This window comes from Ursus americanus, chromosome 25, assembly GCF_024610735.1.
Source record: "Ursus americanus isolate L20-20 chromosome 25, mUrsAme1.1.p, whole genome shotgun sequence".
Classification (NCBI taxonomy): domain Eukaryota; kingdom Metazoa; phylum Chordata; class Mammalia; order Carnivora; family Ursidae; genus Ursus; species Ursus americanus.
Window position 1 is genome coordinate 5,702,941 of NC_142151.1, and position 288,358 is coordinate 5,991,298.

The window sequence follows — 288,358 nt, forward strand, 5'->3', positions numbered from 1 at the left end:
CTGGGCTTTGGCTTAGTGAGGAGCAGACCTCTTTTAGGGTCCTGATTTGAACAAACTGTGTAAGGGTAGGCAGCTTGCAGGCAACTATTTATCTGGGAAAGAGTGAATCTTCTACAGAAACCTCTGCCTTCATTTTTGCTTTCCACCTGCTGGCTCAGTCTCCTCTGTTCTCTCTCATTTCCCAGGCATGTGCTTCTAGGCTTCTAAAAGAAATGGCTCTTTCTTTTTCAGACTATGAAGGGCTTACCATTCAGGTGGCAGGGGAAGACAGCCTCAGCTTCTTGGTTCTGGGCTCCGTGGGCCTGGATGTTGGAAAGAATCCAGTCTCTGGCAGCAGCTCCTTTAATACCCACTCAACCAGGCAACTGATGTATAACCTTACTTGGTGTCACACGTCTAGCCTATTCTGAATGTGTGCAGAGCTAAAGGAAAAGAAGGGGACTATTTGAGCTTCAAATTTCTTAAAGGCATACTTCTTTGTCTTCCCCAGTGTGCAGTGTGAGACTATCATTTTTAAAGTGCTGGGACCAGGTTTATCTCCCAGATACAGACCCAAACCAGGATGTCATACTCCTTTGGGTACCATGGCTGGTGCCAGAAGCTGAGATTCATACTGGGGGCCTGCAGAAGGGGTGATCCTATGTTACCCTCCTCTGACATGACCTCTCCGCCAACCTTGGAGACCCCTCTTTGTTACCCACTGTTATGGACTCTCATTGCACTTGACCAACCTATGACATTAGACACTGTTGGTCATTGTGTTTTTCTTGATAGCCTCTGCTCTTTGGTGTCCTAAGCCCTACTTTCTCCTGCCTCTCCCACATCTCTGACTTCTCTCTCAATCTCTCACATGGGTTCTTCTTCCTTTCACCTCTTAGTGATGCTATCTCCAGCTTACTGTCCCTGGATAATCTCATCCTTTTCCAAATCTTGTGACATCCAGACCCTGGCTGGCTTTCTCTTCCTCAGTGTTCTGCAGGCATTTCAGTCTCAACATGACCCAAACTGAGCTCCTTATCCTTCCTCTGAACTTGCTCATCTGTGTCTCCCCTTGTATACCTGTCTTCATGAAGGGCATTGCCATTCTCTCCTTCATTCTAGTCAGAAATTGGGAATGCTATAAGAGGCTTCTCTTATTCTCACCTCCCCTACCCAATCCCGGATAATATATAACAAAATCTTTTTAACTCTATGTTTAATTCTACTTTGTTAACATCTCCTTTACCTTATCCATACTGCCTTAGATTAGACCCTCATTATCTCTTGTCTGAGCCACTGTAACTGGCTTCCTTCTTCCAAGCTTCTGCTCTTGCTCTTTGCCAGTCCATTGGCTACACCAAAGCACGATGCCTGTGTTACAGAAGGACTCAGTGAATGTTCGTGGAATGAATGAATGAGTGAATGAGTCATGGGTAGAGATTGCCTACTCAGAGGAGCAATGAAAGGTGATTGTTCTGCAGCTGGTTGCCTTTGTGAGTTAACGTTAGGGATCACCATTCTCTATCTTATTTGGTCTTGATGGTGATGGTTGGGTATTAAATAATTTTAGGATGAGGTCTTAGGGATTTGGGAGACCTTGCTTGCTATGGGACAGGTCTTTTCTGAGGCTGTCCTTGACCCTGAGAGTATTGCAAAATAAAGAATCAGGGAGTTTGAGGTTCTCAGTTGCTCTGCATTTACTATGTAGCATTATTCTTTGGGATGGAGAAGAACAAAGATTATGATAGAGAGTGAATCTGAAGAAGGAGCTGAATCCATGAGGAAGTATCCTGGTAGTTCCTTACGTGAAACATTGTTCAACACCCCCAGCATCACCCAATTCCCTCAAAAAGTTCTAATGTGAGCTTCCATGGCCTCTTTCTTCCTCTTTCCCTTGTGACAGAATGGTTTTATCCCGGAGGTGCTGGAAGCCTTTTGCCAGCTCTCTGACTCGTAAACCAAATCTAGTTTGAGCCTATTTAACAGATAATTCCCATTTAAGTTTCCCTTGTATTTCAGCTTGCATAGGGATTTTACATTTAGGTTGAGTAGCTGGCTAGGTGACCCTAGTAAGTCCCTCAGGCTATTTGGCCTGAGTTAATAACATCTTACATGCAGCCAGGGGACAGGACTTCATGACTCGTTGAGGTCCCTTGCAGGTTTCCATCTGTTAATTTTACTTTTCCAGCTGCAGGTTTTAGTGAATATAATTGTGCTCTATACTTGTATGTGCTATCTTCTCTTTCCATGGTAATCTTCCTGTGATGTCTTCTATACTTTGTTGTGCCCTGATCTTTTTGAAGAGCTGGCTACTTGCTTCTAGGTCACTTCGCCTTCAGTGTCAGGAAAATGCATCACTTCAGTCCCTTTCAAGGGTTCTGGAGATGAGAACCAGGATATGAGAAAAGAAAGCACCAAAAGTTACCAGTCTTAGGAAAATATTTAGTAGCAACTATTTTAATTCAGTCCATCGCTTCAGCAGATCCATTCCCTACAGTATATTGTTTTGCAGTAGTTTGTTCTGTCCAATTTTAGATAATGAATAATCACAATTATATCAGGTATTGCTCTAGTGGTTTCCTCCAAGGAGCCTAGGGTGACTTAGAACATCTTGGAATTCTTTTCCAGCCCCCACATCTGAAGGATAAGGCAGAGCCAGGTGGAAAATGAGGGCAGGAGTGAGAGTGACTCTTTTTCAGATGGGGAGGCTCTGAAGAGAGGTGCTTTGTTAAGGTCAGAGAGTTAGTTTCAAGGCCAGAGCCAGGCTCTAGGTACTGATGGTCTTGTGCATCAGGTTACTGTGTTTATTTTCCAAGCTCTGCTAAATTCATCCTGTCTTTTCTGCTTACTGCAAGGTAGTCTCTTATCCCCTACAGAAAGCCAAAGAGTTCAGTTTTCTCCATGCTTGGTGCCTAGTTAGCTCAGTGTCAGAGCCCTGGCTAGGAATCGAACCTGGATCTTCTGGCTCACCTTGCCAGGAGGGCCAGTGACCAGACTGACGTTGGGGTGTGGCTTGCATTCTAGGCTGCAGGATGTGGTCTGAATCCATTAGCTCTTTCAGTGGAGATCACCAATATGAGTTGGATTAGGGGTCAACCTGCCTCAAGGTGGGGGTGTAGACCAAAGATGTCTGGAGGCCTTTTTCTAAGTGTACTGGTATCTCACATTTGTTCCTCCAGTTTGCTCTCCATCCTTCTTCACCCTGATTTGTGCCCTGTGACTAAATTATAATGGATTGTATCAATAAGCTCCCTTTCCCAGCTCCCCCAGGCCTCTGGCTGGTAGAGTTCCACCAGAGAGGAGCAGAGCAGATCAGAGAAGCGAGGGGAGTGAAGTTAGAGTAGTTATTCTTCCAGCTCCTTCCCTATGGGGTCACTGTCTACTCTTTTTCAAAACTGAAGCTTTCATGTAGACCTCTCCATATAGGCATCACCATCTTTGGGTTCCAGTAGCTTCTCTCCTCTTGCCTCCTTACAGCTAGAGGTCATCACACAGCTCCTGTGTTACCAGTCCTATGGTACTGCCACTGTAGCTTCCACTGAGCTACTTTTACAAACAGAAATGCTTGATGGCATTCATTGAGTACTTTCTACACTCTAAGCACCTTTCGAAGCTCTTTGCATGGACTATTGAATTTAATTCTTAAATGATCTTCTGAGTAGATACTAATAATGTCCCCAGTTTACAAAGGAAGGAACTGAGACAGAAGAGTTTAGTAAATTTCATAAGGTCACATAACTAGTACGTGCTGGACCCTGGTTCCAAACATGTATAGTCATATACCAGAGCCCAAATTCCCACTGGTTACCAATGTGGTCCCTGGACCAACCAAATCAGCATCATCAGGGAACTTGTTAGAAATGCAAATTCTCAACCCTACTTCAGACCTACTGAATCAGAGATTCTAGGGGTGGGTCCTGCAATCTATTCTTCGGGTGATTCTGATGCCCACTCACGTTTGAGAACCACTGCTCTGCACTGAACCTGCACATGGGGTACATGTATCTAAACACTCATCACTTTCTTTGAGAGCAATTCACTCTCTCTGTACCCTGAGATTTATGTGGTTGAACTAACATGGCCAACTTCCATTCTCTAGCCTATCCTAGGCTGCCTTAAATACCATGCATTTCCCTTGGTTTTGGCAGTTTCTATCTTCTGTATTTTGGTTATTCTGATCAGCCAGAAGCTCAGGTTCCCCTCATGGTTGGCTTCTCAGGGCTGTGTACCTTTTTGCTCTGGCTTTGTCTTTCAATGACCTTCTCCTTTTTCCAAGCCTCAGCTCTCTAGTTGTGAAAACAACAGTGATAAATAATGGGAAGACATGAACCAAACCTGCTGATAGTTTCTTTCTTTTAGCCTCATAGAGGCCAGCATTTAAAAATCAAGACATTTCTAATCAGAAGATAATGTCATGGGACACTGGCCACCTCTTAGAGAAGGTGCCCATCCTCTCCCTGCCATACTCCACTGCTTACCCGTGGTGGGTGTCATCACCTATATTCACACACTCCACTAGTTCATGTCACCACCTTGGTCCCCTTGGACATGCCTTTCTATCCTTGGGCTCCATTGTATTGAATCTAGTCCCTTCTCTTTCTATAGATGGGAATCCAAGGCCAGAGAGGGTAAAGGCTGACTCAAGGATGCACAGTGAGTTAGTGGCAAGCTGGTACCAGAAATAAGAGCTGTTGGATCTAAGCATGGCCCTAAGTGGGATGACTTCAAATGGAAAATGTTTTGGGCAGGGGCTGTCTTTGCTGGCCCCATAGCTCAGGATCTTGACCTTGGAGCAACACTGCCTCTCCTAAGTCTGTGTTAAAATTTGGGAGGCAGCTTCCTTTGGGCTTGATTCCATGTTCTTTAAATTTCTAACACAATGACCTGAAATAAGAATTATAGATTCTTTCTTCAAAAGATGGGTATCAAGGTCATGTGAAAATAGTGAAAGTGCACTTAGCATAGTACCTGGTTAACATGGTAGCTGTTGTTTTGTTTGTGGTGGTGAGTGTTGATCAGGATTGCTACATGCTCACCTGTTTTGAGTGAATTCAGAAAAGAAGACCTGGTTTGTGTGTCAAAGTTAAGCCCAAAGAGATCTGAGGCCACATATGGGCCCCTTTCACCTGGGAGGACACCTAGGGAACGGAAGGGGAAACTGGACTCAGAAATCCTGCCTACAGCCAACTCTGACAGCATGGAAGTCCTGACTTCTGTCATTTACTGACATCAGGGACCTAGGGGGAAGACACTTAAATTCCAAGCCTTAGTCTTCTCTCCAGGGACATTTGTCCACCCATCCACCCATTTATCCATTTAATTAGTTGTTCCTCCAACAAGCATTTACTGAGAATGAACTACATGCCAGCCCCATGTCATGCATTGTGATAAGCCCTGGGGATGCAACCAAGTAAGAAACAGTCCTTGCTTTTGAGGAGTCAAACAAGATACCAGCCATTACAAGGGAATTGTGGAGACTGACGGAGGGGTGCCAAGGGAGCATCGATAGAAGGATGCTGTTGGGGACGCGTGGATGGTTCAGTCGGTTAAAGCATCTTCCTTCAGCTCAGGTCATGATGCCAGGGTCCTGGGATTGAGTCCTGCATCAGGGTCCCTGCTCAGTGGGAATCCTTCTTCTCCCTCTGCCTGCTGCTCCCCCTGCTTGTGCTCTCTCTCTCTCTGTGTGTCTCTCGAAGAAATAAATGAATAAAATCTTTAAAAGAAAAAAAAAGGAAGGGTGCTGTTGGGGGAAAAAGGACAAGACTTGTAATTTAAAACAAGACTTCACCATTTGCTAAAAACTGCAATGCAGGAAAAAGAGGCAAGTTATGCCCCCTGAAGGCTGTATGCTTCAATTCCCTCTGTTCCTTAACATTTCTTAACACCATAGGCTTTCTTTTATACACAGATGAAGCCTAAGCCTTCTCCTCACTTGTCTTGCAGTTAGGCAGGAGAGGAATTTCATGACATTCACGAGGGGAAGGGACTATGGCACTCTTGGAGGGGGAAATCCCATGATTCTTTTTTTTTTAATTTTATTTATTTATGTGAGAGAGAGACAGAGAGACCATGAGTGGGGGGAGGGATAGAGAGAGAGGGAGAGGGAGAGGGAGAAGCACACTTCTCGCTGAGTGGGGAGCTCTCCAGGGGGCTCGATCCCAAGACCCTGAGATCATCACCTGAGCTAAAGTCAGAAGTTTAACTGACTGAACCACCCAGGTGCCCCAATTCCATGACTCTTAATACGAGATCTTGGGACCCTCTGATTAGTAACCTTAAAACGCTGTCCTTAAAAGGAATCTTGTAAAGCATTGACCTGTCATTCTGTGGAGATTTATCTTTCTCTGATAGGCAGATTGCATGTTCTGTGACCAATTTCTTTAGGACGGAGTTTAATGTGGTGGGGAAGGTGATCAAAGAAGACTTGCTATAGGGAATGATATCTGAGTCTCTTTGAAGGCTTATTGCAGTTGTCCAGGTGTGGGTCGGGCAGATATGTGACAGTAGACAGGGAGGAGCTAGTGATTCTAGGCAGAAGAATAGCAGGTACCAAGGCCAGGAGGCCTGGGCACAATGCATCAGGGGACACAGAGAAGGGCAGTAGGACTGGAGCAGCATTTGAGGAGGAACCTGAGGAGTAGACATGGCTCAAATCATGGCGGAGAGTAGAGAACTGTAATTCTTGGTAACAAATTTGGACTTTACCTGTAAGGACTGGTAACACCAGCTTCTGCTTAGGCCTCATGAACAGAGTGTTTGCTAACAGCTAACCCAGTTTTCCTGGGCTCTGGAGTGCTTGGCCTCCTTCGAGATAAAGCAGGGCAGAACAGGACATTCATGTGGGGGAACATCTGAGAGCCAGCACAGAGTGGGGTCAGAGTCAAACATGGACAGGTGGCAAAATGTGCCCTGGGGGCTCTCTGGGATGGAGCTGCCTGGTGTGGGGTGAGAGTGGGCCTGCAGGACTGACTTCCAACTGCTCCATCACAGCTATTCAGCCCTTTTCTTTGCATAGGTCCCCCCAGACACCTTGTCAAGGGAATCATTCATTTATTTGCTCATTCATTTATGCTTTCAATGAATATTTATTGAACACTCACTCGGTGTCAGGCACAGTCTGGTGCCTGCATTTATAGAGCTTTCATTGTATGGGGAAGACAGACATAAAACAAATATCCAAACTATTATTGGCACCAGTAAAAATGAAGCAGGTAAAGGAATAGGATGGAGGTGGGGTGTTTGCAAAAAGGGTAACCTGGAGAGGCCACTCTGCAAAAGTGAGATTCGAATAAAGACCTAAATGAAGCAAATGAGGGAACCATTCAAATATATGGACAAAGCAGCTGTGCGAAGTTCCTAGGTGGGGGCAATTTTGGGTGTATGAGCAGTAGAATGAAGTCCAAGCTGACAGAGAAGAAATAGCAGGAGGGTGTTGGAGAAGTTGCAGGTCTTTATAGGTAGAAAGGGGATGCAAAATTTGGGGATAAAAGCTTAGAACCCAGAACACTGAGGGGATGTCAGTTGGACTCTGGGCCTTCCTACTTTTCCTTCAGCACATGGCCTTCCTTTGCTTCTAGATACTACCTTTCCCAGGCTCCAGGACCCATAGGTGTTCCTCGGGCAAATGGTCTCTCCATCCTGTGCTCTTTCTCTTTCCTATCATTATTCCTTTTTCCTGCTTCAACTTTATTAGTAATGAAGGTGCCATTTTGTTCTGCTTTCTCTCAATTTTTTTCTTGTTCTTCTTTTTTATCAAGTATAGTTGACATACAACATAGTAATTCAACAAGTCTGTACATCATACTATGCTCACAAGTGTAGTTAGCATGTATCATCATACAACACTATTGACTATATTCCTTTTGCTGTTCCTTTCATCCCCCTAACTTATTCATTCCATAACTGGAAGCCTGTACGTCCCACTCTCCTTCACCCGTTTTGTCTATTCCCCCACTCCCGTCCCCTCTGGCAACTATCAGTTTGTTCTCTGTGTTTATAAGTCTGTTTCTGCCTCTGTCTGTTTGTTCACTTATTGTTTTTTTTTTATTCCACATATAAAGGAAATGACATAGTATTTCTCTTTCTCTACCTGACTTATTTTACGTAGCATAACGCCCTCTGGTCCATCCACATTGTCTCCGATGGCAAGATCTCATTCCTTTTTATGGATGAGCTATATTCCATTGTGTGTGTGTGTATATATATATACACACACACACACCATACCATATGATATTCATATTCATTAATCTGGGGATGGACACTTGGGTTTCTTCCATAGTTTGGCTATTGTGAATAATGCTGCAATAAACATAAGGGTGCATGTATCTTTTCAAATTAGTGTTTTTGTTTTCTTTGGGTAAATAACTGGTAGTGGAATTGCTGGATCATTTCATATTTCTATTTTTAATTTTGAGAAGCTTCTGCGCTGTTTTCCCCAATACTTCTTCCAATTTGCATCCCCACCAGCAGTGCATGAGGATTCCCTTTTCTCCACATCCTCATCCACACTTGTTATTTCTTATCTTTTTTATACTAACCATTCTGACAGGTGTAAGCTGGTACCTTATGTGGTTTTGATTTACATTTCCCTGATGATTAATGATGTTGAACATCTTTTCATGTGTCTATTGGCCATCTGGATGTCTTCTTTAGAAAAATGTCTATTCAGGTCCTCTGCCCGTTTTTAAATTGGATTACTTGGGTTTTTTTTGTTTTGTTTTGGTGTTAGTTGTACAAGTTCTTTATATATTTTGGATATTAACTCCTTATTATCTGTATCATTTGTAAATATATTCTCCCATGCAGTAGGTTGCCTTTCCATTTTGTTGATGGTTTTCCTTCACCATGCAAAGACTTTTTATTTTGGTATGATCTCAATAGTTTATTTTTGCTTTTGTTTCCTTTGCCTGAAAAGACATATGCAGTAAAATGTTGCTAAGGTTGATATCAAAGATACTGTTTATATTTTCTTGTAGGAGTTTTATAATTTCAGGTCTCACATTTAGGTCTTTAATCCATTTTGAGTTTATTTTTGTGTATGATGCAAGAAAGTGGTCCAGTTTCATTCTTTTGCATGTAGCTGACCAGTTTTCCCAGCACCATTTCTTGAAGGGACTGTCTTTTCCTCATTGTATATTCTTACTTCCTCTGTTGTAGATTAATTGACCATATAAGCATGGGTTTATTTCTGGGCCTTTTGTTCTATTTCATTGATCTATGTGTCTATTTTTTGTGTCATGCCATACTGTTTTGATTATTATATCTTTGTCTTTCCCATCATTATTAAAATGTACTTTCTTCCTCCTTCCAGGAATGAAGAGACGTGATGAGTGAGTTTACACTAAGATGTTAATTTAGACAAGTAAATGCTTTATGTGTCATATTAAACCCAATAGCACATAACATAAAACTTACTATCTTAACATTTTTAAATGTACAGCCCAGTAGTATTAAGTACATTCACATTGTTGTGCAAACGACACTACCATTCATCTCTGGAACTCTTTCATCTTGCAAAACTGACTCTATACCCATTACGCAATAACTCACCATGTTCCCCTCCCCCTCCAGACCCTGGCAACCGCCATTCTACTTTCCGTCTCTGTGATTTTGACTACTCTAAGTACCACCCTACTCTAAGTATGGGTGGAATGATACAGTATTTGTCTTTTTTGCGACCGACTTCTTTCATTTAGCATAAAATCCTCAAGTTCATCCAGCTATAGTAATTGTCAGCATTTCCTTTCTTTTTAAGACTGAATAATATTCCATTTTATGTATAGATCACATTTTGCTTATCCATTCATTCATTGATGGACACTTGGGTTGCTCCTACATTTTAGCTTTATGAATAATGGTTGTACAAATATCTGTTCAAGACTCCATTTTCAATTCTTTTGACTATATACCTGGAAGTGGAGTTGCTGGATCATATGGTAATTCTATTTTTAATTCTTTGAGGAAATGCCATATTCTTTTCTATAGTGGCTACATCATTTTACATTCCCACTAACGGTGCACAAGGGTTCCAATTTCTCCACATTCTTGCCAACTTTTGTTATTTTCTTTTTCTTTCCTTCTTTTTAAAAAATATTAGCCATCCTAATGAATGTGAGGTAGTATCTCATTGTACTTTCAATTTCTATTTCATTAATAATTGGTTCTATTTGGTTTTGCTTCATATATTTTGCATATCTTTTATTAGATGAATATGCATTTGAAATTATGTTCTCTTCATGAATTGATCTTAATCATTATGAAAATATCCTCTTTTTCCTGATATTGGCTCTTATATCTATTTTGTCTTATATTAATATAGCTACTTTAGCTTTCCTTTCATTAGAGTTAACACAGTATACCATTTTTATTTATTTTCTTTTTCTTTTTTAAATTTTTTATTATGTTATGTTAGTCACCATACAATACATCATTGGTTTTTGATGTAGTGTTCCATGATTCATTGCTTATATATAACACCCACTGCCCCATGCAGTATGTGCCCTCCTTAGTACCCATCACTGGCCTAACCCAGTCCCCCACCCTCCTCCCCTCTGAAACCCTCAGTTTGTTTACCAGACTATGGACTCTAGTATACCATTTTTCATCCTTTTACTTTTTTATGCTAAAAGAAGTTTCAAATAGGGTGGCATATGGCTGTGTTTCAATCTAATATGACAACCTTTGCTTTTTAATTGGGGTGTTTAGATCATTTATATTTAATGTAATTATTGATGCTATTGGGTTCAAATCTACCATCTTGCTATTTGTTTCCATATCATTTATCTGTACTTTGTTACCTTCACCCTTTTTTTCAACTTTTTTTGGGGGGTTAATACATGAGTATTTTTAATAATTTCATTTTATACCCTTTCCTGATTTACTGTCTATAACATTTTGTGCTTTTATAAAGTGGCTGCTTTAGACTTTGTAGTATATATATTTAATTTATCACAGTCTATCTTCAAGTAAAATTACAGTACCTCACATAGATTATAAAATCTTATAAGAGTATAATTCCATTTTCCCCTTCTGGCCTTTGTTTACTGCTACTATACATTTTATTTCTTTTTTTTTTTTAAAGATTTTTTATTTATTTATGTGACAGAGAGACAGCCAGGGAGAGAGGGAACACAGCAGGAGAGTGAGAGAGGAAGAAGCAGGCTCCCAGCGGAGGAGCCCGATGTGGGACTCGATCCCGCAACGCCGGGATCACGCCCTGAGCGGAAGGCAGACGCTTTAACGACTGCGCTACCCAGGCGCCCCTATACATTTTATTTCTATACATGTTATAAATACCATAAGACATTGTTTGGTTTTTTTTTTGAAGACATTTAAATAATAAGAAAAACTTTTTTTTAATATTTACCCATTTGCAGAGCACTTCATTCTTGACATAGATCCAAATTTCTATCTGATGTCATTTTCCTTCTGCCCACAGAATGTCCCTTAACATTTCTTATAGTGTGGGCCTGAGGATGATGAAATCTTTCAGCTTTTGTAAGACTTAAAAAGTTTTTATGTTGCCTTTGTTTATTTATTTATTTGAAAGAGTGAGCGAGAGAGAGAGAGAGACAGAGAGAGAGAGCATGACCCAGGGGAGGGTAAGGGAGAAGCAAACTCCCTTGCTGAGCAGAGAGCCCAACACGGGGCTTGATCCCAGGATCCTGAGACCATGACCTGAGCTTAAGGCAGATGCTTAACCAACTGAGCCACCCAGGCACCCCATATGTTGCCTTTATTTTTAAAGATATTTCATTGGGTATAAAATTATAAGTTGAGAGTTTTTCTTTTTTCTTTTCAGTACTTTAAAGACGTCGCTGTCCTGTCTTCTGGACTGTGTTGTTACTTATAAGTTGGCTGTCATTATTTTCTTTGTTCTGTATATAGAATCTCTTTTCCTCCTTCTGGCTGTTTTTAAGATTTTCTATTTATCAGTGGTTTTAACCAGTTTGAATATGATGTAACCTTTTTTAAATTTTATTTTTCAAGATTTTATTTATCTATTTGAGAGAGAGAGAGGGAGAGAGTGAGCACAAAAGAGAGCACAGCAGATGGGTAGGGAGAGGGAGAAGCAGACTCCCTGCTGAGCAGGGAGCCCAATGCAGGGCTTGATCCCAGCACCCCAGGATCATGACCTCAGCTGAAGGCAGATGCTTAACTGACTGAGACACCCAGGTGCCCCAGTTATGATGTAACTTGGTGTAATTTTTTCTGCTTTGTATTTCTTTTCCTCAGGGTTTGTTGAGTATCTTGGATCTGCAAATTTATGGTTTTTATTATTTGGAATTTTTCAGCCATTATTCCAATATTTCTTTAACTATTTTTCTGTTTCCCCTTTCTTTGGCTGCTACAATCACATGTGCACTAGGACACCTGAAGTTGTCCCACAGCTCACTGATGCTCTGTTTAACTTTATTTAATTATTCAAATATAATTAACATGCAGTGTTGTATTCGTTTCAGGTGTACCATATAATGGTTCAACAATTTCATACATTTCTCAGTGCTCATCAAGATAAGTGTACTCTTTGTCCCCCTCACCCATTTCACTAATCCTCCCATCCACCTCCCCTTTAATAACTATCAGTTTGTTCTCCATACTTAAGAGTCTGTTTTTGTTGTTGTTGTTCTTTTTCCCCTTTGTTTGTTCATTTGTTTTGTTCCTAAATTCCACATATGAGTGAAATCGTATGGTATTTGTCTTTCTCTGTCTTATTCCACTTAGCATTATATTCTCTAGGTCCATACATATTGTTGAAAATGGCAAGATTTCATTCTGTTTAACTACTTTATAGTTTTTTTTCTTTGTGTTTTATTTTAGATAGTTTTTATTGCCTTGTGTTAGGTTCACTAATACTTTCTTCTATAATGTTTAATCTGCTATTAATCTAATCCAGTATATATTTTTCATCACATATAATTTTTATGTCTAGAAGTTCAGTTTGGGTCATTTTTCTATCTTTCATGTCTCTACTTATGAGGTTTAATTTTTCATCTAGTTTCTCGTACACATGAAATAGTTCCAATAACAATTTTAATGACCTTGTCTACCAATTCTGTCATCTATCTCCTTTCTGGGTTGATTTCATGAGACTGGCTTTTCTCCTCATTATAGGTAGTATTTTTGCATTTCTTTGGTTAGTCTGATAATTTTTAACTGAATGGCAAACACTGTGTAATCCAGACCTTGGGATATTGTTGGGTCCTGGATGTTTTTTGATATATTTTATTTCTAGGCTTTGTTCTGGGATGCAGTTAAATTACTTGAACAGTTTAACCCTTTCAGGTGTTGCTCTTAAGTTTTGTTTGGTGGAATTAAAGCAGTCTTTAGTCTAGAGCTAATTTCCACCACTAAGGGAAAAATAACCTTTTTCTGCATATTCATGAATTATGAAGTTTTCCACTCTGGCTCAGGGGGGCAAGAAGTATTCCTGTCCCTCTGTGAGAACAATGAATCAGTCCCTCTGTCTTCTCAGTAGTTCTTTTCCTGGCAACAGGTAGCTTCTTCACATGCATGGTTTGATCCACCTCAGCTGAAGACTTGAGGGAAATTGTCTCCAGATCTCCAAAGCCCCCCTCCCTGCAGTCTTCTACCCTCCAGTATTTTGCCTTGCGAACTCTCACTGCCCTGCTATCTCCAGAGTCCCACCTCTATCTCTTCCACTAAGACAGATTTCCACTCCCTACACTGTAGCCTGGATACTCACACTAGGCAATAAGCTGGGCTATTGTAAGAGTCACCTTTTTTGTTTGCCATCTCAGGGATGCAGTTTTTCATTGCCTCATTTCAATGTCTTGAAATTGTTATTTCTCATGTTTTGCCTGCCTTTTTAACTGATCATGGGCATTGTCTGGGAATGTTTTTAAAAACCCAGATTCCTGGAATCTGTCATTGGCCAGTTTGAGGCCACCTTTGGAGAAGGGGCCAAATATATACCGGATGGCTGACATTGTTCTTTTTCTAACTGGAATGCCAGTATTTCCTGTACAAACTTGCATCAGAATCTCTGATTAAAGGAGTCAGTCTCTTCTGCTCAGGATCTGAGTGGAAATACATTTATTTGGAGTAAATGGGTTTGCTAGAACTAGATAGAAAGTGTCTGGAGGAGTCCATAGAAACCAAGTGAGAAGCTAGTTGGTGTGGCTGTGCTCTTGACAAACATTTTCTTTCTTATGTACGGACTCTGTAGCTCACTTTTCTTCAGCCATCAGGTTAATGGCCAGATTATGGGGCCTGAGGCTCTGTGAGGGTCAGACCAGGTATGCTATATGGGCTGAATCTGTCAGTCAGCTTCCCTGAGCCACAGTATCATTACCTGCAATTCTGGCCTTGCACTACTTGGTGTGAAGAGATTGTTGGGAAAATATCTAACAGATACGCTTGAATCTGTACTTGAAACCACTTGTAGTCTGTACAGATGAAATTATGAGTGCTTAGTAAATCCATTCTATATTTGAAAGATATTTTCTTCTCCTAGAAATCTCAGAAGATCAGGAGATAAGACACTTCTTGATAAAGACATTTGGAGTACCATTGAACCCTCCAAAGAGTGTTAAGTATTATTAAGATTCTGATAATTATTTTTCTCAGTTTTGTCTTTCTTCCTGCTATCTCTCCACCCTCTCAAGGGGAATGATAGGTCTCTGATTACATGGTGGGAAAAAGTCTCCTTCACTTCACTTTCATAACATATTTATGAAGGGCAACATTGACCCAATTGAAGTGTAAGGATACTGTAACCAACACATCTTTATTGAGCTGCAGCTTTATGCCAAGTATTAAAGGAGAAACAATAACACATAGAATCTGGTTACTAGTCTGAAGAAATTTACTTCTTGATTGTAGAAGCAACACCTACAATTGTGAGACCATTTGTCAACAAAATAACACAGAATGTAACCAGTAGTTTTAGACCAGCAGATGCCATATGAACTCAGAATAGGAGTAGAAGAGACCAGGTGTCAGGGGCTGGAAAAAATTACTGACTTTCCACGATGGCCATGTTCCTGAAGAAAGCAATCGTGTAATACTCAGAAAGCTCCAAGGAAGGGGAGGGCAGAATAGAGCCTAGAGAGTGGACAATGTGGAGAGGGAGGACCAGAGTCAGGCAGGCAGAAGAACAGAATGCTAAGGGTAGCCAAAGCCACTGTGTCTAGTGCCAGAGAAGAGCCTAGAGGACATCCAAAAATAGCGTAAAGGCATAGATTCAGATTGCCACAGAGGGAAGTCTCATACTCCTTTACCACACTTTAGAATTTCCTGCAAATATTTACATACTCAGCATCTTTTAGTCATCACAGTAGGCTCGTGAAAGAAGTGGGAAACATAATTGTTGTCATTTGACAGAAAAATTAACTGAGGGTAGGAAAGGCTAAATTGCTTTTGCATAGTGAGCTGAATAGGACAAGAACGAACTAAGACAAGAACCCACAGATGTTCCATCTGTACAACCTCTGCCTGATACCCTCTGCCTCCATGGATGACCCAGTCTGGGGTGGGGAATCATGAGCCCAGCTCAGGTCCTACAGGGATGATTTGACCCAAATATGAAACCAAAGCTTAGTCCAACTCTGGGTGAGGTGTGGGTGTGAGGACATTGGCTGTGTCTTTCTGCACATGTGCCTGTACAGGAAAGTGGAGAAGGAAGCCAAGTGCTTGGTGACCTCTTTCAAGTCAAAGGAGAGAAAAAGGCTCTTGTTGCCTTGGGGAGGGGAAGGGAGGAAGTAGGGGGGGAAGTCTGCTTTTTAAGCCCATTAAGGAGGAAGAGCCAGGAGCCAAGCATCCAATTAACCTGACATCTCTTGCAGCCAAAATATCTGAGGATATAAGAAGAGAATTTAATATGTGGAGGCTTGGGAGAAAAGTGACTAATAGCTGGAAAACAGCCCCAGTTTATTTAAAAAATAGGTCAGGCCCAACAAATCCAATAGATTCCTTCCCAGCAGTTACTGATCCAGGAGACAGAGGGAGTGCCGTGTGGGTGCAATGCCATTTCGATTTGAAGCAGGCACTGCTGTTGTACCACAAAGAGACAGCCAGGGGCTGACGGGAAGCACCCAGACACCGTGCACAGCTGCCGAGGACTGCCCTTTGAGTTGAGGCACATCATGGCCCTGGTAATGACAGCAAGTTAGGGACTGGCCCAAAGGCCTAAAGGTGGCACAGCTACACTCAATCCCAGCTCTTTCTCTGTGGGAGCAAAGGTGATTTCTGTGAACTGCTGCTGCCTCTGGTCCAGGTGTCCTTGGCCCGGCTCGGACATTGTCGGGGGTATCACAGTAGCACCAAGGCAATGCCAGGCTGGCCCTGGGGACTGCATTAGGGGTCAGAGAGTAATGGAGAAGGCAGGTAGCTGTCCTCGGCTCTGTCTGGACCAGGATTTCATAGGCATCAGTAGGGAAGCTTGATAAATGTGCAGCTTGTTGGGTCTCACCCCCACAGTCTCTGACTCCATCAGTCTGGGGTGTGGCCTAAGACCAATCCCAAGGTGGTTAAGGCAGATTTTAATAGAGAAACACTGTCCTAAATCAGAGTCCCCCAGATGGTTTCCTCAGAACATTAATTTCTAGAGATGTTTATAGAGCTCTCAGAAAAAAAAAAAAAAGGATGTCACAGCCATAAGTTGGTAGCAATAGACACCCTAACTCCCTCTTAGAGAGTCACAATTTGTTTTAACAAATTAGAGATTTAAAAGTATTGCAATTAAGAAACCTCTTTACATTTTTCAGTATGTACATATATCAAATCATTATGTTGTACCTTAAACTTACATGTTATATGTCAGTTATACTTCAAGAAAGCTGGGGGAAAAAATGAAAAGAAATCTCTTTAGCTTATTTGTCCAAACTTACTTGACCATGGAACCCCTTTTCTAGGAATATCTATTTTGTGGAATACAACGCGGAAAAATGTAACTCTAGACCAGTGGAGCTCAAACTCTGTGATACATCAGAACCCCATGGATGCTTGTTGGAACAGATTGCTAAACCCTACCACAGAGATTATGATTCAGTGGTTTCTGGTAAAGGCTAAGAATTTGCATTTCTTACAAGCTCTCAGGAGATGCTGATGCTGGTGGTCTGGGGACTAGACATTGAAAACCATTGTCTTAGACCCCTCGGTAAACCCTGGCTCAGGCAAGTGTCCTGGCAGGCCTCCTGGCAACATTCCCCAGTGCAAAGCATTCCCCAATAGAAAAGTGGGGCCTGAGAATAGTGGGTGGTAGGACCTGAGGGAAGAGGATTCATGGGAGGACAGCCTTGGAGGGAACTTGAGTCTAAAGTAATAAAGCATCTGAAGATGGGTTCTGCTAAGGTGCCAGTCATAGTCAGGGACATTGTAAAACAGGATGATCCCAGTGGGTGACAGCAGCTGACACTCTGTGACATGCATCAGTGCTTGGCCTTGCCCCAGGGGGGTCTAGAGAGAGTCTATGGCTTTAAAGGGCCAACTCTAGTGAGGGACATGAGGGTGACTGTTGACAAATAGTACAGGCCAAGGTGCCCTGGAGGCCAGGTACAGGAAGACAACACAGTCTTGTGGGACCAGCAACATCTAGATCATCTCCCTATCCCCCAGACTTGCAGGTTTCTGACTCCCAGGATGAGAAACCATGAGCTGGCGCTATGTAGTCTAGCACAGCACTTTTTTGTAGGGAGGCTGACTTCGACATTGCTTTGCTGGGACTCATCTTCAGCTTAGATGATAGGAAACATGGCTGCAGAAGAGTAGATATGAGGGTGGAACCAGGGTTGTTTTGGCCAAAGGCAGACATGAAAGCTATATATTTTTTATGTGATCTTGGACAATAGGAGAGGTCCACATGCCCAACAGAGCGCTGTTGCCTGACATTCTACCGTTAGAATTTTCTCCTTTCAGGTAAAGCTCTTGTCCCTATCTAAAGGCAGACGCATGCTGGGTGATTATCAACTACATGGACCACAAGATCACAGTCTTATGAGTAAACATCAAGATGAAGAAAGGGTGTGATGAGAGTCTGAGCGTGACCCTGGGGCAGGGGCCAGATGTGAGCATGGGCTAGGAGAAGGTGCGAGAGAGACAAAGGCATCTGGGGAAAAAGATGTGGTGAGACCTGGCGGGAGGGTCACCCCTCCTCCCACACTCGCCTTTGCCCACCTTGCCATGACACACCCTTGCAGTCCCCTTTCTGTCCCCTCCATAGGACCTCAAGCTAGGCAGGCTGCTGCTGAGGACAGACGACTCAGGTTAGAAAAAGCTCTCTTGACATTTGGAAAACAGAGCAGGATTTGGCTCCTCCAGTGGAGCCTCTTGTTCTCAGGAAAATCGTTTTTACAGCTTGGGCTGGTGCCAGTAAGAGCCATTTATAGCCCAATGGGCTTGGGTTAACTTCAGCTGCCTGGTGCAGAAAGTGATGGCTTCTCTCTGTCCCCTCCTGCCTATCTTCCCCCTTCATATCTTCTTCACCTCCACTCTCCTTCCTTAAGACCTCTTTCGCCTCTCCCCCACCACTCCTTCTCTATTTTCTTAGAGGTTCCAGTTCTGGATTTGCCTGTGTGACCCTAAACACATTCCTTTTCTAATGTGGCCTTCAGTTCCTCCTTCTATAAAGTGGAGCTTACTGTTTGGTCCCTTTTGAACTCAATTACCTTGGAGAGGTACCTACCTCTGCCTACCTTCACTGAGGCATTTTCTTCTTTTTAGTCATTGCCTGTTGACCCTTTTTCTCCACCCAGGACTGGGCTTCCTGTCTAGGCTAGCTTTGCCACCTGTTTCTGAGCACCGTGCTCCTCGCGGTAGCTCAGGTAAGCTTGGTGTGACTGAACTGAGCTAACCAGAGCATCAACGTCAAGAGCATGACTTTGGTGTCCAACAGACATCAGTTTAGGTTCTGGCTCCGTTACTTGTGACCTCTGACTGCATTTTTTGAGCATCAGTTTCTTTGTCTACAAATTTCAGTCCCTCATTGAGTTATTATGAGGATTTTATGAGATGGTGTTTTTATTTTTAAAAAATTTTTTTAATAATATTTTTTTATTTTATTATGTTAGTCATCATATAGTACATCTCTAGTTTTTGATGCAAAGTTCCATGATTCATTACTTGCATATAACACCCAGTGTTTTTAAAGTGCTTAGAACAGTGCCTAGTGTTAGGGATCAATCAATGTTAGGGATCAACCGTCATCATTATCATGACCTATTATTTACCCTTATTTTCAGATGGAAGTGAGTTAGGTTAAAAAGAAAATGGTCTCCCTGAAACCCCCACCCCTGCCCCTTCCCCACCCTTTAAGGACCAGCTCAAATACCACTTCTTCAGGAAGCCATCCTCCTTTTGGTCTCCAGTTTTGGTGTTTCCTCCAGCTTTGATGTTTCCACAACCCTTTATCTTATCTCAGCATTTAGTGGGACCTGGGCCCATTCACCCCAGCAGAATGGGGTGGACTAGGAAGATCATAGATGATTTACTGGAAGAAAAACTGCTAAAGATGCCTTGGGAAAGACCAGGCCTGGAGGCAGGTCACAGTGTCCAAAGAATCCCAATCAGCAGTTGGCACTAAGAGTAGAAGACAAAGTCATAAATCCTGACAGTGACAGGTGAGTCTCAAAAGATCAGGAAAGCAGGCAACACGCTATTCTGAAAATAGTAGTGCCCTGAGCCTGAGGCTTTTGGGAGGAGGTGGGAGAGCAAGGCAGGGCTGTCTGTATGCATTGCAGCACCAAGCATCCCACTGCATCAAGGATGGAACTTGAGAGTAATTTGAACACAGGTCTCATTCTGCAGCACTAGAGGGGTTAAAATGTCTAGTGGGAAGGAACTTGGGCACAGGGAGGAAATTGGAGCTGTGATAGCCACAGCTGTGGGGAGACTGAGGAGCTGAATTTGGGAGTCAGTCTGGCCTCCAACTCCCACTGTGATTCCCAACCGTTGTCAGCCCTCTCGGCCAAAATATACAAGATAAGTTGAAGTTTGAAGGCTGCCTTCACCCAGAGCCTCTGGTTGGCCTATGGAGGAGTCAGAGCTTCTTGACTTCCCAGATGAACCCACCATCATCCTCCAAGACACATTCCCTACATTGTTCAAGTCTTTCCAGGGCCATGGAGGGTAAGCAGATGTGCCAAAGACTGGGTTTTCAGATCCCCTCCAAAGGACCTTCCATTGTGGCCTAACCAACATTGATAGCTTCCACAGAAATATCTGGATTCCTATACTGGTTCGTATATGCCCATATAGGGACCTAGAGGGTTTGTGTACACCTCTGTTCTTCCACAGAACCTGCACAGTGCCTTGCCACCGATAATATTCAGTAGGTATTTATGGAATAAAAAGCAACATCCCAGATAGCTGAATGCATAGGGATCACGGGCCACTGCTGTTTTCCACCCCATTCCCGGCCTCCTGGTGCAGGGCACACCTATCAGCTAATGGGCAGAGTACAAGTCCCCTCTGCAAGAGGCTGAGCCAGGATGACAGCCTTTGGGATCATGGCCTGGGCCACAGTCACCTCTTTGTCCTCATGGTTTGATCTGTGGCTATTGATGTGAATGCCCCCCTCCAATGCATTCACCTGTTTGCCTTATGAATGCAATGTATGCTGCATGGTAGACATTTTGTAAGTTGGCAACTGAGGAAAAAATCTCAGGAACCCTGTGAAAAAGGGAACCTTGGACTCAGAGCTAAGGGGTGCAGGAGGCCCTTGTGATCCTGGTTAGGTATCTTGCCTGGACCAGCTGGGACTTTTTCTCTTCTTAATACCTTTAAATAGAGTCAAGGTTGGGGTCAGTTCATGCATGGAGATTTCTTCAGCTCTAGAAGTGATTGCACAGCTTCCTAGCATGACGTCCTTCTGGATAAGTGAGGATAGATAGAGATTGTCTTTGCTTTGGTGCCGTTGAGTGGCTACTAGAGTGCAGTGCTTGTATCACACATCCTCAGAGGAGGGGCAGTCACAGAACTGGAGGGATGAGGACACATCCTCCCTAAGCCTCTCCCCCAGGTCCCCTGGTGCCTCCAAGGTCCTCAGAGAAGGAAGCTTCTGCCTTCTCTCCCTGGCCCAGCTTCGTTCCCCTCTACCTCCTTCCCTGGTGGGTCTTTCCCAGTGGAGCCCCTTGGCCCCTCTCTGAGCAGATGGTTTCCATCCAGAGTGCCAGCCTTGGCTTCTTTTCAGAGGTCTGGGATCACATTTCTTTTTTTTTTGCCAATATTATTACACTTTGCTCTTTTCGAAAGTAGTACATGTTAATGGCATGCATTTTAGAAAGTATCAACAAGCATAGGAAAGGAAAGAATTAACTGTTTACCATCCAACACCTTGTCATAATCGCCGCCAATGCTGGTGACTTTCTTGAGTCTCCCCTCTTAACACAGGCATGAATAGGTTTTAATTTTAAAAATGTGATCACACTGTCTATTCTTCTCCCACTTGTTCTCCTCAACCCACAGCTTATCGTGATCATATTTCTTTTATTAAACACTCTGCCACAACATTGTAAGCGGATGTATAGCATTCTGTTGTGTGGATGTAGCACAGTTTATGTAGTCAGTTCTATTTCGTGGAACCTCTAGGTTGACTCCTATTTTTGTGTTGTCTGCCATGATTCTTCCCTCAGGACGAATTCCAAAAGAAGTAATTACTAGGTTTAAGGATTGGTGCTTTTAAAGACTTTTAATGCATTTTTATCAAGCTGCCTTCCAGAAAAATCCTCTCTAGAACTATGTAAAGGCACCTCTTTTTCTATAGCCTTTACAAATGTAGTGTTATCATAGCTGTGGGAGGAGTCAAGCTTATTTAATAATTAAAAATGATAACTTTTTGTTTTAATTTGAAGTTATCTGGTGTCTAGGGAGGCTAAATATTTTTGCCTCATCTTCATTTGCCATTTGTGTTTATTTTCATGTGAATTGACCATAAAGATCCTTTGTCCAAAACTAAATAAGGGATGCTGGTTTTCCTCTTACTGGTTTATAAGAGCTCTCTACATATTAAGGGTATTCACTTTCATCCATCTATGTTAGAAACGTACTTCTCAGTTTATAATTTGTCTTTCAATTCTATGTTTATTGACTAGGACTGCACTACTCTCTGCTAGCTAGACTCTTTTCTTATACGACTCAATGGCGTTTAAACTTCACAAATCCAAGTGGAAATTCATTATTGCCCCCCCCCCTTGCCCCACCTGCTCTTCCCGCTGACTTGTTTTTTCCTGTAAATGTCACCACTGTCTTCCTGGTCACCCGGGCTTGAATTGTTGAAGTCATCTTGGGTTCCAATGTTTCTCTTTTCCTCTATATCCCATCACTTGCCAACCCATAGTCAATCTCTGTGGAGATTCGATTTCTGCCCTTTCCCTGGCAGACAGGCCCTCTAACACAATGGTAGTTTCAATTCTCATTATTTCTTTTCTTTTCTTTTTCTTTTTTTTTTTTTTTGGTTCATTGAATTTATTTATTTTTTTTGTTTGTAATAATATTTTTTATTATATTATGTTATTCACCATTCAGTACATCCCTGTTTCTTGACGTAAAGTTCGATGATTCATTAGTTGCGTATAACACCCAGTGCACCATGCAATACATGCCCTCCTTACTACCCATCAACAGCCTATCCCATTCCCCCACCCCCCTCCCCTCTGAAGCCCTCAGTTTGTTTCTCAGAGTCCATAGTCTCTCATGCTTCATTCCCCCTTCTGATTACCCCCCTTTCTTTATCCCTTTCTTCTCCTACCAATCTTCCTAGTTCTTATGTTCCATAGTTGAGAGAAACCATATGATAATTGTCTTTCTCTGCTTGACTTATTTCACTTAGCATTATCTCCTCCAGTGCCATCCATGTTGCAGCAAATGTTGAGAAATCGTTCTTTTTGATAGCTGTATATATGGACCACATCTTCTTAATCCAGTCATCTGTTGAAGGGCATCTCGGCTCCTTCCACGATTTAGCTATTGTGGACAATGCTGCTATGAACATTGGGGTGCATATGGCCCTTCTCTTCACTACATCTGTACCTTTGGGGTAAATACCCAGTAGTGCAATGGCTGGGTCATAGGGTAGCTCAATTTTTAACTTTTTAAGGGACCTCCACACTGTTTTCCAGAGTGGCCGTACCAACTTGCATTCCCACCAACAATGTAGGAGGGATCCCCTTTCTCCACATCCTCTCCAACGTTTGTTGTTTCTTGCCTTGTCAATTTTTGCCATTCTAACTGGCATAAGGTGGTATCTCAATGTGGTTTTGATTTGAATTTCCCTGATGGCTAATGATTTTGAACATTTTTTCATGTGTCCGTTACCCATTTGTATGTCTTCATTGGAAACGTGTCTGTTCATATCTTCTGCCCATTTTATGATTTGTCTATTTGTTACTCGCGTATTGAGTTTGAGAAGTTCTTTGTAGATCTTGGATACCAGTCTTCTATCTGTACTGTCATTTGCAAATATCTTCTCCCATTCCGTGGGCTGCCTCTTAGTTTTTTTGACTGTTTCCTTGGCTGTGCAGAAGCTTTTTATCTTGATAAAGTCCCACAAGTTCATGTTATCTTTTGTTTCTCTTGCCTTTGGAGATGTGTCATGAAAAAGGTGTGTGGCCAATGTCATAGAGGTTGCTGCCTATGTTCTCCTCTAGGATTTTGATGGATTCCAGTTCTCATTATTTCTTGACCGGACTTTGAAAATGGTCTCATAAGTTCATGCCTTTCTTCTATAGCCCAGTCCCTTGACTTGTCATTTCTCCTCCTTGCCCCTCCTGCACACTGCCACCACATTAATCTTTCTAAAGTACAGCTCAACCATGGAACTCTCTGGTAGCAAACCACCAACAACTCCCCATTGTCTCGTACTTAATTACAACCTCTTAGCCTGGCCTTAATTTCCTTTCAGTGGAATCTCCCATTATCTTGGCCAAGTAGCTCCTCAAACAAGCTCACAGCTTTCCCACCTCTTTACCTTTTTGCTCTGGACATCCTCTCTTCCTGGAATTCCCTCCACCATTACCACCTACCAAAACCCATTCAGAAATCTCCCCACCTACCCAACTGCCAGCTATCCCAAGCTTTTCCAATTCTTTTCTCTCTTTGAAACTCCCAAAACAATTTGCTTGAGCTTCTCTTATAAAATAAATCCTGTTCCATCATCTAATGGAGCCCTCTAAGGTCTTACATTCCTTCCAGAAAGCAGAGTCCTTTGAGGGCACTCTTCTTTTACATCTCTGTTCTTACACAGAACCTGAAGAGTGCCTCGCCACAGCTGATATTCAGTAGGTATTTATGGAATGAAAAACAACACCCCAGGTAGCTGAATGCCTGGGGATCACAGGCCACTGCTGTTTCCCACCCAACTCCTAGCCTCCAGGGACAGGACACATCTATCAGCTACTGGACAGAGTACAAGTCCCCTCTGCAAGAGGCTGAGCCAGGATGACAGTCTTTGGGATCAGGGCCTGGGCCACAGTCACCTTTTTGTCCTCTTGGTTTGACCTGTGGTTATCCAGGCAAATGGCCCCCCAAATTCACTCATCCCTTTGCCTCATGAATGCAATGTATGGTATGTGGTAGACACTTTGTAAGTTGGCAGCTGAGAAAAGGATCTCAGGGACTTCACAGGAAAGAGGACCTTGGAATCAAGTTGAACGGCAGCTAAGGGGTGCAGGAGGCTCCTGTGACCCTGACCATGCATGCTGCCTGGACCAGCTAGGACTTTTTCTCTCTTTAATATATTTAAATAGAGTCAAGATTGGGGTCAGCTTCATGCACGGAGCCTTCTTTAGCTTTAGAGGTGACTCTGCAGCCAGCACGGGAGTATGCAATTGACACAGTCTATTTTTAGCCTCCCAGAGACCGTGACCAACATCCCAAGCTGAGGGTGGGCACACCTGCTGCATTCTAATGAGGCAGCCCCGATTGCCTCTGCCAGCCAGCCGGGATCTCGCCGACCTCAAATCTGATGTTGCTAAACTGGGAAGTCTGCTTATTTCCCAGAGGCTGTAGCCTAGATACACCAGGAAAATGGGACCATCACACTCCCCTGAGCTCACTCTCCTCCAGCCCAGGACACAGGGCAGTCTGGGGGTTGTACACACAGCACAATGGAGAGATGGAGTCACTTGGGTTTCTTGATCTAGCTCTGTCCTAGGGCCTCCCTATTTCCCTTTTTGGGAAGGAGATTAATAAATCTGAGATGATTCAGCTCACAAATGAGAAAATCGAGGCATGAAACAGAGACATGTTTATGTAATCTGAATAATAATGATAATGGTAATAATAATATTAGAGCTTACTATTGTCAGGCACTGTTCTAAGCACTTCATATATATGGACTCACCCAAACTTCCTGACTACTCTCTCAGATGGGTTTTATCATGATGTCTATTTCATGGTGGAAGAGACTGAGGCACATGATGACAAACGACTTCCAAAGGTCATTTGTCAGCCACTAAGCAGCAGAGCTGTGTTTTAAAGCCGGGCAGTGTGGCCCCAGGATTTATGCTTTACACCGTACCACCTGCCTCTCAATATCTATTTTTAATTTTACTAGAGGCAGGATGGGATCCAGGAGTCCCAGAGGACCAACTACGGGATAATCCTGCTTCTCTATATTTTAAACTTCTGCCCTGCTTTGAGGCCTTTACTGTGCTGTGTACACCTGGATTCCTATGCTCCAGGGAGGGAAGTTTCTTCTACTAGGATGACTTTGTGTCTGCAGTCAAGCCAAACATTTGGGCCCCAAAACTCCCTGAACTTCCTCTCCTTCTCCCTCCTCCCCTTAGCCTGTGAAGAAGGAGGTGCTGACCAGTGACTGGCAGCAGCAGTGGGGTGTAGAGTGGGGCTGCATAGTGGGGTTGAGAAACCAGAAAGAGCATGCTTGGTCATGCTCAGGCAGGAGGCCACCATCAGCGTGGTCATTCGCAGTTCAGAATAAACTTCTGCCAAAGTTCAGAGTAAGGTTCGCAGAAAAGAGGAGGGAATACAACAGGTGTGAGGCCCCAGAACCTGAGAGACCTACCTTTTGGGGGACAAGAGCTGCCTGCTGGAGAGAAGCCCAGGGACTTGATCTTCCTAAGGGTGCAGGTGGGATTCAGTTTTACAAATACCGATCATGTGCTAAGCCCTTTTATAAGCACGTCACAAATACCAGCTACCTGATCCTCAGGGCGACTCCAGGACGTGGGGATCATTTTATTCCCATTTGAGGGATGGGGAAACCAAGGCACTAAGAGGTTAATGATTTGCTCGAGGTCGGACGCATAGCTCATCAGTGGCAGAACTGGGGTTCCAGTTTTAGCAGACTGGCTCTGAAATCTATCCTCCGGCCACCAGGCTATATGATGCTACACGTCACTCCCTCTACTGAGTGTTCACTATTCGCCTCCGAAGGAATGTATTTTTGTCCTCATTTAGCAGATCTGGAAACTGAGGCCTAGATTGGCTCAGGTCACCTGACTAGTGATGGAATTGGGTTAATTTGAGGTCTTTTTTGGCTCCTCAGTAGCATGGCTCCTCTCCACCAATCACAGCCCTCAGTTGGCCTGTCAGAGAGCCGGTCCATCTGCCCCTTAGGAGTTGCTGCTGCGGCAGCTGGAGCCTTGGAGATCAGGAAGGGGAAGGAAGGAGGGGCGGCATCTCAGAGGGCAGTACCTCATTGCTGCTGTTGACACTGGGCCCCTTCTCTTCCCCTCAGGTGAGCAGTCCCCCCCCGCAGCCCCCTCAGCCCATCGTCCCACCCAAGTCTGTGCAATGTGTCCATCATGTGTCCACTCAACCCAGCTGCCCAGGACGGGGCAAGATGTCCAAGCTGCTGAACCCAGAGGAGATGACCTCGAGAGATTATTACTTCGACTCCTACGCCCACTTCGGGATCCATGAGGTAAACCATGCTGAGCTCGGCCCTGCTGTTCCTTCACTGCTTTCTGAGGCAGCGTAATGTGTTCAACTGTCTACTATCATTAAGGGGGTTTTCCCAGTGGCCCAAGGTCCCTGGCCCTCCCTCCCGTGAGCCTCTCTGGGAGAGGGTCAGGGCCAGGCCTGCAGCAGGTGAGTAGCTGGAAACATATGTCTGTGTGTTTCTTGGCCAGAGAGCAAGGAGGGGCTTAGGGTTTCTTTGTTTTATGGTCCAGCACCTGTGTCTTCTCGACCCTAAACCCAGGTGATCCAGGTGGACCAGATGTCTCTGTTCTAGGTCCCTGCTCTAGGAGCTCAGATGCTTTGCAACTCAAGTCCTGAGGATGAGAAGACCTTCCAGAGCCCATGATGTCTGGTCTTCAGGGAAGCCTGAACATGAACCCTTAGGTCCTAGATCAATGAGCACCTCCAGGGGAAGAAACACAGTAAGCTTCCTTGGAAACCTGGCCCAGGTCTGCCATCCTGATTGATTCTTGGGAAATTCTTGTGTCTAAATTCTTGGCTTGTACCATAGCAGGGAAGATTTATGTTCCTTGTAGAACAGAACAGAGCTTCCCTACAGCCAGAAAACCTCCACCCCCCTCACCTCCAGCATTTTCTCCAGCCACCCAGATTGGGGAATGCTTACTCATTAATTGGGTGCTTACGCAGTGTCAGGCACTGTTCTAAGCACATTATACGTATCATTTCATTTAATCCTCCTAAGAACCCTATGAAGAAAATATTTCTATCATCCCCTTACAGTATGAAGAAATACTGAAAAAAGGAACAAAGCCTTGCTTGCTTTGCAAATGCATTTTCGAAATAAGTCTCAAAGCTCCCCTTTTGATTAGATGCTTCTGTAAACCCTCCCAGTGACAAAATGGTAACACTGTTACTGCCAGAAGAGTATTTAAAAATAATAGCCAGCACTTCTTTCCTTTTTTTTTTTTTTTTTTTGAGTGCTTGTAACATGCTGGGTGTTGTTCCAGGATTTTACATGATTGGCTCATTTATTCCTCAGGTCAACCTTATGAAGTTGGTATTACTATTTTGTCCCCAATTATAATTATCTGTGTGTTTGTTTTTAGACAAACCAAATTTGTATTATTTTAATATTTATTCTTGTTGTTTCTGTTTTGATTTCATATATTCCTTTTTTATTTTTTTTATTTTTTTTTATTTAATAATGATTTTTTATTATATTATGTTAGTCACCATACAGTACATCCCCGGTTTTCGATGTAAGGCTCGATGATTCATTAGTTGTGTATAACACCCAGTGCACCATGCAATATATTCCTTTTTTAAAGAGGCACATTGTCCCGTAAGCCACCCACCCACCTACTTACAAAATAATACAAATTCATTATAATGAACTTGAGGAATACAAGATTATTTGTCCCCGGGTTATACGTGAGGATGTGAGATCTTAAGAATCCAGATCAACTTTCATTCCTTGCTTCTTTTGTGCACAAGGTCACAAGCTAGTAAGTGTCAGGGCTAGGAATGAAACCTTCATGTTTGCGGCCCAGGGGCTTCATCCCTAACTACCATGCCGTATAGACTTTAAACCAGGTCTTTCTTTATTTCTGGAAATGTTGACTTTGTTTCTGGTGGTTCCTTTGCAATTCCACGTGGAGGCAGAGAGTGAAGGAGGGGTCCTTCAGTTAATTCGAGACTCAGAGGTTTGGCTCATTCACCTCTGGGAGACTCAGGGTTTGACCCTCCAAGAATTGCTGTCCACATAAAAGCGTTAGGCTTGGGACCTGCAGGGGAGGAAGATTGGGCCTTGTGTTTGTTCTGGGGGTCCTGGCCCAGGAGGGCCTGGGCAGCTGAACCTGCTGTTCTTGGTGGCTCACATGTCATCTTAGGGCAGATAAGTGAGCTGCTGTTCCTTCCCTGATTCTGCTCCCCATGGGAGTGGGGTTGGGGTGAGGTGGTGCACTGAGCCCTGTCCTAGGCCTGTGAGAGGTTCTGGGAGGCAGAAAGGACATCCTCAAGAGCTCATCCTGTGCCTAATTAGAGGACATGTTATCCATGTGACGAATTCTAACAGTTGTGTGGCTCTGGGCACTTATTTCAATGAGGTAGATTCTTAGGAAGAGATGCTAATTCCTCAAAATGCCTCCCTTGGGGCTTGCCTGAAATTCCTCCATTAGAAACCAACCAATTATGATTTGCACCTTATGCCTATCCTTCCCCAGTCTTCAAGCTCCACTCCCCCAACGGAGCCTCCTGTGATTGACTTCTGGGACACCTCCTTCTGAATAACTAAGTTCTTGCTCGGCCATAATTTGGTTCCTACGATGTGCTCTCCTGTGCTATGATTAACTTCTATAATTCTCTCAGGACTTGGTTTCCCTGCCTCTCACCCAGGGCTTGACACACTGTATGATATGTAAAGGTTTGTTGACATGGCTGCTAATCTGATCACTCAGGTGATGCCTGGTTGGCACATGGCTGGGCATCCTGGAGGGTGTGATCTCCAGTGGGAGAAGAAACCAAGGCTCATCAAATAAATACTGTACCAGCTTCCCTCCATTTCATGTATTGATGGAAAACCCAAACTTATACATAACCATATATAAATATAGTAGAGACCGAGCTAATAAACATGGAGCAAATGATCCTCAGGTCATTTCTTTCCTTAGTAACCTGCCCTAAATAGTTTTAGCAATGCTTTGCATCTGGAAGTGCTTCTGATCACCTAACTTAAATCCCTCCTGCTGCTGTAGGCCATCCATCTCTAGATCTGGCTTCTGGGCAAAGGCATAGGTCTTCAGTGTAGGGGCAGCTACCTAGCCTTCCTTCACCCTTGAGGTTTCCCTCCACCCTATTTGATCTCCAAGATCATCTGCTATAAAAAAGGTGAGGTGGGGGGCATGTGAATGGACTCTGAACATTGTTCTTTGCAGAGACAGGGCCTGCTTGTTTCTCATTATCAAGCACCAGGGATCTCTGTTCTATGCCAGACAGCTCGTGGCGATGCCTTTGCCGTCTCAGTCTGGACAAGACCTGTTCCTCACCATCCGGGGTCGAGCTGGCCGTTTGGCAGTCTTCTCCCATCATTAACAAGATGCTCACAGGGGTGGGCAGCAGCACTGTCAGCTTGCTGATTAATAGTGATCAGTGAGTGTTTAGGAAACATGGTGCGGGAAGGATTGGGTTTGATTAGTCTGTAAATACAAACAAGAAGTGTGGAATTTGGGGGATGGCACCCCTGGGGGGCTGGAGGGCACAGTAAGAGGTGATTCTGGACACTTCTGTTCTTCCATCCCATGGCCAAGCTGTTAGAGGGCGTCTCTGAGAAGAAGGAATCTTGAATAGGAGAGGAAATGACAGATGTGTCCTTACTGAGGCTTCTGCTCAGAGGGGAGAGGGCCAGATCCATGACCTCCCAAATCCCAGCTCTGAATTCCCAGGATCTTTGACAGTCGGCCCCTGGGCTAGATTCCTCAGCTGCCAGAAGAATCCCTACCAGTGAGGCTGTGTTCCCGCCCCCCAGCCCTGGACGCTGATCCCACTCCCGGCCAGCTCTCTTCTTTTGACAATCTTGCTGCAGTTTCTTTTGAAATAGAGTCTTCAGGGCCTCATTTCCCAGCAATTAGTCAATGTACTGTCATGTGTTTAATAGGCAGGGAAGCTGGGAGGCAAAGGCATCCACAGCTGGGGGCTGGGAATTGTTTTCAACGAAGAGTGGCATGCTCTTGTCTGAAATGTCTGGAGACTTCTTTGGGCTTTTCTCTCCTAGGAATGATTAAGGTAGGGGTGAAGGAACAGGAGAGAGCCTCTCTTTTGGTGGGTTGAGCAGGGGAAGCCTTGCTAAGTCACAACTCTTCTCTAGGACTTGTACCTTTGGACCAAACTCTTGTGGTCTGGAGCTTTAGAGGAAGGAAGGGGTCAAAGAAGTGACAGAAGGCATTGAATTAAAGGCGGGCATCTGGAAAGTTCCCCTTTAGCAACAACAGAATCTGCAGAGGCACTGGGCCAATCTAATTCCATCAAGACAGGCAGTAAGGACTTCCAACTATGGCTATGGCAGACAAATCTCTGAAAACTTTGCCACTACTTTGCCTCCATTCCTCAATTATTGCTCACCTTCAACTGTTTCCTTGCATGGATGAAAATGGTGACAGTAGTCACAAAGAGCCAGAGCTAACACTTTTATAACACTTGACTTCATTTATTTAATTATGAGGACAACCCTACGAAGTAGGTACTATTATCATTCCATTTTCCAGAAGGGGAAATTGACACACAGCGGCTAAATGATGCTCTGGGTTAAAGACCTCAAAAGTATGGGAGCTGTGATTTGAAGAAATATAGGTGGATCAATTTCTAAAATTGATAACAACAACAAACCAGCAACCCTCTGTACTGATTTTCTCAAACAATAAAATGACATCTGGAACAGCTGCTGTAATTGGAATCACCACCTGATTATGTTCATGATAATCTATAGTCATTCTCCAAGATCCATCTCTGTTTTCTCACAGGCAAACAGGCCACTTGACTGGGGACGTGGATCTCCCGGAATTTGTCTCCTGGACAAATGGGTCTCCTGGAATTAGTGTCAGATCAGAGCCAGTGTCCAATAATCCTCAAAAATTGATTTATTTTCCTTTCTCCAATGTAGTCACACTGTAATGTGGTAATGGCTGCAGGTCCTGTTGGTGAAGACTGGAAGAAAGATTAACAGTATCCATTTTTGGTACTGTAACAGGGTTTTTCTTCATGGAACATGTCCTTTCCTTCATTCAAGAGTTCTGGGTCTGTTAACTGGCACAAGTCTGGGAATGAGTTGAACAGTGTGACTCTAGATTTGGTGATTCAAACCCGATCTCTGTTCACTAGACCTATAATTTTTCTGTTAAACAGATTGAGTAAGAATTCAGTATGCTTCCTAGCTATTTCTTTTCTAGACACTCAGTGATCTCTTTTCTAGAGACCTATGGCCAGCACCATAGGTCTCTGCAGGTCAGAGTTCTGAATACTGCTTTGGCTCCCAAGTCCTTTGCAGTAGTCACAGCCACCTAATATATGGTGATTAGGTGCTGTGATTTGACCTATGCCTCCCCAGAATCCCAGTTTGCTATTATTCCCATTGCAATTAGGGATTCAGTTCGATGGCAGCAGTTCCCACTGTAATTTCAGACCTATAGAGAAGAGCAACCAGAGTTCTTCAAGGATGCTGTACACCCCTTGCAAACTTATTTTTCACAGCTGTGGTAAAAGGTCTGTTCTCTGATGTTGGTGAGTAGGTCTCATATGACAAATGCACTCTAATATTCCAATCTTCTAAGCCTTTGGATACCTTTCTCTTCAGCATACCAAGGAAGTTCTAGCATTTCAACTTCATTTAGTGGGGGCTCACCTTGGGTCCATGTTTCAGCTACTCAAACAAACCAACTGTTACAGGCATTCTAAACCTCCAAACAAAAACGGTGAACCCAGAATCTCTGCTTAGTGAGCCCATATCAATAAACTTGGCCCCATCCAACTTTACATTCCTTCCATGTTGATCCCCCAGGCTTAATACACAATCCTATACATATTCCCCAGGATTCAATCTATATAAATGAGAAATACGATGTAGTTTTTTTGGTGTATATCATACCTCTTCATGAGTCACTTTCCCCCCATATTTAAGTATTTATTTGTCTTTATTTTTTTTTTTAAAGATTTTATTTATTTATTTATTTGACAGAGAGAGACAGCCAGCGAGAGAGGGAACACAAGCAGGGGGAGTGGGAGAGGAGGAAGCAGGCTCATAGCGGAAGAGCCTGACGTGGGGCTCGATCCCATAACGTCGGGATCATATCCTGAGCCGAAGGCAGACGCCTAACGACTGCGCCACCCAGGCGCCCTATTTGTCTTTATTTTTAAAAAAATATTTAATATTTAAGTAATGGTCTATATCCTGTGAGGTTATGGTCCAGCCATATTTTCACAGAGATCATTAGGCACTGCAGCATCATTTATTAGATAATCTATCCCTCTCTCAGCCAAATAAATTAATAATGTATTCTAGAATCTTGAAACAATAAAAAGAGACACGAGGGCTTGCTTTTTCACTCTGCTCTCCACCACGTGAGGATACAAAGAAAAGATGACCATCTGCAAACCATGAAGCAGGCCCTCCCCAGATAATGGATCTGCTGGCACCTTGATCTTGGACTTTCTAGCCTCCAGAACTGTGAGAAATAAATGTTTGTTTTCTAAGCCACCCCGTCTAGGGTATTTTGTTATTGCAGTCTGAACTAAGAAACAGACACATGGAAGTTTGTGGGATGTAATTAGAGCAAAACTTAGAGGGAAATTTCTAATATTTATTTATTTATTTATTTATTTATTTATTTATTTCTAGACAGTGGGAAGGGGCAGAGGGAGAAGGAGAGAGAGAATCTTAAGGAGGCTCCACGCTCAGTGTGGAGCCTGATGCAGGGCTCAATCTCATGATCCTGAGATCATGACCTGAGCTGACATCAGGAGTTGAATGCTTAACCAACTGAGTTACCCAGGTACCCCAGAAACTTAAAACTTTAAATGCTTGTATTAGACGAAAAGCAAGGTACAAAATCAATGATCAAAGCTTCTACTTTATGAAGCAGAGAAAACAAAACCCAAGTAAATTTGAAAAAGCGAATAATAAAGATGAGAGCACAAATCAATGAAGTAGACATAAAAAATATAGAAAATCAACAAAACTAAAAGTTAGTTTTTGAAAAGACTAATTAGATTGATAACCCCTAGATAGACTGATCAAGAAAAAGTCAGATGAAATACAGATTATAGTATCATAAATGAAGACAAGGACATCAGTACAGATCATATAAGCATTTGGGAGGTAACTTGAGAATATTATGACAATGTTATTCCCATAAATTTGATCTCTTAGCTGAAATGGATAAATTCCTTAGAAAAACAGTTTGTCAGAATTGATGTAAGAATGCATGGAAAACTAAAACAGCCCTCTATCTATTGGAAAATTGAATCTTCCCACAAAAAGAACTCCAGGCCCAGACAGTTTTACTGGTGAATTATATGTCAAATATTTAAAGAAGAAAAATACCAATCTCACACAAACTTTTTCAGAAAGTATATGAGAGAACACTTTCTAACTTGTGTGATGAACTCAGTCAGCATAACTTATTACCAGAGAAGTAAGAGGGAATTACAGATTAACATCTCTCATAAATATAGACAGAAACATTTGCAACAGAATACTAGTAAATAAAACCCAGCACTATTTAAAAAAGATAATACACCAAGACAAAGTGTTGGTTCAGCACTTGAAACCAATCTATGGAGTTCAACATACTATCAGAATAAAGGAGAAAAGTCACATACCATTTCAATAAATGTAGAAAAATCATGTGACAGAATTCAATGCCAATCATGATAAAAGCTCTCAGCAAATTATAAATAGAAAAGAACGTCTTCATCTGATAAAAGACATTTATAGAAAGCCCACAGCTAACACTATACTCAATGGTGACATTTATATTATTGGAACAAAGAGAGAATGCCTGTCTTCTCCTATTTTATTCAATGTTTTATTGCATGGCAGTCCTTGCCAGTCAGTGAAACAAAAGGAAAGAACAAAAAATATAAGGCATACAGATAGGAAAAAAGAAGTACAATTGTCTTAATTCACAAGTGACAAGATTTTTTATGTAGAAAAACAAAGGAATCTACAAAAAATCATACTACAATTAATATGTGATGGGAGCAAGCCTGCAAAACACAAGGTCAGTATGTAGACTGACATAAAACAATTGGAAAAATGAAAATTTAAAATACCATATACAGTACCATAAAGTAAAATAGTTGAGAAAAAATTTAATGAAAGAAATGCAAGACTTCTAAAATCAATAAAACATTGCAGAGAGAAATTAAAGAAGACCTAAATAGATGAAAGTCTGTGTCAGTGTTCTTGGATATCAATTCTCTCCAAGTTGATTTATAGGTTCAAAGCAATTCCAATCAACTCCAGGGGGCTGTTCTCTGTGAATTAATAAGCAGACTCGAAAACGTATATGGAAATACATAGCATCTAAAATAGACCTTGTAAAAGAAGAACTAGGACTCACACTATTTCAAAATTAATATAAAGCTACAGTAATCAGGTTAGTGTTGAATTGGTATAATAATGGAACAGCTGCAAATATATAGTTAATTGATCTTTGACAAGGATGGCAAAGTAATTCAATGGAGGAAATGATAGTCTATTTTACAAATGGTGCTTCCATCATCTGTTTTGTATAAAGAAATGAACTCACATCCCTAATTTACACCATATGAAAAAAATTAATTTGCTGTGAATCATAGAAAAGTAAAAGCCATAACTATAAAACTTCTGGAAGAAAACATAGATGATTACCTTTGTGACCTTGGGGTAGACAAAGATAAGGCAGGACACAAAAAAATTCTACTCATTTAAAAAAAACACCTAAAAACTTGTCTTTTATCAAAACTAAAAACTGCTTTTCAAAAGACAACATCAAGAAAATGAAAAGGCAAATCTCAGATTGGAAGAAGATATTCGCAATACATATGTCTGACAAAGGATTTGTTTCCGGAATATATAAATTCCTACAATTCAATAAGGAAAAGACAAATAGGTCAAGAAAAAAATGGACAAAAGACTCAAACAGACACATCATAGAAGATTTATATGAATAGCCAATAAGCATATGAAAAAGTTATCTACATCAATAGATATCAGGGAAATGCAATTAAAACTGCCATGAGATACAGCTCATATCTACAAGAACGAATAACATTTTAAGAAGTGATAATACTAAGTTGCTGGCATGTGAAGCAGCTTGAGAGCTCATGCATTGCTGGTGGGATCATGAACTAGAGCGTCTATTTTGGAAAACTGGCAATGTCTTACGAAATTAAACATCTACCAGCTTACCCATTTCTAGGTATTTACCCAAGGAAAATGAGAACATATCCTCAAATATACTTATACAACAAGGTTTGTACCTGCCTTATTTGTACCAATCCAAATACCCGTCGACAAGTGAATGGGTAAATGTCCATACAATAGATACTAGTCGACAACAAGAACAAGAAGAAAGGAACAAACCTTGGATATGTGCAGGAAACTAGATGAATCTCAAAAACCTAATGCTGAGCAAAGGAAGCCAGACGCAAAAGTGTACATACCGTATGATTCAATTTATATGAAGGCAGAAGGACGCTTTAGTGATAGACGTTGGATGATTGATCCCCTGGGTGGTGGTGGGGATTGATTGCCAAGGGGCTTAAAGTCCTTAATGGACTCCCTAGGGGATGGCGATGCTCTATATCTTGATTGGTTGTTCAAGTGGTGGTTACACAGGTATATATTTTTCAAAACTCTTAGGCCTAGGAAGGCACGTGATGTGATGAGCACTGGGTGTTATACACAACTGATAAATTATTGAACACTACGTATGAAACTAATGATGTGCTATATGTTGGCTAACTGAATTTAAACAAAAAAACCAAACTCTTAACACCTAACCACGCATTTAAAATTTGTGCTTTTTATTGTATGCAAGTTATACTAAACACTATACTAAAATTATACTATAATCCCAATACTATTGGTGATGAATTAGTCAGAAACATTTGGGGTGCCTGGGTGGCTCAGTCGGTTGTGTCCAACTCTTGATTTTGGCTCGGGTCATGATGTCAGGTTTGTGAGATTGAGCCTTATGTCAGATATGGATCCTGCTTAAGATTCTCTCTCTCCCTCTCCCTCTCCCACTGCCTCCACCCCCCACCCTGCTCTCTCCCTTTCTCTCTCTCTCTCAAAAAAAAGATGTGTTTGCTTATAGCTTGAATGGACAAAGATGAATGGACATACACAGATTAATCATGTTCTCCTTAGGCTGGAGACAGTTGTAAGGGGTAGCCTACTTTCTTTTTGGCCACAAATCACTTAAATAATGGTGGGCAAAGAAATGTGTTTTCCATTCTTTAAAAAAAGCAAACAAAAAAGGTATGCACACACACACTCACACACGGACCACAAAGTCTCCTCTAATAACCTGTTTGATGACAATTCTCTCATGGTGGCAGAAGATTCTGCTTCAGGTTTAACTTAAATCCTTCAAGTTGCATCGCACTGATCTTTCCTTTTGTTCTTTGGTAGATGGAGGTTTTCCCGGGGCTGGACATGGGTTTCTCCTTTTAGAGCACAAAATTATCTTTCTTGGGTAGAGTTTTAAGGCTGCAGTTGTTTATTAAGTGTGCAGGAAGCCCCTACTCCATCCACCCTACAATACTCTCCTACAGCTTGGCCTAATGACATCATTGAGGGTTTTTTTTTTTATTTTTAAGCAACTTCTACACCCAACATGGGGCTCAAACTCATGATCCCAAGATCAAGAGTCACATGCTCCAGTGACTGAGCCAGCCAGGCACCCCCATCATCGAGATTCTTGAAATATTTGGCAGGACAGTCCTGGCACATGACCTCAGTGTACTCCCAGGTGGCTTAAATACATTGACATTGCCTTTCCTTTCCTTCCACAGGAAATGCTGAAGGATGAGGTGCGGACACTCACCTACCGGAACTCCATGTACCACAATAAGCACGTGTTCAAGGACAAAGTGGTGCTGGACGTTGGGAGTGGTACCGGGATCCTTTCCATGTTTGCTGCCAAAGCGGGGGCCAAGAAAGTGTTTGGGGTGAGCATGCCACTCCCTCCCTCCTGTTGGCTTCTGTAAAGCCAGCCCCTGCCTCCTACCTTCTCCTGCCCTTCCTCCAAGTACAAATCCAGGTCCATCCCTTGCTGGGGCCACACCCTCGAGGAGAAGTAGGGAAAATCAAGCGTGACTCTCAGGAGGTGGGGCAAGCTCGCATGGCTCCCTGTCACTCAGGCATTGCTTCTGGCTTTTTGCCCTGACGAATGCTGACATTTACCGAGGATTTTTAACTTTCCAGAAATCATTCCGGTGTCGTCATTACCTTGGAGCGCTTAGTCCTACCCTCAGCTTGAGAAACAGTGCAGTGTGGTTATATGTGTGAGCTTTGGCTTGAATCTCTGCTCTGTGCGAGTATGGGCAATTCACTTCTGCACCTCGGTGTCCCCATCTATAAAATGGCCATAATACCAATATCTTGCCCATGGGGTGACTGTGAAGAATAAATGAGTTTAATACATATGTAAAGTGCTTAGAACAGGGCCTGGCATATGACCAATGCTTCGTGTCTAATATTAATATAGTTGGGATGAGGTCCTTGGGGGATAATAAAAAGACAATCTCCTTCCTTTGTTCTTTAAAGGGCAAGTTGGTAGGTTTAATTCTGCTGCTCTGGCTGCTGCAGTCCCTCCAGACAGAAATGCAGGCTGACCCTCTGAGAAGGCTCCCAGCCTGGCTCTGGCTCCCACTACACAGCTGTGCACTGCTTGATGACAGCGAGGCTGGGGGTCTGGAGCTGGGAAGAAACTGTGAAAAAGAAGAGTTCTTGAGTGGCTGGCTGATGTTTGAAAACTGCAGAGGGTCCAAAGCTGGAATATGGGAATTGGTCTTGATCAAAATTTAAGACACACTACAATTAAGCTCCCAGCGTGCGCACAAGACAGCTGTTTGCAGAGGCCCATGGGAGCCGAGCAGATTTCGGTGTGGCTTCATTCTCTGTGCATTTAGCTGTGTGGTCCTCTAGCCTGTGCTCACAACCCCAGAGTCCTCCACATCCCCTTGGCCACCCCCACTCAGCCTCGGAGGCCTGTCCCTGAGTCTGTAGCAGGGACAGCATTCCTCCTCCACGCCTGCCTTGGAAAGTGCCTGGACCTTTGATGTAGAGGGTCTTCTAGAAACTCGGGCCATCCTCAAGGCATCTCTGCCACAGACTTGACTGGAAAAGCTGTGATGTATTCAGCTGAGGAGATGGGCCAATCCAGGTGCTCCAGGTCGAGTCCTGCCCCTCTCCACCTTCCAGCTCTCCTTCACTGGGCCCTCCTCACCCAAAGGGAGGCTTTCCAGCAAGGGACAGACTCCACTTTCAATGAGGTCACAGAGCCTCTGGGTGGGACTTGATTTTTCTGGCTATCCCCCTGCCCTACCTCCCAGTACCATCTCTGAGGACTCATCTCAGCCCCTGTCTAGCTGGGGCATAGGTAGCCGAGGGCCGAGCAGTGGAAGGCTGGCTGCCCCTCACTGGCTTCCAAGTGGCCAGGGGCTCCAGCTAAGGAGCTGTCAGGAGGCACCCACTCTGAGCCTTCCAGCTGTGGTGACTATGCCAACTGTCCCAATCTGTCTGCCTCCTGGTCTTCTGCTGTCACAGCTCTTTTATAAACAGCTCCCACATTTAGCTGGGCCTCTTTCCTGATGGCTCATTTCAGTTTCTCCTGTTCTAGGCTCCCCCTTCTACCCACTGCTCTTCACCAGAGAGAGAGGGAGAGAGGGAGAGAAGAAGGGAACGAGGAAGAGTGAGAGAGAGAGGGGAGAGAAAAGGAAAAGGAAAGCAGGGGGGCAAAGACAGGAAAAGAGGAAAGGGAGCTGTAAAGCCACCCTGGTGCTGGGGCTTGGGGGCCGTCAGTGCTCTGAGTGGTTCACATGCTTTGGCTTATTTAATCCTCACAATGACCAAGTAAAACAGGGACTGTTTCCTCACTTATGAGGAAACTGAGGCACAGTTGGAGAGTGGCTGAAGCTAGATGTGAATCCAGGCTGCCTGGCTCCACATCACGCCTTCTTCACTGTGAAACTCTGCAGCCTCTTGCAGATGGACACCAACGTTGCAAGCAGGGAGAGGAATCGGAGGAGCACAGTCCCACAGAAAGTGGGATCAAAGGCCACGGGGCCTGGTAGCCCAGGAAAGGGCCCATCCTGTTGGGCTCTGAGCCTGGCTGAGGTCTGTCTTCTCAGACGGAGCCACCCTTCCTGACCCTGCAGGCACCCTTACCCATCCTCAAGGTTTTGGTGGAGGCTGTGGGCAGCCCCCTTGGGTTCTCCTATGCAAATACTCTCTGGGAGGCCCTGGGGTAGTCTGAGGGGGGTCGGGAGTGTGGAGGTGAGTGGCAGCCTCTGTGGGGGCAGCTAAGGAGGTGAGAGCAGCTCCTAGCAGCTGTCCCTTTGGCTCCAGTCCTCTGGTCCTTCCCTAACATGTGCCCCAGGCTGGGGCTGGATATTCCATTACTTCCACAAGGTCCCGCTCTCAGCTGATGGCCAGCTAATTTCTCACATATATTGACCCTTTGCTTAGGAGATTTTGGGAGCTTGGAAAGACTTGTAGATTAAAAAGAATTAATTATCTCAAAGGTGGACATCACAGAAGGGGTGAGAATTAACTTGTGTGTGACCTGTGCGGTGAGATGGATCTCAAGACTGACCCTGAGACCCTGGCGTGGCATTTCTCTATCCTGGAATGTACCCCATATAACAGGGAGAATTGGGATCAGGGAGTGGGTAGAGTCATGTCCCTGGAGACTCACAGCAGCTCTGGCTGTGGCTTGCCTTCCCATGTCCTCCCCCAGGAGGACAGCAGCTATGTAGCCTCATCCCATTCTCCTCTGGCCAGGAGGAAGCCTGCCAGCCCCTTCCGAATCTCCTAACTTGGACACCAGGCCCTCCATTGTGAAGCAGTGGCTGGAAGTCAGCCTCATGGCAAAAGCAAAGAGATTCAATGCAAGAGCCACTGGCCTTCTGATCAGGAGGGTTCACTGTAGTTTTCAATCTGCCGCAAAATAACTGTATGGCTGTGGGCAGGTCACTGTACCCCTCTAGGCTCAGCTTCTCCATAAGTTAAATTAGTGCTGGATCTTTTTTATGCCTCACTCTTTTGTTCTGTGCCCTTTCTAGATCGAATGTTCCAGTATTTCTGACTACTCGGAGAAGATCATTAAGGCCAACCACTTGGACAACAGTAAGACATACCTCCATGTGTTTTCCCATGGATGGAGGGGGTGAGGGGGCTTGTGCTTTCTTGTTTGGGTGGTATAGACTGACATAAGAGGGAAGAGTACAGAGCACTTGGCCTTGGGATGGTGGAGTCCGGCTGAGGCCCTATTTGCAGGACTGTGCCCATGGGGTTCTGAGGTTTCCCATCCCAGCCATGTCAGCCAAGAGCACGTTATTCCCAGCTCAGCTTCCATGGCTTAGCCACCATTTCCTCTGCTTGGCCCCAGCTGTAGGCATCCTATTGAGTTTTGCAAAATGGCAGCTATTCCTCCTCTTTTTCCCTCTCCACAACCCCCAGCCCTACCTTTCCCCATCAGCCAACCAGGGGCATCCTAGCAGACCCCCGGCTCTGCCTTTGGAGAAATGCAGTCCTCTACTGCCCATGGGCCCTGTTGCTGCTGATGGTGTCTTGGCAATTAGGCTGCCCTTTGGAGTGGGACCTTCTCCAAGCTGGAGTCTGATTATAAAGAAAGGTGCTCTCCTTTCCCTTCCTCCCCTCACTCCTTTCCCATGCATTGCAACATTTCCCAGGCCCTTCCTCCTGGAATATATCTTGAACACACTCACACCCACAAGTGTCCCTGATTCAAAGAACTCCTTGCATCTTTTATCAGTCAACCTGATGAGATTGAGCCCCCAAGTCCGGTGCTGAGCTGGGCCAGATCATGTAGGATTTGTAAACTAGGAAAACCAAGTTGAATTTTTTTCTAAGGATGATGGAGGCATTTTGGAGAATTTTATGCAAGGGAGAAGTAGTTCCTATGGAGTATGGATTAGAATAGGTTGTAGGAATCAAGAGTGTAAGCAGAGACACATTAAGAGGCTCTTTCAGTACTAAGGAGATGGACTGTGGCATGGCTCGTAGCAAGGGTGGTGGCAGTGGAGGTAAGAAAGGTGACCACTTTGGGCTAGAGGCAAGGGGACCTACTGATGGTATACATGTGGGAATGATAAGACAGGAGCAAGGGCTATTTTGTCGCCTTGAATGATGGACGGATGGTGGGAGACTGAAAGCAGAGCATTCCTAGGGATGATGGGAGGGAGAAAGGAGTCAAAAGTTCTCTTCAGCACATGTCAGGTTTGAGATGGACATCCAGTAGACATGTTGAGTAAGATGGGATATGTGAGTCTAGAGTTCCAGGGAGAGCCAGAGCATGACATATACAGGTGGGAGTCTTCAGCATATGGATTTTATTTGAAGCTACAGCATGACATCACTTAGGGATAAAGTAGAGCTGGAAGAAAGAAATGGGCCAAAGATAGGGCGCTGGGACATTTTTAACATCTAGAGGTCAAGCAGAGGAGAAAGAGCAAGCAAGAGGCAGAGAAGATAACCCCAGTGAGGCTAGTGGACCTTCAGGAGAGAGATGTACCATGAAGCCAAGGGAAGGAGGAAGGGACAAGTGTAAGGAATGCTAAGAGATCAACTAAGGTACGAACAGAGAAGCGACTGTTGAATCAAGCCCCATGGAAGGTATTGGTGTTCTAAACAAGAGCGGACTCAATGTGGGGGGAACTGAAGTCCAGTTAGAGTAGGTTAGGGACAGACTGCGAAGGGAAGGCTATAAGTAAGTCTTCTTGCTGGGCTGGAGAACAGAAAAGTGGAACTGTAGCTACAGGGGGATGTGGGGCCAAGACAGAGAATTGTTTTTTAAGGCTAGAGATATGGAAAAGTGTGTTTGATTCAATTGTCCAGTAGAGAGGGAGATACAGGAGAAAGATACAGGAGCGAGACCTTGAGTTCAGAGCACAGGTTCAGTGGTTGGCCTTTTCTTTGGAGTAAGGAACCAAAGGGAAAGTCGGGAGTGTGGGTCCGGATAGAGGTGGGCTGGCAGTGGAAAGCCCCTAGTTTATTGCTTCCATTTCCTTTTCAAAGAATGAGACAGTCATTGGCAGAGAAGAGGGGGATGAAAAGAGACATGAGAAGGGATGGAATGGTCTTTTAGAAGGAGGGAGAAAGGCAAAAATAGTAGTAAGACTAGTGGGGATTGTTGGGGAGTGGTCAGCGTCTGCTGGAGATGAATCAACATAGATAGACAGTAATCACGCTCGGTCTGAGAGTGAATTTCCCCTTACCATGTTCACCAGCTTGGGTGTAAAGAGGGCTGCCTGGATGAGGGCTTTAACGGGAGAGACAGAAGTTGATTGCAATAACGGGTCATAGAAGCTAAGCTCCTTAAGGCAGGAAATGAGGAAGGGAAGGGGGCAATGATGGGCGAGCAGTAGCACAAAAGGTTAGGTATTGGGTGGGCCATAAGCAGAGGTCCAGAGGCCTCTTTCCAGCCTGAGTAGGGGAAATGTTGCTCAGACACCCCTGACTTCTGGCTTTGGTGTCCAGCCTCTCTTGGTTCGCTCAGGGGAGCGAGCTGTTTTGTACACTCCTCAGAAAATACCTGACGTGGGCAGAAGGGAAAGAGAGGTGAGTGCTCTACTTGCCTACTAAAGATGGAAAAAGAAAGCTGGCCAATTCTTTCTCTGCAAGGGTGAAACAGCCTGCCGTCCACATGTTTTCATCTGACATCCCTTTCTCCAGCTCTGTGCCATAGCACAGGAGGTTTTCCCCCATTTAACAGATGTGGAAGCTGAGGTTAGGGGAGCTAGGGCAGAACCTTCGGTCTTGGCTCTTGCTCCTGTCCTCTCTCCTGAAGTGTGTTTACATTGATGTGGAAGCCCCAGCAGTGGCTGCCAATCCCAGAAATGAAAATTAAAACCTCTTCGGAGAGGAGGGTGGGTGCAAATAGATGTCTGATCAGACATCTCTCAGTCCCATCCTTGGGCCCTAAATGCCCTTCAAAGGACATTTAGACCATTCCCTGCCTCTGTAAAGGTTCACTTGTGCAGGGATGTCTGCCCTTGGAGGGAGGCTCTGCCCAGCCCCCCTTACTCTTCATCTGTTTCTTGCTGCCAGCTCTTGGGATCTAGAACTGTAGACCCGCTGGCTTGCAGAGGGCAGCTGCCTGCAGCCATTGGTAGCAGTGTGTGGGGTGGACCTGAGTGGGAGAGGGGAGAACATTAGCTGAGAAGTGCCTGACCTCAGAAAAGGGCAGTTTGGCTCTGAAGGCTTGCCAGGAAAAAGAAAGCTCACAGCTCCTCATCGTGCCCTCTGGTCACACCTCAGAGCCCCCCTTCCCCTCCTCTGCTTCAGCCGCCTGTTAATTTTCTTATTCCCCTTCCTTTCCTTTAACCCTCAGAACATTTCACTTTGTAGAAAAGATGCAAGTTCCTCTTTTTTTCCTGAATGCTTTGAGAGCAAGTTGTTGACATGATGCCCCATCAGCCCTGAAGACACGAATATGCGTGTCCCACAAGTTTCTCTTCATAGCCACACTGCGACCATCAAAATCAGGAGACTAACGTTCTTACATGATCCTTCTCAAGCGCTCAGAGCCTACTTCTGCTGGCCACTTGTCGAACTAACATCCTTCAAAGCAAATGGATTCCTTTTTAAACCACGTGCTGCATCTCTGGTGCCTTCAGGCTGGAGCAGCCAGACCTTTCTCAACTGTTGTCACCTTGACCCTTGAGGATTGCAGGCCAGAGTTCTGTAGGATGCCCCTCCATCTGGGGATGTGGGATGCTTCTGCCCTAATGGGTTTGGCTGAGATGCTGTATCCTTCTCCCTGCACGGTCCTGGGGACATGCAGTTTGGATTTGTCTTGTCACTGACAGCATTGACTTTGATCCCTGGATAAGGTAATGTCTGCCAGGCTTCTTCACGGTCAAGTTGCTCTTTCTCCTTTTGTAATTAGTGGGATTTTCTGGGGGAGGCAGTTTGAAACCATGTAAATGTTTCATTCCTTATCATTAATTCCTTATTTTATTCAATAGGTTATGTCTATTATTATCAATACTTATTTTGATACACAAATTGTTCCTAATATGGTCACGGGACCCCCTTCAAGCTGACTTCTGCATCCTTTTGACATTCCTTCTTCATTTTTTTGTGAGCTTTCTTATTTTCTGGCACAAATGTTCCAGGCTCATCTTACACTTTACATGGCTTTGTTTTAGAACCAGTCATTTCTCCAAGGAGTCTTGAGCCCATTTAGTGGACAATGGCCCTTAGACACTAGGATCTGGGGCTAAGTGTGCTCATTGATTTTAGGACGTTGATGTCCCCAGGCTGCTTCAGTGGAAAGAACCAGAGGATGTGTGTGTGTGTGTGTGTGTGTGTGTGTGTACGCATAGGCATTTACATAACATGTGTTTCTGAATCTGTCTATACATCCTGTCAAGTGTGACTTCACGTGATACCCTGGCTCTAACCAGCACCCACCAGGGTGCTCTAACTTCCTCCCTGCCTGTGTTGGAGATTCCTTTCTCTGGCAGTGTAAAACCTGGCTCCCACAATTCTTAATATGTTTACTTATTGAATCAATCCCTTCGAATGTGCACCATCTCCCACTGTCCCCACCTCCTGCCCAATGCAGATGTGTCTCTCACCCCGTGCTGGGCTCTGACACCTGCATGGGCATTCTCCTTTCCCTGCTCAGACTCCAGTCCGCTGCACCAGGCCCTGTCGCCCCCTTGGATTTCCCCCTCCCACCCCAGGCCACCCCTTCACAGGATGCCCTGCTTCCTGCACCAGGACTCTGATGTGCCGTGTGGGGCTGCCCTCATTCCGCTCAACTTTAATCCCCCCTACTGGACCATTGTGGCAGCCGCACACACACCTCTTCCTGGGGCTGCCTGGACATCTAGTTTGCTCAGTCTCACCTTATGGCTTTAGGAGGGAATCATTCCATGCTCTGTATTTTGATGGCTTTTGATTCTGTGCTAGTGAACAAAGGCCCAAGAGGGACAAACCATTGTCCCCCAGTAAATAGCCACCCCCTCCATGCCTCATACCTTCTCCTACCCCTCACATCCAGTGTACTGAGGAGGAGGGAACTCTGGGGCCAGGGGCCCTTACAAGGCAACGTTGTTCCCACTTCTTCTTTCTCAGGCATAGCAACAGGCGGGTGGAGCCGGGGAGGCCGCCCATGGCCCCCTGTGTGGCACCCGCTCACTCAGCCTTGGCATGTGTACCGAGAGAGGACAGCTTGACTGTATGAACGCTTCCATGGAAATGCTTTTGAAATGTTGCAACAGCCAATTGTGTGGGGCTCAGGAGTGTAGGTGTGGAGACATAAATAACAACACGGGACATAAAATACCTGCTACCCAGAATCAATCAAGCCCTCTCCCCCTCCACCTCCACGCTGCTCCTGGGGCGGGGTTTATCCACATGGAGACACACACCTCCACGAAGCCACCTGCAGTGGTCACGCAGCTATGTGGTTCTGCCACACACGTGGCCCACTCACGTGCTTGGAGGCTCCTCTTTGACTTAAGCACTGCTATTTTCTCTGTTTCCCTGCTGAGGAAACTAGTGCGCTGGCGAGATGCCTCAAAAGCTGGGTCTGTTTGTGAAAGTTGACACAGGTGCTCAGGGACTGATGAAATTTTTATAGTTCTAGGAACAAAAGAATTAGAAACCATTTATTTCTCAGAAAACTAAAGGGAGAAAGTGTAGCCAGCCCTCCTCTCCTCTCTCTTTTTCTACCTGAGCACGTCTAATGCAGGAGTGTCACAGACGGAGGGGCCTGAGCCTAACGTAAGCCGGCAGAGTGGCAATGGACAGCCAGCTCTGCAACGTCCCAGGAGGGACGCTTTGTCCTGTCACTTCATCTGCTGCCCAGAGAGGAGCTATGTCCCTGCACAGCCTGCGGAGTTCCTGGGGGATGTGAGAGAGTGTTCATGGAGTGCCCGGTGCTGGGCTTCCGGCATAGTAGGTGCTCAACAAGCATTAAGTGTGGCTCCTTTTGGGCACTTTGCTCTTTCTTGAGCACACACTCCAAGACTTTCACAGATGATGCTTGAATTCTCTGCTGCGGCCCGTTTCCTCCTGTGCCCTGGGGTCATGGAGTCCTGGAGGTGCCCCTGACAGAGACCCTGCCACCAGCCACCTGCAAGCCATGGCTGTGGGAAGCATTTGCTCCCTGCAGCCTTGCCCACGCTCCCTTTCTTTCCTCTGGGGCCTCTGAGCCTCCTTCTCAGGTGGCAGCCCTTCTCCCACATCCCCCGACCGCTCCCCCACCCTTTCTTTCACCCTTGGCTTTTGTTTGAGTCACCATCTCCCCTCTTACCCTTGGAGTCATGCTAAGAAATAAACCCAACCAGCTACTGGAGAGACCCAGATGCTGTGCTGCTGACACCATGGCTCCAGCTTCCATTAGCAATGGTAGAAAACGCACGTCATCTGGCGCTGAGCTGGAGTCAGCTACAATCTGTTGTCTGTCCATACCCGTATCTGTTGTCTGTTGGAGTTACTGCCAAGCTGTGGCTCCTAATCTGTGTCTTGAATCCAAACAGAGAGTCCCCCTTTTTATTCATAGTAGACCTCATGCTGGTAGATTTGGTCCTTCCTTACAACTGCTAGGACTCCCGAGAGCACGGCTTCCCAGGGTCACCATTCTGTGCTTGGTGTTCCTGCATATGTGATGGGCGCCCTGGGGTGAGCATGGGAGCGCCTGTAGGCTGGTCTGCGTTCAGCTCTCGATCAGCGCCTTTGAATACAGCCAAGTAGCCAGTGGTGAATCTCATATCCATGGAGGCAAGGCCTTGTCAGAGTCCGTTAGAAGTGCCCACATGGTGCACTGCTGGCATGGGGAGGGCGGCCGGTGAACAGCATTGACTCTGGACCAGGCTTCCTGGTTCACACTCCGCTTGCGATCTTGGATACCTTATTTTCTGTGCCTCAGTTTCCCCATCTGTGAAATGGGAACAATAGCAGAGCATACCTCATAGGGTCATTGTGACAATTCCACGTTACTAGGCAAAACCATGGTGTGCCAAAACAGGGTCCTATAGCCTCCCGGGGGCGGATTGTCAAATTTTCAGTACATTTGTGATATGGATGAAGTCACTTTAGTGGCTTGAAACTGACCACCATGAGAATATTTACACCACAGAAATCAACAAATGCTACAAACCAGGGCTACTTCCCCTGGAGCCCCAGTTGTTCAATATCTACCACCACACCGCTGTGTAAAACACGACGGTATCCCGTGGGCACTAAGCAGCCAATAAATGTTAGCTGCTGTTGTTATTATTTCATTTATTAACTTGCCTAATAACCCTGTCAAAAGAAGAACTGAGATTAATCAGATATAATTGTTTTTAATGAACCTGTACTAGTGAGTCCCGGCAATTGCTACTTCCCGTTTCTAACTGTTCGTGAAGCAGCCCATTAATAATCTTAGGGCTGGTTTTCACACACTCGTTCCTTCAGGCATTGTCGTGCCCCACTCCACACCACGTGCCAGGCGCTGGGCACCAACCACACACCCAACAGACAGGCTCTTTGCTCTGATGAAGCTCACCATCTCATGGAGAGGACTGACATGAACACAAGTGAACAAATGGTGACAGGTCTTAGAACAAAACACAATGGAGTTGTTGAGAAAAGTGGGGTGCCCACTTCTGACTGGGGGGTCGTAATGGCATGCTGGACCGGCTCACACGGCTCACACCGCCTTGCACTTTTCTTCCCAACTGTGCAAGGGGGACGTCCTGGGGTGAGTAGAAATCAGCGATGGTGGAGATACTTAGACCATAGACACCAGCAAGCACCTTTGCCCCCCTCCCGGAGCTGGTTGTTAGACACTGACCAGCACAGTACCGGAAGTGAGGAAGCTTCTGGAGGGAGGTCACTGAGGCATAGACCTGATGGACCAAAGAGGCCAACTGCTGAGTGGACAGGAGTGTGACACGCAGACGGACCACCCAGGCCAGCTCCCTGAGATGGGAGACACTTTGTGCCTGTCCCATGTAAGCACTAGGTAGTGAGCTGCAGTGACACCTGGGATGATTTTCTGAGTTTGGAGCCTCAGGGAGGTTTTGCTGCCATCTACATTCTCACTGATTCAACCACCCTGTCCCATACGACTGCCTTCCTCATCCTGGCCCCACTTGGCCAAGCCCGTACGATTCTCTGCCTCTGGCCAATGTATGAGGTATCTGCTCCGGCTCTGCCATGCCAAGGGTCCTAAGTGGTGGGTCATAACTTGGGGTGGGGGTGAGTCCTGGTAGGGTTTTGACTGCCTGATCCAGCTGTGCAGGATCTCTGGCCAGGGAAGGTCTCTAGCCAAAGCTAGCAGGACCTCAGAGCTCTAGCTAAGCAAAAAGGCCCTTGGTCCTTAAGGGAGCCAGAGCAGGCTAGGACACGAAGCCAGGCAGATGATGTACCAGGGGCAAGGCAGAAGCTCAAGCCCTATGTTCTCGGGTGAAAGGGGGGCTGAGGAGGAAAGGGGGGTACCATATTGAAGTTTCTACTACACTGAGGCTACAAAGCACCCATGGCTCGTCTCTGCCACTACAGTTATGGGGTCTGTTGGCTGTAGGGTGTATTCCAAGTCTCACCAGATATTGGGGGTAAAGTTGTTGTCCTCTTTGTCCCACCACTACTGGCTCAAGAATGGGGCTGGGTCTGACTTTGTAAGAGAGGTTTATCCATGTATTTGGACCCTTGGGGCAGAGCTGATACCGGGAGGTGGATGGGTTCCTCTTCCACCACCCTGATGGGCTCATGATGGCTCTACCTCTCCTCACCCTACTAACAGCCTTCAGGAGAAGACTGGGTCAGTCCTTGGCCTTCTCTGATTTCTTTTCCCCCATCATTCCCAAGCAGTTGCTTGGTGTCCACAACAATCCCATGAGGTAGGTAAGTCAGATATTATATCTGCTGATGGATGAAGGAAGGGAACCTCAGGGAGGCTGGTGACTTGTACCAAGTTATACAATAGGCCTTGCTTTTGGCTCTACCTTTTGATTTCTCTAAACTCCAGTTTTCTCATTAGGCAGAAGGAATACTAAAACCAACCACACAGGTTCCTGTGAGGGTTACAGAAATAATGTAAGTAAAATAACTCTGCAAAGCTGCTATTCAAATGCTAGTAATTGTTTACTATCCTAATTAGGACTGGTTTGAGGATCTTTTGTCTTTGAACCCAAATACCCTTTTTTCAAAATTGCTTATTCATCCATTCATTCATTCAGCAATGATTTCTGAATGCTTGTGAGGAGTCAAGTGCTCTGCTAGGTCCTGGAAATAGGAAGCTAAAATAGACAATTAAGAAAAGGAGTCATAGCCTGGAAGCGAGTCAGGCCCTTGGAGGGTGTATGGCAGCTGGTGTGGGTGTCGCCAAAATAGGCATGTGAACAACATGGCAAGGTAGCTGGGGGACGGCTAGTGGCCGTGCTGCAGTGGGGGTAGCATCAAAGAGGCTCTACCTGTCTCAGAATGTGCTCCCTGCCTCGCACTCATGGCCCTCATGCCCACTCCTCTGTGACGCAGGATCTACTCTGGGGAACAGAAGAGTCTAAACTGGGGAGGCCGCTAACTTTGGACCCGTGGGGTCAGTTGACACTGATGGACGTGCTGGAGGCCCAGATGACATCAGGCTGGCCTGATTTGTTCTTGTTGTTTTTTTAAGTCAAATGAATAACTGTGAGTCAGTTTGGCTAGCTTTCTGTAATAAACAGTCAAGATAAAAAGAACACAAATTCAAAAAAAGAAAAAAAATCTGGATGTCTAATTTGCAAACTTAAAATTACAGGAGAAGAATCTCCCAATTTAGAGTTTGGAGTGCATTGCTCCCTGTTGTGCACTTAGTTATGATTAATCATTCCCAAAGTTAAGAGCCAAGGTCCTGTTATTGGAACAAACTTCCCATCATCTCCATGGAATAAAAACTAGCTCCAAAGAGGGACCTCAGTGCAACCTTGAGCTGACACAGGGTCAGTGATGTGGGGTCCAGATTCGGAGTGGGGTTCTGCAGCCCATAGCTGCTGAGAACCTGAGTATCAGAGGCTAAGATCCCCCTTGAAAAAGCTTGACGTGGAGAAGGTTCCGATGCCCACACAGTTCGTGGAGCCAACCCACTGCACTGCACTGGCCAATAGTCCCCAGTTAGTTGCCATAAAGCCCACCACAAGAGGTAGCATTCTGCAGACTGGAAATTGAATCTGGGAGTTTAAGTGGTTGCTGGTGTGCCTGTAGAAAACAGGAACAATATCCCTGAGGATTCAGCCGGGCAATTATATTTGGGTCCATAGAAACAACATGGCCTCCTTTTAAAAAAAAAAAAAGTTAGCCTCAAGGAATTGGTGCAAATTAGAGTCAAACTGGACATTGCAGGCACTGCTTCTTTACTGGTGTCAGCACCTTCTACCAGTAAACCTTGCAGAATGCCTTTTATATGCTCAATATATATCTGAAGAGTCAAGGCATTTTGTCACTGCAGATCATCTTAGAGACTTTTAGGTTCAATCCCCCTCCTTTTTTTCCCCATGATAAGGAAATTGAGGCCCCAAAGGGGAGGAAATGTTTGATCAAGGTTTGTTGTCAGCTGGAACAAAAACAGAAGTTGTCTGATTCTAGGACACCAGCCGAAGGTTGTGAAAATCGAGCATGGTAGAGACACACCTGAGCACAGGGATGAAGGGGGTCTGAAATCCAGTCCACAACTGGACTGAGGGAGGCCTGCCTTCTTCCTTTCACAAAGGGCCCATCTACTCACCAAGCCAAGCAGGGGCTATATCTTCTCCGAGAAATGTTTGGATGCAGAAGGGCGATGTTAAGTGAACAGAGGCACAGACTGTTGATTTTTCTTAAATAGGGTTAATTGATTCCTTCTGCCTTTCTATGACCCACTGTGCGTATCTCTCTCTCCCTCTCCCTCTCTCTCTCATCTATCTACCTACCTATCATTTATTGTACCCATAGTGATCAGGATATAGCAACGAATGGGTAGAGTGCTACTGCAGAGAACAGGGACAGCAGTCACTCATGCTGGGGACACCCCAGGAATGTTCTGTACACACCCATCTGTCAGGCTAGACTATAAGTTCTTGTCCATCTCTACTTCTTGCAGTCCTACTGGAGTCCTGTCCATAGAATCATGCCCGGTGAACCATGTACTAGGCACACAGAGTGGAGGCTGTGGGGCACCATGGGCAAGAGAAAGCATCTTCCCGAGCCATGTGGAGGTCATGATCTAATGTAGGAGATGGAGCAGACCTAAGCCCATATACACATGCAGACATTAGGGAAGAGCCTTCAAGAAATGTGCAAAGAGAGAAGAAAGGGAGGCTGCCTTGAGGGCATCACAGTAAGTGAAAGAAGTCAGACAGAGAAAGAGAAATACTGCATGATTTCACCAAGAAGTGGAATCTGCAAAACCGAACCAAACCAAACCCAGACTCAGAGACACGGAGAACAGATTGCTTGTTGCCAGAGGTGGGGTAGGGGTGGTGGGGAACAGGTGAGGGGGATTAAGAGGTACAAACTTCCAGCTCTAAAATGAATAAGTCATGGGGATGTAATGCTCCGCATGAGGAATATAGTCAATGATTTGTATCAAGTTTGTATGGTGACGGATGGTAACTAGACTTGTCGTGATCAGTTCGCAATGTATGTATACAATGTCAAATCACTGTGTTGTGCACATGAAATGAATATAATATGATATGTCAGTTACTCTTCAACAACAACAAAGATTTGCAAAAGTAAGACAAACCAGGCTTTGCACTCAAATAATGAGGCAGGTGGGTCAGGCATGTATTTGTCAGCTCTGCTTCAGAATGAGAAATAAGGCACTCTCTTTGCATTTTCAAAAATCCCTTACTTTGTCCCCTTGTGTATCCTCTTGGTTCATCCCGGGCCCTGCTCTTGCTTGTGTTTGTGGAGGCCCCCCGCCCCCCCCCCCCCGCAGAGAAGCGGAGCTTTGACACCTACTCCTCCCACCCCTTCCGAACCTTTTGGAGACGACTAGGCCTCCCCGCTCTTACCGCTTAGGGGCAGGGCTCATGAGTCGTACAGGAAGGCCACACAAGCCTGGGCCTCAGTCTGGACTGGTTAGGACCAATGTGCATCTGCGAAGTGTCTGACTGCTTATGAAAGAGGCCTTATCTGATTAAGACTTGATTAAACACCAGGTATTGGAGAGCAAATCATCATTAGAGGCTTCTAATGGGCACTTCATCACCTGCATTATCTAATGTGAGGACATGAAACAAAACCAGTGACGTGTGTGCCCTTTGTCATCCAGGAGCCTCTAACCCAAATTCATTTTCATGAAGCTCAGATTCAGCACAGATGTGTTCTCTTTGTGTGTACAAGTGTTTTGTTTTGTTTTGTTTTTTTTCACTCCTGAATACAAGCTATTGTTCAATTTTCCCAGCAAAGCTCAGGCATGGTGTGATTTTTCAGAAGATGGTGCAGAAAGAGAATTTCAGACGTGAATATGTGTATCCTTTCAGAGGAAATGTTCAGATGGAATCAGCCAACCAATAGATCACCCTGTCAATTTCATAGCAGCATCTTAGTGTTTGCTATGATCTTTAGAGCAACTAATGCAAAAAGAGACTCCAAAATTATGTGTATGACTATGTCAAATGATCAAAAACGCAACTAAGAAGTTTCTCCTGCCATGGAGGGATAGGAAGGTCTAGGAAGTGACTCACAAGCAGAGGTCACTAAGAGCAGGAGAGTGGTTCCAGCCTTTTCCCCTTCACCTCTCCATCAGCTGGTCAGTAAGAGGGGAAATGTCAGATGATGTCTACCTTCTCCTGAGCCCTTGCTATGAGCCTGACACTTAACATTTGCTATTTCATCATTCCAGTTCAACTACCCACTAAGTAGATACTACTTTCCTTGGTTGTTTTCTGGGGAATCAGAGTTCATTTAGGTCAAGTAACCTGTGCAAAGGCATATAGTTAATAATGAGATCAGGACATAAACCCCTGACTACAGAGCCCATGATCTTGTCAAGACACCAAGTTGCCTTCCTCATGAACCCACTGGGAGTTGAGCTCTGGATGTGCACATCCTTGCCCTTTGGATCTGAACCATCATGGTGGTCTAAAATGGGATGGGGACTCTGATCTGAGTGTTAGAGTCATAGCATTTTATACCTGGTCTCTACTTCCACACCCACCATTCAACCCCTTTAAGCCTCACTTCTAAATGAGAGTGATAATAGTGTGCTTACTTCATGGAGTTGCTGGGAAGATCACACGATATGGTGCCTATCACAGGCTTGGCACAGGGCCAGGACATAGTCACAGCCCAGTACGTTTTAGGGAGAAAACATGCAAGTAGTTTGCAGTTCTCTTTGTATAACTAGCTTGGTGAAGGGTGAGGTGTGTCGAATCCTAAAAGCAGAATCAGAACATGGCTAAAACCTGTAGGTCTGGCCCTGATGTGGGGTGCTCATGGTTCCAGGCTAGGGTCCCTGCAAAGTGTGGCCGTGGGGTTCCTATTTTCCAGTCATCACCATATTTAAGGGTAAAGTGGAAGAGGTGGAGCTGCCTGTGGAGAAGGTAGACATCATCATCAGCGAGTGGATGGGCTACTGTCTGTTCTATGAGTCAATGCTCAACACGGTGATCTTTGCCAGGGACAAGTGGCTGGTAAGTGTCCTGCATGCTGTCCCCTTGTTGGTCTGCTGGCTGTCCTGCTGCTCTACCCCTGGCCGACAGTCTAGGAAGAACATGAGGACTCCAGAGAGGGCTTGGGCTAGCAGGTCACCTCCTCCAGACCACTCTCCTTAAACCAGATCTGCTTCAGGGGACAGAATGATGGTACCCAGGTCCAACATGTCTGCCACACTGTTCTGTAGGTCTAACCTTGGCTTCTTTGGTTATAATCAACACCCATTCTCTGTTGTCAAGACAAAAGGCTGTTCTGGTCAACAGGTACTTAGGACTTGTTTTGCTGCCAGAGAGCCCAGCATGCTTCTTACTCTGGTTTGTCCAGGCTAAAGGGTCATAACACCTTTTACTGTTCCTCACTGAACTTACCTTTACCCCAGTTTGTTTGTTCTTTGATCTCCACCTAGGTCCCTCAAATTATCCCCACTCCCAAATAAAAATTGAGCATTGCCATCCGAACCCTAACCCTGGCCAAGGTGACAGTCTGCTGAATGAGAAATGCTGGCAAGGGGGTGCCTGTCTGGTGACTCTATGTGCAGTTCAAAATGTGATGTCTTTGTCAGGTGAATAGATTACGAGACCCATTTCCCCACAATTCATCAACAGAAACCTGGAGGGCTTATGTTTCCAGACCGGGCAGCTTTGTACGTGGTAGCAATTGAAGACAGACAATACAAGGACTTCAAAATCCACTGTAAGTCGCCTTTTAAGTTTTTGTGGGGCTTTTTTTTTCTTTCTCACATTTGGGGTGGGAGGTACTACAGTAGCCCTGAGATGAGCATCCAGCCTCATGAATACAGCTGCTATGCCTATGGAGGAGTTTACCTGTGACTTATTCTGGATTCTTCTCTCTAAGTGTTTTCCCCTGGTCCCAAGAGTGGGAGGTCTACAGAGAAAATAAGCAATGCAGTTGATTTAAGACACATATCCTGGGGTGAGAGAATGAATGCAATGTGAATGAAAAATTAGCTGAAGCAGCAGAAGCTGATTTTTGTAGAGAACAGCAGTTCAGGGGGCTGGGAGCCTGTGGAGGTTTGGTTATCCCAAAAGTCCACCACAGGGGTCAGAAATGGCAGATCGCTAGCCAGCTCGACCATTCTGAATCCTGCCTTCATGCTACTTGAATTTAGCAAAAGGATAGTGACTCCTCTTCACATTAAGTAAAATATATATTCTTCTTTGAGGTTCTTTTGGGGTAATGGATGGCAGTGGGTGTGGGGAGAGATGGGGACTTTGCATGTGCATATATGTGCAGGTGTGTACATGTGTGTGTCGGGGATTCATATCCAAACCTATATTCATACTGCTTTATCAGCTGAAAATTTGCTCTTTTAGGGAAAAAAACCAACCAAACAAACAAAAACCCTCTCCAGTGTTTTTTCTGGTCCGCAAAGGATGCTTTGTTCTTTTTAATTTAGAGGGTAGCATTTCTCAATGACACAAGCTAGGTCTTCAAGTTTATTTCAAATGTGTTTTCGTCACTTAGAAAGAGCCATGTCTCCTCCACCAGAAGAAAACACGACAAAGGAGCAAAGAGCCCCTCACACAGGCAAGCACACGCACAATCCAACCCCCAAAGCATGACGCAGGAACTCCACACAGTGCAATGGAGTCAGCAGACTTGGGGTTCCTGCCCCTGCAGTGGTCAAACCCTCCTCGGCAAGATTACTGTGGAAGGGTTCATGACTGAACACATGATCAAAGCCTTCTGCCCTGAGAGGCTGCGACTCGATAGTTTGACTAATTGTTGCTCCATTGATTCACACAATAGCCATCTAATTATTGCTGGTGCCATTAATGACACCCCAGCTGGACAGCGCTATAGAGTGGGTACATGTGTGTGTGTGTGTGTGTGTGTGTGTGTGTGTGTGTGTTCACACTCTTCTGGAAATATAACATCAAAGCAAAAAGTTCAGAGTCAGGTTCAGGAGAAGACAGAAACGGGACAGTTATTTGAAGCCCTGTGCCCTATGCCTCCAGCCAATCTTGTGTCATTTCTAACATTTGATGAGCAACGAGAGGGAGAGTAACCTATGTTAGATGATCACGTTTGAAAATCTGCCAGCCCTGGGTTCAAATTCTACTTGGATGACTGGGAGCGAATTACCTAACCCCTTTGGCCTCACAGATAATATCACCAATCCCATACACTAGCCATGAGGGTTAAGCGAGATGATGTATTTCAAAGGATGTGACAGTTCTTGGAGGTACCTGGCACCAGACTGGACCTAGGCTCTGAACATGTCACGAAGCCCCTTTCTGTTTGTAGCTCTGGGAAGCGAGCCTGACTGCCAAGCTTGTTGGCCTCCAGTGGCTCAGAATCTAGGACAGATGTGCTCTCACGGTAGATCGCAGAAACAACTCAACAGTGAACGTTGATCAAATACGTGTATAAATAGGACATATTTTGCCCGGGAGCTGCATTATAATGCTGCTTTCGGAATTCTTGCTGTGTAACTATACCAAATAGTGTTTTGAGGAGGATCTTCAGGTACTTTCTTCATTCTTAATGGGTAAATATTTATTGAGCCCTGACCCCGGGCACAGCTCTTTAAGGGACTTCCTCATTTCCTAAAAGCCAACATACTCTTCCCTCCTCCTTTCCCTGGATTGTGTTTGGGAACCGGGGGCAGACGCACATTGTAGTGAGCCCGCTGGAGCTGGACAGGACTGCATGGACCCCGGGAGGAGCAGGAAGGCGGTTGCTGCTCCTGGAGTGCTGGTTCAGGAGCGCAGATCATGTGATTTAATCTTACGCTGCCCACTGCAATTTTCACAGGTTCTGGGAAAAGAAAAAATATATATTTAAATCAGCTTTAAAAAATTCAAATCCTCTTTTCTTGTGAAATGTTTGCTCTGGAGTCTTCTATCCAAAAAAACCCCAGACCCAAAAAATAAAAATCAAACATACATTTAAAATTTATTTTAAAAAACTGTGAAGTTTTCCATTTAAAAATTTTTAATGATCTGTTTTTGTTTTTAGTAAAGGAAGCAAGCTCATTTAGAAATCTGTTTCAAATAAACAGAGATTTTGGTTACTCCGAGTTCTAAATCAAAAGTAAAGCATAAAGGTTGCTGGTTGCTAAGGGAATGATTGTAAGCAAATTTCAGTTGGTTCAAGAACTCGCTAAAAAAGAAAAATCGTAAAGTTGGGAAGGAGAACGAGACAAGCCCAGACCCTTTCATAAAGTAAATTGTTACAAAATGGCTTCCTCCCTGCCCCTCTCCTCCCTTCTGTGACCTTCCCCTCCCCTCCCCCCCCTCCCCTCCCTCCCCTCCTCCCTTCCTCTCTCCCTTCTCTCCTTCCCTTTCTCAACCACATGCAACATGGAAACACAAGAATGAGTAAAACACAGAAGTCGCCCTCATTTTGCTCACCAACTACTAGAGAACACAGAAAAAAAGAGGCAAATGATTGGCATGTACTAGGCTCACAATACATACTTTGTTGAGAGGATGAATGAAGAAACAAATGAAGAAGTAAAAATAAGCAGTAGAGGAATGTGCAAGGCATAGTGTTTAACCCCGAGAGAGAGAAGCAATCATTTTTTAAAATTTCCACTATGGAGGAGATTTATAGAATCCTAACACTGGAAGGAAACGTGGTAGGTGTTCTATCTGATTTCTTATCCAATACACGAATCCGACCCAACACATGAATCTCCAACCTGCTGAGAGTCAGAGGTATGGGCACCAGCTTCCTGGCTCATGAGAAGATGAAAAGGAAGGCCTCCTATGGAGTCAGTGGTGCCTGCAGCCCGAGGGAGGGGGTGCAAAGGCAGGACCTCTTGGAGGACTCAGTTGCTCTCCATGTGGTTCTTTCCCATCTTCATCCCCAACATCGAGAGTTCTATTCTCTGGCTCTCTCCTATTTTATTTTTTTTAAAAAAAGATTGTATTTATTTATTTGAGAGAGAGAGAGAGAGTGTGTGAGCGAGAGAGAGAGCAGAAGCAGGGGAGGGGCAGAGGGAGAGGGAGAAGAAGACTCCCTGATGACCAAGGAGCCCAATGCGGGACTTGATCCCAGGACACTGGGATCATGAGCTGAGCCAAAGGCAGACACTCCGACTGAGCCACCCAGGTGCCCCTCTCTCCTGTTTTATACAAGGAGTTGCCTCTGTGCCTGAGAGACTAAAATGTCTGAAACTATTGTAAACACCTTCCCTTCTGCCTAGAGGAGAAACTGTAAGTAACACCTGGTGGCACTTGCTCTGTTTCCCTTTAACACGTTCAGAGTCAGTTCCCTCTGCCCTAGTGGAGAACCTGAAACTGGGGGGCCAGGATGGGGAAGGAGGATGTAGCTCTGGCTTTCTCCAGTGAAATGTAGAGTTGGCTCCCCATGTCCTTCATATTTCTTTTTCTGCAACTGCTTTTGAGATTTTCTCTTTATTTTGATATTCATCAGGTTGACTCGGATGTATCCACGTGTGTTTTCCTTTGTATTTATACCCCTTGGGGTTCAACAGCATTCTTGGATCTATGGGTTGATGATTTCATTGCTTCAGTAAAATTTCCAGCTGTTATCTCTACAAATATTTTTTCCTGCCTGATTCTCTTTCTCTTCTCCTTCAAGGACTTCAATTACACATATATTAGATACTGTTTGATATTGTCCCATGGATCTCCTGTATTTTTCCTCTCCCTGTATTTAAGTTTGGATAATTTTTATTGACCTATTTTGAAGTTATTCATTACTTTCGCTGATGTATGCATTCTTTTAATAAGCACATTGAAAGAATTCTTCACCCCTGATATTGTGATTTTCATTTCTAGCATTTCCATTGGCTCATTTTTATAGTTTCCATCTCACCAGTGAAATTCTCCATCTGTTCATGCATGTTTTTCCATTGGATTCTTTAACTTACTTATTATAGGTACTTTAAAGTCTCTTGAATAATTCCAACATCTGGGCTGTCTCCAAGTCTGGTTCTACTGACTGTATTTCCTTCTGATGATAGGTCATTTTTTTCCCCTTTTTCATTCATCTTGTAATTTTTTCTTAATGCTGGGCAATGTCATTAAAAGAACAGTAGAGACAGATGCACTATAGTTATGCCCAGAAAAGTGTATGCCTTTTCCTCTGCCAGGCTGTTAAAGTGGGGATTTGAGTCAATCTACTCTGTCCTAATGATAGGTTGAGGCTTGGCTGTTGCTTTAGTTACATTCATCGTGCCACAGTGCAGTCCTTTCTGACAGTTTGTTTTTTAATCTATAAACAAAAGTTCACAGGTCCTGCTCATGTTATTATTTAAATTTAAATAAGAAAATTAATAACAATATTTCCTGGTAGCCAATGGCCCTCACCCCATATTCACTCAGTCAATAAATAAGACAGAGTTGCAACAAAAAATTAATCTCCTTGATTAGCGTTGTCTCCCATCCCTGCTCCACTTATGCTAAAGGAGCTAGTGGGAAATAAATGGTACTAGAAAAAAGAGAAAACAAATTTAATGTCCTGGGTGAATTTTTTCCTGAATAACTGAAGGCAGGGTAGTCTAGCTGGGGAGAAAACATGAATTAACCTCTGAAAAGGTAACGAAAATACTGGACTTTGCAAAGCAGTGTAGAACATTAAATATTTGGGAATGAATTTCAATTAAAAAGCATTATCTGTGTGCTTGTATTGCACTAGATGCCGGGCTATAGGTGTTGAGGATATAGAAGAAGTAGTGCCTTGGTTGGGAATGGTTAGAAAAGATTTCACAAAAGCATGAGACATTAAGCTCACCATTTCTTGACTACAGGGACTTTTTTTTTTTGAGAGAGAGAGAGAGAGAGAGAGAGAGAGAGAGAAAGAGTGAGAAAGCAAGTGCACATGGTGGGGGAGGGGCAGAGGGGGAGGGAGACAGAGAACCTCAAGCAGACTCCCTGCTGAGTGTGGAGCCCGATGCAGGGCTGATCTCACAACCCTGAGATCATAACCTGAGCCGAAATCAAGAGTCAGTTGCTTCACTGAGTCACCCAGGTGCCCCTACCTACAAATTTTACAAAGATTTATAAAATTCCAGCTTCCAGCACCTCAAATCTGGAGGTTCTGATTCAACAGGTCTGATTTGAGCCCAGGCATTTGTATTTTTAAAAGTGTCCCAGATGATTCTGGAGCACAGAACCACTGAACCAAACTCCTCACTTTCCAAGCAAGCCCAGAGAAGAGGATTGATCTGTCCATGGTCACATAGCCCAGGTGGTGACAAAGCCAGAGCTCAAATCACATAATGATAACAACCGCTATGTATCAGCTTCTCTATGTGCCAGGCATTCCCTTACACACTCTACATATATTATCACATTTAACCTTCATGACAACCCAATAGAGTAGCTGTGGTTATCATCATCTCTATTTTAAAGAAGAGACCAACCTTTGAGAACTAAATTTTTGCTAAGATTACACAGCAAATAAATAGCATAGCCCAGAGTTGAAATCCAAAGCCCAGGCCTGTAACCATCATGCACATAGACTCTTGGGTTTTTGCCCGACACTTGCCCTGAACCTCAACTTAAGGCAGGGCTGAGAGAGGGAAGGAGAAGGAACATGGGAGCAGCAGGTGTCTTAAGGAAAGATTTTTAAATGAAGGCAGTGTGTTTAGTGTATATGTTTTATCTGGGGACTTCTAGACTCTAGAAGGGGGTCTCTTCTAAAGCACATCCCATTGTCAACCGAACAGCTTCCTTCTCCAAATGTAGGTTTCAACTGGGAATTTGGCACCAATCTCATGTGATTTCATGGATGTGACTGACATCTTATCCTCAAGCCAGAATTTCACAAGTGCTCACCCTCTGGGAGATGATTATTTTCTCTCCCACTTCTCCCGGAGGAAGGTCTTTGTGTGCCTTAGAAAGGAGTCAAAGAAGCACAGCTTTCACTGACTGTTCCTAACTTCATCCTCACACACCCCTGATCCTAAACATACAGAAACATAGTTCCTGAAGGTACCATTTATTTGATGCACATTTTAAAAGGAAATTTAATCCCGTAAGATTTTAGAGAAAAGCATCTCTCCTTTGATGCATTTCTAGATCTGTCTGCATAAACAGACAAATGAGATTCAGCAGCTCAGTAACTAAAGCCTCTGCTTAGGCCACACCCTCTGCAGTACTGGGAGAGGAAATTGCATTCCTGGTTGCTGTCACAACTGGGTCAGTGCAGCTGAAGGATCAGGGAACAAGCTGGAGTGAGCCCTAGCTTCACCATCTCCCTGATGTGTGATCTTGGCCCAGATATTGTGTGTGGGCCAGATGTCAACTTCTCCTAGCCTGTTTCCTTGACTGTCAATAGAAGTACCCCCTGGAGGTTGCTGGATAGATTAAATGAAGAGTCTGGTTTGAGCTAGGTGGTCAATCAATGGTAGCAATGATTGCTACATTTAAGGATGGTCTTGGGCCATCAGTTGTGCATTCATTTGCTCACCAAAGTTGCACCCTACATCTTTCTCCCTCTCAAAGCATCTTATGAGCAGCCACAGGGGCCAATGAGCACCACTGGGATGGTTGTACACCACCTGGGAGATATTTCTTATGGGATGGATTCTTAGTGCATCATGACATGTGAGAAAGGCAAAGACTCTCAGGGACCCACCCTCCCCCCTCATTTTGCAGTTGAGAAAAACAGAGGTTCAAAGAGGTTAGGGAATTAGCACAAGGGCCTGGCCAGTAAGTGGTGGTGCTGGGATTCAAACTAGTCTATATCATTTTAAGAGCGCATGTTTCTCCCTGCTTTGTTAAAGATTCAGTGGGTGGGGGGCGCCTGGGTGGCACAGCGGTTAAGCGTCTGCCTTCGGCTCAGGGCGTGATCCCGGCGTTATGGGATCGAGCCCCACATCAGCCTCCTCTGCTAGGAGCCTGCTTCTTCCTCTCCCACTCCCCCTGCTTGTGTTCCCTCTCTCGCTGGCTGTCTCTATCTCTGTCAAATAAATAAATAAAATCTTTAAAAGAAAAAAAAGATTCAGTGGGTGGGGACAGGAGAAGGGAGAGAGATAGGTCTTTTAAATGTGCAGGATGGCTTGAGCAAAGGCACCAAAGTTGAGATGTGAGTGCCAGATAGGAGTTTGTAGGAGACTCTGCTGGCTTGGAGAGAGGGACAGGAAAGTAGATACAGGAAGAGTCAGGCAATCTGTATTCTAATTTTGACCCTGTGGAATTCTAGCTGTGTGACCTTAGAGAAGTTTCTCAGCCTCTCTGAGCTTTAGTTTCCCTAACCATCAAGTGTGATCTGTACATTCTACAAAGCTCTCCACCCAGGTGAGCAATTCTTCTATTCTGATTGCATCCCCCTCTTGGGCATGCTGTGCTCTACCACTCAGGAGGGCTGGGAAGACTTCCAGGGGTCCTGCTGCTGGTCTTCATGTCTCACTCTGTTTTCACAGGGTGGGAGAATGTCTATGGCTTTGATATGACCTGTATCCGGGATGTTGCCATGAAGGAGCCCCTGGTGGACATCGTGGATCCAAAGCAAGTGGTGACCAATGCCTGTTTAATAAAGGTCTGAAGACTCATTCTGCTTGGGCTCAAGCATGCTGGCCACCCAGCTGTGCCACCCTGGGAAGCTGTGGGCCTGGCATAAAGGCACTACTCAGCTCCTGTGTAGCCCCAGCCTGGCGAAGCAAGGCCACCTTGGCCAGAGCCTCTGGTACCCAAAGGTGACCGCCAGTGAAAAGAAGTTGCTCACGCGAAGCAGAGCCACAGAGAGAGCCACTGGATTCCACGGTGGCACAGCTGAGGGGAGGCAGTCAGCTCACATCCCTCAGTGGTGCCAGGGGAAGGACCTGGGGGTGGGGGCATCAGCGGAGAGGCAGGAGGGTATGCTCAGGTTTGGGGAAGCTCCTCCCTTTAGAGGTGGACGGCCCTCTTAGGGAAGCAGTCCAGTACCTCGATCTGCTGTGTAGTCGGCGTTATACTCCCGCCTCCAAGCACAACTCTGACCTGGCCAGACAGAGCTGCTCAACCCCCTTCCTGAGTGGTCTTGCTTATACATGCTCTAACAGCTTTCCTGGCAAGATTTTCTTTGGTATAAATGAAGAACAGCTGGTCAGCATCCTCGGCACACCGATCCTTAGTGTATTCTTATTATTAAATATTCAAACGTATCAAATTTGATAGAGTGAAAACAAAAGCTCCCCTTGACCTCCCCTCCCTTTCAACCCCACACTTTTCCTGCGGGTAATACTGTTCACACGTTGGATTGATCTTTCCAGCCCTTTCCTAAGAATTTGCATTTATAGATGCTAATATATTATGTTGAACCATCTAAACTACTGAAATTTGTTTTTTTTTTAATCTAGAAAGACATCACTTTCATATGGTTGAAGCTAACCTTTTAATTTAAAAATCTGAGTTCATTCTGCAAGTATTCATTGGCCCACCCATCCCTGATCTTGCTAAAACATACTTGCCCGCTCGGTCCTGCTGGTCCTGTACATGTCACTTTTTTGCGGGGAGTATTGGGCTGGAGACCGGCAGCATTTTCAGTGGATAAAGGGAAGAGTCCTGGGCCACTGATGGATGAGGAGAGGTTTCTGAAGTTCTAAACTGCTACTTTGCCAGGCTCACAACTGTCCTTTGTTCCTGGGCACAGTATTCCTAAGAAGAAACACAGCTCTTGGTCCGTAGCGTGACTGTGGCATTTAGAAGGGACCTCCAAGGGCAAATAAAACTAGCTGAGCCTCATACAGATGAGTGTCCTCAGATGCTGCCTCCTTCTTGTAACATCCTGCCTAAGAGGGGTGGCTGGGAGTCTAAGTCTTGGGCTCTCTGTTGATGGGGTTCTCATTACTTCTTAACTTGCCTCGTTCCAAGTCCAGGAAGGATTCATTGCAAGCAAATGTGTCGTTTTTGTTTTTTTTTTGTACTGGCCCCTTTGTCCCTGAAGCCTCTCCCTCTCCCTGCCCCAAATAAGAAGCAGGAAAGTATACCCCCAAACTGGTGCAACTGAATTTGCCCAAATGACATGTGACAGCTGTATGTAACCATTAGGCCCCTGTGTGTCATGGCCTCAGCTTGGAGGTACAACTCCTTCAATGTGCTGGGACCCCAAGTCGCTTTCCACCTTTGACGGTGGGTGTGGCCACTGTGCTTCCATTGGTCTACTGCATGCCAATGGTCACGTGGTGGACTGGCCTGCTTCTCCCCTCACAAGGCCACTCTGGCCTCCCACCTTCTTCCTTCCATTCCCAGCAAGGCCCTTGGTTATACCTGAGTGCAGCCAGGGGCAAAGCAACTGAACTCGGAAGGGGGTGCAGAAGGGCACACACCATGCAGTCCTGTAAACTTCTCGGGGCTGAAGTCCTGCCCCCTCCCCGTGCCTGCAATCCTTCTTCCTCTCTTCTCCGAGAAGGGTAAGGGCTGTCTGTTCGTGCTTCTGCAACCAGGAGAGCCCCTCCATCAGCTTGCTCGCTGATGCGCTAAGCAACATTTTGCCAAGCCTGTTGGGAAAACACTGCCCTTCTTCACACGCTTAATTGCTACTTTCATCTCTATTAACGTTGCAGAGTGTGACACTTTATTATAATTAAGACTCTGTTTTGACCAGACTTCAGCTCCGAGACATCCATTTGTAACATTATTTAGTGGTGGGGATAATGGGGGCTCTTCTGAGTAGTTGATGCCTCCAGAGCCCTCCCCGTCATAGGGGTTGTCTGAGGTCGAGTCAGGGGAACCCCCTGTAGTGTCAGAGATGCTGCTACAGCAGGAAGACAGAAACCTTCCAGCACAGGGCTTTGGGCTCTAGGGAACCAAGGTAACGGGTTTGGCTCTGTAGGCTTTGGGTCTGACAGGAGGGTGGACCTGAGCCCTGAGGGCCTCTGTGTCTCCAAAGCCCAGTCACAGCTGGCCACTTTCGCAGATGGCCCGGCCCCCATTCCGAAAGACCAACTGCCTCCATTGTCACCATTTTATTTTATTTTATTTTATTTTATTTTATTTTATTTTATTTTGTTTTGTTTTGTTTTGTTTTGTTTTATTGAGCTCTACGCCCAATGTGGGGCTCGAATTCACAGCCCTGAGATCAAGAGTCACATGCTCTGCGGATTGAGCCAGCCAGGTGCCCCTCTGTTGTCACCATTTTAATGTATAGCTTCATCACTTCTGTCCTGAAGCCTTGTGGTCCTTCAGAGGCCCCTATTAAGATGTAAGTGTCTGTAAGGCCTAGTGAGCACTGTCAGCTAAGAGGCGAGTCGGTAGCTGACAGTGGCTGATGCATGTCTGAGAGCAGGACCCTAGGACCCTATGGAGGTGGGACTCCTGATCCAGGTGGATGGTGTGTGCATGCATGTGCACTCTGCATGTCGTGAAGAAGTGAGGGGGTGACGGAGAAAGGAGCCGGGTCCAGATGTGTCCTGGAGCCTACTTCCTGGGGCTCACTGTCTGTGGTCAGGCCAAGAGGTCCATGATCTTTAGGTAAGCCATACAGAGTCATGGAAGGTTTCGGATTCAGAGAACAGTACCGTCTGAATGGACTGAGGGATTAGTGGGTTGGTTTGGAGAAGAGGCCTGGGGCTGAGGGCAGCAACACTGTCGAGCAGGGAGGCCGGTAAGGAGAAGACTGAGGACTGTCAGGTGCTTGGTTACACAGTGAGGGTACACAGACCCATACTAGGCAGCCTCTGCCCTGAGCTCCAGTCTGATGGGGGGGAGTGGAGCAGGCTGCTGAAATGAGCCAGAAGTACGGTGGAAAGACCAGGTGAAGCTGGAAGCAGAGGGATGGAGAGAAAAAGATAACAAGGATCTTGGAAAGAGCCTGGAGCCTGGCTGTCTGGCCCTGGCTAAGAAGGAGATGGTAGTCAGTCAGTGTAAGCACCGTGAGCCTGGTGGACTGTGCTGTTGCTGTTAACAAAAATACAGTTAACTACGTGTCGTTCTGAGTGTGGAGCTGGAAAGAACCATGGGCAGCATGTGGCTGGAGGGCTAACGAATATCATGAAGGCTGACAGGTGCTGGCTTTAAAAAGGAGCCATGGCCCAAACTTATCGGGAAAACATATAATGGAGAACCCTACACTCAGTTCCCAGGACAAAAGGAAAAAGGAGCATGAGCAGGATGCGGTGGAGGGAGGGGGCTTTGCTAACCGAGTGCCGTCTGAGCCAGCAGTGGGCTCTTTGAGATAAGAGGCTGCTAGAAGTATGTCCCACACAAGGAGGGTGACAGAGTCAGAAATCATGACTTATGAGAAGTGAATGAAAAACCAGACATGGTTTATGTTGGAGAAGAAAAGGTTTAGGGAGCCCATGTGAGCTAGAATAGGCATTTGGCTTATTCCATGGGTGGAAGTTACAGAGACAGGTGTGTACTCTCCTCACTCGTTTTGAAGAGGGACCTGTCCATTGGAGATGTCAGGAAATGGAATCGCTGCCCGGCAGCTCGTGAAGGCATCATCCATGAATGTGTCCAAGCAAGCACCAGATGGCCACATCCCATGGATGCTACCAAAGGGGCTCTTGCATTGATGGCTTTCTAATCCCATCAATTCTGCATGCCTGACCCACAACTTCCCATTCCACGGATTCTTGTTCCCTATCCTTGGTTCTAGAAGCACAGCAAGACTTGCATTTGGGGTGACATCACCAAGGGACTCCCCATTTCCCTAAATCTGCAATCCCACCCTCTTCCCAACCTATAATCAGAGCTTCAGCTTCCCCCAGAGAATACGATGTCTACACACCACAGACCACAACAGGGCTCTGATCTGACTTGCCTCCTTGACCAAACCTCTTTCTCTGTCCACCCCCCTGGAAGCGGGACTTCTCTTTCAAGTCCCCGGGGGTGCTTTGCGTCTGCATTTCCTTTATTTATTCTAGAAATATGTAGAGATAAAAGCCATTTCTGTTACATCATTCTGTGTCTTCCCTGGTTTCCCTACCCTCAGACCCCTCTCCTAATTAACCCCAACATATTCCATCATCCGGGTCTCAGGAGAGCCCTTGGAACCAGTCCAGGCACACAGATATTTGTCTGGCTCTTACAAAGTCTTCAGGACAGAGGTCTTTGCTACACAACCCCAACAATGGGAAGTTTCCTTAAACCTCACTGAAAGCTGTCTGGATGCCTCTAGGGCTCTTGGAAGGTTTGCCCTGTCTCTTCGGAGCCAACAAACAGCAGGTCAGCATCCTTCACACAGAAAAGAGCAGCACATTGCAAACTGTCTTTCATTATACCTGCTCCTCACGCAACGTTGATTTTCAGCCACTTCCCAACTGAAATTGTTAGAATTATTAGTTCTTTGTGTTCGTTCCCCAACCAGAACTGAAAAATTTTTACCTCTTATTTCTCCCCCTTTTTCTTTCTTTCCTTCTCTTTATTTTTTCCTTCCTCTCTTTCTCTTCCCTTCTTTTCCTCCTTCCTTCCTTCCTTCCTTCCTTCCTTCCTTCCTTCCTTCCTTCCTTCCTTCCTTCCTTCCTTCCTCTTTCCCTCTCTCTCTCTCCCTCCCTCTCTCTCTTTCTTTCATCCAGGTTTGGTGTAGATGGTCAGCAGAACTTCCCTTGGTTCAGTCTGTGACTGTGGGTGGGCTCAGGTCTTCACTCCCAAGATAATACTTAGTGTCTCTTATTGCTGGGAACTTGAATACCAAAAAATTGGGAAATGACTAATCTGGTTCACCCAAATCACTGGGAGAGCTTGATAAAGCACAGATTGCTGTTTGGTCTGAGATGCCCTCCCCACCCCACCCACTCAGAATTTGTACCCAGGTGATGCTAATGCCCGTCATCTGGGAATGCACTTGGATAACCACTGGATGAAGGGGGCAATGCTGAGCTAGACTGCTCTGAGTCTGCTCAGTTAGGTTCAGGGAGGCTCTGTCTCATTAATTCTCCTCTCCCCTCTCATCCCCCTCCCCCAAAGGCCCCCCTCCCCAGAAGATTGACCTTCCTAATTCTGTTCTCCTCACATTCTGATTCAAATGCGTTTGCACCGTTGCCTGAGCATACCCCACCCTAGAGAGAATGAAGGAGGTCATGGGGAGGGCGGTGGGTGGGCTGGGGACCCACCTCGAGAGTAATGACACCCCTAGAGAGTCTACTGTTGGTGGTCTTCCATGGAAGGAAGCTGCTGACCAGGCCCCAGACCCCCGGTGGAGGCGCTAAGTGTCGGCATTCTCTTTCCTCTGGGCCACAGGAAGTGGACATTTATACGGTGAAGACGGAAGAGCTGTCGTTCACATCTGCCTTCTGCCTGCAGATACAGCGAAATGACTACATCCACGCCCTGGTCACCTATTTTAATATTGAATTTACCAAGTGCCACAAGAAAATGGGGTTTTCCACAGGTGAGCCTTTGTGGGCACTCACTCCAGACCTTCCCCACCCTCCATGTTAAGGCTTTGTGGAAGTGACCGGGGCTGGCCTTGTCTTGGGGGCAGGACCTGCGGCATGAGCCAGGGGCCCTTGCTCGGCATCTTGAAAGCCTTCTTCAGCACTTCTCCATGCTTTTGGCTGCCAAAGGAGAAAGTAGATGGAAGTCTGCATGGTAAGACCAGAGCTGAGAGTGTGTGCTGGGCAGGAAGAGGCAGGGGGAGGGCCCCATTTCAAAGGCACATTTGTTCATTGAACATTTACTGAGCATATTCTGTGCAAGGGGTAAGGATACAGAGTGGAGGAAGGTTTTCCTATCTTCACTGCCTCGCCTACCACAGGATTCAGTGGGTCTCTCAGCAGGCTACAGACTATGTCTCTCTGTCTCCCTCCTTTCTTTGTTGCTTCCACCTTATCCATCCTTCATTAAGTTCCCGACACTGTTCCCCCAAAGCCCACCTGTGTTCCTTCTCCCCGCTCGGCTTCAGAGGTGCCTCATTTCCTGCAGCAGATGAGCCCAAATTTCTTAGCCTGGTAAATGGGGATTCCATGACCTGGCCCTAGACCGCTTCTGTCACCTCGTTTCTCACTGCCCCTCCTTTGCTTTGGCTTCCTCCTTTGTCCCTTCACTGCACACACAACCCAGTCATACCGAGCACCTTGCAGTCCCCGAACTTAGCAAAGGCTTCTTTAGTGTCTAGGCCATTGTCTCTGCACACACCAACCCCTTGTTCATCCAGGTGTGCAATGGGGACAGGAGGGTCTTTTGTCTGAGGCTCCTGTCATCTCCTTCCTCCCATATTTGTCTGCTGGGGCTATGATAACAATGCTACAGGCTGGTGGCTTAAACTACAGAAATTTATTTCTCACAGTTCTGGAAGGTCAAGACGTTGGCAGGTGTGGTCTCTCTGAGGCTCTCTCCTTGGTTTGTAGGTGACCTCCTTCTCTCTGTGTCCTCATATGCCCTTTCCTCTCTGTGTGCGCTCCTGGTGTCTCTGTGTGTGACCTAATTCTCTTTCTAGAAGGACACCAGCCACACTGGACTAGAGCCCACCCAAAGGCCTTATTTTAAAGGCCTCTTTAAAGGCCCTATCTCCAAATACAGTCATATTCTGAGGGACAGGGGCTTAGGGCCTCAGCTCATGAATTGCGGGGGAAACAAGTCAGCCCTGAACACCTCCCCCATCCCCGCCCCTTACCTGGCCAACTCCAGCACAGGTCTCATCTCTCACCTCAGCTATTACCTGATGCCCTCCTTCACTCCTGATCAAGGTTAGGAGTCTTTTTTGAGGCTCCCTAATATGTTGTGCTTATGTCAGTCAGTCACGGCGATGTAAAAAAATGGGGGTATAAAAAGTCAAGAAAATAGTCCTGCTTCCATTGCATCCCAGCCCTGTGCCTCAGAAGCATATGATTTCTTTTGTATCCTTCCCAAACATTTCAGTGGTACACAAGCACATGCATACCTATATATACCTTTTTTGTGTTTTTGCTTTTTATTTGAAATACTTCTCATATGATTGCAAAAATAGTACAGAGAGTGCTGTGAACCCTTTACCCAGCTCCCCCATTGGTGGCATCTTACGTAACTACAGTACCACATCCAAACTACACCTTTTTTAAAACACCCCTTGGCTCATACTAAACACACTGCCCTCTGCCACCTTGTCTTTATTTAACAACATACCTTGGAGAGCTTTCCACAGACTCACAGATGTAGCTAGTGTATTATCTTTGAAACAACTACACAGGATTCCAGTGCCAGATGTACCATTGTTTACTCAATATTTTCACTCTTTTTATGCAATTCTCAGTCTCCCCGTGGGCTGGGGTCACATCTCATGAATCTCTGCCCTGCTGGTGTCTAGAGAAGTGCTTGGCTCACGGCAGGTTTGAAACAAATCTCTGTCCAATGAATATATCAAGATCCAAGTCCTGCCCTTGGGAACATGTTCGTATTGATCATGCCTGTGAAGTGGGAGCACGTCGTCAGTGGCAAGTGAGCATGCATGTGGCAGGGGTGAGTGGGTTCTACCAGAATCTGAGGGTATGATTATTCACTTCCTGAAGCCTTGGTGACGGTGATGCTCTTTTACCTGTGGACGGAGGGGTGGAGAGACTTATCTAACCCCTCCCAGAAGGGCATCAATCTTCTGGTCTCCAACATCCAGGCAAGTGCTGGTGCCCCCTGTCTTGGGGAAAACCAGAGACCCCCCAGTCGGGACCATTTTCAGCTACTACTCTCCTTAGAGGGGCAGCAGGTGAGATGGTCTTCCTCACGGTCAGGAATAGCCAGGAGGGAGAAGGGAGCTTTCACTGGGACCTTGAAGGATGGGTGAGACTCAGCCTCACAGTGGTGGGTTATGGCAGTAGTGGGAGGGCTGAGCACGAGCCTGCTTGAGGACCCTGGCTGTGACTGGAAGCTGAGGATGGAGCCATAGCAGCTGGCCCTGCCTCTACTGTCTCCAGCATGATGACCCCCTGGGGCCTGCCCTGCTATAGGTAATGAGAAAGGGTAGCAGGGGCACTCTGGAAAAAGTTCTGTGTTTATAAAGCCTAGGATCCGGCCCCTTAGCTCTCAGCCCATTGATCTCACTATTCCTTCCCTGAGTTTATTTCCATTTCTTGAGGTCAAGCAGACAGCCTGCTGGACCCCTATCCAGAGATGGTTCTGTGGTGGCAGGAACAACATTCCTGATGACCCCAGGTGAAGGCGGCTTGGTTAATCCCAAGTTCAGAATCAAAGAAGTCAGCCCTGGGCTACCTGAGGGATGATGAGGATTTGCCCTTAGCATTCAAGTCTCCAGCCCATTGGGGCAGTTTCTTCCTATCCTGTGGTCACAGCCCCACTATGGTTCCTCACAAGTCCCTATGAGAGAAATGACCAGGACTGTGTTACATAGGGTCAAAGACTGTGGGTCTCGATCAAGGTCCGAGCTCAGTCATCTGTCTTTTTGCAACTATGGTGTTATTTGCCTCCTCTTTGCACAGAACCCCAGAAACTTAGGTCTGAAAGGTCACCTACAGTCCTCTGTTTCCCCTGCCTTGGTGCCGAGGTTCTCAAAGTGAGGCCTGTGGCCGGCAGCATCAGCATCGCCTGGGAACTTATTAAAAATGCAAATTCTCAAAACTTGCCCCAGACCTTCTGATCAGAAAGTCTGGAATGGGGCCCTCCAGGTGATTTTGATACACAAATCAGCCTGAGAACCACTGCCCCTTGCACGACTGCCTGAACAAGATGATTGTGAATGCCCTTCTGGAAAGGTAATTCCATCTCCTTACTACAATATGCCCTCTTTTCTCATCAAAGCCGATGCCTTCTGGCTGACATAGGTCTCTCTTGCTGCAGCATCCCCATATAGTTAGAGATCAGGGGAAATAATTTGTTTAGCTGCTTCCTCAGGCAACTGGGGAACGTCCACAGGGGGTTTTGCTTCCAACATGTGGCAAACGTTTTTTCCAGGTAGTGTGGGTTTGGCAGTGGGCTTTTCAGACCCTCTGCACTTTGACCACCTAGTAAAGAATATTTGCTTTTTCTTTTGAGGGACCTCAGATGTACAGAATTAGATTAATCATAATTCCTGGCTCATGACATCATTGTGTCAGGCACGGTTCACTTTTTGCTTGTTTATTTATTAATATAATGAACACCTATAAACTCACCACTAAGTAACTAGAGTGTAAATAAAGTATTATTATCTAGAACACAATAGTAACTGGAAAGAAATGTATTATTGTTATTAGAATGTAAATTCATTAGTTAATTTCAAGAAATGAACTGTTACTAATTAGAATATAAATATCAACCAGAAATACATTATTAATGGATATAATGATACTATTTATAATTAAGAAGTAAATTAATTCAACATCACATAATTAATCTCTGTGAGCTTGCACATAACTAAATGGATGCTCCGCCCCATCTCATCAGCCCCCCGTATTGCCTCTAGATGAACATTACTCTGAATAATTTTGTGTTCTTTATCCCCTTGCTATTTAAAAAAAAGTTTGATCACATCTACGTGTATGTCAGAACACTATATTGTTTGCTCTAAGCTATTTTTGAACTTCATGCAGAGTGTAGCCTGCTGTGTGTGCTCCTATCCTGTCGATTATCCGCCAAGCTTTCTGTCTCAGCCCAGCCACAGCTGGCTCTGGGGGGCCCACTCAAAAGCACATCACATAGTGTGCGGCTTGAAAACAATCCCTGTTAATGGCTCTGGCATCTCCTCTGTGCAGCTCCAGGCAGAAGCTGTCGCAAATGGGCATAGGAGCCCAGGGTTCCAGGCTGTGCCAGCCAGCGGGCATAGCTGCCCCACGCCTTGGCCACATCCTCAGTGGGTGGGAGCAGGAAATGGAAAGTCAGACCCTTGGGGCAGCTGGAGTGGGTGGAGGGACAGTTGCTTGAGTAGGAGCAGGCCTAGGTTGGAGTCTTAGTTTTTCCAGGAGTCATCCACATAGGCAGCCAGACATACGGGGTGGGCCTTGAGTAAGTGACTTTCTGGGACTCGGGCTCATTATGTGTGAGATGATGTGGTTGGACCCAGATGCCTAGCAGCCCCTTCCTGCTTTGCCATCAGTTGACAATGAGTCATTGTCTTAGGTCAAAGAAACTTCTTGGTGCATAGTCTTTCATTCTCCAAAAAGCTTCTGACCCCCTGGGAGTATAATTGCAAACTGATAGCTAGTAAAAGTACTAAATTTCAGGAAAAGCTACCAGCCACTTAGCCACTGGGAAGTGAAACAGGAAGCAAGATTCCACTTCCTTTCTGAAAACACCAGGAAAAAGATTCTTGTGAGGGGCCTTTGCCATTCATTCCCACAGCCCCCTGAGGTCTGCATCCCCATCCTTGGTCATGAGGATGACCCAGCGACCTGTCTTCTCACTGAGGCTGCAGGATGTGAAGGGGAGGCAAGGCTGTACAGGTTGCCATTTCTCAAATTTAGGACCATACCTGGCACATGATAGGCATCCTGAATTGATATCTGTTGAATGAAGGAAGGCATGCTGGGGGCAGTACTGGTCACACTCATTTCAAAATATAGAACAAATCTGTCCATAATCCAGAGCCCAGAGAGGCTGGGAAGGGGAGGTTAGCGTGTGGGGTCAGGATATTAAGAGTATAAAGATATCTTCATAACAGGGAAAGCTGAAAGTCAGGTACATAAATTTGAAGGTTATAGTTGGGGCAGGGGAGGGAGGGAAAGACTTATTCCCTGATGAGAACTCTAGATGTCATCCATAGCCCTGTGTTGTGTGCTCACCCTTGCACCTAGCACCTTTCTGGATGCTTCCCCAGGACATTCTAGACCACTAGAATGAGGCAGCACATCTTTGCAGGTCAGAGCCATAGATTATGGATAAATATAATGATGAAATGGGAATTATATTATAACGGTTTATTATATTATAATGGCTTAGCAATACCCTAACATTGGCCTAATGTGTCATAGGGTGACCATATAATTTATCTTTCAATTAAGGACACTTCTGATAGTGAAAGGGAGAGCTACTCATAGTTATGCCAGAAGACAAGTAACCTGGAGCTGTCTTGGGCACAGCAGGAGATTTGGTCACCCTTAGTATACCCTTTCCCCCTTGTCATCCCATCTAATCCTCAAAGTATCTGGGGAGATAAATATCACACCCTACATTCCGCAGATATAAAAATTAGCCCCAGGATCATAGTGCAAACACATGGCAATGTGGAGGTGGGAAACTGGGCCTGTTGTTGCCTAATTAAACGTATTTTCCACTCTTGCCCATCTGGAGACATTATTAGATGCAAAAGAGCGGGTTTACATAGTGCTTTCAGCCATGCTGTGTGTCTACAACACCTGGGGGGAGATCTTTAAGTCTTGGCAAGTCTGCCCCCTTCATGTCCCCCAGAATGAATGAATTCAAGTCTCTAGGAGTAGAGTCAAGACATGTGAATTTTAATCAGCTTCTCCTGGACACCTCGATGGAGAATTAGTATTGTGAAAGCTGGTTTAGATAATTAGTCCATGGCTAATGGACCCATTACAGAAATTAAATGTTTGGGGAGGTTCTCAAACTTTTGATGTTGATGTCAAGAGGAAAAAAAACCACTTTTCTCCAACCCAAGGCTGACATATATTTTGGACAACCATCAGATACACCTAGGCTTGATGGCTGCCAACTCTGAGCCAGTGAAATCTCTGGGACCCTCCTACAACATCTGATTAGGTGACAGAAGGAAGCTGCTTGAATCTCCTTGCCTGAAGGTCTTCAGGAACAGGAGAGACACCTGTCTGAGCTGGTGTAGGAGGAAGTGGGGGTGAGAGTGCTGTCAGTCATACACTGCCATTCTCCACACACACCAGAGACTATCTTTTGACAATTTATTTAGATGTAGTTGTCAGGGAAGGTGCTGGGACAGGTGGACTTTGTCCATAGACAGCGGTATGTCTTAGAGGCCATGAAGGCTGGAGATGTTTGGGGATCTAGGATCCGAGAGGCACAGACTGCACATTCATGATCCTTCTTTGAGCCTTTCCAAGTGCTCAGGCTGCTTTTCCCCTCCATGACCTTGAGTTCGCATTGATTTCCCAAATGCACACATTGGAAGGCTACACAAGTCTTTAACCAAACCACTGACATTTGATCAAGCCAGTTCATTTTGCAAAGGGCAAAGAAAGACAGACTCTTCACCACCATTTAAACAGATCTTGGGGTTTATAAGATCTTGCAGGTGAACCGGTCTGACTCAGCACATGATAAATCCCATTACTGGTTCTTGTAGGACCACCTTGAGGCTGGATGTCAGGTAGTTCAGATGATTGCAGAACAGCCCTCATTTTTCCTGATGAATTAGAAATTTGCCTTCTAGTAATTTCCAGTGACTAGCCTTTGTTCTACCTCCAACACCATATGTAAGGCCACATATAAGTCTTTCCATATGACAGCTTTTGAAGAATTTGAAAGGCACTTATTATAGTCTCCCAAGTCTTCTCATCTTTAGCTCTGGTCCTAAGCAAAGAGAAAATCAGTATTAAGGAGTCCTAAATCCAGGTGGAGGAAGGTAAGATCCTAAACGGGCAAGAGGAACTTACTATAGTGGGTTCTTCTACTATCTACAGTTTTCAAAGCCTCCAATGTAATTAAACATCTATGGGTACCTTGAAGCATAACGAAGTGTCTACTATCTGTGTTTATTATTGCTCATACATTCAGTACTTATAGATCTAGCAAGTGTGGTGATAGGCACCAAGGATGTCACAGTAAACAAGCCTGGCATGGCACCTGTCCTTATGGAAATTGTAGTCTTATGGAGAAAGCAAATAGCTGAAAAAAAAAAGGCATTTATGCCATAGTGTGATAGGCACCGTCATAGCTTAAGCTCAGGGTGGGCCATCAAGCAAGGCTTCCCAGAGGAGGTGACCTTGACAGATGAGAAAGAGAGAGCCTGCTGAACAGGGAGGGGAGAATCTGCCAAAGACACTTGGTGCTGAGGAAGATGGCCCATAAGCAGGACCCCTCATTTGGCTGTAGATTGAGTAGTGTGTCAAGAGAGGCTGGATGGGATTTAATAGCAAATACAGGGGAGGCGCCGGCATCATTGTGGCTTTGGGTCATGCAGGACAAGTGAGCTGAGGACCAGTGGGGGGACTGTGGGATGAGAATTATCCCTCATTTCTTTTTTTAAAGATTTATTTATTTCTTTGAGGGGGTAGAGGCAGAGGGAGAAGGAGGGAGAGAATCTCAAGCAGACTCCCTGCTGAGTGCAGAGCCTGATGTGGGGCTCGATCTCATGACCCTGAGATCATGACCTGAGCTGCAATCAAGTGCTTAACCGACTGAGCCACCCAGGTGCCCCATCCTCACTTCTTTTTGGTTCAGTTAGGAGGACACCGCTGAAACCCCACAGCAGGCTTGGGCCAAGGGTACTAAGTTTGGTTTTAGGGCAGAGAAGTGGCAGGGAAAGCTTTGTGTAGGTTTGGGTGTCAGTGGAACACTGGTTTAGCTATGGAACTTGCATACATGATGTCATTGAAGGGGAGCCAGGATGGCCTACTCTACAAATCTCCCCCTTACACTGTCTGAAAGTCTTCCCCCAGTTGAACTAATTAAAAACAGTAGCATTTTGAGTTTCATTTATGTTAATGAGTTTAGTCGGTGAGAGGGTATTCATCCCACCCCTTGGAATGAACTTGTGATACCAGTGTCTTTCTCTTCTGATTCCCTGTGAAGAATCAGTAGCCCTGAGGAGATGGGAATTTGATGGAAGGAGGAGCACTGCGGCTGAGTGAGGATTTCTGGGCCTTGGAGGCAGGCTATAAGGGCTGGGCACTGACCCTGCAAGAGTGCTGGGAATTGGTTCAGTGAATCCCAGAAGAAGACCAGCAACTTCTAGGCAGGGTGTCAGCCTCAGTCCTTCTGGAGATTTCTTCTCTGACTCTTCCTTCCCACCTACCTTGTTCTTCTCCCCTCAGCCCCTGATGCCCCCTACACCCACTGGAAGCAGACTGTCTTCTACTTGGAAGATTACCTCACTGTCCGGAGGGGGGAAGAAATCTATGGGACCATATCCATGAAGCCAAATGCCAAAAATGTGGTGAGTGCTGAGGCAGACTCTGTTTGGGCCAGGGTCAGAGAGAGGAAGGGACCCAGGGTGCTGGCTCCCCGCAGCTCCCAGGAACCCGGCTCCCCGCAGCTCCCAGGAACCCCTCGCCCAGGTGCCCGAGTGCCTTACCCACAACCGGACAAGGTACTGGGGGAGGGGCAGTCGGAAGCCGGTGTGGATCTGACTAGACCTCATTGAAGACCTCCAGCTGTGGTCCCTTAAGGACAACAGATTTTTCTTTAGGGCCTGCTCTGGACTCTCAGCCTTGAGGACAGCTGCCAGTTCTTCATCTGAGGGGCTTTGAGCACGGAGGCTGTTGCCATGGGTTTCAGCTCATTTAGAACAGGCCAAGCCAGGAAATAACAGTTTCTGGTGGCCCGGAAGATGTTTAGTTCACATTTCTTCAGTGGGCCTGGTGGGTCGGGGAGCGTGTGATTCTTTTTGAGTAACTGCCGTGTGAGAGTGTGTGTGGAAAGAGTCTAGAGAACGCTTTGAGGGTTGTGCCACAGAAGACTCAACCACCCCACTCTGTTTTCTCTCAGGATTAAATCAGAGGGAACATTTCTATATTATAACAGGAAGGGTTTAGGTTCGAAATCAAAGAACTTCCTGTGAGGATAATGAGACACCAGAATAGACTCCCGAGGGCTGTTCGTGGGAACCCCTTAGCTAGAAAAACCTTAGAAACACGGTCGCCCCCATCCCCCTGCCTGCGGGAGCGGGTGGCGCTTGCCTCGCTACCACACTAATGCCGGGCCGCTCTGCCTCTCCTTTGCAGCGAGACCTCGATTTCACGGTAGATTTGGATTTTAAGGGACAGCTGTGTGAAACATCTGTATCTAATGACTACAAAATGCGTTAGCACACGTGGGACGCTGCAGAGAGCGAGCAAGAAGAGAAACTCTGCCCTCGATCTGCGGCTCCGTCACAAGGAATACCGTTTCCAGGACTATACACTCGAAAACCAGAGTTTTAAATTCTGCCTTGAAGATTGGTGAACTCACCAGGGCTCCCGTGGGCCCTGCCACTGGACAGAGAGCCTCCCGCTCCTCAGCTCTGCTCTGGGAGCCCTTCACAGAGGCTTTGTTGTCGCCGACACAGAGCAGCCTCCAGTGTGGTGGCTGGGGCGCCGAGGAGGGAAAAGTACACACGTATACCCATTGTCCTCCTTAACTGTGGCTCTCCGGAACTTCCAGTTTTGCATGCTGCAGGCATCTAGGACAGATTGCTTCACTAGAACCTGGAGACATAGTGTCTTTGATAGCATAAGCCAGATTACCCGTCTGTGCGGTGGTGTGCGTGCGTGCGTGCGTGCGCGTGCGCGCCTCCAGCAGATCCATTAGCTTCTCTGCCCACGACACCTGTATATGCATGCATATACAACCACGTGGGTGTGTTTCTGTGTTCATTCAGGGTGTGTGTGTGTGTGTGTGCGTGCGTGTGTGTGCGTGTGTGTGCGTAGAATATATATTACTCTCAGAGGAGATTCTGTTGCTTTCGAATAGGAGTTTGTTTTGTGATAAGTTCTCCCCCTTCCCCATCCCTTACAGATGTTAAGCAGCTATGACACGTTCTCTGTACTAGCTCTGGTCTCCTTTTGACTAGAATGTGGCTCTGAACCCTGAGCATAGTACCACGCATTCTGTTGGCACTCAATAAATGCACATGAGAGCGAAGCGATGGCCTGGCTGTGTTCCTGGTGCTCTGGGGTGGGAGGGCTCAGGAGGACGTCAGAGGCCACACTGGAATGGAAGGTCCAAGGAGCAACAGATGCTGCTCCCAGCTCCCAGAAGGCAGTTCCTGGTAGAAGCAGCCGTGAAACTCAGGACTGGTCCAAGGGCATGTTCTCTGCAAACTCTCAAGGTTGGGAAGAGGGCCTTAGCCGTGAGGTGGGGGGATGTGAGCTAACCAAGAACGCTCTACAGTAAGAGGCTACATGGAGCCTGGAGGGAGGCCAAGCTCAGGAACAGGAGAATCTGGGATACGCGTCCTGCTGGGAGGGCCCGGAGAAAGCAGGAGATGGTGGTCCTGGGTCCCTGCGGAGAAACTGGGGCAGGGTCTGAGTGGAAGGCCAGTGCAGGGATTGTTCTTGTCCGAGGTGCTGAGAGTTTGCGTCACCGCAGAGTCTCATCCCTGCTCCCTCACTCCTGGCCAGTGGTTGGCCTGGCCTGCCACCGTCCACACCAACAGGAGCTCACCCACCTCGAACGGGGCCTTCCCACTGAGGAACCCCAGGTTCCCACTGCAGCTCCTCCCGACAGCATGGTTGGTAAGTCTCCAGTGCCCTCAACTTCCTCAGCCCTGCCACCTCTCAGATTCTAGACTCTGGGTCCATCGTAGAGAGGGCAGAACCAGATGAGAGATTTTTGTGGCTGGGAACAATCACCTGAGGGAAAGACAGGGGCATTACCTGTGGGTAGGGACCCAGGCCTAGCTGCCTTGAAGATTCAATTGCCAAGGAGCCTGACCACCTGCCTCTTTGCCATGTGGGAAGGAAGAGGGCCAGGCTCCTGGGACATGGGGGTGTAGGCTTGCCTCTGTGGACCTTGGGCAAGTCACATCACTTTCCTTATCGCCACTGAGGAAAAGAAGCTGGACTGGGTGAATATTTTCCACACTGTGTCCTGGGGAGCCCTAGGGCTTGGGGAGGTGTCAGGATCAAGGTGGGCAGAGCTCTGGGTTTCCCTCTCCCCAGATTAAAAAAAGAAACAACCCAATACTTCCTTTGTCTGTTTTAATTTTCTTTGGGAAAAAGGATTCTACTACTAAAAATAAAATGAAATAAAGAAATGAAGAGGAACCAAGACCAAAACCAAACACCTCTGAAAATGACGTATCTAGGTGACCCCGGAGTCCCCCTGGCCCTTATACTCAGAGGTTAGTGGAATCTTGGACCCCCTCTCTCTCTTTCCTTCTCTCCTGGGGTGAGTTCTGGGCAATTTCACCGGAAGCTGTGCCCAAGCAGCATCTGGGTCTCGGCTGGGTGCCCACCGCTTGGCCCAGAACCACATTTTTACCCTCCTGCATCTTTACGTTATCTCTTGCCCCCATCAGCTCTGAAATATTCTCTCGGGGACAATCATCACTCAGAAAGGGGGACAGGCTCTGTAGGCAGATACGGGGTCTTTGCCTGAGTTTTAAAAGAGGCCTCCTGTAGGCACACGCAGCTCTGAGGATGCTCTGCTTGGCCGGCAAGGTGAATTTCAGTCCCCCACCCCTTGGTCTAGTGCAAAAACTGCACAATGGGACTCAGGGGCTCCAAGAAAAGCTATGCTGGGCCCCTTGGAGCCCACGTTTGTTTTCCTCTAACTAGTAAAAGGCTGTCCCACATTCCAATTCTGAGCCAATCATACTTTCCATTACAGACCTGTCAGCAAAACTTGCAGCCTCTGTCCAGGTGTGGTAACCGAATCTCCTCAGGATGGAAGTCAATGTACTTTGCCAGGCATGGTGAAGTGTTTTGATTTGGTTTGGGTTTGGATTATTCTTTAGCTTCTGAGACAGGTGATCTCATCTGGGTCATCTCCCCTGGGAGAGATATCCCAGGTGCTGGGAAGGAAGAAGGGCCCTTTAGAGGTAGTGGGTGGAGCTGACCAGGCCCAAGATGGGGAGGAGGCAGAGGAGACCTTGGCTTGGCTTGGCTTGGCTTGGCTTGGCTTGGCTGTGGGTGGGGTGTCCCGGGGCTGGCAGTGCCATTGAGAATGATCGGTGACTCCAGCAGCAATGGTCCCTACCCTTCCACAATGCACTTGCTGGCTTCCCCAGAGTCCTGGGAGTTAGGGGCAGAGGCACTCCGACCCATTCTGTAGCAGGGGCCCACTGCGGCCCCGGGAGGAGGAGTGGAGTTGTAGCAGAGCTGGGCTGTGACCTCAGTCCTGCCCAGTGGTCCCTCTGAACCCAGGCCTGAAGGCCTCCCCTTGTATTTGGACAAGTACAGCTAACCTCATATTGTCCACGCATTAAACAAGAAGGACAGAAAAACTTGAGGGGACAGCAGTGAATATGTTAGGAGAGGGAAGGGGGCTTGAAGAAAGACATGGGGGTGGGGGCTCCCCCAGAGGGCATTTGAGGAAACTCATTAGTGACTTTTCACTGTGGTGGCAGTTGGGGAACCCCTACTTTCTGCCTTTCCTTGGGCAGGGAGTCCAGCCAAGTACATGGAGGATTCCTTCCATGGTCAACGGGGTAAAATCATACATTGGCAGGAGCCAACCGGGAAGATACCCCCCCCCTCCGGGTGCTCCAGGCATTTGGGGCTTGCAGGTATCCCTGACATCCCTGGGGGACAAGGGAGGACTGGGCTGAGCAGGCCCAGAGGTCTTTTGGGCCTCTCCAGCCACCAGAAGAGAAGAAGGTCACCCCTGCAGCTTGCCCTGGTCCTAGGTCTCCAGCCTCTGCCATGCCACTCCCATCTCTGCTCCTGGGCTGCAGGGGTGAGGCCTGGGGAAGCACGAAGGAGCACTTCCACGGCAGCCCCTTCCTCCTGCCCACAGAATGCTCTAGTGGGATTATAATTTCCCTCTGATTCAGTGGAAAATAGGCAATATCTGCTTGGAGCATGGTCTTAATCGAAGTGCCTGATGAGGTCTTGGCATGACGATAGGGACACTGCAAAGATGACTTCACTTATAAAACCTTATCTGTCCCTGACTCTGCTTTTTTTTTTTTTTTTAAGACCATACAAAACCTACCAGGAACTCCTGTCTCTCTTCTTCCCTTCTTCCTCTTTGGGGGAACTTCTCCTTCCCATTCCAAGCCAACTTCTGCCCAGACCCACAGCCATGGGGCTTCTTTTGAGGTCTTATTTGGCCTTGTCTACCTGAGTCACTCTGAGGGCCTTTGCATGCATGGTCTCTCTTCCCCTTTAGAATGTAGGCTCCAGGGGCAGAAACCGGCCTCTTCCTGCCCATCCCATTGAACAGCATGGGGGTGCAGGTGGGAGGAGACAGAGCGACAGCTGGCCAGCTTGACTTCACGAAATGTGTCCAGGAGCCGTTCTAAGACTACTGGTTTTCTGTCCCTCTATCTGTACCCCTAGGGAGATGCTGACATTTTCCTTACTCTCGTAAAAACCACCCCATGGAGGCTGTCTCCCCTGTGCCAGGCCCTCCCTGCTCCCCTGTCTCTATAGCCTTCCTCCCTCTCGGTATCACAACTGGCACCCCACCTCAAGGCCCAGCTTGAATCCAGACCTCTGTAACACAGTGAAATTAAGCCAGACATCTCAGCCCATTCTTGTGGCTGGGACCAGTTGCCTGAAAATCTGTCCTCAGCCTAGGGGCCAGCTGTGATCATGGGGTGATCTCCTATCTTTCATCTTTGGTCTGTATTGTTCTTGAACCCACCCCACCCCTGCCACTGCACAGGGAGTCCCCCAGCCTGGGTTCTGGAGCCCTGTTTCTGAAGACAGATTTTTCTGGGTCCCTGTCTTGAATAGCACCTCCCTGTATTCCTGGCTTCTGAGTGCAACCCCACCCCTGTGGCCCTCTAGCTTGCCTTAGACCCTCGGGCTGCCACAGGCTGTGCCCAAACCCTTGGCCTGGGGTCTTGGATAAGCCTGTGTAAGGATGGGTGATCTCCTCACACCTGTCCAACCACATCTAGAGTCTCCCAAGCTGCCTGGCGCTCAACCCACTGGAAACAATGAGCTCATATTCAGCTAAGGCCCAGACACAACATGTTCAAAGATCAGAAGTTTGCCCAACAAGCATTTATTGGCTGCTTAGCGGGCTCCCCGCCCTGAGCTAGGCAATGGCAGGCAGTAGAGTCAGGAGGCACCATCCCTACCTGGTTGGCTGTGTTGTCTGGTTGTCAGTCTCTGGGCAGGCTGGGCTCACTCCTGCCCCCAGACTGAGAAATGAGGTCCCTCAGCAACCTCCATAAGCAGCCTGCTCTACCCCATCCCCCCACATCTGTAGTATGAGCCCAGCTCAGTGACACAAACCGTATCAGGGTGGGCGGTGAGGTGTTGGCCTCCTTAGCATCTCTCAGTCATTAAGCCTATGAAACAGAAGGAGAATATGCCTGAATTGCCCTGCTATCTGTGAATCCCATAGAAGGACCTGGTCTGTCATTTTTCAGAGAATGACAGCACTCAAGGAGTCCAGGACCCTTTTTGATCCTAACCATAGGCCATTTAACACAGCAGAAGTGAAAAGGCTCTTTCCCAAATACTAGGCTCCAGCTAGCACCTCAGGGTTAAGAGCAGCTGAACTGGCTGGAAGAAACTCCCCGGATGCTGGGTCACTTGACCCAGGCCCTACTGTCCCCCCTTCCAAAGGGAAGCATCAGTCTCTGGACAACTCTGCCACATGCCGTGAGGATTGGAACCAAAGCCTGAGGCAAACCCCAGTGGGACCACTTACTAACTGTGTGACTTTGGGCAAGTCACGCCCCATCCATGAGGCTCAGAAAGAGTTGACCTGGATGAAATGAGATTAATACAAAGCATGTTTGGAACCTGTAAAGCACAATCACAATTCCAGTTATAATTGCTATTTTAGTAATATTTCTGCCCTGCATGCCAGGGTGCCCATGCCCGTGGGCCTCTGAAGGTCCTGGGGGCGGCAGGCTCTGCTGTCAGAGCCAAGGTCAGCAGCCGACCCAGCCCCCGGACTGCAGGCTTCTCACTGTAGGTGGCACACATGCAGGGTTTCTGCCAAAAGCCTTGGGCAGAGCGGCCTGCTCAATGGTTCCTGTTCGTTAGCTCCTTAAAGGGCTCACAAGAGGTTTGTGGAGATCTCCCCAACCTCCAGCAGGAAGTGACTCACTGACACCAACTGCACATGTCCTTCCATTAGAATGAAAAGATTCACAATCAGCGAGATGCCATAGCTCCACCTGGGGCACTTTGGGCAGGGCCTCCCCTTCTGGCTCTCTCCGTCTGGATTTCCAGACACAAGGACTTCCCAGTGACCTTGAGACTGAGCCTAGAGTCCACGTCTAGTGCCTGGTCCACGTCCCACAGAGAGGAGAAGTAGCAATCCAAAATGTTCACTTTACTCTGGAATCTGACACATGCTGCTGTTCCCAGGACAATCTTCCTCTGGTGGTATTTGGTTTTGATTCATAATGTATTGAGCTTGTGTACTCAGAGCACCCAGTCTCTTTGAGGGTCAGGGTTGGTGGCTCAGAAGCACGTTCTGGGCCTGGCAAGAGGGGGGAGGTGGAGACCAGGCTGGGAACCTCATCTGGACTGCAGTAACCACAGAAATGCTTAGATGAGGCTCGTCTGGCTCCACTTAATAGCAAATAACCAGCCACCTCCCCAGTGGCATAAATTTTCATTAGTGTGGCCGATGCACATGCCACTGTGGCATTGTGAGTCAGAAGGCATTAGAAGAACAAAACAATAGGGATCCTTCTCTGCGTCAGGGCAAGGATTGAGCCTCCCAGGAGAACATCTGTGCAGGGAGGAAGGAGCAAAACCTTGAGATGCAGAAATACTCTGTTGCATATACCACTGCATGTCACCACGAAACATGGAAGATCTATTTGAGGGCAGGAGGGGGTACCCTCGCCACCTGTTGTCTGGAGACTGGGCATGGCGTTCGGGTCAAGCACGGGCTGCTACTTCATCTGCAGCGTGAGGGCTGTGGTTCCAGTCCCAGTTGGAACAGAAGAGCTAAGCAAGTCATCTTTCCTAACTTCCTCCCTTCCATAGAGTCCCTCCCGTGTAGCAGACACGATGCTAGGCACTGGGGACACAGGGGTGAGCAGAGCAGATCTGTCTGCCCTGCCGGAACGTACAGGAGACGGGAGGAACAGAGTCTAAACAAGAACGATAAATATGATGAAAGAGGAAAGGCAGAGGCTGAGGGAGTAAGAGACTCTCTGAGGGCCCCTGGGTGGCAAAGCTGCTTAAGCCCCTGACTCTTTTTTTTTTAATGTTTTTTTATTATATTATGTTAGTCACCATACAGTACATACCTGGTTTTTGATGTAAAGTTCGATGATTCATTAGTTGCGTATAACACCCAGTGCACCATGCAAGACATGCCCTCCTTACTACCCATCACCAGCCTATCCCATTCCCCACCCCCCTCCCCTCTGAAGCCCTCAGTTTGTTTCTCATAGTCCATAGTCTCTCATGCTTCATTCCCCCTTCTGATTACCCCCCCTTTCTTTATCCTTTCTTCCCCTACCGATCTTCCTAGTTCTTATGTTCCATAGATGAGAGAAGCCATGTGATAATTGTCTTTCTCTGCTTGACTTATTTCACTTAGCATAATCTCCTCCAGTGCTGTCCACGTTGCAGCAAATGTTGAGAAATCGTTCTTTTTGATAGCTGAGTAATATTCCATTGTATATACGGACCACATCTTCTTAATCCAGTCATCTGTTGAAGGGCATCTCAGCTCTTCCACGATTTAGCTATTGTGGACAATGCTGCTATGAACATTGGGGTGCATATGGCCCTTCTCTTCACTATGTCTGTATCTTTGGGGTAATTACCCAGCAGTGCAATGGCTGGGTCATAGGGTAGCTCAATTTTTAACTTTTTAAGGGACCTCCACACTGTTTTCCAGAGTGGCTGTACCAACTTGCATTCCCACCAACAATGTAGGAGGGATCCCCTTTCTCCACGTCCTCTCCAACGTTTGTTGTTTCTTGCCTTGTCAGTTTTTGCCATTCTAACTGGCGTAAGGTGGTATCTTAGTGTGGTTTTGATTGGAATTTCCCTGATGGCTAATGATTTTGAACATTTTTTCATGTGTCTGTTAGCCATTTGTATGTCTTCATTGGAAACGTGTCTGTTCATATCTTCTGCCCATTTTATGATTTGTTTATTTGTTTCTCACGTATTGAGTTTGAGAAGTTCTTTGTAGATGTTGGATACCAGTCTTTTATCTGTAGTATCATTTGCAAATATCTTCTCCCATTCCGTGGGCTGCCTCTTAGTTTTTTGGCTGTGCAGAAGCTTTTTATCTTGATGAAGTCCCATGAGTTCGTTTTATCTTTTGTTTCTCTTGCCTTTGGAGATGTGTCATGAAAAAGGTTGCTTTGGTCGATGTCATAGAGGTTGCTGTCTATGTTCTCCTCTATGATTTTGATGGATTCCTGTCTCACATCGAGGTGTTTCATCCATTTAGAGTTTATCTTTGTGTATGGTGTGAGAGAGTGGTCACGTTTCATTCTTTTGCATGTAGCTGTCCAATTTTCCCAGCACCATTTATTGAAGAGACTGTCTTTTTTCCTCCGGCTCTTGATGTTGGCTCTGGTCATGGGCGTGATCTCAGAGTCATGGGATCAAGCCCCATGGGGGCTCTGCGGGAGTCTGCGTACCTCTCCCTCCCTCCCTTTGCCCCTCCCCCTGTTGCACTCTTTCTCTCTCTGAAATAAAGAAATCTTTTTTTTTTTTTTTAAAGAGAGCCTCTCTGAAGATACGACTTCAAGCAGGAACTCACAAAAGCAGAGGCAGACGGGCGAAGGGAGGGAGGGAGAAATGGGGAAGCATCTACGCCAAGGCCCAGCCCAAAGATGGCCAGAGAGTGACACATTTGAAAAAGAAGAGAAGAGCAAAGGCCAGGGCCAGGGGAGAGCAGTGAAAAGATACAGCCAGGGCCCCTGCTCAAGAGCCTTGGGAGCCACTGAGAAGCCACTGAGAGTTTAATCAGGAAAGTGACAGGACAAGATTTGCACCCCACACCACACTCATGGTTTAATGAGCTCCAGTTGGCAGTCCTTTCCCCTGGAATCTGGCAATGGACTTAACCCACTGCCTACTTCAAAAAAATCACAGACGACCACAGACAAGGTCAACAGAAATCGGACAGAGCCTCTAGGAGCCAAGCATGGAGGATGGAGATTAAGGCTTCTCTGGGATGCCGCTGTGGAAAATAGCTTGAATACAAATTGCTTCATTGTAGGATTGCCTCGTTCACCAATCAGGGACCCACAAAGGGGCCATTTGTGCAACTCTGAGATTATTTGCATTATCCTTTCTGGTGTCATGTCATACTGTTCTCCTCACAAGGATGGCTTCCCCTCGGCTCAGAGAATATAATTGTCTGGGAGGCTAAAGGTGGCTGGGAGGGTTTGTAGGAGGCTGGCTCTGCGTCTCGGGATGGTTCTGCTGTCTCCGAGCCCCAGGCAGCTGTTTCCAGGGGAGCATAATGCTCGGCATCGCTTTCAACTCACAGACCGATTCTTGATGCATCTTTCCGAGGTTTCGTGGGTCATAATGGGTTTCTGGTATTATGACAATTGCTTCCTGGCCACGGTTGGTTAGCTCAGTTGGATACAGCATTGTGCTTGAAGCCAAAGATGCAGACTTCACAGATTCACCCCTCAGTTTCATGGTCATGGAGGATGCCTTGAACTCCAGACAGCTTTGGAGATAAACAGACTGGGGCGGAAGGCTGATTCCTGCAGCCAGTGGCTCTGAGACCTGCCACAAGTTACTGGGAGTCTTTGTTCCTCTGTTAAATGCGGATGAAACTCACACCTTTCTCCAGGGTTGTTGCATGTGTTGGACGAGATAATCTGAGGTGGCCTGCTGACTCAGCCCACACAGCACGCAGCACGTGGCAGCTGCTTATAAACGGTAGCTCCCTCTTCTTGGAACCGAGGGTCCCAGACGAGAACATGTAGGTAACTTCCTCTTAGGGGGAAGGAGGGAGAAACAACTCCCAGTAGAGTCTCTGCCCGCAGTAGATGGGCATGCTTGCTTTGTGGGGCCAAGAAGAAAAGGCTCACGATCCTGTTGCTTGGAAACAATTGTGAAGGTGGTTTTGCAGATGCCTGGATTGGAGACACCCTGGGAGCAGGTCCAGGGCTTGGGGAAGCTGAGGCCGTAGTGGCGGGAGGCTGCCCATGGTGTCCTATCTGAGGGCTCACAGTCACCCGAGAGCAGAGGAGCACTGGCCGCGCTGGAGTGTGGACTCAGAAGCTAGGGCCCCAGTTCTCCCTCTCCCGGCTGCATAACCTCGGGCAAGGCTGCCAGCCTCTTTCTGCCTCAGTTTCCTCAACCTGTAACCTGGCGGTACTATTTTCCTCAGAGGTGGGTTGGAAGGATGAAATGAGAACCGTGCCTAGGGCTCAGCCAACAGGTGTATGTTCACTATCATTGCTGATTACAGGCTAAGCCTCTGACTTACGCCGGCCTCTGAGTGTCTCTGGGACTCGGACACGTGGGCCTCCGTGAGCCTCACCACTTGGCTCCCTGTGTCTCTGGGCAGCTCTCTGTGCCCCACCAATGATGCTATATTAGCAGTAGCTCATTTTGTGTCTGCTTCCCCCACCCTGAGACTGCCGTCTCCTGGAAGGAAGCTTCTACAGCTCACTTAGTGTGCTTCAGTGTTGAGTAGAGTCCCATGGCCTATCAGAGACATGGGATAAATATTTGCCCAAGGGGCAGATGATGGCTTGCTGCCATTGCCAGTATATCTGTTGCTCCTGCTGTTGGGACCTCATGTGTGGCCCCCTCTAGGCCTGAGGGTTCTCGTCTATGAAATGAAGGTGCTCGCTGGGCCTGATCTCCAGGCGCCCCCCTCCCTTGCCCCCACGGACGGCCTGAAGAATCTGATTCTCTCATTCTGCAGTTCCATGGCTCTTATTTTGTCACCCTGGGCTCAGAGTTTTCCAAGAAGATCTGGTGCCTGACTTTTCAGTGGGGGAAAGGAGGAGGGCTGCTGGGCTTTTTCGCGGGGTCCCGTGTCAGGGGGAGAAATAAGGCTCGAGGGGGAAAATGAAGGTCCCTCGAGGTCTGCAGAAAGACACCACAGACGCTTTGCCGGTGAGCAGCCAAAGGAAATGGGAACAGAGGCCTGGATGCCGGTGTTCTCCGGGCACTTGACTGCACTTTATTAGTCTGTGACTCTCCTAAGATGGCATTTATCTCTTGGAAAATCATTTTAATAACCAAGAGGAAATGGAATTAGGGGTCCTGGCTGCCTGCTGGCCAGGGCTGGCTGACTCTCATCCAGGCGGGGACTTCATTTGGCTCTGCTAATATTGCCTATTGATGATCTCTGATTAGATTCCCTTTCATGTGTCACTGCCCAGAGTGTCCCCAAACAAGGAGGCCTGTGGAGATGTGGGCTTCCGAGGAAGGTGAAGGAAGGGGTGGGAGGAGTAGGGCTGCACAGTGTTCAGGATCTGGGGGGGGGAGGGTGCTGGGATTGACAAGCAGCAGATGGAATTGGAGGGCAAACAATGTGGTCACATCTAAGTGCAGTGACTCTGGCCCCCGACTTAAGAGTTCGGGGGCTGGGTAAGTCCTAGCTGTGTTGCTCACCAGCCTTGCTCTGGAGGGGGTCCTCATGCTAACTAACTCTCTAGTTCCATAGATGCAAGATGTCCGCAGAGGGTGTTGTGGAAGAAACTTGTAAACTCTAAAGTGCTGTATATTTGTGGGTTTTCTGTTACCGCTGCCCAGTCCACAAACCACATCTAGCTTTGACTATGTATGTGCATGGAGGCAATTCGGACCTGGAGAATTCAAAGTAGTGGATGAAACAAAATCTAATTTTATTTGGCTTGAGGTTTGCAGTGTATAATCCCTAAGCCCCCACCTCCTTCTGAGAAACCAACTTTCCTAAGGCCCACTGGATTTAATTGGAAAAAATCGGTGGTTGAGGTTTAATGACTTAAGGTATGGGATTGATGCAGGCAGCCTGGGCCCAAAAACACAGCGGGGGTCCTTGGCTACGTGCAGGATAGAAATCAAATGCAAGCCAGCAGGAAGTGAGAGCAGAGGTTATTGAAGATACAGAGAGATTGCAGATACAGACAGAGCATCCAGGAGACTCAGAAAAGAAGAGAGTCTTGTCCTTGTTTGGAGCCTGGGGTTTTTACTGAGGATTATGGTCTGGTATGTGTCCTCTCAGGCATCCTGGCACTGGTTTGAGCAAGGTTAACGGTCCAGGTGTCCCCTATAAGTCACTTATTCCTTGGAGTCAGGGGGTCTTGGTGTCAAGATGTCTAGCACCCGTGGGCTGGAATATGCATATGATGCCTTTGTGGGTCATTCTTGCCCACTCCTTCCTTAGACGTTATCTGTTGTGCTGGATGACTTCCAAAGAAATCATTAACTCCTTGTCCCTTACAAGGAGGCCACACATTATTTGCACTATGAGGCATGTGTAAAGTGGGGGTGGAGGTCCTAGCAAGGATAGAAGCAGGACAGGAGCAAAAGATGTCCCTCTGCAGACATCTTCCATCTATGGAACTAGAGAGTTAGTCAGCATGAGGACCCCCTCCAGAGCAAGGCTGGTGAGCAACACAGCTAGGACTTACCCAGCCCCTAAACTCTTAAGTCGGGGGCCAGAGTCCCTGCACTTAGATGTGACCACATTGTTTGCCCTCCAATTCCATCTGCTGCTTGTCAATCTCAGCACCCTCCCCCCCCCAGATCCTGAACACTGTGCAGCCCTACTCCTCCCACCCCTTCCTTCAGAGTCTTTTGATGGAGCTCTTCGGTTTCCCTATCTCAGAAGGAGGAGGTAGTGGCCAGCCTGGGAACACACCGGGCTGCGGGAAGACAGAGAGAGAAGGCCAAGGTTTAAAACGTGGCCTGGCTCATGGGCAAACATGGGTCGTGCTGAAAGTTGAGGTTGGCTGGTTATGAGGTTCTTTCTCCCTCCTCGCCACACCCTGGTCCTCTCAGCACAGGGTCCTGGGACCAGCATCAGAAATCCCCACCTGTCTTCCTGCATTGAGTCACAAATCTGACCCTGTCACTTCCTTGTTTAAAACCCTCCACCAGTTCCTTGTCACTGACAAGATGGCATTTAAACTCTTCTGGGTCCAGGCAGGATCTCAAGGTTTGGCCTCATCTGCTTACATCCCCGGATTCATTCTCCATCCCCAACCCCAGAATCCTCATCCCACACCCGCCCACAAGCCTGGCAGCCAGGCCTGCTGGATCCCCAAACTGCCTTCCCTCCCCCTCTCTCTTCCTGCCATGCTAGTCCCCACTGCTTGGACCGCTCCCTTTCTATCTTTGCCCAAGGGCGCCCCCCTATTTTCCCCATCAGACTCCATTCAATCCTTTGCTAAAGGCAGCTTCTCCCCACTCCAAAGCCAGGGACAACTTAGTCTCACTAACTTCCCACGTCCCAGGGCATCCTGCGCTCTCTCTCTCATTTCCCATCTCTCTGCTGGTCAAGTTCCACTGACTTTGGACTTCTTATATTTTTCTCCTTCTTTTTTATGGTCCAAGGGCATAGTGTATTGCTTGGCATGATGGCACATATTCAAACTTTCATGGAAAGTATTTCAAGCTATCAGTGGTGGGACAATTGGGGAAGGAGTTGGGGCTGAAACTGGAATGGGTAGAGTGTGCAGTTTCCTCAGTGTGTGTGGTATGTGTGTGGTGTATTTGTGTGTGATACAAACATGAGTGTGTGGTGTCTCAGTGTACGGCGTGTGTGGTATGCGTGTGTTGTGTGAATGTGTGTATGCAAGTATAAGTGTGTGTGGTGTGTCTGAGTGTGTCTGAGTGTGTGGTGTGTGTGGTACATGTGTGAGTGTGTGGTATCTCAGTATGTGATGTGGTGGTGTGTGTGTGTGTGTGTGTGTCTGAGTGTGTGGTGTGTGTGGTACCTGCAGGTGTGTGTATGAGTACCTGAGTGTGGTATGCATGTATGGCTTCATGTGTGCATGTGTGTGCGTGTGTGTGTGCGCATGTGTGTGTGAGTGTGTGTGTGTGTGTGTGTGTGTGTGTGCTCTAGATCCACAGACACACGATGAATTCAGCATGGCACCTGAGCCCCAACGGTCCCTCGTGAGTGTAGAGCATCAGCACGTGGCTGCCCTCGAAGGCCAGGAACTGAGAGGCTGCGTAAGCCTGCGGAGGCCTCAGCACCTTGTTAGGCCATTGGCCTCAGGACAGCCTGCTGCATGGCCATCAGCAAGTCCTTGAATTTCTCTTCAAAAATCCAGCCAGAGGGAACAGAATGGGCAAAGACACAGGCACGCAAGAGCAGATCCAAGGTCAAGAAAATGTTCACACATGAGCAAAGATTTTTCACTTTCTATTATTCCATTCCATTATTTTTATTGCTATTAATGGTAATACTAAACAATTTTTTTAAAGCTCTTTTACCTTCTACTTACATCAGAAATTCTGGTGTGTGGGGGGGTTGGCATTATTTTTTTAAAATGATAAAACAAATAGAAGTAGAAAAAATAAAAATAAATGAGCCAGGAAAGATAAAGAAAAACTGCCGAGGTGATTCCAGTGGGCATCCAAGGTTGAGGACCACCAGCTGGAACCACCGTGTCTGCCTGAGCCATGGGCAGAGCAGTCGAGCCGTTTCCAGGTGAGGCAGCTCTCCTGGTCTCCCCGCTGCAGGCCCGGGGCCGGCCGCCGCCCCACAGGCAGAGGACATGCTGTGGGGCCCACTTGTCAAGTCTCAAAGAGAAGACACTCCGGGCTTAGAGGGAATATGACTTAAATTATAACTGAAGAAAATTGGGCTAGGTCAGCCCAAGTGGGCCAAGGCCCCAGAGAGGGTCCCCAATGAATATCCAGGGACAGATCAGGTACCCCTGTTGTGACCGGAGCCTGAGGAACTCTCACAGGAGGATTACTGGGAGCTGTGGGGCTCGGGGTAGCAAATGGCCTTCCAGGAAAACTGCACACACATGCTTGGGAAGGCGGGCTGTGGACTGCTGGGGCAGTGGGCCAGGAGCCAGCATAGCCGCTCACTGACCTCTGAACCCAGCAGGTCCTCCCTCCTGCCTGGGCCACAGCCTCATCTGTGACAGGAGCGAGGCTGATGAGCCCTCCCTGGGTTCTGTCTGGGGTTGCATTTGCACACAACAGTCAGTGCAGAAGACCCCCCTGGCCATGTTGGAAGCGAGGATGCCCGCATCCGCGTTCACTGCTGGGTGGCCTTATTTGTGTCCCGCAGAGTTGAGGAGGGAACCTAGACCCCCCGGGGCTCCCAGCCCCTGCTCAGGCTGAAGACTGCAGCGCCAGCTAGAGAAGGGGAGGGGTGGGAAGGGGGGAGATGGGCCTCCTGAATGAAAACTGCCTTGGGAGGGGGCAGAAGAGAGTGGGAGGAAGGGAGGAGGGTGGGGTGGGCACAGAGGGAGGGAAACGCAGCCTCATCTGCTTGTTTGTGTTTCTTGTATTTAAGATGCTGACTTCTAGCATATTTTTAAATCCATCAGACATGAAAGGCTGATTTAAATAGACCCGCAGTGTGAAGCTGGTAATTTCACTTGCCACAATAGAGGAGCTAGCAGGACGCTGGCAAAGACGCAGCACCTCTCCCCATGCCAGCCAAGCAGCACAAGTACGGGGAGACTTTTAGGCCAGGTGCTTTCTACTCCCTGGCAGCGGGAGCAGGCTAGAAGAGGGCGTGGTGGAAAGAGAGAGAGATAAAGAAGACGGGAAAGGGAGGGAAAAGTGGGGCAGAAGTGGGGCAGGGTAGAAAGTGGAGAAGGGTGAGTGGGAATACAAACTAGAGAAATGGATGGGCTCAACATTCTCCTGGTCCAGGGACGCTTCCTGGTCAACTCATCCAGACTCCCCCACATGCCTCACACCGTACACCTTTACTTCAGTCTTGGTTCAAAACAATCCCAGACTCTCAGGGTTGGTGGAGTAGAGGTAAAGGCAATCCTAAGAGCAGAGTGTTCAACATCTGCTTGAATACCTCTAGTGTCAGGGAGCTCACTATCTGGTGAGGCAGCCTATTCCATTGCTGGGCAGTGCTCACTGGGATGAACTTCCTTAGGATAGGTCGCAATCCCCATGCTAGTGCTGGCTGGTCTTAATCTGGCCTGTGGAGTCGCTCAGAACAAGTATAATGCCCAAGTCAGCCCTTCATCATGGAACACAGTATTCGGGTCCTCTCTGACTCCAGTCCTCCTATGCTAGTTCCTAGTGTCCTTACCACAAACAATTATAGCATAAGTCTTGCTAAACCAAAGTATTTCTGAATGCTAATGAGGTATTTCCTGCTGTAGTCAACGCAATAAAATTTCAGGAATAACAAAAGACTTTTGCCATTCATTTTTTGTGTCATTCAACACACTCTTATTGAGCCCATACCCTGGGACCAACTTAGCCCCTCCTGTTGGCATAGAGGATATGGAGGTCCTGTCTCCAGGAGCTTATCTACAAGGAATGGAGCCAAATTCCTAAAGAGAACGGTGTGCAGGAGCAGAAGTGCCAGGAAAATCCAGGGTGGGGTGGGGCTGGCTGAAGCCCTTAAGGGAAGGGGACCCAGGGAATTGTGGTCATGGCATTTTTATGGAATGTTACTATATACTTGTGGGTTCCTAGGTATTTCTTCCCCTTGAGTACCCTGAAGCATCAAGGGCATTCAGTAAGCTTGTCTTCCTTTCACGCTCCCTTATCTCTGATAAAACCTGAGAGAAATGTCTTAGACCTTCAGTTGTTGGGCATCGAAGAGAGTCAATCCTATATTCATTCAAGGAACATAATTGTTTGTGAAAGTGTTTTCTGAAAAAAATGTATTATAGTAAAATATACAAAATGTAAAATTTGCAATTTTAACCATTTACAAAGGTACAATTCAGTAGGTACAGTCACAATATTGTGTGCAACCATCACTCCCCTCCAACTCCAGAGCTCTTCACAATCCCAAAGTGAAGTCTATAAACCATTTATGTAAAGGTGGTTCAATTAGGAGCGCACTATCTGAAGTCTTGACTGGGCAACAAATCTACACATCCACACCTAGCATCTATTACGTAAATAAAAAAACGAATGAGACCAGAACCCTGCCAGTGAGAACCCTGTATTCTGCGATGCTGGGCTCCTGTCCCATTTCAAGGCAGAGTGGAAAGAGACAAAGCATTCTTAGAAGTCTGTAGCTTGAAGGAATGCAAGTTTTCCCCATTCTACTAGCCCAGAGAAATGGGAGATACTCTTACCTAAGACCCCAGCTTCTCCTGGTTACCAAGAAGTGTTGCAATTTCTTTCTTCCTTTGAAGAGTTCTTGTTTGACCTTCACACTAGCAGACAGTAGGACAGAGAACACTATTTGACACATTTAGAAGCTAGGGATCAGAGCACCAAGAAGTTCCAGGTTTTGTCTAAGGCCACACAACTTGTGTGCAGGTTCTTATTCTGAGCAGATCGTTACAGGTTAGAGAAAACATCTGGGAGAGGCACAGCCTAGGTAAAGATGGTCTGTTCCATACCAAGAAGGAAGAGAACCAGGCAGAGAAGCATCTTTTATGTACAGAGGCATGGAGCCCAAGTCAAATTGAGTTGTTGAGCCGCCTGATGGTAATGGATTGCTACTAGCAACAGCTGGAGAGGCTGCGGGGTGATGAGATAGAATGCTTTGATGGGCATCACACTGTCTGAAATGCAATTGAATCACAGCAGCTGGAATGCTTCTCAGCACTGTTTTAAGAGCCAGAAGCAACAGCTCATTTTGAACCAGTGAGGCAACCGCATGGGTCTACCACATCACAGGGACACAGTCATCCAGCCTCTGGGAACTGGGACTCCAGTGGAGTGGCTCACCAAGTGGTGGGCCTTGTTCTTGAGAAATGATTCTGTTCTTAACTGCTCCTACAAGGCAAACATTGTTTGCCAGACACTGTGCCAAGCATGAAGCAGAGATGAATGCTCCTACCCTCGGGAGTTCAGTCCAGTGCATTTCACTCATTACAGCCCTGTGGGCAGTGTGTATAAATAAGCACAATACAATATCATTACAGAATGGCCTTGGGGAGCCTATGGACTAGATGTTAAATCATACCCTGACACTCTGTCCTTGACCTGGTGCTACACATGCTCAATGAATCTACTTCCATAATCATCTTACTCAAATTCATTATGAGGCTCCTTGAGCTCTCCATGTTTCAATTCCAAGTTAAAAAAAAAAATCCCATTCCTTCTGTCCATGTTCTTTGGGAATTTTTGCTTAGTAGTGCAGAGTTTTTATGGGTAGTATTTACTTTTATAGGTCAGATGGATCCAGTCATAATTCATTATGATGGCACATGCCCCACTGGCCCTAAGAGTCTTCATTTGCTGGGCAGGGAGGCTCCTGGTGCTATGTCAAGAGCCTGCAACTCCCACTTCTGAATTAGAGCCAAAGTGCTGATGAAGCTCCAGCCCTGAGAGAAGGGTCCATTCTTGGACTCGACTCAGTCCTGCCCCAGGATGATAAATGAACACAACCTCACCAAATGCTTCTCAGTTTCTATATTGGTTTCAGGTCCTCAGACAAGCACCATATGGTTTCCCAACCCCCATCATTTCCAGGAAGGTTCTTCCTAAGTAGGGCACTTCACTGAAACTGGCTCCACTAAATTGGAAAGTTGGAGTTATGATGTTTGTTGTTACTGCTACTGCTGAAAATGAACATATTTATTAATAGGGACATTAATGGAGTTAGGAAGTGGGTGAGGTTTAGCCTACATCATGTCAACCATCATCATCCCTACCCCTCACCCTGACACACACATACCCAAATAAGAAGGGAAGAAATAACTAATAAAGTAAAATCCTATAGATTTTGACTAAACTTGGTTGGGATTTGTGTAGCCAATTTCTTTTTCCCCAAATAACGAGAGGAGAGGTGACAGTGCTCCTAAGCCCAGTCAGCAAGAAGCTACTTATATCTTTGTTTCTGTATGTTTGTGTACTATGATTTCATTATTTTGAAGTAATTAGACACTTTTGATCTGTACTATTCCCCCACCTATCCCCTCTGAATGAAACTTTGTGCTATGTCTGCCTTTCTGGCAGGAAAGGGAACACTGCTTGAGGATTCCTGGCTTTCTTTCACTTCATCAAGGGGATGGACATTTCCTTGGGCAGCTCATCTCCAGCAGGATATCCAGAAGCTCAAGGTGGAGGGGACGGTTCTCAGAACTGAAAGTTTTCTGAGTTTCATATCCCTCCTTTAATCCAGAAGACAGGAAAGGTTTAGGGAGGAGGTTAGAGGTGGCACTAAGGCATGAGACAAATCCTGGAAATGTTGTGTGGAGTGTGAGGAAGGAGGCAAGACTGGCAAACAGAACTTGATTTGTGCACAGTACAGATGGCTAGCAATGTGAGGTCTTTGAAACTTGAAGCCAGCTATTTTAAATATGTTCAAAGACCTAAAGGAAACCACATCTAAATAATTAAAGGAAAGTCTGAGAACAATGTCCCACCAAATAGAATCAATGAAGATATAAAAATTATAAAAGGGACCGAACAGAAATTCTGGAGTCGAAAAGTACAATAATGGAAATAAAAATTTCACTAGAAGGTCCCAATAACATATTTGAGCAGGCAGAAGAAAGATCAGTGAACTTGAAGATAGGGCTGTTGAGATTATCCAGTCGGGATAACACAAAAAATAATGAAGAAAAATGAACAAAATCTCAGAAACCTGTGGGACACCACCAAGCATGCCAATATGCACATCACAGGAGTTCTAGAAGGAAAAGAGAGGGAGAAAGGGATATAAAGAATATTTAAAGAAATAATGACTAAAACTTCTCGAAATTTGATGAAAGCCATCAATCTACACATCCAAGAAGCTCAACAACTCCAAGTAGGATAAACTCAAAGAGATCTACAGCTAGATACATCAAAATCAAACTGTTGAAAGACAAAGACAAAGGATTTTGAGAGCAGCAAGAGAGAGGCAACTCATCATATACAAAAGAGCCTCAATAAGATAAACAGTTAATTTCTCATCTGAAACTATGGGGCCAGAAACAGGGGATGGTATATTCAAAGTAGCAAGGGGAAAATAACCCTGTCAACCAAAAGTTCAATATCTGACAAAACTATCTTTCAAAACTGAAAGATAAATCAAGATATTTTCATATAAACAAAACTGAGAGAGGTGGTCTTTAGCAGACCTTCCCTATAAGAAATACTAGTGAAGTACTAGATGGTAACTTGAATCAACATGAAGAAATAAAGAGCACTGATAAAAGTAATTACATAATTAAATATAGAAAATAGTATGAATGCATTTTTTTGTTTATGACTTCTTTTTAAATCTGATTTAAAAGAGAACTGCATAAAAGCAATAACAATAAATCTATGTTCATGGGAAGAAAATGTATAAAGATGTAATTTATGATAATAACAACATACAGGAGAGGGGAAAGGAATTATACAGGAGCAAAGTTTTGTGTAGTATTGAAATTAAGGTGGTGTTAATCCAAACTAGATTGTTATAAACCAAGATATTAATGGTTACTTCTAGGGCACCAACTGAGAAAATAAGTTAAAAAAATATAGTAAATGAAATAACAAGATAGTTAAAATAGTACACTAGAAAATAACTATTTAACACAAAAGAAGTAGTAATGGAGAAATAGAGGAACAAAAAGACATGAAATATAGAAAAGAAATAGCAAAATGGCAGACATAAATTTTACTTTACCCAATATATTAAATGTAAGCATAGCAAACTTTCCAATGAAAAGGCAGAGATTGGAAGAATATATTAAAAAACACGATCATACTATATGTTGTCTACAAGAGACTCAGTTTAGATTTAAAAGTATAAATAGGGAGAAAGTACAAGAATGGAAACGTTATAGCAAGAGCAACCAAAAGAGAGCTGGAGCGCCTCTACTAATATCAGACAAAATAGACTTTAAGACAAAAATTGTTACCAAAGGCAAGAAAGACACCTTATAATGATAAAGAAGAAGACATAACAATTACAAACATATACGAACCCGGAAATAGAGTTCCAAAATACCTGAAGCAAACCACCTTAGAGAGGGCAGTTCTGTCCTAAATACTTGACCCCCATGACCACCAGGGGTTTACTTGAGCTAGAGTTTTGCCTCTTTTAAAGTTTTTTGTTAAAGTATACGTATAGACCTTAAACCACCATTTGCTTTAATACCTTAGCTGAAATTGGTTTAAGATCCTTTGGAGCATTGACTACTAGTGACAGAGAAAAAGGGTTGAGCTATTTTTGATAGAACATACAGGTGTGGCCTGGAGTGGGCCCAAGGAGTAGAGTAGGAAAGAGGGGAGTCCAAGATTGGGTGGAAGTGTTAAGAACAGGATGGGAAGAGGTGGAAGAAAGCTAGTGTATCACAGAAGAAGAGAAAAGACCCCAAACAGACTGTCAAGTAAGGTAAATGCTAGACAAGTAGCAAAACAACTGGGGCAGGGCATCTGGGTGGCTCAGTCGGTTAAAGCATCTGACTCTCGGTTTTGGCTCTGGTCGTGATCTCAGGTTGTGAGATCGAGCCCCACATTGAACTACACGCTCAACGTGGAGTCTGCTTGAGTTTCTCTCTCCCTCTCCCTCTCCCTCTGTTCCTCCACCCCATGCATGCTTTCTCTCTCTCTCTCAAATAAATAAGTAAATCTTAAAAACAAAAAACAACTGGGGCTTTGGATTGGTGCTGAAGCCCCTGGTTTGGCAACTCAAGGCTGAGGGCAGCAGCAGATGCAAGAAGCAGCAAGAGGCGTCAGAATAGGGAAGAAACTGTGGGGCCAAGGATGGTGATGAGCACGGGTCATTCTTAGGTAAACACGCTAGCACCAGGTTTGAGCTGCTGAGTGCGTCCTGGAGAACCACAGGCAGGGAGGTAGGGTGGATTATGTGGATTATGTGGAAGCAGACCACAGATACCGTAAGATGTGGGTACTGATTGGAAAGCCAGGAAACCCACAGGAACAAAGGAGAACAGGGCCAAGAGCCAACACCCAAAATAAGCTCATATGCCAGGCAAATGGGCTCGGCAACTGGTTACTCAAATGAGGTAGCATTTGTGAGAGCACCCACTTACAGGGAGATGCTTGGTAGGTGTTAGCTGGTTCTCAATCTGAAATCAGGGCAAGGCTAGTGGTCTGGGCAGTGACTTGATGTTGATAACAATGGTAGCCCCTACCTGTTAGCAGCTATGTGCTAGGCACTGTGCTAAGTATTTCACATTCATTGCCTCATTTACTACTTAATGTGTCCGTGTGAGGTAGACATTGAAACCTCCGATCTACAGACGAACAGGAAACCTGGCCAGGTGACTTACTCAAGATCATTGCAGCAGTGTAAATGATTTGGAGCCAGAGGTTTCTCTGACAGCACTCTGCTGGGCCCTGGGACAGGCTCACAGCCACTGGGGTGACTCTGATCACCTTGATAGCTTAAAGGGAATGGGGAAAGAAAGGGAAGCTCTGACCTGGGGACACAGAACTTCTCAGAGTCTCTCTGAAGCCCCATCCTCCATACTTGTTTCAAGTGGAGTTAGAGAAAGAAGCAGCAGGGGCCTAAAGACCCTTCCTGCCCTCTCTTCTTTGCCTGGACCTTGAGGCTTTGTGGGGATTTACCCCACATGCTGTAGGGTCAGGCCCTAGGATCAGTCCACCCTGCTCTAAACCCTGAATGCACTTTTTCTTAATGGAAAAATGCAGCCCAAGCCAGGGATTGGGTATAGGAGATAAAGGCATCTGTAGGCTTGGGAAACTCCAGGTATGGCCTGCTTGCCCCATAAATTCCAACCATCATCTCTGTTTTTTTTTTGTTTTCAGAAGCAGGAGATTTGGTTTACTTTCTTTATGGTGATCTTTATCCTCTATCTGCCCCCACCCCCGCAACAACACATGTTCACACAGCAACACCCACACAGATATTGGAGGGCCACTTCTGGGTGACCCATCATCCCCTGCATCCCACAAATGAGACCACTCCCAGGGCCCTCTCTTAGAGAAAGGAGTTTCCTGTGAGTTCCCTTCAAATTTGGACTAGGGGCCAGGGCCAGCCTAAGTTGGAAAATGAAGGAATCATCATAAGCATTCTGAGCAAATAGAGTGAGAATCATCACAGAGCCCACCGTTCATTTTACTGATGAGATGGCAGCCCAGACAGGGGGCTGACTGACCCACGCTCATGGGGCACCTCCTGGTGCTCAGTGCTGGCTTTTGTCCTGCACCCTCCATGGGCTCCCTGGTGCCTCCAAGCACTCAGTGAGGGAGACAAAAGCCTGCAAATAGGAGGTAGGCACTTGCTTAGTGATCCATGGGGGCCTGACCTTTTTAGGAAGCTGAGGAGGCGGCTACAGGGAACACCCTTGGGAACTCTGACCAGTGGACAGACTCTTGCCTGGCTGGCTGTGTACAGTTGCCTTGAATCTTCTTGGAGGCCATGGACACTTTCTGCTCCTCTCCTTTTCTATGTTGTCCTGCTTGGCTACGAATACTACTCACTTTCCTGTGGGGCTGGGCCTACAGCCCTAGAGTTACGATCTTTTCATCCAAGCTTCCACCCAGGGCAAGAATGCCCTCCCCTCGCCAGTCCCCCTGACGGCCAGCCAGTGATGCTGGAGCCCTGCTGGGGCTGGGAAGTCACCACCACCGAGACGAAGGGACCACACATGGGATCATTCCCCGTAATGCATGTGCCCTGTTCTGGTGAAGTCCCAGGGGTGCTGAAGCCTGCAGCTATACTCTGCTCACTTCTCAAACACCAGCTATATGTCAACAACACAGCCACACTTTCTTTTTTTAAATACAGTCTTCTGGAAATAAAATAAAATAAAACGAAATCTGTAACTATGGACCTGGTGCTGGGCCTCACTGCCTGCATGTCAATCTACCCTATTAATCATCATGTACAATTTTTCAAAGAGCTATTTTGAGAAACATTGGGAAATGGCTTTTATGGAGCTATATATACCTTATTTATACTCCAGAAATGGTCGCTCTGTTTAGCAGCAGATGGGTTTTTCCCCTCGTTTTCTTTTCGTCTCTTAGTCAAAGTTAAGTAGGAAGTAAGCCCACTCCCTAACCCCAGGCACACATTTATCACCCACAGTCCACCTTGGAGTCAGGGTCATGAGTGGGTGGTTAAGAGGAGAAGATGTGGGTTTCTTGTAAGGCACGTTCCAGAGACCCCGACGGGACAAATACAGGAGGCATGGCGGCTGCTGAGAGTCTGGGTTCTGCAGCCTGGCAAGGAGCAGGACCCTTAAGGGTGGGGTGTGCAATAGAATGTGGACGCCCTGGCTTGTTTTTTTCAATACCATATGGGCATCTCAGGGTCCATGAAGCATATGCCTAGAGCATCCCATTGATACCCAGAGAACAGGAGCCAAAGGAAGACCCACCGCCCTGGCCCTGCCTGAAAACTGTATCTTTGGCCTACAGGAAGCAGCAAGTCGGCCCTGCGCAGTTGTCATGGCAACCACGGTGCTGCAGCTCCTAAGGGCAAGGGGAGGAGAAGGGAGGTGGAGAAGGCATGTGGTGATTTTTCTGGAAAAGCCCATCTGTTTCTTTTCCCCACAAAACCAAGCTGGGGGGAAAATGGGCACCTGGGGTCTAGAGAGAGAAGAGAAAGAAGACTCCAAAATGCTCCGAAAGCAGCTTTCCTGACTGGATGTGTTTCCCTTCCTGTTGGTGGAGGCAAGTCGCTGACAGAGACAAAGGCTTAACCAGGCTGTGGTGGAAACATCCAAGCAGGAGCCCCTATGCAGGATTCGGGGTAAGTCCTATGACCTCACGCCTGCAGGGAGCAGGCCTAGGAGGACTCTTATCAGCCACAGCAAGATTTCTTTTTGGCAGGGCGGTCAACCTGTATTGTGTCCTCCCTTGCTGTATCTTCTTGTTTCTTGAGGATCCTGGGAGAGGGGAAGGTATAGTCAGTAGTGGAGAGCTGCTAGTTCCTTGGGTTATAGGCCATCTGATGATAAGAAGGGAACTCAGCCTCACCAGAGCCTCAGAGTATTCTAAGTCTCCCCATGGGAAGTATAGGTACATTGAGTCAATATGGATCCCTCATGACACCTCTTCCAAGAAGCCTCCCCTGATTCTCCAGGTAGTGAAAGCATCCCTGACAGCATTCTGACCATTCCTCTGTTATAACTGCATCATCCCATGTCAGAACGAACTGCTTCCCCAGGTGCCTCCCTCAGGAGAGAAAGCTGCTTGAAGGCAGAGACTGTATATTTTGTCTCTCTGTCTCTGTAGCCTATCATAGTACCTGGCACACAGTAGAGACTCAAAAAATATACTTTTTGGTTATTAACTCCATAGAAGATCTGTCCCATGTTGCCACAGTTCCAGATTAAATGTAAGACGTGAGGGATTAAAAATAGTGCTAAGTTTCTTATCCCTGCTTTATACCCTCAACGTGCTTTCACCTTTAGCATCTCTTTTGATATTTACGACAACCTGAGTCGCAGGGATGGTATGATTGATGTTCCTATGTTGGGGCAAAGCTGCGAGAGGTAGACTGACTTGGCCTACGAATCAGTGTCAGAGAAAAGCCTACAACTTTCCCCATGGTATTCCGTAACTCCATAACCTCTCCAATACATAGACAACGTCGTTCTCAATAGATGGATAGGTGTGTGGATGGATGGATGGATGGATGGATGGATGGATGGATGGATGGAGAGATGGACGGATGAATGCATAGGTAGATGGGTGGATGGATGGATGGGTAGGTGGATGGATTCATAGGTAGATGGGTGGATGAATGGATGGGTAGATGGATGGATGAACAGATGGGTGGGTGGATAGATGGAATGAAATGAATGCCTATAAATAAGTGAATAAATGAATGAATGTCCAAGTATTGAGAATAGGACCCTCTATGGTTTTGGTTTTTTTTTTTTTTAATTTTGGTATAGGAAGAGGCTTATGAAAACAGTCTTTTGGTGGAACTAACCCTTTGAGCACTGTTCCCTTGGTGCCTCTAGTCCCCCCAAAGAGCCCCTCCTCTCCCTGGCTTCTCCACCCCCTCCCCTGGAGCCCGTATTATAACTGTTATTGTTTCCAGCTGGCTGCCAACTAATCCTTGCTAAGATATTAGCCAGTGTTCAGGGACCTATGATATGACCTTTCCCAGAAGCATTTGCATTTAAAAAGAAGATCCCTGGGAAAAAGGCAGCTTTTAAGACTCAGAAGAAGACTGCGGTGGGGGTAAGAGGCAGGGAGGCTTTCTTTTTTGTTCTTATTGTATTTCAGAGGGCTGTCCCTGAATCCCACACAAAGGCTTAGGCCTCCAGCCCCTTTACCCAGAAGGCTTGAGCAGACAGATGGAGTATGGTCCGCACAGAGGTGAATGCAGTGCTTCCCACCGGCCTTTGTCTGCTGGGATGTGCCTCTTTACCTGGCTAGATGGAGCAGGGACTCTTTGGTGTTGTGGCCAGAATAGGCACTGCATTCGTAGAAGATCAGTTTTTTCTCCTGGAATCATAAAACAGAGGGAACAGAAAGAGTATTGGGGGAGCTCGACGGAACCATGGGAGGTGGGAGAATACAGTCTGCACCTACCCGCATCCCTCACTTCCCCTCACAGACCCCTTTCATTCCTTCCTCCCTCCCCACTCTGTATGAGGAGGTTGATTTCCCTCTCCTCGTGCTTCCTATCTAAGGCGAGCTCTGTAACCATCTCCCAGGTGAGCTATAACAATGTAAAACACAAAACAGCATGCTGCTTCGTGCTCTACGTTTTCCCAAATTGCTCACACATATGTATATGCTCGTTTCCCTTTCACACCAGCCTGTGATGCAGACAAAGACACAAAGGCCAGGATGGGCCACTTCTTCCAACTGCCCAGCAGGGAAACTAAGGGCATGGGACAAATGGCAGGTCTGTTCATTCAGTGACTTATGTAGCTAATAGTGGGGCTTTTTCCAGGACACTGGCATTCCGTGAACCTTGGGGCAGATGTCACTAAGGCACTCCAGTAGAAAATCTCCTTCACACCAGTAAATTAATATTCCAGCTGCCTAGGCTGCCAGCGTTGGCGCCATGGGACAACTGCCCATCACCTCAGTAGGCAGACGCTGTGCTGCCTGCACGGTGGGGGCTCTTGGCCAAGGCTCATCATTATATGCATTTATCACTCCTGTTCATAGATTTCCTGCTTCCTCGGGACAGTGCTAAGGGCAAGGAGCGCTGGAGGCTGATGCCCTGTGGGGATGCAGGCAGCTGAGCCAGGACACTTCTGCTGTGGTTTGCAGATCAGGGGACTCTACAAACACTGGCTCCCAGTTCAGCTTTCCTGATTCATGACCCAGGGGCCCCGCTCCATCCTCTGCCCTCTTCACCCAGCCGCTGTCCACACTTCTGTTGGAGCCTGACTGTGGGTCAGTCTGTGGAAAAATAAAGCCTCCATGGTGGGGGAGGGAGAGCACGTAGGATCTAGAATTAGAAGACATGATTTGCCTTCCAGCTTGCTTCCTGACTCCACCACTGAGGACCTGTGTGATAAATTGAATCAATCACAACTTCTCTGAGCCTTGTTTTTGTTTGTTTGCTTTCAACTGACCAAAAAAAGACAAAAGAAAAAAAATGGAATGATACAAATACAGGTCTGCAGTTTATTAATCAAAATTCTTGGATCCAGGTGTACTTTGGCATCCAGAGACTTTGAGTTTCAGAGAAATAGCAGACATATATACCGTGTATTGTATTACCCTCCATGGGTCTAGGACAGAACCCCATAATCAACATATTAATATTTTTTCAGTGAAACATTTGAAAATTCATTCAAGCAAGGTAAACAAAGACCATAAGCAGCTTCCCATCAGTTCTGGTCAGATCTTTCTGCCAGATGAGATACAAGAAACCTTTCTATGGGCAGAGTTCTTCCAAATTTCGGTATTGTGGATAAGGGATGGCAGACAGGCACCTACCTTGTCACCCGTCTTCTTCCTTGTTTCCTTGACCCTTACCATCTGTGCCAGTTTGCCCAGGCTTGGGGGCTGCGAGTCCTCACACACTAAAAAGTATGGAATCCTGGGGCTGGAAAGCACCCCCATCTTCCCAGACATAGTTTCCTGAAAACCACTCGGAGGCAGGAGAAACAGCTGAGGAGCAAGCATTGTTTGCTGCCTGATTTCCACCAAGACTTATAGGTCCCCAGCTTGGGCAAGAGGGCTGATGCTTATTTTAATGCTACGTTTTCGAGTTCATGCCCTGAGTTTATCTCAAGTTCACAGCTTGGGGCTCAATCTTGATAGAAATGGATATGCTCTCTAACAGAGCTCTTCAAAGAAGGACAAGCTGCTTAACAGATAGTGAGTGTTTCATCCCTGGAGATGATCAAGTGGAAACACAGAAGAAGCGATTTGGTATCAGATAGGGGATTTACATAAGTAACCTCTTACTACCTAAGAATTTATCATTCTGAGTCCCAAGGAAGAGAGTTTGGGAAAACTCCCCACACTCTAGTCATCCTCGGCCAACTCTATCTTGCGACGTGTGGCTTTCTACAGAAAGTTCCCCGTGCGCAGGAACTGGACCATTCCCATGATGGATGCCAGGACACCCACCTTGCCCACTTGCTCCCTTCCCAGGGGGCTTCCAGAGAAAGCTCCCACCAAGGCTCTTGGGCACAGGCCTGACTGCCCTCAGGGTCCCACCCCGTCCAGAGAGATGGAAACGTTTGCTCTTTACCTTGGCAAGCTGCTCTCCGAGGCCTCGCGGAACTTCCCGCTCTTTCTCATTGTCAATTTTATTGCCCAGCAGAAGAACAGGAATGTAGTCTCCCACAGCTTCCTGCAGAACAGATAATCCCCCAACTGAGAGAAGCATCCATAAGGAAACCCCAGAAGGGCAGGCTTAAAATGCTGGCGGGAAAGATACAATCTGGCTTGCGAATCCCCTGCTGCCACAACAGGCCAGGCGAGAATATAGTCATCCCAAAAGCTGAGAGGGAGCATCACCTTCCTGAAGAGCCTCAGTTTACAAGGCTTCTGCAAGGTGCCTCAGGCCTGTCTCCGGGTGCCTCCCAGATTCAGCTGTGCAGTGACCCCCCACCTCCCTCCCCACTCACCCCTGCTGGATGGGACATGCAAGCTCCCAGGTGTGCTGGGGGTAACAGGATGAGGGCACAGGAGACGCTGGTGAACTATGTGTCCTTTTCCAGGACTGACAGCATCCCTGAAAGCATTCCTAAGTGACCAGACTTAGTCTAAATGAACCATAATGAAGCAAAGGAATTAATGCAACGTGGTTCGGCGCAGTTCTTGGGGCTGCTTTGATCAGAAGTGGCATCTCCAGGGGCCTCATACTGGGCACATAAGCTCCCTGAGGGTTGGGTCCAATTCTGATTCATGGTATCAGGTCCCCAGCGGCCAGTCTACGATTGTTGCATATGGAACTGGAGGTCGCCGCATGGGGCAATACAGATCCCTCCTCCAGGTGCTCTGGCTCAGACAGAAGCCTGCGTGGGGAAGAGCTCGGTGCTGCAGAAGCTCCACTCCTTGCACCACAAGTAACAGGCATATTCACGGGGTCGACCTTGTCTACTCCCCCGGTGACTGTGGCATATCAGCCAGGGGCCTGCACCCTGGAGTCTCTGCGCCCCGGGGTGTCCTCCCTTGTGAAGTGTGTGTACCTCATGGGCCTCTCAGGAGGGCAAACAAAGGGCCCACGGCACGCAGCTATTGAGTGAGTAAATATGGTAATATTCACATGTAAGCAGGTGGTTATTTTTACTTAGTGAGATATTTAATTAGGGGCCTTTAATAATAATTTGGTAACCAATAGTTATTCACTGTAGCTAAAATGTTTTACGAAATAGAGGGGGGAAATGATAGAAGCCAACAACTGCTTACAGTTTTGCCAAGAGTTTAGCCACTTGATCTCACCACTTCAAATCCATGTCCCAAGTCCGTCCAATAGGTGCACGTGCTGTAAGTCTGAATGCAGTTATATTTGAAATTGAGCCTCCGTGGCTCCTCCATCTACACGTTCATTTTTATTGCAGTTCCGTAGTGAAAACAATTCTCATTTAGTTGATGAGAATGTTAAGGCTCAGAGAATCAGAAAGAACATTGAATAACAAAGTCATCGAGTTATGAGGACCCTTTAGTATACGGGTCCACGATTCTCCAACGTTTTTCTCTAAATTCTGATTTCCAGTGAACTCTCCGCTATTTCGTGTCTTATTAACTAGAATTCTCTCAAAGTGGTATTTCCATTCATCCACGGTCAGACGGTAATTCATGTTGGTAATGATGGCTCAAAGGCACTGCGTGATTTGGAATATGTCTTCTGATCCATCAAAAATAGATCAAATTATGTGCACTGCAGTTGAGGTGCTAAGTGGATCACACCCTATTCCAAGTATTTGCAAATGAGAAACCACTTATGGCATAGAGACCATGCTGTGGCTCCCTATTACCAGCGTGCTGGGTAATGGGAATAGCCCCATTTTCTGACTGTGTTGTGCCACAGAAACTTGTGCGAAGACTTTTTCACAGAAAAGGAAAAAAAGAGGAGGAAGCAGGGAAATGGGCCAAAAGGCTTGCTGTATAGAGCACATGAGAGATATTTGTAGATTTATGTGTGAGGGATGACTAAGGCTTGTGGGATTTCTTGACATGGAAACTCTGAAAATATGAGCATCAGACTTGAAATCCCAAGGCAGAATTCGAACCCGATTCAGGTATGTTGGAATGGATGATGGCTTCAGTCTCCTCACTTGCAAAGGGGGTGGTGGTACCGAATGACCAAATAGGATCAGGTAGGGAAGAGTCACAAGCCCGACATCTGAGCCCTGTGCACCACAAACAGCAGGGCTGCCTCTCTAGGAGAAAGGAGGGGGAGCCTTCTTTTTAAAAGCAATTCCTGGATATAAAAATAAAACATCTTAGAAGGAGCAGAAAAAAGCCACCCCCCCAACACCAGCTAGAGCTACGACTTCTGTTCTTTGCATTGTTCCTCTCTTATGCAAATACTGTGGACAACTTGCTTCCCTTCCATGGGCTCTGGCTTGCCACTGATAAAGAATTGGGCATATCTCCAAAGATATGGCAAAAATAAGTGAGTACACACACAAGGCCAGAGAGTCTACTATCCATCATGGGAGTCAGTCATCATCAACCCTGGCCCAACACCAGGCTCTGACACAGAGCCATGGGGAGGATTGGGGCCAGGGTAGGTGTCTCATGGTCCCCTCTGACTTTAACCTCCAGTCTTCAGCTCTCGGCCCAAACCTCATACTTTCATGCACCCAGCTATTTGTTCAGTCTGCATGTTGCTTGGCACAAGGAGGCTCGTCGTGACCCACCAGACGAAGTGATGCTTCCTTTGAAAAGTCTACAGTGCACCTCCTTTGGCAATCAAGTCTAAGGTCCACCCCACCTCTGGTGACATTTCTATAGACGCTGGTAGAACTCCGTAGGCATGGCAGGTCAGAGGGAAGGAATCGAAGCTGCTTGGCCGGGCACACGACCTCTGGGGGGCAGGCATCCGAATCATTCCTTTTCACAGACTCTATTCTATGAGCTATGAGATGGACATACGCAGCTGGTTCCTATCCACTGACACCCGACACAGAAGCCTCGCCATACCTCCAACCACTTTAGTCGCCTTTCTTCGAACTTGAGCTTGTTGGAAGACAGACGTGTTGAAATTCAAAAGATTACCCACCTCTGACTTTAAATAACATGAGCTGTCAACTTGGAGCAGAGGACTGGCATTCAGCTCAGAACGTGCAGCTGTTGGGTTGGTTAGCTGTAGTGTGTGTGTGTGTGCGTGTGTGTGTGTGTGTGCGTGTGCGTGTGTGTTAATATCCATTTGCTGGGAGGCAAGAAAAAGCACTTAGCCAGGATAGTGCTGCTATTTCTCTGGAGCCAGAACAAAAAATTTCTCAGCACATTAAAGCGTGTAGTTATGCTAAGAAAAAAAAGACTGCAAAATTATATCTTGGGGGTTTCCATATTTATCCACCCCCTGGACTATGAGTCAAAACAAGATTTATTTGTGTAGTTCGTTTTAAACTGCCAGCACTTCAAGCTCAACTTGGAACATGGGGGAAAAAAATCAAACTGCTATTTTTTGCTCTGAGCTGTACATTGCCACCAATGGCAAAGATCACAGAATGAGAATTAGCCAGTGGTCCACGAGGGGAGAGGAAAGTGGGCCTGGCCCCTTTGAGCTAACGAAGCGTCTGCTTTGAGGTGGAAGTGGGAAGGACTGAAAAAGAAATGAACACCTATTTTTCAGAAACAGATTTCACCCATGGACCATGTGATGCTCTTGTCACATAATGCATAATGCAGCATAACGCAGTGGAGAGCCCTAGATTCCAGCTCTGGCTGGGCGTCTGGCAAGCTGTGGGTACTTTTGGACAAGTCACTTCCTCTCTCTGGATTGCAGGACTTTTCATCTATAAAACAAAAGGCTGCATTAGACTAATCTCCAAGTTTTTTTCCCAGTTCGGGGACGCTGCTGCTGTTGGCTTAATGACTCTGGTCATTTTCCACTTCCTTGACTTACAGGCCTAACAAGACAGGGCCATCGGAGTGACAAAAGATGGAAATGGGAAGTTCAACATGCCAGGACTGCAGACATTCACGACCTACAAACTGGATTTGGGGAAAATACCATCCCGTTTAGAGCTTGTACCAAATCCGATTTTCTCTGATACAGGCCCCAAAGTCTCCGAATGTCCAGTTTGTCCCACGGTCTCAACACGGGACCCTGGAGGGGAACCAGTTTCTTCTCTAGATTAGACCAGTTAAACCAGTGGTACCCAGCAGAGATGAGAAGGAGGTGGGGGGAGGCTGGGGATACCGAGGTGTCAGGAATGGCTATCTGCTTTGATGTGCTATAAGGTCCATAGGGAATGTAAAATGATGGGACAATCAGCACAGAGAATGCTGGGGCCAAGGTAGGGCTGCCTAGTGGTGGGGGGACATGAGGGTGGGTGGGGCATGGGCCAGCCGTGGGGGCTGGGGCTCTCCTACCTCATAAAGCAGCACAAGCATTAGTAAGCTCTCTTGCACCAAAGGATTTTGGTTCCATCGGGGCTGGAAGGACCCTCAAGGGTCCTCTCATCTGCCCACACTCCTGCTCCATCCTGGACCCCCCACCTCTGCTAGAGGATCAATGTCATATGCTGTAAGAATGTGGGGGCCAGGAGGAACCCTTCAGAGCCTCTGGTCCACTCTGTCATTGGGTGATTCGCCAGTTTCGTGGTCAGGAAGTGCTGAGCTGGGACGGTAAGAACTTCCTTTTCAGGAAACTCCATAGCCCCCCCCCCGCCCCCAGCATCTGTTCCCACCCCACACAACCTCTTCCAAGAGTGAGTCTTTGCCACGTATAATCTGTGGCAATTTAAACCCTTTCTTCTTACACTGCTTTTCAGGTTGCGGGAGGAAGGGGCGCTGCGAACAGCTGGCCAGCATTCACTTAATAATAAGGCTTCAGAACCTGAAGCCTGTTATTAAAGCTCCCCCTCCACCCTCCCTTCTCCAGGCGAGGGAGTTGGCAAAGTGCTTGGAGCTCTATGGAAAAATAAGGTGCTCCACAAATATAAAGTACTTATTATTTTCAGTTCCCTCTGATCAAATTAGGTGTCAGGTTTTCATCTGTCACCTGACACCTCTGATTGCTGGTTGCCAAGGCAGAATGACTTCAGCTTTTCAAGAATCTTGAGAATAACTGCATTCATGATCCCACTGTTCCACACCTTCGACACACACTCCACCACCTGACACTTGTTCACGTGGGCACACAACCGCCCCCTGCACTTGCCTCCAAACCCTGGGCCACTGGACTGGGTCCCCACACCGAGTCCCCCAGAGCGCCTCGCCCATGCCACACAGGTGGGTGACGCTCAGCGGATTCTTGTGAAAAGAGCACAGACATCTTTGAAAGTGATTCAGAGCCTTGCTTCTCAAAGTGTGGTCCCCGGCCTGGCTGCATTGGCCTCGCCTGAGAACGTGTTAGAAAATGTGGAGCCTCGGGGCCTACCTAAGACTCTGCACCTCCATTCTGTATTTTAAGCAAGGTCCCCAGGAGATTCCTATGCATCCTAAACTTTGAGAAGCACATCTCCGGCATGGAATCATGGCAGCTGAGAATCAAAATCACCTGGGGAACTGTTTTTTTGTTTTTGTTTTTTTCCTTAATTGTATTTCCAGACCCTGAATCATCCTATTTGGGAGAGAAGGCCTGGCATCTGTTTTGTTGGAAAGCACCACAGTTGATCCTGATTATCCAGGTTTGGCATCCCCATTTAGCGTTTACCTGTACCTTCTGCTGCTATTCTCAAGAAGGGACAAACTCCAAATTATACAGAAAAGCCCCACCCACACCTGGAGAATTCTGAGTTAACCGCATTTCCGCGTGGCTTCCCTGGGCCATCGATGCACTAGGCTTTCCCTGGGGACTCTTGCTGGGTACGTGCTGACAATGCTTTTCAGCCCTACCCGACTTGGACTTGGGAATACGCCAGACATCCGGTGCTTGGCCCGGTTTTCCGGAGAATGACCAAACTCGTGCTTCTGGCAGCAACGGCGGCCCTCTGCTATTTCTTCGCCTCACCACCGCCACCAAATTCAACCTGATATCTTGCCTCTCCAGCTAGGTCCCCGGGCTCTCGGTGCAAAACCGGGGCCTCCGAAGCAACAGACCCTACTGAGGGCAGAGAGCACGGTTCTGCAAGTTTGCCTCCTCTATCCATCCCATTCATCCCAGACTACTTGAACTGCCTTTGCCTGCTCCAGTCTGTCTCAAGATGTCGCTATCAGGGGACAGTGAAATGCGCATAGCTGGGAAGAGAAGGGGTGAGGCAGACATCATGGCCTCCATGTCTTCCTTGAGAATGAGATGGCTGTTTTAGATCAGTGATTTTTCAAAGGGAAACCCTCTTGTCTAACAAAATTGTGCCTGGACTTCCAATAGAGAAAACGGAATGAAGCAGAAGTGGTTCTGATTGATCTGGGGGATGAGCCCTCCCCAGTTCCTGGGAGAAGTCATTATGTTCCTAGGGTTCTAAGGAAGAAAGTTTGAGAACCACCAGATTAGATAATCCCTAACGTCTCTTCTGGTGCTTAATTTCTGTGAGGAAGAAAAATCTGTCACACTATCAAAAAAAAAAAATCATGTCATAAATTCCAAAGTTTAAACAGGAATTGCTTCCAGATTACCCATCCCATGTACCTCCATTGTGAGCTCGGTGGAGAGCCATTTGCTACATGTCAAAGTTACATTTTCTCTACTGTAAGTTTCTCAAGCACAATCATTTTTGAGAAACAGTTTGTATGAAGCAAATTTCAGAGAAACCTTTGAATCTGGTTTCCACTCTTGTTCCTTCTTTTTCCTGGAAATTAGAGAGATGTGGATTCACAGCAGAGAAAGGAGTGGCCTAGCCAATCTAAACGCTATGAGAAACAGATTTTGGTGGGAGGAATCACAGATCTTAGGGCCAAAAGGATAAAGAAATGAACAACTCCAGGATTCTGCCCGCACGACGACACAGTATCCATTCATGCCTCCCGCATCTGTTGAGGGCTAGATCTATGGGGCCCCATGCCAAGCTCCGGTACACAGTGACAAAGACACAGTGTCAGTTCTCAGGAGACCCGGAGTGGCGTGCAGCAGGGAGCCGGGCTGGCAGCCGTGTCCCTCACAGCAGTGTTACAGTGTGGTAAGTAGGTAAGGACTACGCCAGGTCTTAGGGGCTTGAGCGGAGGGTTGAACGTGAACTCCACGGACAGGAACCTTCTCTCTTATCTGTTGCTGTAATTCCCAGAGCTTACAACAGTGCCTGGCAGGGCTTTAGACAAATACATGAACAACGCCTGGATCCCGCAGGTGGAAGGAGGTGGGGCATCCTAGCTGAGGCCCTGTCAAATAAATACGTGGCTTGCCCACCCCTTGGCCTTGAGAAGGCCGCATCCGAGTGGCAGAGGAAGAAGACGCGGATGGTCAGAAAGCACAAAGCACTCACAAAGCAACTTACTGCAAGTACGAATCAAGAGAGTGGAGTTTTAGAGCCTACCCAGATTCGAAGAAGAGGGCTATTGCCTGGGGGCCCTGCCCAGGGAGACTTTGGAGTAAGCCGGGGGCCCTCACATTGTTGATCAACCTCTACTCTTGTGAAGGTTGTGACAGAGGCCCCAAGACACTGTGTGGAACTGCTCCTGGGCTGGGCATAGCGGGCCCCCCAGGAGCCGGAACAACACAGAGGGTGGAAAGGGGGAAGAACACGGGTGAGACTCAGTTTAAACACCCATTTCTCTCCATTCTGAGCCCCTCCCCCAATCCTAGCCCGCTCACTCGAGGCACTTCTGGCGATTGTAATGACACGGAGTGCTGGGCTTGGGCGAAGGGCCACGTGGACGCCAGAACTGCTGTGCTCCCAGAGAAGGCGGCTTCTGAATCAGGTTTTGGAAGAGCAGAGGGCCGGGCAGGAGATGTGCAGGGACAAGGGGGAGGCAGAACTCAGGGTCAGCGCTCCTAGCAAGGTCACCAGCTCACCTCCACGCTGCTCAGCCACTGCCGGACTGACAGGAACGACTGTCTGGCGGTGACATCATACATGACGATGACGCCATCGGCCTTCCGGAAGAACTGCTGGGTGATGCAGCGGTACCTGCCACCGAGGACCACACGTCAGGGGCCGCACGGCCTCCCCTGCAGCCCACACCTGCAGCCCTCTTGCTGGGCGGTGGAGGAGGCAGGGTTTGGCCGGGGGCGCTCCTCACCTCTCCTGCCCCGCTGTGTCCCACAGCTGTAGCGCCACGTGCGACTCGTCCACGCACACCATCTTCACCTGATAGTCGATGCCTGCAGGGTGCAATGAGCCTGTCACTTCCAGATCAGAAAACGACGCCCCCACATGTCCGGAAGCACGTGAGGCCATGGGCGACAAGCCTCCCTGTGCCAGTCCCCCCGGGGAGGGAACATGGGCAACTGGACGGGGAGGCATGGAACCTGAGTTCTGGTCCTGTCTCTGCCCCTTAGCGGCTGTGGGGTGTGGATCAAATCACTTAATCTCTCTGAACTGTAGGTTCCTCGCTGTAATGTAATCCACACCCTCTTTAGGGATTTTATAACAAAGTTCAAATGAGATCACATGTGTAGAAGGGCTACACCAAGGCAAAGATAACCGTTGTTTTTCATGAATTTACTCCCTCATTGCAAAGAGGGAGGTGGAGGAGGCAGTCCTCCTATTTCTTTCTCCCCCTACTCCCTAAAATCCTTTTCAAAGTTCCCCTAACAAAATTCAAATATCCCTGGAGGGATGGATCATACTTTCAGACTTCCATCGGCCAATACAAAGGTCTGTGGAGGAGTGGGGGAGGGGTGGCAGGTAAGGGGAGGGTCAGAAGAGAAGAGAAGGGGTAAGGGAGGGAATCAAAAGCAGCATTCACCCTTGAGATGGGTTTTGAGCTCCTAATCCTAGCCACTGGGCCAGTCAAAATCATCTCTCTGTGGCCTCGACCCTACCCAGAGCCTGGTACAGAAAGACGAGGTCTGGACCCCACAGCGGCCCGCAGAGATAAAGACCTTAAAGCAGCTGCTCTGAGAACATATTCCTCTTTCCTGCATTGTGTAAGAATATTCACAAATGCTTAACACTTTTCAAAAAGTCTTTCCCCCTCGTGGTATCTGATCCGGGAACCAGAGGGCATCACCTGGCACCTTCAAAAAGGCCCAGGGGGAAGGAGTTGGGACATCTTATCGAATTGCCCTGGAAGGCTCAGTACGGGACAGCAACAGAAGCTTGGAGAGAGAGAGAGACAAAAGACACACCAGAGAGGCAGTAAATAGGAAAGGTCACCCCAGCCACTGTCTCCAGGCAAAGCCTAGTGCACTAGGGGCCCAGGAGTGGCAGGAAGGCAGGGGGGAAGAGTCCTCCACTAATAGAAGCTCAGACCCACAGGGGTTCTAGAGGCTCTGTGCTTCACAGGGGAGGGCCGGAGAGGGGAGTGCATTCATGCATCTGGGAAAGAAAAAAAGCGATTTGTCCAGTTGGTAGAATGCTTGGTATTTCTAGGTTTCCTGCGCCATCTCTCCATCCTCACAGTGCTCCTGTGACATCCACGTGAGCGTTGTTATCTGCACACCTGCACAGGGACACACGTGCACGCACTTCCATACACACACGCACTCATGCACACACACTCACGCCCAGGACCCATGTTGGGCAGCAGCTACAGCAAGTTGCAAGCCCAGCTCGGAGGCTCATTCCTTTTGCAGCAGTGCCCTATGCACGGGGCTACCTGGCAGCCTCATTTCGCCTGGGAAGTCCAGGGCTCAGTGCTCCCCACAAAATGGATTATGACTGGCTGGGCTGACTCTAGGGGTGAGTTTTCTTCTTAGCGAAAAGTGGAAGGGCTTCCCCAGTCTGTGCTCTGGGGGACAGAGGAGCTGCCTGCTTTCTGATAACTCAGGAGAAAGCCATCCACGGTCCACACACCTTCAGGGCCTGATCTGAAAGCAGGCTGAGGCTCCACAGCCTCTGAGGACAGAGCCCTCTCCGGAACGGAAAGGCAAGCAGGCAGAGGGGGAGGTGGCGCTGCTTGGGGCGGCTGGGTCTTGGCTGCAGTCATGGTCCTGCTCTATCTCACTGGCTAAATACTTCACTGGAGGACAGGGAGCTTGTCTTGCAGGGAACAAGAGTACTGGCAAAATGGGTTCTGTGCCGTGGTGAGCTTGCTGAGAGTCCCTGCTGGGTACACGATGTACTTGTCTCTGCAACCTCAGACAGAGCCCAGGAAACTGAGAAGCCCTCAGGGGCAGCCTGGGGGCGGTGGCAGGAGACACAACAGAACGGGCAACACACAATGACGTGGGACCAGAGGGCCTGGAATAAACTGGTTTCCAGGACCACAGCCAGTTCTAACATTTCAGGAGCCGGGCAACCCAAGCTGTATGTCCCAGTCTCAGTTCTGCCTCTGACCAGCTATGCGACCTTGATGACATTACATCACTTTGGAGGGGGGCTTCACTCCTCATCTGCAAATGAGGGGTGATGGAGGGTGTGGAGGGATTGGTCAGATGTTTATAATCTTGAAGCTCAGCTGTAGCATTCAACAAACACATGGCAGTGACCCCCAACTTGCAACCTAACTTGTTCCTGAATGACAGCTGGACGTCAGGGGTCCCCGTCACTGAGAATTGTGTCTTGTCTTGTTGGGGGTTGGTGTGCATTACAGCTGGGTTGATGGACTCCAAGATGGCTGATGTTAACCCCTCTGGACAAGACAGGCTCAAGATATCATTTAGAGTAGGGGGGATGTGGGAAGGGGGAGGGTCAGCAAGTTGCCATGGAGAAAAACTCTAGGGATTTTTCAGTAGAGATGAGGAGTGGGATAGAAAGCAGACTGGTGGCCAAAAAGGGCAGAGTGCATTCCTGTCGGGAAAAACTTCTGGAAGAAACACCTTGGGCGGTGGCCTGTGATTTAAGGCAGGAGGCTGTGAACCAACGTGGGGCAGTGGAAGGAGCACAGGACTCGGAGTCCCGGTTTCCAGGGAGCTTTAGCTTCTATTACTCAGTCTTGTCATTTACAAAATGAGCTCCGACGTTCTATAGAAACCATCATTTGACATCTCCAGGACACCCACGGGGCTCAAGCACTTGTCTTTGAAGGAATCAGCTGGTCCTAAGGTGGGGTGGGCAGGGTGCCCCCAAGTCATACTGTCGTATTGTAGCGTTTACATTGTGCACAAGCCAAGAGTCCAGGACAGATCATGTCCGTATGAGGGAGCAGGAGACCTGAAGTCCCCTTTGATGGGGGAACTGCTGAGTCCCTGTTCGTGCTGTGTTGATGCTGATTGTGCTGCTGCCCTTAACAAGTGGTGGGTGGCCAGAGCCCCAGGCTTAGGGTTGGACTGCTCTGGCTCTAGAGCAGGACTCTGCGGCTCTTCTGTCTCTTTAAAGGGAGCATCTTTCTGGTGGCTGGTGTGACATCTGTTACTGACATGTGTACCAGAACAAGGCACGTTGTGTGGCAGGGAAACTAATTTCAGCTGCCGTTCCAGCATGTTCTGAGCAGTGTGATGAAGGGCATTCCTGATTTGGAATCTTTGATATTTTTCCCTTCCTAAATTGTAGGTGTTTCCATAATTGGTCTCCTGGGAAGTGCAAATTAGTCTGATTTTTCCTTTTTCAGAGGCTTCCAGCTCAGGGGCACAAGTTGGAAATGTAAACGGACCCTGATGCCCTGATTTCATCGACAGGGGAGGCACACTGTGCACGTTGCTCAGAGAGATGCCTCTGAGGGCCAAGGGCCTGGCATCCACCCCGTCTCCCACGAACGTGTGCTGGGGCCCTGACTTGTGGGGGTCTACCCCACGGAACACCCCCAGGAAGGTGAGTCCTCCTCCTGCAGCCATCGCTTCCTGCAGGACACTGGGCTCACTCCCAGCCATGCCTCTCAAGGCTAGCAAGGCCAGACTTCTCCAGGCTTGGGTCATAGGCTCTGCCCTTCTTCCTGTCAGGGGACTGACTCTTCATCTGAGGATGTTCTCAGTCTTTGGGTGGAATGTGACAGAAAGGACGCGACAGGAGAATGTCCCAGATGTGATAACAACATAGAAAAAGACCCAACAGTAAGAACGGGATGTCTGAAGCATGTGGGGAGAGACCCATCTGCAGGAGCACATTTGGAAGGAAGGGGAAGAACATGGAACCTCCCCAGGAAGGGTTCTGAACAGGGGAAGTTGTCTTATAGGGCCAGCTTGTCAGACAGCTGAAGGTCAAAAATGATCCAGGCTTGGAAGCTGTCTTGGGTGACCCGGAGGAAGATCCAGGAGGAAATCCTCCAGGAAGAAAAACTTAAAGCCCCAAGGGGAACATGTCCTCCTGAGATCACCCAGCTGATCAGTGGCAGAGCCGAGAGGAAGACCCAGGACTCCTGATGTCTCACTAAGCCTCAGCAGCGTCCCCTGCCTGTACCCACCCGTGCCCACCTCTTATGGGCAACTGTCCTCACTGCTCACTGTGCCCTGAGCGCACACAACTCGACATGCTTAGGAGATACTGTGGAATGGTATAGAAGGGGCATGTGGGGGCCAATATCAGCACTAAACCAGCTGAGGGAACGTGGACAAGCCTCTTAACCTCTCTGGGCCTCAGTTTCCTGATCTGGCTATTGGGCTAATAACAGTACTTTCTTCCCAGGGCTGTGCGAAGATAGATTGAAATGACAAATAAAAAGGCCATGGTAAATATGCAGATCACATTAATATATTTTCAAATACAGCTTCCTTATCACTGTGGCTAAATGGTACATAGTAGTCTCTCAGTGGATTTATTTTTTTGCTTGACTGATTCAAGCAAAAGGTAGAAGCTAAAAGGTCAGTATGCTCTTGGGTCTTCCTACATCTTCCAATGCAATGAGCAACTTTGGGTGAAGGGCGAAAAGGCCTCTCTCTGAATAAAATACTACTCAAATGTGGGAACACATTAAGCCATGATCGTCCATTAATAGCTGAGCCTAATGAGTTTCCACGACGAAATCCAGCTGTCACCCAGCAGGTCTGGGATGCAGAATGGGTAAGATGTGATGGTAAATGGAGTCACCCAGAGCACTGTCCTCCACCCCACCCCTCTACACAATTGTGCACATACATACACACACACACACGTGCGTGCACATGGGGAGGGGCGGGGCAGGAAGCTGCTGGTGCACGGGGGAGGCAGGGCTTGTGGTGTGGGGGTGTGCACCTCAGGAGGGGCATGAAGACTCAGGGCCCTGCTGAAAATGGAGAAAAAACAATAAAAAAAGAAATGGGCTCAGAGGGGAACACGGGGCCCAAAGTCCACCTTTGCCAGCGGCAGCTCCCCTCAGGCTGGACAAAGGAAGCGTTTAGTGGCTCCACTCTGTGCGGAATGAGCTTAGTGGCCGGCACTGCGCAGAGGGGGACCTGACCTTGCTCCATCGGCCTCACTGGGGAATAAGCCCGCACGGGCCCCCTACCAGCCAGGCCCCATGGCCACTCCCCAGGGCCCCCAGTCCCTTCCTGGGCCCCCTTCGCACTCCCTCCCCTTCCCAGAGGGGGGCTCGGGAACTCACCCACAGTGGCTGCCAAGCCAGGGGCAAACCGGTCCTCACAGAACCTCCTCAGGAAGGACGTCTTCCCCACGGCCGAGTTGCCCACTAGCACAATTTTGAAGAGCCGGTCTGGGATGGGGGGAGAGGCTTCCTCCTGTGGACGGCAGACAGTCTGGCCAGCTGCTGGCAGGGCCACTAGCCCTCGTCCTGCTACAACCCGTCCTTCAACCAGTCCCTACAGGTTCCGGCGGAAGGTGGGGACCCAGACCGGCACGAGGGAGGGCACTCTAGTCTTGGATGCAAGTAGCTTTGGGCTCCGGACATAAGCGCTCCTTCTAGTATCTTCAGGACGGAAGAGAGACTCTCATTCAACCATTTGTTGTCTGCCTACTGTGCGGCAGACCCTGGGCAGAAGAGACAGGGATGGGGAGGCAGGCCTGGTTTGTTGTGGATGGAAGGAGGCAGTCCTATAAACAAATCATTACAACACAAGCTTCCAAGTGCTCTGGGAGCGTGGAGGGCCAGTCCTGGGTCCACGGAGAAGGACACTTTGAGCCAGGGCTTAAAGAGAAGCAAGATTCTCCGTGCAGGGGAAGGACAGGTGGGATGTTTGCAGGGGGAAGGGGAGATAGAAGAAAGGCATACGTATAGCACAGGGGCAGAGACGGCCCAGGGTGGGCTAGGGGGCCTTTCTTTCTGCCCTACCATTGAAAGCCTGGACTGAATGGAGGATGCTCTTGCTTGGCTCCCTGCACAGTGCTCATCCTCCCAATCTCATCCGCTTTCATATAGGACCCCATCTGCCTGGGAAACGGTCTCCAGTCAGTAGGTTGGGAAATTGGCCATGCCAGACCACTGGGCGGAGCTCTCCAGTGTCAACCGGTCACTGCGCTCCTTGTCCTTGGCCCAGCAGCCGGCAGGGACTGGGAGCAGGTCTGCCCGTGAGTTAGTCTGGGACCCTAGAGCCCGGTGGGGAATGGACTTGCTCAAGGACAGCCGGAGCAGCAGGGTAAGGAGCCGCCTTCGGGCACACAGCCCACTCGGCTGCATGATCATTCCTTCCCATGAGCTGCTTGTTTGCTCACCCAAATCCTGCCTCCAGGCCCAGCCCAGCACTGCCTGGCCAAATGAGGAAGCTCTTTAGAATCTATTTAGAAGTGGATTTGGGGGAATTAGCTCCTCTCATTGAGCAAATACTATAATGGAGTGGCAGCAGATATTAGCAGTACTTGAATCTCAGAGAAAAGCCATTAACAGCCTTTTGGGGAGAAATCAATTCCATGCAGTACTTAGGAGGGAATTCAAGGTCAATGACAGGAGTTTAAACTAAACTTAGAAAAAAAAAAAACCCACACTCATAAACTATGCCCTCTGCCCTATTTTCTTAATACTGATAATGCATAAGGGCATCGACTCTGCTTACCCCTGCTCAGCCCCTGCCTCCAGTTGTCATCTGTTTGAGACTAAAGCCCAGTGCAGCAATCTGTCTGTCCCTAGGCATGTCTACAGGTGGGGAATGGGAAGCCCGGAGCAGAAGGAGATGGTTCTGGCTGCAGAGGCTGTGCTGGCCCTGTTTTAGGAAGAGCAGGGGGTTTTGCAGGCCAAAGGGGATCAACGCACTGGTGGTCCAGCTCTGGGCAGGCCCCACCTCACAGGAGCAGCGAACGCCTACTCATGTTCACTCATATAACCTGTGTCCCCTCGGGGGGGACAATCCACAGTGTGATAACCAGAGTGGGGGGAGGGGGCTGGAGGAAGATCTATTCCCATTCTCTGTCCTGCCACTTAAAAAAAAAATCTTAAAAAAAAAAAAGGAATACATGCTAATTTTTAAAATTAGGAAAAACAGAAAAGTAGAGAAGAAAATAGTAATTCTTTATAATCTACCTTGCCACCCAATAGTGGTCACTATTCATATTTTGGTGCCTTTCTTTTAGGCTTTTTTCTATGTAGATGGATGAATATATGTTTTATTTAAACAGATTTGAAATATTGTATATAATTTTATTCTTTCTCGTATATCATTAAATTGTAAATATTTCTGAGTCACTAAAGTTTTTTGAAAATGTGAATTTTTTTTAGATTTTATTTATTTATTAGAGAGAGAGTGCTTGTGACATGCGAGCACGAGTGGGGGGAGGAGCAGGGGGAGGAAGAAGCAGACTGATGGCTGAGCATGGAGCTGGACACGGGGCTCAATCCCAGAACCCTGGGATCAGGACCGGAGCCAAAGGCAGACACTCAACTGACTGAGCCACCCACACGCCCCTTGAAAATATGATTTTTAACAGTGCTATAATATTCTATTGAAGTTTTTCAAGTGTTTGCTAATATACATAATGATTTTTGAGTTAAATCTTTGTCTGAACTTGGTTATTAGGAAAGATTGCTAGGAGGAGAAGAGCCGGTTCAAAGGATGTGGAATTTCGAAGGTCTTGATCCCTGTTATCAAACTACTTTCCAGAAAGGCTGTACAGATTGATGCCTCGGCAGCCTTGCATGGGAGGGCCTGCCTCACAGCCCTCTTCCAAAGGGCAGGCCCTCTGGTGAAGCCGCCCCGTGATTCTCTGAGAGCACACTTCCCGACTGCGGCAGCTTCCGTCCGGGACTCACTGGTAGCACATGTGGTGGAGCCAAGCACCCACGTGAGGGCACATGGCGAGCAGGCTGGCCTCAAGTCCCTGGGGGGCTGGACCAGGCCTCGCCCCTCTGGCTTCTACTTCCCCATCTGCCGCAGGGGAGAAGACACCGCAGACGCGCCCCATCAGCTCACATGGCCCAGCACACCCAGATGCATCATTCTTCCCTTTACCCCATCTCCTGCTCACCTCTTAACACTTTTACATTTGGGAGCAGAGCTCAGGGTATTTAAAATTCCGGTGTGCCCCTGCCCGCAGGTGTAGGTCTGTGCTGAAGGGATGTGGAAGGGCACGGAGGAGGGAGGGGTTGCTGTCCACCCCTGGTGCCATCTGGCTCCCCTTTGCCCCCTGGCCCAGGGCCCTTCGGAGAAGGCATAGGTAGGCATCTTAATCCAGGCCCCAGGATGACAACCAATGCCAAGAAGTCCCGGCAGTGGCTGGACACACATGCTAACACGGCCATTTGGAGATGTCCAAGTGGCAAGGGCTCGATCCTAGAGGGCCACCCCAGTGTATAGGGAGGAGCCTCTTTTACACTGTCATGGATGTTTCTGTAGCCTTTCAGAGGATCCAGTGAGAGGTGAGGGGCTGGAGGAGTCTATTCCTGGGCCTGGGTCACAAACAAGGTGAGGACCATCATCACCATGAACCAGAGCAAGATGGTTACTATGGCGTCCTTCCCCCGCAGCTGAGCAGGGAGCCCTGTGGGGCATGCAGGAGGGAGGAGGGAGAGGAGGAGCACCCTGAAGGGAGGGATAGGCGGGGCATCCTTTGAGAATAAAAAGATGATTAGCTGATTAGGAACCTAGACAAAAATGATGACATAAACTTTACAAAGGCCATAACTGGCCTTGCTGAGAACAGTTACAAAATGTAAGAGAAAATGTACAATTTTAAAAACATGTGATATTTTATGTTAAGAGCCAAGCAAAGTGTCTGTCTAAAGTAGCCACTCAATACATGCTTTTGAATCTGAAACAGAAAAGAGAACATAGGGGCAAACAACCGAAGTCATAAAGAGAATTTACCAGGACCCCTGAGTCTCCCCAGTGACGCTCAGTTCAACAGGGCAAGCTGGTATCTGAAGGACATAAATAGGGTGATTCATAAGACCAGCCACGTCTGACTTCCTGCACTGTCTTTGGGGCTCTTGGGTTCAAATGCTAGGGACAGGCACAAGAGTGACATCTACAAACCAACACAGGATGTGTCCTTACCTTAGACAAGGCTTCTTTTCCAACAGGCTGCCCTCGGGGAGATGTAGGCATGGGTTCTAAAGGTCTGGCTTGCTGGCTTTGTCTGGTCTGCTGGGAGACCTCCTCCACTTCTGGGCATTTGCTCAATGGCTGCTCAAAGCCACTATCCAGGAGCTGGGGCAGGGGGTCTTCTTCAATGGAGATGATTCTGCGGAGTGCCCGGGGGAGCGGACCCCCAGCCCCTGGCTCCTCTTCTGGAAGGGGATATCCACTCAGGCCTATGGAGCTTCTCCTCCTCGGGAGGCCAAACACATCTTCTTCCTCCTCTGACTGGCTATTTTGGGGTAGGGAAGAAAGAAAGATGGGAGAATATCATACAATATATCAATATGGAACCTGGAGAGATGCCTGACAGCTCTGTGACAACAACTAACTGAAGAGCATCACACCTTGGGGGTGGAGAGCTCTAGGAAAGGAAAGAAAAACAGACCCTGCATTCTGCAGCTCATTCACCCAACACACTCTGTAAGTGCTTAATGAATATGAAGGAGATAAGGTGGTGTTGATGATGATGATGAAGATGGAGGTGGTGATGATACTGCTGAAGGTGGTGTGATGAAGATGACAGAGGTAGTGTGATGATGAAGGTGGTGGTGATGATGGAGGTGGTGGTGATGATGGAGGTGGTGTGATGATGATGGAGGTGGTGGTGATGATGGAGGTGGTGTGATGATGATGGAGGTGGTGGTGATGATGGAGGTGGTGGTGATGATGGAGGTGGTGGTGATGATGGAGGTAGTGTGATGATGATGGAGGTGGTGGTGATGATGGAGGTGGTGGTGATGATGGAGGTGGTGGTGATGCTGATGGAGGTGGTGATGATGCTGATAGAGGTGATGTGATGATGATGAAGGTAGTGGTGATGATGATGATGAAGATGGAGGTGGTGACGATGGAGGTGGTGGTGATGATGGAGGTGGTGGTGATGATGGAGGTGGTGGTGATGATGCTGATGGAGGTGGTGATGATGCTGATGGAGGTGGTGATGATGCTGATGGAGGTGGTGATGATGCTGATGGAGGTGATGTGATGATGATGAAGGTGGTGTGATGAAGATGATGGAGGTAGTGTGATGATGATGGTGGCGATAATGATGGAGGTGGTATCATGATGATGATGGAGGTGGTGTGATGATGACGAAGGCGGTGTGATGGTGAAGATGAAGACGATGAAGGCGGTGGTGATGATTACCACCAGGTAATTAGATAATGACACAGCCATGCACAGATGACACAAACATCCTCATGGAATGCGCAGCTTAGTGGGGGGCTGAAGCAGTAATGGTACAACTAAATATACTTCATCAAGCTGTGAGAAGTGCCAAAAAGAAGGAGTAAAGGATGTGAAGAAATGAGCATAAAAGATCTGGAAATAAAACATCTTCAATTAACAATCAGGTGGCCTTGGCTGTGGTCCCAAAAGCAGCCCTTACTGACTGTGCCACTAGGGAAAACACTTCAACTCTCCTGAGCTTCAATTTCCTCACCATAAAATGTGGCTCACGTGTCCTGCCTACCTCATTAATAAGACAACGCATAAAAACAGGTGTGTTTGCAAAGCAGCCCACTCAAAGTGAGTGAGGGGATCCTGCTGCTCTGGGAGGAGCTCCCGCCACGGGCTCAGAAGCAGCTGCCCATTTGTGGTTGGGCTTGGGGTTGCAAGGAAGCCAGGCAGGGCACCTCTAGCTGCCTTTCCTACCTTTCTCTTTCTCTTTCAATGTCCCTGCCAGTCAGTGTCAGGAGTACGTGGCCTCAGTGGCCCATGTGCATGTTTGTTTCCAGAAGCTTCCAGAAGCATCTGAGCATCAAGAACAAGGAAAAGCAGGAGGAGGTGGAGGGAACTGGGCTTTTCAGTGCAAAGGCCTCACAGACCCTTCTTGGCACAGGAGTTCAGGTCTCTGGAAACAATAACAGCTGAGAACGGTTTAAATGGAAGTCTGACAGGGAGAACCTTGAGTCCCAAACTGAAACACACACGCACACACACATGCAAGGATTAGAAAGGAGAATGGAATGCAAATTAGGTGAGGAGGTGACAGGGCCAAAGCAAAAATAAGGCAGACGAAGGTCACAGAATATGCACAACAGGGAGGCTCCCTTCATTTTGCCCCCTGGCTTATAGTATTTATTCTTCCTAAGGACCCATAATAGGAAGGGAAAGGGGAAAAAACTGCATGTATCATTGCTCTGAAGTTAAGTGCAGCTCTAAAAGATAAATTAAGATAGAGTGCTCCCAAAAATGGTGACTGAATTTGGGTCCCTTGATACAAAATAAAGAATTCTGGAGCAATCCAGGGACCTTCCCACTTTTTTATAAAATCATAGTTTTTAATAGAAGCTGACTGTCTTCTTTCCAACAATTTTTTTCTACAGTCTAACAAGCCTACAGACTGCTTATCCACTTTGGAACACAATTAGTATTCCATCCACTTTCACTCTGCTTACACACACGAGTGCACGCGTGCGTGCCCATGCAAACAAGTGTGCACATACAGACACAGCTTGTTTCTTGAAAGGCCTTGCAACCGGAAAAAAAGAAGTGGCCACTGGAAGAGTCTTAAAATGAAGCATTTCTTGGAAAAAGCTTTTGATGCAGGAAATTCTCAAGCACTATTGACATCCTCCAATATCCTCAGCTTAGCATGACTAAATTTATTTTTGGTTTTGCCACCAAAGGCTACGTACGAGCAGCAGAGACCAGGGCCTCTGCCAAAGTCTGTCCTGGAACTCAGGGCACATGATTTGTAACCTGCCTGCTTATTGTCTGTTTCCTTTCCTCCGCCCTAAGCTCTAGGAAAGCTAGCGCCTATTTTGCTCACCACTCTATACCTAGAACATAGCATAATATCTTGCACATAGTAGGCACTCAATAATGGATATTAAGGGCAGGCCTCATGTTTAACTTATTTTCGGAGACTTCATAGAACTCAAAAGAATGTCTGGTATAGATTAAGCAAACAGTGAATGTTTGTTGAATGAATATATTCAGTGCTGAGCAACCAAAAGGCCAACTATTATTGCAGAAACTTGGATCCCAAATTGTATACCTCCGTTGAGCTAGTTTTTTTAAAGATTTTATTTATTTATTTGAGAGAGAGAGAGAGAAAGTAGAGGAAAGAGCAGAGTGAGAGGGACAAGCAGACTCTGTGCTGAGTGTGGAGCCTGACACGGGGCTCAATCTCAGGACCCCAAGATCATGACCTAAACTGAAATCAAGAGTCGGATACTCAAACAATAAGCCACCACGGTGCCCCTCTGTCGAGCTATTTAGAAAAAGAGTTCAGGATGACTGGGTCCAAAGACTTGACCATTGAGCTCATCAACATCTCCAGAGTCACTTCCCTTTTTCCTATTGTGTATTTCATGCTTGCTGTCCTCAGGGTCTCCTGGATGAGCAAATTCATGCACTTTCTCCCTGCCTTTGATTCTTAGGGGTCTGGTTGCCTTTACCTGTCTGTGGCCATCTATGTGGATGGAACACACGCCAAAAAAGAAGAGAAGGCGGAGGACTGGCTTGTCTTTTTCAATGGGCGGTGAGCCACTCCTCTAGGGACTCAAACTCGATTACTATGCTAACAGCAACAAAAAAAAATGTTATCTTTGAAGTAATTAAATGCGAAGCATTGAGAGGAATCTGTCAAGCACAGGTCCCATTCCTGTTTGTAAAGGAGCTCAACTATTGGAGACGCCATCCCACATGTCAATTACCCTTCAGAGCCAAAACAGTCATGTCCCTGGAAAACCAGGCACATCCATTCTGCCCAACAGAGAGCAGAGTATCTTCCAGCCACGCTCTATCTCTCTCCCTTGACCCCTTTCCTCCTGTCTGTCTCTCCTCTGCTGATCTACAGCACCTCTTTGGTTCCTATCTGCAGACATACAGAAGATGATGTCCTGTCCCAGGGACCAGCCCTGCCCAGTCCTCCTCCCATGTGAATGTCAGAATAGGAAGGAACGTGTCCTCCAAGATTTAAGGGGACTGAGTGCAACTGACTCCAGGCTTCCCCAGCTTGGGCCACTTCTTTTTTTTTTTTATTTATTTTTTTAAAGATTTTATTTGTTTGTTTGAGAGAGAGACAGAGCACAAGCAGAGGGAGCTGCAGGCACAGGGAGAAGCAGGCTCCCTGCTGAGCAAGGAGCCTAATGCAGGATTCAGTCCCAGGACCCTGAGATCATGACCTGAGCTGAAGGCAGACGGTCAACCAACTGAGCCACCCAGGCATTCCCCGGGCCACTTCTTGAGGGCTGATGGGCTCAGAGCCGGCTCCCAATGAGTGCAAGACAAAGGAACACAGAATGAATGAAGAAATTGGGGATGACTTACCTCCTAAGAATCCCTCTGCCATCCATATATTTGCCGATCACCGAGCCAGATCTCTGTTTCCAGTTCGCCTTGGAAGCAGCTGTGTTTGCCTTGGCTGCCTTATCTTTCTGTAGAAACACAAAATGCCCTCAGATCCACGCCTGCTGATTTGTCCCAATGTTTGAGCAGAAAGGGCTCCACTTTCCCACCTCAAAGGTCAGGCTCTAAACCAAATTCTGAAGTAAGAAGCAATGTTCTAGTCTCCCTGTTAGCATTCTCTTACTCTTTCTTTAGCTATTATTTCTCATCAGGATCCCTCCATCTCCCACCCCATAATCTAACAGAATGAATCAATACACAGTTTAGAGCCCGGGGTCCGCCCTGTTGCCCTTCACAGCAAGATGACAAGCAGAAGAGGTTATGTGGAATGCATAGGGAAGTATTTATGGACAGAAACGACTGCGCATCTTTAAATCACACTCATCTGTGTGCCTCCAGCTCCTTGTTATTTCCAAAGCCCCAGAAATGAGAAAGGTACTGGCCCGGAGGACCAATCAGCCCAGTGCCCCGCGGCAAGTGGGGGCTTACAACCCTGCTCACAGAGCTCCCCAGCAGATGTCTTCCAGGACGCGAGGGGTAGTTAGATCATAGGAAGAATCTCTCATTAACCAGCCACCCCACGATCACCAGTGATTCTTAATGAGAGAAGGAGGGGCTGCACTGCTCCCAGGGCCCCTGAAGGTATGGCTATAATGGTTCCAAATTAATCTTTAATTATTATTCAGCATGAACATGATTTTATCCCTCTCTCTTCTATTCCCCACTATGGTTCTTAATTCCATTTCCTTTTCAAAGCAAAATGAGTTTGGCAGGTGAAGGGAGGTGAGGTCAAGGGATTAGGGTGACATTTGGTTGGAAGTTTTAAAATAAATTCAGTGTTACTTCTAAAACAATTATAACCATTATCATCATCAAACAAACATGTGTAGGCTGAAGCCTCGCTCTGACATACAAAGAGGTGGGCGGTACAGAAGTTTGCTGCCAGTCAGTGACAGGAAAGAAATGGGGGTAATAACAAGGTCCCCCCAGGATTTGCAGTTGTAAACCAGCTGTTTCATGCTGACCACATTCAGGCCACTGTCCAGCTCAGGGCCCAGAGCCTATGACCCTCCACTATCTAAGAGTTTTTCTTAAAAATCCCTATATTATGGAAAAAAGGATAGGAATTCCCTTTCCTCATGTGAGAGCTGGGGTCATGGTCAGGCAGGCTAATGACGTGCCCAGGGACACATGAGAAATTCACAATGTGCTAGATTCTGCTGACTACGAAGTTCGCATCAGTGAATCCTATCCTCCTTTTCTGTCCCTTCAGAGCATCCAGTGGCTCCTATCTAAAGGGGAAGATGAGTAGGAGAACATGGCATCCTGGATTTTGTTTAACGTGCCTCCAAGTGAAGACCTGTAAATCCATATAGGATTCTGTGCTATTTGGGAGAGTAAGTGTGGTGTTCAGGTACGGAGGAGCAGGGGTCCCCCACGGGGTAAAAAACGTGTACTTAAAATCACCTATGTTAAGAGTGAAATATACATTTTTAATTTGTTCTATGATGGTATAAAAAAATGCAAATTGTTCATCAAGAGATTAAAAATGTTCACGAAGAAAAAAAAACCTGTGAGCATTTTGGTTCAATGATCATGACATTTCAATTGTGCCATCTCCTGGGTAGATCTGCCATGGCCATGTCCAAGCGATCCGAGACCCTCCCGAATAATTTAGTCTCTTTATGCCAAGGGGAAAGTGCGTACTTCGTGGAAAATTGACACAATGCTCCTCGGAAGGCCACCCTGCATTTTTCCACCAAAAAAAAAAAAATCCATGCCATTGTCTGCTCACACAGAAAGGATGAGCCAGACGTCAAGGACATTCTTGGACCTGTCCCAGCACAGGCTCTGGCTGCCAGTGGGCCAGATCCTGTTGGGAAAAGGAGCAGAGGGCAATTACCTGAAAACGTATGTCCTGTTCATCTCGAAGATGCTTGTTCCTTTCCCTGCAAATGGAAAAGGGGAATTGATTCAGACATGGCGTGTGCGGTGGACAGATCCAAGAGCAGCCAGTTTGCCAGTGAGATGGGTGCTGAGAAATGCTTGACGTGGGAGGCCCAGGGAGTGTGTGGGATCTCTTTCCTTAGGGACGGTGACAGAGGGTAGTTTGTGTGCAAGTCAGCTGGAGGCCGGGGGACAGACAGAATGGCCTTGTGATACCCATGGCCCTTCAGGATCCTACCACTCGGGGGAGCCTCCCCAGGGGGTGACCGGGAGTTCCAGCTGCACCTGTGAGCTGGCTGTTGGGTGCACATGACTGCTCTCTCTCCGAACCATTCGTTTCCGGCATGCATGCAGTCATTCAACAAACGTCTCCTGAGCACCCACTCCATGCTAAGCACAGTTCTAACTATCAAGGTTACAACCAATGAATAAAACAGAGCTGCTGTCCCCAGGGAATTTTGTTTCAGTACAGGGGTCATTGCTATTGAGAAAGATAAAGCAGAGATGTGGAAAAAAGAATGCCAGACAGTGCAGTGGTATCTCAAGGGTGGTCAAGGAGGCGGCATCTGAGTGGAGACTTGCAGGAGGAGAGGGGAGCTATGCTGATATTTGAGGGAAGAGCGTCACAGGCAGAGGAGACGGCGAGGGCAAAGACTGGGGTCAGGCTCTACTGGATGTGTGTGAGGAACAGAAGGGAGGGCATCAGAATGTTCAGAGGAGAGCAATTGGGACATGAGGTCAGAGAAAGGTGGGGGGGACAAGGAGAGACCTGACCATTTGCGGTCTTGTGGGCCATTGCAGGAACTTGGGATTTTACTCCAAAAGAGATATAAGGCCATGGGGGGGTGGGGGGGAGGGGCAGCCTAGCGTCGTGATCTGACTCAAGTTTTATAAAGAGCCCTAGAGTATAGATGCTGGGCTCCCAAGCACATGTTCCTGAGTGTCCTGAAATTGTTTCCATCCATCCCTTCCTCACACTGTCACATCCCAGCCATCATCCCGATTCCACCCCCTTCCTCCCCCCAGTCTCCAACTCCACATTCCCACTATCCCTCGCCCTGGCATTATCTCTCTACCTGACTCCGTTTCCCTACTGCTCTCTGTCACTATCTGGTGATTTCGCTGTGGGGGAAAAATCTGCCGCATCTGGGCTGTCACCTGTTGCAGAATCTAGGCTTGTAAAGCATGTGATGGCACGGAAAGGCGTCAGGAATGTGATTCTGCACAAATGCTGGTCTCCATCAAGAAGACCCATACGTAGAGAGGGGCCTTGTTATTCTGCTCTGCTCAGTCGCTTGAATCTGTCCTTTTCTTCTAAGTACAACAGAAAAAAGGGGAAAAAAGCCTCAAAAACTTGTCCTCGCACATCTTGTTCTCTTCCTTCCATGAAAGCCTTCCTAAGAATCAAGACCTGCTCTCGAACAGACTAGAACTTGGCCACGTCCCATTCAGTTCGGAGCACTTTCCATTTGCTAGCATCACAGATGCCAGACACGGTAACCTCACCTTCTCTCAAATAAAACAAAATAAAAACTGGGGCACCTGGGTGGCTCAGTCGGTTAAGCATCTGACTCTTGATTTCGGCTCAGCTCGGAGTCTGCCTGAGATCCACTCTCTCTTCCTCTGCCCCCCCCCACTCGCTCTCTAAACAAACAAACAAACAAAACAAGTCAGAGTGTCCCTGATTCAAGACACTCGCTGCACTTGAAAAATCACCTCGTGCCTCATCACCATTCCCGAGAGGTGCTGGGCAGACAGAAGGTACAGCAACTTGGAAACCTCACCGGCAAAAGTGAAAATCCCATCTTTCCACTCACAGGTTTTGTTTTGGGTTTGGTTTTGGCACATCCCAGACCAATGAGCTTTGAATTTACAGTGAGTTTTAGCAAGCTGAGGAAACTCTAAGCTCCTTTGCTCTGTTTGTGCTCTATTCGTGATTTATTTGCTCATTCAACAGACATTAAGAGAATATGGCAGAATCGAGAGAATCAGCCAGATACGGATCTCAGTTCTGGCTCCCGCAGTGAATAGCTGTGTCTCTTTTGGTAAATTGCTTCATTTCTCTGCTCTCAATTTCCTCCTCCGTTAATTTCTGTATCAGCCACTGCCCTCCTTTCCTTAGTTTTGTTGAAGGTGGAAGAGTACCAAAGGGTACCAAATCTGCCATAGGGGAGAAGCTCAAGAAATTCAGTTCCCCTCCTACCGCAGCAAGTACCAGACAGGGTGCTGTGAGAGACACCACAAAGAACGAGGCAGAGCCTACCTGAAGAGGTACAGACTGGAGCAAGATGTGAGCATGTTGTGTGAATGGACCAAACGTGACATGCTGGGGATCAGAGGAACGAGGGCATTCTCTCAGCGGCTCTGACCGTGCACCATGGAGGCAGGGAGCACTCTCAGATTGGCCCTTCCAACCCAAGGCACCTGGGATGTGCTCTCGGAACACAGTGGTACTCACACACCTCAGGAAATCCAGCTGCTTCAGAAGCCCCGACTTCTCGCGCTGCAGACTCTCCGTCACGCGGTACACTTCCCTGAGGAAGAGGCAAACATGGCACTGCTGAGCTTCCATTCTGGGGATGTAAGCTACCACGGTGTGAGGGGCTGTGCTGACATTGGATGCCCGGGACCTTCCCACTGGAACCCAGCACGCAGTACCCCACACTGGGGACAGGGAGGTTTAAAGGACCATCCCTCCCCTGGAGAGCACTTGTTGTATGCAGGTGGTTTCAGCCATGATCTCACTTAATCAGTACAGATGCCCTCTTTGGATCCCCATTTCATAGACACAGACAGTCAAAGCATCAGTAACTCTCCCCATGTCACACAGACAAGCCATGCCTGAGCCAGGGTTCTAACCTAGACTAGGACCTCCTACTCCCAAACCCAAGAACAGCGCTCTGCAATAACTGTACTGCCTGCCCAGGCTCCAGGTGGTCCTGCTCTGCCCAGAATTCAGGGAATTAGAGCCAATATTCTTCTCCAGCCCCACCCTGGAGGGTCAGAGCAGGACTTGTATTTTTTCCCCTGACGCAGGTTGTGTTTGTTTCCAGGAGCTCCAGAAAAATCATTCCTCCTTCCCCATCTTCCCCTAAAAGTCTCCAATTGGTTCCTAGATCTCTGGAATTTCCACTGTTGGCCATTCATTTCTTTAACTTAGGATTTCTTCTCTCTGGCCATCAAACAGTGATTAAATGTACTGACCACAATCAGATGCTTATATCCTAATGTGAACGTATCAATCACGTCAGGGGTTTTGAGGAAGGGGAGGGAGAAGCTGAGAGGTAGCTGGGGTGTCTGGAGAGCAACTCAGATGGTGGGGGGGGCTGCGTCTGGTTTGGTCAGGTTTGTTTGCATCTCTCTAGGTAACCCAGGGCCCAGCATGAAGGCATAGTCAACAAATAGCAGTAAGAAACAAAAGAGAGGGAGGGGTAGGGAAGAAGGAAGGCAGGGGTGGAGCAAGGAAGAGAGGAAGGAAGGGGTGAGTCGGAGGGAGGTATTCAACACCCCCCAGGGAAGAAAGGAAAAAGGGAAAACGGAACTGGGTGACATTGAAAAATAAGCCTTGTTGAACTTCATAACTCTGCCTCCATGCTTCCCTCTGTCCTCTGCACCATGGTTTAGAAATGTTTAAATCACCCCTAAGCTTACTGCAAAAGGTCTGTAGTTCCAGATTTCCAAACCACAGCAAAGCTTCTAGTGTAGGGAGCATCTTCCAGCCTCACAAATGCATGCATTTCCACAGGCTGTCTGGACTCCCCAGATTGTGCCCACACCCAGCTGGGCAAGGACAGGTTTACACACACACACACACACACACACACACACACACACACACACACACACACACACACACACACCACCGCCCCTTCAATGTCATCGCTGAGCTGGAGAAAACAGCACCTGCTTGCTCGATCCATCCAGACCTGGGTCAAACTCACCATAATCAGATTCTTTAAAAGGTAACGGTGTGTTTTTTTCCCCCTTATAGAATAATTATAAAGTCAATTTACAACAATAACAGACTGAATCAACTTCTAAGCTCACCTCAGACAATCCTAATTAAGCAACAAAACTTCTCTAGCTCCTGCAGTGCTGCAAATTCCTAACATTTTATTACCAATTATATTTAATTTCAACTTGAGGGAAAACAATGTATTTTCCATTACCCAAACAGGGTCCCCAAGTCCCTGTCTAGGATTCTGCTGTGATGAGCAGAACGTGAGCGCAGCTGTCTGTCTGCCGCTGCCCAGCCCCAGCAGCGGAGACGGCGTTGTGGTTATCCGTCCCAGCCCTGGGTTCTGATTCTCAGCCAGGAGCAGACGGCTTTGCCCCAGCTAAGGACAATCACTCCTTGGAAATCTGAGGTCTGTGTTCTCACTGAGTGCTTGACTTAGGAGCCATTTCCTTAAAAAGCAAGGCAGTCCGGGTCTTTGCCCTGTAAGCCACACAAACACACCCGCACATACACACATATGTTACATATGGATGCAAATATATGTCTACCTGTTCGTCCAGGAAACATACATCTATTTAGATACACACACATATTCAGGCTTTTTGTGTGTTAACAAAAAGAAAGGCAGCCTGAAAAACCAAATGATACTCGGATATTTGACCAAATGCCCTTCAAAGTCCTTCTAACTAGACTGAGGGTTAATACTGGGTAATATGTGGACTGAGAGGGAAAGAACTTGGCATTTTTCATAGGAGTGACTGGTGAGAGGTTTATGGTTGTCTTTGTTTTCTGGAGAGGGATGAGACAGGGAGCATCTCCAAAATAAACTGTCAAGTGAAAATGCAGGCTAATGCAGAACAGGGTGCTACACTTTGTAAATGAAAATTGTGTGTGTGTGTGTGTGTGTGTGTGTGTGCTTGTATATGCATGGAACACTCTGGAAGGATCCACAAGAAACCACAGACTGGTGGTCTCTGGGCGATCGCAGGCCCGGAGTCATGGGTGGGGTGGGGGGCACGCAGGCCTCTTTTCGAGTGTGTATCCTTTTGTGCCTTTGGAATTCTGTGCCCTGTCATAAACTACCTACCCCAACCAAAACCTCATTAACAAAATAAACAGAGAGGTACCGCTTTTCAGCTGAACTTCATCTTCATATTATCTCTCCTGCTTGATTGTTCCTTGTTTATCTTATTTTAAAATCAAGTTCTCCTTCCTTGAGCATCTTCAGAGAAGAGAAAAATTAATTTTGCCCATTCAGAATTCTAGCTGATAAATGACTAAGTCTTTTTATCTCCCAATTCCATCCTCTCCCTTCCCAGCTATTCTGGCACAACATCAGGCAGCAAGACGTTGTTGGGGGGAAAGCGCATGCACTCGGGACAATTAGGCTGTTTCCTGGCACGAACTGGCTATGTAGCATTGGGGGGGTCACTGCCCCTCACTGAGCCTCAGTGTCTTCGTTCATAAAATGAAGAGGTGGATTAGAGCCCTCGGGTTCTGTCAGTATGGTCAGTGTGGATTCTGCTCTGCAGGGAACAAGCTAAGGCTTCTCGCTGCCCTTGTCTCCTGACCCCCCTAGCAGGACACGCCCTCCCGGGCTCCAGCGCTCTCTCCGACTGTAGAAGACGTCGTGGGCTTTTTGAAACCAAGTCTCGAAGGTTCTGAAATCATTTATCTCTCCCTCCTAACCCTCTGTTTCAATTCCCAGCCTCCAGAGATTGTGTCTCTGGCTTGGTTAATTAAGATAAGACTTCAGAAAGATTTTAATCCTCATGCTGTGATTTGATACCCCAGCACTGGGTGCTTATTTCCATTTGCTGTTCTAATGCTTGTGCCTTCAGATGTTTGTTGTTTTAGAACTTGATTGAATTGTAAGAGGCTGAATCCTTAATTCTGTTTGTAAAGTTAAATGCCTGTGCCATGTTGGCCTGCTCTCAATGAGGAGGAACTGATTTTGCTCGTTTACAATGAAATACACTGGCCTGCCACTGGTCATCCAAGAATCGGAGTGAAGGGTTTTGTTTTAAGTCAGTTACTCGGGAATACATTTTTTTTTTAAACTAGAGAAATCTTCCTAGGACAAAACTCCACATGCAAACACATTGGCTCCCTCTCACCCCAGGCAATCAGTCCCAAGCAGCACAGCACACACAGGACGCAGGCAGAACAATGGGATTTGGGCCGATGGACCCAAATGTCGCCAGCATCAGACAGAGGGAGGGCTCTCACTTTCGAACAAGGAAAAGTGAACATATGTAAAACTCAGCCCTACTAAGCCCTACTGCCCCCTGAAACCAGACTCTCTGTACTACCTGGCGCAGGGCCAGGCACACGGGACCTTCTGCAGAATGAATGAGGGGAACGAGTGAATAATGAGTGAGCGATGGCCAGTCCTACTCCTGAGTACTTTCTGGTAGGCTCATTATGCGCTGTGGGGGAGTCAGCCAGAAGCTTCTAGCACTGGGCATCGTGTGACGGTTACTGAAGACCCCTGACCCTCGGCTTCCTCATCCATAGAGTGGATCTCACAGAACCTGCCGCAGAAGGGCACTATCAAGTTCATAGGGAATAACGTGAAATTACTGACATTGGGGCGATACACGGAATGCAGGACCCAGTAACCAGGGCAGAGTAGTTTTCAAGTCATGTTCGACAAGTGACTAAGTGAAGGGATGTACGGTAAGCGCGTGAACAAACAGACAAGGGAGATCCCCGTCCCTGGGCACGCCAAGGAGGGCGTTTGTTCTCAGAAGCTCATGCTCCCCAGATGAGATAAATGGCTGGTCCCCCAGCAACTCCTCAGGCTCAGCACGCAGACCCAGCCCTCGGTCCTTCCTCGCACGTGCCTCTGCCTGGCAGGCCGAGCCCGCTGGCTGCACGCCCAAAGCAGCTTAGTGGAGAACCGGGCCCTGAGAGACGCGTGGCTCCCCTCACTGGGCCCACACGGAGGAGAGAGCGGGCAGACTGCAGCGAAGATTCCAGGGCACTGTCACACATTCCAATCACATTCTATGTTGACCTCAGAAGCCTTACCTGCTTCACTCTTGTTCTGGGTCTTCCCAGTCTCTCAACTACGACAGTCACCTCTCTCTCTCCCTTTCTCTCAAATAAATCTTTAAAAACAATTTTTTTTTAAATAAAATAAAAGGGGCGCCTTGGTGGCTCAGTGAGTTAAGCGACCAACTCCTGGTTTCGGCTCAGGTCGTGCTTTCAGGGTCCTGAGATGGAGCCCTGCATCAGGCTCCGGGCTGGGCAGGGAGTCTGCTTCTCCCCCTCCCTCTCTCTCTGCCCTTCTCCCCGCTCTCATGCACATGCTCTCTCTCTCAACTAAATAAATAAATATCTTAAAAAATAAAATAAACTATGACAGTCACATGTGGCCTGTCTGCTCACTCGGCCTTTTTCAATGATTGCCTTATACTTGCTGGTTGGATAACAGGTCTATCTCATCACATAATAAATTTTCCAAGAACAGGGTTGTAGATGGCCTATGAATCCTAGATTATGCTTGCCACACTTGCTTAATGGACTCAGGATCCCAGAAGAGATTTTCAGGGAGCAAGGAGCCCCTGAGCCCCATGACAAGGCGACAGGGTCTCCAAGAGAGGAGACGGCACGCTCACAGCAGAGGGTGGAGCTGGACGCCAGTGGCAGGAGCCCGTGAAGGCCACACTCACATCTCCTTCTCCTGGTGGAGTTGGCGGGCCTCCTGCTGGAGGCTTTCCAGCTGCTGCTGGGCATCGTGGAGCTCCCGGGATGTCCGCTCTAGCTCCTGGGCCAGCTCCTGGTTTGTGACTTTCAGCTTGGTATTCTCGGCCTTGGTTTCATGCTCATCGTTTTGTAGCATGGCGCACTGGCCTTCCAGCTGGAAAGGAAAGTGGGGGAACAGAAGGGAACGATAAGCAGCCGCTCTCCGGTCTGGCCTGCCTGCCGCCTCCCCTCATTTTCTCCACCTGTGCCAGCCCTCGCTGCCCCGGAGCCTCGACAGGCTTTGTCCTGCTCCTTAATTTACATGGATGCACTTTTGGAGGCAAGGGGGAATTTTCAGAGCACATCTCATCTCTCCCCTGTCTCCATAGGGCTCCTGAACAGTCCAGAGAGAGCGGCGCCATCCAAAAAGACCACTAGGAAAGGAAGGTCAACAATGCATCTGTGTCCTCCAACCCAGTGACGATAATGCTGGTCATTACCATTCCATCCGTGGTCTCTAGAGCCAACCTCAATCCCTCTTGTCCTTTCAGCCAATTGTCTCCCTCAGCCCTGATGGACATGGAAAGCAGCTAAGTGGTGTTCCCCATAAAGCCATCCTTCCCAGGTCTGAATGCTGACAGTAAGTCTATTTATCCCCTTTTCTTCTCTCAGCTAAATAAGGCCAATTCCTTTAATGTAGAAAAACTTTGTATGGTGGCCAAAAACCCTGGAAATTCTTAGGAAACAGATAAAACAGGTCAAACCAAACACATACCTTGTTTCATGTCCCTAAAGCAACTAACAAAACCCTGCATTTGTGTAAGTGCAGCTTTTCTTGGCTGGTGATTCTGCTTTGCAGAGGAGGAATCAAACCAAGGCAAATATATCATAATAAATTTAGTTTAATGATTGTGGCCAGTAAGGGGAGGAGGAAGCAGCAACAAGGAATTTTGTGTGATTCTCAAGAGGTTCCTGTGTAATCAGGCAAGCATGCAGTAATTAAATCGAGTGGCAATCATTCATGTGAGGGATAAGTCTAATTGGTAAGAACTTAATGCATAATAGTGGCGAGGAGAAAGCAGGAGAAGCTAGGGCTGCGGCAGGGGAAGGGGAAAGCAGCTGCCAGTTCCCGGAGTTGAAATGATCTTGCTTGCAGTAGGAAGAAATCAAAATCCATAGGTCGGGTAGCAGCAGGAGTGGGACAGTCTCTAGCTTCAGCATGGGGCAGCTTCAAGCATATTTTAATGTGTTGCTAAAAATAGCCCTCTCTATTCAAATGGAAGCAATGTGTCTGGGTCTGTCCAGGGCTGGATTCCTTCCAACGCCACACAAAACAAAATGGGAGGCCAAGTAGCACCCTGGCCTCTTTCCCCCATAAGCCCTTGCTTTGGCAAGGAGGCTGCGAGCGTGAAGTTTGCCCAGGTAATCAGTCTTCCCGGGGTCATTACCAGCCCTATGCCGTGAACCACCCAGACTGCCTCCTGGGGCTCAGGTGCATTGGAGGCACATCTGGTGTCTGCATCCCTCCTGGGGGGTGATGGGAACAGCCACAAAAAAGCCCGATGGACCTTTTCTGGGCACATAGGACGACAAGGGATGGACAAACTGATCTCTGAAGAACCTCTTCCTACTGGAGGTGTCCGTGGCCATCCTGGCAGGAAGATGTCACTGTCTGCAGCCTCCCCCAAAGCATCAGCGACTATGTCCTTTGTGCCTCAGCATCCCCCTTTTCTGACACACGATGCAGGGAACGAGTGAATATTTTGGCATTCTGGTGGCTCCTGGGCATTTGTGTTTCTTCTTTTTTTTTTTTTTTTAGTTTTTGATGTAGTGTTCCATGATTCATCAGTTGCATATAACACCCAGTGCACCATGCAATACGTGCCCTCCTTACTACCCATCACCAGCCTATCCCAATCCCCAACCCCCTCCCCTCTGAAGCCCTCAGTTTGTTTCCCAGAGTCCGTGAGAGACTATGGACTCCTGGGCATAATTATAGGACAATATCTTCAGATGCCTCGAGGGAGAATTCTTGGCAACTTTCCCAAATTTAACACCTGGCACTGGGGAGGCGAAGGCTTTCTCCTGGGATCACCTGTGATTTCAAATGCTATCTTTTGTACAGCTCAACGGTTCTTCTCGGATTAAAAACAGATAAACAAACCCAAATCCTCCAGTGAACAGCAGGGAAAGTGGGCAAGAGTCAGCAGAAGATGGAGTGAAGGGCCAGGGGCTCCGAGGCCGTGACAAAGACGTACCCGCTTCTGCTTCTGAATGAGCTGCTCCAGCTCCTGCTCCTTTGACAACAGTTTCTGCTCCAGCTCCTGACTGTGGGCCTGAAACCTCTCCGTGTCCTGCCAGGTGGGAAAGAAGGACACGTGAGCTCAAATGCAGCTGGGATGGGGATTTTTTTCCCTACCTTGTACCTGCTCAACAGCAGGGCCCACCCATCCATTTGGACTTCGGGGCCCTTCCCACAACATTTCAGGGCTGCGGTGCCCTTGCCTGGCCGGGCAGTGAGGCCCAGCAAGACGGAAGGACGGCAAGTGCTCCGTACGGCATGACACCAACTCCCACCAAGTTGACCACGACCGATGACTGTGCACCGCCCCCACCCTCCCCTGCCCCAGAAAGATGCAGCAACAGTCAGTGGTAGATTCCTGACAAAGAGACAGAACAGGGACCTGCGTTTGAATCCCAGGCCCCCATCTCCCCATCTGTAAATGGGGGCGGGGTGGAATACCCTTCTAATGTGGATATTCTGTTCCACGTTGGGTACTATCATTGATCCCTTAAACTGCCCTTGCTCAGGAAACACAGGGCATCTGCTTCCTTCCCTTGAGGGTCTCAGTCCTTGCCTTTTCCCACCATGATTGAGGTGTCCCAGTTCTGCTCTTCGTGAAGTCTCTGCCCCTGTGCTCAACATCCCCTCCCCTCCTGCCCTACAACTGGGCTTCCCTGCTCAGGAAGCTGGCGACGCAGTGTGTAGGGGCTTGGGGGTGGAGTAAAGAGAGAACCGTGTGGGTTGTCGGGTCTGACACTCATGGAGCCTGGTCTGCTGTAAAGGCCCTCAGCTGGGCGTCAGGAGACTGGGGTTCCAGCCTGGCCTTACCCAGCTGACTGACTTCATTTGTCTATCATTATTTCTTTGTTCACGGGATAAAAACAAAAATATGCAGGCCACCTGCAGCTCTCTGCTCTCCTGAAGGCAGAAAGGAGGTGCAAAGCATGCAGGAAGAGAGGAAACCGTTATCACGGGCATGTAACTCACTACTGGAGCCCTGGGGTGCCGCCGGCCCAGGAGGACGGTGCGGGATGCCGCACGCTACCAGGACTACGAGGTTGGGCATGACGGCACCCAGGGGAGCGGGGACACGCAACCACTCCCAGGTACAGGCCTTCAGACACCTGCGTTCAAAGGCTCAGGATTAGCTCCTGGTCTCCTCATCTGTAGACGCTAGCTGGCTCCTCAGCCCCTTCTCAGGCAGGTAAATGGAGCTCAGGGAGGGCCTGTGATGGTCCTCCTGTCCATCCCCGCATGCAATGGCAGAGGCAGATTGGACCAGGCAGCGCCTGCTCTCAAACTTTTACCAGGGACCCCGCTCACTCAGCTTGGGGCATCGCTCACAGAGTGGGCGCCCCGTGAACAGTGCCGGGGGAGAGGGGACGGCTCCAGAATTCCAGCGCGGATGCTGCCATCCCCACAGTGGGCCTGCAGCATGTCTTACTGCCCCTGCTGGCGCAGAGCCTTGAGGGAGTCTCTTATCCAGGAGCCGGAGCATGCAAGCGATTCTTTCCCTCACGGCCAAACTGCTCTGTGTAGCGGCAGGATCCAAGCCCTGGCCAGAAGGGCCAGCCCTTCCCATGCTGTCTTAAACTGTAACACCACTGTCCTCACGCTGGGACCAGGCAAAAGCCTGGGACTGTAAAGCCAAACACATCTGAATAGTTTCCATGTTTCCGCAAGAAGCATACATCTAAGCACTGGGTCTGAAAGGCATGGGGTACGAAGCAGGGGAAGGAGGGAGCAGAGGGTGGGCGAAGGGGTACAGCAGCGTCGTAACATCACCTTACATGATACGAATGTGTCCTTGAAGTTTTTCCTCCGACCTCCTCCCATTCCCAGTTCCCATGCCCACCTTTTGCTTCTTGCTTTAGCTAGGTCTTTCACCTGTAGTCATGGCCCAGCAGTAGATCATCTGGGGTCAAGGGAGTGGCTTTCCCACTGTAGGGCGGAAAAAGGCTACTGTTCTCAGAAAACTATCTGAGGGTCCACTGGGTGACAAGTGTTTGAATTCTGTCTGCCTTACCTCACCCAACTATGCTGAAGGTCAGGGGACAGGCCGAATGTTTTAAAGCTCCAAAAAAGAAAGGGGGGGGGCTGGAAATACTGACAAGCCTTCAGAGGGATCTAGTTGGAGAATATGACTGGCTTTTTCTGGAAAGCATTCCAACCCCACCTCAGTTTGAATGGCATCTATGATAATAAACAGAGCCTTGGTGTGGGTAATCCAACCAGCATAAGATTAAAAATTGGTTCAAACCAACGTACATTAAGGAGAGATGGGGTTGTGCAAATAGCCCAGGTTCGGTTCTGAGAGGCAGGGGATGATATGGTCTCTATGCTCTATCCCCGGAAGTCACATATTGAAACCAAACCCCCAAGGAAATGGCCCCAAGGAGGTGGGTGGGAGGTGAGTGGGTCATGAGGGCAGAGCCCACATAAGTGGGATTAGAGCCCTTATTAAAGTGACCCCAGGCACTTGCCTGCCCCCTCTGCCATGTGAGGAAACAGCAAGAAGGCCACAGCCAAACCCAGGAAGTGGGCTCTCACCAGAACCTGACCACCAGGCTGGCCCCCTGAGTGTGGACTCCGGCCTCCAGAACTATGAGAAATAAATGTTTGTTGTTTATAAGCCACCCGTTTATGGTATTGTTGTGATAGCAGTCTGAACGAAGGCAGGAGGCTACTGTTCGAGATCTGCGGAGAACCCACCGAGTGCATGATCCAAAAATGGATAAGAGAGAGTTTCCTGTAGCTTTGTTTTAAAAGGCCCCTGCTTAGCTTGGAAAAGCGGAGGATTTCACCAATTCTGGCCTCCCAAGACAAACAGCAGGACTTGGTAGGAAGCAAAGTGCCAGACTAGGAACAGGGGATGTATGTTTTAAATGTTCTCCCACGGTGTCCGAGAAGGGTGGGATTGGACTTGTCTTGGGTATTCAATTTTCTAGGTGTCTGAGGGAAAGGACGGGAAGCATAGACTCTAACGATAGCCCCCTAAGGGGAGTTGTGGGGCACGGAGTGGAATGGACTGCATCTGGGTGGGCCTGCCACATAGCTCTGGGGACCAGCCAGTGTCAGACCCTGTCTTCAAGCTGCTATAATGGGCAATGCATGTACTTTCATCCTTTTGTTGTTTTATTCTCTCATTCCTTTGTCCCTTGCTCATTCATTCAGTGATTCAACACATGTTTGTTGAGGACCTCCTATGCTCCAAGCATGGTTGAGGTGCTGAGGACACATTAGCAAGCGAAATAAAGATTCCCACTCTCATGGTGCTTTCATGTTAGTAGGAGGAGACAAACCCCAATCAACAAAAATAAAGAAGGAAATTAAATGGCACATTTGAGGGTGACAGATGCCTTGAAAAATCTAAATAAAGCAGAGAAACAGGGACCCCACGTTGCCATGGGTGGGGCACTGCGATCTTGAGCTGGGGGTGGGGGGTCAGAGCAGACCATCTTGCCACCGGGCCCTCAGAGTGAGCCCTGGGGTGGCCTCTTACTTTCAGGAGAAACTGCTCCTTCTCATGCTTGATTTGCTGTTCCATCTCCTCGTAGAGATGCTGGATTTCTTCATCATAAGCCGCAATTTTCCTGCAGAGGTGGCAGAAGGAGAGTCTGATGAGGTCTACACCCAAGTTCCGTTATCCCACAGCACAAGTCCTGGAGCTTGGGCACTGGGACCCCGTCAGGAGCTTGGAGTGGTGGTGGTGACTGCATAGGTCCTCTCCGCTGAAGCTGCGGGATCAGGATTAGCGGACCACGCAGGCCTAGCGAGACCTCCTCCTCCTCCTAGATGAGGAGGCCATCATTTCTAGATGACTCCCCACCCCCTCAGTGAGGCTTCCCTGGCTCCATCCTCCTCAACCTTGCTTTATTTCAGCAACGAGCCCCCTGGCCTCCGCTAGACAGACCTCCCTATTGTCCCCTGGCCCCTACACCTGTAGTCAGCATAAAGTTGTGTTGTGTGGGCTTCTTTCCTGGTTGGGTTCTTGGTTGATCTCCTTCCCACTTTGGATGCTTTCTTTCTACCTGGCTCCAACAGCACTGTCTGAACAGCACTGTCAGAGGGCTGTCCCAAAATTGTGTGCTTGTGTGATCCATATTTCTCAGAAGATGTCAAAAGATTCCATGATAATGACAACCAGTGACACCACGCCCCCTACAAAGGAAGGGAGGGGCCACACCTGTCCAGTGCTCATGCCATCTCAGGCACGGGGCCCCAGGCAGACAGCATGACAAGAGGCAGGCTGGTCCAAGGCAGGCGGTGATAATGAGATGTTATCCCCCCTGCCAGCATCTTCTCCCTACACTGAAGAGTGCCACAGGATGGGAACTAAGTACCTGGGTCCTCTGCTCCTATATAGAGACCAAGACAAATATGGCTATGGGAACAAAATTTATAGGTCATCTCTGGCATTGTTCCTCCTTCTCTCCCCAAATAGGTCCTCCTTTCAATGACCCCCTCCACCCATGTCCAAATTCAAACAGGAAGTCCGAGCATTTGAACGGAGATGGAAGTTATCTGGCCAAAGCATCCCCATCCCCAGGGGACTGCACTGTTACCACTCTTTTCTGACCTGCAGTGAAAGGTTCTCTCTGGCTCAGCGCCCCTGGTCCTCTTTCTCACCTGTTAAGGGGAATCCAGGCTCAGGAGCAGGATGATGTCTTGGCTCTCAAGGTCTATTTTGAACATACACATACTATAAAATTTGGCACTTGCCATTAGACTCAAATGTTGGCAAGCCCTCTCTGCCCTTTATTCAAGGAAGGACACTTTAATGATGAAGGAAAGGGCTCTGGTTTTCAGTTTTAAGAGGTACTGGGGAGATTTCTGAACAAAACATCAAGGATGGCAACGTGTTTATTCCTCTGAGCCCTTCATCGTTTTAACCCCCACCTCCCTAATGTCCACTCGGGACTCCAATCCAGTGCCGGGCCTTCCCTGTTGCCCAAGAATGTCCCTTCCTCACTTGCTACCTGCGCCACATGCACAGACGGCGCATGACTAAGGAGCCATTTTGACTGGCATCCTTCCAATTCTGTAGGAACCACAAAACTGAACTGGTGCGAGTCTTCATGGCCAAGATCACTCACATTGAAGCAGAAGCCTCTAAGTTCCCTCTCTTGGCTGTACCCTCAAAGCCAGAAACCCTTTGAGTGAGTACGGCAATGGCCTCAGGATGCGCTCAGCAAAAGGTGACTTCTGCAAGCTAGAGCCCTGTGTTTACCACCATCCGGGGCATAGGAGATGTCTGGTTGGCTAAGAGTAAGAAATCTCTTCTTGCTAAACGACAGATGTTTTGGATTGTTACTTTTGTTATTAGCCAGCTCATAATAAGTACAAAAAAATCTTGGAGAGAAATAAGGAGCCAATGTACCTGCTGTTGAATAGGGACACCTCAAGGGCAGAAATGAGCACTGTCTGAAGGGACTTTCAGAAAGAAAGTCTTCTCTTGGTCGCTGGAACCACCTTCCTATGCTCAAAGAAATTCAGGTGCTAGATGGCAAATGGTGTCAAGGACAACTTTAGACAGTGATTCCAACTATATAAATACTGAAGAACTAATAAAGTGAGATGAGAGAAACTTAAAAATTGATTTTCTCTGATAAAGCAATACTAATTACAGTCATCCATATAAGCTGTTTACCATTTATGCTTAATAACCATGCAGAGCATCAATTCTATATCATCATTAAATGCGTGATATTAACTTTGCTCTAAGTTTCACTTGATTAAATTAATAAACTCTGTTTTTCATGCTCGCATGTCTGTTTGCTTGTCATAAAGTAAGTAATTTTGCAGACTGCTAAAAAAAACAAACGGGGGAAGGCAGACGTAGCCTCTGAAAGGTGCCTCCTTCCTGACCTCATTAACAAAGGCTGGGTCCATTGCAAGGAAGCCCTGGGGTTCCAGGTGGGCATCAATGAGCCTGGGGCCAGACCAACCAGACTTATCCATAGAACCGAACCTCTGGAAATGCTTTTGAATAAAGCTGGTGTCCTAGGGGACTGGGCCAGGCCTGAAGGTCTTCAGAGCATGAGTCCTACAGGACTCATGACCAGCCCGAGTCAGACACATGAGCCCCAGGAATGGGAGGCATCACGGTGCTGTTCACACCATTCACGCCACTAAACCAGATCGGGGCTCTAAAGACCTGGGTTCTGAACTCGGATTCAGCTCATATCCTCAGTGTGACCTTGAGCACTCTGACCTCCTTACATCCCAGGGTAGCACCTGCCCCGAGTCTCCCCACCCCCAAGCCCCTCCCCCCCGGCACTGGCATGAAGAACAAACAAGAGAGCAGGCATGAAAAGCATTTGGAACTATAAAGCCCTAAATAAATGTAAGGGATTATTTATTATCGTAATTATTGTCATGGGCTATGGAGGGCAAGAGCCATTGTTCCCCAAGGGGAGGAAGGTCTTCGTTTCAAGGATAAAAGTGCTGCTGGGTTGGGAAAAGGTGAGAGGCAATCAGCAAGATGAAGAACGGAAAGCTTCATCAATAAAAGCTCCTGTCAGATGCATCTGTTAGAGACGCAGGCTGTGTGTGAGCGGGAGCCGCAGAGCCCAAAGCCTGTGTCTGCGGGGAGCTCTGCAGCGGCCACGAGAAGGCTAATGGTGAGAGACACTCTAAAAAGCTCTGCACGTGTGGCATGTGGCGTGTCAGCGGGCGCACCATAGTCCTCCATCAAAGGAGAGAAGCAAGCAATTATGTTTGCTTTGTACATACATCTCTGTTACCACAATTTCATATTGCCCGATGTACACATGTACTTTTTCGTCTTCCCCGTGAGGATTTCCCCACCTACTCAAACCCTCTCTGACCCTTTTGCTGAAGTCTCAGAACATCAAATGTCTTTCATCGAACGTTTCCTTTTAAAATCCTGAAAACCTGTCTTATCTGGGCTGATGCTATCTCAACGAGGTTAGGCGCTCAGACATGTTTGTCATCCACAGGGTCTAGTCTCAAAATGTGAATGCTGAAAATCTGCACAAAACCAATTTTGTACCTAACTCAGTAGCGCATGGGAGGACCATACTCGGGGAACACCAGATTCCAGAGGAATTGAAGAATTTCAGGGTTGGGAAGTCTGTCTGATCCAACCACCTATTTTCCCAGGGCCAAAACCCTTGTCACAGTGTCCCTGCCATGTATTTACCCAAACTAGGTTAGAACACCTCTAGCGATAGGAAACTCGGCTGGATCTCTAAACAGCTCTTTCATCTTTGGAATATTCTGGCTCACAGAAATATATCTTTCTATGACCTTATCTCTCCTCTGCATAAAAACCCTTTATATATTTGAAAACAGCATTAAGACTTCAAGGAGTTGCCTTGGGGGCACCTGGGTGGCGCAGTCGTTAAGTGTCTGCCTTTGGCTCAGGGCGTGATCCCGGCGTTCCAGGATCAGGTCCCACATCGGGCTTCTCCGCTGGGAGCCTGCTTCTTCCTCTCCCACTCCCCTGCTGTGTTCCCTCTCTCGCTGGCTGTCTCTCTGTCACATAAATAAATAAAATCTTAAAAAAAAAAAAAAAAAGGAGTTGCCTTGGGTTTAATGCCATGCCTCTCTACTTCCTCCTTTTTTTTTTTTTTTTTTTTTGGTACGTCCCTTCACCTTTCTCTTTACTTTTCTCTCAATGTGCCCTGATTTAGCTTCCTTGAGCCATGGAGCCCCTGACCGAATGCCCAGTGTGTGAAGTCTGATTAGCACAGCTTAGAGCTGGACTGTGCCTCTCTTGTTCTAGACACGACATATCTATTCACGCAGCCTAAAATCACATTAACTTTTCTCGGCAGCCATATCACAGTTGATGAATGCCAAACCCATTTGTCAAGTAAAACCTCTAAATCTTTTGTCTGTGTGATTGTTTTTCTTTTAAAGATGGTGCTACTGAATCATATCTCTTCTACCTTGTGCTTCTGTCATTGGCTTTTTGGATACCAGAGCAAGATCTCAGATGTAATTGTTAGATTTAGTCCATCTTTCCAGCCTGACATTATCTTAATGGATCCCAACTGGTCATCCGGGGTACTCAATGACCTTCCAAGCTTTGTTGGTATTTTAAATTTTCAATCATAATGTAAGGTAAATAATATACTATCTCAGTTTGTTAGTTTTGATGCTTTAATTCATCTGAGAGTTGTTTAGAAGAGTGTTTTTCAACGTAGTACTAGAAGTCCTTGCAACAGCAATCAGACAACAAAAAGGGACAAAAGGTATCCAAATTGGCAAAGAAGAAGTCAAACTGTCTCTCTTCGCAGATGACACGATACTCTATATGGAAAACCCAAAAGAATCCACCCCCAAACTACTAGAAGTTATAGATCAATTCAGTAATGTGGCGGGATACAAAATCAATGCTCAGAAATCAGTTGCATGTCTATACACGAACAATGAGACTCAAGAAAGAGAAATTAGGGAATCCATCCCATTTACAATAGCACCAAAAATCATACATTATCTCGGAATTAACTGAACCATAGACATAAAGGATCTATATTCTAGAAACTACAAATCACTCTGGAAAGACATTGAAGAAGACACAAAAAGATGGAAAAATATTCCATGCTCATGGATCGGAAGAATAAACATAGTTAAAATGTCTATGCTACCCAGAGCAATCTACACTTTCAATGCTATCCCGATCAAAATACCAATGACATTTTTCAAAGAACTGGAACAAACAGCCCTTAAATTTGTGTGGAACCAGAAAAGGACCCGAATTGCCAAGGAATTGTTGAAAAGGAAAAACAAAGCTGGGGGCATCACATTGCTGGATTTCAAGCTGTACTACAAAGCTGTGATCACAAAGACAGCATGGTACTGGCACAAAAACAGACACATAGACCAATGGAACAGAATAGAGAACCCAGAAATGGACCCTCGGCTCTTTGGGCAACTAATCTTTGATAAAGCAGGAAAAAACATCCGGTGGAAAAAAGACAGTCTCTTCAATAAATGGTGCCAGGAAAATTGGACAGCTACATGCAAAAGAATGAAACTTGACCGCTCTCTCACACCATACACAAAGATAAACTCCAAATGGACGAAAGACCTCGATGTGAGACAGGAATCCATCAAAATCATAGAGGAGAACATAGGCAGCAACCTCTTAGACATGGGCCACAGCAACTTTTTTCATGACAGATCTCTAAAGGCAAGAGAAACAAAAGAAAAAATGAACTTGTGGGACTTCATCAAGATAAAAAGCTTCTGCACAGCCAAGGAAACAGTCAAAAAAGCTAAGAGGCAGCCCACGGAATGGGAGAAGATATTTGCAAATGACACTACAGATAAAAGACTAGTATCCAGGATCTACAATGAACTTCTCAAACTCAATACACAAGAAACAAATAAACAAATCATAAAATGGGCAGAAGATATGAACAGACACTTTTCCAATGAAGACATACAAATGGGTAACAGACACATGAAAAAATGTTCAAAATCATTAGCCATCAGGGAAATTCAAATCAAAACCACACTAAGATACCACCTTACACCAGTTAGACTGGCAAAAATTGACAAGGCAAGAAACAACAAACGTTGGAGAGGACGTGGAGAAAGGGGATCCCTCCTAGATTGTTGGTGGGAATGCAAGTTGGTACAGCCACTCTGGAAAACAGTGTGGAGGTCCCTTAAAAAGTTAAAAATTGAGCTACCTTTTGATCCAGCCATTGCACTACTGGGTATTTACCCCAAAGATACAGACGTAATGAAGAGAAGGGCCATATGCACCCCAATGTTCATAGCAGCATTGTCCACAATAGCTAAATCGTGGAAGAGCTGAGATGCCCTTCAACAGATGACTGGATTAAGAAGTTGTGGTCCGTATATACATTGGAATATTACTCAGCCATCAAAAAGAACGATTTCTCAACATTTACTGTAACATGGACGGGACTGGAGGAGATAATGCTAAGTGAAATAAGTCAAGCAGAGAAAGACAATTATCATATGGTTTCACTAATTTATGGAACATAAGAAGTAGGAAGATCGGTAGGGGAAGAAAGGGATAAAGAAAGAGGGGGTAATCAGAAGGGGGAATGAAACATGAGAGACTATGGACTCTGAGAAACAAACTGAGGGCGTCAGAGGGGAGGGGGTGGGGGAATAGGATAAACTGGTGATGGGTATTAAGGAGAGCACATATTGCATGGTGCACTGGGTGTTATACGCAAGTAATGAATCATGGAACTTTACATCAAAAACTAGGGATGTACTGTATGGTGACGAACATAATATAATAAAAAATATTATTAAATTTAAAAAAAGAAGAGTTTTTATTTTTATTTTTTAAGATTTTCGTTATTTATTAGAGAGAGGGAGAAAGAGAGCATGAGCAGGAGGGGCAGAGGGAGAGAGAGAGAAGCAGACTCCCCACTGAGCACAAAACCGGATGCAGGCTCAATCCCAGGACCCTGAGATTATGACCTGAGCCAAAGTCAAGCACTTAACCAACTGAGCCACCCAGGTGCCCCTAAAAGAGTATTTTTAATATAAAAACTACTGATTTCTGGTTTATTATATTAGTAAAAAAATATATACTGGTAAGGTATCTACTTCTTGGAATCTATGAACCTTTCCTGTGTAATCAAAAACATTACCACTTTTTGCATAACTTCCAGGAGAAGAATGTGTATTCTACTTGCAGGGCACAGAACTCTATATTTATCTCTTAAATTAAGGTTCCTGGTTGATAGTTTTAAATATTTTACATACTTACAGTACTTTTTGCATGACTAATGTCTTGTTTTTATCAAATTTTCTTTGTTTTTCTAAAAGTTTTTGCCTTACCTATTTTGCTGCTATGTTATTTGATGCCTAAAAGTTTATTTCTATTCTACCTTCTTTATTGATGGAACTTTTTTTATTACTACAAAATATTCTTCCTTCTCTCCCTTTGTTCATGCCATTGGTAAAAATATTGAAGAAGACTAAGACAGCAATCTGTAATAGATCTCTCTGAGCTATTAGTACCATGTGGGCATAAATATTCAACCTATCTTCTATTAGCCATTCTTAAAACACTCCCCCACAACCCAAGGCAGTGTTTATTTAATTATTCCCTTGTCTGCTATCTGTGCCTAGTCATTTTGAGCTATAGGGGGAGGAGAGACAAGAATAGGGAGAGAAAGAGACATGAGCTCTCAGTGAGACAGAGAAACAAATGTAGGAAGGAGGCAGCAGAGTAGTCATGAGCACCAACGCTTATCCTCACTTTCTTGCTCTTTCAGTATAATGGCTGGATAATGCCTCTAGCATATTCTAGTATAGTCTAGGTTATAACCTGCTGACACCTATGGTTGGCTCAGAATTCCTTAGACCCAGAGTTAAAAGGCCTTGGTTCAGATCCTGATCCTGACATTTACAAGCTTTGCAGCCTTAGACAAGTCCCACGTCCTCAGTAACCCTGAGGTTTTCTGTATCTGGAAAATTAGATAGCAATACCTACTTTAGGGGTGCCTTGGGTGGCTCAGTCGTTAAGCGTCTGCCTTTGGCTCAGGGCGTGATCCCAGCAGTCTGGGATCTAGCTCCACATCAGGCTCCTCTGCAGGGAGCCTGCATCTTCCTCCCACTCCCCCTGCTTGTGTTCCCTCTCTCGCTGGCTGTGTCTCTCTCTGTCAAATAAATAAATAAAATCTTTAAAAAAAATACCTACTTTAGAGTGAAGTTGTGAGGTTTAAATAAGATAATGCATGTGGAGGTATTTAGCACAATATGTAGCTGATAGAATGCATTTAATAAATTCTAAATAAATGAGTTCTCTGATTCTCCAGGGGCTTGTGGACCCCTTTTTAAGAGTTGCTGCTTTATAATTCCTTCAGATTTCAGCCAAGGGGCAAGCAGAAGTAGGGGAATCATGCATGTGTGAGAATGGGGAAACATAAGGAACAGAAGACTTGGGGAAGGACAAAACCTGAGGTGGCTCAGAAGAGAAGACTACGTGTGGAAAGAGACAGCCGTAACATCACCATCAAGTATTGGTTAAGCCCTTTGTAAAGTAACACTCTGGGTAAAATAATTTAAACCAATGGGATGGGCTCTGTACACCAGGATTTTAGCATCTAAGAACACCAAGTCCAGTGCTAACATGGCATGGAGGAAAGGAACAGATGGAAGGAGCCACATACCAAGCAGCAGACCCCACCCCACTGTGCCTCCCTGGCTCTGGCTGATAGGAACTCTGACCACAGAGCCCTACCTTGAGGGAAACGGACAAAGCCCCCTACTCCAGTAGTGGGGAGGATGGTAGAGTTATCATGGGAAAAGTTAAGAGAGGCTGAGTCCAGAAAAGGGAGATTTTCAACAGTGAAGGGAAGAAACAACAATTATATACTGAGGATGCCATAGGGCAGTGATGGATCTGAAAGAACGAGTCCTATTGAAAGCCAGGAAGAAAGGCCCAAGTCCAGCTTAGTGGATAGAATGGCATCAAGGGTGTCTGACTGTTGCAGACACCTGCTCTCTAAAGGAGAACTGTAAGCATGTGCATGATACTGGAGATTTAGGATGGGATGTGTGGGAAGGGAGTACGGGTAGAGATACAGTGATTCTCATGTAAACACAAGGCTTAGTTCTGAGAGGCCTTTACAGATTATTTGCAGCGAACTGGAAGGTGAGATGTAGTTAGCAATAACTTACACTGCCAGGTTCCCACAGGGACTGTAAAAATTAATTAACCTTCACAAAGTGATTTGCACACAGAGAGTTAAGGTACCACACTGGAGTAAAGCATTAATGCTCAGTACCACTGGGGTTCCAGCTAATGACAAACAAGCCACAGCCTTCCTGCTAAAGAGTATTGCTTAGTCAAAATATCCTCCTCCTGTTTCCTGTTTCCTTTTTGCCTTCATTTGGAAAAAGAATCCGTTCAGATTTCAGAGGGTCTCAGAAGGTCATCTGGTCAACCTAGGTTCTAGGCAGGGGTATGCCAAAATCATTTCAGGAAGAAAAAAAAAAGTTCCTTCCTTCCCCAAATGAAGGTGCAGTCTTGACCTTGGACAAATGGCATTTTTCTACATTTTATTTTATTTTATTTTATTTTAATTTTTTTAAAGATTTTATTTATTTATTTGACAGAGAGAGAAACAGCCAGCAAAAGAGGGAACACAGGCAGGGGGAGTGGGAGAGGAAGAAGCAGGTTCCCGGTAGAGGAGCCTGATGTGGGGCTCGATCCCAGGACTCTGGGATCACGCCCTGAGCCAAAGGCAGACACTTAACGACTAAGCCACCCAGGCGCCCCTCTACATTTTAGATAAATTACAGAAGCTTGAACTCAAGGCAGAGCTTAGAAATGCCTCTGGCCTTGGAGAGTAATTATCCTGGTTTCATGTGTTTCCATGTGGGCAGGCAGTGGTCTGATCATGTCTCCTAGTTTGCACAATCTGGCTAAAAGCAGATGTGAAGAGAGGAAGAATCCACCCCCTCCCCATCAGAGACTGGGCTTAAAAAGCTCATGTATTCCCAACATCCTTGTTTTGCACATGAAGAAAATGAGGGTCACAGCAAGGAGTGACCAGTCTGTGGGCACCCAGATACCCATGGTCTGAGTACAGGGGAGAACCCAGGCCTTGACTCCCAGTCTCATGTTCCATCCACCACACCACTGTGTCTTCCCAAGCATTGTAAGTGCTCACACTGGGAACTCCATACATTTGTGTTCAGGATTGTCAACAGTCCAAATCCCATCCGGAGTCTGTCAATTGTGGAGCCGAGCAGGAACTGAAGCAAGGAATGAGGCCGAAGGGCAGCCCCACCAGGGCTAGAGAGGGCCAAGATCGCCAGAAGCACCTGATCCCTTTGTCCCGTCTCCTCCACCCTCACCCCATGTGCACTGAGCACAGAGTGAAGACCCTGGGCCTGAAAAGTCTGCTATTTGCCAGAGAAGAAAATGGAAGCATGTTCAGGCTCAGCCTGCGTGGTGGCTGGGACAAGAATGGTACAAGAGGGATTCTGACTCACTGCTGCCCCCTGCCACTATCTTCAGGCAGCTGCAGGCTCCAGACAGCAAAGAGAAGCTCTTCCTAGAAAAGTCCTGTTTGGGGTTTTCTTGTTCCCCTGAAATCAGTCTCTCTCAGTCTCTCTAATTGCCTCCCTATCTCTGTCTCTGTCTGTCTCTGCCTCACACCCACGCACATGCATGCACACGTACCCACCCCCGCCCCATGACTGGGGTAGAGCTGAATGAAAGGAAAACATAAGAGATTGTATAAAATTCTGCAAGGACTGTATAATAGCCAATTGGATTTTCAAGATGGATGGTTTCTCCCTAATTAGATTCTACCGCCTTGTATAAAACAACTTTGCAGCTTTATCCCATCCTATAAAGCAACTCATTTTTCATTAGTCGGGTTTACAAATCATGTCCATGGTGTACACAGAGCACAGATAGTCCTCACCTTTCAATTTCCTTCAGATAACACTGTGTTTCTGCCTGATGGTAACATACCAATAAAACAGGAGGCTGATTGAGCCATAGCATCATTACTTAAAGCCCTCACCAAAAACTTCTTATCCTCACCCTAAGAACAAGACTAAAATTCCAGACTGGAAGGGCACTGGCGTGTACCTCTTGCAGACGGATTTATTCTGGAAGAACAGGCTAGAGCAGCATTTCTCAAAGTGCGGCTGTGGCCTGCCTGCGTCAAACCCACAGGGATGTGCGCTAAGATGTGCATTCTTGCGCTCCCTCCCCAAGACATACTGATTTAAACTCTCTGGGGAAGAGACCTAGGAATCTACCTCTTAACCAAGATCCTCTGCTAATTCTGAAGCAAGCTAACATCAAGAACCACACAGCTAAGATCCTTCGCAGGTGGAATGCAAGGGCCACCTGCCATATATATGATGCCTCATTTGTGGCCCTATCTAGAGACAAGGCCAAGTTAATGGTAACCCTCCTCCCCCGAAGATTCTCATGTCTCTGCAGCTTCACATTACAGAATCCCAATTCTCAGGCTTGTGGCAAGGCAGCCAGGATCATAGATAGGCTGCCTGTCAGACTGTAAGACACGTTCCCTCCTGGTCTGGATAGCATCCCAGAGCCCGGGGAGATCACTCTAGACAGAAAGTGCCTGAATAGTGGCTGGGCAGGAGCTGCAATTTAAGGGCCCCCAGGCTCCCAGGAAACTGCCTGAGGCCTGGCTCAGCTGGACAAGAAAGACTGTGCCGATGAGGAACTGATTCCAACAAGGCCCTGGGGAGTGCTGCTGAGTTTGTCAAAACCAAGTGTGGTCCCCCAGTGATGTGAAGCAGGCAGCCTGGGGGTCTTCCCAGGATACTGAGCTGCAGATACTGAGCGGGCAGAGCACAGCCCACGCCTACCTTTGATCTAGAAAGCACTTTTCTTCCAAAGCTCAAAGCACTCTCCAGACACCACCTATTCATCCCTACCCCCATCCTCAGGTGTAGATCCTGGTAAAGAACCCAACCAGGCCCATGTATCCAGCAGATGCCAACTCTGGTCAAAAGCCAGCCTCCCAGGGCTCCTGGGTGGCTCAGTCAGTTAAGCATCTGACTCTTGATTTCGGCTCAGGTCATGATCTCAGGGTTGTGAGATTGAGCCCCACGTCAGGCTCCACACTGGGCGGAGAGCCTGCTTGTGATTCTCTCTCTCTCTCTCCCCCTCTGCCCCTCCCCCACCTACTCTCTCTCACTCACTCTCACAGAAGAAAAACAAATGTCAGAATCTCTCAGGATAGTTTATAAATGCAGCCTTCGAGTCCCCACCCCAGACCAAATGAATCTGCCTGCCTGGGATGGGACCTCAGCATCCGCTAGTGATTTCAGCAAAAAGGTCTGAATCTGCTGCGGCCTCCAGACAGTATCGCTCTACATCCCCTGGAGAGCTGAAGCTTGTTTTGTTTTGTTTTTTCTTCCAGGAAAAGATCATTGGAAAGATGCTTTCCATGGCAATGGAATCTATAATTCTTTTTTTTTTTTTAAGGTTTTATTTATTTGAAAGAGTGAGCGAGCATGAATGGGGGGCGGGGGGGAGAAGCAGGCTCCCCGTTGAGCAGGGAGTCCGATGTGGGGCTCCATCCCTAGACTCCAGGATCATGACCCGAGCCGAAGGCAGACGCGTAACTGACTGAGCCACCCAGGGGTCCCCAGGAATCTGTAATTCTGATGGCCAGAGGGTCTTCCTGAGCCTAAACTATCTCCATCCCCCTAAATGTAAAGTTCTCTGAGCTTCTGTGCAGTGAACACAAGGAGCACAGCTCCAGTACAGTCTAGCCTCCTCTTCCTGGGTGAGATGTGGACGATCCTCCAGGTTCTGAAGCTCAGCAGGAGAACTGGGCTTTAGCCCGAGCTTCCTGCATTTGACCTCGTCCCCACCATGTGCCATGGGGCTGTGGCCACTTCCCAGTGGACACAAAACCGAGTCAAACATCGTACCCAGGATTCTGACCCAGCTTCCACCCAGAGACTGAGTGCTCCCAGACTGGCTTCTTTCCCCTATTCTCACTATGCAGGTAAAACCAAAACAAAACCAAACAATCCAGGGCAGTGAGGGAAGGAGGGCCCCCGAGGCTGGTCTCTGGACGGGAGCTATCAGGAGCCTTCCCCAGGCACTCAGGCCCACTGCACGCTCCTCCCCCGCAGGACCTGGAGAGAACCTGAAGGAAGCTGGGGCGGACCTGGTTCACTCATGCAGCAAATCTCTAACCCTGCGGGGCAGGACCCCCAGCCCCCAGCAATCCCATTTTCTCTGGGCTCCACAGGAGAAAGAAACGAGATGTGTGGTGTGGAAAAGGAGCTGGAAACCAAAGCCCCTTCTGCCAGTGGCAATGCTGTCTGGTGTTTCATCCGTGTGGGAACTCTCGGCTTGGCTTTGTGGGTACAAGCTTGACCTTATCAGCATGATCCTAAACTCCTCAAAGATGGTGACTCTGAGTTCTATTTGCTCAACTCAGAGCTGGGCCCAGGGTAGGGCTTGTCACAGGCCAGCAAGAGTAACTGCGCTGGGTTCCCGGGGGCCTAGCCAGGCTGGACGCCCAGCAGCAATGACGAGAGCCATGTCTGGGACAGGTACTCATTCCCCAGGTGGAGGTGAAATGTCACACCCAGCACTGAAAAGCCAGGTGGTGGAGGAGCCCCGGAGATGTTCAGACAGTTCTCAGGACCTCCCCCCCGCACTCCAGCCTGAATCGGGCCATTCTTGAGAGCTTCCTTCTCCTCCCCCTCCCCGATGCCTGGACACACACAGCCCCAAACTCCCCAACTCATCTCCTAGAAGATGTCTCGAGTCACTTAACTTCACCCTGAGTTGTTTGTCAAGACTCCCTTTTAAATATCCAAATGTTCAGGGTTTCCAGTTTCTTCCTTGACTGCTGAGCTCTGAGGACCCTTACAGATCATCTGGTCCAGTCATAACCCAGAAGTGGGATGTGACCAGCCTTTTTGTTTCCTTAATAGAAGACAAGAGAATAAAAGCAACTCTAATAGACAGTGTCAGAGTCTGTCCCATGTAATAAGGGTGAGCTCCACTTCAGGAAATTTTCAGTTACGCACACATCGAAGTGTATGGGAGTTGCAAAGCCAAATGCATTTCTTCTAATGAGTCACAATCACAAAAAGGTTTGACAAACACCAAGCCCACTTTCTCACGTTGCCAGTAAGGAAACTGACTCACAGAGAAGTAAAGCTAGTCGCCTGTGGTCACACAGCTGGTCAGTGGCAGTGCCTGGGCCAGAGCTCAGGTTTCTCCTGCCTCCTATTTTAGTGCTCTGCTCACGACACCCTGCAAGGTCTCTGGTTTTGAACCCAGAGAACACCCCTGGAGTGGGACTGGCCAGGGAGCCCCAGGAATCGTCAGTCCCACCACAGCTGCCCAGCCAGGAGTGGGCGTCCATCAGCTGGGCCAGGGCAGGTGTACCCGGCGGGGATACCGACAGAGGATGGGTACGGAGGGCTGGAACCTACGGCAGAGCTGGTTCTGCACATGCAGCCAACAGTGGCCTTGACTTTCACCTCAAGAACCTTTTAGTAATCACTAAATTGGGGCAAAGCACTAAAAGAGGCCACTTTAGGATGACTTCAAGGACTCACCGGCTCTGAAACAAGTCAAGAGCACGGCTCTCTCCCTGTGGGAGTGCAGGCCAGCAGAGGCACCCTGCAGTGAAGATTCCAGCCGTGAGCTGGGTCACTGCCTGCCCGTTCAGAACGTGACCACTCTCACCCTCCTCGGATGAAAGAGTACCCTCCTTTCCGTGACGTGCTACCTGACTGTGTCTCCTCTGACGCTGGGGTCAGAGGAAAGTGGGGGTGCAGGAAGGGTCAGAAACGGATACTGGCCCTCATTTTACAGGTGAGAAAACCAAGGCTCACAGAGGCCAGGCAACCTGAGCAAGGTCACAGAGCTAGCCGGTTAGAGAGCCACACGGCACTTAAACGCAGAGCGGATTCCCAGCTCCCCACTTCTCCAATCACACACAAAGCACCTGGACATCATCTTGTTACAATGCAGACTCAGCAGGGGTATGGGAGGCTTGAGATTCTGCATTCCTAAGAAATTTCCAGGCCATGCCAAGGCTGCTGGCTCTACACCACATTGTCTGGAGGGATGAAGGGATCTCTGAAGTTCACCACTGCTTGTATCAAGGCTCAAACTCTCCACTTTCACCAGCAAATCCTCTAAGACTGACAAACAAACTTATTTAAAATAATAAGGGTTATTGTTTTAACATGCATCAAATATATATTTTGTTATCATCCCTATCTTACGCATAAGGAAGCTGAGACTCAGATAGGTTGGGTAGCTTAGCCTGAGTCACACAGCTATTAAGCGGCAGAGCCAAGATGCAAACTCAGATCTGTCCTGACTCACAGCTTAATCAGCTAAAAGCTGTGCAGAACTATACCCTCAACCCTTGCTTTCTCTGAGCCTGGGGAGCCTCTCCCCGGAGTGCTCATGGTACTCCTCCAGCCAAACCGTGTTTTCCCCAGCAGTACTCGGCCACAACTTTCTCATAACTCAGGCTCCTAAAGGTCCTTTTTTCCAGACCTGCATACACCCAACAGACCCCCAACAAGTTCTTTTTAGAGTTGATCTGGGGGAGGTATGAGAATGCAAAGGAGCTCAGGGCAATGTGTGGGTAGCTGATCGACACGGTAAGACACGTGGTGATCTCCTTCTAAATCAGGGCTTGCATGCTCTCACCAAGGCCATGTCAGCGGAGGCCCTGAAGTCTAGCAGCCTGGACTCTGAAGCCCTGCCCCCAGGAGGCGGTGCTAGGCACCAGGAGTTTTGCAAGGAAGGGCTCATGGGCTGTGTTGGAACCATCGAGGACTCCCGCGCAGGGAGTGACCTCTGGGTGGGGACGAGGGCGCATGGCAGAATTACTGGGAGGACCTCTTCGGGGCGCTTCCAAGTGCTACCCAGACCCAGCCCTGCCTTTTGGCAACCCCTTCAGGATGGTGAACCATCCTTAGTTACACCACACTTCACCATCTGCGAGCTCCCTGCTGTAACGTGCATGTGATGACAATGGACACGCGCAGCACCCATTCCCGCAGGTGGATGAACACCTACCCGGCTGGCCCCACGTCTGTGGCACCAGGCTGACTCCAGCTGGCTTCAGGTCCAGAGCTCACCTTGCTGGGGCTGCCTCCTCCAAGCAGAGGAGGAGTGCCAGAAACCACTAATGACTGCAGAGGCCCTGGTGGCCAGGAAGCAGCAGGACAGATGTGAGGCTGGAACGCTCCACAGGGTGGTCGGGAGGGGACTCAGGGGGGCCCAGGGCTGGTCTGCAGTTCGGAGGTAGGCCCGGGATGTCAGGGCCTCACTGTCTAGAGGCAAGCAGAGTGGTTTTCCAACCAGTCTCGGGTGCTGGGCTATCTCACTCTGAACGCTGGCTCTGCCACTTACAAGCTCTATGTCCCGGGGCTTGTCATTCACCCTTCAGGACCTCGGTGTCTTTATCTATAAAATGTGCATAATAGTGAATGGTCCAAATGAGCCGGTGTATATATTTGAATAGTGCCTAGCATATGGTTAGGGCCTGATTCATGTGAGCAAGGGCTTAAAAATATATATTCTATGACAGCCACGGGTCCCAGTCCCCACTCTGGCAGACCGTGGCAGGGAGGCAGCCCGGAATGAGCAAGCGTACTTCTCACACATGTGTTCAGCGAATGGAGGAGTCTGGGTACCTACTTTTTCAGGGCACATTCCAGTTCGTTCTTCTCCTCATGAGCCTCTTGGAGCTGGGAGAGGGTCCTGGTCAGGAAATCCTCGAAGGTGGAGAGTAAGTGAGGTTTGTCCTTCTTCAGCTGCAGCCAGAGTTGCTTGATATCACTTTCACTACAAGAGAAAGGGGGGCATTACTGTCCGCGAGCGGGAACACCATGGTTCCCAGATGTGAAGCTGACAGCCAGAACGTCATGGTCACGATCATGACGGCAGTGCCTCGCATTTATTGAGTGCTGGCTATATGCTACTCTGCTCATATCAGCTTCTTTGACCCTCACGGTAACTTATGAGGCTGGTGGTCTACTAACCCCCAGAAGAGGGTGAAGTGAGCTGTCTCAGATTCCTCAGCTGGCAAATGACAGAGTCAAGAGTCAAACTCAGGGCTGCCTGGCTCCTGGGTTGACCTCCTTCACCCCGCAGTCCATTGCTTCCACTCTCCGTTTTTTCCCGATGGGCCGGTGCTGCTGGGCAGGCACCGCCACGTGCTAGGAGCATCTAAGAATGTCAGGAAGAGGAAAGGAGGGCAGGAGCCTGGTGCATGTGAGGACAAATGCTGTGGAGCTAAAGGAGAGAGCCTGTCGCCCCGGGAAGGACGGTCCTCATAGCTGAGAGGTAAAGACATGCCATCTGATGGATGACAGAAAGCAATTGTCACCGTGGGGAATGGAAGAGAATATGCAGCACCCCACTGGGGCCCAGTGGCACTGGGAATGACTGACAGGCGGAAGGAAGGGAAGGAGCAAATCTGCGAGATGCGTGTGCACACAAGGAATGACAAATAGAAAGTTGGCAGGGGCACAGGCAGGTAGAGAGACAAAGACACAGAGCGACATGCCCAGGGCTCCCCTTCCCCAGCCCCACCCCTGGCTATCAGGCACACGGGCAGGTGTGCACCGCAGAGCGACAGAGACACGCGGGGCCACACTGATCGGGGACAGGAGGAAGAAGGCGGTGGCGCACACGTGGACCGTGCTCTCCCTCTCTGGAGAAACTCGGACATGTACGGCCAGCCATCACAAGGAGCCCGAGAGCAATCTGATCTGCAACCCCTTAAATTCTAAAACCACGATGATGTGAGGGTAGCTATAACCGGGAACCTGCAGGATAAAGAATAAAATCCTCTGTTCTTGTGTTACAAGTACTATATTTGAGCAACTGGCCTCAGAAGTGCTGTTTGCCAGCACCAGGTTAGCAATGGGCCTGGGCCACAGAGAGCGCTCTCTGCACCAGCACAGGGAGGCCCACTGAGAAGGGAACTACCTCTGGTTGGTTATCAGATCGTCCACCCACCGCCCCTTCCTCCTTCCTTCCCGTGCTATCCTCCAACTCGTCTGGACCACTCCTCCACCCATCACCCAACGAGTACCTCTCATCTGTTGGAACCCAGCGCCGAGATGACATGAGTGATCCCAGAAACAAGGGAAGGGAGGGAGGAGCTTCCCCGTTCCCAGAGTGAGTTCCATTCCCCCCTCCCCCATAGAACACGCTATGGCAGTCCACTTTGCTGTACTGTAGATACAATGGAGATGGTACAACGGGTTCAGAGATATAAGGGTCCCAGAGACATATACAATGGCCTCCCGTGATCGGGGCAGACTGCTCTTCTCATGAAATACATGCATTATAAATCAAGGTCCAGCTTGCTAGCCTTGGTCTGTCTGTTCACATCTACCATGTTCCTGCTGGGACGGCCAATTGGCTAGGGCCTCCAGTGAGATGTGCAGACCCACCGACCCTCTTCCAAAGCTCTCTGAACCACTTCGTCATGGCCACATCACCACCCCCTCAGATTTCTGGAGAAGGGACAAATCTGTCAATTCTTGATGAAAAATAAGCCAAGACCCATAAGCTGCCAAGTCACTCAGCCAATCGGACCACTGGGAAAAGCTGGGAGTCCAGACATCCGGTCTAATGCTTCTGCTCCTCGTGGACGGGTGTAGGGGTGTAGGACTAGACGGGATTCTGGGAGGTCAGCTGACCCATCTGCCTGCTTCCAGAACAACACACAAGCCATCCTGAGGAGTGAATCTCTGAAGACCTCCGAAGTCTTCACAGCCTCCTTCATGTCCTTCTCCGGGGCCCAGTGGTCATGCCATTCTCCTCGTGCTGCAACACCAGCTGCCACCTGCCGTTCAGCTTCCATGGGGATGGAGGGTTCTGGCCACCATCTTCCGCATGTCGATTCCTGTGACCGCCCTCGAAACCTTCCCTGAGCCTTCTCTTCCCCAGGATGCCTCATGCTGGCTCAGTTCCTCACAGGCCTCTGACATAGGCCCTCCGAGGAACATCGGGTGAACTCTGTTTTGAGAGCCCTGCCGGGAAGAGGGCTGCCCCAGAAACGACAGGTGGGTGAACAGGTGCCTCTCTTTCATGACAGTGCCATGGTTCGTCCACACTGCTCTCTCCTCCTGCTCCTCCAGGAGGAGGCTTCACAGGGTCACTAGCAGGGGTCCCTGGGGTCTGGCCTCTTGTCCTCAGAGAAGCTGAGTCGGGTCTCTGAGTACCACACCTCCCACCCACCTGCCCCTGCTGTCACCACTGTCCCCGGGGCAGGCACACTGCCCATACCACGGCCTCTCACCAGCTCTCTCCCAGGCCTCTGCCTGTCCTTTCTCAGCTCTGCCGCAGGCTACCAAATCGTTTGCTCAAAACTCCACCGAACTGCAGGCTCCTGCTTTGGCCTGCATGTTGTGTGCAGGCACCTCCCTTCCTACCACTTCTTTATCATCCTCAACTGCAGTTCCTTCTCCCCCAAGCTCGGGACGCATCAGCTCCCATCATTAGGCCATTCCTGCTCCTGCAACACACACCCGACCCAAGACCGAGAGGCCCAGAAATGGAAAGGCAAAAGGCAATGGGGAAAGGGAGAAGAACAGTATTCCATGTTTTTTTAGGCCACTGGTTTCTACCAGCTGCAACCTCACTTTTTATTTTATTTTATCCTATTTTTATGTCATTTCGTTGCATTTTAAATGTCAGATACATTTTGGAAAAAAAATGGGGGTATTATGTTTTATTTGAAGTTCCAGCCATCTGAAATTTTCAGCTAGTTGCTGATTATCCAAGTGGTGGGCTGGTAGAAACTGGTTCATTTCCCGCCTCAGCTTCCCGACAGGTTTGGTTTGGCTCAGGGACACAGTGTGCCAATGCCTCCCCGTGAGGTGCCTCTGCGAGGAGCACACCACTGTGGGGCGGGCTACGATGCCCTGCTGTGCCGGAGGCCCAGGGCTGGCTCCGGGGGGAGGGGGAAATGCTGGTGAGCTGACAGGGACGGGAACCTCAGCAAAACCCTCCAGGCCCGGCCCGGCCCTCTGCTGCACAGCAATCCTCAGGGAGCCAAGCGCTATGCTGATACCGTATGGTAGGCCTGAGGAGCGTGGGAGGGTAGGGGCGTCACAGTGTTTCCCATGAGAAAATGCAAAAAGCAGAGACAAGTGTCTGCCAAGGGCAGGCTGTACGGAGCAAGTCTTCTAGCGGGCAGCCCAGAACCTGGGGCCTGGCTGAGCACTTCACAAACACTGATGTTACACAGGGCAGACGAAGGGGTGGCTCTGAGGCGGGGCTCCATCCCCCCAGTCACTCTCTCCACTTACTCTTCAAAAACCTTTTGAGCTCCAAATTTGTCCATCAGCATTTGGAACTGGGTCTCCTCATCGTCATCCATGTCGCCCACCTGCTCTTCCCCTCTGGACTGATACACCTTCTCTTCCTGGAGCCGGGCCACCTGTTCACCTGCATCTTCCTGACCTGGCTTATTCTGGCTGAAGAAGAAGTGACCTGAGGGACACACGGCACAAGGATCTGCATCGGGCAATCAGTAAATACTCACCCAGGAAGACCCTACCAGTCTCAGCTGCCAGGAATCATGCGAGGCTCATCTGAGAGGAGAAAAGGGGAACCACCCCCCCAGCAAACATTTTTGGACACCATCTCCCGGATTTGGGGACTTTGTCACTTCCATGAGATTCTGCGAGATGCTAGAACCTGGGAAAGGCGGAAGGGATGGCACCTTTGTGGTTCTTGAACCTTTCAAGTCTGGCTTAGAGAACATCTCTTCACTGATTTCCTCTCTATACAGGAGCCTCCCTCCATCGACCTCCAGCAGCAGCCTGACTGTGCTCCGTGACACCATCTAGTCATTCCCACCACCAGGATCAGGGTGCTTCGCATTTACAAGCGACTCAACAATTTCAGATGAGCCTTCTCCATACTCACACTGCCTGTAACATACAGCAACCTGTCTTACGCTCTGGAGGCAATTACAGGCTCCTGGAGATCAGGAAGAGCCTCAGATGCTTCTAAACCAACTACATAGCACTTCGTGTGAGGCAGATGTGTGGTAAAACGTGCCTGCTGACCCCTGCCTGCTCTGATCAATATCTGATCTGATGGTGCATCTGCTTTCTTTACCTTGTTCACGAATCTCTGTTCTCCTTCCTCCTGGGTACCTTCAGAATGACTGGTCTATTCAAACACTCTAGAAATTCCTCTGATAGCGGGTTCCCCTCAACCTGGAAGACTCTGCCAGACCCAGGTTGAAATGAACCATGCAGCCATTCCCCTGGGTTGTGCACTGGTATCATGGGGAGGAAAGGAGATGTAGAGGCTGGAAACCTCATCTTGGCTCCCCCTTTTATGCCAAGGCCTCTACCCAAGCTTTCCTGCATTCCCCTTGCCCTTCTCAGGTTGCAGAGGATCTGGCCGTGACGATGTAGTGGGAATGGAGAGAACAGTAGTGTGAACAGCTACACGGACACAGAAAAGAGGCCCAAGTAATCCAAAGCCTGGAAACTTCTGGAGGTCAGGGAAGCTTGGGCTACACAGACCCGCAGATCTGGTGGGGGACGCGTGCACCTTACATAGCTGTAGGTGGGGGCATGCCCTGGGGCCCTAGCACCCATCAGAACTTACTAAATCCACTGGTGAACTCCTCTGGCGTCAGAAAGCCATTGCCGTCAGCATCCAGGGCATCAAACACATCCTCCAGGTCCTCCAGGCTGAGGGGCAACTCCTCATGGAGCCTCTGAAAACAATCCAGACGGCCCTGGTCAACACTCAGATCATCACGGAGGGCTATCCAGGGACTGCAGAGCTTTCTGCCAAAAATGTCTAGGGTTGTCCCTGTCCTACCAAAGACCCCTTTACCATCCTTCTCCCTCCTTTGAATGTTACAGCACTGACTATTTGTTGGGTGCCTACTAATGTGCTAGACAGTTTCCTAGGAGACTTAGTTATCAATATATTTATAAACGTGCATATTTGTATTTAATTCTCATGACAATCCTTTAGGTGGGCATTATTACCCCCACTTTATAGATGAAGGGTGAGGTTCAAGTTCCCTGCCCGAAGGTCACCTCACCAGTAAGTAACAATGCCAGGAGTCAATCCAGGTCTGACTCCAAAGCTGGCCCTCTTCACAACCATAGAGAATGGAAACTGTACACGACTGACTCCTGTTGTAGGATAATAGCTGCACGACATGGTGGCGTCAGGTTAAATGAGAGAGCACACATAAAGAACACGGCCCAGTGCCATGGCCAATAAAAGGTAGTAGGGAGGCAGAGACAGAGAGACAGAGCGATCCACTGACCCACCAAGGCCATTCAGCGAGTGAATGACAGAGGAGTGAGGTTTCAGTCAGTCTTCCCTGCTCTCCCCAAACCACGCACCCACCCCCGCCCCCGCCATGGTAGCTCCCCTGCTAAGATGCAGGCAGAGCTCACACTCTCAGAAGCTTTCCCTGATGGAGGCTGCTCAGTATCTTTGGGCCCCAGCACCACACTGGTCAGTTTCTGTGGACACACATTTTGATCCTTTAGCTCTGAGGGGATGCTGCATAAGCCCCCTTCTTCCGTGTAAGTGACCCACACCTATCACTCCAGGCTGTGCCCCCCACTTCTGCTCCCCACTGGCTCTCAACTAATTCCCGAAAAGATGTTAACTGCCACGGCTTAAGGTATCAATCCCCCCCAGGGCACCTGGGTGGCACAGCGGTTGGGCGTCAGCCTTCGGCTCAGGGCGTGATCCCGGCGTTATGGGATCGAGCCCCACGTCAGGCTCCTCCGCTATGAGCCTGCTTCTTCCTCTCCCACTCCCCCTGCTTGTGTTCCCTCTCTAGCTGGCTGTCTCTATCTCTGTCGAATAAATAAATAAAATCTTTAAAAAAAAAAAAAAGGTATCAATCCCCCCAAGAGCATGTGTGTTCTTAAGGGGAGTTGGATAAGATGGTGTGCAAGGAAGTTATAAATCAACACTGAACCGAGTCTTGGCCTGACTAGGACCACACAGGATGGGAGGGCACGGACCAGTTGCTGGGATGGGGAGCCAGTGGCTGAGTTCCTGATGCTTCCCTCTGGCCTTCTGCCTTATGTGCTGTGTCCCCAGGCCAAGGCTGATTTGCATCGTTGAAGCAAGTGTTCTCTTACACCCTAATAATCTAAGTCTCCAAATGAGGACTCCCCAGTGGAGTTCATTATAGCCCAGCTGACCCTCTCCTTTCCTCCCTGTTACCTAAGGGACAACTGCACGAAATTGTGGGTGTGCAAGTGGCTGACAGCTGAAGACGAGGAACACGGGGCTGTAGGAAGGAAGGTATATACCCATCCGAACAATGACAACGAGCTGGCAGGTGTGAAAGCCCATAACATAACTTACAAGAACACTTGGCTTGATCCTATGGCAATCTTCCTGCTGATAAGCCATAAAGTTTAATTTGGCAGGTCGTGCATTAAGGGAGGCTGTGATGCATTACAAAGTGGAAAGATAGGATGATGTGGAAGCCATTTAGAAGAACTGAATTAAATATGAATAAGCTTTTTAGAAAGGAAGGGAGTGAGAGTGTGTGCAAGGAGTCTAGAAGCGCATCTGCTTAGCACACAGAAGAATCTCGGGCTTATCAACAATCCATAAACCAGCTGTCTCAGAAGCCACAGTAAGAGAATGTGGGGTGAGGAGTGAGTCGATTTTGCAAGGAGGAAGCCTATTAGCTCCATCGGAAACCAAAGGCATCACAGGGGAGGTCGAGTGAAAACCCGAGCGACTCTGGCCCATTCCTCGGGGTAATCCTCCCTCCCTCCCCGCTGTCAGCCTGGGATCGCTGGCTCTTATCTGTGGTGTGCCTCACACAGCGCTGGAGCTAGAAATGGGCTGCAAGGGGGCTGCAGAGGTTGGTGGGACCCTCAACTTGCCTTTCCCAAAACCACCCTATGTGTGGGGACCTCTCCTCTCATTAGCTGTCAAATCCCACCTTTAGGCTCCATTCTTGAATCTAACACAAATCCTCCACCACCGAATCCCAGCCTCTCTGGTCTACAACGCAGGCTGGTTTCCTCTTTCTGTTGTCAGCGAACCTGGGGAAAGCAATATTAGCTCCTCCCCATAGTTTTACTCTTCCTGTCCCGGCAAATTAGTACTGCGTGCTCCTTCAGCCTTCTCTGCGGCCTGCACCACGCCAGATGTGTTAACCTCTCTTCGTTGGCCCTACTTGAAAAATCCTTCATTCTTAATAACCATAATCATCTCTTATTTATCTCTGTTCTCAGGGCCTGCAGAGCCACGTAAAACCAACTCATTCTGGTCTTGTCTTGTGGGCACCTGGTGCTGTCTACATTTTCAACTAAGTGAGGTAAGCAGAGTGAAGGGGGGACGAGATGATTCATTTCACCAATCCGCTAGCCTGCAAGGCTCCAGATTTGCCTAAAGTCACAGTGGAGACCAGCGCTGGGATTGAAGAGCTGATTTCCCATTCAGGGCTTCAGCTATAGTCAAATGGTCCTCTGCCAAGTTCTCTCTAGAATTCCCTCCTGGGTATTACCATTCCCACCTACCCCCCGACCACCAAAAGTCTCTCTGGCCAGCAGCACCACGTCCTAGCCTTCCAGAGATCCTGTTTCACTTGCACATCCTGTTTCACTTCCACGCCCATCTGGAAGGGCAGGCGGGGGAAGAAGGAGCAATGGGGAAGAAGTCAGATCGCCCTCTTCATGCCCCATGCCCCCGGAGCTCTGTGAAACCCCACCACTCTTTGAAGGCCTGCCTCCCTCCACTGCCATCAAGCTGGCTCTGAATTCCTGCCTCATTCAGGCTCGGCAGCCCCCGGGGCAAGCCAGCTGTGCAGGTCCCCCAAAACACATTTCTTTCTTTCATCGGTCTCACAACAGCTTATATTTTATATACTGATAGATGCAATTAGTTGATGAATGTCTGCTCCTTCAGTGGACTGGAAGCTCTGAGACAGGGACCCCGTTCATTTTCATTCACCATCATGTTCCCAGATAGCTCAGTGCTGACTGACAAGGAGTATTCAGATACTTGTTGAATGAATGAATAAATAACTGAGTGGCTAAGAGTGATGGCAGGAGACCCTGAACTCTTACCTAGGGAGCACTGGTCTGGACCTCTCAGGCTCCCCATTCGGACCAGCACACCTGCTGATTCTCAGCAAGGTCTTACAGACTGGACACTTTCCAGGACCTGGAACAGGAAGCAATCCTGTAGCAGCAGTGCCGAGGGCTGGGACCCCCAGAACCACAGAGCAATGCTGTCTTCAGCTAGACATCAGCCAGACCCCTCTACCTTTCTGGTCACCAACCAGTAGCATGCCTCATGCAGCTGACAGTGAATGGGTGCACAGCTTCCAACACGTCCATGGAAAACTCATTAAAGAGAAAACCAGAGGCGCCTGGGTGGCTCAGTCGGTTGGGCGTCTGCCTTTGGCCCAGGTCATGATCCCAGGGTCCTGGGATTGAGCCCCACATCAGGCTCCTTGGGCTGCTTCTCCCTCTCCCTCTGCCTGCCGCTACCCCTGCTTGTGCTCTCTCTCTCTCTCTCTGTCAAATAGATAAATAAAATCTTTTTTTTTTTTAAAGATTTTATTTATTTATTCGACAGAGAGAGACAGCCAGCGAGAGAGGGAACACAAGCAGGGGGAGTGGGAGAGGAAGAAGCAGGCTCACAGCGGAGGAGCCTGATGTGGGGCTTGATCCCGGAACGCTGGGATCATGCCCTGAGCCGAAGGCAGACGCTTAACCGCTGTGCCACCCAGGCGCCCCAGATAAATAAAATCTTAAAAAAAAAAAAAAAAAAAAAGGACAGATACTGTGTCATCCCACTTATATGAGGAACTTAGAATAGTCAAATTCATAGAGACAGAAAGTAGAATGGTGGTTGCCAGGGGCTGCGGGCAGGAGGCAATGGGAGTTAGTGTTTAATGGGTACCGAGTTTCCATTTTGGAAGATACTAACAGTTCTAGAGATGATGGTGGTGATGGTTGCATAACAACAGGAATGTACTTAATGCCACTGAGCTGTATACTTGTAAATGGTTCAGATGGTAAATTTTATGTGTAATTTGCCACAATTTAAAAAATCACAGTGTGGAGGACATCGAGGACTGAGATAAGACATGGGGTGTGAGTCCCCATCCCCCACTCCCAACACACACACACACACACACACACACACACACACACACACAGATATTTATGGAGGGATTTCCAGGTCCCCGTCTCAGGGCCAAGTGCTCTATGTGTATACATTCATTTAATTCTCTTCTAACGCGGGAGGGACTATAAATAATTCACAGATGAGGAACTGTGGCCTAGGGCCTAGAGACACACAAATTCACATGCTACCAAGTTGCAGATTCAGGGTTAAAATTCGGTTCAATTTGCTACAAAAATCCTAGAAAGTCTTGTTAACCTAAACCAGGAATCATCTAACTTTTTCTGTGAAGGACTGGATAGTACGTATTTTAGGCTGTGCAGGCCCCTTGGTCCTTGTCACAGCGCTTCAGCTCTGCCGCTGTAGCCCGAAGCTGCCAGGGACACTTTCTAAATGAAGGAGCACAGCTGCGTTCCAATAAAACTTTATTTGCACAAATAGGTACTATTTGGTTGGTTTGTCAACTCTAGATGATTCTTAACAGCTTGGCTAGTCTACGAACTCTAAGCAGTGTTGGGAGGCAGGTGCTTGGCATTGGTAGGTATTCATTTCACTCTGAAAAATCAAGGAAATGGGGTTTTTGAGGCTCTAGGTTTCTTCAGAGAGATCTCCGGCCCATGCTGACACCATCTCCCTCTCTGGGCTGAAGGAGTTCCTTTCATGCCCTTCCAGCCTGGCTTCTCATGTCTCTCTGTCCCTTGGAGGCAGGACTGACTTCCTCTTGGGGCCCTCAGCCCCATGACTCTGCTTGTCTAGAGGACTGCACCAGACATCACCCCACAAAGCAGTCTTCACCTCATTTCTGCTTGGAGTGATCGCCATGAAACCCAGAGAGGTTCCTCGTGGAGGGCAGAGTGAGGTCTGAGGGGCCATGGCTGGAGCTGAGGTTTCTCAGCTGCTTACGGTCTGTTCACACAGGTTGGTCCTGCCATCCGCCGACCCTATAGGAGAATGTCTGCACATGGAGCCCAAGCATAGGGCCTGCGCCCCTGCCCTCAGTGCGGCCTGCTTGGGTTCCTCCACGTTTCTCCAGGGTCCCCAGAGGAAAAAGCTTCTCCCAGACCCTGCTCCTTCCCTTCTGCGGTCCCTGCTCTAGGGGGGTGCTTAACTGTCTCATTCCTTTTCCAAAAGGAGAGCAAGACCCTCCCCACCGTCTTATTCTAACTCTGCTTCTCCACCCGCCCCTTCCAGCCCTTAGGTTTGCCCTGCCATGTGGCTTACGGCCTCTCCTCCCTTGAGAGCCATTCCCTGCTTCAAAGGGCTTTTCCTGGGGGCTGAATCTGTGTGCCTGTGCACCTTCTGAGCTCTTCTCCTTCCGGTTCCCATGAGGCTGGGCTGGCAGCTGAGGGTGAGCAAGGCGATGGCAGCCGGGTGTGAGGAGCTGACCACCCACCAAAGCAGCTCTGTGAGGGAGTGACGAGCAACAGACAGATGTCTGTAGGTTCTGCCCGGGACAAGCAAGGGGCACGTGGGGTTTCCACAGAGAGCCCAGGGCTGGCTATGAGTGGGTTACTCATACTCCGCTTACCTCTTTCCAGCCCATCTTCCCCCAGACAGGACCAGGGAAAGCAGCAAAGACAGTGCTAAGTGCTCTGGATGGCCCTTTCTCAGCCTAAAGAATGAAAACTTTCAAAGCTTCACTGTCCACAGGTACACAGAAGCTTCAGGAAAAAAGGAGCTGGTAGAAGCAAATGTCACGGATGCCGCAGCATCTACCAGGTAGGATGTCTACCCCCTCTCCTCCTGCCTGGGTCGGAGCGAGGACTGAGGAGGAACGCAGCTGAGGTGCTATCTCTGGAACCCGACGTGAGGACCCCTCCCGGGTCTAATACGTACGCTGTCGTACAATTGATACCTTAAATTCACCGTGGCTCTTCCTCCCTTCATGAAAGAGTGGGCTTCAGAGACGGTTAATTGGGATCTATACAGAGCGGAGGTGCTGAGTTGCACCACGCTGTGGCCCAGAGTTGACCCTCAGTAAATGTGAACTCCCTTTTCTCTTCAGAAGGGATGGTCAAGCGTTAAGCACACCGTGAAAACCGCCGCCACCAACCACCCCTACCGCAGACCTACAAAGGACAATTACGAAGTTCACAGACAGGGTGGCTCCAAGGTTTCCTCAAAGCGCACTGAGTGTAGCCTTCCTTGGGGAGTGCGACTTGGGGAATGAGTGTCCATGACAGAAATGAACTGGGCGGTCAACTACAAGGGTGTTCCAAGCTCATTTGCGGGCTAAGCGGGCCCTGTCCTTCAGGTCTTTTCCCTCAATTTGTGCAGCTACTGTACAGTGGAAGAGCTCTGGGAACACCCGAAGCCTGAAAACACCATCCTCTGGGGCCGGGCAGAGAAAGACCTGCCACCTTTCAGCCAGGTCACAAGGCTCCGCTCTTCACAGGTCCCACATGCAAGCCCACACAGGGCTGGTGCCCACCAAGGTCTACAGTCCCCTGCCCAACCTTAGTGTATTCTGAAAAGCCTAATTTAAGAAAAGAGAACTTGACCATTGCAAGACTTCCCTTCCAACTGCTCGGCTATGTATTTCCCCGAAATGCTCTTGACAAAGTGAATGATGGATAGGCTGCGGAAGGGTTGCTCCCAGCATGTTCTGGTTGAAGATGCATTTTATTTACTCACGTCAGATGAAATCATTAGGGACTTAAGTGAGACCCCGGGAGGAAGCCTTCGACACAAATGGTGGAAAGGCACTAGACCAGGGGGTGGCAAAACTAGGCCCCTGGGTTATACATCAGACCCACCACCGGTTTTTTATGGACAGTGAACTAAGAATAGCTTTTACATTTTTAATAATTTTTTATTCAAGTATAATTAACATACCATGTATCAGTTTCAGGTGTACAATATAATGGTAAATGTTTGAAAAAAAGCAGAAGAAGAATATTTGGTGGCACACAAAAATCATACAAAATTCAAATTTCAGTGTCCATAAATAAAGTTTTATCAGAACGGAGCTGAGCTCATCTGTTTACATGCTGCCTGTGGTCCTCGAGCGGCAACATGGTGGTGAGCAGTCGTGGTGGTGCACGTGGCCCACGGGACCTCAAATCCTTATTCTCCAGCCTGTTATAGAGAGTTTGCTGAGCCCTGCGCTAGGCAATGGTGTGCACTGGGTTCTGCAGTCTCTCTCTCGGGACATAATGACAAGGGGTTGAGTGCGGTCAGGTGTGAGGGCGAGGAACAGAGAAGAGGAGCTCCAGAAGTGCCTTTCTCTCCGGCTGTTGGCACCTGCCACTGGGCCTGCTTGGAAGGCACACACAGCACCCTGGCAGAGCTTGGGGCTCTGTGGTGAAGCCACACACTGGCGCCTTTCTACTTTGTCCCAGAAGGTTCTTGCCATGTCTTACTCAAGTCCCTTATATCACTATTGCCATTTTCCACAGTCCTGGGAGTTACTGAGTCAGAGAGGGGAAACAATCTCTGAGTTTGACGGCAAGCAAAGGCCAGAAAGGGAACGAACCCAGGAAATCTGGCTCCCAGTAGAGTTCGGGCTGACCCCTCCTTCCAGGGAAGAGTAGATAGCATCTTTTTCTGCCCCCAGTGGGGTAGGTCCTATCCCAAGACAGGAAGACCCATGCCATTTGGCATTCTAGGTGGGGAGGCCTCTTACCTGCATGTCCCTCCTGGCGATGAAGCCCTTGCCTTCTGTGTCACAGGTCTGAAAGAATTCCCGTGCCTTGTTCCGCATGGCCAGCTCCAGGGGACCCAGGCAGTCCCCGCTCTCCTTTGGACCCTGGCCAGGTCTCTGGGGTCTAGGGACCACTCTCCTGTCAGGGGTAGCCATCTGGGTTAGTCAATATCTTCAAGTCTTTGCGGAACCTGAACGCAGAAGATGAGAGAGACAAGTGGGTGTGGTGTGGATGGAATGAGGTGTGCCTGGCCTCTCTTAGCAACCACCTCCTCATTAGCAGAAGGTCAGGACAAGGGGAAATGTGCTGTGATCAATAATAGATCAGCCAGCCCATCAAAGAAAGAAGAGGGGGGAAAAACCCAGACATTTCCAGATTGAAAAGAGGTGGGTAGAAGAAGCCTAAAAACGACTTCTCCCCATTTAAACTAACAGCAACAAGGCAGATCCTGATAGACCAGCTACGACTCATTGAGTGTTTACTCGGAGGCACGCACCATGCCTTGGTCTCCTATATACATTTTCTCGTTTATTTCGCACATCCTTCTGAGATAGATATTATCATCGTCATGTTATTGATGTTCAGAGATTGGAGTGACTTGACCAAGGCCAAACAGCAAGCTAATTTAAAAATGGAGATTTAAATCCGAATTCAGGAGGGGAGTTAAGATGGCGGAGGAGTAGGGGACCCCTTTTTCAGCCGGTCCCCTGAGTCGAGCTGGATAGGTACCAGACCAGCCTATATAACCACGGAATCAGCCTGAGACGCAGGATGATGCATCTGGATCTCTACAAATGAACATCTCCAGCGCTGAGTATTGAGGTACCAAGAGGGGAGCTGTAAACCGTGCACGGATATCGGAAGATAAACGGAAGGGGGAGGGAGCCGCCGCGTTTGGGCGCCGGGAAGCGGCAGCCACCTGCACGGGGGAGCGGGCGGACTCACGGAGGGCACCCGCGAGAGAGCGGACTGAGACCGGTGAGCCGTGAACGCGCGCCACCAGGCATCTCCCGGAACACCGGAATCCCGGTGTGCTCACGGGATCCAGACTGAGACCGGGAACTCCCGGAGTGCGCGCGGGGCGGCTGGCGGCTGGCGGGCCACCTGCACGGGGGAGCGGGCGGACTCGCGGTCGGCACCCGCGAAACAGCAGGCTGAGACCCTGAACCGGGTGCGCGCGCCACAAGGCTTCTCACGAAACTCCGGAATCGAGGTGTGCTCACCGGGCATAGACTGAGACCGGGAGACCCGGGAGCGCGCGGGGCGGCCGGTGGCTGGCGGCATTAGAAACACAAAGGACAGAGACGTGCTGGCCCTGGAAGTGAGGGCAGGGTCGCCGAGTTGGTGCGCACATCCCGGGACGGCCGCAGGGTTGAGCAGCACCAACAGTAACAGAGTTAAAGTGGCCAGAACATCAGTGGAGAACGGGCCGCAATCCCTCTGTTCTGCGACAATGCAGCCTCTGCTGCTCTGACCCTCAGAAGAGGCATAGCCGGCCGCCAGGGAAAGCCGCCAGAGAACAAAAGCCTGGAAATACCGGCTCAGAGAGTGCCCATCCCCATCCCCCCTCGCAGGGGACACGGAGACTCTAACCAAACAGGGTTGCCTGAGTATTGGCGCGGCAGGCCCCTCCCCCAGAACACAGAAGGCAGGCTGAAAAATCAAGAAGCCCACAACCCGGGCGCCTGGGTGGCGCAGTCATTGAGCGCCTGTCTTCCGCTTAGGGCGTGATCCCGGCGTTCCAGAAAGGAGTCCCTCATCGGGCTCCTCCGCTGGGAGCCTGCTTCTTCCTCTCTCACTCCCCTGCTTCTGTTTCGTTCTTGCTGACTGTCTGTCTCCCTCTCTCAGATAAGTAAATAAATAAAATCTTTAAAGAAGAAGCCCACATCTCTAAGATCCCTATAAAACAAGGGGCACGGCCTGGGACCCAGTCAATAATTTTGGGCTCTGGAAACCCCGCAACCTCTCTTCATCAGAATGACAAGAAGGAGAAGCCCCCCCCAGCAAAGAAAAGACAGTGAGTCAGTGGCCTCTGCCACAGAAGTAACGGATATGGATGTAACCAAATTATCAGAAATGGAATTCAGAGTAACAATGGTCAAGATAATGAATAGACTTGAAAAAAGTATTCAGGAAAATATTACTGAGAATATACAATCCCTAAGGGCGGAAATGAGAGCGAATTTGACAGAAATTAAAAATTCTATGAGCCAAATGCAGGCAAAACTAGAGGCTCTGACGGCCAGGGTCACGGAAGCGGAGGAAAGGGTTAGTGAATTGGAGAATGGGTTAATAGAGGAAAAAATAAAAATAGAAGATGGTCTTAAAAAAATCCACGCCCACGAATGTTGGCTACGGGAGATTACTGACTCAACGAAACGATCCAATGTTAGAATCATCGGCATCCCCGAGGGGGTGGAGAAAAACAGAGGTCTAGAAGAGATATTTGAACAAATTGTAGCTGAAAACTTCCCTAATCTAGCAAGGGAAACAAACATTCGTGTCCAAGAGGCAGAGAGGACCCCTCCCAAGCTCAACCATGACAGACCTACACCACGTCACGTCATAGTACAATTCGCAAATATGAGATCCAAGGAAACAGTATTGAAAGCAGCCAGGGCAAAGAAATTTCTCACGTACCAAGGCAAAGGCATCAGAATTACATCAGACCTGTCTACACAGACCTGGAATGAGAGAAAGGGTTGGGGGAGCATTTTTAAAGCTCTTTCAGAGAAAAACATGCAGCCAAGGATCCTTTATCCAGCAAGGCTGTCATTCAGAATTGATGGAGAAATAAAGACATTTCAGAATCGACAGTCACTAGCCAATTTCGTAACCACAAAACCAGCCCTACAGGAGATATTACGGGGGGTTCTATAAAAGTAAAAAGGCCCCAAGAGTGATACAAAACAGAAAGTCACAGCCAATACAAACAAAGACTTTACTGACAACATGGCAGAATTAAAAGCATATCTCTCAGTACTCAGCCTTAACATTAATGGTTTAAATTCTGGTTTCAAACGCCACAGGGTTGCAGATTGGATAAAAAGAAATGACCCATCCATTTGCTGTCTACAAGAGACTCATTTCGAACCCAAAGATGCATTCAGACTGAGAGTAAGGGGATGGAGTACCATCTTTCACGCAAATGGACTTCAAAAGAAAGCTGGGGTAGCAATTCTCATATCAGATAAATTGGATTTTAAACTACAGACTATAGTTAGAGATGCAGAAGGGCACTATATTATTCTTAAAGGAAGTATTCAACAAGTGGATATGACAATTATAAATATATATGCCCCCAACAGGGGAGCAGCAAGATACACAAGCCAACTCTTAACCAGAATAAAGAGACATATAGATAAAAATACATTAATAGTAGGGGACCTCAACACTCCACTCTCAGAAATAGACAGAACACCCTGGCAAAAACTAAGCAAAGAATCAAAGGCTTTGAATGCCATACTCGACGAGTTGGACCTCTTAGATATATATAGAACACTACACCCCAGAACCAAAGAATACTCATTCTATTCTAATGCCCATGGAACATTTTCAAGAATAGACCATGTTCTGGGACACAAAACAGGTCTCAGCCGATACCAAAAGATTGAAATTATCCCCTGCATATTCTCAGACCACAACGCTCTGAAATTGGAACTCAACCACAAGGAAAAATTTGGAAGAAACTCAAACACTTGGAGACTAAGAACCATCCTGCTCAGGAATGACTCGATAAACCAGGAAATCAAAAATCAAATTAAACAATTTATGGAGACCAATGAGAATGAAAATACAACAGTCCAAAACCTATGGGATACTGCAAAGGCAGTCCTAAGGGGGAAATACATAGCCATCCAAGCCTCACTCAAAAGAATAGAAAAATCTAAAATGCAGTTTTTATATTCTCACCTCAAGAAGCTGGAACAGCAACAGAGGGACAGGCCTAATCCACGCACAAGGAAGCAGTTGACCAAAATTAAAGCTGAAATCAATCAAGCAGAAACCAGAAGTACAGTAGAGCAGATCAACAGGACTAGAAGCTGGTTCTTGGAGAGAATCAATAAAATTGACAGACCACTGGCAAGACTTATCCAAAAGAAAAGAGAAAGGACCCAGATTATTAAAATTATGAATGAAAAAGGAGAGGTCACGACGAACACCATTGAAATTGGAAGGATTATTAGAAATTTTTATCAACAGCTATATGCCAATAAACTAAACAATCTGGAAGAGATGGAATCTTTCCTGGAAACCTATAAACTACCAAGATTGAAAAAGGAAGAAATTGATTTCTTAAACAGGCCAATTAATTATGAAGAAATTGAGTCAGTGATAAACAACCTTCCAAATAACAAAACTCCAGGCCCGGACGGTTTTCCTGGGGAATTCTACCAAACATTCAAAGAAGAAATAATACCTATTCTCCTAAAGCTATTTCAAAAAATAGAAACAGAAGGAAAGCTACCAAACTCATTCTATGAGGCCAATATTACCTTGATCCCCAAACCAGGCAAAGACCCCCTCAAAAAGGAGAATTACAGACCGATTTCCCTAATGAATATGGATGCCAAAATCCTCAACAAGATACTTGCTAATAGAATCCAACAGTTCATTAAAAGGATTATCCACCACGATCAAGTGGGATTCATACCTGGGATGCAAGCGTGGTTCAATATTCGCAAATCAATCAGCGTGATACATCATATCAACAAGAAAAGACTCAAGAACCATATGATCCTCTCAATCGATGCTGAAAAAGCATTTGACAAAATACAGCATCCTTTCCTGATTAAAACCCTTCAGAGTGTAGGAATAGAAGGTACATTTCTCAATCTCATAAAAGCCATCTATGAAAAGCCTACTGCAAATATTATTCTCAATGGGGAAAAGCTGGAAGCCTTTCCCCTAAGATCAGGAACACGACAAGGATGCCCACTCTCGCCACTATTATTCAACATAGTACTAGAAGTCCTTGCAACAGCAATCAGACAACAGAAAGGGATCAAAGGTATTCAAATCGGCAAAGAAGAAGTCAAAATGTCTCTCTTCGCAGACGACAAGATACTCTATATGGAAAACCCAAAAGAAGCCACTCCCAAACTATTAGAAGTTATAGAGCAATTCAGTAACGTGGCGGGATACAAAATCAATGCTCAGAAATCAGTTGCATTTCTGTACACGAATAACGAGAACGAAGAAAGAGAAATCAGGGAATCCATCCCATTTACAATAGCACCAAAAACCATACGTTACCTTGGAATTAACTTAACCAGAGACGTAAAGGACCTTTATTCTAGAAACTATAAATCACTCTTAAAAGACATTGAGGAAGACATAAAAAGATGGAAAGATATTCCATGCTCATGGATCGGAAGAATTAACATAGTTAAAATGTCCATGCTACCCAGAGCAATCTACACTTTCAATGCTATCCCGATCAAAATACCGAGAACGTTTTTCAAAGAACTGGAACAAATAGTCCTTAAATTTGTATGGAACCAGAAAAGACCCCGAATCTCCAAGGAACTGTTGAAAAGGAAAAACAAAGCTGGGGGCATCACAATGCCGGATTTCGAGCTGTACTACAAAGCTGTGATCACAAAGACAGAATGGTACTGGCACAAAAACAGACACATAGACCAATGAAACAGAATAGAGAGCCCAGAAATGGACCCTCAGCTCTTTGGGCAACTAATATTTGATAAAGCAGGAAAAAACATCCGGTGGGAAAAAGACAGTCTCTTCAATAAATGGTGCTGGGAAAATTGGACAGCTACATGCAAAAGAATGAAACTTGACCACTATCTCACACCATACACAAAAATAAACTCCAAATGGATGAAAGACCTCGATGTGAGACAGGAATCCATCAAAATTCTAGAGGAGAACATAGGCAGCAACCTCTACGACATCAGCCAAAGCAACCTTTTTCATGACACATCCCCAAAGGCAAGAGAAACAAAAGATAAAATGAATTTATGGGACTTCATCAAGATTAAAAGCTTCTGCACATCCAAGGAAACAGTCAGAAAAACTAAGAGGCAGCCCACGGAATGGGAGAATATATTTGCAAATGACACTACAGATAAAGGACTGGTATCCAAGATCTACAAAGAACTTCTCAAACTCAATACACGAGAAACAAATAAACAAATCAAAAAATGGGCAGAAGATATGAACAGACACTTTTCCAATGAAGACATACAAATGGCTAACAGACACATGAAAAAATGTTCAAAATCATTAGCCATCAAGGAAATTCAAATCAAAACCACACTGAGATACCACCTTACGCCAGTTAGAATGGCAAAAATAGACAAGGCAAGAAACAACAATTGTTGGAGAGGATGTGGAGAAAGGGGATCCCTCCTACATTGTTGGTGGGAATGCAAGTTGGTACAGCCACTCTGGAAAACCGTGTGGAGGTCCCTTAAAAAGTTAAAAATTGAGCTACCCTATGATCCAGCCATTGCACTACTGGGTGTTTACCCCAAAGATACAGACGTAGTGAAGAGAAGGGCCATATGCACCCCAATGTTCATAGCAGCAATGTCCACAATAGCTAAATCGTGGAAGGAGCCGAGATGCCCTGCAACAGATGACTGGATTAAGAAGTTGTGGTCCATATATACAATGGAATATTACTCAGCAATCAGAAAGAATGAGTTCTCAACATTTGCTACAACATGGACGGCACTGGAGGAGATAATGCTTAGTGAAATAAGTCAAGCAGAGAAAGACAACTATCATATGATTTCTCTCATCTATGGAACATAAGAACTAGAATGATCAGTAGGGGAAGAAAGGGATAAAGAAAGGGGGGGTAATCAGAAGGGGGAATGAAACATGAGAGACTATGGACTATGAGAAACAAACTGAGGGCTACAGAGGGGAGGGGGGTGGGGGAATGGGATAGACCGGTGATGGGTAGTAAGGAGGGCACATATTGCATGGTGCACTGGGTGTTATACACAACTAATGAATCATCGAGCCTTACATCGAAAACCGGGGATGTACTATATGGTGACTAACATAATATAATAAAAAATCATTATTAATAAAAATAAAAAAAAAAAAAATAAATCCGAATTCATCGAACTTGTCTTGGCTCTTTATCCTCCATTGTCCAGGCACTTCAGCATTCCCAAGGGTGGAGAGCCCTCCTCACTCAGATGCAGCATCTCCTAGGTCATTCACAATCGACAAGTTCTTGGTGAGCTCTTAGCTCATGCTGCAGACCTCTGCGGGGCCCAGGAGCCTGCAGATGAGAGCGGATGGATGGAGGGAGGTGCGCCAGGGCCTCAAGGAGCTTCCTGTTCTACTGGACTTGCCAGGCCAACACAGATTCACAAAGCATATGCACTGATCTTATTTGGAAAGCCCTTCCAGGAGTTTTTTCAGAGGGTGCATTGTGATGTGATGCTATGGAAGAAAGTCTGCAGAAACCCGCCTCTAGTCTGGACTCTGCTGCTACTTTAGTGACCTTGAACAAGTCGGTACCTGTCTGGTCTTGGTTTCCTCATCTGTGTAATGACAAGACTGGACCTATTTGTCTTTAAGGTCCCTTCTACCTCTGACTGTCTGTAAGTCTATGAAATTTCAACAGAAGAAATTGTTATTAACAAAAAAATTGGGTTAATGTGATGAAAGGTAGTATCAAAATCCTTGGAGTTTTTTATTTGAAGACTTTTTGGAAGTAGGCTAGGTCCACATTTTCAGTATATGACAGTATTTGAATGTTAAAATATAGATACACACTATAATGCATTTTGGGGAAATGCAGAAAATGAAGTTCTAAATCATATCTCCTGTGCCATGCTCAGAAAAAAGGTGGAAAATCACTGTATCAGCAGGTGAATTTGTCTGATTAACAGAGCCCAGGGTTCTGGCTCAGTTACATTGTAAGTCCAAAGTAATCTATGATTTCAGCCAACATTTTCCACCTGCCAGATGTGTCGGGAGCTGTGGGCCCAGAACTAGAAGACCACCCCCCGCCTTAGGAATGCACTCTGTGTAACAGAGCCCTGACAAGGTACAGCAGACTTCACCTCCTCACTCCACTTGGGTGGGACAATGGGCCCCCATCTGACTCCTCCGACAAGGCCCTCCCTCCAGAATCGAGTGTTTCTCTTCATCCCTACGTAGTGTGAACTCGCCATTACCTAATCGTAGACAGATTTAACATTTCTACTCTCTCTTCCCCAGAGGGAACTAACTGCCTTAGTTATAAGTCCCAAGAGAGTGGGGGCTGTTTCTGCGCAGCTTATGTGCATTGCCCGGAACATCTATGTGCAACTCTGAGCTTAGGAATGGCTTTGGGATAATAACAGTGGTAACATCTGAGCGTCCATAAATGCACAGTGTGAGCAGAACTGTCTGTGTCTTCCTGCTACCTAGCCAGGACTGTCTCAAGGTCTCTGCCCTCCAGGAGCCCCTACCCCATTCCCACCTGCTCTTCCCAGAAGACTGGACTAATAACACCTGTCATTCCTTGAGGGTTTGCTCTTGTCAGCCCCCTAACATACTTCATTCTGATAGAACCTGATAGCCCCCTGTTAGGTAAGCATGATTAGGATTCCCATCATACAGAGGAGGAAACTGAGTTTAGGAAAGGTTAAGCAACTTGGATCAAGATCTAGTATAGTTAGAGACCTTATGTACTATACTGTATCGCCTTCCTATCATGGGTCCCAACTGTGGGCTTACTCTTAATGGTCTACTAATCACCAACAGATAATAGCCTAAGTCACCTTCCAGAGGCATATTCATCATTTTAACATTATCATTCATTCATTCATTCATTCATTCATTCATTCTCATCTATCAGTTACCCTTTAGCAGGCTCTAAGCTAACACTGAAAAATGCAAACCTGAATAAGACATGATCCCCACTGTTAATGAATGAGCCTCAAATGGTGGGAGTTTACTTATGGTAACTGGCAGTAAAGGAGGGTATTTTGGGTTAGGTCCGACCTCCTTTCCCTCAAAATAGACTACACAGCAATCAACGACTGCTGACCACTTATGTGAGCTTAAGCCTCTGAGCCATTCTGGGCCAGGCAATTAGTAGAGATGATCTCTCAGTTCTGGGTCTGACTTTTTCTGGCTCTCTGCCTTCCTGACCCATGTCACAGGTGATGTGAGAGAGCCAATCTAATAGTTCTAAAGCAGCCAGCTATGAGCAACTGCCAGATAGGCACCATGTCTTATTTGATGTTAACCCCAGTTCCTAGCCCAGAATATAGTATATAGTCAGTGCTCATTGTCTGTTGAATAAAAGAAGACCAATTTTTGGCTGAATTCTTTGCAGGGAAGCCTAAAAACATTTGTATTTCAATCAGATAGCTCTATATGTGGGATTTTTATCTCATAAAGAATAAGTTCAGACTTCCATTTCCAGAAAAGATGGAGTAACAGGGACTGAATTAACTTTTCCAAGTGAAATAATAGAAAATCCAAACAAAATATATTTTTAAAAATTCTTTCTAGGACACTGGACATCAGGCAGTGAAGGACAGTGATCCCTCAGCAGGGTCAGGACTAGGGTGAGCTGGAGGAGGTTCCTAAAGTGCAAAACTAAAGGAGACATTTACTCTCAGGTACTAGCCCTGTCCTTGCACAACTCTGAAAGTGAGTGTCTTAAGGGTGAGACATCTAAGGTAAATATTTAAAGAGAAATCCATCCTGAAAACTGTGCATTGAAGAGTGATTATCTTCTTAAATTTTGTACCCCAGGGACCTTACTCACTTCACCCTAGCCCAAAGCCTGTTTGTGACAGATGGGAAACAAACAAAAGGAGCCCTATTATTGCCTAGAGAGTTTTTAAGCTATGAAAGAGGGAAGGGAAATCCAGGCAGAGGCTGGCAGACTCTCCAAGTTGAGGAAACCCAACTATATGCTCCCTACACGAAGTATAGCTTAAACATTATATGACACAAATCAGTTAAAAGCAAAAGGTTAGAAAAATATATACCACGTTAATATTAGCCAGGAGAAAGCTGAATATTAATACCAGGCAGAGTCCATTCTAGAACAAAGAATATTAATGAGAATAAAGAAAGTAATTCATAATGATAAAGAAATCAATTCACCAATAAGATAATAATAATCCTAAATATTTACACAACTAATAATAGGGCTTTAAAATGCATGAGGCAAAAAATGATAGAACTGCAAGGAGAAATAGACAAACCTACGGTCACATTCAAAGATTCCAATATCCTCTATCAATAATTAATAAAACAAGTAGACTGAAATCAGCAAAGATACAGAAGTAAACAACGCTGTCAACGATCTTGACCTAATTGACATTTGTAGAGTACTCGACCCAACGAAAGCTCAATGTATTTCCTTTTCAAGTGCACATGGAGTATTTACCAAGACAGTCCATAGTCTGGTCCACAAAACAAGTTTCAATAAATTTTAAAGTATTCAAGTCATATAAAGTATGTACTTTAACCACAGGGAATTACATTAGAACCAATAACAGAAAGACCTCTAGAATATCCCCAAATATGTGAAAACTACATAACAGACTTATAAATAACTCATGGGTCAAAGAAGAAAAAGAAAGGAAAATGAAAAAGTATTTTTTTTAAGATTTTATTTATTTATTTGAGAGAGAGACAGCCAGCGAGAGAGGGAACACAAGCAGGGGGAGTGGGAGAGGAAGAAGCAGGCTCACAGCAGAGGAGCCTGACATAGGGCTTGATCCCATAACGCGGGGATCAGGCTCTGAGCCGAAGGCAGACGCTTAAGGACTGAGCCACCTAGGTGCCCCTGAAAAAGAATTTTGAACTAAGTGAAAATAAAAGCACAATATATCAAATTTGGTAGGATATTGCTAAAATACTACTCAGGGAAAAAATTTATCTAGACACACACATTAGAAGAGAAGAAAGATTTCAAATCAATGGCCTCAGGTTCTACTTTAAGAAACTAGAAAGAGAAGAGCAAATTATACCCAAAGTAAGGAGAAAAATACAAAGAGCCTGAGCAGAAATCAATGAAATAGAAAACAGAAAAACAATACAGAAAATTAACAAAAATAAAAGCTCACTTTTAAAGAAGATCAATAAAGTGAGAAGACACAAATTTAATATCAGAAATTTGAGAGGTGACATATTACAAATTCTATAGACATTAAAAGGCTAAGAGAATGTTATGAACAATTCTATGCCAATAAATTTGACAATTTAGATGACATGGACAAATTCCTTAAAAATCACTAAATATCAAAGCTCACTTGAGAGGAAATAGGTAAAATAGGTAACACAACTGAAGAAATTGAACTGACGGTGACAAACCTTCCTACAAGAAAACTCAAGGCCCAGATGGCTGTATTGATGAATACTACAAATATTTGAAGAAAAACTAATACCAGTTCTACGCAAACTTTCCAGAAAACAGAATAATATGAAATACGTCCTAACATAGTCTACGAGGCCAGGATTACCTGCTACCAAAACTGGACAAAGACATTACAAGAAAAGAAAAAGTCAGGCAATATCACTCATGAACATAGATGCAAAAATTCTTTAGGAAATTTTAGCAGATTGAATCCAACACCATATATAAAAAGAATAAATACATCTTGACCAAGTGGAGTTCTATCTCAGGAATGAGAAAATGGTTTAACATTTGAAAATCAACAACGTAATTCACCATATTAACAAGTTAAAAGAGATAAACCTTATGATCATCTCAGGAGATGCAGAAAAAGCATTTGACAAAACCCTATGTCCACTCCTGATAAGAACTCTCAGAAAACCAGGAATAGGAAGGAGTTTGCCCAACCTGAAAAAGGGCATCTACAAAAAACCAACAGCTAATATCACACTTAATGGTAATAAGCCAGATGCTTTCCCCCTATGATCAAGAAAAAGACAAGAATGTCTACTCTTAATGCTTCTATCTAACATTGTGTTGGAGATTCTAGCCAGTTCACTGAGGCAAGAAAAGAAAAAAAAAGTCCAGATTGGACATGGAAAAAGTAAAATCATCTTTATTCCCAGGCGACATGATTGTCTATGTAGAAATTCTGGTGAAATTCACAAAAAGCTACTCGAACTAATAAGTGAGTTTGACAAGGTTAAGAGATACAAGCTTTCTCTACAAAAATCAATTGTATTTCTGTACAGCAATGACAAAAACTTGAAATTGAAATAAAAATACCATTTACAATAGCATCAAAAATATGAAATACTTGGGGATACAGCTGACAAAAATGTGTAACATCTGTATATAGAAAGCTTCAAAATATTGATGAGAGAAATTAGAGAAGACCAAAACAAATGGGTGAATATTCATATTCATGGTTTGGAAGAGTCTGTACTATCAAGATGTCATTTCTCCCTAAATTTGTCTCTAGATTCATCCCAATCTCAATCAAAATCCCAGCACACATTTTGTTGAAATTGACAAGCCAATCTAAAATTCATATTGAGATGCAAAGTACCTAGAATCACCAAAACAATTTTAAAAAAGAACAACATTGGAAAACTAACACTTTCTGATTTCAAAACTTATTTTAAATCTATAGAAATAAAGGCACTGACTACGGTACTGGCACAAAGACCAAAAAAAAAAAAAAAAAAGAGAGAGAGAGATAAATGGAACAAAATAGAAAATGGACAATCCAGAAATAGACCCTATATTTAACTGATTTTTGACAAGAATGCAAAGGCAATGCAGTGGAGAAAGAATAATCTTTTCAGCAAATGGGACTGGAATAATTGGATATCTATTTGCAAAAAAAAAAAGAAGGTCAATGCACACCTTACACCACATACAAAAGTTGGCTCAAAATGGATCATAGACCTAAATATAATATCTAAAACTATAAAACTACAAGGAGAAAATGTCCTTGTGACCTTGGCTTAGGCAAAGATTCCTTAGGTCTAACCACAATAGCATAATACTTCAAAAAAGGGATAAATTGGACTTAGTGAAATTTTTAAATTTCTGTTGTTTGAAAGATGCCATTTAAGTACAGATTGGGAAAAAATATTTGCAAAGCATATATCTGACAGAGGATTTTGATCCAGAATATAAAAAGAATGCTTAGAATTCATTACTAAGAAAACAAAGAACTCAACTTTTTAAATGGGCAAAACATTTGAACAGCTGCTTCATCAAGTAAGATATACGGATATCAGATAGCTACATGAAAATGCTCAACATCATTAGTCATAAGGGAAATGCAATCTAACACCATACTGAGACACCACTACGCCCCTATTAGAATGGCTAAAATGGGTGGCTCAGTAGGTTAAGCATCCAACTCTTGATCTCAGCTCAGGTCTTGATCTCAGGGTCATGAGATCAAGCCTTGCGCTGAAAAGAATGGCTTAAAAAAAAAATGGCTAGGGCGCCTGGGTGGCGCAGTCTTTAAGCGTCTGCCTTCGGCTCAGGGCGTGATCCCAGCGTTCTGGGATTGAGCCCCACACCAGGCTCCTCCACTGGGAGCCTGCTTCTTCCTCTCCCACTCCCCCTGCTTGTGTTCCCTCTCTCGCTGGCTGTCTCTGTCAAATAAATAAATAAAATCTTTTAAAAAAATGGCTAAAATGAAAAGATTGACATACCGAGTCTAGGTGGAGCAATTGGGTTAGGACCACTCATACACCGCTGGTGGGATTGTGAAATGGTACAGCTCCTATGGGAAACATCTGGAGGTTTCTTTAAAAAGTCAAACAAACTTCTACGCTGCCATTCCACTCCTAAATATTTACCTAAGAGAATATCCTGCCATTCTACTCCTAAATATTTGCCCAAGAGAGTAAAAGCATTCTGTCCACACAAAGACTTGTACATGAACGTTCACAGATGCTTTATTTGTAGTAGCCAAAAACAACACAAATATTCGTCAACAGGTGAATGGGTGAGCAAACTGTCACATACGCACACAATGGAACGCTACTCTGCATTAAAAGGAATAAACTATTGATCCAAGCAACAACATGGATAAATCTTGAGACAATCCTGTGAGCAAAAAAAGCCAGACAGAAAGAGTATATAGTATTTGATCCCGTTTATATAAAATTATAAAAATGAAGACTAATTTATGGCAGAAAAAAGATAAGGGGGGGTGAAGCAGGGTGAGAAGGAGAGATTACAAATGGGTGTGGATACTTCCAGTCTTAAATGTGATCATTTCATGGACACACACACACACGTCTACACCTACACGTCCGTATGTGCATATATAGGCGTATGTACACACACATATATATCCATACATACCTGTATATGTACATATGCATATATATCAGAACTTATCAAATCGTATACCTTTTTTTTTTAAGATTTTATTTATTTATTTGACAGAGATAGAGACAGCCAGCGAGAGAGGGAACACAAGCAGGGGGACTGGGAGAGGAAGAAGCAGGCTCATATTGGAGGAGCCTGATGTGGGGCTCGATCCCATAACGTAGGGATCACGCCCTGAGCCGAAGGCAGACGCTTAACCGCTGTGTCACCCAGGCGCCCCCAAATCGTATACCTTTTTTTTCTTTGAGAGAGAGACAGAAGGAGCGTGAGCAGGGCGGGACAGAGGGGGAAGAGAATCCCAAACAGGCTCCATGCTGAGTGTAGAGAGGGACACAGAGCCCAACTCAGCCGACGTGAGGCTCGATCCCACGACCCTGAAATCATGACCTGGGCCAAAACCAAGAGTCAGACGCTCTACCGACTGAGCCACCCAGGTGCCCCTCAAATTATACACTTTAAATATGTGCAGTTTATTGTATGTCAATAGCTGAATAGAGCTATTTAAAAAGAGACAGAGATAATAGGGCCAGGCCAGTACCTTCTCATATCCCCCAACTTGCAAATCTAACCCCGCCTGATTCTTCCTTCTAAATTCAACTCTGGCATGCAGGAAATGGCAGAAAATTAAGTAATTTCCCTGTGAAAATCCTCAGTCCCTTACTGTAGGGAGCTCAGTGAACTCTGCAAATAAGGGGGTAGGGCAGACCATTCATTCAGCTCCCTTTCTCTTACCCCTTCTCCCCTGGCTTGGCCTGTGATCTTTGCACAGCATCTGTGGGTTTTCCAAGGGAAACAGAAGACAAAACAACAGAAGGGCTTCTGCTTTTGTTTCAAATGCAATGGAAGCCGCGTTACTGGCTTGGCTGTTTCACACTTGAGTGAAGCCCAGGGCTGCTCTGGGCTCAAGGCTGCACTCAGCTTTCTGCCTCGAACATTTTTTGGACCAACGGACAGTACGGCCATAAGAGGGAAACCGGCGGGATATATTCCAAAGGGAAAGGGAAAACGCCATCGCCATCACAAGGGGAACAGTGACACCACGTTTTATCTGCCTGTCTCTATCTGAACTTGCGGACCACTCTTCTCCCTCCAGAGCAGTTTCATAAAAGCCTTTATACACATATGGAAATTATCCAGCCCTCAAACATTTCCAGGAACATTTCCCAGATTTCCGAAGTCATTCTAGCAGCTTAGTAACTGCTGCAGGCGGAAAGGTCATAGATCAAACTAAATCCCTCCTAGAGGTTCTGAGCTCATTTCCCCCTTACTCAGGGCTCGGTGGAGATGGAGAGCAGCTGGTATCCCTGCACACCCCCACCCGCTGTGCACTTGCAAGCAGCCACTAAATCACCCTGATCCCCCCCCCCCAATCTCTCCTGCAGCGGGCCGTTGGGAAATCGAAAGCACAAAAGGCGTCTTCGGGATCTGCTGGAATCTCTTTATTTTTTTTTTTTTTTTTTTTTTTTTATTTTTATTAATAATGATTTTTTATTATATTATGTTAGTCACCATATAGTACATCCCCGGTTTTCGATGTAAGGCTCGATGATTCATTAGTTGTGTATAACACCCAGTGCACCATGCAATATGTGCCCTCCTTACTACCCATCACCGGTCTATCCCATTCCCCCACCCCCCTCCCCTCTGTAGCCCTCAGTTTGTTTCTCATAGTCCATAGTCTCTCATGTTTCATTCCCCCTTCTGATTACCCCCCTTTCTTTATCCCTTTCTTCCCCTACTGATCATTCTAGTTCTTATGTTCCATAGATGAGAGAAATCATATGATAGTTGTCTTTCTCTGCTTGACTTATTTCACTAAGCATTATCTCCTCCAGTGCCGTCCATGTTGTAGCAAATGTTGAGAACTCATTCTTTCTGATTGCTGAGTAATATTCCATTGTATATATGGACCACAACTTCTTAATCCAGTCATCTGTTGCAGGGCATCTCGGCTCCTTCCACGATTTAGCTATTGTGGACATTGCTGCTATGAACATTGGGGTGCATATGGCCCTTCTCTTCACTACGTCTGTATCTTTGGGGTAAACACCCAGTAGTGCAATGGCTGGATCATAGGGTAGCTCAATTTTTAACTTTTTAAGGGACCTCCACACGGTTTTCCAGAGTGGCTGTACCAACTTGCATTCCCACCAACAATGTAGGAGGGATCCCCTTTCTCCACATCCTCTCCAACAATTGTTGTTTCTTGCCTTGTCTATTTTTGCCATTCTAACTGGCGTAAGGTGGTATCTCAGTGTGGTTTTGATTTGAATTTCCTTGATGGCTAATGATTTTGAACATTTTTTCATGTGTCTGTTAGCCATTTGTATGTCTTCATTGGAAAAGTGTCTGTTCATATCTTCTGCCCATTTTTTGATTTGTTTATTTGTTTCTCGTGTATTGAGTTTGAGAAGTTCTTTGTAGATCTTGGATACCAGTCCTTTATCTGTAGTGTCATTTGCAAATATATTCTCCCATTCCGTGGGCTGCCTCTTAGTTTTTCTGACTGTTTCCTTGGATGTGCAGAAGCTTTTAATCTTGATGAAGTCCCATAAATTCATTTTATCTTTTGTTTCTCTTGCCTTTGGGGATGTGTCATATGATCCTCTCAATCGATGCTGAAAAAGCATTTGACAAAATACAGCATCCTTTCCTGATTAAAACCCTTCAGAGTGTAGGAATAGAAGGTACATTTCTCAATCTCATAAAAGCCATCTATGAAAAGCCTACTGCAAATATTATTCTCAATGGGGAAAAGCTGGAAGCCTTTCCCCTAAGATCAGGAACACGACAAGGATGCCCACTCTCACCACTATTATTCAACATAGTACTAGAAGTCCTTGCAACAGCAATCAGACAACAAAAAGGGATCAAAGGTATTCAAATCGGCAAAGAAGAAGTCAAAATGTCTCTCTTCGCAGACGACATGATACTCTATATGGAAAACCCAAAAGAAGCCACTCCCAAACTATTAGAAGTTATAGAGCAATTCAGTAACGTGGCGGGATACAAAATCAATGCTCAGAAATCAGTTGCATTTCTGTACACGAATAACGAGAACGAAGAAAGAGAAATCAGGGAATCCATCCCATTTACAATAGCACCAAAAACCATACGTTACCTTGGAATTAACTTAACCAGAGACGTAAAGGACCTTTATTCTAGAAACTATAAATCACTCTTAAAAGACATTGAGGAAGACATAAAAAGATGGAAAGATATTCCATGCTCATGGATCGGAAGAATTAACATAGTTAAAATGTCCATGCTACCCAGAGCAATCTACACTTTCAATGCTATCCCGATCAAAATACCGAGAACGTTTTTCAAAGAACTGGAACAAATAGTCCTTAAATTTGTATGGAACCAGAAAAGACCCCGAATCTCCAAGGAACTGTTGAAAAGGAAAAACAAAGCTGGGGGCATCACAATGCCGGATTTCGAGCTGTACTACAAAGCTGTGATCACAAAGACAGCATGGTACTGGCACAAAAACAGACACATAGACCAATGGAATAGAATAGAGAGCCCAGAAATGGACCCTCAGCTCTTTGGGCAACTAATATTTGATAAAGCAGGAAAAAACATCCGGTGGGAAAAAGACAGTCTCTTCAATAAATGGTGCTGGGAAAATTGGACAGCTACATGCAAAAGAATGAAACTTGACCACTATCTCACACCATACACAAAAATAAACTCCAAATGGATGAAAGACCTCGATGTGAGACAGGAATCCATCAAAATTCTAGAGGAGAACATAGGCAGCAACCTCTACGACATCAGCCAATGCTGGAATCTCTTTAATCATCCTGCTTTAGTGGAGTTGATCTCCATGGCTCAGAGTCTCAGCCATTCACTCTGAGCGGACAGCGTCAAAAGAAGGCAGGGGGGGGGGGGGCAAGCAGGTCCGTCAAACTGCAGAGGGCGCAGGAGGGGTGCTGAGCAAAGCCTTCAAACACAACTAGGAATGGATGTGAAATGCTCCCGAGGGAAGGTACGCAGTGCGCCTCCTGGGCAGGAACAGGTCAAGGAGGAATCAAGGCCTCAGATGGGAGGTGTTTCCTAGGACTGAGCAAAGGCAAGACTTTCAGTCCCTTCTCCATCCTATAAAAACAGTCTGTGTAGGTCCCGGCGGACTCTCGGTGTGGGGTATGCCTTCAGGTCACAGGTCTAAGTCCGCCTTCTCTGAGAAGTCTTACTGGCCGCCCAGTCTGGACTGCGTAGGCCACTGTCCCTTTGAATACTTACTGACTCTCTCACGCTTTCAGCATTAGAACATACTGCTTGGTCTGGTTGGCTAGACTTTCCAGTGTACATGCTAGGCCTTACTTCTTCCTCGAAGGCAGAAGCTCTATCTCCATAAATTTTAGTGAGCATGAAGCTGATATTTGAACATTTAAATAAACAAATGCCCCACCAATTCCCAGTCTGGTACTTGCACATAGCAGGTGCCTATAAAGTGTGGCTTCTTACCTGACCATGGACAGTGAGGGCTGAAGACTGGTAAATATTTGTGGCACAATGAAAAATACATATTTGGTCTTTGCCCCTGGTTCCTGGCACAGAGGTCTTGAAATCTGAGTGAAAGGAGTGTCGTTTGCTCTTCATCAGGAGCCCCTTTTGACCGCACCTGAGTTTATGGGGGAAGCGCTGACTCTTGGTGGGCTTTTAGATACCTTCAGGATGGGGCCTGGGTGCCGGAGCAAACAACCAGGAGAGGGGACAGTTGACCTTCAGGAAGGACAGAGGGGCTGAGGCTTGAGTTCAATCACCAGTGGGCAACGACTGAATCAGTCATGACTACATAAGGAAACCATCAAAGTCCCTAACCAACCGATGGGGCTCGGGAGCTTCTGGGTTGGTGAACACAGGGTGGAGGTGAGAGGGCATGGACGCGTCATACCCCCCCCCATACACACCTCCCCTTGCCCTTCTCATCTCTCCCCTTTGGCTGTTCCTGAGCTGCATTCTTTATAATAAATACACATAAGTGAAGCACTTTCCTGAGTCCCGTGAGTCGTTCCAGCGCATCACTGATGGCGAGGAGGGGAACGTCCGGCCAGTCAGTCAGACAGATGGGCAACAGCCTGGGACTTGAGAGCGGCATCTGAGGGGGGCTGTCTTGTGGGAAGGAGCCCTCAGTTGAGGGTCAACGCTAAACTCTGGGGAGTTAGCGTCAGAGCTGAAGCGAGGCATGGGACACACGTTTGTGTCAGAAACGGCGGTAAAAAAACAGACACTGCAATATTTGACAATCTGTTCTCCAGGGTGAGGAGGGGGAAAACCCTGATTTGTGGCATTTGCCTGTTTCTAGAGTGTCAGGGTTCCTATCATGGCCCATTTCAAGCTACCAGCAATCAGCCCTCACTGAGAAAGAACTTGTGAGGCTACTGTTCCTGCACAGGGTGTCCTGATGTCTGCATCCCCAGGACTGTCTGCACAGGGGAAGGTGGCTGCTGCCCCCTCAGGCCCTGCCCCCCACCTCCCCCTGCCTGAGACTTAAGGGGCACGGCCCATTTCGAATGCATCTTTTTTTTCTTAAAGATTTTATTTATTTATATGGGAGAAAGAGAAGGAGAGAGAGAGATAGAGAGAGCACAAGCAGGGGGAGGGGCAGAGGGAGAAGCAGACTCCCCACTGAGCAGGCAGCCCTATGCGGGGCTCGATCCCAGGACCCTGGGATCATGACCTGAACTGAAGGCAGATGCTCAATCGACTGAGCCACTGAGGCATCCCCTCAAATGCACCCTTGTACTTGAGGAAAATGTGCTGTGACCAAACATCAGGGTTTCATTGGTGGCCTGCCCGCTATTCATGTGTGTGCCCTTCCCCTCCTCCGCACAGCTCTGGGCAGACCCTCTGGTGGGACCAGGACAGTGAGGCGGGTATATGGCTCCCTTCGGTGAGGAAAAAAGATGCCACTTTGCAGGACCCCTTTCACCACCCTACTGCTCAAGACTGAAGTCTTTAGCACAGGAACCAGACCAGTCTGGAAAGGAGACTTTCCCTGCACTGTATGCAACTGTTACCTACTTCTTGGACACACGGTGCAGGGGGCCTTTGGACCAATCCCACCCCTTCTCCAACAGGCCTCTTACTGTAGTGGATAAGAACACAAACTCCCAAGGCCAGGCTGCCCACAGCTATGGTTATTATTCCTTTTTTTTAAGATTTTATTTGTAAGTAATCTCTACACCCAACGTGGGGCTTGAACTTACAGCCCCTTCTGACTGAGCCAGCCAGGCGCCCCTGGTTATCATTCTTTTTACGGAATTCAAGTGTGCTGCTCCACTCCAGATAAAATTCTAACAGAACTAATAAGCAAAAAAAAAATACTACATGAAGAGATACACTCAAGCAGCCCATAAATCTCCCACTGACCGCTGCAGCTGGGTGGGACGTCGTGGCGTGATGGCGCCCACCCAAGGCCACCGGGAAGGCCACACGCCTTGTCAGCCCAAATAAAGGGGCAGGTGTACGGAAGGAAGTGCCTTTGGGGGGGCAATCTTACCACTCTGCTGCCTGCTGTGGCTTATGCAACGGCTATATCCTGCCTCCTCTTCCCTCAAATTAGGTCCAATTTCCTTGTTCTCGCCTCAAGGGAGACAGGGAACAGCTGTCTTCTATCTCCATAAAATAACTCTTCCAGGTCTGGACAACTATTATTAAACATCCCCCTTCACACTTCTCTTGCTCTATTATAAGATACATTAAAGGCCCTGATAACGGTTTGAGGTCTCCGTGAGATGATTGCTGTTCACCCCAATTCCTCTAATAATTAGTGGTTGTAAACCACTTTGAAGATAAAAGGCATTTTATAAGAGCTAAGTCCTATTATGATTCGCTTTCCAATATTTCCTTGCTGATGCTGATGAGCACATCAAAGCCAAACGTCGCCACAGCGTGATATCTGGTGGTTAATTAGATCTCGTTCAAGGCGGCTGGTATATATTAAAGAAACTGCTGCAAAATTTAACAACATTAAAAAAGTGCCTGCTTTCTTCCCAACACGAACAAGCTCTTTTCAAAGGCTGTCAGGGCTGATGCCTGCAAGACAAGTGCCCCGTGAGGACCAAGAGCTAGTCGATCTTCGGGGCCTGGAGGAGAAAGACCCGATAATGGCACCTGGCTTTGTATGAAGGCTTATTGGTGTCGACATGATTCTAGGGACCCTGTCTCATTTTATTTTGTTTTGGCCATCTTTCTGCAATACGAGCAAGCAAAGTAACACCATCCCTGCTTGGTGGACGAGGAAGCTACAAAATGCGCTTTAGAGGTAAACATCAGAGTATAGAGTTGGGCAAAGTTAAGGCACAAGTGATCGGGGTGACACTGATGATGCCACCCACATCCCCTGGGATATTTGTGCACACACACACACACACACACACACACACCCACGTCTGCACGCCTTTGCTTCCAACTCCCTGCACCTGTGCCTCTTAGAAGGCCAGCCCTTGGACTGCTGCCGTGGCTTCGTCCACACAGAGCCGGAAGTGCCCAGGTTCCCCAGTCACCTCAAAACAGCTGACAGCCAACGATGGGCTGGGGCAAAGTAGGAGCTGTGATTTACAGCTTAGATCACTTTTGTGGGACCAGGCTGAGGCTGGAGCTCCACCTGACACAGCCCTTGGCCACTTCCCCTCTCTTGTCCTGCTTCCCACCCCTTCACTGCATTCTCCTGGGAGCACTGCCTCAATTCCATCCTTGCACATGGATCCCCCTCTCAGGACCTGCTTCTGGGGAACCCAGGCTAAGACAACTCTCTCGACTCAGTATTCATGAGAACATTTTGCGTGCTTCCTGTTAAATACATTCTGCCAGTTCCCCTCAATTCCAAAACCTCCTTACCAGGTCTCCAACCCGAAATATCTATGGTTCTCTGTGTCCCCCCCAGGCCACCAAGCCTCTTTACTCTCAGAGCCCCTGTTTTCCCTGGGATTGTGATATTCTAACTGCTTCTAGAAAAACTAACCTCTGGGCTCTCTGTGGGCACATGGAAAGCACTGAACCAGGCAGATGGGGTGAGAGATACAAAGATATATTTAAGACTATCCCTTTCCTCAATGAATTTACAATTTTGCAGGGAAACAAGATACCAATAAAGGAGGTAGAGGATGAGAGCCACATGGGTGCACACGAGGAAAGCTTCAGGAGCAAGCAACGCTCGGAACAGCCCCCCAAAACGAGGCCACTGTCCACAGCACTCCACACCATCCAATTCTGGCTCTTTTATTTAATCTTAAATGTTCAAGAAAATGGAGGTCAGCTCTGGCAGAGATAATCCGAATGAGTGGGTAATCCATAAAAAGACCCGCTTGCATTTAATTCTGGTTTGCGTTATGTTTTTTTAAATAGTACTTCCTTGGGAAACAGCTTCATAGAGGTTAAGTAATTTGTCTTAAGAAAACAGCTAATTAGTGACGTAGTGTGAATTCAATCCTAAGCCTTCCTGCCTCTTTAAAACCTCAGTTTCTCTATCTGTGAAATGGGACCAATGATTCCCACTTCACTGAATTGTGATAAGAGTTCAAAAAAATAATATACACAGGGTATCAAAAAAATCGGGTGCAATAAGCATGATATAGTAGGTGATGAGTATTATTATTCCCAGAGGTGATGTTATTGAGCCAAAGTGTATTTTATATGCATATTTTAAAGGTTCTTAATACAGACTACCAAACTGCTTTCCAAAAACAAAAACAAAAAAACACAAAAAACAAAAACAAAAATAAAACCCCAAACACAGTTAAGCAAGCCAGGACAGCATTGCCAAGGGGAGCTGACCATGCCTTCTTCCTGCTTTCAGGATAAATCTTACATCTGTAGGACGACCACCACCTCTTTCTAGACATCTTCCTCCACCTCCCTCACCACATTCGCTGCCCCCCAAATGATTTCCTATTCTCTCGGCAATTAATTCTCTCGGCATCTTCAAACATACTGTTTACTTGCCTGGCATGCCCCTCCCCTTGTCTATGCTAAGTCCCATGAACACTGAAGAATTGCATTTAAAGAACACTTTCTCTAAGAAATCCTCTTGACCTCAGCACAGTCTGACTTACATGCTCTTCCTCTGGGCTTCCAGAGCCTGCTGGACTCAGGTCTGCTGCAGGGATTAGTCATGGTAGAGATTCACTTGTCAGTACTCCTCCATCCCTCTCTCTCTCTCTCTCTCTCTCTCTCTCTCTCTCTCTCACACACACACCACCTGCAAATGCCTTGAAAGAATGGATTACATCTCATTCCCTGCACCTAGCAAAATATCTGGCTCACTGACAAAGCTAAGTGAATGAACATCTATAAATAATAATAAACATGCGAGCCCATGTCCTCTTTTCTGATTTAAGCTGAAGCAGAAAAGGAAACCAAGCAGCACTGTTTCACGTACCTCTACAACAGCCACTCAACGAGCTAAATTCAAACATTTTCCCCCAGGTCACAGTCCTGCAAGAATTGCAATGAGTTTGGATAGCATATTCTTATCACGAATTTTAGTGGCTGGTAGAAAATGAAAGGGGAAGAAGGACAACAATGAATCCAAACTGCAAAGATGCTGGTAGAAAATGAAAGGGGAAGAAGGACAACAATGAATCCAAACTGCAAAGATAAGCCTACCTGGCAACTCAGCTTAACCTCACCTCATCAAACCTCCGGTCTGAGTTCCTTCTCTATTACCCATTCTTGTTCTGTCTCAAGCTCCTCTAACAAGAGGCTGACAGGAACCACAGTGCCTTAAAAGGTTTTGACTAGGCATCGAAAAATCTGATTCAAGTGCTGACTTCACCACATTGTAGCCTTGGGAAAATGGGTTCATTTCTCTGAAGAGGTTATTCTACCTCTTCATCCCAACGGAGGAAGGTCAGATGACACACTGAAGGTGGGAGTGAATTGCAGTGCTACATACAAACACAAATATATCCTTATCATTGCTACAGGAGAGAGCAGAGAGCAGAGGAAGGAAAGCAGAAGACAGTGGGCATGCTCCCCTGGGGAATGGATTCCTGTGAACAACTGTGGAACAGCAAATCATAGACAGAGGCCAGCAAAGGTTCCAGGCTTTTCTGCCCCATGTCAAAGAGCTAGGAAAAGTGACGAACTTTCTCCTGCAGAGGCATTGCTTAAACAAACTTAAGTGACATCTACTTATTTCACCAATTTCCCCAATGTAGTAGAGCTGACCTCTGTCATCCAGGTTTTAAGAAATGATGTACCCATATCCCTGATGAATAGATGCAAAAATTCTCAACAAAATACTAGCAAACCGAACTCACCAGCACTGTTAAAAGGATCATACACCACGATCAAGTGGGTTTCATCCCTGGGTTGCACACATGGTTCAACATATGCAAATCAATGAATATGATACATCACATCGATGAAATGAATTATTATAAAATCATATGATCACCTCAATAGATGCAGAGAAAGCATTTGACATTCAACATCCATTCATGATAAGAACTCTCAAAAAATTGGGTACAAAAAAACATACCTCAACATAATAAAGGCCATATATGAAAAGTACACAGCTAACACCATACTCACTGGTGAAAGGTTGAAAGCTTTTCCCCTAAGATCAGGAACAAGACAAGGATGCCAATCCTCACCACTCCTAATCAACACACTAGAAGTTCTAGCCACAGCAATCAGGCACAGAAAATAAGTAACAAGCATCCAAACTGGAAAGGAAGAAGTAAAATCGTCTGTGTGTTGATAACATGATTTTATGTACAGAAGATCCTAAAAAGTCCACCAAAAAACTGTTAGATCTGATAAAAAAATCAGTAAAGTTGCAGGATACAAAATCAATATACGAAATCAGTATTATTTCTGTACACTAACAACAAATTATCTGAAAAAGAAATTGAAAAAAAATCCTGTTTACAATAGGATCAAAAATAAAACACTTAGGAATAAATTTAACCAAGAGGGTAAAACATCTAAACACTAAAAACTATGAGACATTAATAAAGGAAATTAAAGAAGATACAAATAAATGGAAAGATATCCCATGTTCATGGATTAGAAGAATTAATATTGTTAAAATGTCCATAACTGAACTGGAAGAAATCAGAGAGGGAGACAAACCATGAGAGACTCTGGACTCTGGGACACAAGCTGAGGGTTACAGAAGGGAGGCGGGTGGGAGGATGGGGTAGCCGGGTGATGGGTATTAAGGAGGGCACATGTTGTGATGAGCACTGGGTGTTATATGCAACTAATGAATCATTACTACTACATCAAAAACTAATGATGTACTATATGCTGGGTAACTGAACATAATAAAAAAAAATGTCCATACTACCCAAAGCTGTCTACAGATTCAATGCAATCCCTCTTAAGATTCCAATGGTATTTTTTGCAGAAATAGAAAAAACAATCCTAAAATTATTTTGGAACCACAAAAGACTCCAAAGAGCTAAAGCATACCTGAGAAAGAGGGATAGAACTGAAGGTATCATGCTTCCTGCTTTCAAGCCATACTATAAAGCTGTAGTAATCAAAACAGTACGGTACCAGCATAAAGACAGATGTATATACCAATGGAACATAATTGAGCCCCCAAATAAACCCACACATATACATTCACAAAAATTAACTTGAAATGGATTAAAAACTTAAATGTAGGGATGGCTGGGTGGCTCAGTCATTAAGTGTCTGCCTTCGGCTCAGGTCATGATCCCAGCGTTCTGGGATTGAGCCCTGCGTTGGGCTCCCTGCTTAGTGGGAAGCCTGCTTCTCCCTCTCCCATTCCCCCTGCTTGTGTTCCCTCTCTCGCTGTCACTCTCTCTGTCAGATAAATAAATAAAATCTTTAAAAAAAAAAAACTTACATGTAAGACCTGACACTACAAAACTTCTAGAAAAAAACCATAGGGAAAAACTCTTTGACACTGGTCTTGGCAACATTTTTTTGGGTATTTGGGTATGACAACAGAAGCAAAGGCAACAAAAGCAAAAATAAACAAGTGGAACTACATCAACTAAAAAAGCTTCTGCACAGGAAAAGAAACCAGCAACAAAATAAAAAAGCAACCTACAAAATGTAAGAAAATACTTGCAAACCACATATCTGATAAGGGTTATATTTAAAACATATAAGAAAATGATACAAGTCAATAGCAAAACAGAAACAAAACCAACAAAAAACCCCAAATAATCCAATTAAAAATGAACAAAGGACCTAAATGAACATTTTTCCAAAAAAGATATTCATTTAAACAGACAACAAGGACGTGAAAATGTGCTCAACATCACTCATCATCAGGGAAATGCAAATCAAAACCACAATGAGATACCACCTCCTACTGTTAGAACAGCTCTTCTCAAAAAGACATGGTGAGGTGAGGACATGGAGAAAAGGGAAGCCTGTGCACTGGGTGGGAACGCAAACTGGTGCACCCACTGTGGAAAAGAGTATGGAGGTTCCTCAAAAAGTTAAAAATAGAACCACCACACAATCCAACAGTTCAATTTCTGGGTATATATCCAAAGGAAATAAAATAATTACCTCAAGGAGATACCTATATCCCCATGTTCACTGCGGCATTGTTTACAATAGCCAAGACGTGGAAACAACCTAAAGTATCCATCAATGGATGAATTCATAGAGAAATATGATACATTACATATCACATATATATGTGTGTGATAATAATATATATGAATAATATAACATGAATAATATAATCTTATATGTAAATAAGATATTTATATCTCTATGTTTATATATAAATAAGATATTATTCAGCCATAAAATGTAATATACTCAGCCACAAAAAAAGAAGAAATCCTGCCATTTGTGACAACACAAATCTCGAGGGCATTATGCTGAGTGACATATGTCAGAGAAAGACAAATACTGTATGATCTCACTTACAGGTGGAATCTAAAAAACACAGAACTCATAGAAACAGAGAACAGATTGGTGGCTGCCAGACGTGGGGAATGGGGGGTGGGGGGAATGGGTGAAGGTGGTCAAAAATCATAAACTTCTAGTTATTCGATAAATAAGTCCTGGGGATGTAATGTACAGGGTGGTGACTAGCATTGACAATACTGTATTGTATCTTTGAAAGTGGGTGAGAGAGCTGACCTGAAAGTTCTTATCACAAGAGAAAAATTGTAACTATGTGCTGTGATAGACATAAGCAAAACTAAATGTGCTAATTGTTTCTCAATTACACATCTATGAAATCATTCTATTGTACCCCTTAAGCTTATACAATGTTATATGTTCAATAACATATGTATTTCAATAAAGCTGGAAAAAAAGAAGAAAGGAACTGTCCTCCAGAAGGCTTGGGAGAAATGGCCTGTCTGCAGACTCGGGTTCTCGAATCTAAGCAATGCTTGATGATCCCCACAGGTCCTAGGAACAGCTGCAGTGGCACCACCCCAGGCCTGAAGACGGGGGCCGAGGGAAGCAGTCTTCCCACCTTTGGTTTTTCTTACTTACCTCGTAGGTCCTGACCTCTCAGAGGACCGGTAACTCCTCACGTCTAGGGGCACAGTTGCTACTCGTGATTTGAATCCCACCTAGGAAACACACAGAGATGAATCACACCTTGTTTTCCCCCGGGGGCCACAGTGGAAGGGGTTTTATGCTAATCGGGGCAACATTGGAGGAACCGTCCCTCCCAGCAGGGCTGCAATGACCCAATAGAAAACAGGCCTAGTCCCACCCTTTTCCAGGTTTTGGAAAGGAGGAGAGGTGGAGGGGTAGCAGTGGGAAGTGTGTTTAGCGGCCTGAGTCTGGCAACTGTCTGCCCAGGAAGGGCAGAGCTTTGTGCATGAGAAGGGGGTAGCCTCAGGACTAACTGGATAGCCCCTCTCAAAGCCCCACCCCTCAGCAGTGCTCTTGAAGCTCCTTTGTACCCAACCTGCAGATGCTGTCTACACCGCTGAAGCTCATCCTTGAAACGGACATGCAGAATCGTGAACAGAATCACTGTCTTACCTAAGAAGGCACTGCAGTGGTGTTTCTAAGAAAAGCCTAAGGGCCCCACAAGGAAAGCAAGCTGAGAGGTGCTGGAGGAAGAACGGGCTCTGGGACAAGGAGATGATAGGCCACCTTGCCTAATACAGCCTGGGCATGTTAAGACTGTGGACCTGCAGAGGAAATTTGCAGAATGCATTGGCCACAGGCTAAGCAGCATGGTCTGAGGCAGCAGTGGTGATTCAAGGGGGTTAGGATTATCTCTCACACCACTGCTGAGGCCCAATCTCCAACTACGGCTGGATCTGGCAGACCCGATGTATATCACCAGTGAATTTGGCCTCTGTACAGCTCATATGCACAAGTTATCCGAAGCAAATGCTTCCTATTCCATGTGAAGTAATATGGCACTTGGGCGTTCCTTCCTTCATTCAATAAATATTTACTATGGGCAGGTACTGTTTTAAGTGCCAAAAGACAGCACTAAGTCAAATCCAGCAAGCTTTTGAACTTGTGGGACTTACATTCCAGTGGAGAGAAACAATAAATACACAAACTCTGTAAGTACCTTCAGATAGCGGCAAGTGCTGGAAGGAGATACCCACCCTCCCGAAGTCACCTCTGGGTACCCCTCACTGCCATTGCTGCCCAGGGTGCTGCAAGCAACCAGAGCGCAGAGGCCCCACCTCTAGTAGTTTCCCTGGCAGCGGCCTTCACAAAGCCTGGAAATGGGAGAACAGAAGTGGCATGTCACCCTGTCTGCCCCCAGCTGCCGATACCTGGGAAGCTCAGGTCATACCTATTTAGAAACGAAAAATTACTTAGGCTATACACGGAGACATTGATAGTATTATTTCTAGATGGTAATCTTAAGAGATAATTTATTTTTATTTTCTTCTGAATTTTCTAATGTTTTTATTATTACAATGTATTCGTTTTGCAGTAATGGAAAAGAAATCTCTTTTTAAATGAGAAGATAAGCCTAGCCAAATCAAATTAATAAGAAATACAGCTGGGAGGGCACCTGGGTGGCTCAGTTGGTTAAGCATCTGCCTTCAGTTCAGGTCATGTTCCCGGAGTCCTGGGATCAGGATCCAGCCCCCAGTCCATCAGGATCCAGCCTTATCTCGGGCTCCCTGCTCTGCGGGGAGTCTGCCTCTCCCTCTGCCCTTCCCCCAACTCGTGCTAGCTCTCTCTCTCTCTCTCTCTCTCTCTCTCTCTCTCTCTCTCTCTCTCAAGTGAATAAATGAAATCATAAAAAATGAAAAGAAATATATTTGGATGGGTAGGCAGGGACCAGATCTCAGGATGGTGAATAACATCTTTCCACACCACTTTGTAGCTTATAAAGCAACTGCACCAAATTATCTTCCTCGACCCTCACGAGAGTTTCTCAAGGTTACACAGAAAAAAAAAAAACCCTCAGTGCAGGAAAATACCTGACCGTTAGGTCCCTGACTCCTCGGCCAGTATGTTTTTCATCACTCCACCTGCCCTTCTGTAGCTGACCTCATTTCTCTTTACAGCTGAAGCCTGCAGAAAGCCTTTGAGCACCCCAGGTCCTAACTCCCCTTCTCTCTGCCTTCACCCTCCCCTACAGCGACTTTCGTTCAAATGCGCATTTACTGAACTAGTCTTTACTGAGCCCCTACCAGGTTCTGAGCATTGTACTAGGTGCTTAGGATACAGCACCAAAAAGAACCAAAAAGGCCCCCCAGGGCAGGGGAGAGGCTTTAACTAATGAATGAATATATAATACAAATGTAACCACAGTGAAATAAAAGTAAAGAGGGTTATGCAAAAAATTAGCACCAAAGGGAGCAGATTGGGACTGGGGCACGACCAGCCCTTGGCTCAAAAATGAGCAACACATTGTCACTGAGTCCCCAAGGTAAGTCAGGCAGATATTCTAGTTGGAGGCCAAAATTACAACAGCCCAGATCTCAGAGAACGCATATTCTGGATAGAGAGGCAGCAGGCAAAGCCAAATGAAAAGTTAATTAAGGACTTCATGCACACTAACGGTAATGAAACAGCCCCCTAAACCCTCTCTGGAACAGAGAGGAGTTTACCAAGCACTTCATCACAGCTGTCACAAGTCAACATCTGAGATGTCACAAGGGGATTGTCGCTGGGAGAGGTCACTCACAGAAGTCTGGGAACGGGAGAGAAGGGCATGACCACACAGAAAATGTGCAGCTAACCATTTAGGACAGGAGCTTCTGTGTCTGAGTGGTGCGGGCTTGACCGCGAGACTGTAAGACATTACAGGTGGGAGAGGACTGGAGGGCACTGACCTGCTGGAAAGTCTTCCGTGCAGAAGGTGGGACTTGAGTGGCCTTGGAGAGGGAATGGGATTTGGGGGCTCTTCAGGGTCATCTCATTTACAAAGGCCACCAGGATGTCCGGAACCTGGGGCACAGTCTGGGCACTTTGTCTTCCAGACTCTGGTGGCTGCTTCCTGGCTTCTCGCCTGTTTGGGGACTGGAGTGGGGAAGCCTTGGTCCCTCTAACATGTCTGAGTGTTTCTAAGCATCCCTCTAGCTGTGCTCTGAAGAGCCAGGAGCGCTGCTGGCCACCCAACGCTGAACATAAAGACTGATTTCAGCACCAGGCAGCCTGGCAAACGAAGAGAACACCTGGCTAATTAGGGCGCCTGTGCATGGGGTTTTCCTGCAATATATCCATAAGTGAAGCTCAGAAGCTTCCGGGTGCTGGGAGCCACTGGGAACACGATATTCAAGCCAGGTTCTGTTCTCAATTGTCATTTGCAATCACAGCACCACCGCAGGGATCTGGGCTACAGTGAGCGACCCGCATTCACCAGCCACTAAAAGGTAACAGTAGCAATAAATATTTAATAATAGTAGCAAACTTTCATATGGGGCTTGAGAGTCCAGAGAGGCTTTTGTAATCTATTGCTACATGGTTTTCAAAGGTGCTGCTGCCTTATTTGTGGTAAGAACAGTCCATGCCTCCAGTACAGCAGCCGGGGCGGGGCTGGCGCTGGGGTGCTGGACATCCCGCAGATACCCCTCGCCGTGACACTGAGTCATCTTTAATGACACCTGCATCTCCAAGGCACTTTGACTGGGCAGTGTGGCCTGTGGGTGGCGGAGGAGAGCCTTGGGTGAAGGCTCTGGGAACCTCTGTTCATCCCGGATCCCATTCTGTGCCTTCCCTGCTTGAGGAATACAAGGCTGTGGCTTTAGATGGCCCTGGGTTTGGGTTCGAGTCCCAGCTCTGTCCCTCACGACCTGTGTTATCTACCTTCTCTGGGCCACCTTCCTGCTCCGTTAAACAGGTAATAGGAGTCTGTCTCGCAAAGCTGTCCTGAAGGTAGTAAGACAGAGAGCCCATGAAGAGCCCAGCACAGGGCCTGCCCCTACTTGGCCCTCAGTATACTGATTCCATTACTGTTCTTATCACAGAGAGACAGGACTGTGTCATTCCGTCGACCAAACCCGCAGACGAGGCCCGGACTCATGGCACAGACATTGTCCCTCTTGCTTGGTGAAATCAGCATGCTGTGGCAGGGTGGACCCGGGTGCCTGGGGAGGCCCCTGGGTTTCCGTAGGCAGCATTCTCCTGCAGCAGGCGGGCAGGCAGACAGGGCCAGCCGTGGAGCATTTCCCCGGGCTGCCGTCTTGCTCCTGAGCCCCACAACGGCCCTGTCCACTGTGGAAGCTGCAAACCACAGGAGGCCATCGAGCACCTGCTGTGTGGCCAGTCCCGACTGAGATGTGTTGTAAGAATAACCTTGTACAGAAAAAAAGGTATGTCGAAGACCGGATTAACACATTCATAGACTGACTACGTGTGAAATGATATTTGGGGTATATCAGATCAAATAAAATGTTGATAAAATTAATTTCCCCTGTTTCTTTTACTTTTTTCTGAAGTGGCTCCTAGAACATTGAAAAGTACACGTGTGGCTGCCGTTCGATCCCTAACACAGCACAGCCCGGGCAAGTCAGCTCCACCAAGGCCGAGGCTTGTGGCTTCGGTTCACTGCTGTGTCATTCAGTGAGTGAGCCTCCAAGGGTGTGAGAAGCCGGAGGCCGTGCTCGAGAAGGTGGGGACAATCCTGAGGCAGTTTGGGGACAGTGTGGGTTTCCTAAGATGAGTAACCTAAGTCTGGAAAAAGTATTAAAAACGTGTCTCCAAACAGCCAGATTCAAAGCAAGTGCATCTCAAATCTATGCTCTTTCCGCTAGATCCCTTTACCTCCCACAGCAATATAGAGTTGCAGAGAGAAAAGTAGATATTGGATTTTTTTTTTTTTTTTGGAAGTCTACTCCCTCACATTAGTACTAATGTCCTCGCGTGGGAAAGTGGCTTGGCCTCCTTGGACCCTGGGCTCCTCATCTCTTCTGTACTCTGTGAGCCACGAGACCACATCAATTTCTTTTTCCTGGTATGTAGAGAGAAGAAATCCCCTGCCAGAAGGTAGGCTCCAAGGCTGAGCCCTAAATATTTTCTCAGTCTCCTCGCCACTCTTCGGCTCCCAGAGAGGCTCTCCGGCTGGGATTTCTCCACACCACCTGAATCAATAATTGGTTTGTTTAAGGGTTCGCTTTGATTTTACTCAGTTTTAGATGCTTTTCATCAGAAGCCAAAACCTTGCAGACTTTTTTCCTTGATCTTGTAATGAAATTCCCTCAGAGGTATTTAATTCTAGATAGAGCTTCAGCTATGCCACAGATCCTTTAAAGGAAAAAAAGACATCTAAATAACAAACATCGTGCCATCTTCAAATAAAAACCTCAGAAGGCAAACAGGCTTGTCTCCCTTACATCTGCCTCTACTCTTCTGTTGCCAACTCTACCGACGAATTCCCTACATTTTGTTTCAAAAAAAAGGAAGGTACTCAATATACCACAGCCTCTCATGTTCCCACACATGCCCTGAAGGGATCCCGATGCTCTGTGAACATTCTCTGCTGCTTTTATGCCAAACACGCTTGTGTGCTCTGCTTGGCTCTCACCTGGGGCCCGCTGAGTGAATTCCCCTCCTGACTTGGTCCCAGCCTCCCTACACGGAGCTTTCTGGAAAAGAGCCCATGGTATTTCCATTCCCAACCCTGGCTCAAAGGCCTCTTGAATTTTAACCGAAGAAAAGAGTATTTTCGAGCCCAAACTGATTTCTTGGAGAAGATCTCACCCACCTCTCCCCACCCCGGGGTGAAACGCCAACACTATTTTTGATCAGAAAGGATAAAAAAAGATGTACCAGACTCAACCGTGTCATTCCAAAGCAAGAGAAGGGCCTCAGCCAGGTACCGGGGGTAGAGCTGCCTTTTCAACGCAACCCGATGCCGGATGCAGAACACGTGTCATCACCTACCCGTGTCTCAGCCACTTGTTGTATCGTTACGGATTTCTGTTGCCTTCCCTGTCACCCAGCAGACCGGTGCTTGAGGAATGCACACTGGTTTTAAACAAGCAGCAAGCACCGAGGCAAAAAATCTGCTTTTTCAAAATAAGGGTGTGCTGCATTCCAAAGCCAAACAAATTCCACCCATTGGTTCTCTTCAGCTCACGTTTAGGGAGGGACCCCTTAGTGCGAGACGTGTCAGGTAACAGGAATAAAAAGTGAGCAGCCCATTATCCGTGCCCTCAAAAGCTCACAGTCTGATGGAGATAGATGTACATGACAAACTTGAATGTAAGGCAGAATGAGGAAAGGTGTAAGAAAAGCGTGTGTGTGTCCTAAAAAAGGATGGGAAGAAACAGACCCCGATGTTATGTTATGTTAATAGTGAGCATCTCCGTGTATTGGATCTATGGGTAATTTTTTTCCTCTTCTTTACCATTTTATTATATTCTCTGATAGTTCTTTTTATGATAAACATACATTACTTGTAAATAAAGTCTGTTTTTCAAGAAAAAATTCAACAGATTATAAAGGACAACTATTTGGGTGATAGATTAAGACTTTGTGGAGGGGCGCCTAGGTGGCTCAGTTGTTAAGCGTCTGCCTTCAGCTCGGGGCGTGATCCCGGGGTCCTGGGATCGAGCCACACATCGGGCTCCCTGCTCTGCTGGGAGCCTGCTTCTTCCTCTCCCACTCCCCCTGCTTGTGTTGCCTCTCTCACTGCCTGTCTCTCTGTCAAATAAATAAATACATAAATAAATAAAATCTTTAAAAAAAAAAAGAAAAGACTTTGTGGAGAACAGGTGTGTCCATGGGCCCCATAGGACAGGTAGAATTGGGTAGTGAGGTGAGGGGAGATGACCTCAGGCAAAGGAACAGCACGACACAGCCCCCAGAGCTGGAGCGATGGAGAGGACGATTTGGAAATATGTGAGTAAGAAGATAGTACACACAGGCACCCACCTAGAGTGAGAAGCACAGCTGGGGGGGCTGGAGGGGGCCTCGAACACCATGCCAAGTAGACTCGATTGCTTATTCTTTGTGTTCCTATGGCCCTTCGTGTTGGTTGCTAATGTACCACTCATCACACGGCATTATACTTGGTTGTATTCACATCTATCCCCCACGAAATTTTAGCTCTCAGAGGTCAGGGATCATGGCTCATTCACTCTGTAACCATAGTACCTAGCATAACAACTAGCGCATAACAGGAGTCAACAGATGCTTCTTGGATGAACTGAATTCTAAGAGGATTACTCTTTGTTTTGTAGGTAGTAAGGAGTTGGAATCATCAAGACATCCAGAGCCGAACATATTTCAGGCAGTTAATATGTGCCAAGCACTCCGCTAGCTGCAAAACTATATTGTCTTCATTGGTCCTATCTCTAATCCTGTGCGATTTCGTCCACCCTTGTTTACACACAAGGCTCAGAAAGGTTGAGTAACATCCCTCAGGTCATACAGTCAGTGGTCAGAGAAGCCAGGACGGTCTGAAGACAGTGTGGAGGATGGGGTCAAACAGAAACATTGCAGAAACAAGGAGACTACACCAGTTCGAGGCTGTAGGGACCTGAGTTGGCCCAGCTGCTCAGAGCATGGAAGTGCAGAAGTGGACGGGGGGCAGTCTGGAGGCAGTGCTCAGAACAGAGGGCTGACCATTCCTTAACTGCTTCATTTATTATTTCTGATGTCAACATAGGACACACAGCACCCACGGGGGCTCGCCCTGTACCTGGAAGACCTCCCGCCCATCAGAGGTAGGACTTATGGAAAGAGCCCCTCCCCAGGCTGTGCTCTGCCTTAGGGTCACAGTGAGGTTAGGGCCTCGGGAAGGGGCAGCTAAGTGCTCCCGTGAGACTTGACACCAGCAGTGGTCTTCCATGCCTGCTCACTAACGTTGGCCTCACATCTCATTTGAAGATGCTCTTCTCCTTCACAATCCACAGTGGGCAAGGATGAGTACTCAGGTTCCTGGAGGCAGGCGGATGCCTGGGATGCCCTCTAGCAGGACACCGTATCCAGCAGATCCCAAAATTACTCCTGAAGCTAACAGCTCCATTCTGACCTGCACCCAGCATTCTGCAGCCTCTCTGTCAACATTAGAACAGTAGCCACTGATCTAACAGTGCCATGGGGTGGCGTCCATAGAAGGAAGTGACCTCCTTCCTTTTAAGGCATTCATTCCCAGAAGATGAAATGAAAGCGTTCTTATGCCCTTCTCGAGTTTCTGGGACAGTGGGTAATGTTACATCCCCAACACAGCTGACAGTTGAAGACTAAGAATAACCACAGGTTGGTTGCTCCCCCGTTTCCTCTTCTCTCTGCCTCCAATCCAGGCGCCCACACCCACCCCCAGCTCCGTGCACTGCGGTCCCTAGATGGTTCTTCCCAGGCGGCGTTTGATTGCTTCTCTACCCTGAAGGCAAACATACTCAGGTGACCTCTCTGCTCCCACACTGCGGGTCCTCCCTGAGCTGGCTGTTGAGCGCAATGCCTGGGAAATGCACACACAAGATGCAGCAATGTGATCAGTGAGCCCACGTCCGGGGCGCTCTCACCCCCTCTCAGCTTCTGTGCACCAGCCAGAAAGGTCAAGGAGGACAGCAAGTTCCCAGCATTGTCGATGAACGATTTCCCTGGCTTCCGTTTGCAGACAACAGGGCATGGGTCCGTGTTCCTTCCTGCAGTGCCCGCAAGATGCCTTCACATCTGCACGTACCTTGAGGTCGGCTGCTTCCCTTCCAGCGCAGTGGACTGAGGACGGTCCCTCTGGAGTTCATCAGAAGTGATACGACTGCACTGAGGGATCGGCAGTGGGATCAATGTCTAAGACCTCAGCAGACCCAGCCAACGGCAGCAGCAATACCGCCCGGATTTCCAGGGCTGGAAAGCAACGGCTTTGCTCGCATGTGAAGCCCCCAGTGGGGGGCCCTGCTGGTGTGGGAAGAGGTGAGAGCAGAATGGATTCAGGAACCAGTGACAGGAATCCAATATAGACTTGAGTGTTGAGGTGCACATCTCCAGCCAGGCAGGAGGGTGCCCCTAAAACATCGCCCTGTCACTCCCTCCTCAGCACCCCTCAGCGGCTCCCACGCTTGCAGAAGGAGGTGCAAACTCGCTTCCTGGGCTTCTGGGGCCCTTTCTGGTCCTAAGAGGTATTGCAAAGGCGATTCCCTGAAGCAGGATGGGCCAGCACGGAGAGGAGGGCATCTTTCTCAGCAACAGGAATCGTCCACACCCAGGGATTCTCTGGTGGGCTCTCTGCAGAATTCGTTCTACTCCTCTTAGAGGGCCATTCTCTGTTCTCGCCAGCCTGCTGCCCATCCTCCCTCCAGCCACGCCTTCTTGCTCGCACTCATTTTGCTGCCATATCTAAAAAACTCCTGGGGCGCCTGGGTGGCCCAGAGTTGGTTAAGTGGCCAACTCTTGATTTCAGCCCAGGTCATGATCTCAGGGTCCTGGGATCCAGCCCCCCGCTGGGCTCCGTGCTCAGCAGGGAGTCTGCTTGGGGATTTCTCACCCTCTCCCTCTGCCCCTCCCCCACTCAGATAAATAACTTAATTTTAAAAAATTAAAAATTGAAAAATTTTTAAAACCTCCTGTATTCCTTCCCTCTTACCAAATGTTACCCAACCCTCAGGCAGTGTCTTGGTTTTCCAGAGCTGCATAACAAATCATCACAAACCAGGTGTCTTAAAATAGCAGAGACGTCTTCTCTCACGGTTCTGGAGGCGGGAAGTCCTACATCTAGTTGTCCACGGGCTGTGCCCCCTCCGAAGGCGCTAGTGGAGAAATCAGTCCTTACTTGTTCTGGCTTCTGGGGGTTCCATAAGAGCAAACCTGTGCCTCTGTCCTCACGTGGCCTTCTCCTCTCCTCTCTGTGTCTGTCCTGTGTGCCCGTAAGCGTCTATAAGGACACTTGCCATTGAATGGAGGGCCCACGTGGACGACCCAACATGATCTCATCTGGAGATCTGAGACTTAATTACACCTGCAAAGCCCCTTCTTCTGATAGGGTCACACTCATAGGTCTGGGAGGTAGGAAGCGGACCCATGTTTTCACCGTCCACCCCAGTGAAGACAGTGATTCTCTACCCGCATCTGGAGACACTTGTAGACTCCAGGCACCTGGGCCTCACTCCAGAGATTTAGTCGCAGATGATCCTGGGTGGGGTCAAAGTGTGAAGACTGTGTGTGGGCTTTTGGGTTTGTTTTTAAGTTACCTGGTTTCTCAGGATCAACTCAGGGAGAACCACCGTTTCCAGTCCGGAGGACTCATCACATCTCCCCCAAGCAGTCACTAGGAATGACACCCACTCTCCTGACCGTTTTCTCCTCCAGAGTATTTCAACGGAGCCACAGAGCGGACTGCCATCTACTGGTTTTATAATGTTGCACACATGTCAGAGGCCTCTGAGACCCCCAGTGGTGCCCCACGCTCTCCAATCCACACCCTGTTCCTACAACAAATATTTGGAAACACCCTCTATGCGGCCTGAAGTGACCACCCCCCCCCAGATACATGAGTCGACCCACATGCATAATTTAGCTTTAATTGTAATATACAGGAGAAAAAAGGAAAGCAATTTATTTTAAATAATAACTATTTCAATGCCTAAGTGCTCATGCGTGATTGCACGGGAACACTCTGATGAAGTGGTCAAGGCTTACACCTGTTCACAATGACTAAAATTAGATTATACACTTCACATGAAGAGTGCAAGGAAATAAAGACCAGAGGACAACAGAATTAAAAAAAAAAGAAAAAAGAAATTTGGAGGAGAAATAACAAACCTGCCGACTGGTTTGTATCTGATGACAGGAAGAAGGAAACAGGCCCAACTGAGGTAGAGATAACATGTCAGGTGAAATTACTAATGTGAAAGTAGATAAAACAAGGAAGTACATTATTCTTGCGAATGACTTAAACTGTATACAGTGTCATAATAACTGATGATGCTGACACGGGACAGGGCAGTGACAAAGAATCGTGGAAAACATCATCTCCAATACGGAAATCCCACCCATACAGTGGAGTCATACATTCAATCTTGAGCATTAAAAGAGGTGTGGAAGCAATCTCCCTTTCATTCGGGCAGTGGGGAAAGGCCGGATTGGAAAATGTTGTTTGAGGGGCACGTGGGTGGCTCAGTCCATTAAGCATCTGCCTTCCTCTCATGTCATGATCCCAGGGTTCTGCGTTTCGAGTCCATCCTGCATCGGGCTCCCTGCTCAGCAAGGAGTCTGCTTCTCCCCCTCTGCCTCCGCCCCTTCCCTCTGCTCATGCTCTCTCTCTCTCTCTCTCACTCTTGATTTCTCTCAAATAAATAAAATCTTTAAAAAAAAAAGAAAATATTGTTTGATACATCTCAAAGGGGAATATCAAAGTAAGAATGAACAAGAAAGGCAACCCCAAAGTAAATCATTGTAATGTCTACTTTTTGCAAGAGATTTCTCATCATTGTCCTATAATTGTATATACATATATTAGAACATAAACTATTTTAAAAGCAGTTTATCAACATGGTGACATGTCATGTGTTGTCCTGCGAGTTTGCATGTTAGATGAAGTCTCAAATCTCCTGTTACAAATCTGCAAGTGGTCTCATTGCTTTTGCAGTAACTACATGTTGCACTGAAACTCTTGTCAGTTGAGTGTATGTTTAGAAATGCTTTAATCTAGGGGCGCCTGGGTGGCACAGCGGTTAAGCGTCTGCCTTCGGCTCAGGGCGTGATCCCGGCGTTCTGGGATCGAGCCCCACATCAGGCTCTTCCACTATGAGTCTGCTTCTTCCTCTCCCACTCCCCCTGCTTGTGTTCCCTCTCTCACTGGCTGTCTCTATCTCTGTCGAATAAATAAATAAAATCTTTAAAAAAAATAGAAATGCTTTAATCTAGACAGAATGCATAGAGTGGGGAAATTATTCAGTCCTTTAAGGTTTTGTCTTTATTTCATTTAGGCTTCACTTCCTTAAAAAAACCAGCTCCTAAACTTCTAGGCTTTTGGCATCACTTCCTTGAAAACTTTTCAGTATGACTGTAGAAAAGCATTACTGACTGACAGTTGTTTTGGGTTGAGGTTGGCAGGGCAGGTGACAATTCTTCACCGATGGGGTTGATTTGCACATGGAATCACGACCAGCACCCCCAGCCCACACACAGGAAATTGTGATGCATTTGTCAAAGCCGTCCCACGGATTTACAAAATGACCTCTAGGGCTTGATGCTGAAAGCACTGTGGTCCCTGGACCCGGAGCAGCACCTGGGAGTTGGAAATGCAAAATCTTGAGCCTTGAACTAGACCTACTGGATCAGAATGTGCATTTTTAACAAGACCCCCCGGGTGACTTCCATGCACACTGAATGGGTTTGTAAAGCACTCCTCTGGGGGCAGTACTGACCCCATTAGAAATACTGACCAAAGCCAACCTTCCTCATTTCTCCAATGAGGAAGCAGGCCTGAGAAGGTCATCGACTGTTTTGCTCCTCTTCTTGTCACTAAGCTCCGTGAGGACAGGCAGGCTCTGGGGCTCTGTTCTCGTATCTGCCCACAGCCACCCGCGCAGACAAGCCACACAGCTGCGGCCCTAGAGAGGCCCTTGTCTGTACCCCTCAGGACTGAATTCTCCTTTTTACTTAGAAAACAGTGGCCTTCCATTACACGTCTGTCGAAGCACGAGCAATAGATCCCCGGCACTCACTTGGACTGAGTTTCAACACCTCTGTTTTGAAAATGTCACCAGCTGCACAGAAGACCGGTGTTGGAATGAAGAGCAACTGTCTCCCTCCGCACTCCCTCTGCCAGGAGGCTGCTGTGGTTAGCCTCCCGCTCAGAGAAAGCGTGAATAAGAGCAAAACCCCTCGCTGCTCTATGACAACTACAGAGATGCTAGATGTGGTTGCATGCAAACTGAGGGGAGAAGAAGAACAAATGGCAGCAATAAAAAGCGGGGAAAGGAGCTTCCCTGTGACAAGAAGTCCCAGCAGGCAGATCTTTCCACTGACATGTGACTTAAAAGGTCAGATTCAGGGATGGCTGGGTGGCTCAGTCAGTTGGGTGGCCGACTCTTAGTTTTCAACTCAGGTCGTGGTCTCGGGGTCCTGAGACTGAACCCCACATTGGGCTCCATGCTGAGCGTGGAGTCTGCCTGAGATTTTCTCTCTCCCTCTCCATCTGCCCCTCCCCCTGCTTGTGCATGCTCTCTAAATAAATAAAATGTTTAAAAATAAATAAATAAATGTATGGCAGTCAGATTCAATGACCTATGAATTACACCCTCCTGCCCATCCCCCCCACCTTGGCTGCTAACCCCCCCACTACTAGGGGAATTGCTAGAATGGAGAAAAGCTGAGACGGGAACAGCTAAGGGGAGAGGAGGCTTCCTTCAGCCCACCTTTCAACCCTGACTGAGGCCATCTCCAAGGAGCTCCCAGCCTGTAGAGCTGTGGCCCCCATCAGCTTCAGCCTGGGCTGTGGGCAGAAGAATGGCTCAATATCTTAGCCCACACTCTCCACTTCCGGGCCCTCACTTCCTTCCTTCATCAAGCAATGATAAAGACCCGAGACGACTGGAAACCACCACCCCGTCACTCCACTAGAGTCAGTTCATTTCTTTTATCACATGAGGCCCCAGCCCAACACATGACGCCACTCCCATACCACATTAACCAGGTGGCACTGCAGCCTCTGTTGACGTGTCCTAACTAGGCTCCAAGGACCAGGGTGTGGCTCGCTCCCCTGACCGCTCACATCTGGCACACTGCCTCACCTTCAGAAGCCGCTCTGTAAGTGTCTGGGGACCGGAAGAGCAAAGGGGGCAATGGAGCCGACGACAGTGCGACAGACCATCAAGGATGAGCCCGCACCTTTGTTAGGAGAACAAAAATGCATTCTCATCCTAAGCCTTCATCGGGGCATGGCACCAACTCGCCCATTTTCAGAGCTGCTCTCTTATCTTTGTCATGACCGTCATCACCATGCCACCACGAACGGCAAGCTTAAAAGGTGACAGGTGTAACTGTAAGTCGCACTTTCCTTTAAAGACTTCAGAGGCGGCAGAAAAGATTCGCTCAAGCATCAGCTTCTAGACCCAGAAATTCTTGGGTTCAAATACTCGTTCTACAAAGCACGAGTTACGAATCTTGGTCAAGCGACATCACTCCAGTACGGTTTCCTTGTCTATAAAACGCAAATACGAACACCACACCCTCATGGGGTTCTGGGAGAGAGTGCATGTAACAGAACAATCCTTTTGACTGTCGAGCTCGTTTTTATTCCGGGTCTCCAAGCAGCTACCAGCGAGCAGAGCTCCTTCCCTTCTACCCTGAGGCGAAACGGCACGGACAAAACGAGGCAGCGCTGCACACCCAAGTGTCCAGACAAGTAACACGGGTGGGCCAACTCGTCAGGTGCGAACAAAGCAGAATCACACCCACGCAGACATCTGCCCTCTGCTTTTCTTCTTGAAAAAAGACCCCCTGGCTTTCATTTGCCAGTTTGAAGAGACATGAGTACCTGAGTGCGTTCTTCTTTCTTCTTTAGCTGTTGTAAGAAGGACTGCACAGTGGTGATGCTGGGGGGCGGGCAACACTCAGACGTAATAGAAACAGAACTGGGGAAGGGCGAGGAGACAGATGGGAACAGGCTAGTCCCAACGTCAGGGACCCTTAGAGACAGCAGCCACTCAGTCCAAACCAGTGGTTTTGAGAACTCACTGTTTCCAGGCCCTTTAATAATTCAAGTACAGTTCAGAATTTTTAAGTGTTATGCACATTTAGTCATGAGACAGAATGGCAAGCTTACTCATTGCATCATTACTTGTAATAAGCACCAAATGACGGAAAACGACGACCTGTGTCCATCTGCAGGGAATTGGTTGAATAAATTAGGGTACTTCCCTACAACGGAGCACCATGCCCCTGCCAAAAAAAAAAAAAATCAGAAAACGCTCAACATACTCACAGGAAACGAGTGCCAAGATAAATTAAGCAGCGGGGGGAAGAAAAGCAAGGTTTAAAAAAGTGTATATAGTAAGAAAAAACAGGATAGAGATATCAGGTATATTTGTACTGACTTGTATTTGCAAAATGAAACTCTAGAAGGGTGTATAAAACTAATTAAGCTGATTAGTGTCCCAGGAGGGGGCAGGGCAGGCAAACAGAGGCCAAGATAAGATTTCACTAGATATCTTCCTAGAACGATTTTGTTTTTGAACTATGTAAACATATTGCCTATTCAAAAAATGATATAAAGGGGCGCCTGGGTTGACTCAGCTGTTAAGTGTCTGCCTTCAGCTCAGGTCATGATCCCAGGGTCCTGGGATCGAGCCCCACATCGGGCCCCCTGATCAGCGGGAAGCCTGCTTCTCCCTCTCACAATCCCCTTGCTTGCGTTCCCTCTCACGCTGTCTCTCCCTGTTAAATAAATAAATTAAATATTTTTAAAAAATAAAAATTTAAAAAATGATATAAAAATATTGTGTAAAAAAAAATACACCAGCCACTCTGAACAAAGCACATCTTCAGGCTACAAATGGAATGGCCTGCAGGCCTCTGGTTTAGAACTTCTGTACTCAGGGGTCCTAAATTGGGGAAGCAGCAAAGCTGGCAGCAAAGGGAACGAGTTCTCCTAGGTTTGGAAAAAAGCAGGTTGTTGAGTCTCTGTTACCTGGGACTCCCTGGAATTGCCTGGCAATGAGCTGGTTGGGTCCAGTAGTTCCTCCTCTCCCAGGGGAAGGGGATACAACTTCCCACAGGATGAGGTGGGGCTCCCCCACTTTCCTTGAAAGTTGAGGATGCCTGGAACCCAAATGGTCTGTTTTTTCCCCTCCACTGGGGCCCCTCCCCAACTCGCCCTATAAAAAGAGAGAATGATAGGAACATGGAGGTCCTCCCCCGGAGCACAGTATCCCGGTGTGTCCAGCCAGGCCCCAGCTCACGCAAACTTCCCTGGAGAATGCCAGAGGATAGAGAACAGAGGACACATGCTTCTCAGCGCCAAGGGACACTCAATATATTGTCACACCTTTTGTATGTGCTTATCTTGTCACCCTGAATGAGCTCCCTTAGTGTTCTAGGTTGAATTGCAATCTCCAATAAAGACCTGTTGAAGTCCTCACCCCCGGTACCTCAAACGGGAGCTCATTTGGAAATAAGGTCTTTGTCGATGTCACTAGCTAAGATGAGGTCATCCTGGAGTGTGGTGGGCCCCTAGTTCAACAAGACAGTTGTGTGGGGGCAGCTGGGTGGCTCAGTCGGTTAAGCATCTGCCTTCAGCTCAGGTCATGATCGAGTCCCGAAGCAGGCTCCTTGCTCAGCAGGGGAGCCTGCTCCCTCTCCTTCTGCCTGCCTTCTGCCTCCCCTGCTTGGGCTCTTAATCTCTCTCTCCCTGTCAGATGAATGAATAAAATCTTTTAAAAAAAAAGTCATCATGATAAAGATACGGAGGGAGAAAGCCATGTGACGATGAGGGCAGAGCCACGAAGTGCTGAAGATAGTTGACAAACCCGCAGAAGCTGGGAAGAGGCAAGGAAGGACTGCCCTACAGACTGGGGAGGGGGCATGGCCCTGCCAACGCCTGGACTCTGCACTTGAATCCTCCAGAACGGAGAGATGATCAATTTCTGCCGTTTTAAATCACCCTGTTTGTGGTACTTTGTTTTCGGCTGCCGTAGGGAATGAACACACTCCGGCTGGCTCACATGGCAGAGGCAGCCCACGCGGTCCCATCTCAGCAGCTGCTCGGAAGGCACTGATGGCAACTCTGCCCCAACGGGTGAAAATTCTGGGACCTGGGCTGATCGAGTTTTACTGTATAGCTACGCAGTAAAAACTCAATCTGTCATTACTGAGCACTGAGCTTGTGAAGAACATAGCAGAAATAAAATGTTCCATTACTGCCCTCGGGGGGGGTGACAACGTGATTGAAGATTTAAGGCAGGCACAAAAAATAGAATACATATATACCTACACACACATACACGTTATATACGTATAATATATATAATACAATACATTTCATAGTGGCCAAGGAAGCATGACCTCACCCCCAGTGGATGCCACAGACGTCACTCCTAGCTAAATCCCACTGGACTGCCATCTGGCCTCAATCTACTGTATTTCATTTTAGCTGCTCCTGATAGGTATGTCTGGAAGACCTGGGAAAGCGTCGGGATGTCAGGCTAGGAGTCAATTTCTAGCAGCTGTCACCACGCTCCTGGCATGGAGCCCCAACTCGCTGCCCACTGCGGTACCCACTGCTGTCCATGGTCATTACCTGCTACCCCTGGTCAAAGACTCTCCCATCAGTTTCTTATCAGCTCCCTTAACCTGTTCAGAGCCTATACAGTTCTCCACAAACCTGACATTCAGGAAACTCAAAATCCAGGTGGTTTGGTAGGTCGGACTACAAGATTTTAAGAGGGGCTACAGAAAATCAGAGACCCCTCCCAGGGATACTGCATCATCATTCAGAACGTTTGCTTATTTGGCCCGGCCTTTTCGCAGGTTCCCACTACCCCTGCCTCTAGGAACCTCCGGTTCTTACCGTAAGCAAGCCCTGTGCCCGTTACACACACAGAGTCGGGGAGGCAGCGCGCCGGGCTTGAACGCTCCTGGAGCTCTCTCTGAAGCCCAGGCCTCTGCGTCAGGCAGCTGCTCCGGGGGGAAGAGACGTGCTCGTGCTGAGTGCCAGGTGGACACCCAGGCGGGGCTCATGAGGAAAAGCCGCAAATCGCCGCCGCTCCACCCTTGACCGGCAGCCCGATGACGTGACTTTGGCTCCCGGCCAGTCTCCTGAGGGGCAGTTGTAGTCGGGGAATGACCTGCAGATGGAACAGACAGAGAAAGGTCTCTTCACTTTGACTTCAAATAATTCATTACAGATAGAGTAGAAAAGGCCTTTGAAGTCACTTCATTTGTATCCTTGTTGCTTTTCAAGTGAATTTGCAGCTGGGATTTGGGTCTGGTTTTGAAGCAGACATTGTGCCTACGCAGTGTCCACTTCTCCCTTGCTCCTTCCCAACAGAGCTCCAATGGTGTCACCACTCAGAGTAGGCGACCACATGCCCAGCCCAGGAGCCCCTGCCATCCAAGCAAACGCAGGCCCCTTGCCCGTGAGCGAGCTGGGGTGGGCTTCTCACGCCCTCTGGTCATTGAGACATGAGACGGGCCTCCCGGGGACGTTCCTGGAAATGGTTAACTTTGGCTCTGAAAAAGAGACATGCAGGAAGCTTCTCCTCTGCTGGATGTTGGGTCCTTGTCCAGGCCCGATGTGACCATGACGGGAACGCATGAGGGAAGAGCCGAGAAGGAAAGAACCCAGGTCCTTGATGACATCACTGGATCACTGGGTTAAACAGCCCCAGTGCCCCCTTTCCTCCAGACTTCTCACTCTGTAAGTCATACACAGCCTTGTTGTTTACATTCACCGAGTTGAGTTTGGGGGTTTTGTTTTGACTGCCTACAGCTAAGATCATCGTAAGTGATGGGCATTCAGACGCTCCCAAAAGCATGGGTCCATATTTCTGAAGCATACTCTCACTATCGTGACTACAACTTCCCAAATTTCCCCATCAGACTTTTCTCCCCACCTTCTCTCGGTGTTCAGTCCTCTCCCCAGACCTGACCCGCGTAACCTCCTTGTCAATGCGATATTCAATTCTACAGTATACGCCAATTCAGTCACTGATTCGTCAAACACGTCTGAGTCCCTGTGATGTACCAGACAGGGACTCACGGATGAAGCCCTGCAGGGTGCATGGTGGGGGAGACCCACTCCTGGCCAGGAGGTAGCTGAGTGCCTGCGGCAAGTGCCCCGGTGGCAGGTGCACCCCGGCCCGGGTGTGCCTCCGGGACGTGGGGGTGGGGCGTGCTAGCAAAACACCTTGGAAAACAAGCTCGCTCTCGAGAGAAGAGCGGAAGATTGTGAGCAGTAAAGAGTGAGAAAGACAGACCTTCACAACCAAGGATATGAGTTATGATCAAAATCGTCCTAAACAATGGTGGCGGCTAGCATTTCCTGAGCGCTTATAACGAACCAGGCAGTGTTTTGAGGGCCTTCTGAGGATTAACTCATTCAGCCCTCCACCAGAGCGGATGAGGTAGCTCCTATTATTCGCCTCATTTTGTGGAAAAGTAAACTGAGGCATGGAGAGGTTAAGTGACGCAGGACGTGAGTGGCAGAGGCAGGATTTGATCCCAGGTGTCGCGGCTCACACTCTGGACCCGTTTACACCAGTGATTCTCACAGTGGTCTGTGACAAATTCAGATCTTGAGCCTCATTTCAGACTTATGGAATCAGCCCTCCGTGTGATTCCGGAACCCCTGCTTGACACCATAGACACACGATGAAAAAGGATGGCATATTCAGAGGAAGGTGAATGGCGGGAAGAGAAGCAGAGCCAGCAAGAAAGATGGGGTGGGAGGAGAACTTTCCATATCAGCCTAAGGAGCGTGGGCTTCACTGTACAGGCATTTTGGAGAAAGGCAGGAGGTGAGGCAGGGAAGCAGCATGCTCAAGCTTTGTCCTTTGGGACAAGATCTCTGGCATTTGTGCTAGGAATGGACTGGAGGAGAAGAGACCAGAAGGAGGGAGCCCAGCTAAGAGGTGACACGAGCAAGAGCAGGGCCTGCACTAAGCAGGTGGCAGTGCAGAGCGAAGAGGAACAGGGATGCAAGAGACAGACTGTGATAATAGCTGGGCATGGGATACGGAGCTGGCAGAGGTATCCAGGATGCCCCCGTGTCTTCTAGCTTCAGAATAGCTTGGTGGTGAAACTATTTAGCCAGATTGGAAATGCTGGGGGAGGAACACGTTGGGTAGGGAAGATAAAAAAAGGTTCATTTGTGAAATGTGAAGACTGAGGTGTCTGTGGGACATGGGGATTAAAGTATTTCAAAATGCAATGCTAAAGAAGGATTTAGTATTCAAGGGCAGGGTCCAGGCTAGACATATGGGTTTGGGGTTCATCAGCATAAATGGGATGCTTGAAAGCCAAGATAAACTAAGGCTGATCATAGATTGTGTAGGAGAGAAAAGAGTGAAAGAGTGAAGGCTGGATTCATGCAGGACACTAACTGTTGTTTTTTTTTTTTAGAGAGGGAGAGAACGTTCACGCATGTGTGCAAACTGGGCTGGGGGGGGTAAGGGGGAGTGGAGCAGAGGGAGGGGGAGAGAGCGAATCTTAAGCAGACTCCACACCCGGTGCAGAGCCCAATGTGGCGCTCAATTCCACAACTCCCAGATCACGACCTGAGCCGAAATCAAGAGTTGGACGCTTAACCAACTGAGCCACCTGGGCACTCCAACACTAACACTTAAGAGACACCCAGACCAAGAGAGCAAAGGCGACTCAGAAGCAGGGCGTAGAGATGTAGATGAAAACGAAGGAAAGAATGCCGTCTCAAAATCCAAGGATAAGGAAGTTGGAGAGTGTTTCAAGAAATAGAGGGTTGACAATGCTTTCAAACAGGAAGTCTCATGTTTCAAGACGGAGAAGAAACACTGGATTTAGCAATGAGAAGGTCACAGGTGAACTCAGTAAGAGCAGAGCCGGGGGAGGGATGGAGGCAGAAACCAGATCCATTCACAGATTTATTCTCTAGATGGACAATATCTACCACATGCCAGGCTCTGTGCTTTGTGTTAGAGACACAGAGACGAGCAGGACGTGCACGGATCCAGCCCCCACCAGATGGTGGGGAAGTCACATAACGAAGAGAAATTACAAAAATAATTACGGAATCACAACTGAAGTGTTCTGGTGAAGACACGAAGGGACATACCGAATGCTTGCTACAGGGAGCGCACGGCACAGAGAGAAGATGAGGGAAGGGAAGGCACATCTAAGTTGGGTCCTCAAGCTGAACAGCAGTGAGCCAGGGAAGAGGATGGAGAGCAGCTAGGGAGAAGGAACGGCAGATGCAAACACTGTCAGGGAGAAAGAGCTTTCATGTGTTCGGGAAATGGGAGGAAATCAAGGGGAAGAGCACAATTTTTTTTTAAGATTTTATTTATTTATTTGACAGAGAGACAGCCAGTGAGAGAGGGAACACAGCAGGGGGAGTGGGAGAAGAAGAAGCAGGCTCCTAGCGGAGGAGCCTGATGTGGGGCTCGATCCCAGAACGCCGGGATCACGCCCCGAGCCGAAGGCAGACGCTTAACGAGTGCACCACTAGGCGCCCCGAAGAGCACAATTTTAACATGGCAAGGAGTGGCCAGAGATGAGGTTAAAGAACAGTGCTCTGTGGGCCAGGTTAGGGATCGGGGACTTCATCCACGCGGTGGTAGGAAATCACTGATGTTAAGCTTAAAAGTTGAGGAGAGTCACAATCTGATCTGTATTTTTTAAAAGATGACTCTGGGTCCTTGTGGGGAATGAAATGGGGAAGGGAGAGGAGGGACAGGGAGTGGATACGCGGACAGCAGCTGGGGAAATGTCCTGGCCCAGATGAGAGGTGGTGGTGTCTTGCACCAGGGTGCCCGATGAGTGGGTTCGGTGAACAGACCCTGGAGCTACTTGGTAGGGGGATCAGGAGGACTGAGGGATTGGGTGTGGTAAATGGGGGGGATGGAGTAACATGTACCCCTGAATTCCAAACAGAGGTAAGACGGAGCTAGGACTCAGCAGCAACTGGAGACAAGACTTACCCAGCCCTCCTCTCCACAGGGCGCCCTAATCCCTTAGAGATAAGATGATCCCTCAGACAGGAGGCTTCTTGAAGACCTCCTTGTTTGCTCATACTATTTCCAGGGTCGCATCCTCCGGGGGTGGGGCTCAGAGCAGAACAAGCCTCCATCGCTGGCCACTGGGCTGTGGCAGCCACGCTGACCCGCTTCTCGTTAGGCATGCATGCACTGTTCCGGGCATTCATAAAATACATTCAGTACAGTATGGACAATTCTAGGTCCCACAGGCCAACCTCCATGGGATTACTTTTTTCACTCATCGTTTTGACAATTTTATTTTATTTTTTTTATTATGTTCGGTTAGCCAGTATAGTATATCGTTAAGTTTTTGATGTAGTGTTCAATGATTCATTAGTTGTGTGTAACACCCAGTGCTCATCACACCACGCCCTCCTTGATACCCATCACCCGGCTACCCCATCCCTCCACCCCCCTCCTTTCTGCTATCCTCAGTTTGGTTCCCAGAGTCCAGAGTCTCTCATGGTTTGTCTCCCTTTCTGATTTCTCCCCATTCAGTTTTCCCTCCCTTCCCCTGTGGTCCTTCGCTCTATGCCTTATGTTTCACATCTCAATTTTAAATAAATATGCTAGACTTCTATTTCTAACATTATGGTAGGCTAAGTACTTTGACCCTCCCACTCAAAACAACCAAAAAATCTTGTACAAAAAATATATTTTAAAAAATGTTTCTAACAGCATTGATGAGCTGGCAACAAAGGAAGGACTTCAGTGGCCAGGGACTCCTTCAGATAATGGAATATCCAGGTTCTGATTATAATAATGACTGCAATGTCACTAAAGAAATTAAAGGCAAGCCTGCAAGTATGTATAAGGAACAACAACAACAACAACAACAAATTATGAGAAATAATCAAGATTTGAAAAAATGGACCAAAGGGAATTTTTAGAAATAAAAATTAAACATATGAAATTACAATCTGTGGACAGACCTAAAAGCATATTAGATACAGTCTGAGAAAGAAGTAGTGAGCTGGGAGCTAGGTCAAAATAAACTAACCAAATGCAGCACAGAAAGACGAAGACTCAGAAAAATAGGAAAGAGAGCTTAAGAGACATGAGAAATGGAAGCTAGCAGGTGTCTATTTGGAGCCCTAGAAAGGGAAGAGAGAGAGAAAGCATTTGAACAGATAATGGCTACAAATTTTCAAAAGGGAGGAAAGATGGGTCATCTGGCTGGCTCATTTGGCTCAGCGTCTGACTCTGGCTCAGGTCATGATCTCTGGGTCCTGAGATGGAGCCCCGTGTTGGACTCTGCGCTCAGTGGGGAGTCTGCTTGAGATTCTCCCTCCCTCTCCCTCTGCACCCCTCCCCCTGCTCACACCCACATGCACACTCTGTCTCTCAAATAAATATTAAAAGGGAGGAAAATACCAATACACATATTCAAGAATGCCAATGAATCTCAAGAAGAATAAATAAAAGCAAATATATGTCAGCAGTTATATGTCAGTTATACGTCAGCGAGACTGCAAAACACAAAAGACAAAGAGAGTATCTTAAAAACAGCCAAGCAGGGGCACCCTGGGTGGCTCCGTCAGTTAAGCATCTGACTCTTGGTTTCAGCTCAAGCCATGACCACAGGGTCATGAGACTGAGCCCCACTTTGGGCTCCATGCTCAGTGGGGAGTCTGCTTGCGAGTCTTTCCCCACCTCTCTGCAAACCCCTCACCCCCACGCTCACTCAAATAAATAAATAAATAAAATCTTTAAAAAAAAAAAAGCTGCCAATGAGAAGAGACAAGCTACGTTCCAACAATTACAAGCTGAAAGAAGGTGGTCAAATGCTCTCAACACGCTGAGAGTAACCACCATCTGAGAATGCTGTAGAAAACGCTCTTTTGAATAAGAGAAATGGGGACGCCTGGCTGACTCAGTTGGTTAAACATGCAAATCTTGCTGTCAGGGTTGTGAGTTCGAGTCCCATGTTGGGTGTAGAGATTATTTACAAATAAATAAAATAATTAAAGAAAAAGAATAAGAGAAATGAAGACATTATCCATAAACAAAACTCTAGTTTGCCACAAGCAGACCCTCACGAAAGGACATTTTTAAAAGGTATATTTCCGACAGGAGGAAAGCGATCCTAGGTGGAAGATCTGAGATGACGGAAGGAATGAAGAGCAGGGAAAATGAAAATGGATTTACTCAGTCCACTGACCAAAGAGCGTAGATCTGGAGTCAGACGTGCTTGCGCTCATCTCTTGCTGTCATGTCTTATTACCTTACTACCCGGGAAACTTGAATTTTCATCTTAAAAATTCGTATAATACCACTTACGTGAGGTTCTCTGCCTAATTTTCATTTGGCAACCAATCTTCCTTTGATGGTGTCAAGGAAACAAACACCAATCCTGAAGCTCTAAGGCCCGGGCTGGCATCCTTACTCTGCCATCCGTTCCCATGTGTCCGTAGGCAAGCACTGAACCCCTCTGATCTTATTTTCCTCACCTGTGAATTGGGGGCAGTAATTACATCGTATCTGTAGAGCATTTTACAATGTACTGTTTTCCACAGTCGTCATTTCGTTTAGCGTGCACGGCCGGGTGTGTACCACCCAGCATAGTACTCACCTCACTGCTCTGCTGTGAACGTTTAAAAGCAGAGCATGGGACTGCTGTACCACGTGCAGAGAGCTGGGTCAACCGGAGGGATCATCCCCAGGGTGCCAGCCTCACCCTATTAGGCGTGGGGGAGTTGCAGTCTGAGCAGCTGCATCCGAATTCTGACTCCACACTCACTACCCCGCTGACCTGAGCAAGTGGCTTCGCTTCCACGGTGCTTGCCTCTAAGCTAAGGAGGAGAGTCAGAATCCTGGCTCCTGGCTCAGGGACCTGGGAGGCGCTCGGTGAAGGAGTTGATGTGAAGCTACCACACCGAGTGAAGCTGACAGGTGTCTGACCACACTCCCCTATGCTCACTGATACCCTTCATCTTCCAGCCTGTCCTTTCCGAGGTTACCTCTACTCCCCACACCCCTGGGCAAATATTTGCGAAGGGCAGAAGCTCTGGATATCAGGACACACTGGGGATTGTTTCTTAAAGATGACAAAGCCTCCGATTCACACTCGACTTGTGGGGCATCTCCATGCTGTTTCGGATGAAGCAGAACCCAGGCTCCCCAGGGCTCCACTCAGCCTGGACCCTTCCCACTCCTGCCCGGGAGTCTGGCCTGGTCTCGGGTCACTGGCCGAGCCTCCATCCCTCCAACGAGGCAGTGCAGCTCACCTTATTGATAAAAGGCACTGAGCCCCAAGATGACACCCATGGACTTCTTTTAATGACCTACAAAGCAAAGGGCTCATTTAGCCCAGCGTGGTGAACGGATGGAGACTGCTCAGCTGCAAAAAGCATCAGCAGCCTCCACTGAAAAGGTTTTATCTTTATAAAGTGCTGTCACATTGTCACTGCTTCAGTCCACGGCTATGACATGCCGCAGAGATATGGAGGGCGGCTATTTTATCAGTGAGGTGGCTCAGGACCACAGCGAGCAAGGGCTAGGCACCTGCTGTGAACTACCACTGCTCTGCCCGAGCTTTCTGGCCTGTCTGTCCGCCTGCTCCCACTCCCGGGGGCCAGGTCCTAAGATAACTGCCTCCCAGGAGGACCTCATCAGGACTCCCATCATTTGCATCTGGCTAGGACAGGGCAGGGGGACAGGAGGCAGGGCTTTGTCACTCAGCTTGCAACTCAGGCTAAAAAACAAAGCCTGCTCGGGAGCACTAATGAGGCCCAATCAGCCTGGAGTTTCTGGGCTAACTGCACTTAGCAGGGGAGTGGGCACGTGTGTTCCCTGGGGGAGGGCAAGGCAGTCGGCCATGACCGTCACTGGGCGAGTTAGCCTCTCTTTCTAAAGGGCGTCTGGGACAGCCCAGCCCTGACTCGGCTGCGCAGACAGAGCAGGGCTTGGCTGCATGGTGTGAGAACGAGTCGGGGACCCAGGCAGGCAGGGCAGAAAGGGCTGGACTCGCCGCGTGACCAGGCCTCCGATGTGGAAGCCTGTGGTCCTCTGACCAGGGCTGAAAAGAAATCAGGCAGCAGACACGAAAGAATTCAGTAGTGGGCCTTCGGTTCAAAGAGTGATCACCTGCTCTTCTCCTGAGTCTGTTTTGGTTCGCTCTCCTGGTGGGTAACTTGTATGAAGGGGGGTGAGTCTCTGCGGGGGGCCCTGGCTGCTTCCACACTACAGCCCTACAGAAGCTTCTGCAGGGTGCTGAACACGTCTCCATCCTCACGGAGCAAGCTCCACGTAACACTCCCACATCCATGCAGATTCTAGAAACCTCCAAGTGTAGACACACAGGAGCCCAGGCAGGGCCGGCCGTGCTTGACTCTATAAACAGCACCTCCGTCTATGTGAGAGAGGAAGGATCAGAGAGCCCTGGCTCGTCACGTTTTTTAGATGTAAACTGAGTCAGTGATGACCGGCAGAAGCAGGACGAGGTAGCCGTGAAAAATACTGGTAGGGTTAAGGTATGTCTTAATTTCCTTGCAGAAGGGCCTCAGACACTGCCTACTAAAATGAACTGAAGGACCCTCACCGAACATTCCTCGCAGGACTCCCGGTGACCTCCTATCTGCAGACCGTTCTTGAAAGCCCAGCTCAGTTCTCGTGTACACTGTGACGCCTTCCCCAGAGCCCATTTCCTTCTAGGGTACACACACCCTGTCCCGCTCGCTTGCCAGCAGTCACCTGTGCTGTCCAAACAAGTATTAGGGCCTTCATTCTTTCTCCCCGCATGACACACTGCACACAGTAGGCGCTCACTCAGTATCTGCAGATCCATTTGGTTGAGGTCTTTGGGTTTGGGGGGGTGGTATTAATATTCAGGAAAACCGCATTGATTTAGTCCCTAAAGTGCCTGAAAATTCAGATGTGGTATGTGGTGTACTGTGATTGTTATTCAGAACAAATTAGAGCTCTTTATTCTATTTCTAACTCCAGTAAATAGGGCTTGTGTGTTTAAAAAAATATTTTTAGTTTGCAATGTGTGATTACATAATGGAGGCCTAGTAATTTTTTTCATTAACATTCATTTCACTTAGCAGTTCCTTTTTGCATCTTTGTTTCAGATTCAAGCTGTGGTCCAGTGTATTAAAATTGCATTCCTTAAAAAGAAGTTCCAGAGCAGACTTTTGAGCTGGCCTTCCCCACCCCTCTATTTCTGACTGGCCTGAGCCCGCAGCAGCTTACCTAGTGTGAAGTCAGGGCAATGTGTTCCCCTGGTACAGGTGTAGTAGCAGAGCCCCCGTATTTAGCACACCCCACAGCCCAAGGGGTTAGCCTTTGTAGGGAGTTGGCCTGGTGTAGAAGGATCGGCACGGGGCGGGAGGTGTCAGTGATGGAGAACGAGATGTGTGAACTCAGACAAGGTGTTTAAGCTCTCTGAGCCTCAGTTCCCTCATCTATAGAATGGGGATGCTGAGTCCTAGATTAGAAGCAGTGCCGGGCACATGGTAGCCGCTCACAAATGATCTTCTGCATGGCACCCACGGGAAGGGCTTCGGGACACCTTCCTGCTTCTCCAGCTGACGGGACTGGAGCCACATCTACCAAAACCAGAACCCTGAGCCCCAAGCAAAGACAAACCCCAGAAATCTGAGTAAGGGGGCCACACAGCAGGGCTAGCACAGTCCAAAGAGGGTGATGACATGCAGCAGGAAAGATGCCAGAGAGACCCACTGCAGAAGAGAAAAGTGCTAGAAGGAATGTCTGCTGGAGAAATGGGAAATACATTCTGGCATATTTGCAGCTCGCACGACCACACTGCAGGGATGCATTACCTCGTCCTGAGTAAATGCAGAGTCAAGCTACATCAGACACCAGGAGGGGACAGAAAAGCACAACCCATCATGACTAAGAAGAAGAACTGACAGGGTGACCAAGCCCCGGCCACCAGAGAGGATCGGCCATCTCTCTGCCTGGAGAGGGACCCATGGTCAAAGCTAAACTCGCACTTCATACTACGTGTGTAATTAGTTGAAAAGCCTAATTTAGCAGTTTGGTAAATTCCATTAGCAGTTTATCTACGGTATGTAATTAAGCTATTTTCAGGCACATCTTTTTTGGCTAAAGGCTCCAGTTAAGAACCCTAACGGAAAATTGTTCACGTAATACATACCCAAATCTATGCAGATTCTAGAAACCTTCTGGAGTCGACACTAACGTGTGAGGCAGGGCTGGCTGTGCTTGAGTCTAGAGAGTGACATTCCCACCTAGACAAAGGAGGAGGGTCAGAGAGTCCAGAGTCAAACCCTGCCTGTGACATCCCCGTGGCCGTGGGATGTAGCATCTCAGAGCAGTGCGTGATAATAACTACCGCACAGGACCAGCGGGAGAAATACATGAGGTGCCATATAAGGTGCTCAGCACAGAACCCAGCCCAAAGAGGGCAGTCTCCCAGAAGTTCATGTGGCGGGGCAGAGAATAAAAACAAACACAAACACAAACTCAAAAACCAGAAAGTAACAAGGAACACCGGAGGAAAGATTGCCCAGGTGGAGGGGGCATCTGATGGCCAGGCCACTGCGGGAAAGGAAGCGGAGACGGAGCACGACCGTGGAACTCTCAGGGGTCGGGGTTAATACCAAACCCTAACAGTTGGGAAGATGTAGAAAGGTCCGGTTGTGGTAGTGGAGGCCGCACAACACTGTGAATGTTCTGAATGCCACCGAACTGCCCACTTAAAAATGGTTTAAACTGTCAATTTTATGTTCCGTATATTTTACTCCACTTAAAAAAAAAGACCACATTACCACAAAAAATTCAAAAATAGCAGTGCCTGGGTGGCTCAGTAGGTAAAGCAACGGACTCCTGGATTCCACTCAGGTCATGATCTCAGGGTCATGAGATGGAGCCCCGCGTCAGGCTCCGCGCTGTGGGTGGAGCCTGCTTAAATTTCTCTCTCCTTCCCCCTCTGCCCCTCCCCACTCACGTGCTCTCTCTCTCTTAATGAAAAAATAAATAATAATATAAAGCAGTACCCTAAAACTCAACTCTCAGCCCACTGAAGACATCAAAACAAAAGTAACGTAAAGGAGAGTTAGGGTCACCTTCTCTCCCGTGCACCCAGACCCCAACCCGAAGGCTACCACCCCCATCACGTGGAGCTGATCCTTATGCGGACGTCTGTTTAATACAAGCCCCCAGAAGACCTGAAAATCCACATCTACCACAGACCATGGCATCAGAGAAAGATCGAAGATTCTTAGCAGAATAATTTGTCTTTCCTGATGGTATCTCCCTGATAGTTATTTCTGACCATAATTCAGATGAAACAGAAGGAAACTTCCAAGGATCTCCTCCTCTTCCCCTCCAGGTTCTCTGGGGATAGTGTGGCTGCTGTCTGGCTCAGAGAGAACCCTTGCCTTTGGGAAGAATGCCCCTAACTTTCAGTCATGCTCAGGTTTTAAACAGAGCAGCTTTGACACCCCACCTCCTCCTTCCCTGCAGAAAAGCAAACCTTGGCTGGAGGCACAAGTAGCCTCTATGGCCAGTGTCTCTACCCCCTTGGCCAGGACCCCTCTGATGTGGGCAGAAAGGCACGCCAGAGAGTAAAGGGCTATCCTGTGCCTCAGGGTGCTGCTGCTGCAAATGCCCCGTGGCCTGAATCTGGCCACATGCCGGGGCCCAGGAGCATTTCCCAGCTGTCATTAAAAGCCCCAGGGGCATCAATGTGGTGCAGAGTTCTCCTAGAAGCTGGACGTGGTGAGTTGGTGACATGGACCCCTGTAGGGACCCTCCAACCAGGAGGGCCCTCCTGCCACCCACCCACATGCCTCCGCCCACTGTGCTTTGCACTCTGGCCCAGGCCCTGCCTCCGACGCCTCCACCTTCTCTGTGCCTTTCCCAAGTGGACCCGCTCTTCTGGGTCCAGCTCAAATCCCAGCTGCTCTGTGACGCCACAAGAAATGTGCTTGACTCCGCGTGCTCTGCAGTCCAACAGCACTGCCCACCTTTGTAGCCCATCCCTCCGAGGGGACACGCCCTCTCTTCTTAAACCAGATCTCCTGGGGACCCTGAGGTGGCCCCGTAGGGCTGTCTCTGCCCTCTGGGGACTCTCAGCCTAAGCCTCGCACGCTGACCGGGACCAACAAGCGGGGAGGGCCCCGGACCACGCAGCTCGGCAGCAAACTCTCAACAGGTAAAGCCACCCCGACCACAGAGACCATGAAAGCCTTCCCCACGGCGCTCTTTCGTACCCATTAGCTCGCGCGAGACGGACTGACGGGTAATTAGTCCCATTTCACGGGAGAGGGAAGACCTCAGGCCGAGGACACACGGCTGGTTCGGGTCAGAACCAGTGTGGTTCTGATTCTGGGCTCAACACTCACAGGGGCAGCCTGAGGAATGGTTGAGGCCACGGCCCTGGGGCCAGGCTGCAGGGGTTCAAATCCCAGATTGGTCTCTTATTAGCTGTATGACCTTTGGGCACGTGACTCCATTTCTCGGGGCCTTGGCTTCCTCAGCTATAAAATGGGGAGAATGATAATAACAGTACCTATCTCATGAGGCTGGAGTAAGGGTTGAACAAGCTCACTCGTGCCCAGCTCTCAGCCATGCCTGGTGCATTTCTATGCACCCAGCCTCCCGGCGCAGGGTTAAGAGGGTCCCTGAATTTCCGTGTTTGCTCAGGGTGGGGCTCCAGGAAGTCTGTCTTCCTCCCCTTCCCTCCCAGTGGGTGCAGCTGTGGGGTTAGGTGGCTTCAACGTGGCAAAGCTCCATCCATGTACCTGGGCCAGCTGCAAATCCTGGAGCTCAACACGGAGCAACCTCTAAAATAAATAAAGTGAAAATGAACCAATCGCCTGGCTAATGGGAGATTTTCTTCTTGTCTGCCCTGGTAATTGAGCCACTGTAGCCAGCCTACTTCCCTGGTGCGGCTGTGAGTTAGAAAAGGGGGAGTCAAAGAAGGTGCCTGGCCAGGAAGGCAAATGCAGGCTCGGGGGTGGGGGGGGGGCAGCCACACTGCAGGCCCCAGAAGGTCTTGGCACACCCAGCCTGGTGCTAAGTCCCGCCTTCTCACCTTTAATCCGAGCCCAGTGGGGCTGAGAATTGCACAGACCCAGGGCAGCGCCAGGAGCCCAGGCTAGGTGCTGACCTAGGGAGCGCCCTTACAAAAGGAACAGTTCCCTCCCTCCCCCAGTTTGTCAGGCCCAGCCAGCGGGCGGGGCAGCTCTGTCACGTGAACGAGGGGTCCTCAGCGCAAGTTCAGTGGGGCAGAGGTCCTTGGAACCTGACCACGTGGGAAGCCTGTATCTCCCACAAGCGCCTGGGGCATCACCCAGGGTCAGGTTCTGGCCTCCGCTGAGATGCCGCCCCTGTAAACGCCTCCCTCAGGCAGCCCACCCAGGCTGTGTCAACAGGCAGGCCCGGAGGAAAGAGCCTCACCAACATTTTGAGAAAGCCAGGACCGGGAGCCAGAACAAAACCACAAAGGGAATGCATCGTCTCCACGAGAATCTGTCACAGAAGAAAATCCCATATTCCTCAAGCTGGGAGAGGCCCCTGAATGTCACTTTGTCCATCCGAGGGGGGCCCCCTTGGGTCACTCCAAGCATCAAGGGCCTTGAGCAACCCACTCCCAACACAGGCCTTCCTTCGAGAGGATCTTGCTATGTCTAACTCAGTCCATATGTCCTCAGGGACCTATGTCTGAAAGGCCAGAGCGGTTACCAGGCAAGAATGAGTCAGAACCTAGAAACTGGGGGGCCAAGAGCGCCTGGACAAGGTGCAGGGCCTGTGGACGACCAAGCCCATGGCATGCTTCCTTCCCCCCACCCCCGGTCACTTCACCTTCCACCACAGCTGTCCTGTTATCCAGATAGAGTCAGGCTAAGTGGACCACTGAGAGCAGCTGTGAAGGGGAAACGGAGCCAAAAGCTGAGTCCTGGCAAGGGACAAGGGAGTCCTCTCTATCCTGATGCTCATGGTGAGTGGATGGCCAGGGTCGCCGTGGGATGCTGAAGGTCCAGGCTCTGGAATAGCCAAACTGCCCGGGTCCCAATTCTGCCTCTACCACTTCCTGGCTGTGTGACCTTGGGCATGATAATTTGCCTCTCTGTTCCTCAGCTAATTTTTCTATAAAATGGGAACGACAGCAGGGCAGCAGGGTTGTAGTGAGGCTTAAGCCAGGAAACACACATCTGCCCCTGAATGTGTACTGGCTGTCTGGAGTATGACCTGTCTGTCCAGGGGGTCCTGCCGGAGGCATTGTTATTAACACTCTCCTTTTCACTCTCAAAAGTGAATGGATTGCATGAGAAATTATCAGGCTGACTGACTCTTGTTTCCTTCATGCCGCCTTTCTGAGAATTAGGGAGCCCCTTTCCCGAAGTGCAGGTCTCCAAAGAGAGCTCTGCCCATGCCACAGAGTGGTCCGTGCTATGGGCTCAGCTGTTCCTTCCTTCTTCTCTTCACTGTGCCCCCCTTCCTCTTCTCCCACTGCCACCCCCTCCTCTCTGCTTCCTCCCTGTCTGCACCTCAGGGGGCTGGCTGTGCGGGCTGGGACCTTCCGACTTTACTGGCAGCTCCCACGGACCCTGCACCCCCGTGGATGGGACACTTTCTGGCTCTAACTCAACTGGGCCTCACCAAATTTCTCTTAAAGGAAAGGAAACAACCTGAGATGTCAAAGAAATTACCTGGCCACTAGATGGATGAGTGGAAATAATGGGCCATTTTGTGTGTGTGTGTGTGTGGTTTAAAGGAAATTTAAAAACAATAACAGCTTTAAAATGGTCCCTTTGATGCCAGAAGCTGTCTATAAAAGCCTCAGAGTCAAACACGGGGCAGGTCCCCCACAAGTTCACTGTGTATAAGTGGACAGACATACGACTCAGGGGGCCTTCCCAAACGCTCGGGGAGATTCACTACATCGTGGCGCATACATACACGTACACGCACATGCACGCACGGGCGCACACAACCTGGGCCAGAATCAGCAGGGCCGGCTGAGTCACGTGGCCAGACCACAACACAAACGGCCAGGGAGGAAGTGCAGCCCCAGTATCAGCCCATTTCCTGACCCTCTTCCTCTGTTCTGGGAGGTGCTCTTTCTGTCTCTTTGTCTTCTGATTCTCTCTCTCTCTCTCTCTCTCAGTTCTTTGTTTTTACACAAGTCAACAGCCATGCTGCTGTCCTGGTCCACGTGGACCTGCGAGTGAGTTTTCCTTTCTAGACCTGTGACCTTGGGCGAGTCACGTCCCTCTGAGCCTCAGTTTCCCCATCTGTAAAATGAAGAGACTGGGTGTGGCAAAAGGGTCCCTGAGGTCCTTCCTGATCTCAACCCCTGTGTTTCTGTGCCCCCCTCCAGTCCCCCTCAGGGATCTGCGTGACTAGGCAGCAAGGGCCAGGTAGGGGTGGGGGAGCCTCGCTGTTCCCCTGGGGGAGGGGCAGCCCCTCCCCTGCCTCCCCCCCCCAACTCCATGTGCTGCACACACAGACGCACACACTTGATCGCCCAGGGGAACAGAGAGGAAGCGCGGGCCTCCCGGAACGTCCCGGGCAGAGGGGGCAGGGGAAGCGCGCAGCCCGCAACCCTCCAACCCTCCTTCACCATACCTTGGCCGTCGCTGCCTTCCCTCCTACCCGCCCGCGCCCAGGTTCGGCTCACAGCTGTCCGGTAGCCTCTTGTCAGGCAGCGCTGCTCCACTTTCTCCGCCCCAACGCGCGCCGGCTGAACCAGCCCCCGGCGCCACAGAAGTGGCAGCGGGATGCTTGGAGCCCCAGCTGTCGTTGCCGCCGCCCCCTGGGCGCCCTCCGGGATCCGCACGCGCCGCGCGGTGGGGTCTGGGCGGGCGTGAGGCGACCTCAGACTGCCAGGGAGCCTGGGTGCTGAGGGCGGGGCTGCTGCTGACTTAGCCTGCCTGACTGGTCAGACTTCCCGCGCCCCTCTGTTCCTGAGTCCCCCTGGGCCCCTTGCCCTGGTTCCAGAATATTTACAGGCTGCACAGCCCCCAGGAGCCCTGCTTTTCTCTCCTTGTGGGTCTGCACCCCTGAAAAACCCACCACCTCCATCCAGGTCCACTCCAGCTGTTAACTGTGTGCATTCTGTCCTTTATGCTTTCCTGCCTCTTCTATACAGTGAACTGTGGGCGTGCGTGCCCATATAATAAAACATCCAACACATATTTATTAATAAACTGTTAAATAAATCTCCAGAGGCCTCCCAAGGTTCAGGCTGAAGGATAACCCTCAGTCTGGTACACAAGGCCCTCTCGGGCAAACTCTCTGGCACCAGCTAATTTTCCAGCCTCACCGGGTCTTCCCCCAAACACACACACACACACACACACACACACACACACACACACACACACACACACACCCCCCTGCTGGCACACAGGCTGTTGCCCAACAGCAGGGGCTGGGAGTTCTTGCTTTGCCTGGAATGCCCTTGCCGGCCTGTCTGCCTGTGGAACTCCTACCCATGCATCCAGACCCCACTGAAATGTCCCCTTCTCCACGACTCCTTCCCCAGACGCTGGCCCCAGTGCACCCCCCAGCCTTTTCTAGGTGGGCAAGCCGTTGTGGTGCTGGAGCACATGGTAGTACCCCTTTCTCCCTTTCCGCTGATCCTGTAACAGGGGTTTTGTTTTGTTATGTTTTCGTTTTTACTTGGGGGGAGTGCTGGAAGCTTGGGAGTGGATGGGAAGTGAGGAAATGGAGAAGTGAGGAGGGGCCGCTTTCACAGAGGCTGGCAGCAGAGGCAAGAGAAATGCAGAGGAGGCTCAGGGGTGTTTGTAGACCATGGTCAAGAATCTGATCAAGAGGGGCGCCTGGGTGGCTCAGTCGTTAAGGGTCTGCCTTTGGCTCAGGTTGTGATCCCAGCATTCTGGGATCCAGCCCCACATCAGGCTCCCTGCTCCTCGGGAAGCCTGCTTCTCCCTCTCCCACTCCCCCTGCTTCTGTTCCCTCTCTCCCTGCCTCTCTCTCTGTCAAATAAATAAATAAAATCTTAAAAAAAAAAAAAAAGAATCTGATGAAGAAAGAAGGAATGGGGAGTGCAGAGGGGTCAAAGGACCTGCTTCCAGAAGAGGCAGAGGGGACTGGAGGCACAAGACGGGATGAGGAAGCCCCTTAATCTCAGAACCAGGGGCGAGAGATAGAGATGTATGAGGATGGGGAGCCAGGCATGAGGGAAAGGTGGAGGGAGCACCTGGGTGTTCGCTAAGACACAGGACACAATGGCTGGAGGGTCTGAGCAAGCCCACGGGGGGTGGGGGGGGTAGCACTTAGACACCTGTGCTGTGAGCTGCTGCTCCCCGCGGAGGAAGGGAGCACCCAGTACCCGGAGAGTAGCAGGTAGGCCTGGAGGGCATAGGGGCACTTCCCAGAGGTGTGCTCCCTGAGTCACCTTTAAACTCCAGGGCACCCTCCCTCCTGGCATCTCTCTGTTTTCTTGCTCACATACTGCTCTCTACTGAAGGCCCATTCCTCTCTCTTGGTCCCCCCGGGGAGAACAGTGGAAACATTCACTGTTCCAGTACAGGAATTCCCCTGCTGCCCCTTCTTCCTTATTATGAGTGGCTATGATTATGAAGTTGCCAACAGGTGGAGGCCAAAAAAAACAAACAGACCTTTCAATATTGACTCTTCCAGGTGCCATGCAGAAGGGCAGCACCTGCCCCGCCTCCCGGAGCCTCCCCAGCAAAGCCCAAATCAAACAGCTGCTGAGGGCAGAGGGCTGGTGAGCTCCGCCAGGGCAAGTGGACTCCAGGGGAGATCCTAGATCCACATCTTCCAACGTTCTTCTCTCTGAAAATGCTGGGCTTAGGAGGGAAAGGGGGGAAAGGAGACATTTTCTATAAGATTGTAGGGGCCAAGTCAGGCTCACAGCTCTTACTGAAACATAAAGCTAGGGGCCCCTGGGTGGCTTAGTCAGTTAAGCATCTGCCTTCAGTTCAGGTCAAGACCCCGGAGTCCCAGGATTGAGCCCCCACACCGGGCTCCCTGCTCAGTGCTCGTGCTCTCTCTCCACTTTCACTCACTCTCAAATAAATAAATAAATAAATAAATAAATAAATAAATAAATAAAATCTTAAAAAAAAAAGAAAGGAAAACATAAAGCTAGAATGTAGGAAAAATAAGGCCTCCTTGAGGATATTTATGAAAGCCAGGCACTGCCCCTGTGGGGTTCACCAATCTGGAGTCCTTCAGAGGCTGGACAAGTAAGACATGAGCAATGACTTTCTTCCCTCTCTCCTGCAGCAAGAATGGGCTTCATCATTCAGATGGAATTGTAGTTAGGAAGCTGGAAAAGAACTAAGTCACAGAGCCAATCCCATCTATCCTGGGGGTGTAACTAGGCTTCAGGGCGACTTGACCAATGGCAGTGGCGACATGACCACTCCTGGCTGTGAGCGCAGGATTTCATTCCACCCCCACCCTCCACGAGTGGCCTCTGAGGCCCCCTCGGGTGCAATATTGTTCTTCCTATCAGGAATTCCTGAATTTCCCGTTTATGGAACAGGGAAGGAAAAAGGACGGCATAATCAAGGGTGTCCCCTAAAGGACAGTCGAGCCATATATCATCACTTCTTCTGAAAAAATTTAAAAACTCTACAATGAGTAATGTGTTGCCCAAAAGATACAGGAAAACAGAGGTAGAATTAGCTCCTGTGGGAACAATGAAAGCAATGTTTCATATCTACTATTTTGCTATTTATAGATTTTTTTAAAGATTTTATTTATTTATTTGAAAGAGAGAGAGAGAGCAGGAGCAGGGGGAGAAGCAGGCTTCCCCACAGGGCAAGGAGCCTGATGTAGGGCCTCGATCCCCACACCCCGGGATCATGACCTGAGCTGAGGGCAGATGCTTAACTGACTGAGCCACCCAGGCATTCTATTTATAGAATGTTTGAGAAAGGAAAGGACAGCCCCTCTGTCCTCACGAGTCTGCTTCCTCACGCATGCGTGCACGTGCACACAAACCCCGGCAGCTGTAGCCTGGCTGCTAATGTAATAACTAAAGCAACGTGATAAATAAAGCAATCAGAAACCCAGGAAAGTAGAAGAGGGTTCCACGAGTCAAGAAGTGTTTTGGGGGCGTCTGGGTGGCATAGCGGTTATGCGTCTGCCTTCGGCTCAGGGCGTGATGGGATCGAGCCCCACATCAGGCTCCTCTGCTATGAGCCTGCTTCTTCCTCTCCCACTCCCCCTGCTTGTGTTCCCTCTCTCGCTGGCTGTCTCTATCTCTGTCAAATAAATAAAATCTTTAAAAAAAAAAAAAGTGTTTTGAAGCTGAGTCTGGTGGATGGAGCCCACTTGCTCCTGAGAGCAGTGATAACACAGGGAAGCTGCCACCACTTACATTACGGGATGGCTCCAAATTACCTAATTCTTCCACCATCCAAAGCTGGTCAGGAACGTCGCCATTTGGGGAGGATGTTTTGTTTTGGTAACGGAAAAACAGATTGTTGGTTTTTCTAAGCTGGTGGTCTCAACCAATACTAGATTTTAGATATCACAAAATATACAAGCTGACAATTTAGAATTTGAGAAGATAAAACTCAAATGACCTATTAAAAAAAATATACAGCCAGCTCTTGACCCATTAGAAAACAAAAATAAAACAGCAACTGTGGACATGATTTCCAGGACACACAGTCCAGAGGCTCTAAAATAGCTAACCAAATGGAAATAAAATCTCAGAGTTATCGTGGAGTCTCGACTTCTGTTTTGAAAGTTGAAAGTCCTCTTCTGTCCTGTGGAATTTCTTCTGTATGCCTCTTGCCGCCCATCTTGTCTCCTCATTTCAGGGCCTCTCTCTGGACCATGACCTTGACTCTGTACTCTCAATTCCTCCGCCATCCAATGCAGCCTACACACAACGGTGGGATGATGTTATTTGTAAGGCACAGCCCCAGACCTGTCCCTTCCCTGCACAACAAAACCTTCTGAGAACCCCCCTTTTGTGTTTTCTGAATAAAATTCAAAATCATTGGGTTGTCTCCAAAGTCCTCAACAACTGCCAACCTTGCTTGTCCCTACTCACCCATAAAGAAGCCATAAAGAGCCCCACATTGACTTTCGAGCTCCAGTAGCTCGAACACTTGGTTTTCTTTGCCTCAAGGGCCTTCCCTGCCCTCTCCATCCAAGTCTAGGGCCAGGCGCAGCTCCTACACTGTCTACAGGAAGCCATGGCTCATCGCTCACAGCCAGGAGGGCCTTCCTCTTCCCTCAGCTCCCTGCCACCTCTCTTAGAGACAGGATCCCCTCAGCAGCCACCTTACACCCAGTTCACCCGGGCAGCAGGTGCTGTGGGATGGGAGGGGATTGAGTGGCAGCAGCCAGCTATTCGGCTTTGAGCCAGCTAGGGACTTTTTCTGATCTTCAGTTCCCTTATCTGTAAAAGGTAGTTACGCACAGGACCCACCTGTGAAGGTTGTGAAAAATAAACGAGACAATTTGTGTAAGAAGCACTGCGTACGGTGCCTGATATGACATCAGAGCTCACCATGTCAGGATGGAAGAGTATATGGGGAGGAAGAGAGAGGGAGGGAGGGACAGAGAAAGAAGACAAGAAGACTGAGCCTGGGTGGCTCAGTCAGTTAAGAGTCTGCCTTCAACTCAGGTCATGATCCCGAGGTCCTCGGATCAAGCCCCACATCAGGCTCCTTGCTCAGTGGGAAGCCTGCTTCTCCTTCTCCCTCTGCAGCTCTCCTTGCTATGTTCTCTCTCTCGCTCACTCTGTTGCTCAAATAGATAAATAAAATTAAAAAAAAAAAAAGACAAGAAAAGAGAAGAGAAGGGAAGGAAAAGAAGGACAGAGAGAAAAAATCAATAGCCTCTCCTTTCTACTGGAGTGAAAGGACCAGTACCTCTTAGAAGGAGCACACACTTACAAACTTCCTCAAAGACAAAATTTTAGATAAAAATGACATCAGGATGGGGCACCTGGGTGGCTCAGTTGGTTAAGCATCTGAACCTTGGTTTCGGCTCAGGTCATGATCTCAGGGTCTTGTGTTCGAGCCCCACATCTGACTCTGCACTGAGCAGGGAGTCCGCTTGAGGCTCTCTCTGTCCTTCTCCCTCTGCCCCTCCCCTTGCTCGTGTGCATGTGCTCTTCATCTCTCTCTTAATAAATTAAGATCTTTTTTAAAAAAATGACATCAGGATCATAGAAAGGATGAAGTCAGTTAATCTTTTTAGGTCCTCTGTGTAAATTTACTAGGGGAATTCTATGAGAAACTTCACATTTTCAAAATGGAAGGAGCTGTGGAAACCATCCTGTCCAACCCCCCATTGCTTTCTTACTAAGAAAAAGGGCAAGAGCTAGTAAGTGGCAGAGTCCAGACTGGAAAGCTGTCAGCCCAGAGCTCTTACCTTTCTTGCACATCACGTCCCCAGGCTTGGGAAAGACACTATAAAAACTTCATGCTCAGAGAGAAACTTCCAGCATGAGACTGTGAAGAGCTTGACAAACCATTTCTCCAAAAAGCAATTATAATGCTTGGTCAGAACTGTCAAAGACAACCATTTCAGCACCCTGGAAATTGACTGGAGATATGCAACAAACTGAGAAGTGTTTGTTCATGAAAATTACTGAAGTTTGAGTAAGGTCAGCAAGACTCTATACCGTTCTTGCCTGCGGCTCTTCCCAGCCCCCGCAGTTCTGTCGTTTCAGACTTCAATCAGGACAGCTTGTAAAAACCAGTAGAATTTTGTCACGGCCGGTGTGGGCTCACTTAATTTGGAGAGGTATCAGTTTAAATGGTGATCTCAAAACCAGTGCACTGAGAGGGCCATCAGCTCTGCTAGCCTGAAATAGCAAACCATGGACTGGTGTCTACCTAGGAATCTAACAGGACTGGGCGCCGGGGTGGTTCAGTCGGTTAATGGTCTGCCTTCAGCTCAGGTCCTGATCTCCAGGTCCTGGGATCAAGCCCTGTATCAGGCTCCCTGCTCAGCGGGGAGTCTGCTTCTCTCTCCCTCTGCCCCTCTCACTGCTTGTGCTCTCTGTCTCTCTCTTTCAAATAAATAAATAAAATCTTAAAAAAAAAAAAAGGAATCTAACAGGCCATTTAGGAAGGAGAAGCATCCATGAGGAGACTGATAAACCCTCTGCATATCATGGGTTGACCAAGGCTGTATGTATACGTCACAGGGACAGGTGCAGCCCAAGCCACTCACACATCCCCGGCCCAGGGAGCCTGCCAGGTGTACAGGGGAGACACCAGGGCTTAATGGAGAATAGAAGCCGGGGCAGACTTGGGGGAATGAAAGCCTGATCTTTGAATGTGGTCTCCAGCTTCTTCATAGATCTGTCAGCAGAGAGTGGAGGCCTTCCTGGCTCAGGGTCTTTGAGGACAACCTCTGGGCAATCTTCGGCTGAACACTAATCTAGGCAGACACAGGGGTGACTATAGGAAACTAGGTTACGGAATAAAAAGCAAGAAAAACAAAACAACAGAGACATTTGTGGATGCACATTGCAGAGGAGGCCGACTTCACAGATTTAGTCCAGGCAAGTTGTGAAACACAAACAACACTCAGCAGGGAAACTACAAGACATAGTTGCTAAAACACACCGTAGTGGGGGCGTAGGGGTGCAAGAGCTCCTGGCTCCCGAGGTTCCAAACAGACTGGGTTTGGCCACTCGCTGCTGACAAATTCCAAAGGCAGAGAGACGAGTGGTGGAAAGAAGAAAGGAATTTATTTCAGTGAGATCCCCACGGGGAAGACAGCGGGCCAGTGCCTCAAGGACTGTCTCCGAAGTGCCAAAAATACGTCTGGGTTTTATAAGGAAAACATGGCATTCTGGTGGGTGGGTACGTGCAGGTGGGCAGTGAAGGTCAGGTTGGTCATGGTCTTGGGATCTGGCATGCAGGGTCTTGCTGCTCAGAGCAGGCCTATGGCTTGAGCCCGTAGTCTCCGTTCCCACCGGGGGATGTCTGCCCGCAGGGGCTCTTGCTCCAGTGAAGAGATAAAGCTGGAAAGAAGAACTTCATCAATTAGGCAGTTAGAGGTCAAAATGGAAGTGGCTGAAGTCCTTTTTCAACACTATGTAAAATATCCAGCTTTCAACAAAGAAATTGTAACACCAGCAAAGCAACAAGAAAGTGTGACCATATTCAGAAAAAAAAAAGCCAATAGAAACGGTCTCTGTGTTTTTGTGTCCCTAAGATGTGAAGTTTATCAGACTAAACCTTTAAAGCGGCTACTATAAACATGTTTAAGGAACTAAAAAAAAAATATTCAAAAATTTAAGGAAAGTGTGGCAACAATAATTCAACAAATGAAAACAATCTTAATAAAAAGATAGAAATTATGCAAATGAATCCATCCTGAAACAACAGACACCACAAAGCCGTGAATGACATATTCCAAAGTGCTGGAAAATTCTGTCAACCAAAAGTTCTATATCCAGCAAAACCATCCTTCATAAATGTGGGTGAAATAAAGACAGTCCCAGATAATGAAAGATTGAAAGGACGCTCTGCTAGCAGACACACCTTTGAAGAAATGCTAAAGGAAGGGGCGCCTGGGTGGCACAGCGGTTGAGCGTCTGCCTTCGGCTCAGGGCGTGATTCCGGCGTTATGGGATCGAGCCCTGCATCAGGCTGCTCCGCTATGAGCCTGCTTCTTCCTCTCCCACTCCCCCTGCTTGTGTTCCCTCTCTCGCTGGCTGTCTCTATCTCTGTCAAATAAATAAATAAAATCTTAAAAAAAAAAAAAAGAAAGAAATGCTAAAGGAAGTCCTTCGGTCTGAAAGGAAGTGATTGCAGATGATACTCAAATCCACGGTAAGAATGAAGAGCTCCAGAAATGATAAATATGTGAAGAAATTCTTATTTCTTCTCCTAACTTCTTTAAAAGACATAAGTTGTATAAAGCAAAACTTATAACAGTGTATTGTTAAGTACATAACATATGTAGAAATAGACATGATAATAATGGAACAAAGGAGGGGAGAGGAAAAGAAGATATACTGAAGCTTCAGGGGGGCAGAATTTGTCACCCCAAAAATATGCCTCTCTGGCATAAGGATTATTTTAGGCTGATTATTTTTAAGAAACTGTAGATTCAGGAAAAGCTCTTTACCTCCCCCTCAATTGCCTAAATTTACATTGGAAAGCAGGCCTGTACCAGGAGAGAGCTATTATCAAAGATACCTTTTTACCTAAGAAGCTCATCTGTGTGAACGGACAACCTGTTTTCCAAGCACCTCCTCCTGCCTTCTTGTGAATGGTCTTCCTCTCCTTCGTGTTCCCGGACCCCTACACCTTTCCACAACTCAGGATGTCCTATAAGCCTCAATCACCCGGCTGCCCCTTGGGGCTCCTATTTTTATGGGGCTTTCATACCTATGAAATCTGTTTATTTTTCTTTTGTTGCTCTGTCTTACATCAGTTTAATTATTAGACCAACCAAAGAACCTAGAAGGGACGAAGGGAAAGTTTTTCCATCCCTCAAGTTGGCGACCGCAAAGGGACCTTCATTGGCTGGACACTGCTGGTTCTGAGGCTGTTGCTGCTGAGAGATCCTGGGGCCTCTCACCAAAGCCAACAGAAGGTAAGAATTCTCACCACGTCAGTCTCCTGGATCCCTGCCTGCAGGATCTGACCCGAAGGAGAGCTGTGTGAGTCTTTTTCTTCTGTAAATTGAGATTGGCAGGAAGGAATATTTGTTTGAACTATCCCTCGGGTAGAGCAACTCTGGGAAAGATTTGTTATGAATACTCTTATTTTCTACTGATCCCTTTCATCCCAGAGATGGTCATCGGTTTCCTTTGTCTCTGTCTCTTGTGTCCTTTGTATAAGGAGGAAAACCATAGGGTAGAAACGAGGCATAGGTCCCATAGCCTGTTGTTCATGCCAGCCTCACAGACTGATGAGTTCATGGTTCTCAGCAGACTGACATCTGTATAGACCAACTGTGCTGTGAATGAACTTGCACAGGAGGTAAAGCCTATTGCGCGTGGGGACTCTTGGAAGTGAGAGTGTGAGGTGGCCCAGATCAGCACTCCACAGCTGTTAGAGGTCTGGCCGCCTGACGCTAGGGTCCCGGGTTAAGATAAGTTGGTCACATAATGGGTTAGACTGACACTAGGTCACCCCTAGACCTCAAGAGAATTTCTTTGCAACAACATATACTGTAAAACAACACACAATCCCGGACCTAGCAGCACATCCCTCTCAGGGATTAATTTGGCACTGAGAAACGCAAGGCTTGGCTAAAGCTGTTAACATGCAAGAAGAAGAAGAAGAGGAAGAGGAAGAGGAAGAAGAGGAATGAGGTTTTCCTCTCATCCCGTTCTACATCTTGTGAGCTTGGCTTTGTGACCGGGGAGGAGCACATTCTCTCCTGTCTCCACCAGCCAGAGGATGCACGTACTGACGTACTGAAGTGCATCTGGAGGACGGCCGAATAGCCTGCGCATCCCTTAAGCAGCGTTCTCTTTGTCCACTGTGCCAGCTCTCAGGGGAATGTGTCCCAAGAGGTCCTAGCACATCCAGGCCTTTTGTTGTCTCACCCTCCTTGTCCATTAGTCTCATGGGAAATTGGAGACCACATTTTACTCATTTGGCCAGACAGAAATATGGGTTGCATCCCACCTGTGGCTAGATCTTTCTTAGGCTAACTCTGGAGGAACTTTGTAGAACTGGGCAGGGCTGCATCTTTTGTTCTGTCCTTTAGGGATGTCTCTTGTGCTCATGATTACAGCCATCAAAAGGCCTATTGGTTTGAGTTGCTGTAAGGTCCTACTTACCAATAGCCAGATGATGGATCCTTTGAATTGGCTATATTTAAAAGAAAAATTTTTCTAGAGAGAGCTCTCATCCTAAACAATTGTCTTACTGGTACCCATGAAAAGACCAAGCTAAAACTGGGTAAAAAAAAATAATGGCTAGCCCTAGGGACTCTCTTAATAAGATGAAAGAATAGAAATTAGACTTAAAATGAAAATTAAAATCCACGTCTAACATGAATTACCCTTCTCCTCATCCCCAACCCCATGCCCCTGACCCTTCAGAAGATCTTTTGAATCTCTGGACCCTTGATCTAAACCCTCTCTCTCAAAATCCAGCCCATGATCTCAACAAATTCCCTGAGACTCCCCAGTTCCTCTAACTTTCCCAGGAAATCCTTTCAACACCCAAATGCTTGGTTTGACTTCCCTGTCTTTGCAAGATTTACATAGAGCATTCTGGGCTGATCTCCAGGCCTGGGCTACACAGGTTATCCACATAATACTAAAACCAGGAAATTAATTTAGCAGAAGCCCCTGAGATGGGCGTAGAGCTCACTGTTCTCCTACTTTCTAGGACTCTGTAATCTGGCTCTGCAAACATCAGGCCTTCCTATGCAATGTCCTTTGCAGATGTATCCTGGACAACCTCCTCTCCCCTTGCAAAGAACTCATGTCCCTTGGACAGTAGCAGATACTCTAAATTATAAAGCCCCTTTACCTCCACTTTCAGAAGATCCTACCAAGTTTAGACAAGAGTTGAAAAGATTAGTAGCCATTCATAACCCCACTCGCAAAGACCTCAATTGGCTGTTAAGGGGTGTTCTTCCCACCCATGATTATACTATAGTTATCAGACAAGCCAGACAGTCCCCTGGGGAATGCACCCTCCACACACACACATACACGTTCCCCTCCCCCCAACAGGTACCTAGAATTTTTCCCAGGCCCTTGTACAAATGATCAGGAAATGGATCAGCTGGAGGCCAATTCTCAGGGACTGATAAGACCGATATTGAAGTCTTCCCCCCACTAAGGTGAATTAGTCCAAGACTGAACTGTGCACTCAGGAAGAATGAGAGTGTTCGAAGGCTTTTGTTGAACCATTTATACAGATTTTTAAAAAGGTATTCTGCATGAAACCCTGAAGCTTTAGAACACAGAAATCTTCTGATTTCCATCTTAGTTGGAAATCTACCTGACATAAAGAAGCAAGTTTGGTTGGCTGGGTGGGTCTTTGTCTTGATATTCAAGCTGCAACTTAATTCTTTGAGGAGTTAGAAACAACTCACTGTCTTGCAAATCTCTACAAAACCAGAACTATAGCTCTAGAAGCAATTCAAAGCTCACTTATCCTTACCGATTCCAAAACCTCTCCTATTCATCTCAAAATGCTTGCAAGTATTGTAAAAGAGCAGGTCTTTGGAAACAGAATCGTCCTGTACTTAAGAGAAGGAAGGAGTATTTTAAATAGTAATGACTCTCAACCTCTGATAATAGGCAAATATACCCCAAAACGCCTTAAAGAAAACTTGCCTTTGTGATATAAATTTTCCACCTCCATCTTCTCTAGGACAAGAGCCATTCTTTGAAGTGAAAGTGTTAAGGGAATGTTTCTCATCAGAAGGAGAGGGGAAAAGGACTGATTCGGAAATTGGACTAATGAAAAATCTTAAATGTCCTCTCCACAACTAAGAGTAAAATATTTTAGCCATTTGAGCAGGCAAATTTAACTTATGCCAACTGCCAAAACAAATTTTGGGTTCAACTGTTGTTTTATAAGCTGGTTAGTTTTGGATTATTGTACCTGACTCATGGCTAAAAATTTAAAACAACAGCTGTAAACCTTCTATTGGTGTCAGTCTGTATGTTTCCGTGTGTCTGTATATGCGTATTGCAGAAGTGTGATATTTTTCTGTCTCTGGATGCTACTGCCAAGTTAATTTATCAAAAAGCTCTGTTTAATTGGCTCAAAATTAAGTGCTTATAAATTGAATATTCCTAAAGTTCTCAGAAATATGACAGAAACGGAACCAAATGCTTTTCAGTTTAACATGATCTGGAAAAATATTTACCATGAAAGCTAGTTGGAGTTCATTGGTTTAATTAAAACATACATGCCTTTAGAGTTGTCAGCATTGGCTACAACACAAGTAACTAGTGTTGGATTTACTAGTTTGGATTTACTAGTCAAATGCATATCATCTCTTATAAAATTTGTCAGCAAGAGAAATAATTTGGGATGAAGGCTGACTTTGTCTAATGTCTCATGGGGTGTTGGGAGCAGTGATTACTTACATAGACGCAAACGGGGTAAGAGTTTGTAGGTGAACTTTTTAGCAATAGTTTCATTTTATGGTATGTGATGAGGGGGCAGAAGGCTGGCTGAAGACAAAGCATAAGCTGACACCCTGCAACCTCCCTCCAACCCCACTCCTGGCTGGGAGGTGTGTGACACTCTTCCAGGAAGCCCTCAACCATCTTAATGTTAATGCCTTGCTAGAGGGAAAAACCTTAACTTGACAATGGCAAGGCCTCAGGTATCGCGTGAGTCTTCTTTAACATATGAAAATCCCTTTGAAACCTCCCTTTTTCCTTACCTTCCCCAACCCCACAGTAGAAGATCAGCCGCCCCTCACAACCCGGGGCAGCAGCTCTTTCTGCCCACCAGTCCTGTCCCCGTGCTTTCATAAATCACCGTTTTGCACCAAAGACGTCTCAAGAATTCTTTCTTGATCATCGGCTCTGGACTCCACCCCACTGAACCTCACCTATATTCCAAAACTACATCAGTATGTGTACTTGAAAATAGCTTCCAAAATCTTTTTGGTAACTTGAAACTTTAGAGTTAGGCAAAGTTAAGTTAAATAATAAAAAAGTATTGAATAGCTAGAGCATTTCCAAATAAGATAAAATAGTAAAACATTAATTACTGAACATAGGTTATAACCTATCTCCTTTTGGCTTCCTATTGCAGAGAAACTCAAGATATTCAGGACTATTTGTAAACACGTCTTGTGCCACATTGAAAGACTGTTATTAAAAAGGGCACATGCTTCTAAAAATTAGGAAATGAATTTTACAAATCTGCCAACATAGAGAATACTGGTATAACAGTCAACAATTGCTTACTTCTTGGTTTTCACTAGAAACTAAGGTTTTCCAGGGTTAAAAATTCTATTTCATATACATACTGAAACTACCAGAAATGATAAAGGAAAAAATTCCATATGCAAGGAAAGGCAAATGTGGTTTTTTGGTTAGAAAAAATACGAGAAATGGAGATAAGGGGAAAAGAAAGTAATTTTGTCAGAAAGTGAAATATCAGAAGGGAAAGGAGAGAATCAAGGACAAATTAGATAGAAAGTTAGGAAGAAAGGGAGAGAGAGAACCTGACCTTGTGTGGTCAGGTTGGCTGGGATTGAATACATTTATTAAAATGATTATAAAATTTAGCTTTAAAATTAGTAGTGTACTTAACATAAAACTGAAACTTGATTTTCTCTCAACTGCTAAAAAGACAAAGTTTTCCTGGATTATTGGTCTGCTCCCAGTAAGAGATTATGAACAGTTTCTCTTTACCTTTTAAGTCATTTGCCTAGGAAGAAAAGATTTTGCTTTTTATCAAAATAATTTCTTGTGCTTCATGTTGTCTTAATCAGGTCCCCAAGAAAACAGAAACTTCTCAATATCAGAAGAACTAAGTTTTGCTCACAACTATGTAACCTTCTCCGTTTGCCTTTGAAATCTTTTATCGTCACTTCGATTAAATAGATAACGAACTATTGTTTCCTAATGATCTGTGATCCGTACTAGTCAAGTGTCCAAACCTTTTGATATTTGTGACAAACTTCCCTAAATCAAAATGTAAATGAAGTCTCTTGGACCTTGAATCAGCTGTGGAATTTTCCAGAGGGTCCCTAGAACATCTCAAAAGGTTTTTCTCTCTCCTTATAAAAAGGCTGATATTACACTAATTAGGCTCATTTAATATGTTAAATTACATGAGAAGCATTGTCAAATAAAAAGTAATAGGAAAGCCTTCTTTATGTTGTGTTTGTATTGGTATAAAAGCATTCCAGAATTGAATGAAATTCCTAAAATTCTAATATGTCCCGGTATAATATTACCACTTGAAATTCCAGCTATCATCTTAAAATTTGTGTGTCACGGAAATAACCAAATTTCTTTGCTAATAGTATTGTAGTGAACTCTCACCGTGGCCATTTGTGTCTTTTGTCATTTACACTCATTGTTTTACTCTGATGCTTTTGCAAAAGCATTCCCACAGGAATGCTTCCACTTCAAGTGAATTCATGGAAAAGACTCTGGCAAGCAGAGGTTTCTGATCATAAAACCCAAAGGGTAAGAATTTTCCAGAACTAGTGGAAACACTGGATTCAAGCAAAACAAGAATGAATAACTTGGGACTGAATACATTGATGACGATGATTGTAATTTTTATTACTTTTTGTTTGATACTGCTTTGTTTTTCCAGATTTAAGGAAAATTTTTTCTTAAGCTACCTAGGTCTTAGAACAATAACTTGGTAAACTGTACCTTTGCAAACAAAGATAAAGCAATTACATTTTCTCCCTGCCTGATCCCTCCAGAATTTGGAAACTCATACTGAATGAGTATTCTTATTTTCATGGCAGTATAGTTTACATGCCAAAGTTCAGTGAGAATTTGCTCTCCTTGTAACAGGACAAAATTGGAAACATCTGTTATATTACCAAGGCTTTGACTGGAATGTCATGTTTGAGAGAGATGTGCATAGAATCAGATATGCCAGACAGCATTAAGGAACTAAGGCTGCCTTTATGAGCCAATGAAGCCGCTTGGAAAAGCAGCCTCTTACCTTGCCTACAGACTTCCTGACAATCTAAATAGGTTTAAGGAAAGTCACTTCCTGGCAGTTGCAGGATATCTTTGGGCCCTCACAGAGAGGAATCTACCCAGATCTATAGGTATTGCAGGCAAAGTCTGAGGGGAGCCTTTGGCTTGGCTTCCTAGCCTGGCGAGGCCTTTAAAAGCTCAATCTGAGGGGCAAGTGGGTGGCTCAGTCGGTTAAGCGTCAGACTCTTGATTTCAGTTCAGGTCATGATCAATCTCAGGGTCCTGAGATCTAGCTCCAAGTCAGGCCTCCTCCTGCTGCGGGTGGAGCCTGTCTAAGATTCTCTCTCTCCCTCTGCCTCTGCCCCTCCCCCACCTCACGTGGGAGCTTGGGTTCTTCCTCTCTCTGTCAAAATAAATGAAATCAATAACAGTGCAATCTGAGATTCCTTATGAAAAGTTCCAGCAAAGCAGGTTTAAAAGAGCCTATGTGGTCAACCCCTCTTCTTGCTGGACTTACGTAAATAACCAGGCCAAGTTATTTGAACTAGACCTATGTTGCCAACAAATTAGTCTTAATTTGGCTATCTTTGGTAACAAAGATTTTAGAGAGAAAAAATTATGTTTCAGTAGCACACCTTTTGTGGATATTCGATTCCATTACTGTCCATTGCCTTTGAGGTTTTGTTATTTACATGTAAACAGGACTAGATCCTGAATTCTTCTAGTCCCCTCAAATATTTGGCTACAAGTCTTTAAACTAATGTTTCCAATTTTTTCCCGTCCTTTGACTTAGAATCATTGAGAACTAAAACTGCCTTTTTTTTTTTTTTTTTGGAAGCCTTGCAAACTGAAGCTAGATGATTTGATAGAAACATCAGAAAAATCGCCACAATTGCTCATGTCTAGACTGATGAGGGAACAGAAGGCAAGCTGAGGACAAAGCAGAAGCTGACACCCTGCAACGCCCCCCCCCCCCCCATGGATGCAACATTCCTCAGGCACTCCTGGCTGCCCTAAAGGACAAAGAAACAGTCCTTACTACCTACAGCCCATTGACAAGTCCTTGAAACAGGCAGGGTGACATTCCTCTAGGAACTCAACTGCCTTGATATTAATACTTTGCTAAGGGCAAAAGGCAGTCCTGGCCTGATCCCCTCTCCTCCACCAAGATCCTGTAAGTCTACTTGAACATATAAAAATTGCTTTGGAAACTTCCTTTATCTCTAACCCCCCAAGATACATGTTGGCAATCTCCCCCAAGCATATGGCCCACCGATATACATCTGAAGGGTCTCATGACTAAGGTTTTATTAGACAGTAATAAATGGCCCTTTCTCAACAGTAGCTAGCCCCCTCAAGGTCCTGGAGACCTTGCTTCCAAAATTCCTTAGAGACTTACACTATCCCTAGCCCCCTCCCCACTTGAGGGTATAAAATAGGCCATTCCTCACAACCCCGGGGCAGCAGCTCTTTCTGCCCACGGGTCCTGTCCCCGTGCTTTAATAAACCACCATTTTGAACCAAAGACGTCTCAAGAATTCTTTCTTGGTCGTCAGCTCCAGACCCCACCCCACTGAACCTCAAGTATATTCCCCAACCTCATCATAATGGCGCCCAACATGGGGCTCTGAGCTTTGGTGCAAAATTGGTGAGTACTTTCCCTTCTCTTCCTTCACTCTCCTTTCTGGGGCTCTTCAAGGAGTATGGTCTTATTGGAACACTTTCATGCCAACTGCTCAGGCCGCAATCCTCTAGCCCATGGCTACTCTATGGGGAGGAAAAAGCCTGCCTTTTGGCTGGAAGTTAGTACCCTGGCTGGGATGGTAATAAGACCCAGAAACTTGATGCCCCCTCTTTACTGCTGTCCTTATACAAAGTCGTCTGTCTTGGGCATGGGACAGCCACCTAAGTGACTAGCCCTGCTGCCAATCTTTTTTTTTTTTTTTTAAGATTTTATTTATTTATTCGACAGAGACAGAGACAGCCAGCGAGAGAGGGAACACAAGCAGGGGGAGTGGGAGAGGAAGAAGCAGGCTCATAGTGGAGGAGCCTGATGTGGGGCTCGATCCCATAACGCCGGGATCACACCCTGAGCCAAAAGCAGACGCTTAACCGCTGTGCCACCCAGGCACCCCATGGCTGCCAATCTTAAGACTCCCCTGTGAGGTTTCCTCCCGATGGATCTAATGTGATCCCCTCCTCATTGCTGGTCTAGCTGCTTCTGGCCGTGGGACCTGCACTCGGAGCCAGCCGAAACCAGTACCCGATGGAATTACAACCCAACCGGGGAACGTTTCCCAGGGAAGTTGGCTGTAAGGACCACCTGTGTTGGAATGTCGCTTAGAACATGATGGATTTCTGTCTTTACTGTTTTCCGTCAATGTTCTCTACTAATTACTTAGGCTACAAAATTTGGTAATTTCCCCTTGTTAAATTTTTCTAGTTTTCTCCATGGGTTAAAAACAGCTGGTTCTTCAAGGCAAGGCAAAATAAGGTGTGACCTTCATGGCATGCAGTTCAAGGCATGGTATTTCAGTCCATTCACCAGGCACCCATCGGCAGCCTAGGATGCGATGGGGTAGGGGAGGGACTCCGGCATCCTTCCTACAGGACTTTCATGGCAGGAATGCCTTCACGGGAAAGCAGGATTGTGATCAATAACGATTTTTGGTGAGGGACGCCTCCAGTCGCTTTTGACACACGGGAACCTCTGACATATCCTGCGTGGGACGCCCCCCGGGAGTCAGGGGGGATTTGGTAATGGGCCTTCTTTACTCTTCTGTGCATGGCCTCAATAGGCTGCTTCTTCGGTTCCCAAGGACTCTCCCTTGGAGTGCCTTCTAACCCATTGGAAACAATTCGGATTGCAAAATTTAGGAAAGCACTGAGCTCCTGTAACACTGCTCAGCCTCAGTGGGATCTATCGGTTAGATGTCTTCTGTAAGGAACCAAGCAGATAGACCTAGGGTACCTTCATTGCTCGTACCTAGGCCTTCACTGCTCTACACCAGGACCCCTACATAAGGGCCTCTTGCAGAATGTGTTTGCCCAAACGGGTCAGCTAGTAAACTCTCCTGACATACTGGATGATAATTATCTAAATAATAGACCTCCTCCGAGTTAACCCAGGTTGCTGGAGGAAACACAGGCCATCCCTAGCAAAGGGGATTCGACTCTCTTCTCTCACTGTTTCTTCTAACAGATGTGGGGGCGTCTCCCTCACTCATTTACCGGGTTAATGGCTATAACTGGAGCCATCTGTGGTTAGTCTACCTAGGGACGGGGACTTGAAGGAATATTCCCAAGCAGCTGCTGAAACTCCCTTTGTTTCGGGGAAATTCCCTGTCTTCTCTGGCCCGACATGGACTGCCTATTCCCCCTCATTGGCGGGAAAACATGGCCTCTGCTCCTGTTGGAGCTGATGAGCTCGAAAACCGGGAACCCTTTCTCTGCCTTCTGGCAGCACTCTGCCCCTAGTGTCTCCTCCTTTCTGCACCATCTGGGGTGCGGCCTGCACAACTGGCTTCTGTACCATCCTTGGTGCCTCTGGCACCATGGCTGCTCCTCCTCCCCTCACCATCAAGGAGTGAAGAAGAGCACCCCCTGGACCTAACATTACCCACTCCAAATTTCCCCACCAGTGTCTCAGGTAAAAACTGAAAATGAGATGGGCCCAGGTGGAACATAATTCAGTATTTAAACTAAGTGAAGTTTGTTGGTTTAATTAAGATAGAACTGTCTTTAAAGTTATCAGCACTAAATGTAAAACTTTCATTCTATCGAGGTTTACTGAAGGTCAAACAAACTTGTGTTACCTCTGTTTTGAGTTGTTCGTAAAAATATGACTAAAATGATGGTTAATTGTCTGTCTCAACGTTTTCATGGGTAGTTGTTAAAATAGCTTTCAAAGTCTTCAGTAACATGAATCTTTATTGCTTGGATGGTAAATGGGATTGAATTCGTTGGACATTTAGGTCTTTTTAAAATAGGATACAGTGCTGAAGCATTGATTACTGCATGCAGGTTTGTGCTTTTGATTTCTTATTGCAAAAAAACTAGGGATATTTAAATCTGTTGGTAAACATGTTTTGTGCTTAATTGATTCATAAATTTGTCATCTAAAGAATTCTGGTGTAACAGTTCACAGTTGGTTACTATGTAGTTTTCACTGGTGACTACGATTTCTAAAAAGATATATGCGAAACTCTACTAAACGTAATGAAGGCTGATGGAAATAAGGGAAGCAACTCTGTCTGCAGAAAAGTAGGAGATACTTAAGAAGGATAAGGAATGGGAATACATTTTTGCTGAAGGTAAAAGAAGGTAATTTGTCCTAAGTAAGATGGTTGTTTGGAAAGATGGCATGGGATAAAATCTGAATGCAAAAGAAAGTTGTAGAAGGAATTTTAGGTGTGGTCAGAACCGACTAAGAGTGAAATGAATGGATTTTTAAGATACAGTGGTATAAGATCTACGTCTGCTTTCTCTCTGTTTAGAAAGACAAAGGTTTCTTGAATTGTTCATCTGCTCTGGATAAGAAAATGTAAACAGTTTTCTCTTAGCCCAGAAAACAAAGTTTCTATGTTTTGTCATTAACAGGTCTTCAATTACTTAGTTAAAACATCTCCGTATTAAAGGACCTAAGTTTTGCTGACAACTATAGAACCCTACATATTTGCCTTCAAATCTCGTATTGTCACCTTGGTTAAATAAAAATAGAGTTTTGTAGTGATCTGCAATCCTATTCAGGCTTGTGCTATAATTTTAAGGTTTTAACAAACTTTACCAAGATTTAAATTGTAAATGAAGTCTCTTTAACTCTTAGGCCTTTTTCTTTGGTGTGCTGAGTTACTCTGGAAGCACTGTTAAACAAATGATAAGTCTTAGGTTACATTTGGGTAAATGCTGTAACTATTCTAGAGATAATATGCAATTCCTAAAGTTTTAATGTTTTAATATAAGGTTGTCATCACTCTTTTCCGGCTATCGAAGTGTTGTGTGTCACAGAAGTAACCTGACTTCCTTGCCAGCTATTCTGTAAACTCATCAGTTACTAACCATGTCCATTCTGTGTTTTTGTCATTTGTAATTGTTCTTATTCTCTTCCAAAATGAGTTTCATCTTCAAAGAGATTCATATAAAGGACTATTTAGGACAGGTACAGGTATTCGACATCTTTATGGAATCCTAAAACTGAAATGGGTAAAAATTTCCAGAACTAACTAAAGCTGCATTCAAGCTAAACAAGAATTAGTAACATAGGACTAAATTAACTAAAAGATTATAGTGTTGTGACTCTTGTTTAAAACATTACTGGTTCTCTAATGTTTACTCTTCCAGATTGAGGAAACTTTCTCTTAAGACATCAGTGATATACAGAAATAATAATAAAGCAAATTAAAGCATTTAACTTTTCTCCCTACCTGAACCCTCTGAAATTAAAAAGGTCTCAGTAAGTATTCTTTCTTCCATGGCAATCATAATCATTTGCATAAGTTCAATAAGTATTGTTCTCCTTGTAACAGGACATCATTGGAAACATTGGTTATTTTACCATAGGCTTTGACTGGAATGTCATATTTGAGAGACATGCATAGACTCAGGTATGACCAAACAGCTTTCATGAACTAAGGTTGACTTTATGAAACCTGGAGCCATAAAGCCCCTGGAAATGGCCTCATACCTTGCTTACAGAGTTCCCAGCAGCCTCACCAGGTGAGTAAAGAATGTCACTTCCTGGCAGGTGTAGGAACCTCAGGATGCTTTGGGGACCTCGTGGAGAGGAATCTGCCCAAATCTACAGGTATTGCAGGCATGTCTAATGGCAAGTACTTGGCTTGGCTTCTGGCCTGGAGAAGCTACTAAAAGTTCAACCTGGAGATTCCTTGTAAAAGTTCCAGCAAAGCAGATTCTAAAAGATCTATACGGTCAATCACTACTCTTGCTGAATTTATGTAAATAATTAGGCCAAGTTTGTTAAAACTGGACTTGTTTTGCAAACAAATTAGTCCTGACTTGGCTATCTCTGGAAATGAGGGTTATTTTAGAGAGAAAAATTATGTTTAAATAACCCACCTTTGTGGATGTTAAATTCTAGATCTGATTGTCCCTAAATGTTTGCTTAAGCTAGACAACTTAAGGTAAACTTAAGCGAAATAGCTTTTTTCTATCCCTATACAATAGCTCATGTATAGATAGTCTTCATGCTTCTTATTCTATGGGGCTAATAACAGAACCCCATGGGCATATATTTAATTATTTGAACAGATGGAAATGGGATAGATTCCCCAATTGTATAACTCGGCTATCACCTTGACCAATGTGGCTGGGATGATGACATCATTCCCTAAAAGCCAGAGCATACCCCACTCCATAAGGTTAACTATGGGCTTGTGGAGTTAATGGATGACTCCACTTTCCTTGTGACTGTACTGGATGATGACTTGGGGATGCCTTTATCTCTTGACAAGTCTCCCCCCCACTCGCCAGTGATTCCTTGTTAAGATATTAAGGCTAGACCTCAAACAAAGAAGGCTTCTTAATGCTTTCATCCTGCATAGATAATTCATCCTAGAAGCCACCTCTCTGAATGTACAATCATAAGGAGAGGCTTTCGCTGAGCAGACAACAGCTCTCCTGGTAAAAGGGAGCCTCAAAGCTCACTATTGGACAGTCCAAAGACACTATGTGAAGTAATGACTTCACATCAGATCCAAGAACAAAAGCCACCAATGGGTGATGGGAAGCTGACTTATTAAATACCAGCCTATGCTTATAGATATGCCTAAAATAATGCTTAAAACCTGTCAAACTTTAAACCCAGCTACCCTTAAGCCTACCCTTATTGATCTTGTTTATTCTAGTCAGCCGGATTTAAGATGTCCCTCTTGAAAATACAGAGGACAATTGGTTCACCAATGGTAACAGTTTCATGGAAAAGAGGGGTAAGAAAAACGGGGTATGTTATAGTCAAGTCTAACTCAAGACTGTTAAGGGCAAAGCCCTGTCAGCAAACATGTCTGCTCCCAAAACAGAATTAATAGCTCCCATCTGTGCTTTGCAATCAGCAAAAGCCTTAAAAATATTTATACTGACTTCAAATACATTTTCCTGGTCGTCCATGCTCACGGTGTAATTTGGAAGAAAGGGGGATTATTATCAAGCCATAACTCCCCAGTCAAATAGGGGCCTGAAATCATTGTATGTATGGCCCTCCAAAACCAAGTAGCCCTTGAAATCCTGACTGCAGTTCCAAGGAGGCCCAGTATTATATGACTGGCTCCTGGCTGGAACCCAATGGCTCTGCAACTTAACCTGTGTCCATAGCTTCCTCCTTGCTGGATAAGCCACTGTACTCTGGGTTTTGCCTGGATGCATGGATGCATTATTAAAACCATTACCAACCCAGCCAACCTTCCAAATTTAAAGCCATGGTGGACATGTTTTGTGTTACACTGGTATGACCACCTAGCATCTATCTTTGTTACCTCTTTGAGAATGGAGAATGTTGTTTGGCACATGGAAACTTGAATACGTGGTCAAAGCCCTAAGTGATACTCTACAGAACAGAGTGATGTTAGATGTTTTTAACTGCTATACAAGGTGAAATATGTGGTAGCATAAAAACAATGCTGTGTATACAGTCCAGATTACCACAAAATACTTCTGGGTTTCCAACTGACATAAATACTTAAATTGGCACTTTAAATGATCTCTTTCCTTTAGTGATTGCTTTAAACTCCTGGGCTGGAGGAAAATTATCAAAGGTCAACTATCAAAGATCTTTTTTTCAGATCTCTTCTTATAATATTAACCTTGTTTTGCCATATCTGATGTTTCCCTGCCTAGTGCCAAGACTCCTTCACCACCGTAACTTCCGGCTAACAGATAATACCTTCTCCTCAAGGAGGCTCATCCATGTTGTCCACGTTGGATTCAGCTGCCCCACCTTTCTCAACTCCCCTATACATTCCCCAACTGACCAGTGTTGACCCATAGGTAGGGACATCTCTACGCCCCTATTCAGCAGGAAGAAGTTACAGAAGATGAGACCTTCCACCTTCAACAACCTTAAAGATTTAAGGGTCAAAATTGTTCAGGGGGGAAATGAGGAGGGAACGGAAGGCAAGCTGAGGACAAAGCAGAAGCTGACACCCTGCAACCCCCCCCCCCATGGGATGGATGCAACATTCCTCAGGCACTCCTGGCTGCCCTAAAGGACAAAGAAACAGTCCTTACTACCTACAGCCCATTGACAAGTCCTTGAAATAGGCATGGTGACATTCCTCTAGGAACTCAGCTGCCTGGATGTTAATACTTTGCTAAGGGCAAAAGGCGGTCCTGGCCTGATCCCCTCCCCTCCACCAAGATCCAGTAAGTCTACTTTAACATATAAAAATTGCTTTGGAAACTTCCTTTATCTCCAACCCCCCAAGATACATGTTGGCAATCATCCCCCAAGCATATGGCCCACCGATATACATCTGGAGGGTCTCATGACTAAGGTTTTATTAGACGGTAATAAATGGCCCTTTCCCAACAGTAGCTAGCCAAAATTCCTTAGAGACTTACGCTATCTCTAACCCCCTCCCAACTTGAGGGTATATAATGGGCCATTCCTCACAACCCCGGGGCAGCAGCTCTTTCTGCCCACGGGTCCTGTCCCCGTGCTTTAATAAACCACCATTTTGCACCAAAGACGTCTCAAGAATTCTTTCTCGGTCATTGGCTCCGGACCTCACCCCACTGAACCTCAAGTATATTCCCCAACCTCATCATAGACAATCTTGTTCATGCCTGTTGCTGAGTGGGCCACACAGAAAGTTTACCAGCACACCTGCTCACGTCATCAGAGACATTCAACCTGCAAACCAGGAAAATCAGGCAGATTGCCTCTGCCTGTCCTCGTTCCATCTGAAGATGCCTCTAAGCCTGACACTTAGAAATATTCTTAACTGGCAGCTTTCAGGACTCAGGCACTAGGTTTACCATTTGCTCCAACCATTAACCTTTGTTTTTCTTTTGTTCACCTGATTCCTTGTGATGAGGTTGTGGGATATAGGTGAGGTTCAGTGGGGTGGAGTCCGGAGCCAACGACCAAGAAAGAATTCTTGGGCATCTTTGGTGCAAAATTGGTGGTTTATTAAAGCACGGGGACAGGACCCGTGGGCAGAAAGAGCTGCTGCCTCGGGTTGTGAGGGGTGGCTGATTATATACCATGCGGCTGGGGGAGATGAGGAAGAAAGGGAGGTTGAGAAAGTACTCTCATATGTTAAAGAAGACTTGCAGGACACTGGAGGCCTTGCTATTGTCAAGTTAAGGTTGTTGACCCCTCTAGAAGGTGTTAATAGTAAGATAGTTGGGAGAGCCCAGGAGAATGTTACTGTCCTCCTATCATGTGTCCTTGTCAATGGGCTTCAGGTTTAAAAGAAATTCCATTTTATTTACATTTCCTGCTGCCTCAGTTTCCCTCAATTTTGTGGAGGGGGTGGTAATGTTAGGGCTCCAGGAAACTGAATTATGGGTCTCTGGAAGTTAGGCTATTGATAAGAAAGCTTCTTCCTTGTAAATCACTAGGACATGTGTAAACTGAGGGAGAATTATGGGTCTTGCAGGACTGTGATCTCTGTCAGTTAACCATTTGTTTTTCTTTTCCTTAGCTTTTGGGCAGCCAGGGGTGCCTGAGGAATGTCACGTATATCCCATGGGGGGGGTGTGTGCAGGGCGTCAGTTTCTCCTTTGTCCTCAGCTTGCCTTCTGTTCCCTTATCACTTGCACAGCAGTGGCCCAACTTTGGGAGCCCACCTGCAAGACTGCTTCCAGAAGTGAGACAACTCTAACTGAACTGATCTAGTCTCAAGACGGAGACTAAGGAAATTTGGAACAACCTGTCACCTTAACTTCTAGACTGTGAAACTTCTTATTTGAAGTTTCAAAGGCAGTACTGCCGGGGAACAGAATTTGTCACCCCCAAAATATGCCTCTTTGTCATAGGATTATTTTCAGTTGATTACTTTCAAGAAACTGCAGATTAAGGAAAAGCTCTTTACCTCCCCCTAAACTGACATTGGAAAGGGGACCTGTGCCCCTTCTTTGCTAGGTAAAGAGCTATTGCTAGAGATACCTTTTTTTTTTTTTACCTAAGAAACTTACCTGCATAACAGGGCAACGCAAATTTGCTTTTCAAACATTTTCTCTCACCTTCTTATGAATGGCCATCCTTCTCTTTCTATCCCCAGATTCCTATACCTTTCCTTGCTTCAGGATGGTCTGTAAGCCTTAAAAAAAAAAAAAAGATTTTATTTATTTATTTGAGAGAGAGAGAGAGATGGGGGAGGGGCAGAGAGAGAATCCCAGGCAGACTCTGCACTGAGCAGGGAGTCCAATGCAGGGCTCCATCTCATGACCCTGAGATCATGACCTGAGCCAAAACCAAGAGTCAGACACTTAACCAACTGAGCCAGCCAGTTTCTATAAGCCTTAATCACCTGGCTGCCCTTTGGGTCTCATATTTTTATGGGGCTCCTATACATAAGAAATTTGTTTTTCTGCTATTAATCCGTCTTATATCAGCTCAATTATTGGATCAGCCAAGAACCTAGAAGAGAAAAATAAAAAAATTTTCTGCCCCCACAGAACAGTTGCTGGAATTATTATTATTGGCTTATTATTATTATTATTAATTGTTAGAATTAGATTGTCACAAGTCGAAATGTATATTGTAATACCTAGGTCAAGCACTAAGAAAATAATAAAACATAGCAAAAAGAAAACAACCAAAAGAATTAAAATGACACAAAAAAAATATTTATTCAACACAAAACAAGGAAGTAAGGGAGGAGGATAAGAATTAAAAAAATGAGAAAAATAAAAAGCAAATAGCAAAATAGCAGATGTAAATCCAACCCTCTCAGTAATTCACTAAATATAAAGATTTTATTTATTTATTTATTTGAGAGACAGAGAGAGAGCACGAGCAAGGAGGAGAGGGAGAAACAGGCTCCCTCCTGAGCCTGATGTAAGATTCGATCCCAGGACCCTGGGATCATGACCTGAACTGAAGGCAGATGTTTGACTGACTGAGCCACCCAGGTGCCCTTATAATTCACTAAATATAAATGGTCTACTATGATATTGTGATTTATGATAAGAAATATATATTTGGTCTTTGTTCATGATTTTCAGCTCACAGGTCCCAAAATTCTTGGAATTTCCTAAGTGATTAGGGTGGTGGTGATATCTTTTATGTGGTCTTTTGTCCTCCATGCCTGAAAACGCTTCAGAGCCACAAAGGTGAGTTGGATGTCTTGTTATTCATAACAAGCCCCTTTCCACCACCACTGAGTTTCTGTTAATGAGTTGAGTTTTGGAAATCTTCTAAAGATAGGGGAGCTGGTTGCCAGGGGAACCAACCATGGTTAGAGGGTTGGAACTTTCAGTCCCACCCCTGATTTCCAGGGAGAGGAAAGGGGCTGAAGGTTAACTCAATCACCAATGGTCCATGATTTGATCAATCATGCCCATGTAATGAAGCCCCCATTAAAAATTCAAAATGATGTGGTTTGGAGACCTTCCAGGTTGGTGAACCAGAATGCTTCCACATGTCACCATGTCAGGCTTCAAACTCCATGAGGACAGAAGCTCCTTTGTGTGGGTCTTCACTCTGTGTATCTCTTTATCTGGCTGTTGATTCATCTCCTTTAATATTCTTTGTAATGAACCGGTAATCTAGTGAGTAAACTGGTTTCCTGAGTTCTGTCAGCCACTTTAGCAAATTAATCAAACCCAAGAAGGGGGTCAGGGGAACCTTTGATTTATACCCTGCAAGTCAGAAGCACAGATAACAACCTAAAGCTTGCAGTTGGGATCCGAAGCAGGGGGCAGTCTTGTGGGACTGAGCCCTTGATCTGTGGAATCTGACGCTGCCTCCAGATAGCTAGTGTCAGAATTGAGTCGAGTTGTAGGACACACAGCTGCTGTATGAGAATTGCTTGGTGATGTGGGAAAAACCCCTAGATATTGGGAGTCAGGGTAGAATTGTGACTAAACACTCCACTCAAAAGGCACAGATTGTCAGACTGAATAAAAAAGAGCAAGACCGGGCGCCTGGGTGGCTCAGTCGTTAAGCGTCTGCCTTCGTTTAGCTCAGGTCATGATCCCAGGGTCCTGGGTTCGAGCCCCACATTGGGCTCCCTGCTCAGCAGGAAGCCTGCTTCTCTCTCTCCCACTCCCCCCCCACCGCTTGTGTTCCCTCTCTTGCTGTCTCTCTCTCTATCAAATAAATAAATAAAATCTTGAAAAAAAAAAAAGAGCAAGACCAAACTCTATGCCATCTCCAAGAAAAGTAGCTTAGATTCAAAGAACAAGGATATTAAAAGTAAAAGAATGGCGGAGCTCCAGTTTTAGCTATGACATGAAAAAAGCTTGAATTCATCACATCCCTTCTTTCAACAGGATAAAAGCTGAACAAACCAAAAATAAATGACTTTTCTAAGACCCATCAGAAAATCGATGTCATGGGGCAAAGTGGCAGCCTGACGTCTGGAGAGACAGGTGAATACGGAGAATCACAGCCTCCATCTGCTCACCTAAGGGAGAGGCCACTACAGCCATGGAATGGTAGGAATACTTAAAGGGTAATTTCAAAGAACTGCTGGAGGTGGAGTGTGGATTTGCCTGCCTGGGAGCGGTAAGCTCCTGCAGGTGCGGTCTCAGAAAGGCCCCCAGGCTTACATTGGCTTTACGTTCAGGAATACCACCACATCCTCAAGGTGAGTATTCGATAAAAACCCCCTCATGTTTCAAACAGAACTGAGGGGAAAGTAACCATTTTTATACATCCCTAGAGTGCTCTTCATAACCAAGATCTGCTCTGCAAAGGAGCAACTTGACCCTTGGGGGAAGCCAACTCCAGCTCCCTATGGACTTCCTGTTTCACCAAAAGGAAGCCAAAAAAGACAGAAAAACTACTTAAGGTTATAGCCCAGAGACTCAGGCACACTAAAAGACTGAGACTGAATCATAAGACTATAGAAATCTTCTCCCTCCAACACCTTACCAACACATCAGCAGGGCTCCAGTATTGTAACAGGGGATCACAATTGAGGGAGCTGAAAAACACAAGGACCGAGGAGGTAATTGAAGCACCTGGAAGCTGCCGGCACAGTAAACAGTAAATGCAGCCCAGCTCCTAGCCAGACGGACATGAAGCCTCACACAGGAGGCCTGTTTGCCTCAGTTCCTGTGGCCTAAAAGCAAAGGCATGTTTGCTTTCAACCAAAAAATTATAGGGCATGCGAAAAGGCAAGTAAAAACAGTCTGAAAAGACAAAGCGAGCCATCAGATGCAGACACAAAAATGACACCGATTTTGAATTCTGAGATATAGGGTGTAAAATAACTATGATTAATACGTTAAGGGCTCTAATGAAAAAGTAGGCAGTGTGCAAGATGTGAACAGAGAAATTGAAATTCTAAGAAAATGGGGCACCTGGGTGGCTCAGTCGTTAAGGGTCTGCCTTTGGCTCAGGTCATGATCCCAGTGTTCTGGGATCGAGCCCCGCATCGGGCTCCCTGCTCAGCGGGAGGCCTGCTTCTCCCTCTCCCACTCCCCCTGCTTGTTTTCCCTCTCTCGCCGACTCTTTCTGTGTCAAATAAATAAATAAAATCTTTAAAAAAGAAAAGAAAAGAAGTTCTAAGAAAAGATCAAAAGGAATGCTAGAAATCAAATATACTGGAACACAAATGAAGAATGCCTTCAATGGGCTCACCAGTACACTGGACACAGCTGACGAAAGAATCTGTGAAAACCAAGGTACGTCAATAGAAACTGCTCAAACTGAATTGCAAAGAGAAAAAAACATGAAAACAAAAGAAGAGAATATCAAATAACCGTGGGACAATTACAAAAGGCATAACATATGTGTAGTGGGAATACCAGAAGGAGAAGAAAGAGGGAAAGGAGCAGAAGAAATTGAGTAATGATGGCTGAGAATTGTCCAATATTAATGACAGACATCGAACTATAGGAAACTCAGAGAACACCAAACAGGATACATACCAAAATATCTATACTGAGGCATCTCATATTGAAACTTTAGAAAACCAAAGACAAAGGAAGTCTTCAAAGAAGCTGGGGACAGGGGAGGAGAGGGACACCTTACTTAGAGAGGCACGAGGATGAAAATTGCATTGGACTTCGCAACAGATACCATGCAAACAAGAGAGTAGAGTAAAATATTTTAACAGTTGGAAAAAAAAACACAAGCCTACAAACCTAGAATTCTATGTCAAACAAAATTTTCTTTCAAAAGTGAAGGAGAAATAAAGACTTACTCAGATAAAAACTGCGGGGTTTTATCACCAGTAGGCCTGCCCTGCAGGAAATGTTTTATTTTTTATTTTATTTTAAAGATTTATCCATTTATTTGAGAGAGACAGAGACAGAGAGTCCATGAGCAGGGGGAGGGGCAGAGGGAGAGGGAGAAGCAGACTCCTTGCTGAGTGGGGAGCCCCATGTGGGGCTTGATCCCATGACCCTGAGATCACAACCTGAGCCAAAGCCAAGAGTCAGACACCCAGCTGACTGAGCCACACAGAAACCCCTAGGAAATGTTTTAAAAGAATCTCTTCAGAGAGAAGGAAAATGACATAGTTTAGAAACTTGCATCTATATAATCAAAAGAAGAACATCAGAGAAGAAATAAGTGAAATACTAAATAAAATTAATAAATAAAAATTTAAAAAATAAATAAAATGAAACCTTTTACTTTCCTTATTCTTAATTGATCTAGTAGATAGCTATTTGTTCAACGTAATAATAGTAACGGTCTACAGGGTGACTACAGCATTTGGCCAAGTGAACGACAGCAATATTATAGAGGACAGGAGGGAGGAAGTGAGAATTATAAATATAGACCTATTTGAAAGTAGATTTAAATTAGCTGTAAATATATGTTGTAAACTCTAGGCTAACCACTAAAATATTTTGAAAAGAAGTATAATTGTGGGTCCCTGTGGCTCAGTTGGTTAAGCTCTGCCTTCAGCTCGGGTCATGATCCCGGGGTCCTGGATAAAACCCCGTGTCGGGCTCCTGCTCAGCGGAGAATCTGCTTCTCCCTCTCCCTCTGCCTCTCCCTGGCTCATGCTCTCTCCCTCTCTCTGTCAAATAAATAAACAAAATCTTTTTTAAAAAAGGAAGTATAATTGATGTTAAGATAGGAGAGAAATGGGCTATTATAAAATTCTTGTAAGAACCAAGAGAAGGCATTAAAAGAGGAGAGGTTAAAAAAAAGAAAAGCACCCAAGTGCAACAAATACAAGACAGTTATAACTGTGGTAGATATTAATCTAACTACACAAGAATTACTTAAAATGTGAAGAGTAAATACAGAAATTAAAAGACAAGAGATTGTCACAACAGATAGAAACATAAGACCCAACGATATGTTGTCTATAAGAAACCCACTTTAAATATGAAGACACAGATAAGTTAAAGAGGTGAGGTAAGAGATCCTGTGCTAACACTAATCAAAAGAAAGCTATATTAGCTATGTTAATTTCATACAAAACACACTTGGAACAAGATAACTTATCAGTGATTTAAAAGGGCATTACATAGTGATAAAAGTGTCAATTTCCCAAGACGACACAATCCTTAACTTGTATGCACCTAACAACAGAGTGTCAAAAGAAGTGAGGTAAAAACTGATAGAACTACAAAGAGAAAGAGACAAATCCACTATTGTAGTTGGAAACTTCAAACCCCTCTTTCAGTAAATGATGGATCCAGCAGGCATAAAAGCAATAGCGATATAGCTGGACTGAACAGCACAATTAATCAACTGGATCTAATTGACATTTACATAATACTTCATTCTACAAGTGTAGGTCATGGATTCTTCTCAAATTCACATGGAATATGCAACAGGATAGATGACACTCTGAACGTTTAAACAAACTTTAACAAATTTAAGATAGAAATCATACAAAGTATGTTCTCACCACAATGAGACTGAACTAAAAATCAATACCAGAAAGATAGCTAGACAGTCCCCAAATGTTTGGAGATCAAACAGCACATCTCTAAATAACACATGGGTGAAAGAAATGTCAAGAGAAATTTAAAAATATTTTGAACTAAATGAAAATGAAATACAACTTATCCAAACGTGTGGAATGCAGTAAAACCATTCTCTTGCTTTTACTCGAGGGGAAGCTATAGCATTGAATGCACGTATCACAAAAGAAGGGAGATCTAGAATCAGTAACCTTAAGAAAGTAGAAAAAGAAGAAGAAATTAAATCAGAAGTAAAATCTTAATAAGTGAAGATGAAATATTCATGGATTGGAAGACTGGATATCGTTAAGATGTCAGTTCTACCTAAATTGATTTATAGAAGGGACTTATTAAAATCTTGTCAGGCTTTTTGGTAGAAATGGCAAACTGAGCCTAAATTTACAGGGAAATGCAAAAGACCTAGAGTAGCCAAGAAAATTTTGTAAAAGAAGAAGTCACACTACATGATTGCAAAATTTATGAGAGGGGCGCCTGGGTGGCTTAGTTGTTAAGCGTCTGCCTTCAGCTCAGGGCGTGATCCTGGTGTCCTGGGATCGAGCCCCACATCAGGCTCCTCCGCTGGGAGCCTGCTTCTTCCTCTCCCACTCCCCCTGCTTGTGTTCCCTCTCTCGCTGCCTGTCTCTCTCTGTCAAAATAAATAAATAAAATCTTTAAAAAACAAAACAAAACAAAATTTACAAGAAATTTCAGTAATCAAGGCAATGTGGTATTGGCATCAAGATGGACATATAGATTATTAGACTGGAATTGAGAGTCCAGAAATAAAACCTTACATTTATGGTCAATTAATTTTCAACTAAAGAAACAAGACAATTCACTAGAGATAGGATCATCTTTGAAACAATAGGCTGGGCTAGAAGATATTCACATGCAATAACATGAACTTGGATCCTTTTCTCACATCATACATAAAAATTAATTCAAAATGCATCATAGTCAAAAGGGAACACTCATGCACTGCTGGTGGGAATGCAGGCTGGTGCAGCTACTCTGAAAACAATATGGAAGTTCCTCAAAAAGTTAAAAACAGAACTACCCTATGACTCAGAAATTGCACTACTAGGTATTTACCCAAAGGATACACAAATACTGATTCGAAGGGGTATATGCACCCCAATGTTTATAGCAACATTATCAGCAGTAGCCAAACTATGGAAAGAGCCCAAGCGTTCATCCGCTGATGAATGAATAAAGAAGTTGTGGTGTACCACATCATCAGTTGATGGACACTTGGGCTCTTTCCATATACACGTGCGCACACACACACGCGTGTGCGCACACACACACGTACATATACACTGGAATATTACTCAGCTATCAAAAAGGATGAAATCTTGTCATTTGCAACGGTGTGTATGGAGCTAGAGTGTACTATGCTAAGCAAAATAAGTCAGTCAAAGAAAAACAAATACTATATGATTTCATTCATATGTAGAATTCAAGAAACAAAACAGATGAACATAGGGGAAGGAAAATAAAAATAAAATAAGATAAAAACAGAGAGAGAGGCAAACCATAAGAGACTTTTAATGATAAGGAACAAGCTGAAGGTTGATGGCTGGTGTGGGTGGGGGATGGGCTAGATGGTTGATGGGTAATAAGGAGGGCACTTGTTGTGATGAACACTGGCTGTTATATGTAAGTGATGAATCACTAAATTCTACTCCTGAAACCAATACTATACTATATGTAGTATTAACTAACTTGAATTTAAATAAAATACTTGGATTTAAAAAAAAAAGCATCACAGTCCCAAGTGTAAGGGCTAACACTATGAGACTTTTCGAAGAAAGTGTAGAGGAAAAATCTTTAAGAAACCTTGTGAAAGTCTTCATGGCTCTGAAACAGAAGCTGTCAAAAAAAATGGACGAATTGCACTTTACTAAAATTTAAAAATCTTTGTGCTTGAAGAAACTTCAACAAAGTAGAGAGGCCAGCCACAGGCTGGGATAAAATATTTATAAAATATGTATCTGATAAAGGACTTATATCCAGAATATAAAAAGAACTTTTACAACTTGATAATAAGAAGACAAACAACCTGATTTAAAATAGATAAAAGACTTGAATAAGCAAGGAAAACATAAACAGCTCATAAACACATGAAAAGGTGCTCAACATCATTAGTCATCAGGAAAGGCAAATTAAAATCCTAATGTGATACCACTGGAGTCTCACTAGACAGCTTGTATTGATAAGGGTAGGAAAAAGTGGGAACCCTCACACATTTCTGGCAAGAATAGAAATGGTACACCTACTTTGAAAACCTGTCTGGTGGTTTCTGTAAGTTAAGCATAAGCTGGGGTGCCCGGCTGGCTCAGTCCGTAGAGCATGTGACTCTTGATCTTGGGGTTGCACATTAAAGCCCCATGTTGGGTGTAGAGATTATGTAAAAATAAAATCTTAAAAAAAATTAATTAAACATAAATTTGCCCAGCAGTTTCACTCTAAGGAATCTATCCAAGAGAAATGAAGGCATGTCCACACAAAGACGTACAAGTAGATGTTTCTGGCAGCATTGTTTATAATGGCCCCAAGCTGGAAATAACCCAAATGTCTACCAGCTGGTGAATGGTTAAACCCATGTGGTATATCCACACAATGGAATACTATTCAGCAATTAAAAAGGTATGAGATACCAGTACATGTAACAACATGGATGAACCTAAAAAAAAAAAATCATGCTTAAATAAGCCAGACTATACATATTATATGAGTCCTTTTATAGGAAATGTCCTGGAAAGGCAAATTATAGAGACAGAAAGCAGACAAGTGACTACCCGAGGCAGGGTATTGGATTCAGTATCAACTGCCTATATACTTAATAGAGTTTTTAGGATGATAGCAATGCTCTTTTCTTTATTTTTTTAAAGATTATATTTATTTATTCATTTGACAGAGAAAGAGAGAGCGAGCACAAGCAGGCAGAGTGGCAGGCAGGCAGAGGGAAAGGGAGAAGCAGGCTCCTTGCCAAGCAGAAAGCCCGATGCAGGATTCCATCCCAGGACCCTGGGATCGTGACCTGAGCTGAAGGCAGACGCTTAACCGCCTGAGCCACCCAGGTGTCCCCATGATGACAGCCATGTTCTTTTTTTTTTTTTTTTTTTTTTAAAGATTTTTTAATTTATTTATTCGACAGAGATAGAGACAGCCAGCGAGAGAGGGAACACAAGCAGGGGGAGTGGGAGAGGAAGAAGCAGGCTCATAGCAGAGGAGCCTGATGTGGGGCTTGATCCCATAACGCCGGGATCACGCCCTGAGCCGAAGGCAGATGCTTAACCGCTGTGCCACCCAGGCGCCCCAACAGCCATGTTCTAAAACTGGATTGTGATGGTTGCAAAACTCTATAAATTTATTAAGATGATTAAATTGTATACTTGAATGAATTTTAAGATCTGTAAATGAAACCTCAATGAGTCTGCAACAAAAGGAAATCTGATGCTCAGGACTGATTTCGGCAATAGAGACATGACCTCTGGAAGATCAAAGCCCAGAGTGACAAGCCCCTCATCTGTGTAGACCGGACCATCCCCCTGTGACACAAACTCCCTGTCCCTTCCAGACTGCACCATGGCCCTAGCCAGAGCCGGTCCTGTTCAGGTCCTGTCCTTCCCAACTGTCCATCGCCCCTGTGTCCTGGGATGCTGCTGCCAGGATCTCTGGAATAGAGCGCCAGCTTTCCGGCCACCTGCTCAATACTTTTCAGCATCATGATATGGAGATACTTCTGATACCAGTCATAGACCATGGGTATTTTAAACCTAACCAAAAATCAGTTCTTGTTTACAATGTTGACCTTTACAAAAAATAAAAAAGAACTGAAATGTACTTAATATACTCATATTCAGGATGATACTGTCTGTCCTATCAAGAATATCTATAAGCTTCTAAAACATGCCTGATGTTTATCTACCAGAAATGAGTGTGTGTGTGTGTGTGTGAAATGAGTGTGTGCGCGCATGTGTGTGTGTGCGCGCGTGTGTGTGTGTGCATGTGTGCGTGTGTTCCAGAAAACCTAGGTGAAAGATGAGGGGTGAAGATGTAGACTTTGGTGTCTGAGCTGTGGGGTTTTATTTGAGTGACACATCTGTGAAGGAATAGAAGGTTGACATCATCACTTCCTCTGCCAACTTTGTTTGCTGGTTTTGTTTTTGTTTTTGTTTTTGTTTTTTAAGGAAAATGTTTCTTCGGGGCTGCAGCTGGCTGTCTCCAAAGAGAGATCAAACCAGCACATTTCCTGCTCTTGCCTTTCTCTTTTACTCTGGACCCAGCCACCAGCTGAGTTTTTCAGGGCTCCAAAATGCCTTAACTACTCATTTTATGTTTCCTTAACTACTCATTTCTTGATTCTCATTCATTTCCCAACAGATGTTTTTTGAGCTCCTATCAGGTGCAAAGGGCTGTTTTAGATGCTATGGGGAACGCAGAGATAGCAAAGAATGACCTGCTCTTGGATAGTTTAGAGTCTAATTAAGGCAGGAGGTAGGTAAGGGATGTACGCAAATAACTAAGCTATGAGGTAACATGTGAGAGCAGAGATCTAAACTGAGCTATCGGAGTTTTGAAGGAGGGGGGAAGCATTTTCGCTGGCACAAACAGGAAAGTCTTTACGGAGAGAGTTCCTGAAATCAGGCATTCGGGGTGGATATAACTTTGAGTCACAGAGCTGAAGGAATGTGAGCAATGTAAGTAGAGGGAAGGATATGTGCCTTGAAGAAGTGGATTTTAGAAATTGGAAAGCACAGGGTGTATTTGAGAGAAAAACAGCATCATTTTGTTAAAATGCAAAATGTGTGTTGGGGAGCAGTAGCAGATGATTCTATACATATAAGTTGGGGTCAAATCTTGTGGGAGATTGAAACCCAGTGAAGATTTTGATTCATCTCCAAACAGGCAGGGTTAACCTTGTTCGGACTCGAGGGCATTTAAGTAATGGAGGCAGAGACTCAGGCTCTATCTTGATACAATCCCTAAGTTATCTGAGGAAAGTGTCCCCTATGATCACAAATATATGGATGGTTGTACAGATGGCCTCTAGGGTTTGGTCTCTGGGAGGCCACGAGCAGAAGATGAGCTCTTCTGCCTTTTGGTGACTTGTGTAGCCAGAACGGTGTCTGGCTCATGAAGGAAAGATCTGGCCCCCCAAGAGGTGCCAAGGGCATGATCTGATCAGAAGTCAGTCTGTTCTGGAACTCGGAAAATGAAGATGGCCTTTGCACAGTGCATGGTCCCCGCGGGTGGGTTGTTCTGCCTAGTGTCTCAGATACTCAGTGGGCGGGTCACCACCCCTAGCACCAGGGTGGGCAAACATGTGGTGTGCGCCCATGCTGTTTTAGGGTCTGTCTGATTGCTTTGGATTCCACTGTGCACAGAGAGTCTTATGTAATAGCCCGTGGAGGAACAGAGCAGACCCAGGCAGAATGTCAGAGGCTTTTGAGAAGGCTGACAAACACGCCAGGTCTTCATCAGCTCTTGCTCTGAGGGCTGTCCCCGAAACTGCTTGGGTGGCTGGTGCCGTGCATACAGAACGCCTGCTGAGGCCACACGTCCTGCACGGGAAGCAGAAGGGAAAAGGGAGAGAAGGGGTTTGTGTATCGGAAGGAACAGAGAGGTGGGAGACAGAATAACTCAGACCACTCACTTGTTAAGTTATAAGGCGGGAGGAGGGTGGGAGGCTAACACTGCCATTAAAATAACAGAACAGGGGCGCCTGCCTGGGTGGCTCAGTCCGATAAGCCTCCCACTCTTGGTTTCCCTCAGGTCATGAGATCGAACCCGTGTTCGACTCGGTGCTGAGTGCTCTGTGCTGAGTACTGAGAGTGGAGTGTGCCTCAGATTCTCCCTCCCTCTGCCTCCCCCTCTGCTGCCCCACCCCCAGCTTGCTTGCACTCTCTCTCTCTCTCAAATACATAAAATCTTTCAGAGGCCCACTTTGGATGAGGAAGATGATAACGTGCCTAGTTAAGAATACTTCCCCCACTCCTGCTAAACGTAGCCCCGGAACAGCTCTGGCAATTTTAGAGGTAAAAGTGGATTTTGTACAAGCAAGCATCTAATGCAAGTGATCTTGATAGAAGAGAGGGTCTAATGTATAACGTGGCGACTCTAGTTAATAACACTATACAGAAGAAAGATACAAGTAGAAGTCCGCTTAATAAAGCTACTGGGTGTTTGATACAAGAAAGCAGGTGTGGCAAGCATGAACCGTTGTCCTTCTTGCTACATCCTGCTACATCCGGGAGCACATACATGAAACCTAGGAGCGCTAGAGCCATTTTTTGGCCTAAAGAAGGCAGACCCTTTCTGTGAGTGGTGCAGTGAAAAGACTCCAGGCACTTGGATCCTGATAGCATGCCTCGACGGGCTGCTGCAGCAGCCACGGACGGCCAACCTCTGGACTTCTTGATGCATGAGAAGCATAAACCAAAAGTTGTTGGTCAGCGGTACCACTGCTGACACCTGAGAATTCGAAGTCTCCTGCCCTCCTCTTCCCTTAAGCACAACACGTCCCCCTCTAGCGCTGTGCTCCTAGAATTTGTCAACCTTAAAAATAAAAGTCAGTTATTAAAAAAAAATAAATACAAATACAAATAAATAAACAAAAACAAAACAACTCTGTTTTGCAAAAGGCAGTGCCTTCTTCCCAAGTCCCGCAGCAGCACCTGGAATGTCCCTGAACAGGAAAATGATGAGCTTAGGTCCTGGCTGTGAAGGCGGAGAATCAAACTGAGCCGATGTGGCGACGTGAGACAGCCGCAGTGAACGTGCTGCCAGCATTCTGAAGGCTTCTGCTGCTGCAGTCAGAAGCTGAGTTCCAATTCAGGGCGGTCAGTGGATTTGGTTACCTACACGTTCCCGGGTTCTTTTCGTCCAGCCACCTGACGTGCCATCTTTACCCTTGCTGCTTTCTTCCGCGGCCGAACTGAATGACCTCTGAGGTCCCATTGCCTTTAAGACCGCCCATTTCTTTCAGTACATTTTACTCCCTGGGATCTGAAAAAAGTTAAGTGGTTCAGGGGATTTTAAATGTTTTGAAGTCAAAACTTTATATTTTAAAAAATGGGAAAAATTGCAGAATTTTGATCAGACAGTTAAAATGGGATATTCACTTTCTGGCATTTTCTTTGTTTGGATCACACATACACACACACACACACACACACACACACACACAAACACATTTCTATTTTTAAAAAATATTTTATTTATCTATTTGACACAAAGAGAGAGAGCACAAGCAGGGGGAGCAGCAGGCAGAGGGAGAGGGAGAAGCAGGCTCCCCCCTGAGCAGAGAACCTGGCGCTGACGCCCGGTGTCGATCCCAGGACCCTGGGATCATGACCTGAGCCAAAGGCAGACGCTTAACCAACTGAGCGCAGGCGCCCCACACAAACACATTTGTAAAAGTAGAAGAGGAGGAAAGGAACTTAGAAAAAGTCGGTAGACTCCGGAATATACATGCCTAAATTGCAAAAAGCTGGATTTCAAATGAAAATATCTACAATCTAATTCTACTTGTAAAATTGTCTTAGAGCCCCAGTCAATTCTACAGATCAAGTCATTGTTTTTCTTAACCCTCTCCAGCCCCACGGCTCCTACACATGCCTGCTTCTTTCTTGCTCCTTCTTCTGAAGTTTGCGTCACATCAGTGGCATCATTATCCACCCAGCCAAGAAATATCTTTTACCCCTTGTCCCCACACCCGCCCTCCTTTCAGTCACCAAGTCTTACTGATGCATCTTCTTCATGTACGTTGATTGAAACCTCCTCTGTTTTCCATACGGTCACTTACTGATTCAGTTCAAGCCCTCGTAATCGCTCATCTGAACCGTTGCCACGCCCCCCCTAAATCACCCACGTTCATTTATTCAAGATGTGCCTTTTGCACCAGGCTCTTTTTTAGACCGTGAGGGCACGGCGGTGAGTAAGAGAGAAGTCCCTAGTCTCGTGGAGCTTCTATTGTCGTGGGAGAGGCAGACAAGAAAGCCGCTAAATAAGACGCACACATCATGGTGAGTTCTAGGAGGAGAATAAGCAGAGCAGTGTGAGAGAAAGAGCAACCGAGGGCAAGGGCAGCTGGCTCTAGAAGAGGAAACGTGGGAGCGAAGGAGGAGAAGAAGCCAGCCTTGCCGGGAGCATTCCAGGAAGAGTAAGCGCAAAGTATCGGAGGGACTAAGGAACAGGGAGGCTGGAGTATAGTGAGCATGAGCTCCCTATTCGGAGTAAGGCAGTTGAGACCAAACCACAGAAAGCCTTTTTGTCCTCAGATTGGAGTTGGGGAACATTTTTCTAAGTACAATGGGTACTGATGGATAGATTTTAAGTACAGGGGTAACATAATCTGACTTACATCTTCAGGAAATCCCTCTGATGGGTGTACAGTCAATGGATTGGGGTGGGGGTGGGATGAAATGAAGGCAGTATTGCACCACTGCAATAACGCAAATGGTGGCTTGGGCTACAGGGATGTTGGGAAAGATGGAGAGAAGCAGATGGATCAGGGATATACTTTGGCAACAGTGCAGACTTGATGGGTTGGCATGGGGCATGACAGAAAAAGAGGGTGTCTAATGGGGTGTGCTTGGTCGCTGACCGGATGGATGGCGGTGATATTTACCAGGGTGGGAAAGGCAATGGGAAGATTAGGTTCCAGACAGCCAAGTGGAGGTGGAGAAGGTTTTCAGGTAGCAGCTGCTGCAGGTCAGAGAGAGAGCGATCTGGGCGAGGGACATGAAATCGAGAGCCATCACTCAGCACGTCCTGTTTAAAGCAGCGGGACTAAGTGCATCACCTGACACAGCAGTGGCACAGGGTGTAGCTAGTAGAGAAGAAAGAAAAGGGGAGAAAAAAGAAAGCCCCGACTGAGCCTTGAGACCCTCTCATCTTCACAGCCCCAATCCATCCTACATATGGAGGCCAGAGGGGGCACACAAGCCCCCTCACAATCTAGACCTAACTTTCCAGGTTCATCGTCTTGCACCGAGCACTTTAAAACTGTGTTTAATTATCTAGATACACATCTATCTCTGTTATTGGGTGTGACTTAAGGAGAAGGACTGTCATTATTAACTTGGCATTTCCAATACCTGGCACATAGTAAGTGCTCAATGACATTCGTTGCACAAAAGGGAGGAAGGGCGGGGGGGGGGGGAGGATTATTCTTTGTGTGAGAACCTTCACAAAAGGAAGAATGCAAGACAATTAAGGCCTATGCCACCTTCTTCCCCGGCATTTTTTCGAATTAATTGGATATTAACTTGGATATTCTCTCCCACTCTCTCTCTCAAATAAATAATAAGTCTGAGATGGAATGAGAAGAGCGCCATCTAGAGGTAGAAAGATACAGGAACGGGTTCATTCTGAAGCTTTTCGAGAAATATAAACCACTGACCCTGGGCAAAGCCGGAACTTACACCAAAGGAAACTTTTCAAGAGATGAATTAATAACAACAACATCTAGGAATCCATTCACAAGGAAAAGTATTTCTCAAATTCCTCATGGGAAAATTCAGAATAAAACACCAAGTCTCCTGATCTCCAAACTTACAAGGTGTAAACTGCTGTTCGTCTTTTTTTTTTTTCTTAAAGATTTTATTTATTTATTTATTTGACAGAGATAGAGACAGCCAGCGAGAGAGGGAACACAAGCAGGGGGAGTGGGAGAGGAAGAAGCAGGCTCCCAGCGGAGGAGCCTGATGTGGGGCTCGATCCCAGAATGCCGGGATCACGCCCTGAGCCAAAGGCAGACGCTTAACTGCTGTGCCACCCAGGCGCCCCTGCTGTGCGTCTTTTACAACAAAGCTGAAATATGTGTGACTTTGTACAATTGGACATTGAGAATTCAGCCAGAGATTCTAGCTCATTTCATATATCACATCATTATATCAGTGATGAGAGGACACCCCCCCTGCTTGGGGAAATCAATTGCTCCCCCGCTGACCACGTGCCCGGAGAAACTCATGAGGAAGGACTGGGGTCCGAGTTGTGTCCACTAAGACATCCGCAATAAGGTGTGACTGACGTCTCAGAGCTTCACCCGTCTCCAAAGTTCCTCGCAAACCCACTGGATGACAGCAGCAATCAGCAACTCTGCCGCTCAGCTGGAAGTCCTCAACCAGCAATTGCGATCTGTTCTCATTTGAGTGGTTTTGTCTTACAATTTAACAACCGGGAGAGCAAGCGCAGGCGTGTGGATTGCAATTTAAACACTGTGGTGTGCCCACGTGAATGAGCCCGGCAGAGGATATTTTTATGTGCCTGTTTTTATTTGAGTCCTATTGTTTCGGAAAACATACAGGTTTGGCTTCGGTATGCAGCACCATATTCCATTAGCTTATTTATAAAGGGCCAACTTACACAGTGTTCCACGGCTCAGTGAAAACCGCTCAACAGCACACCCGATCGAAAGGAGAGGAGAACAGGAAAGGAAAAGGGGGAATTCTTATCCCAGTCCTGTGACCTCAGGCAAGTCCTATATTTTTTTTATCTGAACATTGGATTTTGGAAATGTGAAATGTGTGTGTTGGGGGGGTGATTCACTGCATTCTCCTCTTAGGTTGTTGGGAAGAACAAATGAAATAATGCATATGAAAACATTTTTTAAATTTCTAAGAAGACGTAACTGAGGTACAATTTATACACAATGAAATGCACGGATCTTAAGTGTAGAGTTCAATAACTTTGAACCCACTGTGTAACCCACACGTCAATCAAAATATAGAATATTACCACTACCCCCCAAAAAGTTACTTGAGGCCTCTTCCCAGTTGATGCTCCCCAGCTGGTGGTCCATGGACAACCACATCTCTGATTTTTTTCACCGTACATGGTCTTTTTTGGCCTATTCTAGAACTTCAAATAAATAGAATAATAGAGTATGCATTCTTGGTTTTTTGGGTTTTTTTTTTTAAAGATTTTATTCATTCATTTGAGAGAGAGAGAGAGAGAGAGACAGCCAGTGAGAGAGGGAACACAAGCAGGGGGAGTGGGAGAGTTTTGACGAACACATATACCTGGTAAGCCCCATCATAGGCAAGACAGAACATTTCCTTTACCTGTCACAATTCCCTCAGGCCCCCTTACCCTCCATCTCTTCCCACATCCATGACCCTAGGCACTACTGTTCTGCTTTTTACCACGCTAGTTTTGCTTTTCTAGAATTTCATGTAAGCGGAATCACACACCGTAGTGTTTTGTGTCTACTTTTACTGACCATAACGTTTCTGAATTCATTCACGCAGTTGCATGTACCAGGAGTCTTCCAACGAACGAATACGTCACACTTTGTTTATCCATAAACTGATTGTTTCGGATGATTCCTCTGTGGGAACTGTTAAAAAGAAAGCTGCTGGGAAAAAATTTATGTTCAAAAGAGTCTTTGTTGTTGACACATGTGTTCATTTCTGTTGGATACACATGTAAGGGTGGGATCGCCAAGGGCTTACAGAAGCGTTTTAAGAAACTACCATACTCTTTTCCTAAGTGGCTGTATCATTTTTGCATTCCCACCAGTAATGGAGGAAAGTTCCAGTTGCTCTACACCGTTGCTAACACTTGGTATTGTCAGGGTCTTTAATTTTGGCCTACACACAGTAGGTGTGTAATGGCATCTCACTGTGGCTTAAATCTGCAGTTCCTTAATGACTAATGTTGAACATTTTTTTCATGTGCTTATTTGCTAGTTACATATTTTCTTTGGTTGAAGTGTCCATTTAAGTCTTTTGCATTTTTGATTGAGTCATTTGTCTTCTTATAATTTAATTGAGTTCTTTTTATTCTGTATACAAGTCCTTTATCAGACACATGTTTTGCAATTTTTTTCCTAGCCTTTGATTTGCCCTTTTGTATTCTTGACACTGTCTTTTCAAGAGCGAAAGTTTTACATTTTGATAAAGTGTAATTCATCAGTACTTTTGATTTGTATGTTGTGTCTTACCTCTACCTACTTACCCAAGACGACAAAATTTTTTTCCTTATGTTTCTTCTGAAGTTTTAAAATTGTAGCTCTATGTTTAGGTATATAATATAGTGAATTATTTTTTATGTATGATGTGACACAAGTCAAAGTTCATTTTTTCTCCCATGGCTAATTGTTCTAATGTTATTTGTTTAAAAAGACTATTATTGAACTGGCAGTTTTGACAAAAATCATTCATACCTATGTGGGTCTATTTCTGGATTTCCTTTTATTTATTTATTTATTTGAGAGAGAGAGCAAAAGCGGCGGGAAGGGCAGAGCGAGAGGGAGATCTTCTCAGTCTGGCCTCTCTCAGGCACGCTGAGCAGGGAACCTGGCATGGGGCTTGATTCCAGGACCCTGAGGTCATGACCTGAGCCGAAGTCAGATGCTTAACCAACTGAGTCACGTAGGCACCCCTGGATTTTCTTGTCTATATTTATTCCAATATCGTACTTGATTACTGTAATTTTTAATATGTCTTGAAATCAGGTAGTGCAAACCCCTGCAGATTTTCTTCTTTTTCAAATTTTCTTGACTATTCTTTTTTTTTTTTTAAGTAGGCTCCACACGCAGCATGGAGCCCAGAGCGGGGCTTGAACTCATGACCATGAGATCAAGACCTGAGATCAAGAGTTGGATGCTTAACTAACTGAGCCACCCAGGTGGCCCTGTCTTGACTATTGTAAGAGCTTTGAGTTTCCCTATGAATTTAAGGATCAGTTTGATACTGTGTTGAATCTATAGAGAGATTTGAGGACAACTGACCTCTTGAGCCTTCTGTCAGTAAACATATTTCTAGTGTAAAGATCCTGTACATGCTTTTTAACCTTATTCCTAAGTATTTCTTGGTGTTTGACACTATTATAAATAGTAGTCTTTATTCCAATTTCCAATTATTCATTGCTAGTATATAGAAATACAATTGATGTGCTGTGCATTGTCCTTGTATTGTGCAATCTTGCTAGACTCTAACTAGTTCTTTTATTCACATTTTTGTAGATTTCACTTTTCTGGGGGAGATATACAAAGTCATATCAAATGTAAATAAAGATTGTTTTATTTCTTCCTTTCCAATTTACTTCCCTCTTTCCCTTCCTTTTATTTCATTGTCTTACCTTACTGTAATGCTAAAGAGCTCTGGTATAATGTTGAGCAGAAGTGAAAAAAGCAGATATTCTTATCTTCTTTCCAGTTCTAAGGAGGAAGCATAGAGTTATTCATTGATAAATATGATGTTAGTTGTTGGTTTCTCATAGATTCAGTAGTTTGAGGAAGTTCCATTCTATTCCTAGGTTGCTGAGAGTTTTTATTAAAAAAAAATCAAATACTTTCTCGGCATCTGTTGGAGTTGATCATATGGTTTTCCTTTTCATCTATTAATGTAATAAATTACATTGCTTGATTTTGTCTATTAATGCAATGAATCACAGTTAATTTAAAATTTCATTCTTGAGACAAATTCCACTTTGTCATGTTGTTTATTCTTTTTTATATGTTGCCAGATTTAATTTGCTAACATTTTTTAAGGATTTTGTGTTTATGTTCATGAAGTACATTTGTCTGTAGCTGTCTTGTAATAACATTGTCTGGCTTGGGTATCTGAGTAATGCTGAACCGATGAATTAGGAAACATTTCTTCTCTTCTGCTTTTTAAAAGCATTTTTATAGGATTGGTATTATTTCTTCTTTAATTATTTGATAGAATTCACCAGTGAAACCATTTGGGCCTGAAGTTTGTGGGCAGGTTTGAAATGATAGATTTAACATTTTAGATAGATAAGATGACTTTCCTGTTTATTTCTTCTTAATGGGCTTTCTCAGTTTGTGTTTTTCAAGGTTTTCATTTCATTTAAGTTGTTGAATATGTTTGCATACACATTTTCATAATATTCCCTGATTTTTCTTTTAATGCCTGTAGAATCTGTAGTGATGCTCCCTTTTTCATTCCTAATATTGGTAATTTGTGTCTTCTCTCCTTTTACTGATCAAGCTGGCTAGAGGTTTATCAGTTTTGGTTTCTTTAAATACAGCTGCTCTTGGATTCACTGATTTTCTTATTGCTTTTCTGTATCATTTTTTATTCTTTTGTCTTTATTATTTCCTTCCTTCTGCTTACTTCAGGTTTAACTTGCTCTGGTTTTCATAGTTTTGTAAGGTGGAAGATAAGAGTATTAATTTAAGACCTTTTAAATTTTCTAATGTGATCATTCAATGCAATAAATCTCTTTCTAAGTACTGTTTTTTTTTGTTTTGTTTTTGTTTTTTTTAAAGATTTTATTTATTCGACAGAGATAGAGACAGCCAGCGAGAGAGGGAACACAAGCAGGGGGAGTGGGAGAGGAAGAAGCAGGCTCATAGCAGAGGAGCCTGATGTGGGGCTCGATCCCATAATGCCGGGATCACGCCCTGAGCCGAAGGCAGACGCTTAACCGCTGTGCCACCCAGGCGCCCCAATGTTTTAGCTGCATCTCAGAAATTTATATGTGTATGTTTTCATTTTCATTCAGTGCAAAGTATTTTCTAATTTTCATTTAAAAACTTTTTGGCTGTGGGTTATTTAGAAGTGTGTTAACTTCCAACTATTTGGGGATTTTCCTGATATATTTATGTTATCATTTTTGTTGTGGGCAAAGAACATACTCTGTGTGATTTCAATTATTTTAAATTTATTGAGACTAATTTAATAGAGTAGTATATGGTCCATGTTGGTGAGTGTTCCATGTGGACTTCAAGAAAATGTGTATTGTGCTCTTGCTGGGTGGAATTTCTATAGATATCAATTAGGTCATACTGGTTGATAGTGTTCTTTGAGTTTTCTATAGACTCACTGGTTATTTTCTAAATGTTTCATCAATTACTAAGAGAGGAATGTTGAAATTTCTTTCTTTTTTAGGATTTATTTATTTATTTGAGAGAGAGAGAGCACATGTAAGGAGGGGGAGCAGGAAGGGGAGGTGTAGAGGGAGAGGGAGAGAAATCCTCAAGCAGACTCCCTGCTGAGCACAGAGCCTGACGGGCTGGATCCCACCACCCTGAGATGGTGACCTGAGCCGAAATCAAGAGTCAGTGCTTAGCCATCTGAGCCACCCAGGTGCCCCAGGAATGTTGAAATTTCTAACTGTAATTGTATATGTTCTATATACAGTTCTATAAGGTATTGCTTCATGTATTTTGAATACCTATTATTAGGAGCAAATATATTTAAGACTGTTTTGTCTTCTTGATGAATTTACCTCTTCAACACTATGCCATGTCCCTCTTTATCTGTGATAATATTCACCATTCTGAAATCTGCTTTGTCTATTATTAATATATACATTCTGCTTTTCTTTTAATTTGTATTTGCATGGTGTGTCTTTTTCATTTTTATATTTTTAACCTGTGTCTTTATATATAAAGTGGGTTTCTTGAATCCAGCATATAGTTGGGTCTTGCCTTTTTATCCAGTCTGACAATCTCTGGCTTTTAATTAGGTTGTTTTAGCATTTATATTTTATTTAATTTCCTTGGATTTAAATTTGCTATCTTGCTACCAGTCTCTGTTTGCCTTATCTGTTCTTTGTTTTCCTTTTCCTCTTTTCTAGCCTTCCTTAGAGTTAATTAAATAGTTTTCATAACTCTATTTTATTTTCATCATTTGATTATTAACTGTTCCTCTTTTTTTTTTTTAAGAGATTGCTCCAGGATTTCCAATACCCGTCTTCAATTTATCACAGTCTGCCTTCATATAGTATCATACTTCTTCAACTGTAGTGTAAAAACACACAACACTATACTTCCACTTCTTTTTTTCCTCTGTGTTATGGCTGTCATGCATTTTACTGCTACATATTTTATTAATTCCACAATACAATGTTTTTATTTTTGCTGTAAATAATCATTTTAGAGATTCAAAAATATGATAAAAAATATCTTTTATATTTATTTATATATCCATCATCCTCAACATTCTTCACTTCTTTTTATTGATACAAATTTTCTTTTGCTATTACTTGCCTTTCACCTGAAGAACTTTGTTTAAGTCCTCTTTTAGTGCAGGTCACTGATGATGGGTTCCCTTGGCTTTTAATCAAATGAGAAAAAGGTTTATTTTGCCTTCATTTTTGAAAGATGTTTTCCTGGGCTGTATAAATCAAGTTTTGGCTTTTTTTTTTTAATCCTTTAGCATTTTAAAGATGGTGTGCACTGCTTCTGGCTTGAGCAATTTATGACAAGAGGTCTGCTGTCATTTTTTCTTTGGTCTGCTGAACTACAGTCTTTTTGTTTTTTTTCTTTATCTTCTTCTGGCTGCTTTAAGAGTTTTTTCATTCTATCACTTGTTTTTGGACATTTAATACAGTATTTTTAGTGCAGTGTTCCTTATGTTTACACTGATTGGGGTTTGTTGAGGTGCTTGGATCTATGGATTTACGGTAGAAAAATTCTGGTGCTATTTCTTCAAGTAGTTTTTCTCCCCTCCCTTCTTTTTTGGAGGCCAGTGACGCATGTTTAGGATGTTTGATATTGCCCCACAGTTCACTGAGGCCCTGTTCTTGTTTTTGTTAAAGTTTTTTCTTTGTGTGTTTTGTAGTTTCTTTTTTCTTTTTAAGATTTATTTATTTATTCGACAGAGAGAGAGACAGCCAGCGAGAGAGGGAACACAAGCAGGGGGAGTGGGAGAGGAAGAAGCAGGCTTCCAGCAAAGAAGCCTGATGTGGACTAATGAATCATCGAGCCTTACATCGAAAACCGGGGATGTACTGTATGGTGACTAACATAATATAATAAAAAATCATTATTAATTAAAAAAAAAAAAAAAAGAAGCCTGATGTGGAGCTCGATCCCACAACGCCGGGATCACGCCCCGAGCCAAAGGAAGATGCTTAATGACTGAGCCACCCAGGTGCCCCTGTAGTTTCTCTTATTATACCTTCAATTTCAATTTTTTTTTTTTGCTTCTATAGTTTCCAGTCTCATGTAGTGTATTTTCCATTTTAGTTATGTTTATCATCTCTAGAAGTTCTATTTGGGTCTGTATTATATATTCTGTTTCCTCTTCATTATGTTCATGTTCTTCTTTACATATGTCAGCATATTTATAATAGTTGTTCAAGGTCCTAATCTGCTAATTCCATTGTCTTTCTCATTTAAAAAATCTATTTATATTGATTTATTTTTCTTCTGGCTACGGGTCATATTGTCCTGCCTCTTTGGATGCCTGGTAATTTATCATTGTATGACAAACATTGTGAATTGTATGATGTTGAGTTCTGGATTTTGTTGTAATCCTTTAAAGAATGTTGGATTTTTGTTTTAGAATATGATTAAGTTACTATAAGGTACATTTATTCCTTAGAAACTAGCTTTTAAGTTTGATAAAGTGGGTCCAGAGCAAACTTCTACTTTAAAGAATGACCCTTCAAAGAATTCTGCCCAATGTTCTGTATATTATAATCTTTCTCCATTCTGGTTGATGGAATGAGAACTATCCCCAGCCTTGTATGAACTCTGAGAATTGCTTAGCCTATTCTTTCTGGTGATAATTTCCTTAGCCTCATGGAGTTTTGCTCCACACAAATGTAGACCATTAGCCGAAGACTTGAGGGGACCCTTCTGGAGTAGTCTGGAGCTCCTCTGCATCACAAATTCTAGCCTCCTGGGCCTCCCCAAACTCTGAGCTCTGATCAACTTAATGAGAACACAGGACTTTCTTTGGATTCCTTTGACCTGCATTGCAGCTTATAAACAGCCTCCAGTCAATAAACTGGGCAATCATTGGACTCATCTAGTTTGTTTCTCTTCATTCAGAGATCACAGTCCTATATTCCTCGTTGCCCAATGCCTTCTAAATTTTTAAAGCAAGAAGACAGTTCCCAAAGCCACTGATCTTATTCTAAGTCTTTTGTATGTACATAAATTCTCATGACAGCCCTCTGAAATAGATACTATTATTGTTATGCTCATTCTATAGATGAGTAAACTAGCATAGAGGAATTTTTAAATCTCATCCAAATTCATATATCTGGTAAAGGTTAGAGGTGGGATTTGAACCTAGGAAGTCTGGCCAGTGCTTTTAAGCATTATACTATACTGCCCTTCAAGGAAGTATTAGGAATATAAAAATCTCTAATGCACTTAGATATTTGAAAAAGGAGTAGGATGTAGCCCTGATTTCAAATTTAAAGAAGAGGTTCAATGCTAAGCATTGGCTCGAGGTGGGAGGTATTTTCATGCCTACGGAATGGCTTGGGTTGACGCAATCAGTGTGGACCAGGTGAAGCTGCAGGGGTAGATGTTCCATAAATACTAAGAGACGCCACTGCAAGGGTAGCAAGAGGGTGAAGCATGCTTTCAATATAGAAGAATGTCCCTTGGACTGACCTTGGCAACATCGGCATTTCAAAGAGTGATGTGTTCAATTTGCCCAGCAAGGCTGAGAGTCAGCACTTTGCAGGACAGACATGATTGTCTAGAGAGCAAATCAGAAAGGACACTTTGCAATTAGAAAAGCTGCTATGGAAGCAGGAAAGTCAGGGTTCTATAGAAAAAGAAGTCATTGCTGACAATATAGAACAGTCGGTATCTCACAACTAAAGTAACAGACCTGACGCCTGACTTACTCTCCTTCACATACACGGAACTGTCTCTATTCATCATCCTCAGACTCATTCCCTTTTGGCAGTGAATGGGGTCTTCACAGTTCATCAAGTCTATGCCCCTGCCTCTGCAAAGATCAGTCTTACAATCTGCAGAAATGTCAGGGGTTCAGGAGGTAAGTGATATTCTGCATAGTAAATGTTTATCACTATCCATTTGAAAGTCATAACTAAGGAGGCCCCCTATAAAGTGATGGGGCCTATCCTGTAATGGATAGGATTACAGGATTACCTATCCTGTAATGGTTGATTTTGGGTTTTCCTCTGTTTCTTATGAAATGAATTTCTCAGCTCTATTAACTTTGTACCGGGCATTTTCTCAGTTAAAAACCTCTCAGCATTCTGCATATTTTTCCACAACAGGCTTCATAACACCTTGTCTTCTTATCCAATACCTTGGCAGCAGACTGCATTTAACGGTTCTACTCCAAGAGATGTTTTCATGCAAACCTTCAGCTTTTTAGGAGCAAATGCCTCTCTTAGTCAATCTAGCTTCCTTTTGCATGATGATGTTTTGGGCTTCTTTCCATCGTTGGGATGAAAAAAAATGTACTTTCCATCTGCACCAGTTATTAATTTAATGTCTTTCAGCTCCAGACTCACCCTCTGGCTCCTGCTTTGTAATACAGGAGCTGGGCTCTACCGGCTATATTTCTCTTTGCCAGCTGGCTTAATGTTAGGTTTTGACAATAGGAGTGTGGGAGGGACAATGCAAGCCTGGAAGAGAAAAAGTCTTTTTCTGCTCCTTCCGGTTTTCTGTTTTTCAGTGCAGCAGGTCACAGATCAGATGGCGCACCCCAGCAGCATTTTATAGCAAGGGCAGGCTGCCCTTTGCAGCTCAACGATGGGCATCCTCCACACATTTCCCCGTCGCCATGCTGTAGGCGGCGTGTTCCTGTCGCAACCGGAAACCCTCCCTGAGGTCTGAACCCAGCCTTGCAAGGCCCTTTTCTTTGAGTTTCTAAATTTCTTCCTTGATTAGTTTCCCTGAGTCACCAGTGCAATAGCTGGTTCCTGTAGTTACTCCCTCTCCACTCCTTAGCATTCTTTCGTACTCCTTTTACCAGTTAACCACCCTTTATAGAGTTAACAAGTCTTTGTATGAAAAATTCCCTGTTCAGAATTCTGCTGTGATTTCTGTCTCCTGTCTGGACCCTGATTGATACACTAGCTAAGGATCATGGGTGTTCGATTTTTATTTTTGAAAGATGACAAGAACAGAGGACTCTCTCGCATTAGGGAGAATGTGTGTGTGCGTGTGCACATGTGTTTGCATGTGGTGGTTTACCACAGTGGTTAAGAGCATAGGAACTGAAGCCAAATTGGTGTTGCCACTTCCTAGCTGTGTGTCCTTGGGCAGATCGTCTTTTCGTGCTTGTGTTCTCATCTGTAAAGTGAGGATACATAGGGTTGCCAGATAAAATCTAATCTAACCAGTTAAATTTGAATTTCAGATTAACGACAAATAATTTCTTAGTATAAGTATGTCCCAAATATTGCATGGGCATCCATTCTATACTTTTATTTGCTAAATCTGACAATCTTAATACCACATCATAAAAGGTCAAATGAGTGATTATGTGTGAAGGATTTGGAACAAACTTGGCAGATAACAATCACGCCGTAGTTAATCATTCTTTTGCTCATGTTACAGTGTACCAGCACCCCTTCTCACGACACCCTGCATGAATTGTAATGTTCCTGCTGTATTTATTGTTCCCTTTAATTATGTGGGTCACAGCCCCCCACATTCCATTCTTCAAAGCAACAAGGCCAGGTAATTGTTTTGGCAGGTGTAGCTACTGATTAGATCAGCATGTGCCTCTGACCTCGGGCAGCCCAGTGCAGGGCTGGGCATCAGTCCATGGGGCAGTCTGTGGAAAGGGTGCTGTCCACTAGGGTAGTAGGAATGAGCTAAGTCTGTCAGAACTTACGCTGAAGAATACAGAGGAGATGGCTCAGTGAGGACGGAAGGGAAGAAAGACAGATATGCAGAGATGAGAAAATTCATCATGAGGGAAACTTTGAAGCAGAAAGAAAGGAGACAGGCATCTTGAAACTGCTGAAATCCTGATACATATTCTGTTTCTAGTTCTCAGGCAATCCTACCATACACCCCCTTTTTCTCTTGAGTTAGAAGTGAGTTTCTATTCCTTGCACACAACCCCCCCAACACATACATACACAGTGTCTCTGTCTCTGTCTCTGTCTCTCTCTCATATACACACACGATCAATCGTATACATGAACTTACATCACTACTTAATTTAACAAATTATATATTTGGGTGCTTTAGGGAAGGTGGGGAGACATCGTTGGGAAACACCATCTCCTTCCTTGAAGACACAGAGTCTGGAGGATAGGGGACACAAAGTGGAGGTAAGGATAATGTACTCCTCAGCAAATGTCAAAGTTGAGGTATGTATAAAATATGGTCAACTAATGTACTTGGTAGGAATTTCAAGTTCATCAAGTGGTAAAGTTAATCTTTTCTGAAAAATATTAAGCATTCTCATGCTAGGAAAAATAGGAGATGGAACAAATTTTTCTTCTCTTTCACTTTTAGGCATTGAATCACAGCCAACATTTGGTGTAATGTGAGTATTCCGGAGATTACAGTCATGGAAATGTGGAAGGAACACAGAAAACCGAAAGCCTCGGGCAGCAGGAGAAGCAAGGCATTTTCTAGTTGAGGGCAATATGAGTGCAGACTCCATAGTCTTTAAAGTGCATCCATGTATAATTATAAATTCCATACACGAGTGCACATGCGCACACGCATACATGCATAAAAACATATACTGAAGACATACTGACGCTCAGTGGGTCTGCCACAGGAGTAAGGCTTACATCACAGCTCTTCCCCGTGCATCACAGAATCATGTTTTCTAGGATATCTAAATATTGGGAACTGATAAATGTTCTTAGTCAGAGGCTTGGGGGTCACAAGAAAGGACAAAGGAGGACAGGGAGAGGGGGAACTCGGAGGCACCAGGAAAAGAAATACGGCAGAGACCAAAACCATACAGGAGAAGTGGGTGGCTCTGCACACCCGCTGGGAAGGCCCTGAGGGCTTCTTGGCTCCGGAGATGTTATGTTCAGGGTACCCACAAAGGGAGCTCAGTGGCTTGTTTATAATATGGACGAGCACATTGTAAGGTGAGCAGAGGACAGTTGCTTCTCCTGTTTGAAGAACTCACAGAGCTCTTTTCTTCCCCAGGCCTCCTGCTCCTTGTACATATGCCAGACCCTACACAGGACACCCTGACTCAGGAGAATCAATACTGTTATAAGAACCCCAAAGAAGATATTTCACTCTCTGCGTGGTCAGTCATTCCAAGTCCTCACGATTTGTCGTTCTGATCTAGTGGTAGGCGTACCCTGTGGGGTTGATTACAGGTGAGGAGTGGACCGTGCTGCCAGTCTTTCACAAGCATTTACTGAGCCACCGGGCACCAGGTGCTGTGTTAGATGTCAGGCACTTACTATATTCCAGGTGTGTCCTAGGCACTTCACCTAACATCGACTCATTTAATGGTCACAATGGCCCTGGGAGAAGGGCACCATTCTGCCAATGAGGGAACTGAGGTGCAGAGGAGTCACAAAGCCTGCTAGCGCTAGCAGGACCCAGGCTGTCTGGCTTCGGAGTCTATGTGCCTACTATAGCATAGGCCTTACTCTCAGAGAAGTTAAAATCTGTTTGAGTATCTACTATGTTCAAAGTACCAGGCCAGACGTTCTCATTGCCTTAAACATTGTTAGCATCTAGTAGAGGGGATAAGGAATGGACCCACCTTGCGATCAGTCTCATGAGAGCCGTTCTACGGACAAGCGCACATCTCCCTAGAGGGAGATCCATGAAAGGTGGCCTCTTTGTACACCAGCCCTAGCAGGTTGCCTAGTCCATCTGCCTGTCTTTCCTGTTAAAGATCCTCAAGGCAGGTCATTTCATAGCTGCCCTTGGTAACCAATTCTGTGTCTTAAAACAGTAACGGGCAATTCTTCTTGATGTCTAACTAAAACATCTTGTGCTGTAGTTTAAATCTGGTCCCTCTGGTCTGTTCTCAGAGAAGATGGAGAGCAGCTGGCCACCATCTTCTGCATAATAACCCTTTAGGGGATAGGAGACTGTTATTGAGTCCCTTTTGGGCTCTAGATACGATTACCCATCATGGGTAGACTGAGGAAACAGGATGTAAACGTGGTGCTTCATTTTCATGGCAAATGAGTTTCTGTGGGAATTTAGTGACCCTGAGGCCAGGGTAGTTGCCTTTGTCCACGGACAAGATGTTGGGGTAGGCAGCTGTGAGGTGGCCAGTGATTTTCTCCCAAGGGCAGTAAACAGACTATGATGCATCCCGGGAAACACTTCATCCCTATTAAAACCTAGAGAAGTTCATTCTAAAGCCTCGGTTTTAGAAGCCACGGGAGGTTTGCTCCCCAGTCAGAGTTAGTCACCTTCTCAGGGAGAAGCAGGTGGTAAAATGAGCAGTAAAGAGAGAAATCAATGTATATTTAGATTTGATCTTAACTTAGTTGATGTCATACTAATGCTTGTTTTAAAAAAATAACATCTATTTAGAGGCACCTGGGCGGGTCAGTTGGTTAAGCATCTGACTTTTGATTTTGACTCAGGTCATGATCT

The 288,358-nt window shown here is 46.5% G+C and overlaps 2 protein-coding genes across 2 annotated transcripts; one reads left to right on the forward strand and one right to left on the reverse strand.

Moving 5' to 3' along the window:
* The first annotated feature begins 16,088 nt into the window (after positions 1–16,088).
* On the forward strand, positions 16,089–78,762 carry PRMT8 (protein arginine methyltransferase 8). Its single transcript, XM_087855909.1, has 11 exons — positions 16,089–16,097; positions 25,725–25,790; positions 26,636–26,821; positions 37,372–37,527; positions 40,645–40,708; positions 54,056–54,198; positions 54,826–54,913; positions 62,583–62,698; positions 68,323–68,473; positions 76,956–77,077; positions 77,865–78,762. The coding sequence occupies exons 1-11, from the start codon at positions 16,089–16,091 to the stop codon at positions 77,946–77,948; spliced, it is 1,185 nt and encodes a 394-aa protein (XP_087712035.1). The 3' UTR covers positions 77,949–78,762.
* Positions 78,763–92,099: 13,337 nt separating this feature from the next.
* Positions 92,100–234,325, reverse strand: CRACR2A (calcium release activated channel regulator 2A). The gene is made up of 20 exons (XM_045781296.2): positions 234,072–234,325; positions 218,348–218,624; positions 200,947–201,026; positions 173,195–173,403; positions 165,040–165,151; positions 163,722–163,905; positions 160,093–160,239; positions 143,428–143,518; positions 139,900–139,995; positions 137,629–137,816; positions 132,456–132,527; positions 129,950–129,995; positions 127,969–128,075; positions 123,607–123,919; positions 119,772–119,904; positions 114,453–114,534; positions 114,226–114,340; positions 106,405–106,506; positions 104,110–104,186; positions 92,100–102,613 (listed from the first exon to the last, which is right to left on the reverse strand). The coding sequence occupies exons 4-20, from the start codon at positions 173,366–173,368 to the stop codon at positions 102,529–102,531; spliced, it is 2,124 nt and encodes a 707-aa protein (XP_045637252.1). The 5' UTR covers positions 173,369–173,403; positions 200,947–201,026; positions 218,348–218,624; positions 234,072–234,325; the 3' UTR covers positions 92,100–102,528.
* Between the last annotated feature and the right edge of the window lie 54,033 nt (positions 234,326–288,358).

Coding starts and splice junctions, on each gene's coding strand:
- PRMT8 (XM_087855909.1), top strand. Junction 54,199..54,825: donor TTGCCAGGGACAAGTGGCTG/GTAAGTGTCCTG, acceptor ATTCATCAACAG/AAACCTGGAGGGCTTATGTT. Junction 62,699..68,322: donor CCAATGCCTGTTTAATAAAG/GTCTGAAGACTC, acceptor TCTGGGCCACAG/GAAGTGGACATTTATACGGT.
- CRACR2A (XM_045781296.2), bottom strand. CDS start 173,368: ATGGCTACCCCTGACAGGAGAGTGGTCCCTAGACCCCAGAGACCTGGC. Junction 139,996..143,427: donor AGGAGCAGTTTCTCCTGAAA/GTAAGAGGCCAC, acceptor CCCACCTGGCAG/GACACGGAGAGGTTTCAGGC. Junction 114,535..119,771: donor TGGCTTGGCAGCCACTGTGG/GTGAGTTCCCGA, acceptor TGCACCCTGCAG/GCATCGACTATCAGGTGAAG.